We start from the raw sequence: 288,358 nt of genomic DNA, 5'->3' as shown, positions 1-288,358 counted from the left end.
CATAAGATAGAGATACACTCTCTGGGAAAAATTTCTGAAACATGTTCTTTATATATTTGTTAGTAACAGTTTGCAAAGATGAGACTTGTTAATAATATCTTAATGTTGTGATTTCCTATTTCCTTCTGCTTACCTAAGGAGATGCATAATGCTTACCACATGTAGTTCTATCTAAATTATAGCCGAGTCATATAATGGGGTTAGCACATAGATGTTTCCTTTCATAAAATAATAGAGAACCCTATTATTTAATTTTGCAAGAAGTTTTAAGAATTTATGAGGAAAGTAGGTAAGCTGCATTCAATGAATTAATAAGAGATATTAAAACCAGCACTCACAGAAATCTTTTAAGCTGTTTTGAAAATAATGATGCCTGGAAGCATTACTAAAGCCATTGTTGCAGTAAATTATGCCAATTTTATGTAAAAGATATATCTACAAAACATTAACTTGTTTATATATGTTTTTGTATATATATGTATTACAGATTTCAAAAAGGGGCTCATGAATAAATTGCCAGTTTTGCTGGTTTCACAATTACTGTAATTAATCAAGTCAAAGTACAATGAAAGCAGTTATTATTTATAAACATGTTTGTCTTGAATATATATTTGGTTTTCTGGATGTGGAAGAAACAAATATTTCTGTAACAAAAAGTTGCTTTAGGATTTGCAAATATTCTTTGAAATATAGTCTCCATTGTTTTAATGCCACATTTCTAAACGTCATCCAGAATTTCATATAATTGATTCGGATAAAGGTGTTTATTGTAATTTATAAAGGCATTTATTTTAAATCTAAAGATCAAATTGAATAAAGTTTTTTGAGACTATTTCTTCTGTAAGTCCTTGAAACCCTTGGAATCTGTAGTTAAATAAATGTGTAGTTAGAAAAAATCATAACCATTGTCATGATACTCTCACTTTATTTTAAACTACTCAGCTGGACTCTGCTAGGGTTCATGATAATTTTTATTATTATATAATTCTACATTATTTTGCTTATATGTAATCTTTAGTTTCTATGCAATTAAGATACAAATTATACTGAGTAATATAAAGTGATAATCATGCAAATTAAGATGACCTTAATCACATAGAAAAGTTCATTAACATCAAAATCATATGCCAAGCATATACATGAATATTTAGCAATTATAAGAAATTCAAAGAGTGAAAATGTATTGAAAAAGAAAATTATATATCATTTCACTATTTTATTTAAAGATGACTTACATCTATAACATTTTTGTCATAAATCTTAAACCTAAATCTTATATCTCGTAATTTGCAAATAAAACATGATTATAAAAAAAATAATTCTAAAAATGCCAAGTACATGAGTAGCAAACATTAAATCCTAAAATAATTTTATTAGGAGAAGAGCCAAGATTGCTGGGTAGACTCATCCAGAAAGAGCTTCTCTTATCAAGAGAGACTAGACTATTAAGTAGACTGGCACACTCTGAACATATCTTTGGAAAGAAGGCATTGGAGAGTGGATATGGGGAGGATGCATCCCCTGTGGCTAAATGAAGAGGAATCTTGGAACTCTTCAAAGGGTAGAAAAGCACCAGGAGTTATTTGTGGTGCTGAGCAGCTCCTAGAGAAAGAGTGAGTAAAATAGGCATGGGGCAGCCCACTCTTATCATGGACCTCTGGTAGGGGTCTCACACGGGAGTGCTTACCTGTCCCGGACGGTCCACGACACTCTGGGATCCAACTGCAGGATATCCCATAACCCGTACACACAACTGAGTTGGCAGAGGGAACTTTCCAGAGAGTTGGGAGAGACAGAACTCAAGTCTGCACAGAATCTAGAGAGTTTGGTGAGGAAACTGGTGCAGTGGAGCATGACCATGGGTGCCCATTCCTCAAGGCTTGTCATATTCCCTTGGTGGGTTTTAACCTGTTCTAGCAGCTGTCCCTGTAGAGAGCAGGGCTGTCCTGCCTGCATGAGTGAGCCAGTCTGATCTGAACACCTCCATATCAAATGGCCTCCTCTGGGGTTCCTGCCTGGCTGTACTCACTTGCAGTGCAGCCTCAGCTGTCCCACAAAAATATTTTACAGTGGCCACCATGATAGCTCATTTGACAGCAGCCCCCACATTCTCACAAGAGCACTTCTGCTGATGAACCTCCATCAGCAAATGTTCACCTGCAGGATCCTCATGCAACTTTACTGGTACACACATGTATGAAGACTCATTGCTGCCCACCAATAAAGCATGGGCATGAGGATGCCACTGCCCCTCCAGTTTGCACATGCATGAAGACCCGCACTGCCCCACTGGCATGCACACACCCATGACCCCTCCACTACCCTATTGGTGTGCAGTTGCCAATAGCCACCAGACTCATTGGCATACACTTGCCCCTGGCTGCCCTACTGCAGTGCATTGTATCATGGTCCCCCCACTGCCCTACCAAAGTGCTTTTGTTAGAATCCCCATCAGTTTTTACCAGTGGACTAGGAACACCTCACCCCTCCAGGGAAGCAAGTACTTGACCTCGAGGGGGCAGGGAGCAAAGCCACAGACCACAAAACAGTCCCCCAATGTTAGATGACAAGGCCCAGTAGCGTTGAGCTGAGCACAGGCCCCTGAAATCATCCAGAAATAAAACCAATCAACTGAAACCAAATTAAACCACAATCAAACACTAAAGGGCATCAAATATTATAAAAGCAAAAAGCACCAACCAAAAGTCAGCAACTGCATAGATTAAAGGAACGACAGCCCAGTTAGATGAGAAAGTATCAGCAAAAGAATTCCGGCAACTCCAAAAGCCAGAGTGGCTTCTTACCTCTAAACGACTGCACTAGCTTCCCAACAATGGTTTGTAACCAGGCAAATGACTAAAATGACAGACAAAGAAATCAGAATCCAGATGGCAAGGAAGTTCAACAAGATGCATGAGAATTTTGAAACCCAATTCAAGGAAAACAGATGATATGGTTTGAATTGTGTTTCCACCCAAATCTCATGTGAAATTGGAAGAAGACAAGTCCAGTCACAGGTGATTGGATCATGGGGTGGACGAACCCCTTGCTATTCTTATGCTAGGGAGTGAGTTCTCATGACATCTGATGATTTAAAAGTGTGTGGTACTTCACTCTGTGCTCTTTCTCTCTCTCCTGCCACTATGTGAAGTAGGTGCTTCCTTTCCCTTCACCTTCTGCTATGATTGTAAGTTTCCTAAGGCCTTCCAGTCAGACTTCCTCTTATGCCTGAGGTTATATAAATTAAACCTCATTTCTTCATAAATTACCCAGGCTCAGGCAGTTTTTACAGTAGTGTGAAAACTGACTAACACAGAAACTTGAAACCAGGGCAAGGCATGGTGGTTCCTGGCTGTAATCTCAGCACTTTAGGAGGTCAAGGCTAGCAGATCACTTGCAGTCAGGAGTTCAAGACTAGCAGTCCCAACATGGTGAAACCCCATATCTGCAAAAAATATAGAACTTATAAACAGAACTAAAAACTAAAACCACATGATAATCTCAATAAATGCAGAAAAGGGTTTCAATAAAATTCAGTATCTCTCCATATTAACAGTCCTCAACAAATTAGGTATTGAAGAAACACACCTCAATTAATATGAGCAACCCATGACAAGATCTCACCCATGTGAGATCTGCACATATGTGAGATTTGTGTGCCAAGATATGCTTGCCAGTTACTGAGGACAATGTGTCAGCTGGCAACGTCCTCCCAACACCTCCCCTTTTCTTTGCTCTTAGCTACTTTCAGGCATTCCCATCTTGCAGGTTTTCCCAACACTCTGAATGATATGAGACAGAGTGTTCAAGCGTTTTGGGTACTTTCCAAGATTTAATCTCTGGGAAGTGCCCAGAAAAGCTGAGGAAGTTATAATCATACTTAGCTCTCTCTTTTCCCAGGAGGAGACACCGTGGGCTGAGGGAACCTCTCTAGGGATGGAGCTGTGATGGCCTGCAGGAGGGGTAATTTCAGTAAAGTAAAACTGCTTTTATTTCCCATTTTAATATAGTTCTCTCAGTTTTGTACTTTTCTGGGGCATTGCAACTTCTTTACTGAATTCTAAAAATCTCATTAAGGCATGTTGATACATGTATATTTGCCGTGTCAGTGTTTTTATACAGGAATACATTCTATGACTTCCTATTCTGCTATCTCATCTTGCCAATGAATTCTGGTACATTTTAATGCATGAATACAAGGTTACAAAATTATATTTCCATATTGTAGTTTCAAAGCTTATGTAGAAAATCTGAAAAAATATTTTCCATGAGCCAATGTGTAATAATGAATGAATGCCCTATTTGCTTGCATAATATATTTGGTAATGCCATAACTTAAAATTACGACTGAGTTAGGATCATAATTTAAGGACATATTCTTAAGTCTCAGTAATCTAAAAGATGAGATAATGACATCCAATTTTAATATGTGGCCCTCTGAAAGCTTAGTAAATTTTATTTTAAACTGATTTTGAGAATGTAATATGAGACAGAAAAAGCAGAATATAAAACCATATATACATGTATACAGTATTACCCTAATATACACATACAAGGGAAAAAATCATACATGAATATAATAGTGGTTATCTCTGGTATAACTAAAGTGATTTTTATTTTCTTACTTGTGTCGCTTGGTATTTTATATTATATAATAAAATATTAGTGAAGATATTTCTTAATAACCCAATTATTATTATGTTTTTGGTAACTTAAGAAACTAGAATATTTTCCAAGTAATCTTAAATAATGATGTATTAATGTAAACTGAATAAAACCTTTTCTTCTGTGTGTGTGTGTGTGTGTGTGTGTGTGTACACATGAACACATATTTTCTTGGTAATATTAAAATAGAATTCTGAGTTATGAATAAGCTAAAAATAATACTTCTAGGTCTCAGAGCGTCTCATAATGGGAAGACTATTTATTCCCGGTGATAATAGTGGTTTATTCAGGGTGGTAATAATTCAGTTTTAACACAATAAATATGCCAGGTCAAACACAATTGTTGGTTGAGTTTCACTGCATGAAATATAAATACAATTACAAAGAACGGAAATCAAGTTTTGTCTTTTGCTACATTTTGAAGTTTTGTAAGTCTTAAGGTGGATGATAGATAGAAGAATAAATTGTGTATATTGCTGTCACTGAAATGGTGTTAATGCATTTAAACTTGAAATACAGTAGAGTTCCTGAAGAATACATGACAGGCTAGGATACTTTCGGATTATCAGTGTTTTCATTTAAGTCTTATTATCTTTGTCCCTTTCTCTCTCAAGAAGAAAATCTTAAGACATTCTACTTTCTCATCAGCTCTTCGCATACCCAATTCCAGTATATGCATAAGCCTGCCCTCCACTCTGAATTTACTTGTTTTCAGAATTGCTATTTATTTCTGGAGTAGGGTTGGTTAGAACTGTATAGTAATTGTAAATTTCTTCTTCTGTTCTGTAAACTCTTGAGGACAAGAGCAATGTCTTATTTAACTCTTGTTATTATTATCTGTTATCTACAAGCATATACACATTGATTTTCACATGATAGTCAATAAATGAATGAGATAATAATTTCTCGGTTTAGTAACCTAGTAACTTCTAGGTTTTCTTCATGGTTTCTGGCAACCCCAGGAAGAAATAGAAAAGCCTTCAATAAGAGTTGAAGTTGTTTCATCAGTAGTAACTTCCAATTTTGCTCATTATGATAATACTAAATGTCCTAATTAGTTTTCAGTATATATTTAGACAGCTGATAATAAAATATGAATTTAAAAGCATGACCATTTCTATAACTTCAAAAAAACTCAGCATGTCTTGTAAGAAAGAATGCATTAGTTGAGCTAGTCTGATTTTTGACCACATTGTAAATTATGCCACTAGAAAAGAAGCATTAACACACTGAGCTGCTGCTAAGTGCTGAGGTCAGTTGTGCATTTTATAGTTTAGCTGCATAGAAAGAATTTTATTGCTTTTCATAGCCATGCAGCAGTAAAAAGGGGTTTTTATGATGTCACAGAAAATTAATAGAGGTACATTGCCCAGAAACTGAAAAAGGTCATATGTGGAATATAACTGACACCCCATAACCCCTATTACTGATTACTAAAATGCAAATTAGTGCTCTTCATTTTCCTTTGAGTAGCACAAGTGCTCTTTAAGTTTAAATTACATTTTTATTTGCCTACACCATTCAAACTTAAAAGCTTAATCTATTCTTTTCAAGTAATGACAAACTTTACAAACTGTACATCTGTATTCATACAAAATATTTGAAGGTTAGAATTTTATTTGTATAATACACATAGGAAAAAGTTAATATTTATAGCAATAGCTTAGTTGATGAATTTATCATCCTCCTTCGCTTACATTTAATCATGTGTTTTGATATATTACCCTACAATAAAGAAATGCAGAACATATGAACAGCCAATTTTAAACATAGATACAATGAGATAAAACCCAAGAAGCATATATTACAAGAAATGCTATTTAATATTGCCAACAAATATTTTCACTGTTAACAGATCATGTATAGAATTTGGCAGTATCAGACCAATTATTTTAACTTTAACATACATAATTTTACACATGAAATGACTTCTGTCTGCTTTGCAAACAAAGGAAATGATAGCAAAGAGTGAATTTTCTCACATCACATCATTCGAGACTGGCAGGATTGGCTGATTCTGTTCCAGTTCTCCAAGGCCCATTGCTATGGCCTATGATGTCTTAGAAGATAGAAAAATTTCTCTGTATTAAGTTAAAAAACAACAACAACTAACTTTTGAATATACTTCTTCCTGCACATAGCACAGGGTTTTTCAGCTGTGAACCCAAAGCTAATGCAGTAAAATTATATTACATGCATGTTAAAGAGCTCTGCTAGAAAACTAAGGAAACAATTCAAGTTAATTCAAGTGACAAAGGCTGAAATGGTGGCTCACATCTGTAATCACAGCATTTTGGGAGGCCGAGGTGAGCAGATCACTTGAAGTCAGGAGTACGAGACCACCCTGGCCAAAATGGTGAAACCCCATCTCCACTAAAAAACAAAATTATTGGGATGTGGTGGTGGGCGCCTGTAATCCTAGCTACTCAGGAAGCTGAGACAGGAGAATTTCTTGAACCCGAGAGGCAGAGATTGCAGATAACTGAGATCGCGCCACTACACTACAACTGGGGAACAAAGAGCAAAACTCTGTCTCAAAAAAAAAAAAAAAAAAAAAAAAAAGAAAGAAAGAAAAAAGAAAAAAAGAGAGACAAAGAGTCTATTCAGCAACTAATTAGAGATCTATAGTTTTATTGAGGGAAGATAAGTTATGCTTATACAATGTGATATTTGTTTTATAATGGTTACCCACAAATGATAGAGTCACATCATTTCTTATCTTCAAATACCTAAATCTTTTAACCTGCCCAGTGTGTCTCAACTTTTAATGTGCTTATGAATCACCTGGAGTCTTGTTAAAGTGCATTTTTATTCAGCAGATCTGGGGTGTGGCATGGAGTCTGCATTCCTAACAATCTTCCAGGTGACGCTGATACTACCAGTTTAACTATCTCAATTTGAGTAGCAAGACTCTAGAAAACAAACAATGTACTTTTTGCCTTATGGATGTAATTTACTGCTCAAGACCATGGTTCGCAATATTATTGGATAAAAATGTTCATTTTTGTGAAGAATTCAATATGGCTCTAAAGAAACTGGAGTCAGTGAAATAAAATTGGATAACAAATGTATAAAGTAAGTTTTAAGTGCCTATATGGAAATAAATCTGGTTATAGCCTTGTATATCTTCCATAGTCTTGAAAGAGATAAACTGGAGTACTGCCTTGAAAAGCTTCTCAAGAACAGGTGTACATAACTACAGAATTAGTTGATAAGAGTGGAAATGTTAATTATTCTTTTGTGAATTCTTTTCAGGATTCTTGAAGATGTAATTATAAGGAAATAGATGTGGCCTAGTGTATAGGTCACATAAGCTTCTTCTCTGCTTTAGTATTTCTCCTAAATTACTATAGACTCTTGATTGCAGATCACCCATGTAATTACTAGTATCAGCATAAATTCTTTCATACAGTGTATTTTAGAAATTACATCTCACCTCTAAACGTTTTCATTAGCTGATGTGGAAACCAATGTTAAGATATGTTCATACATTTATCAATACAATTATGTTTAAAATGCAAGCCCAGCATGCTCATCAAGTGATAATAGAGGAACGATGAAGGACTTTGGCATTAGATATTTTAAATAGCATATATTGAACTAATAAAATTTTGCTTTCATTCTTTTAATCTGACATGATTTTTTCATGATATAGACAAGTATTTTTACCGTGATTCTCCCTGCCTTTATGATTGTTAAATTACATAGATATATAGTACTTTGATAGTTTTTATTCACCTTTGACCTAAATATACAGTGCTCTGATATTTTTGACTCACCCTTTGCCTTTAAATTCAAAAGAGTTTTTTGTTGTTGTTGTTTTATTTATCTTTAAGAAAATAAAGATAAAAACCTCTCATTCATACATGCAAAGCAAAATCTAAATGTCCATTAATTAAGAAGATATAACTTGTACCTTCTTGGTGTTTTTCTGTGTTAGTATATAACCTTGAAAAAGACTAACACTGAATAAAGAGAAGCCTAACAAATAAGTTGCTTGCTTGACAGATTTCCTTTATTCTTTGACTTTTAACAATCATTCTTGCCTATCTCTGGGGCTCTAAACCTAGGCTAATTTATTCTCACCAGTAGAAAATAAATATTTTTTTAAATCATGGAATTATTTGGGGATTTATGTAGCCATCAAAATGGATCTACAGGTCTCAGCTATTTGGAGTCCCAATCACCACAGGTTGACCCAAACCAATCAGATACTTCATTATTTATCTTCTGACCAGGTGTTAACCTGCTTTGAGCCAGTCCAGAATAACCATTACAATTTAGCATTTCCAGTATCAAGTATAAGGCATACAGTACAGCTCCCTTTTTTATATCCATTCTTTTGTTTACCTCATAATTCCATTGATCACATAAAGCATTTTGTATGAATTATAAAATTGACATTGCCTGTGCTAAATGTAATTGATATTGAAGTGTCAAATAGGTGCCTAATGAAAAGACTAATTAAATAATAACAATGTAATATTTTCTAATTTCCTTCCTATCAGTAGATGATAGAAAGAATTAGAATTATACCTAAGCATTCATCCAATAAGATTTGAACATGTATTACCTAAATTAATTGCCTTGCCACTTATCTAATCATATATTATTGCTTTAAAAAAATCAACTAGGGCCGGGTGCGGTGGCTCAAGCTTGTAATCCCAGCACTTTGGGAGGCCGAGGCGGGTGGATCACGAGGTCGAGAGATCGAGACCATCCTGGTCAACATAGTGAAACCCCGTCTCTACTAAAAATACAAAAAACTAGCTGGGCGTGGTGGCGCATCCCTGTAATCCCAGCTACTTAGGAGGCTGAAGCAGGAGAATTGCCTAAGCCCAGGAGGCGGAGGTTGCGGTGAGCCGGGATCGCGCCATTGCACTCCAGCCTGGGTAACAAGAGCGAAACTCCGTCTCAAAAAAAAAAAAAAAAAAAAAAAAAAAAAAAAAAAAATCAACTAGGTTTACTGTCTTCTAAATAAAAAATAAAGCCAAGAGTGACATTCCTGGAGTGTGGAAATAATTTTAATCAGGTTTAATTTCTAACTATGGAATACTAAAAAGAAAATAAATGTAAAGTGTTTGGTCTTAAAAATAATGGAATTTTTTATAATTTACTTGTCTTACTGATTTGAAATAAAAAGACCTAAATTAAAAAAAATATTTTCCTTAAGGAAATAAAAACAGAAAACTGTAATGAACTAAATATCTGTAAATAAATGAATACATGGCCAGATGTTTATTAAGTAAAGCAAATATAATACTGTGTTTTTGCAGTGCAAAATTTTCAAGAAGAATTTACAGTCACTACTTGGAGAAATGTATTGTATGTTTGTGCCCTGCACAAATCCATATGTCAAAACTTTAATCCCCACGTGATGGGATGCTGAGGTGGGGCCTTGGAGAGGTAATTGGGTCATGAGGCATGAATGACATTAGGTCTTGGAAAGGTAATTAACTCATGAGGCAGGAATGGCAGTGGTGCCTTTACAAGAAGAAGCTAGAGAGCTAGCTGGCTCTCTTTCTGCTGCTTGAGGATACAAGAAGAATTTTGAGAAATAAATGTTTGTTGCTTAAGCCATTTGATTTATGATATTTTGTTATAGTAGTCTGAACTAAGACATTTGATATGCTGACTTGATGAGTAAAAACTGTAGTTCTGTTGTGAAATAAAACGTTGTGAAGAATCATCTCATTTCCCATGAGAAGATGGGTTAGAAATCAATTTTTAAGATCCTATTAGAAAAGTATAATGAAGGATGACTGGAAATACTAGATCCTCTGTATAAGTGTAACATAAAAAAATGGTAAAATCAGATTATGATCTTAGGTTAAATTAAGCCTTAGAAACTTTGGAAAATCAATTTTCCAAATTAATTCTCTATTTTATTACAAGTTCAGTAACCAAATCTTAAGACTGGAAGATATCATTTGGTTATCATTTTTACTATTTTTAAATCAATCTCCACACATTTTAATTGGCAAGATATGTGGTAATTTAATGTTTTGTACTTGGGTCACAGCCATATCAATTGTGAATTATTTTTACCATCCTAACAATGTTTTTGAGATCTATGAAACACACACATTTAAATAGTACAATTACATATTATGAGTAAATTTATCCCTGAGGGAATAGTTATTGAAAGAAACATATATGTGCATATAAAGTATTTATATTCAGAATTATATCAAATATTTACCAAAAAAGTTTGTACAATTTTATAAAATATTTCTTCAGGGTTCATGAAATTAGATCGATATCAGACATTTGTTTGAATTATCTTTTTCCAGATAACTAGAAGTTAATGCCTGTGTATTTCCAGTATTTGCATAGACATATAATGATTTGTTTATTTCTTCTTTGAAATCTACCCTGATAGCTGTAATAAATGCACACTACATTGATGAATTTCTTAAATCACTTAGATATTACGTCAAATTAAAGTATCTGAAGAAGGAAAATGGACTATTTGATCTTTGCTAGAGAAAAACAATGATTTGCTTTATCACAAATCACCCTCTTCACTTTGATTTAAAAATGATATTCTGGCAGGGCACAGTGGCTCATGCCTGTAAATCTAGCCTTTTAGAAGGCCAAGGAGGGAGGACCACTTGAGGCCAGGAGTTTCAGACCAGATTTGCCAACATGACGAAACACCATCTCTAGTAAAAATACAAACATTAGCCAAGTGTGGTGGCACGTGCCTGTAATGCCAGCTACTCAGGAGGCTAAGACAGGAAAATAGCTTGAACCTGGGAGACAGAAGTTGCAGTGAGCTGGGATCATGCCACTGCACTCCAGCCTGGGTGACAGTGTCAGACTCTGTCTCAAAAATAAAATACACATAAATAAAAGAAAAATAACAAAATAAAGATAAGAATGATATTCTGGCATTTTATCCCATCTCCTATGTTATCATTCATTCACAAGGTGTTTTGTAGGTTACTATAGGTCAATTACACAACAGGTTTATGAATTTGGGAATGAATTCTATCATATGATGAATTTACACACATTTTCACAGCTTCAAAAAGAGTCATGGAGAGTCTTCAGGGTTATAATTGAGCTAAAATGTATTTAGCCCAACGTGAAGAATAAGAAGATAAATATTTTTCTTGCCACAAATCTATGTTATAGAACTTAATTACAGTATTTTAAATTTCCAAAGTAAGGGCTCAAAATTGAATACTCTGGGATAATATGTTTGTTGAAGAAGGCATTATTATGGTTCAATGGAGGAAAACAAATGAATAAAATTATGAAAGAGAATGTGATAGTTGGTATAAAAAATGCTCGAACAAGAGCTGGAAAATTGAATCCTTACAAGCATTCACTATAAAGAGTAAAATTTGGCATGCATGAAATCAGATGCTACTTTACATGCAATTTATCACTCAGTGAGTCTGTCTTGGTTCATTTAATTTCACTTTCCTGTTGCTTTCCCTTTCTTCTTTTTTATTTCCCCTAATCTTAAAGCCATGGTCATGCTCCCTTCTCTTTGCTTTATCCTTTCTCTCTCCCTTCAGTCAGCTGCATGCTTAATCAGCTCATCATTATTTAAGGCTGAGATACGTTTACTTTGTTAAAAAAGATAAAAAGAAGAACATTATTGCCTGTGTTGCACTCCAAAGTGAGATAGCCATTGTTAATATTGTATTATGTTTCCTTCTAATCATTTTGGTACACATATATTTGCAAAGTTAAGATCATATTGTACATATTCTTTCAAGTCTTGGCGGTTTCACTGAACATAATACCAAAAACATTTTCTATCTCACAGTTTTTCAAAAGTTCATTTTAATTACTGCATATTATTTTGTTGCACAAATGCATTCTAATTTATATGATGACCAGTCAACTATTTACATAATTTTATTTCTTATGCTATTAAAAATAACATTTTATGAACAGTAATGAGTATAAATATTTTTATTCATATGATCACCTACTTAAAAATAGGTTCCTAGAAAGAAGAGTGGTGGGAGAACTCTCTTTTTTAAGGCACTTGATATTTTACTACATTTCTTTCCAGAAAGGATGTGCTAATTTACACCCTCATCAGCAAAATGTGAGACTTCCACATTTTTTTGATGAAAGACATATAATTCATCCTTTTTATGGCTCAAACCATACAAATTAGTAGAGTTATATTAATGCTAGAGTTGAGGAATTATATGAAGTTCCCTTTTTTATCTTGCATCTGAGCAGACTGATGTATTTGCTTTAGCTTTCAGAAAGAAACATAATAAACTTGTGGAAACATGAAAGAGTATTCTCTCTCGGGTAAATTTATTTTGGGAAGTAGCTAAATTCAGCGAGTCTGTGAATGTGTGGGAAAATTTCCAAGTCAATTTTTTTTTTAACTTTTACTATCAAAGACTTTGATCTGATGACACCAACCTGAATTATCCCAATTTCTTTATTGTGCAGTTCACACTTTTAAAAAATCTATTGTTTTACTATACTTGATATTTTAGAGCCCAGTCACAGCATTTAGTTACATATAGTTTAGTATGTTTGATGCATTTATGTTTATATCTCCTGCAATGATTAAAAGGCATGGAGGGCCGGGCACAGTGGCTCATACCTATAATCCCAGCACTTTGGGAGGCCAAGGTGGGTGGATCACCTGAGGTCAGGAGTTCAAGATCAGCCTGGCCAACATGGTAAAACACTGTGTCTACTAAATAGGCAAAAAATAGCTGAGTGTGGTGACAGGCGTTTGTAATCTCAGCTACTCAGGAGGCTGAGGCAAGAGAATAGCTTGAACCCAGGAGTCAGAGGTTGCAGTGAGCCAAGATCACACCACTGCACTGTAGCCTGGGCCACAAAGGGAGACTCCATCTCAAAAAAAAAAAAAAAAAAAAAAAAAAAAAGCAATGAGAAGCAAGGACCATATCTATATTTTCTTAAGTTTTGTAGAACACAAAAAGGCAACTTTAAAATAGTTAAGGTAAATCCCAGGTGGGATGAAGAATTTTGCTCAAAGAAAGAAAAGGAGAAATGTATGCAAAATACCACTGTATATGCTCATTTAAAAAATGTTATTCCAGGAATGTAGAAAGTGTTGATAAATATTTTCTCTGAAAAGAGGACTATGTAGCTGTCTCAGTCTTATTCTTGTTGCTATAACAGAATACCTGAGACTGGGTAATTTATAAAGAAAATAAATTTATTTCTTACAATTCTGAAGGCTGGGAAGTCCAAGGTTGAGGGACCACATCTTGTTGCCTTCTAGTGAGGGTCTTGTGCTGTGTCATAACACAGTGAAAGACATCACAGGAAAAGAAAGGCACTAAACTGACTTTAATAACAGACCCACTCTCATGATAACTAACCTATTCCCATAACAACCCAATAACCGATGAATAGATTAGTCTGTTTGTGAGGGTGGAGACCTCATGACTCAATCACCTTTTAAAGGCCCCACTTTTTAATACTGTTTTCTTGATGATTAAGTTTCAACATGAGCTTCATGGGGTACAATGATGCAAAACATAGCAGTAGCCATATATTAGATAAGTATTCTTATTGAATGACTCCTGAGATATGCTCTCAAGATGGAGTCATTATTCATTGTTTGGACAACTCCCTGGAACAGAAAGCCTACTCACTTCAAAACTGAAGTATAAAACCACAATTCAAAGCTGTATATCATAGATGACATGATTAAAAGCATATATTTTATATATATTTATTTTATTTTATTATTATTATTATTTTGAGATGGAGTCTTACCCACTCTGTTGCCCAAACTGGAGTATAGTGGTATGATCTCTGCTCACTGCAACCTCAGCCTCCCGAGTTCAAGCAATTTGCCTTTCTCAGCCTCTCGAGTAGCTGGGATTACAGGCAGGCACCACCACACCTGGCTAATTTTTGTATTTTTAGTAGAGAAAGGGTTTAACCATGTTGGCCAGGCTAGTCTCAAACTCCTGACCTCAAGTAATCCACCTACCTCGGCCTCCCAAAATGCTGGGATTACAGATGCAAGCCACCACACCCAGCCAATAACAGGTATATTAAAGACACATTGTTTTAGATTAAATTTTTATTTTACTACTTACTAGCTGTGTAGACTTGGGCAAAACAATTTCTATCTCTGTACCTCAGTTTCTTCATCTGTAACATATAGAATAATCATAGTATCTATATAATTGGGCTATTGATATGATTAAATTAGTTAACATAAAAAATGTTTAGTCCAGTGCCTGGTTAATATTACGATTTTATAAATATTTACTCTTATAATCATATGGCATGACCACGATTCACTAACAGTTTTGTCTTTACATCCTAAAGTAGAAACAGGGACACAATAGTATTTTTGACCTGCTTTGTTTGCTTTCTTTGTGGTTCCTAGACCTAACTGGGTAAGCAAACAGCTCTCCTTCATTCCTTTCAAATCACACTTTTTTTCCTTTCAGAAAATTCACTGATTGAGACATTAGACAGAGAGCTTCAAAGTAGAAAGTTAAGTTCTGGCCATACAAAAGAACTCCAATATATATTGCCACTCTAAAGTGACTTTCCTGTCAACCCTTACCTTTAAGTACACTCTTTTTCATTATGTTATTATTTTGCAGACAATGAAAGTATAAAATATTGTAATAAGATGCATACAAAATTTAGTCACTTACAATGGAAGTTCTGTTATTGTGAGTTTAATAAATGACCACCAATGTTAGGAGCCTGAGTAGCAATCTGTAAGTTAGCGCAGGGTCTTTACCACACTCTCCAAATCTGCTATGGTTGTACCTATGATGTGGTGCTTCTCAGTGGTAGATGTTTACTGTGTCTAAAGTATCAGGATGATAATTCTGGATCTTGTCAGTGGTGAGGTTTTTAGAACAGAGCCAGTGATTCTAGAAGTTCACAGTCTGAGTTCCATTGCCTCCATCAGACACACACACACACACACACACACACACACACACACACACATAAGTATGTAAAATTACAAAAACCCCTGTGTTAGCAAAACAGATTATTATGGCCAGAACAACAGTAGCAAAAGAAATGTCTTATTGCTGGTTTCCTGAGTCCAGTTGTCACAGACTACATGTTACCAGTACATGCAGTGAGTTTGTGTCAGAGAAGAGGATTTCTAACATGATGAGACTCAGAGCTTATATGGGGCAACTGGAGATATGCCTTTTCTCATCTCTAAAAGGAGTGAGATACCTCACCTTTACTCTAGAATGCCAAAAATTCCTCTCCAGTGAGATGAGGTTAAGATCTCCATATTTATAACCCTGACATGTAAGAAAATGTTTCCCAGGAGCTGAATCTCTAAATCACTCCAGAGCAATAAGCATACTGAAATATTTTGTAGTCTTCATTTGAAATTTCCTATGAAATAAATGCAGATTACTTTATAATGAGACACAGTGGCATTTTGAGCTCAATTATGAACATTTTTCAAAAACCATGGCATTGTAGCTCTTTACTTTTTTCAATTACCATGTAAATCCTCAAATGAAAAAAGTATGTCATTACCAATGATACTCTAAAAATGTTCTGTGAATTAATAAGCAGTCTAATGGAGAGATTATAAAACCATTTTTAAATTGTCACTTCATCTTGGAACTAGAGTCCAAATGCTAAAGGATATGTGAAAAAAAAATTGTACTTCAGTGGAAAATGATATATTGTTAAGAATACATCTTTCTGACTTATCTGATTTAGATTCAATAACAGCTACATTACAATGGTGGCAATTGTAAATAACTGATAAAATAAGAATAATTATTATCTACAAATATGAAAATTATGACTTATAGTGATTCCATTTTAATTTCTTTTTCCATTGTAGAAAAAGTTAGATTTGTCCTTATTAATCTATTCATTTTTAAATTGTAATCTATTCATTTTTAAATTGATCTATAAATTTGTCTGTATGATTTGTTCTTTGAATTAGTTGTAACGTCTTACCAGTTTTTCATTAACAGGTTCAATTAATCCTTAATATGTGTTTATTACATGCCTATATGAGACTAATGGTTTTATCTGTTTTGTTAAAAAATTTTTTAATATGTAAAATATTTTTAAGAAACAAGAGTTTGTTGTGTTATGATTTTTAAACTACAATGCCAAATGAAATAATAGAAATTTAAAGGAGGGAATCATCACTGATTCAAGAGTGATTAAAGTGCTTAATCAGAGAGGTGGTACTTATAACACAATCCTTGAAGAAAAATTGATTGGAAAGGTAGCATTACATTCCAGATGATGGCAAAGATGGAACAATGGCATTAAGGTAGGCATTTAGATGGGATTCATGGGGCAATATAACAGGTATAGAAAACAGGCTGATGGGCATGCTTGCATAAACAGAACATGGGAGGCATGATGTTAGCTGTTAGAATGAGAGTGAAGTTATAAAAAGTCAGGATAAAGTCATCTTGTGGGTGATGCTTGGGGGAGCAGTGACGGCCCTATGATGAAACTGTGTTTTTGCTTGAGTAGAGTAGGACTAATTGTGAACCACTACTCATGTGACTATGAGTTGGCCAGGAAGCCATTTGTTTCAATGCTTGCCTACTTTGCATTTTACCCACTCTCTACAATATACTTGATAGAGCAAAATTTACAGTGAAATGAAAATGTCTTGATTATTAATCTTGACTTTATGCAACTATGCTTGGTTATTTTATTTAAAATAATAGATATTTTTATATATGACCAAGTAATCCTTTCAGATCTTTTTTAGAGCATCACATTAGGGTTTTTCCTTTGCAATAAAAAGTATACTTAAGTTTTCTATCAGATGTCATATTAGACGGAGAAAGAGGAAAGTCCTCTTTTTTTACAATGTTGTAATTAAATTTATTTAAAGAAAATATTACCTAAAATCAGCCATATTAATCACATTTCTAAATATGAGCAACAATCCACACTTAGGAATCCTGATATCAAATTATTCACAATGTTTTTTAATTAGTAGTATGAGACAGATTGAAACAGGATAATGCTGAGAATTGTCAAATAAACTGTATGAGTGATTGTATATTTAGAAAACCCCATCATCTCAGCCACAAATCAGCTTAAGATGATAAGTAATGATATCAAAGTCTCAGGATACAAAATCAATGTGCAAAAATCACAAACATTCCTAAACACCAATAACAGACAGCCAAATTATGAGCGAACTCCCATTCACAATTGCTACAAAGAGAATAAAATACCTAGGAATACAACTAACAAAGAATGTGTAGGACCTCTTCAAGGAGAACTACAAACCACTGCTCAAGGAAATAAGAGAGAACACAAACGATGGAAAAACAGTCAAATGTTCATGGTTAGGAAGAATCAATATTGTGAAAATGGCCATACTGCCCAAAGTAATTTATAGATTCAATGGTAACCCCATCAAACTACCATTGACCTTCTTCACAGAACTGGAAAAAAAAACAGTTTAAACTTCACATGGAACAAAGAAAGAGCCTGCATAGCCAAGACAATCCTAAGCAAAAAGAACAAAGCTGGAGGCATCATGCTACCTGACTTCACACTATACTACAAGGCTACAGTAATCAAAACAATATGGTACTGTTACCAAAACAGAGATATAGACTAATGGAACAGAACAGAGACCTCAGAAGTAATGCCACACATCTACAACTATATGATCTTTGACAAACCTCACAAAAACAAGCAATGGGGAAAGGATTCCCTGTTTAATAAATGGTGTTGGGAAAACAGGCTAGCTATGTGCAGAAAGCTGAAACTGGACCCCTTCCTTACACCTTATACCAAAATTAACTCCAGATGGATTAAAGATTTAAACATAAAACCTAACACCATAAAAACCCTAGAAGCAAACCTAGGCAATAACATTCAGGACATAGGCATAGGCAAGGACTTCATGACTAAAACACCAAAAACAATGGCAACAAAAGCCAAAATAGACAAATGGGATCGAATTAAACTTAAGAATTTCTGCACAACAAAAGAAACAATCATTAGAGTGAACCAGCAACCAACAGAATGCGAAAAAATTTTTGCAAGCTACCCAGCAGACAAAGGGCTAATATCCTGACTCTACAAAAATCTAAAACAAATATACAAGAAAACAACTACCCCATCAAAAAGTGGGCAAAAGATATGAACAGACACCTTTCAAAAGAAGACATTGATGTGGCCAACAAACATGAAAATACGCTCATCATCACTGGTCATTAGAGAAATGAAAATCAAAACCACATTGAGATACTGTCTCACACCAGGTAGAATGGTGATTATTAAAATATCTGGAGACAACAGATGCTGGAGAGGATGTGGAGAAATAGGAATGCTTTTACACTGTTGGTAAGAGTGTAAATTAGTTCACCTTTGTGGAAGACTGTGGAGATTCCTCAAGGATATAGAAATAGAAATACCATTTGACTCAGCAATCTCATTGCTGGGTATACACCCAAAGGATTATGAATCGATCTATTATAAAGACACATGCATATGTATGTTCATTGTGGCACTGTTTACAATGGTAAAGACTTGGAACCAACCAAAATACCCATCAAAGATAGACTGGATAAAGAAAATGTGGCATATATACACCATGGAATACTATGCAACCATTATAAAGGATGAGTTTATGTTCTTTGCAGGGACATGGATGAATCTGGAAACCATCATTATCAGCAAACTGACACAAGAACAAAAAACCAAACACCACATGTTCTCACTCATAAGTGTGTGTTGAAGAATGAGAACACATGGACACAGTGAGGGGAACATCACACACTGAGGTCTGTTGGGGGGTGGTAGGCTAGGGGAGGGGTAGCAGGGGGTAGGGAGATTGGGGAGGAATAACATTAGGAGAAATAATGTAGGTGATGGGGGGATGGAGGCAGCAAACCACCATGGCATGTGTATACCTATGTAACAATCCTGCAAGATCTGCACATGTACCCCAGAACTTAAAGTAAACTTTAAAATAAGAAAGGAAAAAAAGAAAGGAAACTGCATGAGTTTGTGGCATTAGAAAGCAAATAACTTGAGATTGAGCCATGATTTGCTCCCTGACTCACTGCGGCACTCTGAAGAAGCTATGCAACTTCTCAGTTTCTCTGTTATCTCACTAGCACATTTCGAAGACAAGGACCAGAATTCCAGCTGCTTCAAAATGATAGATGAATGTCTAATTCTAAAACTGAATGGCAACATTTTGATATGATTTGATATGCTGGAAAAAGTTTTTGCCTAATATAAAATTAAACAAAGAAAGGAAGAACCACACACTGATGCTCACTGTACTGACCTATGAGGAAACAGTTTATCAGGTTTGATTTGAACACACATGTATGTGTGTTAACAACTCCTTAAAAAAATTTTATGTATCTCTTCCATGCACTTTCTCCTCTTGGCTTATGTATTATCCTTTGCTTACATCTTCTCTTTCTACCATTTAATTATGAGTATGCCCTAAATTTCATACTCAACCCACTGGTTTTTTTTTTTTAAACTTGTATCTTAGGTTCAAGGGTATATGACAGGTTTGTTACATGTTGTGTCATGGCAGGTTTTTATACAGATTATTTTATCTCCCAGGTGCTAAGCCTAGTACCTATTAGTTGTTTTCAAGTTATTTCTATCTTGCCATCTTAATGTATAAAACCATCTTCATTAGAGATATTTAAATAAAGTGAAGAGTTTTTTTGTTTGTTTTGTTTGCCTTGGTTTTACTTATTATATAGCATTGTACATATTTTTAACTTCTCCAAAAGAACTTTTAAGAAAGCAAGTCACTAACTTTTTGTCTTCTACTGGAAATTGGTGGTCTAATAAGAAAATATACTAAGTTAAAAAAAAAAAAAACTTTAATTGTTGATGACCATAGTGATCTAAACAATTCTGGCCTTTTCTAGTTTATCCAAACTTTTCATTCATTTTGTTGCCAAATACTTCCCATATTCTCTATTTCCTATACACTTCCTACTAAGTTACAACTCTCTAACCTCCACCCACAATTCATTAAACAATTAACAGTTTTCTTACCGAACTCCATGAATGCTTCCATATTTCTGAATGCTGGTTAATTGGTTAATAACCAGTCTAATATTCCTAGAAATAATCACAATGCTTGGCTTTGATGTAATTTTAATTTTCTCACACTCTCTTTTGCCACTCCATCTTTATATCCTTTGCTTACATCTATTCTTTCTACCACTTAATTATGAGTATGCCTTAAATTTCATACTTAGTCCACTCTTTTTTTTTTTTTAACTTATATCTTAGGTTCAAGGGTACATAAGTAGGTTTGTTACATAGGTAAACTTGTGTCATGGGAGTTTGTTGTACAGATTATTTCATCTCCCAGCTGCTAACTCATTAGTTATTCTTCCTGATCCTCTCCCTCCTCCTACCCTCCAGTTTTTGATAGGCTCCAGTGTGTGTTGTTTCCCTCTATGTGTTAGTGTGTTCTTATTTAGCTCCCAATGATGAGTCAGAACACATGGTATTTGGTTTTCACTTTCTGCATTAGTTTGCTTAGGATAATGGCCTCTAGCTCCATTGATCTTGCTGCAAAGAACATGATTTCATTATGTTTTATGAATGCATAGTATTCCATGATGTATATGTACCATATTTTCTTTATCCAGTCTACCATTGCTGAACATTTAGATTGATTCCATGTCTTTGCTACTGTGAATAGTGCTGTGATATACATATACATTCATGTGTCTTTAGGGTAGAATGATTTATAATCCTTCAGGTATATACCCAATAATGAGATTGCTGGGTTGAATGGTACTTCTGCTTTAAATTCTTTAAGAAATCACCATACTGCTTTCCAAAATGGCTTCTCTCTTATTTCTTCAACTACTTCTCCATGCAAATGATTCCCAAATTAGCCTACCTATGAACATGCATTGGAGTACTTCTCAGGACATAGCCAAATAAATATTACACTGATACTGCAAACTCAAAATATATGAAACTGAAATTAATGTTCTAGTTAAAGTAGATCCCCTTTCTATCCAAATTATTTGTGTAACTTTCAGTTTTCTAGGTAAAAATTTTAAAGCTATTTTAACTCATTTATTTCTTTTTCTTCTAGGTCCAATGTCTAACTCTGATTTTTATTTTTTTGTTTAAACATCTCTCAGGTTTACCAGTTTTGTTCTTGTACTGCTATCCACTCTAGCCCAAACTTGTGTAAAGTCAGACTTGGATTACTGTAATGTCCTCTTTATTATCTTTCTTTCATATACCTCAGGATTCGCATTCTCTTCTGACAAACTGCTCTTTCCAAAGCATTATTTTCATTTTGTCATGACTTTTATTCAAGAACTCCTAATGCAAGATTTTAATTTTCTTTATTCTTCTTTTAAAAATGTATGTCATTTTTCTCAAAGTAGAATAGGAGATAAAATTTTCATTGGATTATATGTAACTCAAAAGATATATGCTTGAATGGATGGATATCCCATTCTCCATGATATGCTTATTTCACATTGCATACCTGTATAAAAACATCATATGTACCCCATATATATATATATATATATATATATATATATATATATATATAACTACTATATACCTGGAAAAATTAAAAATTAAAATTCAAAAAGTTAAAAAGGAGACAAAATTATCTGAATCATTGAAGATTTTAATCACTTGGGTTCTAAGTAATTATTCTGCGGCTCTAGATTTTTGCATTCTCTATTATTCTAATTCCAATTCTTTTTTATCTCGTATATCAAAATATTACTAGCTATCAAAAATAGCCTTGAAAAACCTTTAACTTCATTGCAATTCTATTCTGAGATGTGCTTTAGGGGCTTCGAAGGTGGTAACTAGCAGAGCAGCATCAGCTCCCCAGTAGAGGGAGAATAACAACCACTTACTCATTCTGTCATTAATGAACCAGGCACTTCAGTGCTTACCAAATGGTAAATAAATTTTGACAATTTTCTACTTACATACATTTATAGAAGCAGCCTGTTCTTCCCCCAGAACTGTTCTTTCTCTATCTAGTACTAAGATATGCCACTCCCCTTGTGACAGTATAACCCTGAATATAAGAATCTGAATTACATGAAGGGTTCATTAGTGTTACATTCTGCAGAACTTAATTTGAATAAATCCAATTATATCTTGGTAATGAGACTACTAAATTTTAATGTTCTCATTAATGAGGAGTAAAATACACTCCAAAACAAACTGAACAAGTCTTTCTGACCCAGAAGTTTTTGGAGACTAATGCAGTTAATTGACTGATGTAAAAAAATATGGACAGTTGTGCATGATTCAAGTAATTTTTAAGGAACCTCTGGAGCACGCCAGATGTTGAGAATAGAATGGAAAGTATTTCTAATAACCTGGAAGAGCCAGAGGAAACAAAGAAGTCTCAACTATGACTGAAACACAGTTTAGGATATGACTAGCTTGTTTGTGAAGTCACAAAATCATATAGTAAAAATCTACCGTGTTTTGGGGGTGTGCTTGGTTGGAGCTGGGTGCTGATATACAGTGGATTGTCTGATTTCCTACCATTTGTTAATTTGCCATCAAGACTCAGTATGCACTTCTGTTGCAACTAATCTTTCCCTTGCAAAGTAAAATGAAAATTGATTAGTTATAAGCCAAGGTATCTTCTTTTAGAGATAATTGAATTTAATTCTTTCAGTGAACTCATTGCTTTTACTACATACAAAAAAGGTCGGCAAACAAATAAGAATATCTTGAACATATGATTAAATATGTGTGGTATAAGGGGTATTACCTAGTGCTTGAATTACTTTCTGAAGTAATTTAAATATGTGTTTTTGCTTTACTATTGTGTCATTGGACATTTTCTATGTACTAGAATTATTGCTCATTTCATACTTAACAGTTAATCTGGTTTGTAACAGTTTTCCTCAAGTTAACAAAAACATTTAAACTTTGCATTATATTTTAAAAATTTGGTGTATTTTTAAGAAGATAACTCATGTGTTCACCAAACAATTATTTCTGCATTTTCGTTACTCTGTAGGTGTCAGTTAAGAATTGTCTGTGCTTGTATTCTACAAGACAAAAGTATATTCAAATAGCAATATGAAGATGATCAAAGTAGCTCTCAGAATATGAGCATTGTCACATACTGACTCTACTCATCTGTGGTATTTTTTTGACAGAATAGAACAAAATGTCCTGCTAAACTACATTAAATCTAGTTGAAATGAAATTTCTGGAAAAAATATGAATACATTAAGAATTCATGTAACATTTATATTTACTCATAATATTCCATTTAAAATGTCAAAATGTATCGAGATTTTTAGAATTCCATGTAGTCATGGTACTATAAAATAATTTGTGAAAAGTATGACAGAGTAATTAGAATAAGATACTGAGGTTATTACTCTTCTATATTGAATACTGTCAGTCTTAGTTGCTATGTTAGCTAACTCCATTATCACTAATTTTGAACTAGTATATAGAAATGTAGCTCTAGGTAAGGCAGAAATAACCGGGGAAAAGTGTATACAATTTGTGCTAATTGAATACCAACCAAAGGTGGACGTGCCAATCTGGTCCTGAAGAAAATGCCACTTACATAATGGTTTGCAGTACTTTTGGGGATAGAGTAAAAATAATATGTGAACTCAGGTTTCCATTGCTAGGTCTGCTGATGTAAACTTGAAAGAGGGTGTAAAGGATGGCATGCTACCATCTTGACTTGAGGTGTTCCCATTCACTTTGTCCATTCAAATTCACTTTTTATAGTAATTTATTACAGATTACTTTCACTTCAAAAATCTGGAATGTTGCTTTTCCCAAATTATGAGAAACTGGTAATAAAACAAGTAATAATGAGTGTCATTGCTCTTTTGATGTGAAGGTTTTCTGTCAAGCCTGATCCATATCTTTGGTTTGAACTTTTCTTCATTCAATTTAATCATTATTTGCCACCATTCATTGTGGAAACTCAAAATAATGAGCAACCAGTACAGTCTAAGCATCAACTAATTGCAGCAGATACTATAAACAATCTGTGCTGGTATCAGGATGTTCTAATGGAATATTATACCTGTCACTTTTATTAAATTGCACTGTAGTGACAGCTCAATAGCAACACATTAAACGTTCCACATTCTGCTTTCTACCCCTGACACATTCTCTGTTCACTCCCATTCCTAACTGTTTACAGTTTTGTTTCCTACAACATTTGAGTCCTCTTCTAACATTTATCATAAATGTTTTGCCTCATTTCAACTATATAAGAGCCATATTCGGGCAGTTTTTGTTTCCTTACCTTGGTAACATTAAATACCACATATTATATATGTATGTGTGTGTGTATGTGTGTGTGCATACACATATATGTGTGTGTATAGATATGTGTGTATACATTTATGTGTATATATATACGCACATGTTATAGTTTAAATGTTTGTCATCCACTAAATTTCATGTTGAAATTTGATACTCAGTGTTGGAGGTGGGGCCCAACAGGAGGCATTTAGAAGATGGAGACAGATCCCTCATGAATGTCTTGGTTCTGTCCTCATGGTAATGAGTGCGTTCTAGCTCTCAATTCCAGCAAGAGCTGGTTGTAAAAATAGAGCCTGGCATCTCCCTGCCACCCCTTTGCTTCTTGTGCACACATTGACTCCCCTTCACCTTCCAAGATGTATTGATGAAGCTTGAGGCCCTCATCAGAAGCAGATCTTGTCTTGCTCCTTAAGCCTGCAAAATTATGAGCCAAATAAACCTCTTTTCTTCATAAATTACCAAGCCTTCTGAATTTCTTCCTAGTAATACAAAAGAAAAAAAAAAAGAACTAAGAAAAAAATATTTACACAGAGTAAAAAATAAGATGAAAGTTTTAAAAAGATGTAATTAAAAACAGTATTGGCTATAAGAAGCAGAATGTGCACTCACTGAGGCTTAAATAAGTTTTTTTTTTTCCCCAAAAAATAACTAGTTATTAGAGAGTAAGATGCAGGCACTGGTTTTGTTTCTTAACAAGCTCAGGACTTTGGATAGTTATCTCTGCAATTCTCTTGTCTTTTTCTCATAACCATAATATAGTCTCAATGGCTTTATCAACTACATTTCATTAAACTGCACCCAAAGGCATAAAAAGAGGCAATGTCATGGAATAGAATTGTTCTTCCATGCCCCTCTTGTATCTGAAAAGGAAACACTCTACTCCAGAAAAGTTATCCTTGTATTTTATAGGGTAGAACTGGATCTCATGTCTGTCTCTAAGCATGTACCCATTTTCATAGAGAGCAAGGAATTTTTACCTGATACTGAGAAAGCCAGATGGGGAGGTGTGGGTTCCCAGGAAAATCCCTGTAGAAACTCCAACCTGTCTGTGCACTGGGAATGTGCAATGGGATAGAGTCACAGAGCTTCATGCCATTTGGAGCAGGGAGGAGCCTGGCCCTTCCTCTTCCTGTGTGGAATCTGGAATTCAATCTTCTGAGTGGGAAGCACTCTAGCAGGGACTCTGGCCTTGCAAAAGTACCTGTTTCCCCCTTTTCTTCCTTTTCACCCAATAAAACCCTGTCTTACTCATCATTCAAATTGTCAGCAAGCCTAAATTTTCATGGCCTTTGGTCAAAGAACCCCATCTTTAGCTGAACTAATGAAAAGTCCTGCAACATTTTTGGTGCCCAATGTGGAGCTTGAGAAGCAGTGAGTGAAATGGGGACTCAAAACCTCTTAGTGTCACCTTTAAGCCTTTTCATCCTTGGACTTCTGAGCTTATGAAAACTGCACCCCCAAGCTCTGCTTCTCCTGGGGTTCTGGAATCAACCCAGACTTTCCATGGCCTTTTCTTTCCTTTTTTTGGGACTGATCGGCAAGCAGTATTTCCCCTTCACCCTCCCCTCATTACCAGAGCTGGAACACATGGCCCAAAGTGCTGTGGGGAGCTGGCTGGCATTTTCTGCCATGGCCAATGAAGTCTCCTCTCAGCATCAGAGAGGTCAGCTCCAACTCTCATCAAATAAACTTGTCTCCCCAGTGGAGGAACCACTTGAATAAGAATAAGAAATTCTTCCCCAGGAATTTCAAAATTGTTTCTTTTTCTTTGCTCTTTTCCACCCTGTAAGCAGTTAATATTTAAAGCGTTTTTTTTTTTTTTTTCCTTTCTTTCTAGAAAATGTTTTACTAGGCCACTCCCCACCAGCTATCACTGTGTATATTATCTGTAAAGCTTTAATTGTGAAAAAGTATTCTTGGGGCTAGTCTTGGGCTGAGGCCAGTCTGATTTGCTCTGCATATCTGTGTGGTCTATGCTTCATGCTTCCATCTTGTTTTACATCCTGGAGGGATGGCCAGTAACCACTGGGCAAGGCTTTGTTTAGCAATCCTGCCTTAGGGGATGAGCCCTCTCTGGTTCAATATCTACCTATTTTCCTAGCCCGACTGGGTATTCTTCAGCCTGTCAGTGTGTGTATTCTGTGTAATGTCTGTAAAAACAGCTCTAATTTATTTGGCCTAATGAAAGACAAGAACTTGGATATAATATTTTTAAAATGGAACATAAAACCTGTGTTACATTTCAGTTCATGTGACTTTAATCTTTAAGAAATAAGAACAGCTCTAAAGATTATTGATAAAATGCCAGGCAGATGCAAGGTTTACTAAGTGTTTTGAGGTTACAAATTGCCTTTTGAGTTTTGAGAACTATTTGACTTGTGGGCTTCACAATTGGGAAGGCCTGGGGATATATGCAACTAACCTCATCCTTACCTAAGAAGGAAAACCTTGACTTCAGTTAGCACACAATTAAAGCAACTTACTAAGTTTTACCTTAAATATTACTAGGAGTTAATTGAAACTATTAAAAATAGATTTACATACAAGGTGTGTAAGAATAGTAAAATGTGTTTTCTAGTAAAAGGTTATAAGAAGGAATGGAAATGTAAACTTTTGCCTAGGTAAAGGATTGTTTTGAGTTAAATTAGGGAAAACCTGAAGGTTCAAAGAAGTGGTGGAAGAATTGTAAAAATTAATCTTGCAGAAGAGATTATCTGTGTGAACATGTTGACTAAATTCAAATAAGGGTATTATATGGTTTTTCTGTAAATTGAGCATTGAAATAAAAGCCTAGCAAAGTTTTCCTAAGGTACTAATCTGCTCTTTGGCAAAATTTGTAAAGGGTTATAAAAGGTTTTTTTTTTTTCTTTTCTTTAAAATGTCTGGGTCACCATTTTGGCAAGATAAATAACTTATTGTAATCTGGATTCTATTTCTAGTATTAACTCTTTTAAAACTTAAACATTTAACAGCCTTCCCAAAATGAAACTTCAGTTTAATAATTGTCTTCCCTGGCACCTGGCTTTTTTAATTCCTCAGAGGGTTCCTAAAGTGTCCAGATAAAAGAGGTGAACAGGATTATTTGATGTGTATAGGTACATGGGATTGCCAAAATGATACTCAATCTTCCTTAGATTATATCTTGGTGAATAATGCTAATATATGTTCCAAAATTGTATGAGATTTCTAGAATTCTAATGTCTGAGTGTATGCTATCAATCATAATTAAGGTTGTTAAGTTATTGTAAACCATAGAGATAATCAAACTTCTTTGTGAATTGTGCTTCTAACTGTAACTACATTGGACTTCTTCACATTCACAGAGATTTGTTGTTTTGTTTTAATTCGTTTCAAAGATGGCTTATAATTATCTATAGAACTTTAACAGGTGCTCTCAAAATCAAGCTTCTGATAACTAGAGATTGTAACATTGGAATAAAGAAAAATATACGGGACTGTAAAAGAACTAAAATGTTCATAAATATGAAGCAAAACAAGGGTTTACTAAATGGACTGAACTCAGGAAGCTGAAGCAAATCTTTTTGCTTGCAATATTGCTGATCCTTGTTTATTATTTTCAGAGTCAAGGAAACTTATTTTGAACTATTTATAGCCTTTAATAATTAAAAAAGGTATTCACTCTTGTGACCAAAATTTGGAGAATGTTTCTTTCTCTCTGACTGGTTCTTCTAGAATTTGGAAACTACCTCTGTGTATTCTTATGGCAATATAGTTGTTTGCATCAGTGCAAAACGAATCCATTTTTATTTTGCAATGGAACTCAATTGGAGAGAGTGGTTATTTTACCAAGGCTTTGACTGGAAGTGTATGCTTCTCTTCAAGGAGCAAACCTCGACTTGCAGAGCCAATATAAACCCAGTAGGGAAACTGGCCTGATACCTTGTCTAACAGTTCCCGTACAGTATTCCTGACCTGTTGTCAGTAAAGAATGTTACTTTCTAACAGGTCCAGGAGTGCCAAATTTATTATGGGACTTAAGAGGAAACGATCAACCACCTCACAGTTATTCGAGGATAAAAACCCATGATTGGGCTTGGCTTTAAAAGTTCTTATTTAAGATTCTTTGTGGAACAAACTTCCATCAAAACCACTCCAAAAGGCCCATGTAGAAAAAATTCTTGCTGCCTTTAATGCAAATAATCAGGCCAAGTTTAAGACTAAAGTCTTTTTTACAAATCGTTCAGTCCTATGATTACTATTATTATTATTATTTGAGACGGAGTTTCATCCTCGTTTCCCAGTCTGGACTGCAATGACGCAATTTTTGCTCACCGCAACCTCCACCTTCTGGGTTCAAGCAATTCTCCTGCCTCAGCCTCCCGAGTACCTGGGATTACAGTCATGCACTACCACACTCAGCTATTTTTTTTGCATTTTCAGTAGAGACAGGGTTTCTCCATGTTGGTCAGGCTAGTTTAGAACTCCTGACCTCAGGTGATCCACCCACCTCAGCCTCCCAAAGTGCTGGGATTACAGGTGTAAGCCACCATGCCTGACCCCTATGATGAATTTTTGATCAAAACTGAGGACTAGAAAGAGAGAAATGGTGTTTCAAAACTTATCATACATTTGTCATTAAATTCTAAACCGATTAGTTGTTTTAAAGTTTTCCCTATATTTTTAGACTAACCCTGAGTGTTCCTGTGAAATCAATGAACAATTTTCAGCTGCAGCTCAGAAAGAACAAAAGACATGGGTAATGTAGATATCTGGATCAATATTCTAGTTCTAAACAATTGTCTGCCAAATCCTGCTAGGTGATGGTAATAATAGGATGCCGATCACTTGGAGGTTTCCTTTTTGGGAAAGTAAGACCAAGGGAGCTAACCAAAGCCAAGCACCATGCACCAAAATCCTAGCAAGCATAACTATAGCCACCAACTATCTGAGTGTGTCAAAAGACATCTTCTTCTCTCCCTTGTTGGAAGAGGACTCAACTCCACAGTTTCACCTTAGCATTCAGCTTATGATAAGTTCATGCAACCCCCTGAGAAATATTTTTGTCCCAAACTTAATTCAAAACTTCAAGTCAAAGCCCTAGGAAGGAAAACTGGATCTGAGTGATCCAGAGACAAATGATGATAGAAGTTAAAAGGCATCAGCACAGGTGAGCATGGCTGATTCCTGCCAGTTATGCCAAGCCCAAGCTTCTCGTTTCATGGATAATGGCAATGCTAATATCCATGACATAAATGAGGTCTAGGGAAATCCAAGGTTACTGACAGTAGGGGAGATAGTGGGTACATGGGTAAGAGTGGATGATTCCCATTCCTCAGCTCCCCTGCTTCATGGGTGCAAGTTTCTTGGACGCACATGGTGGCACCTACCAAGGTCATTGGAACTCGGGGATGCAAGGATAGAAAAGGGAAATAGGACGCTTTTCCCTCTTCTCCTTCATTTACGCCCGGATATCTACTAGAAAAAGAAGGGAACCAGGGATGCCTGCTCCCCTCTTCTAGATGGGTAACCATTCATCTTCAGTCTGTACCCCTTTCAAATGCATCCTGAACCCCTGTGATTCCTTTAAAAGGCACTTTCTTTTTTTCTTTCTCTTCCTAGATTCTCTCTTCACAGATAGGTAATTGTGTCTCCATGCTATGGGGCACTCCCTTCAGATGCATCCTCACAACTGGCAAGAGTTTATTTCTTAAACCTGAAACTGATTGGCTTAGGATTGGGCTCAGTGAAAAGGAACCCAGAAGCCTGACATACCAGCAATAGGGTAAAGTCTTTTTATAACAGCCAGGCTTTTGGCCTCCCTCTCCCTGTGAAAACTGGTAAAAGGCCTTGGAATTTTTAAGCCATCCTTACCCCTCTCCTTGTTTCTCTTTGATACATGTTTTCTAGCAAGTCAGTTTGTCTGTTCTTGCCTGATAATGAAACCTTAAATAGGCCTCAAAGGGAGCTCTGACTGCCATTTCCCCAAAACAGCACCACCAGCAGCAGGAATCAGTTAAGATCCATCTTCATCCTTATCCTTACTCTAATGGCAGTTACATATACCTCTTTAGAGGTTGAAATTAGATGGCTAGCTGGGAGGGGTGCCCTGGAGAAACTCCAACCAGCCTGTGCACTTGGAATGGGCACTGAGGTGGTGCCACAGAGCATCACATCATTTGCAGTGCGGAGGAGCCCTGGCCCTTTCTTCCTGTTTGGAACCTGGAGTTCAATCTGCTGGGTGGAAGCACTCTAGCAGGGATGCTAGCCTTGTGAGAGTCCCTGTTTCCCCCTTTTCTTCCTTTTCACCCAGAAAACTCTCTTACTCACCATTCAAAATGTTTGTGAGCCTGTAATTTTGTGGTCATGGGACAAAGAACCCATCTTTAGTTAAATTAAGGAAAATTCCTGTAACGATACCTTTGAGGAAGAAAAATGAGGGAGTGCTTTAGACAATCAACTGTATCTGCCACAGATAATACAGGGAGAATGTGTATATATATAGGTTGTTTAGAGGATATTTACTAAATGAAAGGCAAGTTCATAAATTTCTTAATCTACTTCAGGTTTTTTTTTTCCAGAGGCTGCCTTCCAAGCTCTTAGCTTTCTTTCACAATTTGATTTGTCAGTCATCAAAATTTACACGCTGTACATGTTTATTATTGATTTTATATTATCTGCATGATTGAAGTATTTTTTAAAATTAATGCAAATATAGATAGGTAAACTTGCTTCCAAGATAATGAGTTTCCCTTTGGTTAGAAAATGGTAGCATTAAAATGGGGTTTGTCCTTTGCCTCCCTGTGCTGCACAAGGAGCTTTGCTCTTGTCTTTACTGTTACATCTTCTACTCTTCCGAAGGCCCTAGGTTACTCTACCACAGCTTCTGTGGCCCTCTGACCTGAAGGTACTGGGAGATCTGTAGGAACAGTGCAGGGACATGCCAGAAGCTGGAAAATAAGACTGTCATCATTCAGGGATGTGGTCATAAGATTCTCTCTGGATCAATAGAAATTTCTGGACCTTGTTTAGAAACATCTGTATAAGGATATGATGTTACCAAACTACAGAAATCGGGTTTCAAGAACAGCCAAGATGGCTGACTAGATGTAGCCAAGAACAGCTTCTTTCCACTCAGGGATTAAGCCACCAAGAAGACCAGCACATTCAAGCAAATCTTTGGAAGAAAAGCATTGAGAGTGGACAGAAGGAAGACACAAATGCCGGAATGAAGGGGAAGGAAGCCAGAAACCTTGCATCGGATTTCCAGGCACCAGGACTAGTTCCTGCCCCCAGGTTGCTCCTGGGGAAAGGGTAAGTTGAATAGGCATGAAGTGGCCCATTCTCAAGGACCACCAGAGTCATAGCTACAGAATGTGCCATGACCCCCAGAGACATTTGAGCTGCTTAGAGAGTTTGCAAAGATGGGACTTCAGCCTGTGCAGAGCCCAGAGTGTTTGGTATTGAAAGAGCAGCAGTGGAGCACAGCTGTTGTTCCCCATGCCCTACCAAATGACCATGATCCTGTAGATGGTTTTGGCCTTTGTTGAATATTGAACCTGGACAAAACAGGGTTATCTTGCTGTGGAACAGGACCAGTCTGATATGAATGCACCACTGTCTGCTGTTTTCTCCCAGAGTCTCTGACTAGCATACTGTTTGCAACACAATTTCAGCTGCCCAACTGAGGGGCTTTCGAAGGGTCACTGCCATAGCTCCTTTGCAGGTAGATCCCACATTACCATTGGAGAGCTTCTGCTGCATCAATGCACACCTGTCCTCGGTGTCCTTCCACTGCTTTGCTGGCGACACATTCACACAAAACTTCAACTCATTGCATCTGAAAATTGTTTATCAATTTTTTTTTTGGAGACATATATTCTGTCTTTCATGGTATAACTTTCTTTTTGGTTCTTCAGGGTTAGCTTACATCTCTTGATCACTGATGATTTTAAATGCCCATCCACTGACAAAAAGAGCATCTTTGTTAATTTTTTTGTTTGTTTAAAATGCCCATCCATTCACAAAAAAGAGCATCTTTGTCAATTTTTTAAACTCTTTTTTGGTACTATAAATGGTAATTCTATTTGTTTCCATGTGGAAATTATATTTAATAACATCTATATAATAAAATAGACTTACTAAAGGGACATCTATTTCAAAAAGTTGTCATAGTAGGTGCCATAATATTATCTACTTCAAGTTAAAATTTATTTTCCTGTTAGTCAATAATGTTTCTTTTAAAAGTAGCTTTGTTCATTCATTTTTAAAAATACTTAATTTTTTCAGCTTTTCTTTTGTAATTGATATATAATATTTGTAAATATTTGTACACATTGATACATATTTGTGGGGTACATGTGATATTTTGATATATGCATACAATGTGTAATCATCAAACCAGAGTATTTAGCATGTGTCACTGTGAAAATTTATCATTTATTTTTATTCAGAATATTTCAAATAGTTTTATAACTATTTGGAAATATGTGATATATTTTTGTTCACTATAGTAACGCTATTGTGCTATCAAACACTGGAACTTATTTCTTCTATTTAACTGTATATTTTTGCTCATTGACCACACCCTCTTCATTCTCCCCATACCCTTTCAAGACTGCTAACTCTCATTCTTTTCTTTACCTCTCTGAGAACAAAATTTTTACCTCCCATATATTAGTGAAAAGTTTTAATATTATCTTTCCCTGTCTGCTTATTTCACTTTACATAACTACCTTCAGCTTTACACAATTTTGCAAATGACAGGATTTTATTTTTTATGCCTTAATAATATTTTGTTGTGTATACATATACCACATTTTCTTTATCCATTCATCCATGGATGTTCACTTAGGCTGATTCCATAACTTGGCTACTAATAGTACTACAATAAACATGGGAGTGCTGTTATTACATTGATATCCTGATTTCTTTTCCTTTGGATATATACCCAGTAGTGGGATTGTTAGATCATGTGGTAGTTCTGTTTCTTTTAATTTTTCAGAAACTCCCATACTTTTTTTTCACAATTTACATTCCCACTGTACTGGTTTACATTCCTACCAGCAGTATATAGTAGTACTCTTTTCTCCACAGTCTTCATCAACATCTATTAATTTTTGTCTTTTTAATAATGGCCACTTAACTACTGTAAGCTGACATCTTATTGTGGTTTTGAGTGGTGTCTCCCTGAAGATTAGTGATGTGGAGCAATTTTTTATATATCTTTTGGCGATTTGTATGTCTTCTTTTGAGAATGTCTATTCAGATTCTTGGCTCACTTTTTATTCAGATTATTATTATTATTGTTGAATTGTTTGAGTTCCTTGTATATCTTGAACATACTTTAAAAATGTTCAAAAGACTTGACAGGGAGGCAATTGATTCCTCAAGGATCTAGAAATAGAAATATCATTTGACTCAGCAGTCCCATTTCTGGGTATATACCCAAAGTATCATATATACCCAAAATAATTCTATTATAAAGACACATGCACACATATGTTTATTGCAGCAATGTTCACAATAGCAAAGACTTAGAACTAACCCAAATGTCCATCAATAATAGACTGGATAAGGAAAATGTGGCACATATACACCATGGAATACTATGCAGCCATAAAAAAGGATAAGTTCATGTCCTTTGCAGGGACATAGATGAAGCTGGAAACCATCATTCTCAGCAAACTAACAGGAAAAGAAAAACAAACACTGCATGTTCTCACTCATAAGTGGGAGTTGAAGAATGAGAACACATGGATACAGAGAGGGGAAAAACACACGTGGGAGGCTGTGGGGGGTGGGGAGCTAGGGGAGGGATAGCATTAGGAGAAATATCTAATGTAGGTGATGGGTTGATGGGTGAAGCAAACCACCATGGTGTGTGTATAACTGTGTAACAAGCTGCATATTCTGCACATGTATCCCAGAACTTTAAGTATAATTTTTAAAAAAGGTAAACAAAATTGAGAAGCCTTTAGCCAGCCTTAGAAAAAAGAGGGAAGACCCAATAAACAAAATCACAGAAGGAAAAGACAACATTACAACTGATACTGCAGAAATTTAAAGGATAATTACAGATTATTTTGAGCAAGTATGTGTCAATAAATTGCAAAATCTAGAAGAAATTGATAAATATCTGAACACATACAACCTACCAAGATTAAACCATAAAGGAATCCAAAACCTGAGTAGACTAGTAAAAAGTAATGTCATCAAAGACATAATACATGGTCTTCCATCAAAGAGAACTCACTACATGATGACTTCACTGTTAAATTTTACCAAACACTAAAGAACTAATACCAGTCTTCCTCAAATAATTCAAAAAAGTAGATTAGAAAGGCATGCTTTCAAACTCATTTTATGAGGCCAGCCTTATCCTGCTATTAAAACCAGACAGCTACATATTTTTTAAAATTAAACTACAGGCTAAAATAGCTGGTGAATGCAAACATTATTAAATAAATACTAGCAAATCAAATTCAACAACATGTTAAAAAGATCATTCATCATGACCGAGTGGGATTTATCCCAAGGATGCAAGGATGGTTCAACAAATGCAAATCAATCAATGTAATATACCATATCAACGGAATAAAAGGATATGTGTTGGCTTTGTCCCCACCCAAATCGCCTCTTGAATTATAGTTCTTATAATCTCGACATGTCATGAGAGGGACCTGATGGGAATCATGTGGATGGTTGCTCCCATGTTGCTGTTCTGATGATAGTGAGTGAGTTCTCACAGATCTGATGGTTTTATAAGGGGCTCTTCTCTCTTTTGCTTGACACTTCCCTTGCTGCCATCATATGAAGAAGAATGTGTTTGCTTCCCCTTCTATGATGATTGCAAGTTTCCTGAGGTCTCCTCCACCATGCTGAACTGTGAGTCAACTAAACCTCTTTTCTTTATAATATACACAGTTGCGGGGAAGTCCTTATAGCCAGAGGAAAACAGACTAATACAATAAATTGGTACTGGATAGTAGGGCAGTGCTGTAAAGATAACTGAAAAGTTGAGCATAACTTTGAAACTGGGTAACAGGCAGAGGATGGAACAGTTTGCAGGGCTCAGAAGACTGGAAAATGTGGGAAAATTTGGAAACTCCTAGAGACTTGGATAGCTCAGAAGACAGGAAGATGTGAGAAAGTTTGAAACTTACTAGAGACTTCTTAAATGGCTTTGACCAAAAGGCTGATAGTAATATGGACAATAAAGTCTAGGCAGTGGTGATCTCAGATGGAGGTAAGAAACTTACTGGAAACTGGAGTAAAGGTTACTCTTGCTATGCAAAGTGACTGATGTCATTTTGCCCCTGCTCTAGAGATCTGAGAAACTTTGAACTTGAGAGAGATGATTTAGGTTATCTGTCAAAAGGAATTTCTAAGCAGGTAAATCATGCAAGAGGAAACAGAGCATGAAAGTCTGGGAAAATAAAGAGAAAAACCCTTTTTCAAGGGAGAAAATCAGGCCAGCTGCAGAAATTTGCATAAGTAACAAGGAGCCAAAGGTTAAATGCCGGGACAATGGGAAAAATGTATACAGGGCATCTCAGAGACCTCCATGGCAGCCACTTCCATTACAGGGCTGGAGGCCTAGGATGGAAAAATGGTTTCCTGGGCTGAACACATCCCCCATCCCCAACTCGATTTAGCCTAAGGACATGGTGCCCTGCATCCCAGCTGCTTCAGCTTCAGCTGTGATTAAAGGAGCCAACATAAAACTCAGGCTGTTGTGTCAGAGGGTGCAAACTGCCAGCCTTGGTGGATGGATGACATGTGGTGTTAGTACTGTAAGTGAACAAAAGATAAGAATTCAGTTTTGTAAACCTCTGCCTAGATTTCAGAGGATGCATGAAAACACCTGGATGTCCAGGAAGAAGTCTGCTCATGAAGAACTTCCTCTAGGGCAGTGCAGAAGGGAAATGTGGGGTTGGAACCCACCCACAGAGTCCCACTGGGATGCTGCCTAGTGGAGCTGTGAAAAAGGGACCACTGTCACCAAGACCCCAAAATTGTAGCTCCACCAACAGGTTGCACTGTGCCCCAAGAAAATCTGCAGACACTCAAGGCCAGCGATAAAAGCAGTAAGGAGGTTGCTGTACTCCGCAAAGCCACAGGCCTAGAGCTGCTCAGGTCTTTAGGAGCTCACCTCTTGCATCAGTGTACCCTGGAGGTGAGACATGGTATCAAAGGAGATGATTTTGGAACTTTAAGGTTTAATGATTGCCCTATTGGATTTCAGACTTGCATGGGTCTTGTAGTCCCTTTGTTTTGGTCAATTTCTCTCATTTGGATCAGGCATATTTACCCAATACCTATACACTCACTGTATCTAGGGAGTAGCTAATTAGATTCTGATTTTACAGGCTCATAGGTAGAAGGGACTTGCCTTGTCTCAGATGAGACTTTGGATTTCGACTTTTGGGTTAATACTGGAATGAGTTAAGACTTTGGGGAAAGTTGGGGGGCATGATTGTGTTTTGAAATTTGAGAACATGAGATTTGGGATGTTCCAGGGGTGAAATGACATGGCTTGGCTGTGTTCCCACCTAAATCTCATGTTAAATTATATTTCCTATAATCCCCACATGTCATGGGAGGGACCCAGTGAGAGGTAATTGAATCTTGGGGGCAATTACTCCCACACTACTATTCTTAAGATAGTGAGTTCTCATTGTTTTATAAGGGGCTTTTCCCTTTTATCCTCTGCATTTCTTCTTGCTGACACCATGTGCAGAAAAACATGTTTGCTTTTCCTCCTGCCATGATTGTATTTTTCTTGAGGCCTAGCCCACCATGCTGAACTGTGAGTCAATTCAACCACTTTCCTTTATAAATTACCCAGTCTTAGGTATGTCCTAGCAGTGGGAGAATGGACTAATACAGCCCCTACTGATAAAAACTTTCAAAAAACTGCATATAGAAGGAATATAACACGTAAAAGCTTTATATGACAGACACACAGCAGGTATCATATTGAAGAGGGAAACATTGAAAATCTTTTCTCTAATAACTGGAAAAAGACAAGAATGCCTAGTTATACCATTATTATTCAGCATAGTACTGGAAGTCCTAGCTAGAGAGCAATCAGTCAACAGAAAGAAATGAAGTGCATCTGAAGTGGAAGGGAAGAAGTGAAATTCTCCTTGTTTGCCTATATATATATAAAATATATATGATGTATTAATATATATCATATATATTTATATATATTATATATTATATTTATATATACTATATTATATATTGTATATATATTTATATATTATATAAATTATATTATATATTATATATTATAATATATTACATATAATATATAATATATATGATATATAATGTATATAAATATATAATATGTATATTATATATATATAAGACATAAGTGTATAATTTGCAAACAAGAAGAATGTGTGTGTGTGTGTGTGTATATATATATATATATATATATATATATATATATATATGTATATATATAGTTTTTTTTTTTTTTGAGAGAGAGTCTCACTCTGCCACCCAGGCTGGAGTGCAATGGTGAGATCTCAGATCACTACAACCTCTACCTTCCAGGTTTGCGTGATTCTCTTGCCTCAGCCTCCTTAGTAGCTGGGATTACAAGCATGTGCCACCATGCCCAGCTAATGTTTGTATTTTTAGTAGAGGTGGGGTTTTGACATGTTGGACAGGCTGGTCTTGAACTCCTGACCTCAGGTGATCTGCCTGTCTCAGCTTCACAAAGTGCTGGGATTACAGGCATGAGCCACCACTTCTGGTCAGATAATATAATCTTATATTTTGATAAACTAAGGACTCCACCAAAAAAAAAAAAAAAATTGAAAACCGAAAACCAAATTCAGTAAAGTTACAAAACACAAAATCAATGTACAAAAATCAGTAGCATTTCTATATGCCAACAGCCACCAATCTGAAAAAGAAATCAAGAAAGCAATTCAATTTACAGTGCTACAAATGAAATAAAATACCTGGTAATATACTTAACCAAAAAGTGAAAGATATCTACAAGGAAATCTATAAAACATCAATAGAAGAAACTAAGATTTTCTATGTTCATGGATTCCAAGAATCAATATTGCTAAAATTTCCATGCTATCCAAAGCAATCTATGGATTCAATGGAATTTCTATCAAAATATCAATGATATTCTTCGTAGAAATAAAAAAGATATTCCTAAAACTTATATGGAACTACAAAAATACTGAGTCAAAGCCACTCTGAGCAAAAAGAACAAAACTGTAGGAATCACATTTCCTGATTTCAAATTATATTACAGAGCTATAGTAACCAACACAGCATAGTACTGGCATAAGAACAGACACATATATCAATGGAAGAGAACCTAGGAATAAATCCATACCTCTTCAGTGAACTCATTTTTTTACAAAGGTACCAAGAATATACACTGGGAAAAGGACAGTATTTTCAATAAATGGTAGTGGGAAAATGGAATATCCACGTGCAGAAGAATGAAAGTAGACTCCTATCTCTTACCATTTACAAAATCAAATCAAAATAGATTAAAGACTTATATCTAAAACCTCAAGCTATAAAACTACCAAAAGAAAACATTGGGAAACTCCCTAAGACATTAGTTGGTTTAAAGATTTGTTGAGTAATACTCCACAAGTACAGAGAAGTGAAACAAAAATAAACAAATGATATTATATCAACTTTAAAAAGCTTCTGCACAACAAAAGAAGCAATCGTCAACATAAAGGGATAATCCACAAAATAGGATAAGATATTTTCAAACTCTCTATTTGTTAAGGGATTAATAACCAGGATATAAAAGGAGCTAAAGCAACTCTAGAGGGAAAAACAATGAATGATCTGATTTAAATTGGGTGAAAAATCTGAATAGACATTTCTCAAAGAAGAAATAAAAATGGCAAACAGGAACATGAAAAGATGCTGGACATCACTGATTGTCAGAGAAATGCAAACCAAAACTACAATGAGATATTAGGTCAACCCAGTTAAAATGGTTTGTATTCAAGAGACAGTCAATAATAAATGCTGACAAGGTTATGGAGAAAGGGGAACCCTCCTACGCTGTTTGTGGGAATGTAAATTAGTACAGCCACTATGGAGAAGAGTATGGAATTTATTTTGAAAGCTTAAGATAGAAACAAGAAACAAACAAACAAACAAAAAAGATAGTATATGATCTGGCAATCTCCCTGTTAGTTGTCTTTCCACCAAAAAGAATATTAGATATCAAATAAGTATCCACATTCCTATGTTTATTGCAGCACTATTCACAAAACCTAAGATTTGAAATCAACATAAATGTTCATCAACCGATAAATACACATTTTTTCAATGGTACATACATACAATGGAGCATTATTCAACCATAAAAAATAATTAAATCCTGTAATTTGCAATTGCATGGATGAAACTAGAGTACATCATGTTAATTAAAATAACATCAGGAAGAATAAATATAAATAAAGCCACTTCTATGCTCATGATATCTAAAAAGCTAATAACAAATAATAATGTGATTATTATAAAAGCAGCCAGAGGAAAAATATACATTATATAGAGAAATAAGCTAATTTGAATGATAGCTAACTTAGAAACAATGGAACCAGAAAAGAACAGAATTATATTTTTTAACTGTTGTAAAACTAATTTAATTCATATATTAATATCTGGAAAAATTATTTTTTATAAATCAAGATAAATTTTCTGATAACAGAAAAAAGAAATTGTAATTTGCACTGCACATTTGGCAAGCACAGTAACTAATAAATACGTGATTAAAAGGCTTTTTTTTTTTTTTTGCTTATTTCCTTAAGGAACAATTTGTTCTTTATGAAACTCTATTGTATGCTTTATATAGAGGCAAAATATATGGCAACAACAGAACAAAAACTCAGAAAATTAAGTAAAATTATTTTTTTGGAAAGTTCTTACATTTTCATGTAAATTGTTAATTTTCATTCTAAATAAACTTTGGTAATTAAGGATGCATATTATAAACTCTAGAATGAAAAATTGAAAGTAGAACAAAATGGAGTACCAGAAGTATTCCACTAACTCCAACAGAAGGCAAAAAAATTAAGGTATAAAAAACAAATGAGTAAACAGAAAGCAAATAGGAAAATAATAGACCTAAACCATATCATATCAATAATTAAATAAAATGGAGGTGATCTAACATAATTAAAAGGCAGAGGTTATCAGACTGGATATAAAAATGAGATCCCATTATACACTATCTATAAGAGACATACTTCAAAATAATGGAAAGAAATATGTAAATATATATTTAAAAATATATACAATGTAACCAGTAAACCTAGGAAATCTGATGTGGTAATATGAACATAATGCAAACTAGACTTGAGGTAAGGAATGTAACCAGATATAAAGGGGAACATTATAATCTGTAAAAAAAGAAAGTTAATCAGAAGTGTAAGAACAATCATAATAGTCTATATATTTTTAAAAATATCTACACAACACATGAAGAAAATGCTGACAGACTGAATTGAAAAATAGACAAACCATACCTAGCAAATTTACCACCTCTTGCTTAGTACTTGATAGATAAAGAATATATACAAAGATCACCATGGTTATAGAATATTTTTACAATACTATTAATTAGTATTTTATTCCCATGGGATGTTGTAACAAATAATCATAAAATTGGTTCCTTAAAACAACAGAAATTGTGAGAATTTACATTCTCACAATTCGAAGACTAGAAGTCATAAATCAAGGCGTTTGCCTTTGAACTCTGGTACTTCACCAGCAGCCTCCTGGGGGATCTCAAGCCTTCAGCTTCAGATTGAGAGCTGCGCTGTTGGCTTCACTGGTTTTGAGGCTTTCAAACTGAGCCACACTGCTGGCTTCTCCCTTTCCCCAGGTTGCAGATAGCCTATTATTGGACTTTGCCTTATAATTGTGTAAGTCAACTCTTATTAATAAACTCCCTTTTGTACATACATATAATCTATTTGTTCCGCCCCTCTGGAGAACCCTAATAGAATTGGCCATTATTTTTTTTTTCTTCAAATAGCTCTCATGCTCTTTTCTTCCTCTTCTCTTTTTCTGTGACTTCCATGATGCATATGTTCATGTACTAGAGATTGTCCCAAAAGTTTCTAAGGCACTATGTTTTTGTGTGTTCATTCTTTTATTGATTGATTGATTGATTGTTACTCAGAAAGCATCATCTTAACTGACTGAACTTTAATTATCTTTTCTTCTGGCTGATTAAATCTGCTCTTGGGCCTTATAGTGGAGTTTTCATTTAATTTACTTTTCAAATCTATAATTTCTACTTGGCTTTTTTCATAATTGCTATAGTTTTATTGATCTTCTGTATTCATTGGTACATCATTCTCCTGGTTTCCTTTAGTCCTTTTTCAATGGTTTACTTTAGGTTTTTGAACATGTTTAATATAGTTGACTTAAAAGACTTTTTCTAGTAAACCAGTGAAAAAGGAAGAAAGTAAGTACTATGTTCTTAGTACTTACTAAAGTAAGTACTATAAAAAAGGACTAAAGTAAGTACTAGTAAGTACTATGTTTTGGCTTTCTCACAGACAGTGAATGTTATTTATTTTTTTCCTATTATCAGCCTTACTTTCTTTTCTTTTCTTTCTTCCTTTCTTTCTTTTTCTTCCTTTCTCTTTTTTCCTTTTTTCTTTTTCCTCTTTTTCTTTCTTTCTTTCTTTCTTCTTTCTTTCTTTCTTTCCTTCCTTCCTTCCTTCTTTCTTTTCTTTTTCTTTTTCTTTCTTTTTTTTTTTTTGACAGATTCTTGCTCTGTCATCCAGGCTGGGGTGCAGTGGCATGATCTCAGCTCACTGCAGCCTCTGCCTCCTGGGTTTCAGCCATTCTCCTAACAGCCATGCTTTCTTATTTTACTACATGTCGTCATGTCTTGTTGACTACTGGACATTTAAAAATATAATATAATGACTCTGGAAATCAGATTCCCTCACCCAGGGTTTCATTGCTATTGTTTGTTTGTTCATGGATTTTATTGAACTAATTCTTTATAGTTAGGATTTTTTAAATCCTGTGTGGCCACTGATGTCTGCTCATTTTATAACTTCATGAAGATTTCCTTAAACATCTGGAACCAATAATTTTCCCAGTTTTTGTCTGCATAATATAGCATGCCTTCAACCCTCAGGCAGTTTACCACTCTGCCTGAGCCTTTATTTCATGCTTGTGAAGACCCTTTATGTTCAGGCAGAATTGAAAGCTTAGTGCCTTCTTTGGTCTTTTCTGATATTGTACACAGCCCTGGAAATATGATTTTCCAAGTTTTCAGGAGTGTGTCAGAGTATCTCAAAGCACTTATTTGGCAACACATCTCATTCAACCATCTTTCCTTTCATGTTTTTGTTCATCTGTTGTTTAATTTAACTTACATAGAATGCCCCAGATAGCACCAACTATTGCCTTTACTTATGGATGTTTTTGTTTAACACCTCCCCATCTTCCCCAGCTAGCCACCTAAACTCTGAAAGAGTTCTCAGCTGGGGAAAATAAGTCTTTTCAGAAAGTCCTCCAGGAAACCACTGGACAGGTCAAATAAGAAGAACTGTTTGCAAATGAGGTTTGCTCTCTTCCTGGATACAAAGAGTGGAAATGTGGGTTTTAATTTTCAAGGCTCCTGTTGAAATGGGGTAGGAAAAAAAAAGGAAATGGGGTAGGGATAGTACTAAGGTAAGTTAAAATGCTAAAACTTTTGCTACTTTTACTGAGATTCGGATCATTACCTCAAATAAGCACTAACCAGGTTTGTATACATTTTTGGTTTGTGTCCAGGATTCCAAAAACATTGATTCTGACAGCTTTTTCCAGAGTTTTCATTTTTATAATGCAAGAGCAAACTATTGAAATTTCATGTATGACCGGTTTCTCTGATGTCACTTCACACAGGGATCTTTGACAAAAGTGCCAAGTCTATTAAACATGAAAAAAAAAATTACTTCAACAAATGGTATTGGAAAAACTGGATATTCATGTGAAAAAATACTTTACCTAATACCTTTCACCATGCACACAAAACTAATTAGATATGCCTTATATACTTACAGGTAAAAGCTAACTATTAAGCCTGTACATTTAAACATGATAATATATTCAAAATCTGTTGTACACAGGCTTTGTAAACAGAGCAAAGAAAGCAATAAACATAAAATAAAAAATAAATTTGATTATATTTAATTTTTTTTAAAAATTGGCCAATTATAAAAGCACTGTTAAGAAAATAAACAATATTCTCTCTCATATGTGAAAGCTAAAGAAAAGTTGACCTCATAGAAGTAGAAAATAGAATTGTGGTTATTAGAGGTTGTGAATGGTAGAAAGAAGGGGAGGATATGAAGAGATTAGTTAACAGATACCATATTACAGCTAGATAGGGGGAATAAGTTTTAGTGCTCTATAGTACTTCGGGGTGACTATAATTAACAGTATTTACTGTACACTTTCAAATAGCTAGAGGAGATGATTTTGAATGTTTTTAACACACAAAAAATGATAAATGTTTGGGGTAATGGGCATTTTAATTACCCTAACTTGATTATTGCATATTGCATACATCTATCAAAAATCACTCTGTACCCCAAATATGTACAATCATTATGTATCAACTGAATATAAAAAAATAGTCAAGAACACAGCCTAAAAACATATCATAAAAACACATGTATCTAATAAGTAATTTATGCTTAAAATGTATAAAGGACACTTACAACTCAATAATAACCAAAGGAATAATCCAAAAGTAGACTAAGTAAACACATCAAAAAGAATATGTAAAAATGGTCATTAAAGACATGAAATGTATATAATATTATTAGTCAACAACTAAATGCAAGTTAATACCAGTATGAAATATCATTTTACACCTACTTGTGAAAGGAAAATATCTTGGGCCCCTTCAAGCTGGGAATCTCTCATGGCAAATCTGCCTCTCATTCTATTCAAACTCATCCCTCTGCTCACAGATAGATGCATATCTGATTGCATCCTTTGGAAAGGCTTTATCAGAAACTCAATAAATGCAACCATATGTCTCTCACCTATCTGTGACCTGGAAGCCCCCACTGGGTGGGCCTTACTTTGGGTTGTCTCCGTCTTTCCAGATGGAACTAACGTACTTCTAACATATATTGACTGATGTCTCATGTCTCCCTAAAATGTATAAAACCAAACTGTGCCCCAACCACCTTGGGCACATGTATTCAGGACTTCCTGGAGCTGTGTCACAGGCATATTCTCAACCTTGGTAAAGTAAACTTTCTACATTAACTGAGATCTGTCTCAAATTTTCTGGGTTTACATACTGAAACACATAAAATTAAATGCACCAACAAGTACCAAATATTTATGAAAACATGAATAAATGAAACTACCATACCTTGCTGGTGGATGGGAAAAATTTTGGAGTCACTTTGGAAAATGTTTTTACAGGTCCTTATAGAGTTAAACATATATGTACCCTATGACCCAACAATTTAATCATATTTACTTAGAAAAACAATTCACACAAAGGATTACTACTATGCAAAAAGAAACTATTAATATTTGCTTTAAAAATTGATGAATGTGGAAAAACACTAAATGAAAGAAGCCAGATCAAAATTGTATAAACTATATAAATACACTTTTATTGGGTTTTGGAGTAGGCAAAATTTATTTGTTTTATTAGAAATAAGAATAATGTTTGCCTATGGGTACTATAATTGACTAGAAATTGGCTTGAGGAAGCTTCCTGGAGTGATGAAAATGTTTTATATCTTGATTAGAATCATGTCTACATGGGTATATATAGATATATTTTTAATGAACATTTAACTTATAAACTTAAATGTATGTATTTCACTTTGTTTAAATTTTAACTAAGATAAAAAATGTAAAACAGCTATCACGGATTAGAAACACATTTAGTCCTCATCTTGATAAGGCTTCTTTCTGGTTGTCTTAAATTCATATCCCTTATTTTGCAAATTTTTTTCTATAATTCTATAGGAAAGTCATTAGACTAGTGTCAGATAATCTGTATTTTAATCCTGTTATACTAGTTTGATGATCTTCAGATAATTTCAAAGTTTTCAACATCCACAGGATTATTAAAACTGAGGAGAATTGGAAGGTAGATAAAAAAGGATAGGCTGAATTAGAATATTCCTATAGAATGCCCTGCAGACGTTATGCATAAAGTATTTGCTTTGATGTACAATTGAAATTCTTAATCCCTTAATATTGCAAATTAAATCTTTCAACTTATTTTGACTTTCGTCCAGACTTACAGCATTTGTTGGATTCTTATGAAGTTTCTTTCTCTTCGTTCACACCCAGAGGTGTGACTAGGACATTTTGACTGAAGCATCCTTTAGACATTCAATAGACCTTAATAACCCCAGTAACTCTATGAGTACACCCTGTCTTATTGATAAAATCACTCAATTTATAAGAAAACATTGGATTATGATCTCAGAGGAAGAAAAATATTGACATTATGAGATTTTATATTTTCATGAGGTAAAATGATATTGCTCTGTAGAAACTGTGCCTTCTTTAAAGTAGTACAGTTAACAATAGTCCTGAATAGGTATCAACAGTAGACAAAATCCCTCTTGGAAAATTGCAGCTGGGAAACAAACAAACAAGTTTATTGTGGCTATAGTCACCCAGTTTTGAAGAAGTAGGAAATTTTTTCTCCTTCATTGTTGCTTTCACATATTCTTCGGAAAATATATTTTATTGAATCACAGTAAAGAACACCTCTGGCTGGTGATAAATTTTTTGAACACCTTCTTAGTATAAGAAGCCCCACGTGACCTGATGCAGTGTATTATTCAGGCAGACTAGAAGTTTTTCATATGAAAAATGTCTTTATTGTCAGTTCCCTTGTTAAATCAAATACAAAAGCTCTTTTGGAGCCATTCTATTCTGTTGTAACTAGGTCCACCTGTTCAGCACTTAAATAATCTATAGAAATCTTAATACTTTGTATATGTATTGTTATGATAGCCATCCTGCTTTCATTAGATTTATGAAGTTATAAAGAATTTAAAGATTAGTATACTAGAAAACACTATATGATGTGAAATTTGCAAAAATACTTTATACATCAAAATACTCAGTAAAAATTTATAAGTAAAATGAAAAACACAATTTAAATCAATCTCAGGGTTAGATCATTTACTGTTTGAGACAATGAAAATATTCACAAATTACTTTCCTTAGGATATTTTATTTTTCATATTTTTTGTTGCAGACATTTAAAAAATTGTAAGATCATCATTTGCTAATTCATAGCACAATTCTCTTAATCTCATTTCTGAATTCCTTTTCATGCCACTTAAACTGTCACCTGCATCTCACTTGAAGGTTTGTTAGCTCATTAGGAGCTCTTGTATTTTCCAGTCTAATAGTCCCATGAGTACTCTCAAAGCCAATACCAAAAAATATACATATTTAGAAGGGCTGGCTATTAAAGGAGCATTGAAATCCTAATTTTACTTTGATATAAATGGAAGGACACGGTTGTTTTTTTAAATACTTTTCTAAGAAGAGTCTTTATAATAATTTCGCTTTCATCAACTTTCAGTTTTGTCACTTTTTCTTCCTAAAAATCCCTTTCAGTTTAAATACAACCTAGAAGTGAGAAATAGACTCACTTCTAGCTTGAATGGCTTTCTTCTTAACCTGTTCCTTAGTGCTAAGCTGCATGAGTAATTTTCATATATTTATTTAGTACACTTTCATATTTAGAGACTCAAAGCTACACAGTCCAAAAAAAAAAAAAAAAACTACTTCTCCTCCTACTATGTATTATTATGATAGTAGCTAAAATTGAGAGCTCACCCTGTGTCTGACACCTTGTATTTTTAAAAAATTATGAGGTAGATGTCATTATTACCCCCATAATGTCACATGGGTAGTAGGAAATAGAATCAATTCCAGGCTTATGTGACTCGAGCACATGTGTTCTTAGGCACACATGTGAAAAAGGGCTGCTTTATTCACTTTTGTATCTCCCAGTGCCTATAATGAATAGTAGGTTTTCAATAAATACTTGATTAATGAATGACTGATAACTGCCCTCCAACAACTGACAACTTGTTTGGAAAGAGATGTCATATATAGTATCTATTGTATAAAAATTATATAAGGAATCACAAGTTTAATATCACACATTGTTTGAAAATCATACTTTAAAATATTCTTAAAATTTGAGATTTTGTTAAGAGTTGTTCTGGTATTTTTTGGTAGGGAGGAGGAATAGTTGGGAAGGGAAGTTTTCCTTGGGTCTAAATGGATGGCAGTCTTCATAAAAAGTTATTTAGACAAGTTAGGGAGGAAAGCAATGTAAAAATAAAAATAGGTCCACATATGTGACCTATGAGGATGAATAAACAAAATTTAAAAAGTCAGTACAAATAGCTATAGATGTGATATCATTCTCTAAAATGAGATAATCAATCTCTATTTAAAAACTTTCAAGATATCTTGCCTAGTTCAGTAAGTACAATTACATTTTTGTTGTACAGAATATTTTTAAATTTTATTTTACTATACTTATACATTCTTCTTAAATTCATAGAAGTCTTTCTAAAACTATGTTTTTCTGGATTACATATCAAATATTGAAAAGTAATGTTTCTGAAATATATTTTCCCTGTCTATATAATGCCTTCCAGACAATTTATATTCAGCTTTAACCTAAGATTTGATCCAAGTTATTTTGAATTATGTTAAAATATGTCATGTTAAAATGTTGCGGAAAATTTTACCTGACAAGAAACCCAAGCGGCACTCAGGGAAACGGAGGAACACACTATTACGCCGGCGGGCCCAGAAGGGTTCACATCCAAAATTCTGGACCCCTGCTAAGAAAAGTGCACAGTTTTTATAGGTAAGGGGACAGGGGAAGTAACATAATTTTTAGACAATGTAGCAGTTTTTTTAAGGCTTTTCAGCTAGTAGGCAATAAGCTGAGGTACAGAAGTAGAAAGAGGCAGTTATTAGCAGAAAAGCAGGGGCAGTTTTAAAATAGGGAAGTTGATGATTATGTGCTAACACAATCCCGGGCAAAATTTCCACTTCATCTCCCTCTTTGATGCTTTCTTATGGATATTAGGGAGCATCACTTTTACACCCTGGTGCCTGTATTTAGTGGCTTGTACCCACTGAGGGCCAGCAACTGAGTATTTGTTTTTCTAATTACCATGGCTTCAATGAAGCACCGAAGTATGTTAATTAGTCAAGGGCCAAGGCAAGGGCCAAGAAGATTATTAAAAGCAAAACAGGAAGTGACATTTTACACCAGACATGGACAAGAAATGTCCCTCAAGGGATGACAATGATGACAGCACAACAGTAGAACAACAAATGCTGTCAGAATAGTTCTAAATATTAAGATTTCAGTCCACATTTGCTGATTCAGTGGAGGCCCCTCAAGCTTCGGCCATGCATTGAATAGTCGGTTTTAGTTGTGTGACTAGAGCAGGGCTTGACAAGTTCTCAGGATTCAGTTCGCAGGAGCATGATTTTCATGGGGTGCTGAGGGTCTGGATGTGCAGACTCTGCGTACCCACAGAATGACTCCTGCAACTTTGAGAGCAGTTGGGGTGACAAGGATTCAAGTATGGGGCCCTGTCCAGACAGGCCGGAGGGGTTCCTTCTTCCAATCTTTCACCCAGACCTGGTCCCTAGGTTGCTAAATGGGGCAACCAGAGTGGTGACCACTGAGTACTCCACTCCACTGTCTGCCATAAAAGTCATTGGGTGGCCCTCGACCTTCATCTTGACAATGGGCTCTCGGGGCCAAGTTTCGTAGAGCCTGGCCTGTCCTAGTCTGAGTCCATTCTGTCTGAGTCCATCCCGGCCAAGCCGATCAGGTGAGCCTGGCTAGGTTCTGGCTGGTATTCTGCCCTCCCTTGTTGGGGGGGGGGGTGCCCCACCTGGGACTGTTGCTTGGGGCACTCTTTCTTCCAGTGTCCCACCTCTCTGCAGCATGCACACTGATCTAGCCACAAGGGAGGGTGCTCAGATCTCCGCGCTTTGTGTAGGGGGTGTGTCAGGCAAGGCTGGTGGCCTGGGGGCTGATTGTGTCAGAAAGACATAAGGCAGTGGCAGCTCCTCTTTGGGGTCATCCTGGTGAATGGGTTGCTTGGGTCCCTTAGTTGCTTGGGCCACGAAGACGTTGTACTGTCCCTTCCTACCAGTGCAGAATCAAACTCAAGGGGGAGAGTCTGAGCTATTTCTAACCAGGAATAAATATATGGGAACTGGTCCAGGTGGCCAGGGTTATCGGTCACAGCCTTCCAAACAGCCTGTACCTTGGAGACTTCCAGGGTGCCCTCTGGTGGCCAGCCGATGCTAAGCGCCGACCACTCCGATCTGCAGAGGGTTTTTCACTTTCCTGGGGTAATTTTAATCCCATAATCTCCAGAAAAGCCCTTCCTGAAATTTTTAGCCATACAATCTAGGACTGTGGGCTTAGACTGTCTTTTCCCCATGACATATGTCCCCTTTTCAATGGTAACCCAAGACAGACAAAGGAGGGGTGTCCCATGAAGGACCACTCAGATGCCCACCTGGCCGCGCTGCTTCTGGGAACCTAGGTGTCTCTTAGCAGTCAGCAGGTCAGTATAATCTGTCCACTTGGACTGAGCTCAGTGTGTGCTCAGCATGATACCGTCGTTAAGCCATATGAAGTTCACCACAGAAAGTCTGGCTCGGGCCCTGTCGATCTCTGTAGTTTGCATTGTGGAGCTACAGACTGGAGGTTCAAGAACAGGCTCTTGAGCTCCCCACACCCTCACACAGTTACTCAGAGGTGATTACATTCCCACCCTAACCCGAGAAAGCCACCTGCTGTCTCCAAATGGAGACCCTGGGAGGTGATAAGGCTCCCCTTCTGTCCGCAGAGCAGACGGGCCTGACTGAATCTACCTGTTGTCTCCAGATGAAGACTCCCCTGGGCGGTGAGCAGGTCCCCTTCTGTCCGTAGACGGGCCTGCCTAGAGTTGTGTCCCGGGACCTTCCCTCATCCGGAGTTTCCGTTGGTTCAGTCCGTCTCCCCCTCGAGTCCGGCGAGCAGCAGCGCCTGAGCAGCGGCAGTTCCTCCCCCTCCAGGGAAGGAGGCCCTGTAGAAGCTCACGGGGTGGGGGGGCTGCCTCCTTCCCCGGTGGGGAACAGGCGAGCCGTCCGTCCTTTCTGACCCCAAACCAGTGGCTCAAGGGGCCAGTGCCGTTGAGTTTCCCGGTCGGGGAACCAAACGTTGCGGAAAATTTTACCTGACAAGAAACCCAAGCGGCGCTCAGGAAAACGGAGGAACACGCTTTACGACGCCGGCGGGCCCAGAACAGTTCACACCCGAAAGTCTGGATCCCCGCTCGGAAAAGCACACAGTGTTTAAAGGTAAGGGGACAAGGGAAGTCACTCATAACTTTTCGGCAACACAGCAGTGTTTTTTAAGGCTTTTCAGCTAGTAAGCAATAAGCTGAGGTACAGAAGTAGAAAGAGACAGTTATTAGCAGAAAAGCAGGGGCAGTTTTAAAATAGGGAAGTTGCTATGTGCTAACAAAATCCTGGGCAAAATTTCCACTTCAAAAACAAATTTTTGTGCAGAGGGCTTAATTTGACTCAATCTTTGGTGCAGAAGGATTATTTATAATAATGTTTTGACTTAAATTCATATGTGAAAAATAAGCTGCAAAGACAAAGGAAAAGTGTAAGCAAAACCCTATTCAAATATTTTATAATTTTTTTTTTCTAAAGTCAGGTCACTATCACTATTATTTATTTTTTAACAACTGTTTGCATTATTATCAGGTTTTAATAATTAAAATTAAAGAAATGAAAAAGGCAAAAATCACTTAAAGATCTAGATGATGAAGGAACATCAGCATAAAATAAGTTACAACAAAAAATTATAGTAAGATGGAAAAAAGAACCGCTATATCTTTACAGAACCCCAGAAATGTTCAGGACCTGCAGGAAGCATTTATAGTAAAAGTGATGAGTAGCAAATAAAAAGATTCTTAGAAAATCTATTATGAGAACATATTTTCCATCAATACAATGGTGTATGGTAAAAAAGAACAAAACATTGAGATCATTAAGATATGATGTTCAAAGTATTTACCAACAAGGATTGCAAGGCTAACGAGAATGGATTCTCAACCAATGAAGTTGTACATCATTGTACCAGCTAAATATCAGTTTTGGGTATAGAAACTATTGACTCTCACTCAAGGAGTGTCAAACTTAGTTCCATGGTAGCAGCTCTATGGCAAGCTTAGAAAAAAAAAATCTGTCCAGATAAAAGCAGTTGGGCGGAAGCCTCTGGAAAAGAGATGTCCAGGAAAATTAAACTCAATAGAGAAGATGCTATGATAAATAATATGTTGGGGCATCTGGAATAAAATAAGAATACCTTGAAAATTATGCAAGGGAAGAAACAGCCAAACATAGCCTAAAGAAATAAAAAATGTAAATAAATATATCTGATAAAAATCTATATCCAGCTAATAACACTGGCATAATAATTATATACATGCTGTTTAATAATTTAAGTAATATTGTGCTATATACATATGTTATATAGGTATACACATATGAGTGTATAAACACACATATACAAACAAGGAGATGAAGGAGAGTGAGAAAGAGAGAGAAGATACAAGACAGCTAAATCTTGATCTATTATAATAGAAAGTCAATAATGCTACCTGGAAATAACTAATAGAGCATAATTGAATTGTTTGTAACACAAAGAATAAGTGCTTTAGGGAATGAATACTCCATTTTACATGATGTCATTGTTATTCATTGCATGCCTGTATCAAAACATTTCATGTACTCCATAAATATATACACTTATACCCACAAAAATTAACATAAAAAAATTAAGAAGACTATCTGAAAATGTTTAAAATTAATGGACCAAGAAAAGACTTTTTCCATATGTATATTGCTTAGAAATATGAACGATATTATTAAATGAAACAATGACAAAAATTAAAAGTATTTGCCCTTGGAGATCAGGACTAGGATGGATGGGAGCAAGGGACTGCTATAAAAATTATGTTTATAATTTACCTAAACACATTCAACATGATACACAAAAAAGAAAGAAAAGCAAAATGAACAAAACAAAACAAAAAATTAGGAAAAGATTAAAACAGAGACTTTTACAGTAGTGAAAAGTGACAAGTCATTGAAAAGCATTACTCTGTGGAAACTGAAATGGCCAGGCACAATTCTCTTTCATTTTCTTCCAATCCCACTAACTATATATACATACATGCAGACAGATAGATAGATAGATAGATAGATAGATAGATAGGTAGATTATATATATATATATATATATATATATATATATAGAGAGAGAGAGAGAGAGAGAGAGAGAGAGAAATTTATAAATCTGAGTGCCTCTCAAGAGCAGAGATACAGGTAGTAGAAGTGACTGTGCTCTCTGGGCATTAGGTAGGTCCCAAGGAAAATGTCCTCAATATACAAATGGACAATATTAAAATTAATTGTTCCTGAAAAGCAATGACAGTTTTAAAACCTTTCTCCCTTTTGTGTTTCCAGAAATGGCTTACTGCAAAGAATCACATTTACTCCTGTAACTTAGATAAGGCTCTAGATGCCCCACTTATTTATTTATGACAAAGCTAGACAATGACCTTTGAAATTTTCATTCTGTGCCTCATAATACCTACTATGCATCTCCCAAAATTAAAAATATAAATAAATAAACACTAAATAATAAGTCCTCTGATAAAGATATATAGAAGTTAATCTTCAAAGAAGATTGGATCTTGTTCCTTACGGAGCTAAGCTATATGATGTTTATGCAACCATAGAGCTCAAAATAATAATAGCTAACCTTTAGCTATTATTCAAAAATAATAATTCAAAAATTGGTGAGGTGCTACTTACTTGTTAGTTAATGTTTGCAACAACAATATGAGATAGATACTATTCTTAATGTCTTCTCAAAGTTAAGCAAACTGAGATACAAGGGGTTAAGTAACTTTCTAGTCACAAAACAAAGAAGTAATAGAGTCAGAATTTGAATTCATGCATGTTTAACTCTGTACGTCTAGTTCTTAACCATTGTAATATACAACCAGCATGGTAATAGCCCTCATACTTCATGCAACGCTTTATTCTTTGTATAGCTCTACTGAACTTGTACTCAAAAGAAAAAAAAAACATCATCTTCAAAATTAGAATTGAATATGTGATGTAATTTAACAGCATTCTCAAAGTAAAAGGTTTTAAAATAAAATCAATCAAGGTTGCAACAATAGTTTTCTTCATATGAACATTGTATGGGTTTTTATTTTCTTCTTGATTTTTTATGTTTTCTAATTTTTCTATAGTAAAAACGAATTGCTTTTATAATAAGGAAAAAAAGTTGAAGCTATTGCTTATTTTAAAATATTCTGCCTATGCTACAAAAAATAAGATTGCTTTCTTTTATATGCTACCTCTTAAAGGGCTATGCCATTTCCTTGGTGTTATGCCCACAGGGCTTCTGTTTCTGCTTTATGGGTTCTTCATTTATAGAAGTCGAATCTCATTTTCAGTACACTTTTCAAAATTTATTATGTTTAGTAATCACAAGAGGTATTAAAAATCTGGATTCCTGGTTACCCCAGAAAAGTCTCATTCTGTTTTCAAAATCTGAATTTTTTTTATTGTACTTTCGATTATGGGGTATATGTGCCAATCATGCAATATTGTTGCATAGGTACAATCATGGCAAGGTGGTTTGTTGCCACTATCCCCCCATCACCTATACCTGACATTACTCTTCACATTATCCTGGGCATTTGGGTTGGTTCCAGATATTTTCTATGTAAACAGTGCCACGATCAACATGTGTGTGCACGTGTCTTTATAATAGAATGATTTATAATCATTTGGGTATATACCCAGTAATGGGATTGCTGGGTCAAATGGAATTTCTATTTCTAGATCCTTGAGGAATTGCCACACTGTCTTCCACAATGGTTGAACTAATTTACACTTCCACCAACAGTGTAAAAGTGTTTCTATTTCTCCACATCCTCTCCAGCATCTGTTGTCTGCAGTCAAAATCTGAAATTTTTAAGCAGATACTTACAGTGTTTCTGATGCCCTTGGTCAAAGGATAGAGTACCATCAGATTTGCAATATGTAATCCCAACTAAAGTACTTTGGAGAGTGAAAAAGAGTCCAAAACTAATTAAAATTATATAATTTAAAAATGTGTATGCATGAACTGACAAATTAGTTTCACTATACTGGTAGGTGTATAATAACTAGTTTTATTTAAAAATTATTTTATAGTGAAAATATTCAATGTTTGTCCTGTGCTTGGTTTATTTCATTTAACATAATGTCCTCTGGGTTTATCCATAATCTCACTGAAATGTGGAATCTAAAAAAGCTGACTTCATAGAAGTAAAGAGTCACATAGTGGTTAGCAGAGGCTGGAGAGGGCAGGAAAAAAAGAGGATGATGGAAAGAGTTAGACGTGTATGATAAGTGTTGGTGTTCTGCTGCACAGTGGAGTGACTATAGTTAGTGGTAATACATTGTATATTTAAAAATAGCTAGAAAAGGTGATTTTAAACATTCTCATCATAAAGAAATGATAAAGGTTTGAGATGACAGATACACTATTTACCCAGATTTGATTATTACGCAATGTATGAACATATCCAAACACCAAATTTTACCATATAAATATGTACAATTATTATTTTTCAATTAAAAAAAACCTAAAAATAGCATTAAAGACATGTTTTGCTGTGAAATGTTTCATTTAGAACTTAGAAAGGCATAAATATTTTAATTATAAAGTAAATGATAAAGTTACTCCCATTTCTACCATGAAAATCAATGTGAATGGTAGAATGGCAGTATACCATGAAATTAGAATTAAGAATAAATTATATGCATGCCACAAAATAGAAAAATTATTTCAAAAGTAAGACAACATATTTGTGTATTAAAAATAAACTATATAATTCCTATAAACATTAAAAATAAGTTGAAACACTTATTCTTGGTACATTTTCATGTACATTAATCAGTTTCTTAGCTATATCTGTCTTTAATATCATGCTATTGTTTGTTTCAAAATTAAATAAATTTTAAATGTGGTCTTATTCTTTTCATTTTTTTCCTAAAATATTCCTCAAAGTTGCATTTACGGTTGATAAATTTGAAATGTTTTATATTATCAATTGATCCTTCTCTTCACTCTATGATAGTTATATTGAGATAATACTGTCAGTAACTCCTGAGTACCTGAGAAACCCACAGAAAATTCTACTAAATAGAACATATTGCTAATTCTATTGTTTGAATTAAAATGTGTATTTGTTTTACCTTAAATATAGTGTTTTGCTTCTATTAAGAATACTATTTTTTTTTTGAGGCGGAGTTTCGCTCTTGTTACACAGGCTGGAGTGCAATGGCGCGATCTTGGCTCACCGCAACCTCCGCCTCCTGGATTCAGGCAATTCTCCTGTCTCAGCCTCCTGAGTAGCTGGGATTACAGGCACGCACCACCATGCCCAGCTAACTTTTTGTATTTTTAGTAGAGACGAGGTTTCACCTTGCTGACCAGGATGGTCTTGATCTCTTGACCTCGTGATCCACCCGCCTCGGCCTCCCAAAGTGCTGGGATTACAGGCTTGAGCCACTGCGCCCGGCCAAGAATACTATTTTTGACAAATATTTTTACAAGACAAAACTCATTGAAAACTTGTTCATCTTTATTAAACTTTTTAATGTTTTACCAAATTTTGATGTTGCAAAACTCTAGACTTCTTTATTTTATTCTATTCTGGTAAAGAACACAAATTTAACCAATTAAAATAATTGCTCCTTTAAAAAAAAGTCACAAAGTAATATGTTGCAAAGCACTATTATAGATTTACAGAACTTCAAAATTAACTTTTTGACAAAATTTAAACTCGAATTATCTAATTCAGCCCCTCTTCTGCAATAATAAATTTCAACATTTCTGTTTACAAGTGTGTTAGTCCATTTTGCTTTGCCATAAAATGATAACTGAGACTGGGAAATCTATTAAAAAAAAAAAAAAAGAGGTTTATTTGGCTCACAGTTCTGCAGAATGTACAAGCATGGCCCAACATCTGCTTGGCTTCTCCTAAGGACTCAGGAAGCCTTTACTTATGGCAGAAGGCAAAGGGGGAGCAGGCATGTCACATGAAAATACAGGGAGCAAAAGAGAGAGAAGGAGGCTCCAGGCTCTTTTAAGCAGCCAGCTCCCACGTGAACTAATGGAGCAAAAACTCACTCATTACCACAACGACAACACCAAGCCATTCATGAGGGATTAACTTGCATGACACAAACACCTCCCATTAGGCCTCACCTCCAACATTGGAGGTCACATCCCATCATAAAATTTGGAAGGGACAAGCATCCAAACTATATCATTAATTTGCTTTAAATCATTGTAATTCATTAAAAGTTTGAAAAGACAAATTTGGGTGTTTTATTTGTTGTGTATTAAATATTTCCAACTAATATTGATAAAAATTTAAGCAAAATTCAAATAACTGATTTACAAAAGCTAATTCATTACAATTCTAAGATAAGTGAATTTAAAAAATATTCAAAAGAATAGTTATTTGAAAATAGTTCTTCAAATATTACTAAACTCTAATTGATGATGAACAGCAAAATGAGAAAGCAGGGACATGCACACCAGTTTTCTTTTACTGATGCATAATATTTGCCCATATTTATGTGTATGTGATACTGGGAAGTCTTGTGTTTTTCTATTTCTTAGAGTAGTTTGAGAATTAGTGTTCTTGTTTGGAAGTTAGATAGAATTTAGCTGTGAAACTATCTAGTCCTAGCCTTTACCTTACTGGGAGACTTCTTATTACAGTTCAATCTCATATAATTGATCTTTTAAGATATTTGTTTCTTCCTGATTCAGTCTCAGTGGGTTGTATGTGTCCAGAAATTTATCTATTTCATCTAGATTTCCCAGTTTTTTAGTATATAGTTGATAGTAATATAGACAATGAAGTCCAGGCTAAGGTAGTTTCAGGTAGAGATGTAAAAACTTCTTGGGAACTGGAATAAAGTTGCCCCTGCCCTACAGATCTGTGGTACCTTGAACTTATGATAGATGATTTAGGGTGTCTGATGGAATAAATTTCCAATCAATACAGCATTCAAGAGGAGATTTGGGTGCTGTTAAATTCATTCAGGTTTATGTACTCACAAAGATATGATTTGGGATTGGAACTTTTGTTTAAAAGGGAAGCAGGACATAAAACTGAAAAAATTGTACCCTGATGATATAATAGAAAAGACAAACCTATTTTATGTGAAGAAATTCAGGCTGGCTTCAGAAATTTGCATGAGAAATGAGGAGTCAAATGTTATTTGTCAAGACAATGGTGGAAACGTTGCCAGGACATGTCAGAGGTATTCACAGCAGCCCCTTCCATCACAGGCCTGGAGGCCTCGGAGAAAAAAAAATAGTTTTGTTGGCTGGACCCAGGGCCTTGCTGCTTTGTGTAGTTTTGAGACTTGGTGCCCTGCATCCAGCTGTGGCTAAACAGGGCCAATATACAGCTCAAACCATTGTTGCAGAGGGTACAAGTCCCAAGCCTTGGCAGCTTACATGTGGTGTTGGGCCTACAGCTGCAGGAAAGTCAAGAATTAAAGTTTGGGAACCTCTGCCAGGATTTCAAATCATGTATGGAAATGCCTGAATGTCCTGACAGAAGTTTACTACAGGGGTGGAATCCTCAGGGAGATCCTCTGCTAGTGGGGTGCAGAAGGGAAATGTGGCATCAAAGCCCCAACAAAGCCTCCCTGGGAGACATCCTGGTGGAGCTCTCAGAAGAAGGCCACCATCTTCCAGACTCCAGAATGGTAGATCCACCAAGGGTTTGTACTATGTTCCTGGAAAAGCCACAGTCACTCAACACTGACTCATAAGAGCAGCCAGGATGGGGGATGTACCCTGCAAAGCCACAGAGGTAGAGCTTCCCAAGGCTGTGGGAGCTCCTGTCTTGCATCAGTGTGACCTCAATGTGAGAAATGGAGTCAATGGAGATCATGTTGGGGCATTAAGATTTTACTTCCCTGCTGGACTTTGGAATTGCCTGGGGCCTGTAGTCCCTTTGTTTTGGCCATTTTCTCCCATTTGGAATGGGTGTATTTACCTAGTGCCTATACCTCCATCATATCTAGAAATTAACTGATTTGCTTTCAATTTTATAAGCTCATAGGCAGAAGGAACTTGCCTTGTCTCAGATGACATTTTGGCTTTGAACTTCTGGGTTAATGCTGGAATAAGCTAAAATCTTGTGGGACAGTTGGAAAGGCATGATTGTGTTTTGAAATATCAGGACATGACATTTGGGAGGGGCCAAGGGCATAATGACATGCTTTGGCTGTGTCTTTACTCAAATTTCATCTTGAATTATACTTTCCATAATCCCCATGTGTCATAGGAGCAATACAGTTGGAGGTAATTGAATTCTGGGAGCAGTTAACTCCACGCTGTTCTCATGAAAGTGAGTGAGTTTTCATGAGAGCTGATGGTTTTTTAAGGGACTTTTCCTCTTTTGCCTGGCAATTCTCCTTCCTGGCAAGATGTGATGAAGGACATGTTTGTTTTCCCTTCCACCATGGTTGTAAGTTTCCTGAGGCCTCCCTAGTCCTGTGGATCTGTAAGTCGGTTACACCTCTTTCCTTTATAAACTACCCAGTCTCAGGCTTTCTTTATAGCAGTGTGAGAATGACTTCTAGAGGACTGATTCCCGTCGTAATTGATTCCTGGTTGTTTTGTAAATCCTTTCTGGTTTTTTTTGTTTGTTTGTTTGTATTTTTCTCTCTTCTTGTTTATTATGGTGATTTGCTGGATTTCTCCAGTGGTAACCTTTAATTCCTTTCTCCTTTTTGTGTGTTTTTGCTACCCATGAGTTTCATACTTTTGTGTGTTTCTATGATGGTAGATATTGTCCTTTGCTTGCAGGTGTAGGACTCCTTTAAGCATTTCTCTTAGGGCTGGTCTATTGGTGATAAGTTCCCTCAGCTTTTGCTTGTCTGGGAAAGAGTTTATCTTTTCTTCACTTATGAAAAATAACTGTTCAGAATAATATTCTCAACTGGCTCTTTTTTCTTTTCAGTACATTGAATATATGATCACATTTCCTTTTGCCCTGTAAGGTTTATGATAGGAAATCCATTGTTACTCTATGAGAGTTCCTCCAAAAGTGATTATAAGTTTTTCTTTGTTTTTATAATTTTCTTACTGTCTTTGGCTTTTGACAGTTTGACAATAATGTGCCATGGAAAAGATCCTTTTTGTAGATTGTATCTATTCGCTGATCTCTTAGCTTCCTTTAACTGGATTTCTAAATCTTTTTCTAGACTTAGGGTATTTTCAACTATTATTTTGTTAAATATGTTTTCTATCCTTTGGTTTACTCTGGCAGTTTGAAATTTTTGTCACCCTGTGGTAATAGTATCCTGAAATGTTTTACTGATTCTTTGTATGGTTTTTTTCTGGTCTCTTGTATCTAACTGATTTTCCTTAATATCCCTACTTTAACTTATTTTGAAGTATTTAATACACTTTTTTTTTCTTTGAAATCTGTTGTTGGATAATTGTTGTATTCCTTCGGAGGTGTTATATTTCCTTGATTTTTCATGTTTCTTGTGTCCTTAAATTTATATGTGTGCATTTGGTGTAACAATTGTTTTTCCATTTTTAAAATTTGTTTTCATAATGGAAGAATTTGTCCTGAAAATGTATCTCTAGTGTTTGGATAGGGTTTTTTGGCTTTGACTCTGGGTAGATACTCATAGCATAGTCTCTAGGATTTCTTTGGCTGTAAACAGCATCAGAAGTGTCTCTGACTTCCTTGATGGATAGGATGTACTTACTAGTGCTAGATGTGGTGAAGTTTTTTTGGGGATGGGGACACCAGTTGAGCCAGTCCTCACAAACTAGTGGTGACAGTGGTGGGCTGACCATGCCTGTTCTTGAGCCCCTGGCTGGGGTACCTTGTCACCAGTATTATTTCATCCATGTGGGCCAATTCTTGGGCATACAGGCATCTTTTCTATGTTCTGGCAGTGGTGGAAGTGGGTGTGTGAATGGGCAGGTCCTTGAGCTCCTGGAGAGAGGGAATGGGATCAGAGATGAAGTTAGCAGTGGTGGTACAACCTTCTATCTTTGAAGCAGTATGCACTGGCAGTGGCTGCAATGAGCTAGGTGGGCCAGTCTCCAGCTCTGAGGTTATATGTTAGAGCGAGTACCAGCTGTGGTGGTAACAGCATGTTGGATGGGCGCATTCTCAGGCCTACAAGATTGCTTAGGTGTCAATGGTGGTAGATGGGGAAGGGCAATATCCAGGCCCCCATAGAGCATGCTCAGTTACTGGATGAAGTGGAGCTGTGCCAGACAGTCTTATCCTTGTCCCTTTGGTGGTGCATATAGGTGCTGGATATGTAGGCAGAGGCAGGCTAATTCCTAAGGCTTTAGTGAAATGTTCAGGTAGTGGTAGAAGCCACTGATCTGTGATCTTGATATTGGATGGGGTGGGGTTACTTTTTGTGGGAGAAGCTGTAGGCATACAGCTGAGGAGTGCATGCTTTGGCTCCAGGTGGTATCTGTGGATGAATTCATCTGTCCTTGAGGCATTTGTAAATGTGTGGCATCCCCAGTGTTGAGGGTGGCAGAATTACTGTCAGTGGCTCATGCTTTAGTTCTAGTGACAGCATCCAGCCATGGCAGCATTTGTAGGTAGGAAAGTCTGTCCTTGGAATACATTAATATGTATGGGAATAGTCAGCAGCAGCATTGGCTGTTACCTGGTGATGTCAGTGGGGCTCTAGATACGTAAAGATGCAGGGACTGTTGGGCCCCAGGGCAGGAGGCAGTCTACTGGGGACAGACATCTCAAAATAAAACCAAGTTGCAGCTGCTTAGGACTAAGATGGTATGTGGGACCCAACATGAAATTTCTCTCTAGGGCATGATGTCCAGGTAGCTCTCTATATTAGCCTAAGGCCCCATTAGCATCAAGGCATTCTCTCATAGCTAGGTTGTAAGAGTTTTATTGGGAATGTTTCATTGGATCCCCCACTGGGGATCTATCATTAACCCTTTACTTGCATTAGGGGGCCTCTCTAGGCTCCTAGCCAATCCCTGCCTAGCAGGCTGCCTCACTTCCCTTTTCTTCCTTGCTTCAAGTGTTTTCTGTTACTTTGCTGTTGAATTCCAACATGCTCTGTTAGATAATCTATTATAAGTATGATTATTTGTTCACTATTTTGGCTCTTACTTTTTGAAGAGATATGTAACAGATGCCTTTGGTCAACCATCTTAAAGCCACTCTTCAGAAGATTACAAAAATATTATTCAACACCATCTTTATCACATGAAAGATTATAGTTCAAACAATTACTTTTTGTTCATATAAATATTTGTAAATGTTGACAACTATGTTCTCTACATGGATAGAATATCACAGCACTTTATGAGGCAATGATAATTTATGTGTGTGCCACAAAAAATACCAAATAAATTACTTTTTAGCATCTTTAATTTAGTAAGAATATATTTTATCATGATCTTTTGGCCCCACAAATATTTATATTTATGTTATGACTATAAAATAATTTTAATTTCAGATTGAACATTTAAGCTGATTCTAAAATAGTACTTTCGATAATCCAAAATGTTTCACTTTTGAGAGAACAAACTTCCAAAGACTTTATATTGACTTCATGAATTGGATGAAAAACATGAAACCATTATTAACTAACATTTTCTATTTGAAGTGTTTGACGTCATTAATCTAAAATTGCTATTATATAACTGTGAAGTTCTTTTGGTAAATGAACCAACTAATAAATGTATCACTTTATTTTTTGTGTATGCATATGAAAAGTTAGAATAATGTAAGTGAAATTAATTTAGAATGAGTCATTTATCATCTACTTCTTGAAAAATTGACATCAATTTTCAACAAACACATACCTTTTTAGTTTATTGGTTCATAAAACTGTTCATTACAAAATGTTAAAAAAGCTGCCAAAGGATAAAATTAATAAATAGTTGTAGATTGTATAATAAATGGTAAAACTTCTGCAACAAGAGTGCCATGCTATAACCAAATATAGAGGACAGCCCTATGGCATGACTGCCCAGCCATGTCCAGAACATCTTTCATAAAAACCTAACCTATATTTCTCACATATCTCACTAACCCCAACAACTGCCAGTCTGGTCAGTTTCTACATCTGGCAGACCTACTCTGAGTAATACCACTTGAGGACAAGTAATAAGCGATCTCTACCTGCTCATGCTCCAACTCACCCTGTTTTAACAGTAAGAATTCTTCATGCTGCCCTTGATAGGAGATATTATTAACCCTATTTGGAGAGGTTTTTTCAGATTTACCTAATTGGTACAATAAGACTTTGTTCACTACATGTGTGGACACTACTAGACAAAATTATGCGGGAAGCCAAGAGTATAATATGGAGGTTAATCAAACATCTTGGTTTACTTTAATGTATTTAATTATCTTAATAGTGAGTTAAAATGAAATGTCTGAGGAATAACTTAAAACAGACTGAATCTATCGGTGAATGATTTTTTTTGAGAAACACTCCTCTAGAACTTTCCATGTTGCCTCATCCTCAATTAGTGTTAAATATTTCCTTAGGTGAAGTACGAGTTCCTTTTACTGCTTTTCCCACTGTAACCCGTTGAAAAGTTCCAGGTTCTGGGAGTTAATTCAGCATCTCATAAATTTATTCAACTGCAATGGCAAAGATAAAAGCAAAAATAGTATCCTCCCCAAGACACTTTCTTAAATAAGGGACTGCTCACTAAGGGATGAGTAATGGACTTATTGTAGCCCCTTAGTCACCCATTAGTGAGCAATCCCTAGCTGCTCAAAACCAGATTTTATTGTTAGTCACCAAATTGTTGTTTATGGTCTTAACTGGACATGTGTTGAACCTGAACTATAAAATATGGGATGTGGTATACTGCATATATATATATATATATATATTTTATATATATTTTATATATATTTTATATAAAATTTATATATATATATATTTTAAATATTTCAACTTGGTCTTCCAGAAGAAGCTTTTAAAGTCCTTATGCATATGTTGTTATGATAATCTATTTTGCTTTTCTTCACAGTACTGGTAGAAAATGTTTTATATCCATATGATGAATCTCAATTTTTAAAAAAATGTCTGCAGTGTCAAGTATGTCAGCCTTTGACAATCAATTGGCATCAGTAAAGTAATAAAACTTCCTGTTTATAGTTTTCAGAACATAATGCTTTATCTGCTTTGACTTTAATCTGTACTTTAGAGCATTCAAAATTTTGTTATTTATGGGAGAACTGCTTAAGTCTACTTTAGAAAGGTATCATTTAGCTTTCCAAACTTCTTTCTAACTTCTCTCAGAATTTGAGAATTATCTAATAACAGGTCAGTATTTATCTTAATCAAATATTAGCAATGAGAGTGTATTGGTGGTGGTGATAATTACATGCACTTTGCTCATTTGAAAACATACTAACATCAAAATTAAACAAAACATTGAAATTAAAATTAAAACAAACTTAAACTTTAACATTAAAAATTTAGAGTAGGAAGTATTTCAAAGACTATCATAACCATCACTTTTTAGGAAGATCACTTTTTAAGTACCAATCCGGGGATTATCTATCTCTTGATTTCTTCTTATGAAATACATTTTAAATGCTGGCTTAAGCCGCTCAGTCAATTGTTCTGTTACCTGAAGCTGACATTTTACTGGTATATACACACATTAGTGTTATAAAATTACTTCTTAGTTTATACATATGAATCGCCATCATTTAGCATTATTTTCCTTTTCTGTTTACTTCACGAAAAACTTTTCCAGAACTCTAAGTTGTTATAATAGTCTGATTGGTCAAAATTTTTATGAGGCCAATATAATAGATTCTAATAGAGTTATGTTTCCTTGGCATTTGTTTTGAATATGGTGGGCTTTTTCATACCACAAGCAAGGCTTAGTCGTCCCTGACACAGTTTCCAGTTCTCCGCCTCACTCAGTTCCTCAAGCAGATCTATCCAGATATCTGTCTTATACAATCACCTCCTACTGACCACATATTTATGAGACAGCTAGATATTATCTGACTGACCCCCACATCCTACATAAGCTTTGAAGATAAGCCATAGTGGTCACTTCTCAGTCACAGTGGGAATCCATGGAACTCATGCCTGCTTATTCAAAACCCACCAATTAGAAGTCCACATGGAAAACTTGCTTGAGTAACACCTTGGATCTCAACAAAAGCTTTGGATTTCTTTCTTCTTCCCCACCTTTTGGTTGAACCTGTGTGTCCCTACTTCCTGTTTTCCCTGTGAGACATGCTGCCTTCTTCTCTCTGGGATTTGTAAGTAATACAGGGCTTCTGTTATCTTGTGTATTTTGTTGAGTTGCCTTCTGTCTCACATCTGATTCTCCTCCTGGTCAGGACTCTGCTGGGGAGTGACTATCTTAGTAGGAATAAACTGGATATAGGTCAGAAAAGAACCTAAAGGGCATCTGATAGCAGAAATGAGTTCTTTTTGTGAGGAAGATACCTGGTTATAATCAGGCACAAATATTTGGCCATCCACCACGATAAGGAAGTATCGTGAAAAACACACAAATATTTACCACCAATTCTCTGGGAGCCCTATCTGGGCAAAGCTAGAGTTCAAAGTCACTCTCCAGGGAGATATTTCAAAAAAATATCTGGGAGAAAATACAATGGTCAGTCTATTGAGAAAATTTTCTAGAAGCTGGTGACACGCTACCTTTCCCAAAATGACTATTCATCTACTTTCTTTTTTTTTTTTTTTTTTTTTGAGATGGAGTTTTGCTCTTGTTACCCAGGCTGGAGTGCAGTGGCACGATCTCGGCTCACCGCAACCTCTGCCTCCTGGGTTCAGGCAATTCTCCTGCCTCAGCCTCCTGAGTAGCTGGGATTACAGGCACGCGCCACCATGCCCAGCTAATTTTTTGTATTTTTAGTAGAGACGGGGTTTCACCGTGTTGACCAGGATGGTCTCGATCTCTTGACCTCGTGATCCACCCGCCTCGGCCTCCCAAAGTGCTGGGATTACCGGCTTGAGACACCGCGCCCGGCCTTCATCTACTTTCTCTGGGAGACTGTAGCACTACATTGCTGTTCAGCTTACATTGGCCCCACCTCACCAGCTCTAAATGTACCCTTCTTTTCTAAGTCATGCTATAACAGCACCACAGAGGGAGAAATCAATGACCAACAGAAACCCGAAGTGAGGCCTTTAAGGTTTAATGATTGAATTGTTAACCAAAGTGTACCCTTACCCTTAAACTACTTGTTTCTTCTTAAACTTTCTTATTTTGAACATCCAAGTGAAAAGAGAAAAAATAAATTTAGTTCCTTAAGAGGACATCTGTTTCTTGCCTCATTACTTGTTAAAAAGTGGAAAAAAGTTTACAACTTATTTTGTCTATAATTCCAATCTTTCTCTCATTCTATCTTACTACTTTTCCTATGCATCTCAACTCATCATCATTGTCTGGGGAAACTTCTCTTTAATCAAATCAGGTTTCACACTTTATTTATATACTCTCATAACATTAGATAATCTCCTTAATAGCATTTACCATAAAGTACTTTGCAACTGTATACTTATTTCTGTGAATTTTGATTAGTGTATCTTTTTAACTATGTTTGAGTGAGGTCCATAATATAATTGGCTTACAAGGATATCCTAGTACATAGTACCATGTTTAGAACTTAGTAGAAACTACATGATCTAAAGACTGCCAGACTAACTTCACCTTGTACCACACACTCCCTTGCTCGCTGTGTTCCAGTCACATTGACTGTTTTTCTATCTCTTGATTCCACTCTTTCGCCCTGCTTCAAATTTGTTTCCTCTAGGTATTTCACATCATTCAGATGTCTGGTTAAATACAATCCCTCAGAGAAGTTTTCCCTGACTACACCCATTACAAAGAATCATCTCTCTCTATTATGTCACATTATATTGTTTTGGTTTATTTCAGGTGAATACTTTTATTTGCTTATTTTTTTCCTCTCTTTTCCAGCTAGAATGTGCACTCTATTGGGGCAAAGTTCTTGTCTTACCTTGCCACTGCTATATCATCATTTCTCAAACAATTAACTAGCTAAGTGTTCAATAAAATTTTTGAATGATGAGTTGTACTCAATAAATATGTGTATAGGAGTTGAATGAAGTAATCAATTCTGTATATAACAGAAAATCTTTATCTGAAGAAAAAGTGATTCACAGTAAGGTTTGGATGTAGCTTATCATATTTATAGAGTTGATAATATGTGTCCATTATTGATTAAAACCAGGGACTTAAAATACTCTTGGGAGATAATTCATTCTAAGGAAAAAGTAGTTGAGGATCCTAAGCTGGTTGTAGAAAAATAGACCAGTTCAAAGTAAAGAGTAACTTTGAGCACAACATGGTAATTGTTATCTAAATTGTTTCCTGCATCTCAGGAAGAGAAGGCTGTGAAAAAACAGCAGGTACTGGGGCACTACAGTCAACAATAGTTTGTTGTACATTTTAAAATAACTAAAAGAATATAACTGGATTGTTTGTAAGACAAAAGATAAATACTTGAAGAAATGGGTACCTAATTTTCCACGGAGTGATTATTATGCATTTGCATACCTGTAGCACAATATCTCACATACTCTATAAATATATACACTTACTATGTACCAAAAAAAAACTAAAAATAAAATAAATTTTACGAAAAGAATTAAAAAATAAAACTTGAGTAGAGTAGGAATGATGAGAGGGCAGAAGACTCTGGTCTTGGAAACAATAGTTCCAGCAGTGTCAACAATGATAATCTATGAATGGTTTTTACCTTTTTAAGTAGTTGAAAGACAAGCAAAAGAAGAAAACTATTTTGTGATATCTAAGAATTAATTGAAATAGGGCCACACATGGTGGTTTATGCCTGTAATCCCAACACTTTGGGAGGCTGAGGAGGACAGATCACTTGAGGCCAGGGATTTCATACCAGCCTAGCCAACATGACAAAATCTTGTCTCTACTAAAAATACAAAAATTAGTTGGGTGTGGTGGTGCTGCTAGTAATCCCAGCTACTTCGGAGGTGGAGACACAAGAATCACTCGCACCTGAGACGTGAAGTTTTTGGTGGGCTGAGATAGCACCACTGTACTCCAGCCTGAGTAACAGAGCAAGATTTTGTGTTAAAAAATTACTTGAAATTTAATTTTAGTGCCCATAACTAACCTTTTTTTGGAACAGCTGTACACTCATTTATTTACATATTCTGTAGGGTTGCTTGTATGGCATTATGGCTGAGTTATATTGTTGTGATAGAGATTGTTTGGTAAAATGCAAAATATATTCAATCTGGCCCTTTATAGAAAATGGTAGGCAATTCTGGTCTAGTAACATATTCTCCTTACTTTGGACTACTGTATTTTATACACTGGATGTGTGTGTGTGTGTGTGTGTGTGTGTGTGTCTTCAGAAAACAGACTCTATGAAGCTAAGAAAATGCAAACTTACCAAACAGTGAGAATAGCATGGAGAGACAAAACTTGCCACCTTGTTTGATACTGATGGAAAACTATTAATATGATGATAGAAATAGAGAAAAATTGTTTGACAACACCATCTACTGAGAAAATCTGATATTACAGAGAATGTGACAAAACCAGCTTCTCTCAACTGTTGTATGCATCAGCATCACCTGGATTCTTGGTATGAAATAAATATTTCTGAATTTACATCCATCACAGATCTTAATAGAAAACAATGCTCATGCCTGAGGGAAACACGGCAAATGGTCATTTGTATTTCTTCCCATTTTATGTATTTCATTCATGCAGTTTAGTACTGTTGTGTCTTCAGCAGTGGATTTGGTCGGTAAACAGTCCAGTGATGTGCTGGTTGGAATCAGGGAGGCCTCAGGCCTTTATCCAAGTCTTATTGAGTCCCATTTACAGAGATCATTATACAGTGGTTGTTTGCAGGGAAAGGGATGTTTACTGTAGCTGTGCTAAGCCTGGAATCAGAGGGCAGGGTCAGATAATTTAGATGAGAATAGCAGTATTGCTGATGTGGATGGGAGAATGAAATCTGGTGAATTCCACTAACAGGGAATTAGTGATGATTTTACCAGATGTTCTCAGCTCAGGAGTGTAGGCTTGTGGTCTGAAGGCATCATAAATGTACCATGAAGTTTCTGATAAGAATCATAAATGGGACAGCTTGCTCTCTAACTTCCAGTGTGCCTTAAGGTGCTGCAAAGCTCAGTGTGTGTGTGTGTGTGTGTGTGTGTGTGTGTGTGTGTGTGTTTCATCTATGTTCCTTCCATGGCAATCCTGAGACAATCCAAGTTGCAGAGGGCAGATGCTAGTTAGGAAAGGTGAGAAAGGGTAGTATCAGTGAAATCATTTGGCAACAGTAGTAGGGCACTGCTAACTTTTCTTTCTAATATAGTAGATGTTAGGCCATATGACCCTTTGAGGTACATATTATTATCATTATTATTATTAAGTCGTACATTACTATTGAAAAATTGAAGCTTTCAGAGGATAAAAAAAAACTGTTAAGTTCACTCAGCTAATAAGCAATGATGCCAGCCAAGACACAAGTCCAGTTTTTATTTTCTTTTATTTAAAGCTCGTGTATCTTTCATAATGTTAAGCTGTTAGGTTGGCATATACATATATACATGTACATAACACTATCATAATAATTACCATTTATTGAGCACTTTGTAGGGCTAGGTTATATATCATATAATATGTATATATATTGTGTATGTACTCTTTGCTTAATATGATTATCACCATAGGTCTGAAACTGAACTAACAACCATTATTTCCTCCATTCTATTGATGAGGAAATAAGTTCTAAGAAGTTAAGTGACTTTCTCAAGATCACTCAGCTAGTATGTGCAGAGTCTGGATTTTAAACTCAGGTCTCTTTGACTCTAAATATTTCTGTTATATTAAGCTATATTCAGTAGTTTGTATAGTATCCCAATACCTTAATTCCCTTTCTTAAGACTCATGTAAAGTATGGAGCTGTTTCTCTTATTCAGTCAAATCAGGAACTATAATTATCAAAAAATGCGAGGAATGATATATGCCTAACATAATACATATGGACAACAAATAAACACAGATTATTCTCTAGGAAATTTCAATATTTAGAAGCCTATTTACTTCAGAGCAAATTAATCATTGATGATTATTGACACACTGCCTGGGTATTCTGTGAAATATCAGAATGGGTTTGCACTTCAAAACTTAGGATGATTTCATTTACAGCCTACAGCTTGATTGCAACCTCATGAGAGACTATGAACTAGACCCACCCAAGGAACCGGTTTCTGTGTTTCCTGCCACTCCAAAACTGCATAGTGTAATAAATGTTAATTTTTAAGATGCCAAATTTGTAATAATTTCTTACACAGAGAAAGTAACATATAGGGACATTATTTTAATGCAATTACATCATTCTGTTTCTAAAGGTAATATTAAAATGCAGCTGGCTTTTGGTACTGTCTAAAGCCAAAAGATTAGATGATGTATTATGTCTCAAAATTCTGCAGGAACATTGCCATCCTTCTCCCTACATCCTCCCTGTGGTCTTCTAGCTTCCTTGAAGTGCCAATACAGGGCACATCTTAAGTAAAAACCTGTTACTCCTCCATGCTCAATACTAACATCCTGAGCATGCAATGAGTTTTATAGACACACAGAATAATCACTTACTGACCTAGGATAAAAAAGTTTTTATTTTTGCTGGCCAGAATCTACTCTTACGGTGCTTCAGTTCATCTTCTCAACTTTCTGGATCCACAGGTCAACAAAAGTTTCTCTCTTCAACCTATTCTCAACCTGGATCTCACTTTTAGTCTCCTCTCATGTTGGGGATATTGAAAACATTTATTTTAATTGATAGTCATCATCTTTTCTTTCTAGACTTTCTTAGATATTCTCAACTGCTTCTCTTTAGGGTCAGGTTAAAGCATCTCTCATTAGCCTCTGTAGACATTTTTTCTTCTGCTGTGCTGATGAATAGCTGCATGGGTTTTCATCTTTAATTGTTCTTTGCTAGGGCTTGGATATAGTTTATCTTCATCAAAACTCATATTAAAATTTGATCACACACTTGGCAGTGTTGGAAGGTGTTTTTGTCATGGAGGCAGATTCTTCACAAATAGGTTAATGGCCTCTTTTGGGGGTGAATAAGTTTTTTCTTTCCCTGGAATGGATTAAATACCAGGAAAGTGGGTTTTAAAAAGAGTCTGACTTCCATGGTTTCTTCTCTTGCTTCCTCTTTCACCATGTGATCTCTTTACACATGCTGGCTACTCTTCCATTTTCTGTTATGAGTGGAAGCAGCCCAAGGCCCTCACCAGATGCATCTCTGTAATCCTGGATTTTCCATCCACCACAGTTATGAACCAAATAAACCTCTTGGTTTTTATAAATTACCCACTCTCAGATATTCTGTCATAGCAACACAAAATTGAAGAAGAAATTATAATAATTCAAATGTATTGCTAAGAAGAGTTGGAATGGTATAAAATTTAGTCAAAATAATCAGAAAGTATGTTCAAATCAATATAACTAAATGATGAAATATATAAACTAAATAATGAAATACATTTATAGATATGAAATTACATATATGACTATATATACATGAATGTTATATATAACCTATACAGATATACATTATTTTATCTTCTGATGACAGAATGCTTAGGAAAAGCTAAATGACGTATATGAAACCTAGTAAAATGAGACCTAAGTAATAAGAGTTAGTCATTGTATAACTGTAGGGTCCATTGAGGAGACATTGTGACTGGTAGGCAAAAGTAGATCGGTTATGAAAAGATGAACTACAGCTAGAGTAACATATCTCTCACAAGCAGTAACTGCTTTTTGTTTTTTTGAGACAGAGTCTTGCTCTCTTGCCCAGGCTGGAGTGCAATGGTGCAATCTCAGCTCACTGCAACCTCTACCTCCTTGGTTCAAGCGATTCTCCTGCCTCAGCCTCCTGAGTAGCTGGGATTACAGCAACAACTGCTTTTGCTCTGATGACTAATTTAGTTTCCCAAGAATATTAGTATAAAAAGTGATATCTTGGGTAATTTTGGCTACTGAAAATGTGTATTTATTAACCTATGATAATGTTATACAGATGCTCTTTTATTTATAATGGATCTGTCCAGAAGTAACCACACCATAAATAAAGCAGAGTACTGAATTTGTATCACTTTCAAAAGTCAAAAAATCCTAAGTCAAGCCATCACACATCAGGGATTTCCCTGAAATGCCAGAAGGCTTCTCATTTGTGTATTTTTTTTTTCAAAATTTGACAGTGGACAACAAACAAAAGTCAAATCTGGCTGGTAACTTGTTTTTGTCAGCTTTAAAAATATTTTAACTTGAATTTGAATGCCTTCAATGAAGTTTGGAATCACAACCCCAAAGTGCTATAATTCTTCTTTGTTTACATACAGTGCCATTCACATATTTATGTTACCTATATGGCCTATGAAAACATTTGAATTTGCAGGCCATTAACCTAAACAATACCTTGATATTAATTGCTAAAAGTGAATTAGTTTGGGCTCTCAAACAAATCATCACAATCATAGGTTCTCTACATCTCAATCCTGGTCTATTGTCCTTCTGCTACTACTGAAAAACCAAAGATGAAATCACAGGTTACAAATACTGAATGCAACCCCTCAGTTTCTTTCTTTATTTAATAAATGTGAAAAATAACAGAAATCACAAGCCTATGACTGTGGGTCAATGATGCCTCATGTGTCATAAAAAATATGGATTCCAAAATGTAAACCAATTTGATTTTGCTTCTCAGTCTATTTTTTTTACAACTTAAAAAAAATAACTTCAAGGTATGTGTATTCATTATTGAATAAGTTACTTTCCACCTGCTCCCCTTAGACTTTAGTTCTGTAAAAATATGTTTTACAAACAGCAGCAGAGAATGTTTACAGCTTAACTTCATGGAAAGGTCACAACATACTGTATATTTTCTTTAAACTCCCACCCCTGTTTCACAGAGAAGAAATGAAGACCCACACTCTCAGGCTTTTACTAACTTTGTTTTTAGCAGTGTTGCTGGTGACTAGAAGAAGGATGGGAATTTTTTTTTCTTATTTTCTCTAAGTCATATCCATCTTCTATTATTAAATAGTAAACCATAAAATCACACCATCCTAGAAAACCATGACTTTCTTTTTAAATTTCAACTTTTATTTTAGATATAAAGGTACATATGTTGGTTCGTTACATGGGAAAATTGTGTGATGCTGAGTTGGGACTCTGTCACCCAGGTAGTAAGCACAGTACCCAATAGGTAGTTTTTCAACTTATGCTCCTTCCTTTTTCCCTCTAGTAGTCTGCAATATCTATTGTTCCCAGCTTTCTGTCCTTGTGTGCTCAATGTTTAGCTCACACTTATAATGAGAACATGTGGCATTTGGTTTTCTGTTTCTGCAGTAGTTAGCTTAGGATTATGGTCTCCAACTGCATCCATGTTGCTGTAAAGACATGAATCTATTCTTTTTTACGTCTGCAGAGTATTCTATGGTATATATGTGCCATTTTCTTTATCCAGTCTTCTATTGATGGGCACCTGGATTGGTTTCAGGTCTTTACTATTGTGAATACCACAGTGATGAACAAAATGAGTGCGTATGTCTTTTTGGTAGAAGGATTTATTTTCCTTTAGGTATATACCCAGTAACGGGATTGCTAGGTCAACTGGTAGCTCTGTTTCGTTATTTGAGACATGTTCAGATGGCTTTCCACAGTGGCTGAACTAATTTACATTCTCACCAACAGTGCCTAAGTATTCCGTTTTCTCTGCAGCCTCACCAGCATCTGTTTTTTTGTTTTTGTTTTTTTCTTTTTTTTTTTTTTTGACTTTTTATTAATAGCCATTCTGACTGGTGTGACATAGTATCTCATGCTGGTCTTGATTTGCATATGTTTTTTGGCCACTTATATGTCTTCTTTTGAGAAGTGTCTGTTTATGGATATGTCCTTTGCTCATTATTTAAAGGGGTTGTTTGTGTTTTGCTTGTTGCTTTGTTTAAGTTCCCTGTAGTTTCTGGATATTAGACCTTTGTCAGATGCATAGTTTGTGAATATTTTCTTCCATTCTGTAGGTTATCTGTTTGCTCTGTTGATAGTTTATATTCCTGTGCAGAGGCTTTTTAGTTTAATTAGATCACACTTGTCTAAGTCGGTTTGTGTTGCAATTATTTTTGGAAGTTTTGTCAAAAATTATTTGCCAAGGCTGATGTTGAGAAGAGTACTTTCCATGTTATGTCTTCTAAATTTTTTATAGTTTGAGGTCTTATGTTTAAATTTTTAATCCATTGTAAGTTAATTTTTGTATATGATGAAAAGTAGGGGTCCAGCTTCAATCTTCTGCGTATGGCTAGCTAGGTATTCCAGCATCATCATGATAAAAGTCCTCAACAGACTAGGCATAGAAGGAACATCCCGCAAAATAATAATAGCAATCTGTGACAAACCCACAGCCAACATCATAATGAATGGTCAAAAGCTGGAATTATTCCTTTTGAGAACTCGAATAAGACAAGAATGCCCACTCTCACCATTCCTATTCAACGTAGTACTGAAAGTCTTAGCCAGAATATTTGGGCGATAGAAAGAAATAAAAGGCAAATAGAAAAAGAAGAAGCCAAACTATCCCTCCTCACTAAAAATATAATTTTATACCTAGAAAACTAGAAAGACTCTGCTAAAAGGCTCCTAGAACTGATAAGCTACTTTCCTAAAATTTTTGGGTATAAAATCAATGTACAAAAATCAGTTGCATTTCTATATACCAACAATGTCCTGGCTGAGAGAGAAATTAAAAACACAATCCCACTTATAATAGTCACAAAAAAATATGAAATACCTAGTAATACAGCTAACCAAGGAGTTGAAAGATCTCTAGAAGAAGAATTGCAAAACACTGCTGAAAGAAATCAGACATAAAACATGTATATGGAAAAACATTCTATGCTCATGGATTGGAAGAATCAATATCGTAAAAATGGCCATACTGCCTGAGCAATTTACAGATTCAATGTTATTCCTATCCAACTACCAACATGATTCTTCACAGAATTAGAAAAAAAATTATTCTGAAATTCATTTGAGACCAAAAAGAGCCTGAATAGCCAAAGCAATCCTAAGCCAAAAGAATAAGGCTGGAGACATCACACTACCCAACTTCAAACTATAAGACTACAGTAACCAAAACAGCATTGTACTTGTACAAAACAAACAAACAGACCAATAAAACAGAGTAGAAAACCTAGAAATAATGTTGCCAAACCTACAACAATCTGATCTTTGACAAGGCTGACAAAAATAAGCAGTGGGGTAATGACTCCATATTAAAAAAAAAAAAAATGGCTCTTTTTTTTTTTTTTTTTTTTCTAACAGTATAGGAGAACCACAACAGTAGATTCTTCTGGGATTATCCTGTCATACAGTAAAGAAGGAGCAAAGGTGTAAAATAATTTCTAAAAATTACTTCTAAAACCTAGCCCAGATATCAGCAAATTGTTTTTTCTGTAAAAAATTAAATGGTAAATATTTTATGCTTTATGGGCCACAGTCTCTGTTGCAACTACTCAATTCTGCCATTGTAATACACAAATAAATGAGCATGACTCTGTTTCCATGAAACACAGAAAAAAAAGCTAGTGATGAGAAGCTGTTATGACCAAAGGAAAGTGTTGCTTTTCTTTCTTTTTTTCTTTTTTTTTTTCTTCTTTCTTTATTTTGGAGATGCAGTCTCACTCTGTCGCCCAGGCTAGAGTGTAGTGGCACAATCTTGGCTAACTGCACCTTTTGCCTCCCAGGTCCGTGTTTCTCTTGCCTTAGACTCCAAAATAGCTGGGATTACAGGCACCTGCTACCATGCCCAGCTAATTTTTATACTTTTTAATAGAGACAGGATTTTACCATGTTGTCCAGGCTGGTCTCGAACTCTTGACCTCAAGTGATCCACCTGCCTCGGCCTCCTAAAGTGCTGGGATTACAGGCATGAGCCACCATGACTGGCCAAAAGAGTGCTGTTTTTCTAACACTGAATATCCTTACATTGTCTCATTTAATGCATGTGACTTTGAAAGGGGCTCATTTTGTGAATATTTTTTCCCAACATTCCAGAGATTCAAACATGCATAGATAATACACTTATACTATTAAATCTGATATTTAGATTTCTGACTTCTACTTATGTGCCAAAGTTGTTCTCTTTTAAAATTGTTTCATCACTGAAGCATCTCTCAAAATCTCTTGATTAAAATCTTTTTTATCCTGAGAGTACTTTTTGACCTTTATTATTACACAACTGTGTGGTGTGAAATGTTATGTTTCATTAATCATTAGGGATGATATGCAATAAAATTTAAATTGGCTCACATAGGCCTTCTGTTTGTATTTCATTTAGTGTTTTTTTAAAATCATAAAACTATGCTGAATTCTGTCAAATTCTTTCTCTGCATTAATTGAAATGATTATGTGTTTTATCCATTTATGTATTAATGTAGTATATTACATTGATTTATTTTTGTATGTGAACTTCAATGTTGATATGTAATAATAATTCTAAATATGTTGACATACAGACCACTGGAAAACTGTAGAAAGTCCTAGCACTTATTCATACCTAGTTCTCATTTGTTTCCCAAACAAAGAAGACCATTCTATCTTACTTCTTTCCGGCTATTGATAGTTGTCATGTGACTGGTTCTGCTTTATTGTGAATATGTTCCCTAGAATTCATGTGTTAGAAGCTGAATTACTATTGTAACAATATTAAGAAGTGATGATTTAGAGAGATGATTAGGTTATGAGGGCAATGGATAAATGCCTTTATTTTGGAAGTGAGTTAATTATTGTGCGGGTGAGTTCCTAATAAAAAAGATGAATTAAGCCAGATTTTCTCTCTTTCTCATGAGCTCACTTCCACTTTCCACCTTTCCACTATGTGGTGACCCTTGCCAGATGTTGGTGCCATGCTTTTGAACGTCTCTACCTCCTGTACTGTGATCCAAATAAACTCCTGTTCTTTATAAACTATCTAGTCTCTGGTATTCTGTTCTGGCAGGAGAAAATGGAGTAAGACAGAATATTGGTACTAAAAAGTGGGGCTGTTGCTATAACAAATACCTGTAAATGTGGAATTGACTTTCAAATTGGTAATGAATAGATTATGGAAGAATTTGAAGAAGTAGCCTAGAAAAAAATCTAGATTACCATGAAGGAAGCATTAAAGGCAATTTTGTTTAGGGCTCAGAAAAAGAAGGGAGGTATAGGGAAAGTCTAGAGCATCTTAGAGATTACTTAAGTGATTTTGATCAGAAATCTGGTAGAAATATAGACAAAGTTTATTCTAAAGAGATCTCATATGAAAATGAGGAACAAAGTATTGGAAAATAAAGGTAAGACTATCCTTATTATACAGTAGCAAAGACTTTGGTTGAATTGTGTTCATGTCCTGGAATTTTATGAAATACAGAATGTAACAATGATGAACTAGAATATCTGCCAGAAGAAATATATAAAGCAGTGAAGCATTAAGGCAGCTATGTGACTACCTTTAACCACATTCATTGAGATGTGAGGCAAAAGGAATAACTTAAAGATACCATTTAAAATTAAGTAGTAAGCAGAGCAGAAAGATTTGGAAAATTCACAGCCTGGTTATATAAAAAATGAAAAAAATATATTTGAAAGAGAATATTGAGGGTGTAGCCAAGGAACTCTTTGCTAAAGAGATTAACATGAATAGAATGAAGCCAGATGTTATTCATCAAAACAATGGGAGAAAGATCCTGAAGGCAGTTCAAAGATCTTTGATGCTTTCCCTCCTATCACAGGCCCAAAGTTCTCGAAAAGAATGGTTTGGGTTGATGGGCCTTGAGAATCCTCTATAGCAGGCGTCCCCAAACTTTTTACACAGGGGGCCAGTTCATTGTCCCTCAGACCGTTGGAGTGCCGCCACATACTGTGCCCCTCTCACTGACCACCAATGAACGAGGTGCCCCTTCCTGAAGTGCGGCAGGGGGCTGGATAACTGGCCTCAGGGGGCCGCATGCGGCCCACGGGCCATAGTTTGGGGACACCTGCTCTATAGGTTCACTGCCAAGAGCCACCTTGGGATCTGCTCCTTACATTACAGTACAGTGTCCCTTGGCTACCCAAGCTGTGGCTTAAATGGGCTCAGGTGTGGCTAAACCCACTTCTCTGGAAGACACAAGCAGTAATCCTTAGCAGTCTGTCACTCATTCGACTCTACATGAGTGAGAAGTAAATATCTAATATTCTAAGCTAACTAGGTTTTACCTTTTTTTGTTAACATAGCCTTGGGCAAGGAGCAGTGGCCCATGCCTGTAGTCCCCGCACTTTGAGAGGCCAAGGCGGGCAGATCACCTGAGGTCAGGAGTTCAAGACTAGCCTGGCCAACATGGCAAAACTCCATCTCTACTAAACATATAAAAATTAGCTAGGCTTGGTGGCATTCACTTGTAATCCCAGCTACGTAGGAGGCTGAGGCAAGAGAATCATTTGAACCCCAGAGGAAGAGGTTACAGTGGGCTGAGATTGTGTCACTGTACTCCAGTCTGGGTGATGGAATGAGGCTCCATCTCAAAACAGATAACAAAAAAAACAAAACAGTCTTGTTTGGCCTATCCTAATTGTTAGGGACAAGAAAACCCCCTCCATGCAGGCTGACCCCTTCCCCCACAACCCACAACCCCATTGCTCTGCAGCTGCATTTCTGAACCCCTACCTAGGTGCCACACCAAGGCTGACAAACGTGCTACAATTAAGCAAAGCCTGATTACAGCCATCTGGGCAGCATGGGCACCCCAAGGGAGGACAGGGAAAACATATGTTGATTATCCATACTTGTAAATTCCTGTTTGACACATATCTATAAAAAAATCCTGGTTTCTCTCTTTTTTAAAATACACTGCTGCCACAAAAGTCACAGGATAATGTATTGTGGGTCTGTTACAAGTTAACTATCTCTGTGCCTGTTACCAGTGGATAGATTACCTCAGTCCTGAAATCCCCTTATGCCACTCTCACCCCATATAAACCTCTCATTTTGTAAGCTCGGGCTGCCCCCTCTGACTGTTACGAAGCAGCCTGGCAGGTTAATAAAACTTTCTTGCCTGACTTTGGATCTATTTTCCTTTTTCTCAGCTACCCTTACGCTAATGACTGTAAATGTTGTTACAATATCATCTTCTAGTGGCTGATGAACCATATTCTTTAAGTTACTTGCACATACTATCTTATTTTTTCTCCCAAGAGCATCTCTATAATTCTAGATAGTAATTCTGCAGGCCTGCAGAATTCAAGAGCTGTTGGGGCATGGCTAGCTCCACCTAGACTTCAAAGGATGTTGCAGATAGCCTGGGAGGCCTGGCAAAGACTTGCCATAGGAGTATAGCTGCTGCAAAGATCCCTTACTCTCTGTAGCATACGTGTTACAGGGGCAAAGACCACTGTGAACAGCCCCTACTATCATGACCTAGGGAAGTCATAGAAATGGACCATCCCAAAGACCCCAGAATGGTAGGGCCATCAGTGTGCAACTCCAGCCCTCCAGCCTGGGAAAGCTACAGGCATGAGGCTCCAAGTTTCGAAAGTTTCTGTGCGGCCTGAGCTCAGAAAAGCAATGAAGCAGGGCTGCCCAAGGCTTCAAGGGCCCAACACTTTTAGTGTGACCAGGATACTTGGCATGGATTTGAAGGAGTATATTCTGAAACTTTGGACTTTTGAGTTTGTGCTTTTAAAAAGTATTTTGGACTTGTTGGGGTGGAATTAATATACTTTGCATGTGAGAAGGACATATATTTTGGGAGTCAGGGTTGGAATGTTGTGGTTTGAATGTATCCCACAAAGTTCATGTGTTAGAAACTTGATTGAAATTTTTAAAAATTTAACTTTTATTTCAAGTTCGTGGTACATGTGCAGGACTGTTATATGGATAAACTTGTGTCATAGAGATTTATTGTACAGATTATTTCATCGCTCAGCTACTAAGCCTAGTACACAATAATTTTTTCTGTTTCTCTCCTTCCTCCCACCCTCCACCCTCAAGTAGACCCCAGTGTCTGTTGTTCCATTCTTTGTGTTCATGAGTGCTCATAATTTACCTCCCACTTATCAGTGAGAACATATAATGTTTGGTTTTCTGTTCCTGCATTACTTTGCTAAGAATAATAGCCTCCACCTTCATTAATGTATTGAAAAGAACATGATCTTGCTTGTTTCATGGCTGCATAGGTATATGTGTCATATTTTCTTTATCCAGTTTGTCATTGATGGGCACTTAAGTCGATTCCATGTCTTTGCTATTGTTAGTAGTTCTGGAATGAACATACTTGTGTATGTGTCTTTGTAATAGAATGATTTTTATTGTTTAGTATATATACCAAGTAATGGGATTGCTGTGTCAAATGGTAGTACTTAACCTTTTGAGGAATTGTCACATTGATTTCTGGAATGGTTGAACTTAATTACATGCCCCAAAAAAGTGTATAAGCATTTCTTTTTCTTTGTAAACTTGCCAGCATCTGTTGTTTTTTTGACTTTTTACTAATAGCCATTCTGACCGACGTGAGATAGTGCCTCATTGTGGTTTTGATTTGTATTTCTCTAATGATGTTGAGCTTTTCTTCATGTGATTGTTGGCTACATGTGTGTCTTCTTTTGAAAAATGTATGTTTATGTCCTTTGACTACTTTTTTTTTTTTTTTTTTTGAGATGGAGTCTTGCTCCGTCGCCCAGGCTGGAGTGCAGTGGTGCGATCTTGGCTTACTGCAATCTCCGCCTCCCAGGTTCAAGTGATTCGCCTGCCCCCACCTCGGAAATAGTAGGGATTACAGGCACATGCCACCTTGCCCAGCTAAGTTTTTGTGTTTTTAATGAGACAGGGTTTTACCGTGTTAGCCAAGATGGTCTCAATCTCCTGATCTCGTGATCCTTCTGCCTTAGCCTCCCAAAGTTCTGGGATTACAGGTGTGCACCACCGTGCCTAGCCCCTTTGACTACTTTTTAATGGGGTTGTTTCTTTCTTGTAAATTTGTTTAAGTTCCTGATAGATGCTGGATATAAGACCTCTGTGGTATGCATAGTTAGTGAATACTTTCTCCCACTCCGTAGCTTGCTTTTTCTGTTGATGGTTGCTTTTTCTGTGCATGAGCTCTTTAGTTTAATTAGGTCTCATTTGTCATTTTTTTGTTTTTGTTGTAACTGCTTTTGGAGTCCTTGTCATAAATATTTGTCTCTTCCTATGTCAAGAATGGTATTGCCTAGGTTGTTTTCCATGGTTTTTAGTTTGGGATTTTACATTTGTGATTTGTGATGGTTAATATTGAGTGTCAACTTGATTGGATTGAAGGATACAAAGTATTATTCCTGGGTGTGTCTGTGAGGGTGTTTCCAAAGGAGATTAACGTTTAAGTTAGTGGACTGGGAAAGGGAGACCCACACTCAATCTGGGTGGGCACCATCTAATCAGCTGCCAGAGTGGCTAGAATAAAGCAGGCAGAAGAACGTGGAATGAAGAGACTTGCTGAGTATTCCAGTCTGCATCTTTCTCCTGTGCTAGATGCTTCCTGCCCTCAAATATCAGACTCCAGGTACTTCAGCCTTTGGACTCTTGGACTTAACACCAGTGGTTTGCCAGAGGCTCTTGGGGCTTTGGCCACAGACTGAAGGCTAGACTGTTGGCTTCCTTACTTTTGAGGTTTTTGGACTTGGACTGGTTTCCTTGCTCCTTAGCTTGCAGGTGACCTATTGTGGGACTTCACCTTATGATCATGTGAGTCAATTCTCCTAATAAACTCCTTTTCGTATATGTATGTATGTCTATATATATATTATATATATATATATATATATATACATATATATATATATTTCTTGGGAGTTATATATATATATTATATTTCTTTATATATATATAAATATATAATATATGTATATAATATTCGTTCTGTCTCTTTAGAGAAACATGACTAATAAAACATTTAAGTCTTTAAACTATCTAGAGTTAATTTTTGTTTCTGGTATAAGAAAAGGGTCTAGCTGCCATCTTCTGCATATGGCTAACCAGTTATCCAAGCACTATTTATTGAATACACAATTCTTTCTCCATTATTGTGTTTGTCAGGTTTGTTGAATATCAGATAGTAGTAGGTGTGTGGCCTTATTTCTGGGTTCTCTATTTGGTTCCATTGGTCTATGTGTCTGTTTTTGTACCACTACCATACTATTTTGGTTACTGTAGCTCAGTAGAATAGTTTGAAGTCTGGTAGCGCAATGCCTCCAGCTTTGTTCTTTTTGCTTAGAATTACCTTGGATATTTAGGCTCTTATTTTGTTCCATATTAATTTTAAGAGTTTTTCTATGATATTGATTTTTCATGTGTATGAGCATGGAATGTTTTTCCATTTGTTTGTTTCATCTCTGATTTCATTGAGCTGTGTTTTGTAATTCTCCTGGTAGAGATCTTTGACCTTCCTATTTAGCTGTATTCCTACATATTTTATATTATGTTTTGGCAATTGTGACTGAGAATTCATTGCTGATTTGGCTCTTGGCTTTAGTGTTGTTGTTGTATAGGAATGCTAGTGAATTTTACATATTGATTTTGTATCCTGAGACTTGCTTAAATTGTTTATCAGCTTAAGAAGTTTTTGAGCTAAGACTATGGGGTTTTCTGGATACAGGATTGTGTCATCTGCAAAAAGGGATAGACTGACTTCCTCTCTTTCTGTTTGCATACCCTTTATTTATTTCTTTTGCCTGATTGCCCTTGCCAGAACTTCCAATACTATGTTGTATAGAAGTGGTGAGATAGGGCATCCCTATCTCATGCTGGTTTTCAAGGGGAATGATTCCAGCTTTTGCCTATTCTGTATGATGTTGGCTGTGGGTTTTTCATAAATGGCTCTTGTTATTTTGAGGTATGTTTTTTAAATTCCTAGTTTATTGAGAGTTTTTAACATGAAGGGGTATTGATTTTCATCAAAAACCTTTTGTGAATCTATTTAGATAATTAAGTGGTTTTTGTCTTTAGTTCTGTTTATGTGATGAATCACATTTATTGATTTGCGTATGTTGAACCAATCTTGCTTTCTAAACTAGAAGAGGAACAGAGGTACTGCCACTTGAAGTTGCTCCATCAGAGAGGAATAACAGAGATGGCTTAACCTCAGAGGGGATGGTTAAGGGTTGAATATAGGGAAACTAGAAACTTGAGAGTATAATTTTATTTACTCAGAGTAGAAATTTATCTACCTTTTCAAAAATAAAGAAATATAATGTGACTTTATGGAATAAGAATTGTACCTACTACACACATAAAATTACTTATTTGTGATTTTTCAATTCATGACAAAAAACTTAGTTTTTTTTTCTGTTAAGATTCATAGGTTTTCTCTCGCTCATTCTCCAAAAAATAGACTACTAGAAATTAAAAACTTACACCAGTATATATGTCTTAACATTCTGTCATACTTATTTTAAGTTGTTCTTTTGCAAAAGAGTCAACCACTACCATGAAGGTAACATGTATCCTTCAAGTCAATTATTTTCTACTTTTACATATACATGGTGAGTTTTAAAAGTTCATAAAAGTGGAATCATATAGTCTTATCTGTTTTAATAAACACCTGTTCTATCTGGTCCTTCAGTGTACTCTTTTTCCATCATGACATCTACAGAAATGTAAAGACCTCCTCATCTGCTTGCCAACTTTATGTTTCCTTCCATATCCTCTGTATCAGCCACATAATTTTTACAGCCACAGGACCATCTTGGAGGTCCATTGGTAGTTTCCATGCCTCTTTTAGTAATCCATGAATTCCTGAACACTTCTGTACCCCATTTATGGTAGTGGGAGACAGAGGTTATCTTCAGCCCTTTTGCACCTACGCATATGACATAGTTTGCTGTCTTTGCAGGCATCATCTTAGAAAAGAAGGTGGTATACATATTTCCTATTCTGGGATCCTTAACCTATCTGGGGGTTTTATTGCTCCTAGGATTGAGTTGAAGAAAGTGGGTACTTGGCAAAGGTTTCCACACACCCAACATTCACTCATGTCTTTCTTGCTTTATTATCAACTTTCTCCCCAAGTCTCTTTCCCTCCCAGCTCATGGTATCTTCAGTCTTAGCGGGGAATCAGGAAACGTCTCCTAACTTAACACAGTCCCCTGTTAAATCTTTTTCTTATACCTGAATTAATGGTATTTGAGATTATGATGTAAGATTTTAGTCTTACAACTCCTGAGTAGGACTATAATGGGCCAGATTAGAGATGGTACAGGATGAGAGTAAATTCAGAGAAATAAAAAACACCCCAGATAATATGTCAATTCATTATACTACTATACAAGCAAGAACAAAATGTTTATCTTCCTTCTAATAAAATTGGAACATGTTTCTCACAGATGTCTGAGTTAACAAGTCAGGCTAATGAAAAAAATAAAAAAAAAACAACTTAGCATTTAACGGTATAGCCTAAGAAGCTAAGAATAATTAGAAAAAGAACATCTGGGACAGTCACAGTGGCTCATGCCTATAATCTCAGTACTTTGGGACACTAATGTGGGAGGATTGCCAGAGACCAAGAGTTCTAGACCAGCCTAGGAGCCCAGGACTGGTCTGGATACGGGACCCCATCTCGACAAAAGATAAAAATAAAACAATTATCTGGGCATGATGGTGCCATGCCTATAGTTCCAGCTGGTTGGGAGGCAGAGGCCCAAGGATTTTTTGAGCCTGGGAGTTAGAGCCTGCAGTGAGCCATGATGCCATGATTGCACCACTACACTTCAGCCTGGGTGACAGAGTGAGATCCTGTTTCAAAAGAAAGAAAGAGACAAAGAAAGAAAGAAAGAGAGAGAGAGAGAGAGAAAGAAAAGAAAGAAAGAAAGAAAGGAAAGAAAGAAAGAAAGAGAAAAAGAAAAAAAAGAAGAAGAAAAAATAATCGGGGTTTGCAATGTGAAACATGATGAAGTTTTTACAGATTTTTATTTAAATATAAATTCATATAGCATAATATTCATCCACTGAAATGTTAGGTTCCACGTTTTAAAAATTATATTTGGAGTTGTGTAACCATAAACACAATCTTAGTTTAGAACATTTTCATTACCATGAACTGAAACCCCATAAACGTAAACATTCACTAATTTCCTATGTCCTTTCAGCCCTCATCTCCAGCCCCTAGCCAACCATTAATCTACCCTAAGTCTCTATACATTTTCCTATTCTGAACATTAATATAAATAGTATCATAAAATATTGGGCCTTAGAAAACAAACCCTTGCCAAGCAAAGCTTTGGAGACAAGACCATCACTTAAGTGGGTCCGAAAGTTGGGACCCTCTGCTACAGTGGATCCAGAAGATTAGACCTTTGCCCCAGTATGTATCGATGTTGGTAACTTCATCCCTACTGGGCCTGGAGGGCATAGCATCTAGCCAAAGAGCTTTATTCCTGAGCCTTAAAATCTTATGGAGTTTCCCTTAGAGTTTGGACTTACTTATGACCTGTCACTCCTTTTTTTTTTTTTTCTTTCCTACTTCTCCATTGCAGAATGGGACTTTCTCCTATGCCTGTCCCACTGTCATATGTTAATAAGCAAATTAACATGTTTGGTTTCATAAGTTCACAACTGAAGGCAAATTAGCTGCAGAATATGTCACACCTAGGGTCTCACCCACATCTGATTTAGATATTTAGATGAAACATGGGAATTTAGGCTTTTGAGTTGATTCTGGAAAGAGTTAAGAGTTTTCAAACTGTTGGAATAGATGAATGTATTTTGCATATGAGAAGGACATGATTTTGGGAGGGGGTTAAGGAGCTGAATGTTATGGACTGAATGTTTGTGCCCCTCCAAAGTCATATGTTAAAATTGTTCCCACCTCCAAGATGATGATATTGGAAGGTGAAGCCTTTGGAAGGTAAGTAGAATTTAATGAGAGCAGAACCTTCATGAGCAGGATTAATACAGTTCTAAGAATCCTGAAAGAGCATCCTTCTTTCTGCTCTTCACTAAGTAAAGATACAAATAGAAATTGGCAATCTTAAACACAAAATAAATTTCTGTTACTTATAAACCAACCTGGCCATGATATTTTTATTATGGAAGCCCAAATTAAGACAGTGTCTATTCAGGCTGTTTGTTTTATTATTGTTGATTTCTTTGTATATTTTGGATAACTGTCCTTTATCAAACACGCAGTTTGCAAATATTTGTTCCCAGTCTGTGGCTTCTCCTTTCATTCTCTTGACGGTGTATTTAACAGAGCAAAGTTTCTGAGTTTAATGAAGTTCAGCTTATCGAGTCTTTCTTTCATAGATTGTGTCTTTAATGTTGTGTCTAAAAAGTGATTACCAAACCCGAGGTGGTCTAGAGTTTCTCCTATTTATCTTTTAGGCGATTTTAGGTTTATGTTTTACATTTAGATGTGTGATCAAATTTAAGTTGCTTTTTACGAAGGGTGTAATATCTGTCTAGATTCATTTTTTAAATATAGACGTTGAGTTTTCCAGCACCACTTGTTGAAAAGCCCATCTTTTCTCCATTGTGTCGCCTTTGGTGTTTGGTTAAAGGTCCATTGACTATATTTATGTGGGTCTGTTTCTAAGATCTCTATTCTATCCCATTGATCTATTTGTCTCTTATTTTGCAAGCTTAATACTCTCTTGATTCCTGTAGCTGTATAGTAAGTTGTAGTTGGGTTGTACCAGTCCTCTGATTTTGTTCTTTAATTTTGTGTTGACTATTTTGGGTATTTTGCTTTGCCATATAAACTTTAGAGTTAGTTTCTAAAGATCAATGTACTTTTAGATGTGAAGAATCTCAAATGTGACCATCTCATTCTATCTTCTACTCCTCTTAACCTTTTAAAAAAATTATTTCCCATTATGAAACTTTTTTGCTCTACTCTGTGTAGTGTACTCAGGTCTTCCCTCTGGTTTATTATCTTCTCATTTGTGTCTTATCTGCTATATTACCTCCTCAATGAATTTTTGTTATAAGTATTTAAAGTGTCCACTTCTGGATGTTCCTGGCTTTATTCACCTGGGAGAAGTCTCAAGACCATGTCTTAATGATTCTTGTCTAAATATTGGTGTTAAAATTTGTGCCTTTAGTGGTTATAACTAAGTTCATTAACTCCAGCATGATCTCTATTACCATCTGAGTTTATTATTATTTTCTAAGTTCCTTCTGAGTTCCTAGCATCTGAAGATTTGCCTTTATTTCTATGGAGTGTAGCTATGTACCTAAATTTTGTATTATTTTATCTCATCTCTCTGTGTTTTTAATGTGTGTATAGATTTGTGGACAGAATCAGAGAGACAGACCTCTGCCTTTACTTATTTGCTATGTTTCCAGTGCTGTTATTTGAATCCCATTCTTGTAAAATGCTTGGTCCTTAACACCATCAAAAATCTATTCATTTATTTTTTTCCACAATTATTTACTGAACACCAACTTTGTATTAGAATCTGTGACAGACACTGGAAGATACTATAATGAATAAAACTAAAAGTCATCCAAAGAGATTATATTTTGAGGAAAATAATTGTCTGTGTCTACTGGCTCAGACCTTGTCTCAATTGGGCAAGTCACTATGCATTGGATTAGCCAGGATGGTTCTATGAATTCATATGAACTTTCTAAGCCTGACTGGCTCTTCAGCCTCATCCTATTATGCAGAGTTGACGAAACTGAAACAAGTCTAAGCGGATTTGTGAAGATATGGCTTTCAAAGATCTCTATCTGATATTATCTTTCTTGGTTTGTTTTAAAATAAGATTAGCTGTGATTTGATGGCCAGAATTCATGTGTTTCCATTCTGGTTAAATATAATTAGTTCTGGTCCAGTTAGGCTTTTAAAACCACTCAGCTATAAACTGAATTTAACATATGAAACAGAGCTATTTAAATGAAGGTCTCCATGGCCTTAGATGAAATGTAAATTTGGCAAATTGAAGTGGCTTTTGTATAGGTAAGGTCATTTAATTCTGATTCTCCATTACTTAAAATATAATCCCAGTTTTATAGGATTGGATTTGGTACAAATTTCATAAACTTAGTTTTAATTAGTATGCATAACTAGAGTACTAAACACAGTAGATTTTAATATACGTTTATGTCAAGGGGCTAATATCTGAAAGATATTAATGTGCTTTTATTTTTTAATATTTACCCATTTATAATCTTCCCCATATTTAGCCATATGTGCCCATTTCCCTCATTGTTTATATTTGCTGTTTGTGTGTGTGTGTGTGTGTGTGTGTGTGTGTGTGTGTGTGTGTGTTAAGGGAGGGAATTAGGATTATGACAGAAAAAAAGAGAGTGTCAACATTAAACTTTTAGCACCACGAACAGGATGTTTTCCTAGTCTGTAGCAGGCCATAATCTTGAAAAACAGGCATTGTCAAGAGAGAAAAAAGCTTTAACATTTTTATTAATATTACTGTAATTCATAAATCATAATTATATATATTTATGCAGTACAATATAGCATTTTGGCATATGTATACATTGTGGGATGATTAAATCAAGCTAATTAAACATATTATCACCTTACCCATAATTTATTGTGGTGAGATATTTGAAATTTTACAAACATTTTAAAAATGTTTCTTTGAAATGGAGATCCATGCTTGCAAATTGTGGTAGATCATATGGTATGTTCCACAGACAACATGGGAGATACTCCTTCCATCATTTAGGTTGGGACTTAAGTGTCTTCAGCAATGTCGACAGGATGCAAAGAAAGTTCAATGCAAAGAGAAATAGCAACTGAAAAATCTGTCCCTTCTACCTCAGGTGATGTGATTGGGAGAAAGTGGACATAGAATGGGGACAGTTGAGGATATCCAATGGCCTTTTTTATTTTCTTTACCTAGTCTAAGATCTCAAGGTAAGAGTCTTGTTAGAGAACTTGAAACAAAATCCAGAATCAGAGGGGTTAGTATCTATATTGCATTTGGAACTCCAGAAGGAAACTCCCTTTCAGAGCTCCCTCCATATCAAAAAGGGGCAACAGCCACACCTGTGTCAGACTAATAGACTGCATTGTTGTGCAGAGGAAGGATCTGAAGTCAGTGCTCCAGAGTCTCCTTCAGCTTCTGTATGGTAAAGTTTTGTAGAAGTTCTTGCATGCCCTGTGGAAATACAGGGAAGGTAGCTGATAGTATTGAAGAATCATCATGATGCAGGCCAAGAGTTGCAGAGTAGGGAATCCTGAACATGATCATAGTGATTATACAAAAAAACCAAGAAGCAACATTGTCTTTCCAATCTCAGTATAGTAAACGTGTGAGCCCTATACTCTTGAAAGAATATATAAATACCTCCCTCTTGTCCTGGGCCTCTGCCGGTCTCTATTCTGATGGCTCACATTTGCTCAGATTTTGGCAGCTCATCTAGAGCATTGTCTTAGTTCATTGTCTAAGGCTTAAAACTGAACACTGGAAACTGGGTAATTTATAGAGAAAAAATAATTTATTTCTTAGAGTTAGGCAGGCTGAGAAGTCTGAGGTTGAGAGGCCATATCTGGAAAAGCCTTGTTGGTAAGGGATGTCAGGTAAGTTCCAAGGTAACACACAGCAGCATTACATGGCCAGGGGGCATATGACACTCCCTAAGCATGCTAGCTTAGGTCACTCTTCCTTCCTTTTCATATAAAGTCACTAGTAATACATTAATCCATGAATGGATTAATCCATTTAGGTGGGCCCTTATGGCCCAATCACCTCTTAAAGGCCCTACCTCTCAATACTGCTACATTAGGAATTAAGTTTCAACATGAATTTTGGAGGGAAAAATATTCAAACCATAGCAGCCATATTGGCTTGAACACAATTTTTAAATGCAGCTATGAAGTGGTAGCCCTGTGAAACATGCATGTCTCTTCTACAAGTCAATATTTAATCACACTGAAGCAAGTCCAGCTATGCCATTGAGAAGAGAGTATTCAACTTTCACTTTCTTGTCCAGGCATGACTCTAGACACAATCTGCCTATTGATAGCACCTAGTTTTTACTGGAGGATTGGCAAGCTAGGCTGCAATAGGTCCTTTGATCTTTTCCACTGGTTGATACCCCCATTTAACTTAACAGGCCAAGCTGTGCATCAGCAATAAAGGTTTAGGTAACTCTACTTCTACATTGATTTCAATAAGGTGTGAATTCAAAAGACCTAACAGGCCTGTATGTATGTTTCACAGCCTCTCTATGTCTTTATCTTCACCTCTAGAATTGAAGAAATCTATAGCTCTCTATTTAGGATTAGAGACAATGGCAGGTGTAAGAAGAAATAGAGGAGTGGAATTTTACTTTTGTATTTAAGTGTATTAGTGATATAGAAAATGTAAAATCAAAAAGCCTATTTAGGTTGTACTTGATATATTCTAAAGCCACACTGTAATGAGAGGAAATAAAGTCTATTTATATTCAATTTGTCAAACTACAAGTATCTGTGTACAACCTACATTGTTCTTTCTTAAAACTTAAAAGCTAGTAGTATATTTTATAAGCATTTCTCCAGATTTTATTTGATTTCACAATCTGCAATACAAAGTTATTTAAAAGTACTTATTGTAGAAATTCTAAAATTGTGCATTTACTTGAAAAGTTACTTTCATTAAGTTTTTTTTCAATATTTCATATTAGTTGTATAATTAAATACAATAAATGGAAGAATTACATATAAAATACTGTTCAACTAGGCATTTTTGTTATTTTTAAATTTAAAAAGACTTTTTTTTTTTGGCATAGCACACATATCCTAACATTTTCTACTGGATAATATAACAATAACAGAAAAGCATGTTTGGTAGCTAAAATATATCTATAGAATTGACCAGGCTTATTGAATATTTTGGTGTTTCCATGGGTTAACACTGAATAATATCCTCAATTTTATGTACTTTAAAAATCGTTTTGTTTTTGAAAACTTGTTTAACTTAATGATATGTGTTTACGGAGTTTGCATAAATGTTTGAGGAGAACATTACATTCTATACAAGTGAGGCCCTGACACTCTGAAGCTGAGGTCACAGTTTGTATCAATATGATAAATATTCATTATTTTATTGTATAGGCTGTGTATATGAAATTATATCATTTTACTGGTCACAAATTTAACAAGGCAATATGTTAAGAAATATCAAATTTATATGTGTGCTCTGGCAGATGAGTAAACCTGTAAAAATTTTGACATATCGTAATCAGCATAACAAATTATGTTAATGAGCCATATATTTTTTTAGCCTCAACCACAGTAAGAGCTTTCCTCTTGGTAAAGGTGAGAAATTGTTTAGCTCTTTGGGATATTATATGAATAGGAGAATAATGGCTTACTGAAAATCAGACTTTCTATTTTAAGCTTTAGATGTTACCTTTTATATTTCTATGTTCCAGATAATAATAGTATATATTTTTTAAAAAAATGGAAAATGTTTTTAACTTCTAAGGCTCTTACCTTGAAATGTATTAATGTTTTTATAACTTGCACACTGTGGCCATCATCAATTTTCATTAAGTATTTTAGCATTTTGCAGTAATGGGGCTAAATCTAGACTATTGGATTTCCTTTTATATTATCAGGTGCGATAACACATACACTTAATAATCATATGTAATTCATGTTTAAAAACATTTTGGCTTCACAAATGAAAGCAATTATAACTACATATTAAAATGATACAACAATTTTCCAGTCTGATTATTAATCGCAGAAGAAAGAACATATATTTCTTTCTCCCCTTGTCCTACTCAATTTCTCGAAATTACCCCGTTTCATTCCATTTGATTAAGATAGCTTTAGGGTAGCTTCACCACTACAACACATGCACCAGCTCTTCCAATGTTAACAGGAACTTCCTAAAAAAACAAGAAACAAAACATTGTTGGAATTCTGATTTTAGTGTAATATAGAATATTATATTCAATATAGTTGAAGAAGTCCTAACATCACCTTGTCTAAAGATGAGATAAACTGCAGCCTGGATAACAGTGTAGTGTGGTGGAGAGAACACAGCCTTTAGAATAGTAAAAACTTGAGTTTGAGAATTAGGTGATCTTAAGTAAGTTTCATCTCTCTGATAATATTCTCGCTTAAAAAATTACAGCTGGCTGGGCGCAGTGGCTCACGCCTGCAATTCCAGCACTTTGGGAGGCCGAGGCGGGTGGATCACAAGGTCAAGAGATCGAGACCATCCTGGTCAACATGGTGAAACACATCTCTACTAAAAATACAAAAAATTAGCTGGGCATGGTGGCATGTGCCTGTAATCCCAGCTACTCAGAAGGCTGAGGCAGGAGAATTGCCTGAACCCAGGAGGCGGAGGCTGCGGTGAGCCGAGATAGCGCCATTGCACTCCAGCCTGGGTAACAAGAGCAAAACTCCATCTCAAAAAAAAAAAAAAATTACAGCTAATTATACTAACCCTTCAATGCTTTTGTGATGGTTGAGTGAGATAATGAATGACAATTTGCACTTAGTAGTAACAATCACACTATCTGTTAGTTCTCTTTCACTCTTTCCAGGATCACACAATGAAACAGTGACACAGCCAGAAATATAATATAGGACTCTTAACTACTTGTCTACCATCTTCAGAAAAGTAAATCCCACAAGCTGGTCAAATATCTTGAATATTGATTGTATTTGACCTAACCCCTTGCATGATATTTTTTTTTCTTCCATTTCTGGTCGGTCCTAAGTGTTGATAAAATAGGAGCTACCTACATTGTAACATTTGAGGGTTTCCGAGTCTTGATGAGTCAGATTATTGGAGGAGAGAGATTAAAAACTCATTATCAGCTGTCCTTGTATTAGCACCAATTTATTTAGAGCAATAGCCAGCTGTACCCTGTAGAATACTAGCATGAAGTCAGTAGAAAGGAAGATAAAGTTAGGTACCAAATACAAGGTTTGCCTGTTTGTAGAGATGGTAAAGAGTTAACCATATTTTATGTCTTTTGTTAACTCATCATTTAATTTACAAAGTATTATTAAATATTTTAGAATAAATCTAGGGCTATCACTGGCAAAACAGTTGAAAGAGTCAAATTTACCTTTAACATCTTGAAGACGCCATTTCAATACTATTTTCTGTATCTCCTCGAAATTCGTTCTATTAGATACCCAGCACTTTTGAGAGGTTTTAATTCTGGTCCTTTAGCATTTACTTAATTATTGATTGACTGATTAATTTACGAGTATTGTAGTCTACACAGTCTCTATATGGTAAAGACTGAAGGCTTTTCTTCTGGGTGCCAGCCAATAAAAAGGGCAGATGTTTGTGGAAGAGTATGTTACCCTTTTGTTCTCAGGTCACAACATACACATAAAAAGTTGTGTGGGAGTTCAGTCATGGAGGTGGCAAAAATATTAAGGGAAAATTATTAGAGAAAATTATAAAGTATAGTCACAAACCTTCTTGGAAGTCTGAGAAGTTTGCATAGTTTTGGCAGAAATTTTGGCTGAAGGCAGCTCTATCCCCTTTACCTTTAATTAATGAGAAAAGTAAATAGGAAATGTGGGGGACATCTGAATAACTTGTTTACTCACATGGTCCTATAAACTAACCTTTAATCATTCCAGATGACTCTCTTGGGGGAAGGTCGACCAGGGATATTACCCACTAATGGTGTTTGCTTCAGGCCTTGGAACCTGTCATTTAATCTCTTCACTCTAGTGATGTTAACTCAAAGCTTTGTCATTTAATGTGTGCTGAATAAAGGCCAGAGGCCAGTGCTTTGGGGCCAGCAGCTGCTGTCTCTTTACAGCACTCTCCTCAAGTGTCTGTTAGTGGCCCGGACACCCCAACCTGCTCATTCATGGTATTCTGGTGTGAGTAAATTTATTTATCCATCATTAAGTCAGAGTCTGCAGGACAAACCCTTGCAAGTGGTAGACCCAACAAAGTTGGCCATGGTAAAGTGCTTTATTTATTTATTACTGAAGTGTTTTATTGGACCTGCTTATTTTCTTTAAAGGGAATGCTTTCATGAAGTCAAGAGAATGATCTTTCCCCTTTTATGTAAGTATTGATGGGTCCTGCTAATAATTAACTATATCAACTAATAACTCTCTAAGGTATAGATAGAGTGCACACTATACATTTCACTAAAAGATCTTGTTGGGACCTAAAGAAGAGAATACAATTAATTTCAAAAATATGTTTTAAAATCTTTTTAAAACCTGAAATAGAGTTATTTGAATATTTTTATTTGAATACCTCTTTCCATTCATCTCTCTGTGCATCATATGACTCAACTGTGTTCAAATAAGTATGTCCATCATATCCTCCAACCACATATAGTTTTTCTCCAAGGGGACACACAGCAACAGCATCTCGGGGAACACGCAGAGGTGCCACAGTTGACCATGAATCACTTTTTGGATCATACCTTAAGAAATTTAGAAAGAAAATTTGGAGAAAAAGTCTAATAGAGTTACAATTGAAAATAACAGACATTCTCAAAATGTATACCTCTCTGAAACAGAGAATTAAAAACACTTTATACAAATGTATTATGGATATGTACATGACAAAATTTTCTTCAGCCACTAGGTGTCTCTCAAAGCATATTGAAAACGTTTTGTTTCCATGATACCATGTGCTTCATTAGTCCATACTCAGATAAACTTGGAGGAAATTCCACATATTGTGATCCTGGCATTATACAAAAAATGCCTCCTCTCATTGAGTATTCTGATTGAAGAGCTTTTGTTTTTCTTTTTTTACTTACTTGTCGAAGTTATACATAAGATGCCTGATCCTTTTTATATGAGAACTCATATTTTAAAGTAAACCTGAATATAATTGCCTTTTTATTTTTGCTTTATGAAATGTAGTACTTTGGTTTTAATACTTTTTGAAGAGAGAATGGTTATAGACTTATCCTGTGTTTTTCCTTGCTGGGAGTTCTTATTTATCTCCATGGAGTCAAGGTTTATTGTTTTCCATTTTAATCTGAAATTAACTCCTTATGCCAAAACCACTTTAGTAAGCAAAATGAAAAATAATTCAGTAAGTAATGTTAAAATGTTTTCTAGAAATTCTTTCCTAATCTTTGAAGCTTATTTTAAAAAATACATAACACTAAAATCTAAAAGGTGACCAATGAAGAAAATTCATAATTATACAAAAATGCTCCCTGACTTTATATTGCCTATTTACAAAAGCCTAATGAAAAAATATTTGTTTTACAAGATATTTTCATTTATCACTTTCTACTGATCTACTTATATTTGTATTACCCCCCCAACCATTGTTTGTATCTCTTTGATGATATTCTAAATCATCTGATTTCAGCTTCCATCTGACTTTGGTCTCACACCTAGGTTTTTAAAAATACTATCTGAAATCAGCATTAATTCAGACAACCTAAATTCTATATCATTGTGTGTCATATGGCATATCACTTTAAATTCAGATGTTATAGTAAAACTCAGAACGAGAAAATCCATAGCTACATGCTCTGGCTAAGCCAAATCTTCCAAACAATAGCTATTGTTAATTGATGCTTCACTCAGCTGACAGTCAGGGTACACACATATATGAATCATTAACCAGAACTCATAGACCAAAGATTTTTCTGCATGGGCTTGGTAACTAGTGCTCAAAATCTGGGTAACATTATTATCTGGATACTGCTTGATTAAGAAGAGGAGTTTGGGGAATGTTGGGTCTTTTGAAGAAAAAACTAATTGGTAATATGGTTATCATCTGTGAAGATACATAGAAGCAGTTATTAAAGACAAAGGTAGCCACCACATATTAAAATTAAAATATCATTGCTTCTCTTCCTTGTTTCTCTTTTGCTTTTCTGTCTCCCCTTACTTTGAATGGAAGGATATATATTCTACTGGAGATAAAATTGAGCCTGAAGTCAAGAGAATGAGTCATGTTCTTATTTTCCCACTTAGAGTAATTAGGAATCATTTCCTTGATTTATTTGCCTCAATTTTCTCATTAACATTATAGTAATAGTGATCCCTGGCCCAACTGATGTGATGGTTTTAAAAACCTTTAATTTAAACTATTATCGTAAGTAATTGGGTAGGCCAAAAGTGTTTTAGCACATACCAAAAAAAAAAAAAAATAGCATCAGAAAAATTGTTCAAAACATGGACATGAGGATAATCTGATTCTATAGAGGGTGCATCTTTAATTGACTTTCTATTGACAACGCTATTTTACAACTCTGCGTGTGTGGAAGTTAAGCTGTAAGAAACAGAGTTTCCTTGTGATTTTTTATATAACATTACAAATTCATTTTGCCTGATAGAAATAGAATTGATTGTCACAATGTAGAAATAATGACTCCCAAAGATTACCTTTTTTTGTTCTATATGATTTCAACTAGTTTTGTATCTATTGATAAATTATTTCAGCATTCATAGTTGTCTAAGTACCTTTTATTTAAATACTCTTTTGAACCTTTTTTAACATCTTATAATAGTTTTCTTCATCTATGAATCACATAAAATGTTTAACGTATTCATTTTATATTTTTCAAAATTTTTATTGACATATAATATTTGTACACATTTATGGGGTACATGTGATATTTTGTTAAATATATAAAATGTGTCATTTTATATTTGTATGAAAGCCAAGATTTTGACTTTTTGAAAATTATGTTTTAGCACTAGTCCTTTTCTCAATGCATTTTCAAGGAAAACGACAACAAAAGTGTAATAATAGGTGATAATCTTAGTAATAACATTAATACTGGCTTATAGCAATAATACTAAAAAAAAATAACACACAATACTTGCAACTGACTCCTATTGAGTACCTAACATATGGCAAGCAATGTGCTAAGTACATTACCACTTTTTATCTTGTACCCTATACAGTTGATACTGTTATTATTCCCATTTTACACATGAGGAAACTGATTTTAGATATGTAAAGTAACTGGGCCAATATCACATAATTAATAAACAGTAGATTTAGAATTTGAATTCAGATCTGTCTGACATCTAATCAGATGTGTTTAACTACTATGCTATGCATTTGTTTAGTATGTGTAAAGTTCCCATTTTTCTCTTTTTAAAAAAATTTTAGGAGTATGAGATTTTAAAAAATCAGTAAATTTGGGAGTGTAATTATGTCAGAAAATCAGGTTAAACATTTACTTATAGGATATGCATGTAAATATTTAATTTTGTAGTCTGTGCCACAGATTATATTTAAAAATTTATATTTTTAGTGGTTTATCTAAATACCCATTAAAATTGATATAGATATTTTAAACCATAATAAGGCTAGTTCTACTATGAGCACTCTGTGGTGCTAAAATATGCAGCCCAATTTATTTGTTTCAAGTTTTAACACAGAATTCCACAATTTCGAGGGTTCTTAGAGTGAAGCTAAGAAAATGTTGGCATTATAATAATAGAAAGAATATGATTATTGTATTAAAATAGTTGTATGTATTTCACATTTTTTTTGTTAGGAGATGTACACTCTTTTGTGATAAAATCAACTTATATAGTTTCATACATTTAGATCCCGGAAGCCAAGCTAATGTAACACAAGTTTTACCACGAAGCCTCAACAAAATGCTTCCAAACTGCAATTGAAACAAGAGAGCACAGGTTATAATATATATAATGAAAAAAAAATCTTGCTAGGATTTATTACAAGAAAATTGCCATTATAAGACAGAGAATTGTTTGTATCTCTGATTGTATATTTACTTCTTGACAGATAAATTTTTTGTGAAATCAGATGTGATTTTCAGAGCAACAAACCTTCACAGCTTCTTATTTACTAGATATCTCTGTACAGTTCTGTGTTATTTTGGATAGAATCCTTTAGACAGCTTTTAATATTTCTGTAAAAAACAACGTGGATTCTCCATATCAATCTTTTTTCCTTGACCTCTCCCTCCCATGCGTTTACCACTCCAATGCAGTTTTTTTTTTTTTTTTTTTTTTTTTGACAGAGCCTTATACTGTTGCCCAGTTTGGAGTGCAGTTGTGCAATCTCAGCTCACCATAACCTCCACCTCCCAAGCTCAAGCGATTGTCGTGCCTCAGCCTCACCAGTATCCGGGATCACACGTAAGCACGATCATGCCCAACTCATTTCTATATTTCCTTAGAGATGGGATTTCATCATGTTGGCCAGGCTGGTCTCAATATCCTGGCCTCAAGTGATCTGCCTGCTTCAGCTTCCCAGATTGCTGAGATTATGGGCATGACCCATCATGCCCAGCTCCAATGTAGTTTGAAATGTCAATGAAATCTTAACATACTTAATTATTTTTATACAAATTTGTTAGCACTTTTGATCAAGTTATGTTTTATCAAAAATAATAATTCCAGATATTATATGTTTATTTTATATATGATTTAGTCTTGCCAACTATCAAGAGTTTTATAAAGAGGTTATAGGTATATGGCTTTTAGCTGTATAACCATAAATACTTTTACAGGCATATGAAGAGTATTGAATACTTAGGTACCATTACTTAAAATAAAAACTGTACTTACCTTTGTCGAATACAATTATGGATTTAAAAAAATCTGGGTACATTCTCTGGTAGTTAGGCTGGTACCAAACTTGTTTTTGAGATAGAGTCTCACTGTTTCACCCAGGTTGGAGTGCAATGGCATGGTCTCGGCTCACTGCAACCTCTGCCTCCTGGGTTGAAGCGATTCTCCTGTGTCAGCCACCAGAGTAGCTGCATGCCACCACACCTAGCTAGTTTTTTTTTTTTTTTTTTTTTTTTTTTTTTGTAATTTTAGTAGAGATGGTATTTCACTATGTTGGCTATGTTGGCCAGGCTGGTCTTGAACTCCTGACCTCATGATCTGCCTACCTTGGCCTTCCAAAGTGCTGGGATTACAGGTGTGAGCCACCACACCTGGCCTAAACTTTTTGAGTTGTGTGCTGTCTATAACTTTTTGTAGTCTACAGAAAGCATCAATAAATTATCTAGACAATTTAAAGTGGAATCTGTTCTTTTAAAAAATTTTTTCATGCAATGTTGTTTAAGCACATTTTAAGCCTACTGTATTCTTTGGGTTTTTCTAAAAAGAAACATGGTTTGGGTCATGAATTTGGGCCATGCATTTGGGGAATCAAATATACTCACACACACACACACACACACACACACACACACACACACACACAGAGAGAGAGAGAGAGAGAGACAGAGAGACAGAGAGACAAAGAGATAGAAAGCAAGTATGCCTAGAAATACCCAAGAATAACTCAAACCTTCATGCTGAGCTGATCCCAGGCACAGAATATGACCGGATAATACATGATGGTCTAATGCATGAAGCCAATCTTCAAAGGCTGGGAAAGTGTTTTTTCTTCAGCTGCCCAGTTTTCAGCAAAAGATCAAAAGGCATACAAAGAAACCGAAAAAAAAAAAAAAAAAAAACCTAAGAAAACCTAAGTTGATTTTAAAATAACAAAATAAATCTCCAGATACTCTTCCTGTAGAAAAGTAAGATCTGACTTACTAGACAATAAAATAGCTGTCTTATGCTAAAGCCAAAGGAAAAACAAATATTGGGAAAAAGTAAAAAAATGATACATGTATAAGAAAGAAACATAAAAATTCTGGAGCTGAAAAATAAAATGACAATTTAAAAATTCAGTAGAGGAATTCAATGGGATGGGAGACTCAAGAAACAGAAGTAAAAATAAGTGAACTTAAAGATGGATCATCTAAAATTAACACATGTGATAAGCAAAAAGAATAAAGAAAAATGAATATAGTCTAAACTACTATGAGATAACATCCAGTGGACCAATATATACATTTCAAAAATCTCAGAAGAAAAAGAAAGAGAAATGAGTAGAAAGAATACTTGAAAAAAAAATAGCTGAAAAACCAAATCAAGACATATTATAAAATGTCAAAAGTCTGAGAATATTGTAAGCAGGAAGAGAAAAGCAACTTGTCACATAAAAGGATTCTAATGAGATGACTAGTGCATTTCTAAGAAAAGCCTTAGAGACATTTTTTAAAAAGAGGGCAAAATAGAAGCTTTGTTGCCATGCCTTACCTATGAGGAAGTAGCAAAATAATGTGTAGAGATTCACACTGTAAACTTTTATCCAAGAAGGCACACAGGTGATTAACGTAAAAGCAAAAGAAACTCCAGATGCTTTGATGAATTTGGTGGCAGCAGCCTGTGCTGTGTGTTCAGTGGAAAATTGAGAGTGAGTCCCCAGTGTATGAGAAGTGGAGAAAGTTTCTCCACAATACACATTCCCACTGGGGAGCTAGGCAATCTAGGTCATGGAGGAGCTCCTTGACCCTACCAATTGCTGGATCTGATTTTGGGAGCAGTGAGGAGACCTTGAGAAGGGGTAGCAGCAGGAAGTGTTGCATGTGTTCCAGACCCTGACTCCAATAAAAAGTGGCTAATTCATATCCTAACACATAGGAGTCTCTACTGAAATCTGTAAGCCACATGGGCAGCAGTCACTAGCTGGGCAACTCTCCAGACTGAGATTTGCGATCTAGACGCAAACAGGAGAGGAGCCCCCATGGCCAGAACTGAGAGGTGAGAGTGGTATGGGATTGAAGTGTGTATGCCAGAAGTCAGTGACCTCCCCTTTGCAAGACCAGACTAGGAAGGGTATTGTCTGGGAGCCCCAGTTTTTGTCCCAGTCAGGAAAGTCTGCAGCCTGGGACAGTTTTGCAATCTGAGATGTTCTGCTTGTTACTTGGCTATTTGTTTCAGTTTGCTGTCAGTAGTAGGCTTCCGTATGGAGCTTTGCAGGGTGGTGACCCAGGAAGCAAGGCAGGTCCCACTGCCACCTGCTAAATTTTAGAGCCCAAGCCACTCCTCATTTCCCATGCTGGCTCTTTGGAATGCCAGAGGTTTTTCAACTCCTTCTAGTATTGCCCCAATAGCCTCATAACTGCTTTTCATCACCCATCAGAACTAGCACTTGCAACTGCTGTTGAGGAGCCTGAGTATGGACATGCCTGATGCAGCCCCATCAATATTTTACCCCATTACCCATCTCATAGGAAAAGCATGGGATCAGAACCCCTGGGAGTTCCACAGCCCGGAACATTTCCTGGAACACTCAAATACTTCTCCTTGTTAGTAAAGATCAAGCATAGACCTTACTACCACCACCTCAGCTGCCTGTTACCTGCAGGTGCCTTGAACTGGCCAGGAGGTCAACCTGTACAGCTCATTACAACAACTGCTGACATAACTGCACAGTGCTCAGGAAGGAATTATGCTTTGTGTAACCTCTGTTACCATTATCACTCACACCACCCCAGCTGCTTAGGAGGCCCTGAGCCTGCTCATCTGTCTGGTACATTAATACTACAACTGGCATTTGAACAAGCCAACACACTAAGGCTATTTATAATGAAGGAAATTATACAGAGCCTATATCACTCCTCCACCATCTCTGTCAATATTATTGCATGCGCCCCCCATTGGGATATCTGAGGGTGGGCCCACCTGGTCCAGCTCTGCCCAGCTTCACCCTCCTCATGGTGCTGAAGATAAAGCCCAGGCCACTGGGTGTTCCACAGACCTGCCCACTGCTTGAGGCATCAGAGGCCTTCTCCTGATAAGCAAACATAAAGTATAAACCCATTTGCTAATGTCACCAGTAGCTCTTACCTCCTTCACGTGCCATGTACTGGCTTGTACGTTAAACTGCACAACCCAAAACAAAATCCATTGACACGAATGCAGATAAGCTTCTGGAGATCTCTGCCACCCCATTTCCAAAGGGGGCAGTGAGCCTTCTCACATACTTAGGACATTGCTATGACAACTGGCACTTGAGAATATAACTGCACTAAGGAGATCTGTAATAAAAAAATTCATATTGAGTCTCTGCCACTGAAAACACTCAGAACCAAAGCCAAATGATCCTATTCAAAATAAGTTATATTCACATCTTTAAGGGGAAAAAAGTCCAGTCTAAATAACATTAAATTAAAAACAAGAAGGTGTGGTGATTCCTCAAGGATCTAGAAATAGAAATACCATTTGACCCAGCAATCCCATTACTGGGTATATACCCAAAGGATTATAAATCATTCTATTATAAAGACACATGCACACACACATTTATTGCAGCACTGTTCACAATAGCAAAGACTTGGGACCAACCCAAATGCCCATCAATGATAGACTAGATAAAGGAAATGTGGTACATATATACCATGGAATACTATGCAGTCATAAAAAAGGATGAGTTCATGTCCTTTTCAGGGACATGGATGAAGCTGGAAACCATCGTTCTCAGCAAACTAACACAAGAACAGAAAAACAAACATCATATTTTCTCACTCATAAGTGGGAATTGAACAATGAGGACACATGGACACAGGGAGGGGAATATTACCCTCCAGGGACTGTCAGGGGCTGGGGACCTAGGGAAGGGATAGCATTAGTAGAAATACCTAATATTGATGATGGGGTGAGGAACGTGTATACCTATGTAACAAACCGGCATGCTCTACACATGTATCCCAGAACTTAAAAGTACGATAAAAACAAATAAGAAGATGTGACATTTTTCTTTTCAAATGAGAAGGAACCAATGCAACAATTCTGGAAGTATAAAAGAACAGGGTGCTATGATAACCCCAAAGCATTGCACTAACTCTTTAGCAATAGTTCCTATCCAAAATAAAATTCATGAAATTTCAGATAAAAAATTCAAAATATCGCTTTTAAAGAAGCTGAACAGGATTCAAGAGAAAGGTGAAAAACAATACAAAGAAATCAGAAAATAAATCCAGGATATAAATGATAAATTTGCCAAAGAGATAGATTTTAAAAAAGAAAAAAAAAGAAACTTCTGAAAAGGAGAATTCATTGAAATAATTACCAAACACAGACGAAATCTTCAATGATAGACTAGCCCAAGAAAAAGAATCTCAGAGCTAGAAGACAGTACTTTTTAATTTATCCTGTCAGACAAAAAAAATTGAATTAAAAAATGAGCCAAGCTTTTGATAAGAATGGGATTATGTAAAATGTCCCAACCTACAAATTGTAAGCATTCCTGAAGGAGAAGAAAAAACCAAAACTCTGGGAAACTATTTGAGAAAATAATTAAGGAAAGCTTCTCTAGTCCTGGAAGAGATCTATGTATCTAGATACAATAAACTGAAAAAACTCCAGAGAAACACTGTGAGAAGAATCTCACCAAAACATATATTCATCAGACTGTCTAAGTTCAACATGAAGGGAAAAAATCCTAAAATCAGCAAAAGATAAGCATATAATAACTTATAAAGGAAACTCCATCAGACAAACAGTGGACTTCTCAGCAGAATCATTATAAGTCAGAAGAGATTGGGATTTTATTTTCAAGCCACTTAAGGAAAAAAGCTGTAAACCCTGACTTGTGTATACTGCCAGAATAAGTTTAATAAATGAAGAAGAAATAAAGTCTTTTGCAGACAAGCAAACACTGAGAAAATCTGTCACTGCTAGACCAAACTTACAAGAAATGCTCAAGGAAGTTATAAACATGGATACAAAATTTGGTCAATACTTGTCATAATAAAAACATCTGAAGTATAAAACTCAAAAATCTTGTAAAACAAACAAATAAGGCTAAAAAGTAGCTACATGACAATTACTTTATGACAGGAATAAGACCTCAGGTATCAGTTTTAACCACGACTCTACATGGAAAAAAATACTCCAGTGAAAAGAAATAGATTGACAAAATGGATTAAAACAAGCAAGCAAGCAAGCAAACAAACAAACAAACAAACAAACATGATCCAACCATACACTTCTTACAGGAAACTCACCTTATTGGTAAAGACACTTAAGAGACTTAAGTTAATGGGGTGGAAAAAGCATTTAATTTAAATGGAAAACAAAAGCAAAGAGGAGTAGTTATAAATGTTAATCTGATCAAGCAGACTTTAAATAAATAACAGTTTAAAAAGACAAGGAATGTCATTATATAATGATGAAGAAATCAATTCAACAAAGAGATATAACAATCCTAAATATATATGCACCAAACACTGGGGCACCCAGATTTATAAAGGGTATATTACTAGGCATAAGAAAAGAGCTAGGCAGCAATGCAATAATAGTGGGGGAATTCAGCATCCTGCTGACAGCACTAGGCAAATTATTGAGGCAGAAAAGCAACAAAGAAACAGGACAATGGCCTTGGCAAAAAATTCCTGACCAAGACCTCAAAAGCACAGGCAATAAAAGCACAAATATACAAATGGGACTTAGGTAAAAAAAAACTTCTGCACAGCCATGGAAAGAATAAATAGACTGAACAGAGAACCTTCAGAATGGGACAAAATATTTGCAAAGTATTTATATGGCAAAGGGCTAATATCTAGAATTTATAAGAAATGCAAACATCTTAGTCATAACCAGAAAAATTCAAATAACCCCATTAAAAGTGGTCAAGTAATATGAAGAGATAATTTTTTAAAAAGACATATAAAAGCCCAAAAAGTGTATGCAAAAATGCTCAACATTACTAATTGTGAGAAAAATGTGAATTAAAAACACGAGATACCACTTTATACTGGTAGAAATGATTATTAATAAAAAGTCAAATAATAACAGATATTGGCAAAGATGCAGAGAAAAGAGAAAATTTACACATTGTTGGTGGGAATGCAAATAAGTACAATCTTTATGGCAATCAGTATGTAGATTTCTCAAAGAGCTAAAAATAGATCTACCATTTGATGCAGCAATCCAACTACTATGTATCTACCTGAAGGAACATATGTCATTATACCAAAAAGATACCTGCACTCATAGGTCTAGTGCAGCACTATTCACAACAGCATATATAAGAAATCAACCAAAATGTCCTTCAATGGATGATTGGATTAAAAATATTATACACACATGTGCACACATACATACATACACATATACATACACCATGGAATACTACTCATACATAAAAAATCATGTTTTAAACAGTCATGTTAAACAAAATAACTCAGAAACAGGAAGTCTAATACCACATGTTCTCAGTTAAAAGTAGGAGCTAAATAATGCATACACGCAAATACAGGAAGTGGAGTAATAGGCATTGGAGACTTAGAATAGTGGGGCAGGTGGTGAGAAATGAAAAATTACTTAATGGGTTCAATATATACTATTCAGATGATGGCTACACTAAAAGCCCAGACTTCTCTACTGTGCTATTGGTCCATGTAGCAAAACTGTACTTACATTGTCTAAATCTTTTTAAAAAAATTAATCGTAATTGATTGTATTTTACCAAGTTCCAGGGTACACATGTAGGGTGTGCAAGCGTGTTACATAGGTAAACTTATGCCATGGTGACTTGTTGCACCTATCAATCCATCACCTAGGTATTATGCCCAGCATGTATTAGCTATTCTTCCTGATGCTCTCCCTAACCCCCATCTTCCCCTGACAAGCCCCAGTATGTGTTGTTCCTCACCCTGTGTCCATGTGTTCTCATTGTTCAGCTCCCACTTATAAGTGAGAACATGCAGTGTTTGGTTTTCTATTCCTGCAGTAGTTTGAGAAGATGATGGCTTCCGACTCATATATAGCCCAGCAAAGGATATGATTTCATTCATTTTTATGGCTGCATAATATCCCATGGTGTATGTACCACATTTTCTTTATTCAGTCTATCATTGATGGGTATTTGGGTTAATTCTATGCCTTTGTTATTATGAATATTGCTGCAATGAACATACACATGCATGTATATTTGTAATAGAATGACATAGTTCATTGGGTATACACATGGTAATGAGGTTGCTGGGTCAAATGGTATTTCTGGTTCTGAATGTTTGAGGAACTGCCACACTGTCTTCCACAATGGCTGAACTAATTTACATTCCAACCAAGAGTGTAAAAGCATACCTAGTTCTTTACAACCTCACCAGTATCTGTTGTTTCTTGGCTTTCTAACAATTGCCATTCTGATAGGCATGAGATGGTATCTCAATGTGGTTTTGATTTGCATTTATCTAACAATAAATGATGTTGAGCTTTTATTCACGTTTGTTGGCCTCATGTATGTCTTCTTTTGAGAAGTGCTGACAAAGTTGATAAAAACAAGCAATGGAGAAAGGATTCCTTATTTAATAAATGGTGCTGGAAGAAGTGGCTAGCCATATGCAGAAAGTTGAAACTGGATCCTTCCTTGTACCTGATACAAAAATTAACTGAAAATGGATGACATGGTGTGGCTATGTCCCCACACAAATCTCATCTTGAATTGCAGCTCCCATGATTCCCATGTTTTGTGGGAAGGACTCCATGGGAGTTACCTGAACCATGGGAGCAGTTTTCCCCATACTGTTCTCATAGTAGTGAATAACTTTCACAAGATCTGACGATTTTATAAGTGGAAAAACCATTTTTCTTGGCTCTCTGTTTCTCTCTTGCCACTACCATGTAAGAAGTGTCTTTCACCTTCTGACGTGGTTGTGAGGGCTCCCCAGCCATGTGGAACTGTGATTCCATTAAACCTTTTTTCTTCCTATTCTTGGTTATGTCTTTATCAGCAGCATGAAAATGGACCAAAACAGTAAATTGTTACCAATACAGTGTGGCACTGCTGAAAAGATACCTGCAAATGTGAAAGTGGCATTGGAACTGGTAACAGGCAGAGTTTGGAATGGTTAGGAGGGCTCAGAAGAAAATAGGAAAATGTGGGAAACTTTGGAACTTCCTAGAGTCTTGAGACTTGTTGAATGGCTTTGAGCAAAATTCTGATAGTGATATAGACAATAAAGTCTAGTCCAAGGTGCTCTCAGATGGAAATGAGGAACTTGTTGGGAATTGAAGCCAAGGTGACTCTTGTTATGTTTTAGCAAAAAGACTGGCAACATTTGTTCCTGCCCTAGAGATTTGTGCAGCTTTAAACTTGAGAAAGATTATTTAGGGTATCTGGTGGAAGAAATTTCTAAGCAACAATGTATTCAAGAGGTGACTTCTGTGCTGTTAAATAATTTAGTTTTATAAGGGAAGCAGAGCATAACAGTTCAGAAAATTTTCAGCCTGACAATGTGATAGAAAAGAAAATCCCATTTTTGCAGGAGATATTCAAGCCGGCTGCAGAAATTTGCATGAGTAATGAGGGGCTGAATGTGAATTCCCAAGACAATGGGGAAAATGTCTTCAGGACATGTCACAGATCTTCATGGCAGCCCCTCCCATCACAGGCCTGGAAGCCTAGGGACTTGTGCACTGCATTTCCAGCTGCTCCAGCTATGGCTAAAAGGAGCCAATGTAGAGCTTGGGCCATGGCTTCAGAGGGTACAATCCCCAAACCTTGGCAGCTTCCATGTGGTGTTGAGCCTGTGAGTACACAGATGTCAATAATTGGGGTTTGGGAACCTGTGCCTAGATTTCAGAAAATGTATGGAAATGGCTGAATGCCCAGGCAGAAGTTTGTTGCAGGGGTCCTCAAGGGGAACCTCTGCTAGGGTAGTGCAGAACGGAAATGTAGGGTTAGAGCCCCCACAGTCTCTATTGGAGCATTACCTAGTAGAGCTGTCAGAAGAGGGCCACTGTCCTTCAGTCCCTAAAATGGTAAATCTAATGACAGCTTGCACTGTGCACCTGGAAAAGCCACAGACACTCAATGCCAGCCTGTGAAAGCACCTGGAAAGGAGGCTGTACCCTGCAAAGCCACAGGGACAGAGCTGCCCAAGACCATAGGAACCCACCTCTTGCATCAGTGTGACCTGGATGACAGACATGAAGTCAAAGGAGCTTTAAGATTTGACTGCCCTGCTAGATTTTGGACTTGCATAGGGCCTGTAGCCCCATTGCTTTGATCAATTTTTACCATTTGGAATGGATGTATTTACCTAATGCCTGTACCCCCATTGTATCTAGGAAGTAACAAACTTGCTTTGGATTTTACAGGCTTACAGGTGAAGGGACTTGCCTTGTCTTGGATGCAATTTTGAACTGTGGACTTTTGAGTTAATGCTGAAATGAGTTAAGAATGTGGGGGACTTCTGGGAAGGCATGATTGGTTTTGAAATGTGAGGACATGAGATTTGGAAGTGGCCAGGGCAGAATGATATGATTTGGCTGTATCCCCACCCAAATCTCATCTTGAATTGTAGCTTCCATGATTCCTACATGTTGTGGGAGGAACCCACTGGGAGATAATCAAATAACGAGGACAGTTTCCTCCATACTGTTCTCTTGCTAGTGAATACGTTTCATGAGATCTGATTGTTTTATAAGGGGAAACCCATTTTGCTTGGATCTCTGTTTCTCTCTTGCTGTCACTACATAAGAAGTGCCTTTCTGCTTCTGCCATGGTTATAAGGCCTCCCCAGCCACGTCGAACTGTGAGTCCATTAAACCTCTTTTTCTTCCCAGTCTTGGGTATGTTTTTATCAGCAGCATGAAAATAGATTAATACAATGGATTAAAGACTTAAACATATAACCCAAAACTATAAAAACCCTAGAAAATAACTAGGCAATACCATTCAGGACACAGGCATGGACAAAGATTTTATGATAAAACCACCAAAAGCAATTGCTACAAGAACAAAAACAAATGAGATCTAATTAAACTAAAGAGTTTTTTGACAGCAAAAGTAACCATCATCAGAGCAAACAGACAACCTACAGGATGGGAGAAAATTTTTACAATCTATCCATTGGACAAAGGCCTAATATCCAGCATCAACAACAAACATAAGCAAAGTTACAATAAATCTATTTTTTAATAGGCAAAAGGCTGTAGGAAGAAATATAAAGTGGTGAAATATCCTCAGCAAACTAATGCAGGAACAGAGAACCTAATACCGCATGTTCTCCCTTATAAGTGGGAGCTGAACAATGAGAACACGTGGACACAGGGAGGGAAACAACACACACTGTCAGGCCTTGTCAGGGAGTTAGAGTGGAGGGAGAGCATCAGAAAAATAGCAAATGCAGACTGGGGTTAATATTTAGGTGATGGGTTGACAGTTGGAGCAAACTACCATGGCACATATTTTCCTATGTAAAAAACATACACATTCTGCACATGTATCCTTGAACTTAAAATAAAATAAAAATAAAATTTAAAAGAAAAACAAAGCATTGATGTGTAGCAAAAGTAACAAAAATGAAAACATGAGCAATCAAAAAAGCACAGTCAGTTGAGAGTTGTATATCTGACTAAACTATCTTTCAAAAATGAGGGAGATATGAATATGTTCCCATATAAACAATGGGTAAAGGAGTTTATTACCGACAGAACTCCCCCACAAAAACTGGCAAAGGGAGTCTTTCCAGTTGTAATAAAAGGATCTGACACAACAAGTCAATGTCATATGAATATATAAAGTTCTATGGTAAACATAAATATATGGACAAATACAAAAACTAGCATAATTTTAGTTTTGGTTTATAACTCCATTTTTAATTATTCTACAAGATTTATAAATAATTGAATAAAAATATTTACAATCTATGTTAGTGAGTACACAAAATATAAATAAATAATTTGTCACATCAATTACATAAGTATTGGATAGGGTTAAGTAGTGTTTTGAGGTGATAAAAGTTAAGTTCATATTGGTTTAAAACACATCAGTAAACTTTTAGAATGTTATATGCAATCTCCATGGTACTTCAAAACTAGTATATATAGCATATATATAAAAGGAATAGAGAAAGAAATCAAATCTTTTCAGTAAAAAAATCAACTAAAGCAAAAGGGATGCTGGAAGAAAGAACATGTGTGACAAGAAGGCTATGAAAGACAACAGAAAAAAATACAGTGTTAATAAGTTATCCCCTATTTGTAGTTACTTTAAATGCAAATGAATTAAAACACCCAAATCAAAAGGCATACTTTGAAAAAATTACTGTTAAATGCAGGATCTAACTGTATGGTGTCTACAATAAAAGACCTTTAGATCTAAGAACACACAGGTCAAAAGGGAAAGGATGAAAAATATATTATATGGGAAAAATACTTTAAAAATAGCAGTGGTGGTTACACCAATATTAGACAAGATAGACTTAGAGAAAAAAATTCCCCACTCTCAATAATGGATAGACCATCAGACAGAAGGTCAATAAGCATATGAAGTATATATATTTAAAAATATGTATACAATCTCCAAATTGTCTACACTGTTATATACTATTTTCACAACACACACACACACACACACACACACACACACACACACACACAATCCACCCAAGAACAGAACACACGTATCTGAAGTAAACAATGGGACATTAGTCAGGATAGACCATATGTTAGGCCTCAAAACAAGTCCTAATAAATTTTTAAAAGGCTGAAAACATGCAAGGTATCTTTTCTGATCATAATGGAAATAAACTAGAAATCAACTGAAGGAAAACTGGAAAATCCACAGATATGTGGAATTAAACAATGCTCTTAAATAATTAATTGTCCAAAGAAGAATTCACAAGGCAAATTAGACAATATTTTAAGACCAGTGAAAATAATGACATGGCATATGAAATCTGATGGAATTCAGAGGAAAAACCATCCTATGAAAAAAAATTATAGCTGTAAATGCTTATAAGAAAGAAAGATTGCAAATCAACAACCAAACTTTACACCTAAGAAACTAGACAAACAAGAGTGGGCAAAATCCAAAGCTAACAGAAGTGAGGACATAATAGAGATTAGAACAGAGACAAATAATATAGATAATGGACAAACAATAGAGAAAAATCAATGAAATCTAGAGTTGGTTCTGTGAAATGATCAACAAAATTGATAAACTCTAAATAAGACTGAATAAGCAAAAAGTGACAAAACCCAAATAACTGAAATAAAAAACCTCTCAACAAAGAGAATCCTAGGACCAGATGGTGTTACTGGTGATTTCTACCTAATGTTTGAAGCATAATTAACAACACTTTTCCTCAAATGCTTCAGAAAATGAAGAGAAAGTAGTTCTTCTAAACCCTTTCTATCAATTCTACATTTTAGCATCTCTACATGTGTTCTATATTCTGTAATGTCAGAAAAAGACACTACAACAAAACTACTGACCTATGCCTCTAATAAATATTGATGCAAAAATCTTCAATATAATATTAGAAAGCCAAATTTGATAATATATTTAAAGTATTATAATGATAATTGAATGGAATTTAGTCATGGACTGCAGAATAATTTTACATACAAAAACCAAGCAATGTGAAATACCTCATTAACAGAACAAAGGACAAGAATCACATCATCCTCTCAACTAATGCAGAATAAAAGTATTGACAAGAGCAATCATACTTCTATAATAAAAACACTCACCAAACTAAGAATAAAAGAAAACTACCTCACCATGATGAAGATCATATATGGAAAATCAAGAGCTACAATCACACTTAATTTTTAAAGTATTTCCTGTAAGAACAGGAACAGGACAAGGTGCCCACTTCTACCGTTTCCATTAAACAATTAGAAATTTTAAACCAGAGCAATTAGGCTAGAAAGAGAAATAAGTCATACAAATTGGAAAGGAAGAAATTAAGAAATACATCAGTAAATGGAAAGATAGCTTTTGCTTATGGATCAGAAGCCTTAACATTGTTAAGATATCAATACGCTCGGTTGGATGTGGTGGCTCATGCCTATAATCCTAGCACATTAGGAGGCTGAATCAGAGAGATTGCTTGACCTCAGGCATTTGAAACTAGCCTGGGAAACATGGCAAAACTTTGTCTCTACAAAAATACAAAAAAATTTGCCAGGTGTGGTGACACATGCCTGTAGTCTCAGCTACTCAGGAGGCTGAGATAGGAGAATTATATGAACTTGGGTAGCATGCAATGAACCATTATAGCACCACTGCATTCCAGCCTCAGTGACAGAGGTGGACATTAAAAAAAAAAAATCAATACACAGTATGATCTACAGATTCAATGCAATTTCTCTCAAAACCCCAATGGCATTTTGGTAGAAATAGAGAAATTCATCCTAACTCCATACAGAATCTCAAGAGACCCAAAGTAGCAAAAATAATTTAGAAAATGAACACAGTTGGAGATTTACTGCTTCCCCTGATTAAGAACCTTAATATGCAGCTACACTAATCAAGACAATGAGGTACTGACATAAAGACAGACATAAAGACCAGTGGAACACAGTACAGAGCTCAGAAATAAACCTTTACATATATGGTCAAAAAAACTTCAACAGTGTTGCTTAAGTCATTGGAGGGGGAAAGGAAAGTCTTTTCAACACATATTGATGGGAAAACTGGACATCTACATGCAAAAGAATAAAGTTGACTCTTTCCTCAATAAAGAACAAATAAATTAATGGGTCAAAGGCCTGAAGGTAAGAGGTGCAATTATAAAATTATAAGAATAAAATATAAACAGAAAGCCTGATGAACTTGTATTTGACAGTCATTTCTTGGATAAAACACCAGAAGAACAGTCAACAAGAAAAATACATATAAATTGAACTTCATCAAAATTAAAAACATTTGTGCATCAAAATAGTTCATCAACACAGTGACCAAGAAATCCATGAAACAGGAGATAGTATTTGCAAATCATACACATGATAAGGAATTAATTTCCAGAATATTTAAATAACTACTATAGTAATAATATTCAGCTTTAAAAAGCAAATGAAAATTTGACACATAAACCTTGAAGAATTATGCCAAATGAGATATGCCAGTCGTAAAATGGGAACTATTTATGATTCCACTTTTATGAGGTAACTAGAATAGTTGAATTCATAGAAACACAAAGTAGAATGGTGGTTGTCAGTAGCTGTGGAGAGGTAAAAATGTAGAGGTATTGTTTAATAAATACAGAGTTTGAATCTAAGCAGATGAAAAATATTGTAGAGATGGTTGGTAGTGATATTTGCAAAACAGTATGTATATGTCACTAAACTGTATGCTTAAAAATGGTTAAAATAAAAAATTTCTATTATATATAATTTGCCACAAAAAATTAGAACTATTAAGAGGTGACTGGTTATTGCTTATGTTAACTATAGAGAGAACTAATGAGTTTTTTTCAGTGTTACATATATTTGACTATAGTACACATTATAGTAACATAGTATATTACAATCAAATATATATTATCTGAGGCAGTGATTGATCATACTTATGGTTTGTATCACCTTAAAAAAATAAGATGCATCTCTTAATAACTGATTTTAGAAGAAGCATTCCAGGTGTACACTGAGTAATAGAGAGCTAGTCATTGAGAATTAATTTTTTTAAAGTGCTACAGATATGATATTCCCTATAAGAAACTATTACCTTTAATTATTAATTATGTGTCAGTGGTATGTTTCTCAGAAAAAAAATCATCTTGTTTCCTTTAGACTCTTCTGCCTAAATTCTATCCTTTATGTCATTGTTTGACCAGTTTCTCCCAAGTTGCTTTATGATAATCCAATTTTCCCAGTTTTATTTTTCCTCTGCCTACAGGATAAAATCTCAAAACTTCTACCTTGGCATTAAGGGACATCAAACAATGTAGTCCTTAATTGTGTTTTGAGTTGCTCTTCCAGATTATACTTCCATACAAAATGTCTGTGCTAGCATACAAAGCTTTCTCCTTCTTTACTTTAATGGTTTTGGTTGTGATTTTTTTCTCCTACATTTTTATGCCTGCAAAATACAAATTCTACCTATTCTATAAATTTTCCTTGAGGATGCCATTCCATGATTATGTCTGTTTCCTAAATTCTGCTCACTTTACTGTAAATTTGTCATTTGGTCTTAGGTTAACATTACTTAACTATCTTGTGTATGTATACACTTTTTCTGACTTGAAAGGGAATGTAAATGGTATCACCACAAAGTCATGACACTTATTTTAACCAAGATACACACTATTCATAAAAGTGAATGTCTCCTATTCAATGAAATTACCTTCGGGAAACAAAATATTTATTGCGATACAGTCATCACAATAAATAGTTCTGTATATTAATAAAAGACATAATTATATTATAAATTATAACATCTTTTATTATAAATCAAATTATCTAATTATTATTTTTAATTTCTGTATAATTGTTTTTGTATATTTTGTGATGGTAAGTCGTCATCTCTTTACAGATTAATTTCATTTGATTTTACAAACAATAAACTTATTTTTTGTTGTTATGCTATTTTTGAAATTTCAATTGGTGTTTGATTAACAGGTGGTGGTTAGTTGTGTGAATAACTTCTTTAGTTGTTATTTCTGAGATTTTGGTATGCTCATCACCTGAGCAGTGTACACAGTACCAGGTGTGTAGACTTTATCCCTCACCCAACTCCCACACTTTCCCCCAGCCCCCAAAGCCCATCATATTATTCTTATGAGTTTGCATCCTCATAGCTTAGCTCCCACTACTGAGAGAGAACATACAATGTTTGGTTTTCCATTTCTGAGTTACATGACTTAGAATAATGGTCTCCAGTTCCATCCATGTTGTTGTGAATGCCATTATTTCAATTCTTTTTATACACTTAACGAAGGAGGTGAAAGACCTCTACAAGAAAAACTACAAAACACTGCATAAGAAAGAAAGCATAGATGAGTAGTATTCCAAATATCACATTTTCTTTATCAATTATTGATTGATAATTGATGGGCATTTGGCTGGTTCCATATTTTTGCAATTGCAAATTGTTCTGCTATAAACATGTGTGTGTGTAAAAGTGTTACCATTTCACCATATCCATGCCAACATTTACTATTTTTTTATTATGGCCATTCTTGTAGGATTGAGGTAGTGTTGCATTGTGATTTGGATTTGCATTTCCCTGATCATTAGTGATGTTGAGCATTTTAAAAACATTTGTTGGCCATATGTGTATCTTCTTATGAGAGTTATCTATTCATGCCCTTAGCCCATGTTTTAATGAAATTGTTTGTTTTGTTCTAGCTAATTTGTTTGAGCTCCTTGTAGATTCTGGATATCATTCCTTTGTCAGATGTATAGATTGTGAAAATTTTTTCCCACTCTGTAGGTTGTCGTTTTACTCTGCTGATTATTTCTTTTGCTGTGCAGAAGCATTTTAGTTAAGTCCCATCTATTGTCTTTGTTTTTGTTGCATTTGCTTTTGGATTCTGGGTCATGAAGTCATTGCCTAAGCTAATGTCTAGAAGAGTTTTTTCAATGTTATCATCCAGAAATTTTATGGTTTCAGGTTTTAGATTTAAGCATTTGATCCATCTTGAGTTGATTTCTGTATAGGATTAGAGATGAGGATACAGTTTCACTCTTCTATATGTAGCTTGCCAATTATCCCAGCACCATTTGTTGAATACGGTGCCCTTTCTTCACTTTATGTTTTTCTTTGCTTTGTCAAAGATCAGTCGTCTGTAAGTATTTGCCTTTATTTCTGGTTTCTCTAAGAAGGTCCATTCATCTATATGCCTAGTTTTATACCAGTGCCATTCTGTTTTAGGGAGCATGGCCTTATGGTATAGTTTGAAGTCGGGTAATGTAATGCCTCCAGATTTGTTCTTTCTGCTTAGTCTTGCTTTGGCTAAGTAGGCTTTTTTTTTGTTTCATATTAATTTTAGAATTGTTTTTTCTAGTTCTGTGAATAATAGTGGTGGTATTTTAAAGGGAAATGCATTGAATTTGTAGATTGCTTTTGGCAGTATGGTCATTATCACAATAATGGTTCTACAGATCATGAGCATGGAATGTGTTTCCATTTGTTTGTGTTATCTATGTTTTCTTTCTTTTGTAGTGTCTTGCAGTTTTCCATGTAGAGGTCTTTCAACTCCTTGGTTAAGTGTAGTCCTGAGTTTCATTGTTGTTGTTGTTGCAGCTATTGCAATAAGGGTTGAGTTCTTGATCTGATCCTCAGCTTCGTCACTGTTGTATAGCAGAGCTAAAGATTTGTGTACATTAATTTTTTACATAAATTATTGGGATACAGGTAGAATTTCACTACATGAGTAAGTTCTTTAGTAGTAATTTGTGAGATTCTGGTGCACCCATCATCTGAGTATCACACACTGCACCATATTTGTAGTCTGTTGCTCCTCACACTCTTCCCCTGCCAGTCCTCAAAGTCCATTATATCATTCTTATGCCTTTGCATATCCCTGTATCCCTGGTATAAAATCCACTTGATCATGGTGGAAACTTTACCTGCAAACAGACCTTTCAGTATTACGTTGGCTGTGGTTTTCTCATAGATGGTTTTCCTTACCTGAATGTATGCCCCTTCTATGCTGATTTTGCTGAGGGTTTTGATCATAAGGGGATGCTGGACTTTTCTGCATTTCTTGAGAAGATTATGTGATTTTTTAAAAAATACTTCTATGAAGTGTATAACATTTATTGACTGTGGATGTTAAACCATCCCTGCATCCCTGGTATAAAACTAACTTGATCATAGTGTATTATCTTTTTGATATGCTGATGGATTCTGTTAACTAGTAATGTGTTGAGAATTTTTACATTTATGTTCATCATGGATATTGGGCTGTGGTTTTCTTTTTTGTTATGCCTTTTCCTGGTTTTGGTATAAGGTTGATACTGACTTCACGTTACACAGAATTCCCTTTTCCTCTATCTTTAAGAATAGTTTTAGTAGCATTGGTACCAGTTCTTCTTTGAACGTCATGTAAAATTCAGCTGTGATTTCATCTGGTCATAGAGGGTTTTTTTTTGTTGGTAACTTTTTAATTACTGTTTCCATCTCGCTTCTTGTTATTGGTTTGTTCAGAGTTTCTATCTCTTCCTGGTTTAATCTAGGATAGTTGTGTATTTCTAGGAATTTATCCATCACCTCTAGGTTTTCTAGTTTGTGTGCATAACAGTGTTCATAGTAACCTTGAATGATCTTTTGTATTTCTCCAATATTGGTTGTAATATCTCCCATTTCATTTCTAACTGAGCTTGTTTGAATCTTCTCCCTTCTTTTCTTGGATAATCTTGCTAATGGTCTGCCATTTTATTTTTTCAAAAAAACAGCTTTTTGTTTTATTTATTTTCTGTATTTTTTGTTCCCGTTTCATTTAGTTCTGGTCTTTCTTTTCTTCTGCTGTGTTTGGGTTTGTCTGTTGTTTCTCTAGTTCCTTGAGGTATAACCCTAGATTGTCTATCTGTGCTCTCTCTATTTAATGTAGGCATTCAATGCTATGAACTTTCCTCTTAGAACCATTTTTGCTGTTTCCTAGAGGTTTGGATAGGTTATGTTATTATTATTGATCAATTCAAATAACTTTGTTTATTTCAATCTTGATTTGATTGTGACACAATGATCATTCACAAGCATGATATTTTACTTCCATGTATTTGCATGATTTTGACGTTTTCTTCTAGAGTTGATTGCCAGCTTTATTGCACTGTGGTCTGACAGAGTATTTGATGTAATTTCAATTTTCTTAAATTTACTGAGACTTGTTTTGTGGCTTTTACTGAGACTTGTTTTGTCACATGGTCTATCTTGGAGAATGTTCCATGTGCTCATAAATAGAGTGCATATTCTGCAGTTGTTGGGTAGAATGTTCTGTAAATATCTAAGTCCATTTGTTCTAGGGTATAGTTTAAGTTCATTGTTTCTTGTTGACTTTCTGTCTTGATGACCTGTCTAGTGCTGTCAGTGGAGTATTGAAGTCTCCCAGTATTATTGTGTTGTGGTCTATCTCATTTCTTAGGTCTAGTAGTAATTGTTTTCTGAATTTGGGAGCTCCAGTGCTAAGTGTATATATATTTAGGATTGTGATATTTTCCTGTTGGACTAGTTCTTTTATCATTATTTAAGGTTCTTCTTTGTCTGTAACTGCTGTTGCTTTAAAGTTTGTTTTGCCTGATATGAGAATACCTACTCCTGCTCATTATTTTTGCCATTTGCATGGAATATCTTTTTATCACCCCTTTACCTTAAGTTTGAGTCTTTATTTGTCAGGTGAGTCTCTTGAAGACAACAGATATTAATTAATGAGTTATTATTGACTTTGCCATTCTGCGTCTTTTAAGTGAAGCATTTAGGCCATTTTACATTCACCGTTACTACTGAGATGTGAGGTACTATTCTATACATTATACTATTAATTGCTGGAATATCTTGGTATTTTTTTCACTGTTATTGTTTTATATGTCCTGTGAGATTTATACTTTAAGGAGATTCTATTTTTGAGTATTTTGAGGTTTGTTTCATGATTTAGAGCTCCTTTTAGCAGTTCTTGTAGTGCTGGCTTCATAGTGGCAAATTCCCTCAGCATTTGTTTGTCTACAAAAGACTGTATATTTCCTTCATTTATGAAGCTTAGTTTCACTGGATAATTATTGGCTGTTTTGTTTAAGGAGGGTAAAGATAAGACCCCAATTCCCTCTGGCTTATAGGGTTTCTAGTACAAAATCTGCTTTTACTCTCGTAAGTTTCCCTTTATAGGTTACCTGATACTTTTGCTTCACAACTCTTAAGATTATTTCCTTTGTATCGAGTATAGATAACCTAATGAGTAACTTCTGCCTTCCAGATTCAAGTGATTCTCCTGACTCAGATTCCTGAGTAGCTTAAATTGAAGGCGCCTGCCACTATGCCAAGTTAATTTTTGTGTTTTTACTACAGACAGGGTTTTGCCATGTTGGCCAAGCTGGTCTTAAATTCTTGATCTCAGGTGATCCTCCTCTTTGGCCTCCCAAAGTGCTGGGATTATAGGCATGCGCCACCATGCCAAGCCTGTGATTGCTTTTTATTTATGCTATCCATTTCACTGGAGAATTTTCCATTCACATTCTGCATAATTTATTTATTTATTTGATTTCTTTAAGTTGGACTTAAACTTTCTCTGGAACCTCTTTGATTGGCTTAATAGTCTGAATTGGCTTAATAAGTCTGATTTTTTTTTCTGGCAATGCAGACATATCAACTTGGTTTGGATCCATTGCTGGTGAGCTAGTGTGATCTTTTGGGGGTGTTAAAAAAAACCTCATTTTGTCATACTACTAGCATTGCTTTTCTGGTTCCTTTTCATTTGCGTAGACTATGGCAGAGGAAAGATCCAGAACTCAGGGGCTACTGTTCAGATTCATTTGTCCTATGGGGGTGCTCCCTTAATGGGGTGCTCCCTTAATGTGGTGCTCTCCCCTTTCACCTAGTGTTAGGGCTTCCTGAGAGCCAAACTGCAGTAATTGCTATTTCTTTTCTGGATCTAGCCACCCAGCAGAGCTACTAGGGTGGGTAGTGTTGGCAGTTGAGATGTGATCCTGTGATGTGATCCATCTTCAGGTCTCTCAGCCATGGATACTACCACTTACCCTCCTGGAGGTGGCAGGGGAGTGAAGTATGCTCTGTGAGAGTTGTTGGTTGTATTTTTGTTTAGTGCACCGTTTTTTGTTAGTTGGCTTCCAGCTAAAAGGTGGCACATTCAAGAGCCCATCAACTTTGTTTCTATAGGGAGGATACAACTTTGCCTTTGGGTCAGGCAGTGGGAAGGACCACAGACTTACCAAGAAATTAAGACCTTTGTGTTTGGCTACCAGACTATGAAGAGAAAGACCATCAGGTGGGGGCAGGGTTAGGCATGTCTAAGCTCAGACTCTCTTTGGGTGGGGCTTGCCGCAGCTGCTGTGGGAGATGGGGTGTGGTTTTCAGGCCAATGGAGTTATGCTTCCAGGGGGATTACAGCTGTCTCTGCTTTGTCACATAGGCCACCAGGAAAGCTGGTAGCCACAGGTCTCCCCCAGTTCCCATGCAGCCTGCAGCCAGAAAGGCTGGACACACTCCCACTGTGCTCGCCTCAAAGGAACCTAGTTTATTTCAAGACAGCCAGTGAACAGGGCTGAGAACCTGCCCTAGGCCATGAGCCTCCCAGCTGAGAAAGCAAGCAGGCTCACAATTCCTTGCCTGTCAGTGGATTCTCTTGGCTTTCCTATGGTAGTTCATAGAGCAGAAGTTCACGATATGGGTATCCACACACTTCTCTGTCTATACGAGTGGGAGCTGCAGGTTACTTCTGGCTCCTATGTGTCATTTTTCCCCAATCTCAGTAAATTTATTTTGATTTGAGTCTCCTTAATTGGTTGAGTGATATAGCTTGGCATAAAATGTATTTGTTTACCACTTTGTCTTATTACTTTATAGTGTGACTAACAATAAGATGTGTATTTTTTTACATTTTTTATGCTGAATCTGAAATGCATATGAAATATTTTTAAAAATCAGCCTAAGAGAAAGTGTACAATTTTACAGAAGACAAATCCACTAAAAGGATTAGCATTTATTGGAAGAAAACTTTCTGGTTGCTTAAAAATCTTTCTTATTTCTAAAAAAATAAATAACCAAATAATTGCACACATAAAGAAACAGAAAAAAACTTACCGTTCCACACAGTCAGAAAGCCTGGAGCAATGGTTAGAAGCTGGGGCATCATGACCCCCTACAACATATAAGAATCCATTGTATGTGGCAACTCCCACACCTCCACGTCTTTTGGACATTGGAGCACACAAACTCCACTTGTTAGTGTGTGGGTCAAAGTATTCCATTGATTTGAGGCAGGAACTTCCATCACGTCCACCAATAGCATATAATCTAGATAAAAAGACAGATCTGTGTGTATGTACATGTATGTGTGTGTATATATACACACACACAAACACACAAAATACATACATAGAATGAGAGTGATAGAACTTTGCACAAAGCTTTTCAAGTTTCTGGAGGGTCAGACTCTATATTCTACTCCTATACTATTTTGCAGTCAATAGCAGAAGTTTGTGAATAGATCATTACCTGAGTGTACCTGTTAAAATCTATCCCAACCTAAACCTTTCTTTTTCACTATCTTTGTCACAGTCACTTTAAAATAATTGAATAAAAGATTCCATGGGATATGAGGCACAGATAAAAGAGGGAAACATCAAAGGGATTGGTAGGATAGTTCCAAAGACCAACTCCAACAACTTTACAATTTTAGCAGGGTTCAACTGCCTAGGAGTGGAATCTGTTGTTTTTATGTATGATTTTATATTTGCAGTAACAATTATCACTTAGAAGATACTAACTTAATAAACAATTAAGGAAAAAAGATAGAACCTAGAAACTATATTTTTTCCCTAGGAAGTGATATTGGCTATGACATTTCTCCCATACACTTTAAAATGCCATTCTTTTGATAAGTAGTATTTTAATATAATTTTAAAATTATAATACATTAATAAAGAAGGCAGACATTTATTTTTATTAATCCATATTCCTATAACTTCCCTTCATGCTGAGTTGTAAACAGCAGCAACTCAGAAAAACAAAATTAAATGGGTCAAATTTCATGTTTTCATCCTGTTCTGTATTAGGCAGGAGATTATATAACTGAATTACCTGACATTATTCAGGTCAGGCCACAGATAGATTTAGGAGTACCTTAAACTGAATCTCCTCTTATTTATGGACATTTCCTATTTATTTCTGTGCAAGGTTCTAAAAACAATATGTTGACATTTTGACTGAGACCATATCTATAATAATGTATTGGCTTCATGCGTAGTCAATATAAACACAAGGCTGTCTCTGGTAATTGACCCAGCCTATTGTCTGAAACTCAGCATGATTCATGACCCTCTTATACTCTGGTCATTGTCTTCAAAGTTCCCTTGTCAGAAAGCACAAAATACCTGGTAACAATTCAAGCTCTTAGAAACTTCTAACAATATCATGTTTTAATATAATATTTTGGATGTGTTAGGCAAGTGACAGGAAGAGGTAAATATTCAGGAAGGGTGAGACTAGGTAGGATTCTATATTTAGGAACCCTGAACACTCAGGAGAGGGCTTTTTGAAAAAAATAAAAGAATCACCTTATTATAACCATAGACAGACTAAAGTTTTGATAAAAATAAATCGTAATGTAAAAAAGTAGTAACTTTTTGAGGGTAAAATTAGAACTGGCTTGCCTACAAAGGTTTTCTCAAATTTAATGTGCACAGAAGTCACCTGATGATTCTGTTAAAATTAAGATTCTGATTCAGGACATCTGGGGGAGGGCTAGGATTCAGCATTTTTAAATACATCTCAGGAAAGGTGGATGCTGCTGGTCCCAGGACCACACCTTGATTAGCAAGGGCATAGAAAATATTTAATCAAGTGTTTATTTTAGACAAGTATTTTCAGTCCTAATGGAGAGTTCTAATGAAGACCTTTTATTATTGATAACAAGTATATCCAGTTTATTTGGAATGCTAATTGATTGATGGATCATGTCACTAAAGTTCTGTACTATATGACCTGGAAGCAATGAGCATCTGCGTTTCAACTTACTCACTTGTGGTTTAATGCAACAACACCAACTGTGCTTCTAGGAGTTGACATACTGGCCACGTAATTCCACTGTCGTCCCTCAGGGTCCCATCTTTCTACAGTATTTAAATAGCTCCATCCATCATGACCACCTACAGCATACATTGGTCCTTCAAGCGTGGCTACACCTAAAGAATTAAAAGAATTTGTGGGTTCACCTAGGTATGCCACACACAATGGATACTGTTTCATTTTGCAAGCAATTAACTATTTATTTTTTTTTGTTTTGCCTATTAAACGATTTTGCATTCATATGAATAGTTGTATGCAAAGTATGACTCTGTTGTAAAGCTAAATATGGTTTTCTAACTTTTTTAACGTATAGTTTCAGTTACCATATCATAGAAGGGAACTATTGTTGTAACACTGAAGTCAAAAGCGGTAGTAGAATGCACCATTTCTAGATATGTAATTTAAAAGCTGGATTTTTCTTGCAAAACTTCAATATTGTTTGTTGAATGTAACATGTAGATACAATATGATATTGATTCCTAGATAAACCTTAGAATTGCAGTCTGACTGTGGTAGGTCTTTATAACCTCTGATATTTAATACAGGGATAAAAAGATTCCTGTGGGCTAACTTACTAGAAAGGCGTTTTTAATGTTTAGTTAGAAATTTGTTCTGTCAGATATTATGAATAGCCCATTTCTGCTTCGCATCTGCTTTGATAATTCACATAATTGTTTTTTTCCCCACCTTCACTATCCCTATCAACCTCTCAGTGGTATATCATCATCACCTCCCCTACCTATTTACTAATATCAATTATACTGAAAAATAAGTTTGCTCTGATTTCTCTGTAAGACCATTCTAAGCTATGACTAGGAACTACCCTGACATAACTGAACTCAATAATTGTATAATGTATTATTTGGTAGAGTAAATTTGTCAGAGTAATTGGGTCAAACAATACTTGTTCTGGATCTGCCGATTTTTAGCTCTGTAAAAGTCAATTTTTTAAAAAAGTAAATTTTTCTATTGTTCAGCTAACTCTTATGATACTGCAAACATATGGAACCTAGTATAAAGAAAGAGGTATCCTGACAAATATTCAGGAGAATCAAAGTTCTCCACTGTGGACACATCATTCATCAAACTAGAAACACTATCCCCCTCAGTCATCAACTACTTTCCTCCCTAAATTGAGCTTAGGAGAAAACTCCTTGCTGTAGTTGTAGATTATTTAACAATAAATCCCTTTGAAAAGTTGTTATCCTTTTTAGAATGAAACCCCTTTGAAATACTGGTGGAAGGGAATCAGGAGTAACCTGCAACAACAGAAGTTCCACAGGCTTTTATCATTTCCTTAAGTTTTTTAGCATTTTGGAGACATTTTCACTAAGGGTTTGGCTAAATTCCAATAACGTGCAGCTAGATGTAATTTTTGACATTCTTAAAAAATACATAACCTTAAACTCTTACCTAAGCCGTGCCGATGTGTTGACATGGGAGGCATCACAGTCCAGATTTTGCCAACTGGATTAAAACATTCAACTGTATTCAAAGTTTTTAAACCATCTCTTCCTCCCACTACATAGAGCTTATTATCAATAACTGCAACTCCAAATTGAAGCCTACGGCCACTCATGGTGCCAATATGTAGCCAACTGTTGGTCCTGAGGTCATATTTTTCAATTGTAGTAGTACCTGTCACAGGGATATTGAACAATGGTAAAATCCACTTTTATTAAAATTTTGAATTGGTATCATTCACATTATAATTATGAACCCATAACTTACAGTACAGTATCAGTGATTACAATTCAAACTAAGTAAGTAGCCCAGGTGATTCTACAACCTGGGAGATAAGGCAAAGTATAATCTTTTACTACTTCTGGATCCAAATGGAAGAGTCATAATAAAATGTTTTATTTAATATGTTTGGATTATATCCTTATAATGCTGGCTTTCACTCTACCATTCTACTGGTAGTAGCAACACAAGTGTCAAGTGACATAATTTACAACAAAATACCTAGGATTCTATTATAGAATGTTTGCACATCTGTTAAAGATTTAATTACATATGACCAATATATTTATGCTTTTTAAATTTTTCTGTTTTGTGTGTGTGTGTGTGTGTGTGTGTGTGTGTGTGTGTGTGTGTGTGTGTTTTATTTAAAAGACATGTAATGAAAGTGAAAGGGCCAGGGATAAAAATTCTTTTTAAATGAACCTTTAGCTGGGTGTGGCAGTGTCCACCTGTAGTCCCAGGTGCTTGGGAGGCTGATGTGGGAGGATCACTTCAGCCCAGGAGCTGGAGGCTGCAGTGAGCCAAGATTGTGCCACTGTACTCCAGCCTGGGTGATAGAGTGAGACACTGTCTCATAAATAAATAAATGAATAAATAAATAAATACCATTTTATAAATGTTAAATGGGCATTTGGTGTTGATTCACACAATGTTCCATGATGATACAAGAGGTAGAAAGAAATTATTTAGGCAGATAGTGAGGGCAAACAAGTCCTTGGTGGAATCGCCTTTCTAACAAAAAGCAGAGCCCCAAATAATTGATTTTCTAACAAAGAGCAGCCTGAAAAATTGAGCTACAGACATAGATAAGCAAGCTGGAAGCCTGCCCAGAGGAATGCCGGCAGGTGTGACCATAGAAAAGGGCTACCTTTGGGTCAGGCATTTTCAACATGTAGGCTCCATCTTCCCTTTTTTTGTTACCATGTGTACAGTAAGAAAGAAATGGCCAACATGCCAAGCATAGGCAGAGAACCCACCTGCATAATCAACTATTGGTATGGAGGCAGCAAGAGATTCATGCCCTATGCAAATGGCACACATGTTCCTAACCAGTCTTTTGCACCCTGTGTAGATCAGACACCACCTCCTCACCAGCTTATCTATAACCCACCCTGCATTTCATCAGAGATCTAGAAACCCATTTTTCCAGGACACCTATCTGTAGCAGAGAACTATTCTCTTTCTTTTGCCTATCAAATGTTTGCTCTAAATCTCACTCTTTGTGTCTCCATGTCTTTGATTTCCATGGTCATGAGACAACAAACCTCAGGTGTTACCCCAGGCAATGAACCCACTTCAGTAGCACAAAATATTAGTGTTGAGAATATGAAATTATAAGGTATTACTTTCTTTAAGTGTTCATAACATTTTATTTTCTGTTTAATTACTAATATACAAAATTTACTGTCACAGTATACTGTCACTATTGACAAATTATCACTACTGTCATAATAAATTGTCACTTCAGTAGGCAATGTTTCTTACCATTCATTCATAATAGCTGTTGCTATTTTTTAGGAAAAATTAATTTTGTACAACTAGGAAACTTCTGAATAATAACCAGGGTGAAAATGATAGAATTATTATTTACGTGTATAGTGTATCTACTACAGTTTGTGGCAGGTTTAATAAACTTCATCCCAATTACACAAAGTCAACCACAGTAATAAGCAAAAACACTTTCCAGTTGTTTCCTTATTGGGATATTTGTGAAGAAAATGCAATATATTAGTTATAATGAAGACATAGTTAACATTTGAAACATACACACTGGCAGTTTTAGGGCAATGGTATGGGGTCATATCCTGTCAAAATGTAAGCAGAGTATATTAAATATATAGCTGCTCCTTGATTAGATTGAATTAGTGGAAACAGTGCTTCCTTCCTTTAAGTTTAAATATATTCCGGTGACTAGTACACTGTAAGTATGTGTTCCAGGATTTTGGATTTTCTCATACAAACTTGCAAATACACAGGTACTTATTTACTCTTTCTCTTTAATTACTGTCTCTTTTACTGATAACATGGATGTGACTGAATGATGATTTATAGGTTAGTAATTGCTTTACTGACTATATTTACTGCTAAGAGGCCAAATTATAACACCTATCAAAATATCTTTTCTACACTAAATATCTTTCAATGATAATATAAAACTGAAATAAGTACAAAATCATAACTACTTTATTTTATGTTTAACCAGTCAATTTTCTCTGAATGCTTTCCACTTCTTTCCATTTCTTCATCCCAGTATTCCTAAATCCGTATTCTTATCTTCTTCTTCTAATTTTAACTTTTATTTCTCTTTATATTAGTGGAATTTACCAAAGACCCAATTTAGATTAGGAAATAAAAGCTAGTCTGCATTCATTGTTATGATTATGAAAATATAAATGCTGAGATAATTAGAAAATTGTGCAAATCTACATTAATCAGCTGTATATGGAAGAATTACACTGAGAGATGTATATGTGTGATTCGTGCCTGGCTAAACTTTTCAAGGCATTAGATTCAATATAGAAGAGAAAATGATTCCATAACTTTTGACTGCAACATGAGCATTTATGACTACTAGTTCTACATATTGAATTCTGAAGACTTTGCCAGCCCCTTTGTCCATCCCCACAAATCCTTCAACTAATTGAAATTAAGTTTCCTAGCTGCTTTATTATGGCAGCTCTATAATAGGTGGAAAAATATAAATTCATTTTTTTACTATCTTTTCCTTTAAAATTTTTCCGTATAACTTTTTGCCCCAGAATATATGACATACTGTTTCTCAATTCATTTCTAAGCTCTTATCCAATCTTTGTTTATAATCTATTCAAGAGTGAAAAAACCCTTCAAACTTATCAGTGTTGCTGAGAACACTGTAGCTCCTGCAGTAGTGAGTATATCCAATGTAATGATTTCCTCCATTTACTTTACAAATGTTCTAAAAGTGACAATATTAGCCTTTACTTTGTTTCCTGCCATACTCTTTATTCAGAATTTATTTTTTAAATAAATAAAAAATTACAAAATACCATGTATGTACAAGACATCCAAAGTTTACTAATTGACCATTTAACAATTTGACTCTGTAATAATATTTAGAACTTTCTGATGATTCTTTCAAATACATTGTAGAAAGTATAGTTAGCCCTAGCCATTTGTGTGATATCTATATTTAACAGCAATTCGGAGTTTCTTATATAAATCAGAGAGAGGAAATTAGAGACTGAGGAAGCACTGTATTTCCTAAACATTAAAATATCGAAGTTAAATTTTTAAATTCTTAAAATGTCAATAGTGTTGAGGGTATAGGCAGTTTTAGATTACATGGATAAGTTCTTTAGTGGTAATTTCAGAGAATTTAGTGCACCCATCACCCAAACAGTGTATACTGTACTCAACATGTAGTCAAAAACATTTTTTAAAAAACTGGAACAACACACTGTAAGAAACGGTACACGTATAGAAATTATTGTTTATACTTCTTTGAAAGCATGTAAAGTAGTACATTTTCAATGTAATACTGCTTTATACAGATAAATGCTACTCATTTAATGTTTTTGTTATACTTCTTAGGTTTTCTTTCTTTCTTTTCCTCTTTTTCCTTTTTTTTGTTACTATGTGTTTACCATGGTTTTCCAATATATTCAAAAACCCCCAAAGAGTTGTGTTGTTGTTCCTTTGTCTATAATAGTGGCAGTGTAGAAAAAGGAATATCGTGGCTGGGCTAGGCGGATCATGAGGTCAGGAGTTTGCGACCAGCCTGTCCAATATGGTGAAACCCCACCTCTACTAAAAAATATAAAAATTAGCTGGGCATGGTGGCACGTGCCTGTAGTCCCAGCTACTTGCGTGGCTGAGGCAGGAGAATCGCTTGAACCTGGAAGGTGGAGGTGGCAGTGAGCTGAGATCACGCCACTGCAACTCCGTTTAAAAAAAAAAAAAGAAAGAAAAGAAAAAGAAAGAAAGAGAAAAGGAACATTGTATTTGAATAAAAAATTTCATCTCCTGCCTTTCTTGACTGTCCTTGTGATGGATAGGGGTAACATTATCGTAACAATATTGTGAGGATTTGAAACAATGTTTGCAAAATGCCAATCAAAGATTAAGTAATCAAAAATGGAAGGTTTTACTATTCTTCTAATGGTCTGCAACATCCCATGAGCCTTTTATAGTATCTACATATACAAGGAACTCAAAGTGTCTCTCATACCCTCATTTACTTCCATACCACACTCTGGTAATAGAGTCCGGAAATTATAGGTTCATTTTTCACCAAATTTTAGAAACTGATAAGGGGTTATAGATACTTATAACCATTTGTTGTAACACATTTCTTTATTGTAACAATAATTTAACCAAGATTATCCTGAAAAAATACCAAAAATAAAAAACACAAAAACCAAACACAAAATTTTCCATTTTCTTACAATGCAAATTAGTCTTTCTGCAAAGTCAGAAATGAAAGATAACTGCACTTGCTTTTTTATTTAGTACTCTTCTAATTTAAATATCAAACAAGAAACCTTCTAATATGCTATTAATATTCATTTTATTCAACAAAATGCAATAAAACCTCAAGTTGCCAGACTAGAAATTAATTCTAGGATTTCATTGTCTTATAAAACCTATCTTGTGACATTATTGTTACAAAATACAAAAAACGTTGTTATTTGTTATTTTCGGAAGAACATTAGTTCTTGAAGTAACCCTACAAATTTGCAAATAATCGCATTTGCAGTCTCTTGTTTTATGGGCTTATGATTAATAAGCATAGTTACTATATATAGTCGTCCAGTTTTCAGTTACATACATCAAAGAAAATAATATGATTTCAGTACCACTTCAAACCACATTTTAAAATGATTTATTTCTATCCCCTTTCCTTTCCTCATTTCCCACCACCTCACAGTTTTGGGAAGATGTATCAAGATGTAACTCCAAGGTAAACTTCATATCCTTGGAATGTTTCCTTTCCTCCACTCCTTTCTAATCCCATTCTATGCTCCCATGCCTTATGCACATTTATTTACCTAGATGCTTGATAAATACACACCATATTCGCTTACCTGATCATATATTTCCTTAGAAGCTTCAGGGGCTGGATGCTATTACAGACCAGGCACTTCTGGCTATGATGGCACCATCCCTTTCACCAGATGGAACAATAAATAATTCAGGACAAGCCATTGAAGTGGGTCACAACACCTGACACTTCCTAGACACCCTGCGTACTTTGCATTCCACACCCTCTCTTTAAAATCTCCCCATGCCTTCTACAAATGGAAGAATAGAAATTTTTGGAAAGAATTCCACCTACTCACCCCGTTACTAGCATGGAAAAGAAAATCTTGCTCTCTTTTTAACACACCTCACTCTTGTTATTATGGCTTCTTTCTACAAATGGCCAGCAGCCAGACTTTTTGACAGTTACAGTCTCTTTCCTTTGTGGTAAACATGTGAAAGGAAAATAAGTCTCAGGACCCCCAAATCACTAAGCCAAAATAAAAAGTCAAGCTGAGGACTGTGTCAGGCATACCTTTCCTCCCTTTTTATTCCCAAATAAGACAAGTAACAGAGTATTTTTTAGAAAAAGCTACACATCTCCTTCATAATTTGCCCACAAGGAAATTCCTTGTGGGCCTCCAGATCCTTACCCTGTAACAGTTACATTGAGTTTCACCCTGGAAATGTAAATTGATAGCTTATTTTTGAAGGTGCAAGACAAGGGAAAGACAGAACTCAATGTCATCCCTCTGTTCACCTGAGACAAATGCATATCTGATAGCTTCCTCAGCTTTACTGTTTATGAAAAAAAATACAGATTCTCTAAGCCAGACTAAAGCATAAGTGACTATTTCTGTACCTCCCTCAAGTGTAAATTGTGTATTCAGTGAAAAGCTAATCAGATACTCAAAAGAATGCAACTACTTGTCTCTTATCTACTTATGACCTAGAAGCCCCCCAACTTTGAGTTGTCTCATGTTTCTGAACAGAACCAACGTACATCTTATACACATTGATTGATCTCTGATCTCCCTAAAATGTACAAAACCAAGCTGTGCCCTGAACCCCTGGGGTTAAGAATGGGTGAATCCTTAACCTTAGCAAAATAAACTTTATAAATTAATTGAGACCTGTCTCACATTCTTTTGGGTTCACAAACGTTAAGCACATTTTCCTTGAAAAGATCTAATATGGCAATGTGTTGCTTCTGTAAAGTAAAAGTGCCTATTAAGAATTCAACACTAATTGAAAGGTTATGTCTCATAAGGTATGAAAATGAGGTCACAAAATCGTATAAAGCACCCTATTTATGAAAATTAGCTGTAGGTGCACTCATTTAATATGGCTTTAATATCACCCTTATAATTTGGAGGCTATTGAGAATGTACCTTTTTTTGAATGAAGATACTGTAAGTTATTTTTACCTTTCATAGCATCCATGCCTCCTACAGCATAAAGTGCCCCCACAGTTGATTTTCTAGGCTTTGTCCGAGGGCTTTGCATCATGGATCTTCTTTCAGGTAAAAGATGATACTTCATAGCTTCCATCAGGAGCTTCTGACACTCAAGATCACCAGTAAACATGGAACTGGTTTCAAGATCTGCCAGTAACTGAAAAGTAGTGATATATGACATATGAATGGAGAGTTCACCATTAGAAAGAAGGTATTTGTGCTTATATAACTTTGGAGGCTCGGCACAGTTGTGCACACCTGTAATTCCAGCACTTTGGGAGGCCGAGGTGTGTAGGATGCTGGAGCTCAGGAGTTTGAGACCAGCCTGGGAAACATGGTGAAACCTTGTCTCTTTAAAAAAATACAAAAATTAGTCAGATGTGGTTGCCTGTGCCTGTAATCCCAGCTACTTGTAGGCTGAAGTGGTTTGATTGCTTGAGCCTGAGAGGTCGAGGTAGAGAAACCTTGAGCTAACTAAAACGTAGAAGTTTGATTATTTAATGTTTTGGGTTGTTTAGTAAGATTTTTATTTTTACTTACCATGTAAAATAACTAAAAATCTGCTGGTAGTAGCTAATGATCTTTGCAAATCTATTTAATTGGCACATTATTCATCTTTTGAATATGTACACATATAATCTAAAGGAGCAAAAGTCAAAAAGCACTCATAGAAATTATTGCTGAAAGCAGCCAAAGAGAATGGCTGTGTCTGCACAAGTAGGAATCTCCTAGTCTACTGCATGCAGCTAACACAAGTAGCAATCTTTCTGGTGGATTTAGGGTAGTTGTGTTGGTAGTGGTGGCCATGCCAACATGCTCAGTTAAAATAATAACAGACATGGTGGATGGTACCTTTATCATCTGATCACTTCTCTAGAGTATGCTGAAAGCAGGTGTTTTTTAACTGGGTTGAGGTACACAACTTAGTAACTAGCCAGCATATTAACAAAAATAGATGATGAATTCTTTTTAACTATCATTACCTGGCCAACAATGACCTTATTTAACACTGATAAAAGTGAAGTAAAATATTTTTCATGAGATGAGTTGGAGAGAAGTCAAGAGTATATTTCAGAATGTTGTCAAGAGTCATCTTAGTTTGCTTCCCTTAGAGTTTTGGGTCTACAGTATCATGGGACATTGAGAGGAATAGTGAGCATGTTGCTGGAATAGAAGAGGTAATCTTATTACATTAATCTTCTCTGAATTTTCCTGCTCTCCATGAGTTAATTCCAGTTCTGTTCTCAATCCACCTGTAATAGCTGATGGATCTTTATTTTGACATGCCTCATGAGATCCCAGGCATTGCTCAATGTGTATGCTTTCAGAACTAGGTCTAAAAACTAGGCTATGCACTTTTTCCCAAAAATACTCTTTGGAGATTCATCACCATAATTTTTTATATATTTCATTTCTAAAATATTTGTAAGGTTGCTTTTTAAATTATTTTGGAAAGCCTATATTTGCATGACATTGCCTATCACTACCATCATCAGAAAAACTTCACACAGTCCATATTCTAGGTCTAAGACATACTCAGAGGTGGGCTACCATGGTACTAATTGTGCATTTGGGCAAGAAATTTCCTTCCATTCCAATAAAGTAAGAAAAGTTCAAACTAAGACGTTCTCTCTGCTGAAAGTGTCTTATGGACTTAAGGCTTTGTAAAGATAACAGCTTCTGATTTCTTACACCAGTGCATCTCAATTTTCTATGCCTAAAATCACCTGGAGAAATTGCTGATACACAGATTCCTCACCGTTTCCCTGAAACTGGTTCACTCGGTCTGTAGTGGGGCATGAGAAATTGTGTTTTTAACAAGCTCACAGGCGCAGGAACATTTTGAAAGGCAGTCTTTGATAATCTCATAAACAGTCTTTCTTGAGAATAATACACATAAATGTACACATTCACCCAAATGTAAAATTTCTATAGTTTCTAAAGATCATCTATCAATACAAAAATTTAGAACCTTGGATCTAAAACTATATACATATATTTAACATTTCTGTTTTTGGTGTTACTATTGCCTTGCTCTTTGGCTAAATTTGCTATAACCAGAAGGCTAATGGATGTTCTTTCCCTGCATATGTAGAGATTCTTAAGAGTATGCATATAGTTCTATGGAATTTAATTAACAGCCAGACGTTTTAAAAAATGTGGAAAAATCATTGGCAGATTAACAATCTATCTTTCAATATTAACATTTAATTAGTAACTTTGTTATAAAAGCAGATTCATGTTAATATTTTTGAAACTATTGATCCACTAAATCTATGCAAGGTCACTGTTTTTAATTTGGATGATGTCTGAACCTATAACCACAAATTCAATAGATATTACATGCATATTTGCAATATATCCATATATATTATAAATTTTATTGATCAATTTTATACAGAGAAAAAATTGTGGTTATTACCAACAGTGAAATTATGCAATGGGACTGCATTACAAAATTCACTATGAGGTGAGTTAACCCTGGGTCTTATCCAAAGGTGTTTGTTTTTAGAATCATCTTTGCTATAATCCTTCAGTTCAACATATATGGTGAAGATGCCTTTATAATTATGCTGTAGTGCATTGAATGTATGATAGCGTTCTTTTGATCATAGCAGATAATATTAATAGGCATTATTCAGGATCTGACTCCTAGACTCTCCTGTGGAAGGCTATTGTACTAATTATTAACATTTTTACTAGAAGCTGTGCAGGTAAAAAAAACGGAGTTAGCCTAGTCATTTTCTCAGCTTTAAGGCTATTGTACTAATTATTAACATTTTGGTTAGAAGCTGTGCAGGTTAAAAAAAAAAAAAAAGGAGTTAGTCATTTTCTCAGCTTTTTACAAATATTATATGGTGAAACCAAAACTAATGAGTATTCTGATGTTTATGATTTAACTGTAGCTTTTTTTAGCCATGTTTTTTTTCTCTTTTATTTATGCCTCTAACTGATGGCTGAATATGTCCTTTTGTGAAACAAATCTTGTACATTCAGATTTATCAGGAATAAAATTAGGCAAATAAGAAATAGATTAATGCCTAGTGATAGTTCAGAACTATATTTTCAATTACCTGGGTGTTTTTCCATACCTGTGGTGGGAGTAATGGCAGTCTGATGTAAGAAAGCAGCATCCCCAGTTCTCCTTGCCTATTCTGTACATCGTGCCCCACCCACTGCATTAGAGCATGAAAAATGGTCTCTTCATCAGGCACATTAATGTCATCACTGCACAGAAGTTTTGAAATTTCATTAGCTGGAAGCAGGAGGAATTCTTGGTTTTTTATTACCTCAATGAAGTGTTCCTAGAAAAGAAAGGTCATTGACTAAAACTTTGCACTTTAGAAATTTCTTAACGAAATAAGCATATCAAAGCATTTCATGTTGTTAAACTTCAGAAAATGCCAGACACAGATGTATCCATTTATAAAATATAGGTGCTGTCGCTGCCCGTGACATGGAAAACATGGAGCCTTCTGAAGCTGAGAGGCCAAATGCCTCCACTGGGAATTATTTATAGAACACACAAGGGAAGCTTTAACTGCTTCACAGCCCACATAGGCAGAGTGTTGGGGCCAAAAGCAGCACTTTTTGCTCCTAGCTGCTGTATGTGACAACAGCAGCTCATGATTTCAGAATTGACTGTCTAGTTCATCTTTAGCCAAGAGCCATAAGGAAAAGCTTGAACGTTTTTTGTTTGTTTTATTTTTTTGAGACAGAGTTTCGCTCTTGTTACCCAGGCTGGAGTGCAATGGCGCAATCTCGGCTCACTGCAACCTCCGCCTCCTGGGCTCAGGCAATTCTCCTGCCTCAGCCTCCTAAGTAGCTGGGATTACAGGTACGCGCCACCACGCCCAGCTAGTTTTTTTGTATTTTTAGTAGAGACGGGGTTTCACCATGTTGACCAAGATGGTCTCGATCTCTCGACCTCGTGATCCACCCGCCTCGGCCTCCCAAAGTGCTGGGATTACAGGCTTGAGCCACCGCGCCCGGCCATAGCTTGAACGTTTTTAAGGTGGCACCTATCTTGAAAGCCTATGAGAGTTAACGCTGGCTATGTATGTGAGGGAGCAACAGACTCAATTCCTTGGAGATAAGAAAAAAAATGATGAAAAACTCTTTCCTTTATGAAAAAGTATGATCTTCAATTGACCAAGAGAAAATTATTCTTTTGCAATTGGTAACAATGTATGGGTTCAGGACAATCTAAAACGGATTCCTATAAACTGATTTCTTTAAAAAGAGTGAGGATGTGTGTGAAATTTATATATTATATCTCAATTATTCCTTCTGTCATTGTGTTGTATTTTGTCAAATATAAAATTTCAAATATGTTTCATTTTTTAAATCAAAACACCATCTTTTTTTCTAATTTATAAATATTAAATGTTCTTTCTTTGACAACAGAATAACCATTTTTAAAATTTCTCATAGTGAAGATCTCAAGTTTTAAATGAAATAAAATACATTGCTAAAATGAAGATAAACATACCTACTTGAAATTTATGTTGCACAGTAAACAGATATTCTAGGAACAGTTTAAGATAGTTTCTGAATAATTGGGGTCTCTAAATAAATCAAATCACCCCCTCAGCTTTACTTTTAGTTTAGTAATTGTGGAAGTGAATCAACCAAATAGGAAAGTTATCCATACAGCAATCATCAGTGTTGATAGACCCATCAGAAAGCTCTGATGCTGTAAGTTTCAAACTGGCCTATTTAGACAAATAACCCTTTGTGATTAAGGCAAACAATTGAGAGAGAACTGCTGTTGTTGCTGTAGCAGATGTCTCTGGGTGAAATCCCTCCCACTTACTCAAATAACAGTGATAGTAGTACCACTATTAATACATTACACTTGTACAGCAATTGATACTTTACTGATTTCTTTCACAAGCATTAAGTCATCACCAGTGTGATATTGTGAGAAAGTAGAATTAGTCTGATAAAAAAGCACGTCATATGAGTTGTCTGATTCCCTATGGGGTAAGTGGCAAAGTTTGGATTCAAACATAAGCCTCTGAAATCATGCCTACTACATTTTGTTTGATATTGAAATTGCTTTTCATAAGTGATATTATTTTTGGGAAAGAGTTTAGACAAATATAGAACCATAAAACTTAATGTTATATACTACCGATATTGTATATAAACTCTGAAACTGCATTATTATTATGGACAACTGAATATCTCCTTCTCCTTTCTAAACACTATCCATTAAAATAAATATATATATATAAAATATATATATAAATATATATGTGATTTATATATAAATACATATATATATGATATAGAAAAAAGGAAAAGGAAGAGAGAGGGAAATATATAAATACACATAAATATATAATATATAAATATATTACATAATATAAAAATTTATATTTATATTTATATATTTAATATATTTATGATTTACATATATACATATATATGATATATAAAAATATATCATATATATGTATTATATATAAATCACACATATTTAAATATATATATTTATATAAATTTATATATTTATATATTTATATAAATATATATCACATAAAAATATATTTATATATAAATTAAATATATACATATATAGAGAGAGAGCGAGAGGAGGAGAAGGAGAAAGACAGATGCTATCTCAATGTGTAAGACCTATTTAATGGCCAACGCACATCGTAGTAAAGACTGTCATATTTGATTATGCATTTGGCAAAGTTAAGAAGTGATTAAAAATGGTTCATATGGTGGTCATATTTAGATATGGTCAGAAACTAGATTTTCTGATATAATTTGTTATGACTTCAGAATTACTGCATAATTACATTATTGAAAATTGCTGGGCAATATAGTAGATAAGTCTAAATAAAAAATAAGTGTATTTTGAAAGTACCTATATATTTCATTGCAGTATACAGTACTGTATAGAAATAATTTGTTTCACTTAAAGACTAATTTTAAATTGTTTTATTTGGGAATTATTTTGCTCCTAATTTCAAGGTAAACACTTTATTCTATGTACATTACAAGGGAGTCTTCTTTTGTGCCTTAGATTAACTATTCATTTTATAAAAATCTACACTTATATTGTTTCGAAATTTACCAAATGACTATCACATATTTTCTAATTGCTTAACTGATGCAGACAACTATCTATATGATTTAAATGGTTAATTTTATGTGTCAACTTGACTGGGGAATGGGGTGCCCAGACATTTTGCCAAATAGCATTCTGAGTGTGTCTGTGATGGTATTTCTGCATGAAGCCCATTCACATTCGGAAAGGCAATCTACTTTATTCAGTCTAACAATGCACATGATTACAATTGAATCTCTAAATTGTTTAATATTATTCTTAGACATTAAAATTATTTGCATTATTATACTATCAATACAGTACTGCCAAAACATTGTTATAGCAAGACCTTTATATATTTTATTGAATTCACAATAGATGCTAACATAACTAAAGAAGAGAGATTAAGAGAGATAACAATATTGCATTTTTATGCACATGCTGCTTTAGCACTCTGTTTCGGTCACATAATGGGAAAAGGAAGACAAGTTCATTCTGAGCAACAAAAATAATTCAAGCTAGTTTTCAGAATGTATTTTGCTTGCAAGCATGTAATACTAAACAGGAAACTGCTAATACTTAGTTAAACAATTTAAGTAATTTAATAGGAATTTTTCATGTTTATTTTTTGTGATAGAATAAACCTTGGACCTTCATAACTGCTGTTCCTTTAGGTTATATGGCATCTGTATTTAGGACACAGGAACATAAATTGTGTAACTAAATGATAGATTTTAAATTATCAGTCCATTTTAATATGATTCTCCACATAATAATATTGTTTTAAAAATATGTTTCAAACTTCGAATTTTGAGCAATGGACCTAGCATGGGAAGTAGGAGGGAGAAAGATTTGATAAGAAGTTTTTAAAAAATTCAAATTTTAGAAATTAAAAAATTACCTTATGTATAAAACTCCAGAAAAATACTTACTATATTCATCTCTATTCTAAAACATGCTACTTTTATTCACCATTTCGATGTGTGACTTTCTATTGTTCTTTTATGCAATTGCTTTTTGTTTTTTAATATTAAATAACTGAAGCAATTTCCTTTGTTTGAAATATTTATATTTTGACTGGGTTTCACAAAAAGATCCATCTCTTGTGTCCTTCCCTTCTTCAGAGATTAAAAAAAATTATTTTTTCCCTGCATCAGGGAAGTATGAGCATCTATTGTAAGGCTTATTTAATATCTTCTGTCCAGTTTTTCTTGCCTCCCTATCATCTATTTCATTTTATCGTCACCTGACTGAATAAAGACTATCTTCTTATATGCAACTTTTTAATAATTACCACATGTGAACATTTGTGTTTAATTTGTTAATGAAATTCAAAGGGATTTTGTTAGTTGTATTAAAGAATTGAACTGTAAGTTATTTTTAACCAAAATAATAACCAATTTGCTACTATGACATAAAAAAGTATATTCAATAAAATTATCTGGCATACTTATTTTGCTAGTTTTTAAGCTCATCCAATTATTTACCCATTAGTATAAGCATTTTTCCTTAGTTAATGACACTTTACTTTCTTCATAAATCATAATTTATTAGTTTTATAAAGTAAAATTCAATTTGTGCAAAAACATCAGGGAATTAACATTTTCTTAATACTATAGATTCTACTTGAAAGATACAGTTATACAATTTATTTTTTGGGAGTGTTTTTGTTTCATCAAGTTTGGGGATTTAATTAAAGATTCATAGTTCCAAAAAGGAAAAGCTTACTTGGGTGTAGCCCAACTAGGCAAATAGATAATAATTATAGAATATATAAAACGTGAAAGTCATCTACAAGTTATATAAATTTATATTGCTTATTAATTTTATTACATTAACATATTATTACTGCAAGTTAATTTGAAGCAATTGATTTTACCATAGTGTACTTATGTGCCACATTCAGAAGCTCTGTACAGCCTTGGGCATCTCCAAATGATCGAATCCCTAAGCAGTTTGAAGGATGGAGCTGCTTTATGAGAAAATTGGAGCAAACATCAATGACCTGAGTCAGCTGCAGAAGACAAGCTGCAGCCAGCAAACTTTCAATGGTATCTTCTTTCAATTGCAGGACACCTAGATAGTTTGAAAAAGCAAAGAATAAATATATGTTCCATAAAGTAACAAATATGCCAGCTAGTTGAATTTTTTTAATTTTCTTCTCTGTTAGGGCTGTGCTTTTCCAGCAGATCTGGAGCGCATTTTGAGGCTGATATATGCACGAGAGTCTCTGTGTAAACACAAACAAAGTGGCTGAAATAAACCAGATAAGGTTATCAAACATGACTGTAGCAAATAAACAGTGAATAACATTATTGCAAAGAACAGCAACTTGTTATTTCTTTATCATCTTAGGCCTGCATTTAAATCTTATATCAATCATTTCACATTATATAAGTACATGAGAATATTATGTTGTACACCTTAAACAAATGCAATTTTAATTTTTAAATCATACCTATATAAACTTGAAAAAACTATTTCATTATGACTCAAAGCACATTATGTCATCATACAATTGGCCATTCAAGTAACTGTCATTTGTGAGGAGGTAAACATCTTGGTAAATAAGAAAAGCATTAAGCTTAGTTGTCTATTTATTTTGTAAGAACACTGGGTTTTTATATCAATTTTTTGTGTGTCTACATTAGCTGATAAAGATGTACTTGCCAAAGTATTATGTCTGGAATTGACCCCTGGCACTGTCTCAAGAGGAAAAAAATGTTGCCAAGGGTACACAAATGAAGAATTGCTTATTTGCTTTGTTATTTAAGAAAAGGGTCTGAAAATATCTGTAATGAATTTTTAAAAACAGAATCAGAAGCAATTTAAGTTAGTCCTTTTATATATATATATGTCTATTTTTAGAACAAGTGTTATTGATTAGTTATTACAAAAAGTATATGTTATTTTTATGAGATAGTTCTACTTTTTATTGTTTTAGCCAAGTTATAAAGAATGTTTCAAATGGCTGGTATCAATTACAAACCGTTCCTTTAAAGATTTTCCTGGGGGAAGATCCAAGATGGCCGTTTAGGAACAGCTCAAATGTGCAGCTCCCAGTGAAAATGCAGAGGGTGAGTGGATGCTGCATTTTTATTGCCCATGGACCAGGAGATTCCCAGGTGGAGGAGCCCCACGGGTTGCCAGCATGGCTGTTTTGGCCAGCGTGGTTCTTTTGATCGGCGTGGCTGCTTTGCCCCATGCAGCTGCTTTGTCGGCACCCCAGCCAGCATTTCTCTGTATAAATTACACTGGTCTGGGTGCCCTTTTGGTTGGCGATTGGAGCCCCGGGAAGGCACCCATTCATCTGATTAAAGAGGGGACTGAACAGGGAGCCAGGCCAGAAGATTCTTGGGCAAAAAAGTGCTACAAATCCTAGCCCCACTGTTTAAGCCGGCACAGTGAGTCACCGCATGGGAAATCACACAGATCCCTGCACCTTTTCAACTGGCAACTGGAACACCTGGGATAGAGTCGACTGTTCAACTAAAAAAGAAAAAAAAATGGCTCTGAGGCAGGGAGCCAGGTGATCAGGCTCGGCTGGCCCCACCCCCACAAAAGAACAGTAATCAGAAACTCTCCGGATTGAGAGTTTCACAGCAAGCCCAGCTGAACCCGGGAGGGTCCAGCTCTGTGAGGGAGGGGCATCTGCCATTACTGAGGCACTCCACCACTACGGAGGTAGTCCGCCATTGCTGAGGCAGCCTACCATTGCCAAGGCAACCCACCATTGCTGAGGCTGCCTGCCATTGCCAAAGCAACCTGCCATTACAGAGAGAGTCCACCAATACAGAGGTGGGCCACCATTGCCGAGGCAGTTCTAACTACACCCATATAAACAGGACTGCAGGGAAGTTCACATGGCAGCTGTGCGGAGCCCACAGCAGCCCAGCAAAGCCTCTGCAGGCAGACAGTGAGTAGGCTGCCTCCTTGCTGGGCAGGGCAGTCCTGGAAAAAAAAAAAAAAAAAAAAGACAGCAGCACAATGGAAACTCATAAATAAAGCCCTAACTCCCTGAGACAGAGCACCTGGAAACAAAAAGCAGTTTATGAGTTCTGCTGTAACAGACCTAAATGTACCTGCCCAGCAGCTCTGAATGAACAACGGACCTCACAGCTCAGCACTTGAGCTCCTATAAAGGACAGACTGTCTCCTCAAGCAGCTCCCTGACCCCTGTATATCCAAAGAGTCACCTAATAAAGGAGAGATCAGACTGACATTTGGCAGGTATCCTTCTGGGACAAAGATAGCAGAAGAAGAAACTGGTAGCAACTCTTACTGTTCTGCAGCTGCTGCAGGTGATCCCCAGGCAAGCAGGGCCTGGAGTGGACCTCAGCAGACCTACAGCAGAGGGGCCAGACTGTTAGAAGGAAAACTAAGAAACAGAAATAACTTCATTATCAACAAACAGAATGTCCACTCAGAGACCCAATCTGAAAGTCAGCAACTACAAAGACAACAGGTAGATAAATCCATAAAGATGGGAAGAAACCAGCACAAAAAGGATGAAAACACCCGAAACCAGGACACCTCTCCTCCTACAAGGGATCACAACTCATCACCAGCAAGGGAACAGGTTGGATGGAGAATGAGAGTGATGAAATGACAGAATCAGACTTCAGAAGGTGGTTAGTAAGAAACTTCTGTGCTCTAAAAAAACGTGTTTTAACCCAATGCAAAGAAACTAAGAACCTTGAAAAAATATTTGATGAAATGCTAATAAGAATGGACAACTTAGAAAGGAATATAAGTGAATTGATGGAGCTGAAAAACACAACATGAGAACTTCACGAAGCATGCACAAGTGTCAACAACCAAATTGACCAAGCAGAAGAAAGAATGTCAGAGGTCGAAGATCAACTCAATGAAATAAAACGAGAAGGCATGATTAGAGAATAAAAGGGTAAAAACGAATGAACAAAGTCTCCAAGAAATGTGGGACTATGTGAAAAGTCCTAATCTACGTTTGATAAGTGTACCTGAATGTGACGGAGAGGATGAATCCAAGCTGGAAAATACTCTTCAAGACATCATCCAGGAAAAAACTTCTCCAACCTAGCAAGGCAGGCCAATATTCAAGTCCAGGAAATACAGAGAACCCCACAAAGATATTCCTCACGAAGAGCAACCCCAAGGTACAAAATCGCCAGATTCACCAGGGTTGAAATGAAGGAGAAAATGCTAAGGGCAGCCAGAGAGAAAGGTCGGATTACCCACAAAGGGAAGCCCATCAGACTCACAGCAGATCTCTCAGCAAGAACCCTACAAGACAGAAGAGAGTGGGGGCCAATATTCAACATCCTTAAAGAAAAGAACTTTCAACCCAGAATTTCATATCCAGCCAAACTAAGCTACATAAGTGAAGAAAAAATAAAATCCTTTGCGAACAAGCAAGTACTCAGAGATTTTGTCACTACCAGGCCTGCTTTACAAGAGCTCCTAAAAGAGGCACTAAACATAGAAAGGAACAACCAGTACCAGCCACTCCAAAAACATGCCAAATTGTAAAGAGCATCAACACAGTGAAGAAACTGCATCAACTAACAGGCAAAACAGCCAGCTAGCACTAAAATGGCAGTATCAAATTCACACATAACAATATTAACCCTAAATGTAAATAGACTAAATGCCCTAATCAAAAGACACAGACTGGCAAATTGGATAAAAAGCCAAAACCCATCAGTGTGCTGTATCCAGGAAACCCATCTCACATGCAAGGATGCACAGAGGCTCAAAATAAAGGGATGGAGGAAGATTTACCAAGCAAATGGAGAGCAAAAAAAAAGCAGGAGTTGCAATTCTCATCTCTGATAAAATAGACTTTAAAGCCACAAAGATCAAAGAGACAAAGAAGGACATTACATAATGGTAAAAGGATCAATGCAACAAGAAGAGTTAATGATCCTATATATATATACACACCCAATACAGGAGCACTCAGATACATAAGGAAAGTTCTTAGTGACTTACAAAGAGACTTAACACCCCATTGTCAATATTAGACAGATCAACCAGACAGAAAATTAACAAGCATATCCAGGACTTGAACTCAGACCTGGACCAAGCAAAGTTAATAGACATTTACAGAACTCTCCACCCCAAATCCACAGAATGTACATTTTTCTCAGTATCATATTAAACTTATGAAAATGACCACATAATTAGAAGTAAATCACTCCTCAGCAAATGCAAAAGAACGGAAATCATAACAAACAGTATCTCAGACCACAGTGCAATCAAGTTAGAATTCAGAATTCAAAAACTAAATCAGAACCACACAGCTTCATGGAAACTGAACAACTTGCTCTTCAATGTTGACTAGATAAACAATGAAATGATGGCAGAAATAAAGATATGCAAGTCTATAAACGTAATTCACCACATAAACAGAAGCAAAGACAAAAACCACATGATTATCTCAATTGATGCAGAGAAGGCCTTTGACAAAATTCAACAGCCCTTTATGCTAAAAACCCTCAATAAACTAGGTATTGACAGAACGTATCTCAAAATAATAAAAGCTATTTATGACAAACCAACAGCCAATATCATACTGAATGGGCAAAAACTGGAAGCATTCCCTTTGAAATCTGGCACTAGACAAAGATGCCCTCTCTCACCACTCCTATTCAATATAGTACTGGAAGTTCCAGCCAGAGCAATCAGACAAGAAAAAGAGATAAAGGGTATTCAAATAGGAAAGGAGGAAGTCAAATTGTCTCTATTTGCAGACAACATGATTGTGTATCTAGAAGACCCCATCATCTCAGCCCAAAATCTCCTGAAACTGATAAGCACCTTCAGCAAAGTCTCAGGATAAAAAAATCAATGTGCAAAAATCACAAGCATTCCTATACACCAGTAACAGACTTAAAGAAAGCCAAATCAAGAAAGAACTGCCATTTACAATTGCCACAAAGGGAATAAAATACGTAGGAATACAACTAACAAGGAACGTAAAGGACCTCTTCAAGGAGAACTACAAGCCACTGCTCAACGAAATAAGAGAGGGCACAAACAGATGGAGAAACATTCTATGTTCATGGTTAGGAAGAATCAATATCGTGAAAATGGCCATACTGCCCAAAGGAATTTACAGATTCAATGCTATTCCCATCAAGCTACCAATGACCTTCTTCACAGAAGGAAAAAAAAAAAACACCTTAAACTTCATATGGAACCAAAAGAGAGCCCACATAGCCAAGTCAATTCTAAGCAAAAAGAACAAAGCAGGAGGCATCACACTACCAGACTTCAAACTATACTATAAGGCTACAGTAATCAAAATAGCATGGTACTGGTACCAAAACAGAGATATAGACCAATGGAACAGAATAGAGGCCTCGGAGGCAACACAACATATCCACAACCATCTGATCTTTGACAAACCTGACAAAAACAAGCAATGGGAGAGGATTCCCTGTTTAATAAATGGTGTTGGGAAAACTGGCTAGCCATGTGCAGAAAGCAGAAACTGGACCCCTTCCTGACACCTTACACTAAAATTAACTCCAGATGGATTAAAGAATTAAACATAAGACCTAAAACCATAAAAACTGTAGAAGAAAATCTAGGCAAAACCATTCAGGACATAGGTGTAGGCAAGGACTTCATGACCAAAACACCAAAAGCATTGGCAACAAAAGCCAAAATAGACAAATGGGACCTAATCAAACTCCACAGCTTCTGCACAGCAAAAGAGACAGTCATTAGAGGGAATCGCCCACCAACAGAATGGGAAATCATTTTTGCAGTTTACTCATCTGACAAAGGGCTGATATCCAGAATTTACACAGAACTACAACAGATTTACAAGAAAAAAACAAACAAGCCCATTCAGAAGTGGGCAAAGGATATGAACAGATACTTTATGAAAGAAGACATACATGAAGCCAACAAACATATGAAAAAATGCTCATCATCACTGGTCATTAGAGAAATGCAAATCAAAACTACATTGAGATACCATCTCATGCCAGTTTGAATGGCAATCATTAAAAAAATCCAGAGACAACAGATGCTGGAGAGGATGTGAAGAAATAGGAACACTTTTACACTGTTGGTGGGAGTTTAAATTAGTTCAACCACTGTGGAAGAAAGTGTGGCGATTCCTCAAGGACCTAGAAATAGAAATTCCATTTGACCTAGCAATCCCATTACTGGGTATATATCCAAAGGATTATAAATCGTTCTACTATAAGGACACATGCACACGAATGTTCACTGCAGCAGTTTACAATAGCAAAGACCTGGAACCAACCCAAATGCCCATCGATGATTGACTGGACAGGGAAAATGTGGCATATATACACCATGGAATACTATGCAGCCATAAAAAATGATGAGTTCATGTCCTTTGTAGGGACATGGATGAACCTGGAAACCATCATTCTCAGCAAACTGGCACAAGAGCAGAAAATCAATCACCACATGTTCTCACTAATAGATGGGTGTTGAACAATGGGAAAAGATGGACAAAGGGAGAGGAGCACTACACACTGGGGTCTGTTCGGGGGAAATAGGGGAGGGACAGTGGGAGGTGGGAATTGGGGAGAGATAGCATGGGGAGTAATGCCAGATATAGGTGATGGGGAAGAATGCAGCAAATCACACTGCCACATGTATACCTATACAACTATCTTGCATGTTATTCTCATGTACCCCAAAACCTAAAATGCAATAAAATAAATAAATAAATAAATAAATAAATAAGATTTTCCTTCTAAAATAACTTAATATGGGGCCCATATAGTTGCATAACCATAAGGAAAAGAGTAATACATATTGAGAGGTCCTCTAGCAGTAGTTCAACCTGTAAAATATATTGTAAAGGGGTTCAGCCCATCAGCAGACTTTCTCGTGTTTTTGCTTGTTTTGATTTTGAAGGGAGAGCCCTGCCCATATCATATGAGATCCAGAGAAGTATGAACTATTCTTAGATTCAGGTATAAACATACATCCTCTACAGACATTTAAATTTTGTCCATAAACATACATCTTCTATAGACATTTAAATTTTGTCCAATTATTCAGAAAAATATTCATTCAGATGAATGTTTCAGTTATAAATGTCTTGGATACAGTAGGAAAACAATGTATATTACAGTATACAGTATTCAGTTACAAGCATGCTTCATAAAGTCTGTTTGGAGCTGGTTGCAGGTTTCACTTCATTAAAGAGTAAAAGGATAGTCAAGCCAGCTGGCTGAATTATCTTGTCCTACAAATGCTCATTGGAAAGGAAAAGATGTTTTCTAAGGATTAAAATGCATCAGGTGGAAGAAATAAAGTTCATAAATGTCAAAAAAGAAAATAGAAGTCTCTGTGAGGTCTAAATAACTTTCTATTTCACTCCTGATTTAACAAAGTTTGTTGAAATTTTAGAGTATAATGGAAATTTAGGGAAGATTTTTGCTCAAAGACTTGTCAGGAAAAAGGTAAAAGTTGAAGGGAGGAATGAAAAATTTGATACTTCAAAGTGGTTTTGTTAGAACAGTGGTCTTCAAATATTTATGCATACCACTAGAGGTATATAAACCTATCTGAGACACAGATCAATTTCATATAAAGAAATTTCAGTACCTCAAATTCTACACATATCCCTCCTAAACAGTTGTTACCACACAGGTTCTATTTCCCCAGTGTCCTTTCCATAATTTTCTTTTTCTCACCTTATTTAAAAAAATCATATTCCTCATCTATCCAAAAGTATACTATGCTACATTATGGGGCTGTGGCATAGGAAAAAAACTTTGAAATGAAAACTTTTTCATACATATTTTTATTAGGATCCACATCCCTTGCTGGCAAGGAGATATGATCCTTTGGAGGAGAAAAGATGTTCTGGTTTTTGGAATTATCAGCCTTTTTGTGCTGGTTTCTCCCCATCTTTGTGGATTTATCTACCTTTGGTCATTGCTGTTGGTGGCCTTTGGCTGGAGGTTTTGTGTGGTCATTCTTTTTGTTGATGTTGAGGCTATTCCTTTCTGTTAGTTTTCCTTCTGACAGACATGCCCCTCTGCTGCAGGTCTGCTGGAGTTTGCTGGAGGTCCACTCCAGACCCTGTTTGCCTGGTTATCACCAGTGGAGGCTGCAGAACATCAAAAATTGCTGCCTCTTCCTTCCTATGGAAGCTTCATCCCAGAGGGGCACTCACCAGGTGCCAGTTGGAGCACTCCTGTGTGAGGTGTCTGTCTGCCCCTTCTGGGAGGTGTCAGAGATCCACTTGAGGACGCAGTCTGACCCTTAGCAGAGCTCAAACCCTGTGAGATCCGCTGCACGGAGCTGGCAGACAGGCAGGAAAGTTTATGTCTGCTGAAGATGTGCCACAGCCGCCCCTTCCCCAAGGTGCTGTGTCCCAGGGATATGTCAGTTTTATTTGTAAGCCCCTAACTGGGGCTACTGCCATTTTATTCAGAGGTGCCCTGCCAAGAAAGGAGGAATACAGAGACAGTCTGGCTACAGTGGCTTTGCTGAGAATGAGTTTGACAAATTGACAGAAGTAGAAAGAAGGTGGGTAATAACAAACTTCTCCAAGCTAAAGGAGCAGGTCCTAACCCAATGCAAGTAAGCTAAGAACCATGAAAGAAGATTAGAGGAATTGCTAATTAGAATAACCAGCTTAGAGAAGAACATAAATGATCAGATGGAGCTGAAAAACATAGCAAGAGAAGTTTGTGAAGCATACACCACTATCAATAGCTGAATCAATCAAGCAGAAGAAAGGTTTTCAGAGTCCGAAGATCAATTTAATAAAAGCATGAAGACAGGATTAGAGAAAAAAGAATGAAAAGGAACAAACAAGGCCTCCAAGAAATATGGGACTATGTGGAAACACCAAAGCTACGTCTGATTGGTGTACCTGAAAGTAATGAGGAGAATTGAACCAAGTTGGACTAAACACTCCTCAGGATATTATTCAGGAGAATTTCCACAACCTAGCAAGACAGGCCAACATTCAAATTCAGGAAATACAGAGAACACCACAAAGACACTCCTCGAGAAGAGCAACCTGAAGACACTTAATTGTCAGATTCACCCAAGGGTGAAATGAAGAAAAAAAATGGTAAGGGCAGCCAGAGAGAAAGGTCGGGTTACCTACAAAGAAAAGCCCATCAAACTAACAATGGATCTCTCTGCAGTAACCCTATGAGCCAGAAGAGAGTGGGGGCCAATATTCAACATTCTTAAAGAAAATAATTTTCAAACCAGAATTTCATATTCAGCCAAACTAAGCTTCATAAGTGAAGGAGAAATAAAATCCTTTACAGACAAGCAAATGCTGAGGGATTTTTGTCACCACCAGGCCTGCCTTACAAGAGCTACTGAAAGAAGCACTAAACATGGAAACGAACAGCCGGTACCAGCCACTGCAAAAACATACCAAATTGTAAAACCCATCAACACTATGAAGAAACTGGATCAACTAAAGGACAAAATAACCAGCTAGCAATCATAATGACAGGATCAAATTAACACATAACAATATTAACCTTAAATGTAAATGTAAGGTTAACAATATTAACCTTAAATGTAAACGTAAGGTTAACAATATTAACCTTAAATGTAAACCTTAAATAAACCCTAAATGTCCCAATTAAAAGACACAGACTGGCAAATTGGATAAAGAATCAAGACCCATCAGTGTGCTGTATTCGGGAGATCCATCTCACGTGCAAAGACACACTTAGGCTCAAAACAAAGGGAAGGAGAAATATTCACCAAGTAAATGGAAAGCAAAACAAACAAACAAAAAGAACAGAAAAGTAGGAGTTGCAATCCTAGCCTTTGATAAAACAGACATTAAACCAATAAAGATCAAAAGTCACAAAGAAAGGCATTACATTATGGTAAAGAGATGAATGCAACAAGAAGAGTTAACTATGTTAAATATATATGCACCACAAACAGGATCACCCAGATTCAGAAAGCAAGTTTTTGGAGACCTACAAAGAGACTTAGACTCCCACACAATAATATTGGGAGACTTTAACACCCCACTGTCAATATTAGACAGATCAATGAAACAGAAAATTAACAAGGATATTCAGGACTTGAACTCAGCTCTGGACCAAGTGGACCTAATAGTCATCTACAGAACTCTCCACCCCAAATCAACAGAATATACATTCTTCTCAGCACCACATTGCACTTATTCTAAAACTGACCACATTATTGGAAGTAAAACACTCCTCAACAAATGTAAAAGAATGAAAATCACAGCAGTGTCTCAGACTGCAATGCAATCATATTGGAACTCAGGATTAAGAAACACACTAAAAAATGCACAGCTACATGAAACTGAACAACCTGCTCCTGAATAACTACTGAGTAAATAACAAAATGAAGGAAGAAAAAAAATAAGTTCTTTGAAATCAATGAGAACAAAGAAACAACATACCAGAATATCTGGGACACAAATAAAGTAGTGTTTAGAGGGAAATTTATAGCATTAAATGCCCATAAGAGGAAGCAGGAAAGATATAAAATTGAATCCCTTACATCAAAATTAAAAGAACTAGAGAAGTGAGCAAACAAATTCAAAAGCTAGAAGACAAGAAATAACAAAGATCAGAGCAGAACTGAAGGACATAGAGAAACAAAAAACTCTTCAAAAAAAAATCAATGAATCTAGGAGCTGGCTTTTTTAAAAGATAAAAAAAAAAATAGCTAGCTAGCTAGCTAGACTAATAAAAAGGAAAAGAGAGAAGAATCAAATTGACGTAATAAAAAATGATAGAGGGGATATCACCTCTGATCCCACAGAAATACAAACTACCATCAGAAAATACTATAAACACCTCTAGATACATAACTAGAAAATCTAGAAGAAATGGATAAACTCTTGGACACATACGGCCTCCCAAGTCTAAACAAGAAAGAAGTCGAATCCCTGAATAGACCAATAACAAGTTCTGAAAATGAGGCAGTCATTAATAGCCTACCAACCAAGAAATGTCCAGGACTTGACGGATGCATAGCCGAATTCTACCAGAGGTACAAAGATGAGCTGGTACCATTCCTTCTGAAACTATTCCAAACAATAGAAAAAGAGAGACACCTCCCTAACTCATTTTATGAGGCCAGCATCATCCCAATACCAAAACATGGCAGAGATGCAACAACAACAAAAAATTTTCAAGCCAATAACCCTGAAGAATATTGATTCAAAAATCTGCACAAAAATACTGGAAAACTGAATCCAATAGCACATTAAAAAATCAGGAGACAACAGATGCTGGAGAGGATTTGGAGAAACAGGAATGCTTTTACACTGTTTGTGGGAGTGTAAATTAGTTCAACCATTGTGGAAGACAATGTGGCGATTCCTCAAGGGTCCAGAACCAGAAATACCATTTCACCCAGAAATCCCATTACTGGGTATGTACCCAAAAGATTATAAATCATTCTACTATAAATACTCATGAACACATATGTTTATTGTGGCACTGTTCACAATAGCAAAGACTTGGAACCAACCCAAATGCCCATCAATGATAGACAGGATAAAGAAAATGTGGCACATATACACAATGGAATACTAGGCAGCTATAAAAAGGGATGAGTTCCTGTCCTTTGCAGGGACATGGATAAAGTTGGAAACCATCATTCTCAGCAAACTAGCACAAGAACGGAAAACCAAACATTGCTTGTTCTCACTCATAAGTGGGAGTGAATAATGAGACTACATGGACATGGAGGGGAATGTCATACACCAGGGTGTATTATGGAATGGGGGCTGGGGAGGGATAGCATTAGGAGAAATACCTAATGTTCTTGATGGGTTGATGGGTGCAGCAAACCACCATGGCACGTGTATACCTATGTAACAAACCTGCACATTCTGCACATGTACCCCAGAACTTAAAGTATAATTTTAAAAAAGGATCTAAATATTATTAGATTCATACTTTCAAACTCTAGAATCCAGTGTTTTTAGTATATTCAGAAAAGTTTGCAAACTTTATAACTATCTAATTGCAGCACATTTTCATCACTCCCAAATGGAGCCCCATATCTATTAACATTCATTCCCAATTCCCTCCATATTCTTACAACCAATAATCTATCTTCTGCCTCTACAAATTTTATTTTGTATATTTAATGTAAATGGCATAATAAAATAAGCAATCTTTTTGTGATAGGATTCTTTTATCTGGCATGACATTTTCAATGTTCATCCATGTTGTAGTATCTATTACTAATCATTCATTTTTTATTGCCTATTAATATTCCACTGTGTTCATATACCATATTTGATTTACCCATTCCTCAGTTTGTAAACATTTAGAATGTTTCTATTCTTTAGTTATGAATAATGCTGATATGAACATTCATGTACACATTGCCATGGGGACATGTTTTTAATTCTTGGGTATATACTACCAATGGAATTTTGCTAAGTTATAAGGTAACTATTTTATTTAACTTTTGAGGGACTGTCATATGGATATATTTTTAAATGAATGGTTGCTGGTATCAAATTGTTATAGGATTGAGATTTGTTGGATACATTTAAAATGCAAAAGTAACAGTGTTTTTTAAAAAGATATTATTTGGGGGATTATATACAAATATTTAAAATTACAACATATTTTAGACATTAATAGGAAAATGTAAGGAAAGCACATCTTTTTTCAAGATTAATTTACAAAGAGTGCAAGCAAAAATGTTTGAAAATGACTCTGTTGGAGAAAGTCAAGGGGTAAGCTTTTAGTCTTAAGAAGAACCTAATTACACATAATCAAATAAAAGTATTTTAATACTAAGGGACCTTGAAAATGAAATAATGATTGTGGAATAAAGTCAAAATAATTTTTAGTCCCCAAACTCATTGTTACCTTTATTTACAGTTTGAATAGTTATGAAAATTATTCTGAATGAATAAAATGACTAAATCTCTACTGTAGCATTGGAAGATTCCACTCCCACTCTTCTTTTTACAAACAAGAATGTGCTCATACCATTCCAGAGTTGTTCTTGTATGTTTGTGTTAGTCGTCTGTTTCCATGGTTAAGGCATCTTCTACATATTGTATACCTCTTATTATTTTATATTATTGAGTTTATATTCTGACTATGCCTTTTTACTACTTTAGGAAATTTATTTAGCTGGTCTGTTCTTCCGTTTCCTCACCTGTAGAGTAGTAGTAGTAGTATAGCTGCTACTGAGGAAACTGAAGAATAGTAGTAGCAGTAATAATAATAACTATTACTACTACTACTAAAATGTGTGTTATGTAATGTAGGGTCATTAAGCGTTAATGTGTATTAAGCACTTACCTGTGTAAGCATACTGCACCAAGGAATTAAGTGCATTTGGATCTACTCCTTCCATCCTAACCTCTTCTTGTTTGGCTTCAAGCACATCATTAGTAAACATTGCAGCAAAATAATCAGACACTGCACTGAGAACCAACCTGGAAACAGAGTTGCAGGAATTTAAATGAGTCAATAATTTCACTGAAAAGCACGACATGGATTCAGCAATTTTGCAACACTAGTGAGTCTGTTTTCTGCATAAAATCTTTACAGTTCAGTTAAGCATCGTGAAGTTAGGAAGTCCAAATAAACTGATCTTGTTTAGAGGGTGTGTTTGTGCTGTACTTTCCATCACCAATCTTTTCTAAGTTTGGCTCTTCTAAACAAAAGACAGAGAAGTGGAACATATGGGCTAATACTTTTCCAGTATAGGAAAATAAATATTTTAACAAATATTCCAATTTATGATCAATGTACTTACTTTTATTTCTAATTGCCCTACTCGAAAACCGTTCTGTATACCTAAAAATACTTGCCTATGGGCTGGGATTCGGAGGTGTCCTGCAATTAGTAGCACATCACACAGTTGTTTCTCTTTCAAGTAGTTCTCCATTTTACGAAGAGTCTGCTCTGCATGGTTTATAACATGGAACTGCTCCTCAGATCTCGTGGCATTCATTTCTTCAGAGTGTTGTGTATCTAATCTGAAAAGGGAGTAAAGATGAGAATATGGTTTATCATATAATTTTGTAAAAATTTTATTTTTTCTATAATGAGAGTACAAACATCTAGTGGAAATTTAGGCATATCAATTTCTAAAGGAAATATGTTGGATTAAAGTAAAATTAAAATTTGTTTTCCAACCTTTTTTTTCCAAGTTTTTATTGAGATGTAATTCATATACCATAAAGTTCACCCTTTTAAAATGTACATTTTAGTGGCTTTTAGTATAGTTACAAAATTGTGCCATCATCATCATTATCTAATTTTGAAATATTTTATCACCCTGACAAAAATCCCCAAGCCCATTAGCAGTTACTTTCAATTCTTCCTCCCCAGCTTCTGGCAATCACTAAAATATTGCTGCCTCTGTAGATTTGCCTATCCTAGATACTCTTGCCCTTCCAGACAAACTAAGCCATAGTGATGATTCTGTCCCTCCTCTTCTGTCAAGAGTCCTTTGCACTCTTCTAGTATGAACTATTTCTATATTGAAAGTACTATTTCTAGATTTTTTTTTTCTTGAGATGGAGTCTCACTCTGTTGCCAGACTGAAGTGGAATAGCAAGATCTCCATTCACTGCAGCCTTTGCCACCTGGGTTCCAGCGATTCTCCTGCTTTAGTCTACCAGGTAGCTGGGATTACAGGCATGTGCCACCACACCTGACTAATTTTTGTATTTTTAGTAGAGATGGGGTTTCACCATGTTGGCCAGGCTGGTCTTGAACTTCTGATCTCAGGTGATCCACCCGTGTCAGCCTCTCAAAGTGCTAGGATTATAGGCATGACCACCATACCCAGCCAGTTGTTTTTCTTTTGAGACAAAGTCTCTATCAGTCACCCAGGCTGGAGGGCAGTGGCATGATTTTGGCTCACTGCAACCTCCATCTCCTGGGTTCAAGTGATTCTCCTGCCTCAGCCTCCCGAGTAGCTGAAATTACAGGTGTGCGCCACCCCTCACACCTGGCTATTATTTTATTTTATTTTATTTTTTGGTAGATATGGGGTTTTACCATGTTGGCCAGGCTGGTCTCAAACTCATGACCTCAAGGCGTCCACCCACTGTGGCCTCCCAAAGTACTGGGATTACAGGTGTGAGCCACTGTGTCTGGCAATGCCTACTATATTGGGACTTGGTAATACATTTGTCGAGCACCTACTGCATGCCAGGCATTGTGCTATGTTCTAGGAATACAATCTCTACTTCAAGATAATTTAATACTCAATACAACCCTACAAGTTTTATATTATTACAGTATTTAACTATAATGACTACCTAACCTTACATTAAAGTGAAGTTTGCTGGTTAATATTTATATCTGAAATGAAACCAGAACTATGTACAATTCACAAACAGGTCTAGTGATAGTTATGTATAATCATAAAAAAAATGTCAAAACACTACCTACATTCTTTGATTTATATGGATATTATAATTATGTCAATTGGCAACAAACGGTTAGACGTGAATCAAAATACTTTAAAAAAAATGATTATGTCCTCAAGCTTCTCCCTGGGGTACTACTTACACATCAGAAACATTCCTCCAAGAATTTCAAGCCCAAGAATTTCATAGCATTCTTTACAATATCAATCCCATTTAGAAACTGTACATATTTCCACCTTTTATTTCTTAATATTTAGGCAAATGTGATGGCTTTTGCATTTACAATAATAAAAGCAAACAACCTGTATTTTCAACATTACACAATGGTGGAATTCAAATGTCAACACAAATATATATAGGCTTACAATTAGTAGGAGATGAAAAATTGAATGGTTGCATGAATGCACTTAAATATTTTGCTTGTTACATTTCTTGCATCCAGGCATCATTTTCTAACCCCCTCGTTAGGACTAGTTTTAGATCTCCTTAATTCCAATTCAGTCTGTGCTTATTTTAAGACAATTGGTCCAAGGTGATATTACTTCCTCTGTCTAATTCAATTACATTATCCCTCTTTAAATCTTCAGTCATAATATTGTACTGATAAGAAGGGATCATGGTATGAATAGCTCAAAAATTGCCTGCTACCTCCCTTCAGATGCACTCTTGTTTACTTGTTCTGGAAAGGAACAATTCCTTGCACCGCAGACTGAAAAGCATTTAGGTTGAACTTAACTCAAATTACTCTAATCATTTCTCTTTTCATGATGATTTAGTTCACATGAATTGAGTCAAACATTCAATGTTAAATTATTTTAGCTATCCTCATGTAACTGCACCATACATTAGTGTGGAACTTATTCTGAATATATGTATATGTTTGAGAAGTTTTGGCTAGGAAAAAATTTTACTCAGAATTTTCTTCATCTTAATTTGGTTAAGGACAAAAAATGTGTCTTCAATTACCTGCTAATTTAAGATGTTTTTATAGTAAATATATTAGATATTTATGTATGTCTTGGGCATTATCGAAGCAGAATGTAAAAAAAAAAAAAAAGCAAGAAAACCGCCACCACCATTACCAACAAACTGGTCTATCGATAACTTATCTGATCATAGTAAGTTCCCAGAGATCATAAATTACAGTTCTCTTGCCTACATTTTAGACACTATGATGCCAGATCACATGTTATAATGGAAATCACTTCATTAGAGAATGTTCATCACTTTTCTTTATTATGGGCTAAGTACGAGATTGTGACTTGGGAGGCAGCATGGTGGAATGAAAAGAGCCTATTATATGAAGTCATAATGCCTGTATTTAGTTTCAGCCCTTGCTACTTACTGGATGAGTGATCTTGGGAGAGTCATCTTATCTTTCTAAGCATTAATTTTCTAATTTTCTGCTACAAACTGGGGATGAACATAATATTAGTATTAAAAGCAATAATGCTTATACCACAGTGATTTCAGAGGAGTAAATGAAAAACTTGCCATGAAAATTCTATGTACAAGTGTTAGGTCTTATGTAAGTTAAACTACCAACATGTAGTTATTTTAACAGTATATTTTTAGAAATTGTCTTGAACTGTTATTTCTTTAATATACTTCAATTTTAGAGCAATTATAGAATTATTTATATCAGCATTCAACTCACAGATACTTCTTTTATAGTTTGGTTTATAATCTGTAATACTACCTTATTCATTTTGCTGTTTACATTGAGATATGTTTCTTCTATTTCCAGATGTTGAGGGTTTTTTTTTTTTTAATGAAAGGGTGTTGAATTTTATCAGATAATTTTTCAGCATCAATTGAAGTGATCATATGGTTTTTGTTTTTCATTGTTAATATGATGTATCACATTAATTAATATGCATATATTCAACCATACTTGCATCACTGAGATAAACTTTACTTGGTCATTATAAATAATCTTTTTAATATGTTGCTGAAATTGGTTTGCTAGGATTTTGTTGAGGATTTCTGCATCACTATTCATTAGTAATATAGGCCTGTAATATTCTTGTTTGATTTGGCTTTGTCTCGTTTTGGTATCAGGATAATTCTGGCCTCATAGAATGAGGTTGGAAGTATTCTCCCCTCTATTTTTCAGAATAATTAGAGTAGAATCAGTGTTAACACTTTTTAAGATTTGTGGTAGAATTCAGGAGTGAAGCCATCAGGTCTCAGGATTTTACTTGCTGGGTGAATTTTCATTACAGCTTCAATCTAATTATTATTATTGGACTACACACATTTTGGATTTCTTCATCATTCAATCTTGATAGGTTGTATATGTCTAGGAATTTATCCATTTCTTTTAAGTTTTCTAATTTATTGGCATACAGTTGCTTTCATCTTTATTAATTCTCTTCTACTAATTTTTGGTTTGCTTTGCTTTGCTTTTTTACATTTTTTAAGATGCAATATTAGGTTGTTTATTTGAATTTTTTTTTTTCTTTTTGATGTAGGCACTTATAACTATAAACTTCCCTCTTAGCACTGCTTTTGCTGTATGTCATCAGTTTGGTTGTATTGTTTCCATTATCATTTGTTTCAAGAAAATTTTCAATTTCCTTCTTAATTACTTCATTTACCCACTTATCATTCTGGAGAATACTGAAGAAAGTCCATGTGATTTTATAGTTTCCAAAATTATTCTTGTTATTGATTTCTAGTTTTACTCCATTGTGGTCAGAGAAGATGCTTGATTTTGTATCAATTTTTTAAAATGCTTTTTCTCTTTTTTTTTTTTTTAATTTTACTTTAAATTCCAGGATACACATGCAGAATCTGCAGGTTTGTTACATAGGCATATGTGTGCACTGGTGGTTTGCTGCACCTATCAACCTGTCACAGGTTTTAAGTCCCACATGCATTATCTATTTGTCTTGATGCCCTCCCTCCCCTCGCCCTGCCCCCAAACAGGCTCCAGTGTGTGTTGTTTAAAGGCTTGTTTTGTGATATAACTACTGTCTATGCTTAAGAATGATTTATGTTCTAAAGACATAAATATTCTCTACCTGTTTGATGAGTTGTTTTATAAATATCTATTAAATTTTATTTTATCTATAATTCAGATAAATTCTGATGGTTCTTTGTTGATTTTCTATCAGAAAGATATTTTCAATGCTGAAAGTAGAGTGCTGAAGCCTAAAGCTATTATTGTATTGGTGTCTATCTCTCTATATAGCTCTTGTAATATTTGCTTTATGAATCTGGGTGGTCCACTGTTGGGTGCATATACATTTAAAGTTGTTATGTCCTCTTGCTGAATTGACATCTTTTTCTTTATAGAGAGACATTCTTTGTCTCTTCATATAGTTTTTGTTTTGAAAACTATTTTGTCTGATATAAGTATAAAAATTCCTCTTCTTTTTTAGTTTATATTGACATAGAACATATTTTTTAATCCCTTTATTTTCAGTCTATGTGTGTCTTTACAGGTGAAGTGTGTTTCTTGTAGGCAACAGATTATTGGGTCTTGTTATTTTTTTCTAGTCAGCTACTCTGTGTCTTTCCATCAGAGGGTTTAGGCTATTTACATTCAGTGTTACTAATGATAAGGACTTATTCTTGCCGTTTTGATATTTATTTTCTGGTAGACTTGTAGGCTTCTCTTCCTTCTTTCCTTTCTTACTGTCTTCCTGTTGCTCCTGAAGGTAATTTTTACTGGTGGTATGATTTCATTTCTTTCTTTGTAATTTTTGTGTTTCTGTTATATATGTATTTTTGATTTGAGGTTACCTCAAGGTTTTAAAATAATATATTATAATTCACTAAGTAGATAAGGACTTAACACTTTGTTCCATTATTAACAAACAAGCAAAAAATAAACTAATAAAAACTCTGTACTTTAATTTTATCTCTCACCACTTATTAAGTTTTTGTTTCTATTTGTATATTATTGTATTGTCTATGTCTTAAAAGTTGTAATTATTATTTTGACTCATTATTTGTTTGGTCTTTCTATGTAAGATAAGAGTAGTTTTCACACCACAATTACAGTGTTATAATATTCTGTGTTTTCCCCTATACTTACTATTCACAGTGAATTCTGTAACCTCAGATAATGTCTTATTGCCCATTAATATCTTTTCCAGTTGATTTAAAAAAAACCCTTTAGCATTTCTTGTAGGATACATCTACTGTCAATGAAATCCCTCAGCTTTTGTTTGTCTGAGAAACTATTTCTTCATGTTGGAAAGACATTTTCTCAGCAAGTCCAGAAATGCTGTTTAGGTGCCAAGGACTGGAGTCAAAAATCCCTATATGTCTACCTGATGATCTATTGTACTGTGGCTAAGCTGACACTGAAACCACAAGGTGCCGTATTTCTCCCTCTTCCCTCCCCTTTCCACAGTCATGTGAGCCTCACCCGTGGCCACTACCACCACAGGCCCAGAGTGAGTACTGCCAAGTTACTACCAATGTTCACTTCATGCTTTTCACTCAGCTTCAGGTAAATTCTGCTTATACTGGGATTCACCCTTCACAGCAGTGGGCTCCTTTCTGGCCCGTGGCAGGTCCGGAAATTCCATCCAAGAGCCAAGGCCTGGAATCTAGGACCCCAGTAGTCCACTTGGGGATCCACCCTCCTGTAGGTGAGCTGGTACATATGGTCCAATACAAAGGGCTCTTTACTTTCCCTCCATTTTTCTTAAGCTGAAAGGAGTCTCTCCCATAGCCACCTCAGGTGAGAATGTGTTGAGTCTTGCCTGAAGCCAGCTAAGTATAAGTGTCTCAGTCAAGGCCTATGGTATATTACCTGCATAATGCTTCTGGTTGTTCGGGGACCAAGGGCTGTTTAGTCAGAAGGTGATAGATTTTACCAGGACTAAGTTCTTTCCTTTAAGGCAGCAGGTTCCCTTCTGGCACAGGGTGTCTACAAATGTCATCCAGAAGCTAGTGCCTAATAAGGTTGCCTTTATGACTCTGACTGGTACCCTATACTACAGTGGCTGAGCTGGTATCACAGATGCCAAGTCCAAGCCTTCTTGCTCATCTTTAAGTGGAAGATAGGAAAACCTTTTAGAGTTGTGAACTGTGTGGCCTGGGTTTGTGGGAGAGGTGGCACAAGCACTCCCTTATCTGCCAAAGTTGGTGTCTTAGTAAGTCTCATGCCTCCCAAGTCAACTAGCTCTGAGCCCAGTTCAACACTACGACTCAGCTAGAAGTTGCACAAAAGGTGGCACTCTACCCTCTCTCTTGCTCCCTCTCTTGCCATGTGTCATGCATGTCCTTCCTTCAGCTTCTGCCATGAGTAAAAGCTGCCAAAGGCTTCACTGGAAGTCTTGCAGATGCTAGTGTCCTGCTTATACAGCCTGAAGCTCCATGAGCCAAATAAACCTCTTTTCTTTACCAAGGATCAGATATTCCTTTATAGAAATGCAAAATGGACTAATAAAATCCTAGTAAAGATAATTCCTAGGAAAATGTCCTTCAGAAGGAAAACCGCAGTGCATGGTTGAAAGAACTGCAGCAGTCCACTGTGGCTAAAGCAGAACTAGTGAAAGGAAGAGAATGGTGAGGTCAGAGAGCTGGTGAGACACCAGGTCATATGGTGACATTGGAAATTGGCATTTTTAGCAGAAGTAGCATGATGTGATTTAAGTCTTTAAAATACCCTGGCCCTTATGAGGCAAAGGTGGAAATGGAAAGAATAATCACAAATGTATTGTAGTAATGAAGGTGATAGAAGGGGTGGTATTGATAAAAGTAGTTAGGAGTTGTCAAATTCTGAATAAATTTTAAAAGTAGAACCAAATAGATTTTATGATGGATTAGGTAAAGAATGGTAAAGAAAGAAATCAAAGATGATTGCTAGGTTTGACATCAGCAACTGCCTTTGATTGTTGGCCTAAATGGTAAAGATGGTTATTGAGATAGGAAAGGACAGGCTTAGTAATCATATGTGTGTTAGGATATATCAATTGGTGATACCTTTTATAATTTAGAGAGATATATTGAGGAGAATGTCAGATATGTGAATCTGGTATTAAGGGGAACAACTGACATGTAAATTGGGCCATTGCCAACAATGGAATTTAAGGCTGTGGGACTAAAGGATATCACCCCAAACAATGCATGTTTTTGGAAAAATGTTTGAGGCCACCTCTGCTGACTTCTACATTTAAATATTATAAAAATAAGAACCAGGAGAAACTTTTGGAAGTTTAGAATAAGAGATGAAGGTGAAGAAGAGCTGTTTTATGAGAGTCAAAGGGTAAACTGACTAGGAAACTACATTAGGACTATGTAGCATTACAGGTCCAGTTGATTTTTGTGGTCATATTTAAAATTAGACTATCAATATAGTTCTTATTAGATACAGGTACAAAATATGTGGCAAGCTAAACTTAATCAAGTTTTTTTTTTTTTTTTTTTCCAGAAAAGCATAAAGGAAGAAGAGAAATTAAGGGCATATGCAGGTGATTCTGATTATGCTACATGAAGTGTAAACTGGGTAAGTAGGGAAATGAGGACATTAGGTATGTGTGAAGGTTAGTGGGTTGGCAGACCCAATAAGGCTAAGATAATTTTGAAGGAATGAACTGAAAGGGTAAGAGAAAGTGACAAGATAGTGACTGCTTGAAATCAATGCTATGGAATATATGTCATTATTGATAATAACAAAATGATGGAGTGTGACCACAAGATTTGAGAGCCGAGCTAGGGTGAAACATGATATTACTGGAGGTAAAGTAACTGAGAAGCCAGGCTATTCTGTTTTATCTGTACAGATGTTGAGATTGCCAAGAATAAAAGAGATGTTACAGATCAGGAAATATATATGGTAGGCCAGAAACTAAAATTCTCAAGAAATGAAGAGGAATATTACATAAATTGCATAAACAGTTTATTGATCTCTAGGATCTATAATATCCACGAGGATTTAAGAACTGTTTTATGTAAGTCCTCAGATATGGCTTCAAAATATTGCCATTATTTGCCAACTAAGCCAAGAGTGTTATTTCTTACTTTCAGAAGCATCTGTTATCTAAACTTTTAATTTTTTGCTTTACATGTATTAGCTTGTATTTATTTCTTTATATTTCTGTCCAAATGTAGCCTCTTCAAAGTAAGGAAAATAGTTTCTACATTTTTAGTATTAATAATGCTGATAAACAATCGACTTTCAAAAGATATTTGTTAAATTAATCAAGACCTGTGCCTTTTATTGATGAAAGACTTTTTTACTGCTTTAATTTTCTCACTCATTGTTTGTCTGTCTAGAGCTTCTATTTATTCATAATTTAATCTTGACAGGTTGCATGTGCCGAGGAATTTATCCATTTTTTATCTTCTCAAATTTGTTGGCTTATACTCGTTTATAGTACTCTTTTATACTTTTTTATGTATTTCTGTGGTACCAGATGTAATGTCTTCCTTTCATCTCTGATTTTATTTCCATATTTTCTCTTTTCTTTAGTCTAGCTAATGATTTTATTTTTTTCAAATGACCAACTCTTCATTTCATTGATATTTTGAATATTTTTAGTCTGTATTTTGTTTATTTCTACTATTAGCTTTATCATTTTTTTCTTCTACCAATTTTAGGCTTGACTTGTTCACTGCTGAATTCTACCAAACATTTAAGTAACAGCTAATACCAATCATCCTCAAATTACTCCGGAACATAGAAAAAGAGAGAGAGAGAGAAAAAAAAAAAACACACTTCACTTCAAAATTCATTTCACATACCAGCATTACCCTGATTACAAAACCAGACAAGAATACAAGAACAAAATCGACAAGTTTCTTAAACATAGATGGAAAAATTCTCAATAATATACAAGCAAACCAAATTCAACAGCACATTCAAAACATCACCTACTATGAAAAAATGGGATTAATCCCAGGGATGCAAGGAGAGTTTACCATATGCAAATTAATTAATTTGATACACCATATTAATAAAACAAAAATCATATGATCATCTTAATAGACACAGAAAAAGCATTTGATAAGGCTTAACAAGTCTTCATGATTAAAGAAACTCTAAAAAATTAGACATCGACTGTATGTGCCTCAACACAATAAAGGCCGTATTATTACAAACCCAAAGATAACAAACAAATTAGTGAATTGGCAAAAATTAAAAGCTTTTTATCTAAGATTAGGAATAAGGCATAGATGGCCACTTTTAGCACTTTGCTTCACATAGCACTGGAAGACCTAGCCAGAGCAATTAGGCAAAAGAGAAAAAAGGAAAGGCATTCAAATTGGAAAGGAGAAGCCAAATTGTATCTATTTGCAGATGGCATTATCTTCCATATAGAAAACTCTAAAGACTACACCAAAATATGTTAAATGTAATAAATAAATATAGTAAAGTCATGGTATACAAATTCAACATACAAAAATCAGTAGTGTATCTACATGCTAATAGCAAGTTATCTGAGAAAGAAATCAAGAAAGCAATTCCATTTAAAATACCTATAAAAATAGGATACCTAGAAATAGCCTTAACCAATACAAACTATGAAACAGTAATAAAAAAAAAAAAATCAGAGACACAAACAAATGGAAAAATATCCAATGTTAATAGATTGAAAGAACTAATTTTCTCAAATGGCCACACTACCTAATGCAATCTACAGAGTTAATGCAATACCAATGAAAATATCAATGACATTCCTCACAGAAATAGAAAAAATAAATCCTGAAACTCAAATGGAACCACAAAAGATCTTAAAGAGCCAAAGGAATCCTGAGGAAAAAAAAAAGTTGGAGCCATGATGGTACCTAACTTCAAAGTATACTACAAGACTATAGTATGGTATTGGTACTAAAACAGATACAAGGAAAAATGGAACAGAACACAGAGCCCATAAAGAAATTCCCACATCTATAGTCAAGTGATTTTCAATAAAGTTGCAACAACACACACTGGGAAAAAGTTTCTTCAATAAATGGTGTTGGGTAAACTGGATATCCAGCTGCAGGAAAATGAGATTAGAATCCTGCCTCTCACCATATACAAAAATCAACTCAAAATAGATTAAAACATGCATATAAAATCCAAAAGCATTAAAATACTAGAAGAGAATCTAGTGGAAATGCTTTGTGACATCGGGATGGGCAAGGAGTGTTTAAATTAGAAACCTCAAAAGCACAGGCAACAAAAACAAAAATAAACAAATTGAATTACATCAAACTGAAAAGCTTTTTTATAATAAAGGAAACAACAAAATGAAAAGATAATGTTCAAATGGTGAGAAAATATTTCCAAGCAATACAACTGACAAGGGGTTAATATCTAGAATATATAAAGAATTTAAACAACTCAACAACAACAACAACAAAAAACTAATTAAAAATGGTCAAAATAATTGGTATATCACAAAAATGGATATATAAATGGCCAACTGGTATATAAAAATGCTTAATATCACTAATTATCAGTGAAACACTAATCAAAACCAAACTGAGATACCATCTCACTCTAGTTGGAATAACTGTTACAAAAAATAAAAATGAAAAAAAAGTGTTGGTGAGTTTGTTGAGAAAAGTGAACACATTGTTGGCAAGACTGAAAATTAGTATAGCTACTATGGAAAATAGCATGTAGATTCCTCAAAAAAAACACAAATAGAAATATCATATGAATACCTATGTGATTGATAGATACTATAGAATCTACCAGTCCCACTACTGGGTATATATGCTAAGAAAATAAAATCAGTATGTCAAAAAAAAAAAAAATAGCTGCACTTCCCTAATCATTGTTACACTAGTTAGAGCAGACAAGATATGGAATAAATTCAAGTGTCCAACAATGAATGAATTAATAAAGAAAATGTAGTATATATTCACAATTAAATAACATTCAGCCACAGGAAGTATTAAAATCCTGCCACTTATGAAATAAGGATGGACCTAGAAAATATTATGTTAAACAAAATGTCAAACACTGAAAGACAAATACCACATGATCTCACTAATATGTGGAATTAAGAAACAAAAGAGTTGATATAATAGAAGCAGGGAGAAGAACGGTAGTTACTAAAGACTGGGAAAGGCCGTGGAAAAGGAGGGTGGAAAGAGGGTGGTCAAAAGGTACAATGTAACAATTTGATTGGAGAAATGAATTCTGATATTTTGTTGCACAGTAAAGGGACTGTGGTTAACTGTAAGGTATTTTATATTAGAAGATAGTTGGAAGAGAAGCTTTTGAATGCTCTCAGCACAAAGAAATAAGGTGATACATATGATAAATATCATGATTTGATCATTATGCAACATATATATTTACTTAAACATCAAATTGTACTTCGTAAACATACAATTATGATGTGTAAATTTTTTTAAACAAAAATAAATTTTGTTGTTTGATGGTAAAAAAAAAAAAAACTAGTATATAGATTAGGACAAATTCTGCTTAATTATTAAATCCCTCTTTTCTCCTAATTGTATTACATGGCACCAGTAAAAATACTTACAACTGTGGCAGAATTTTATTCGGTATTCATCAACATTTCTGTAGGTAAAAATATGCTAGCTAAAACTGTGGTGTAATTCTACAAAATCTTCCATTTTACAGTGAGTTTCAAACCCATAATTTAACTCTTCTGTATTCTTTAAGAATTTTGATGTTATGCTTGCCTCCCAAGTTCTTATATACTTATTTTTTTGAAATAACTAATATGTCATATCTTTAACGAAAATTCAGTTAAAATGCTAAGATTCATATATTGTCCTTCACTGTTTTGTATGCAGAGGTAGTCTCAATGAAATTATTATTGTTGCTACTGTTTGTTTGTCTCTTGGAGTTCCCCTTCTGCCCTGTAATTTCCTGCTCCTCCAGCCTCTTGAACCTCATCTTACAGAAACTATCTTGACTACTAACTCCCAATTCTAAAATATGCCCATTCCTTATGATTTAAAAGACAATTTTAATAATAAAGTGTGAGATTTTCTTCACATGTATGTAAGAATTTTAAGTTTCAGAACACCTTACATATTCTTATGATACTAAAAGGGTATTTGCCTAGAAATCTAGAAGCAAGGTACATACTGTGCCAAATGAGGTAACAATAGACAGGATTCAAGTTATTAGACCTCTAAAACTTGCTTTTGTTTTTATATACACACATGTATATATATACAAACAAACATACAAAGATACACTATATATACAGACACAAGTTGCTTAACAACAGGTAAACCTGAAAAATGCATCAATAGGCAATTTTCATGTGAAACATCATATAATGTATTTATAGAAACCTACATGATATAACCTACTACACACCTAGGCTATACAGTATAGCCTATTGTCCCTCAACTACAAACCTGTACAACATGTTAATGTAATAAATATGGTAGACAACTATAACACAAGAGGATTTGTCTGTCGAAACATATCTAAACATAAAAAAGTAAAGGAAAATACAGTATAAAATATAAAAAATGGTATACCTATATTGGACACTTACCATGAATGGAGTTTGCAGGATTAAAAGTTGCTCTGGGTAAGTGGTGTGTAAATGTGGAAGCTTACAACATTAGTGTACACTACTATGAACTTTATAACCAGTGAAATTTATCTTTCTTTAATAATTGAAGAGATAATTTTTATCTTTATTTTAATTTTTTCTGTAATTATCTTAATTTTGACTCAAAACACAAACATATTACACAGCTGTACAAAAACATTTTGTATTTATGTCCATATTTTATAAATATTTTTCTATTTTTAATAGTATTTAATTTTATTATTTATTTTATTTTTCGATTTTTTTGTTAAAAACTGAGACATGAAAACATACATTAGCATAGACCTAAACAGAGTCAAGATTATTAAGATGTCACTAAACAATAGAAATTTTTCGGGTTTCACAGAACTACCATGGTATACTCTCAGTTTAGAGTTGACCAAAATGTTGTCATGCAGCGCACGGCTCTGTAAGGATAACATAAAGCAAAAGCCTACAATTTTACCAGAAAATCCAAAGCATATGCACAGCTATGAAAAACACGTATGTTATTAATATTTATGGTATTGTTAGAGAAGTAGCCAGGCAGACATGAGAAGTCCAGGAGAGGATCCCTTCCCCAAGCAATGTCTGGTGACTATCAGGCGATGGTTGGTCGGTTGTTAAACTGTCTCTAAAATAATAAATGATCACAGCTGTGCCAGGGAAAGCCCGTTTCCCATTAGATAGGAAACACCAGAAGCTGGTTATTAGCAGATTCTTGATAAGGTCTCAGAAGTTGGCTTAGCAGGCTCAAGCACGCACACTGAGAAGCAAAATGATAAAGTTTAACTGGCATATGACCTTCCTCTAGGAGCAGTCAACTGGTAAGGGAAAAATATTTCAAGTGAGCATGTGCACAACTTCAGTAAACACCCTACACATGTGGCCCCTCATGCTGGCAGGCCACCATGCATGTGGGCAACCTGCTTTAAAGAAAGAATCTCGGGAAAAGAAATACAAATTCTGGAAACATGCTAATGTATAAAACCCCACGTCAGGAGTTGGACAGGACACTTGGATTTCTCAAGTAACTCACTCACTTGGCCCTCTTCCAAGGGTAATTTACTTCCTTTTTTTCTTGTTCTAAAATTTTTAATTAAGCTCACATCTGCCCTACAACTTTCCTCAGTCTCTCCCTCTGCCTTATATCTACTTTTGTCTCTTGGCCAAATTATTTCCTCCAAAATATAATGAATCAAGTTGCTGCAGACCTGTATGGATTCGCTGCTGGTAACATACTTTGGTGCTGTGACTCGGATATGTTCCCTTGTGGTCAGAAACCTCTATTCCTTGCCTTCTGATATGGTTGGCTCTGCATCCCCACCCAAATCTCATCTTGTAGCTTCCATAATTTCCATGTGTTGTAGGAGGGACCTGGAAGGAGATTATTGAATCATGGGGGCGGGGCTTTCCCATGCTGTTCTTGTGATAGTGAATGGGTCTCATGAGATCTAATGGTTTGAAAAACATGAGTTTCTCTGCACAAGCTCTCTTTTTGCCTCCTGCCATCCACATAAGATGTGACTTGCTCCTCCTTGCCTTCCACCATGATTGTGGGGCCTCTCCAACCATGTGGAAGTGTAAGTCCAATAAACCTCTTTCTTTTGTAAATTGCTCAGTCTCAGGTATGTCTTTATTAGCAGCATCAAAAGGGACTAATATACTTTCTTTGGCTAGAGGTGTGGTTTCCATCTCCCATTTCATTCTTCTTACTAACCAACCTGCAGACTGATTCCTCTTGGCCGCAATGTCTCTGCTCACTCTGTGGGTGGCTTGTGGAGGTGGGAAGGACCTTGTCCACACAGAGTAGACCTAAGACACTAATGGCCCTCCTGGACAGGAGGCTCACAATAGTGGTAGGGCTAAATCCTAAAACTGTGTAACGTCTAGGGTTTTCTTTATTTTTCTAACTAAAACAAAATATTTCCCCAAAACGCACACTATCTATCCTCCTGCTTTTTCTGCATGTATTCTAAAATGGTATTGTACACCCACCACACTGTGCATCTTGAGAGAAATTCTCCCTTTTCTCTGTTGTCACTGTGCATGCCGTGTGACTTCCTTCTCTCCCTTAAACACACATTTCTTATGTGTTATTCATGTGCCTGCAGTGCATACTATGTTTGCCTGGTAGCCTAGACATAGGCTCCCCTGCAGATGTCCCCTGAGATTTATTCTTGTCCTATATCCTATACATGTAGGATGTCCTATATATCCTAGCAGCTTGGATGACCTCCAACCCTTTGCCCACCTGTTGGATCATTGCCATTACAGATACTAATTGGAACCCTGGCTCTTCCAGCTCCTTGTGACTTACCATATGCTTTTCATATCTGTTACAATCCAGTGCCAAGTTTTTTGGTGGCTTTTCAAGTGGCTTGCCCACCTGCAAAAGACCTCACTCTGTGGCCCTTTAAGGAGTCCACCTACTTGCTTTTTATTTGAGTTAGTACCCTTTATGAAGATAAAAAATTCTTCATTTGCCATTCACAAGCCCTACTCCAGGCCTCAAGTCCTCCAAATGTTTCTCCTTTTTGTCAAGAGAGCAAATAAACACTGGCCTCTTAAAATCAAAAAGTGCCATTTTTACAGGCGTAGGAAGGCTTTCCATGAGTATCCATCTCACTTCCTACCACTTCCTTCTGTAGCAAATGTATTTTATATGTGTTTAAGCAGCTGCTCTGCATGTTACCCCAGTAGGATAAGGAACCCCAAACACAATTTTTCCTCCATTCATCTAATCACCTCCATATCCTTCTAAATATGCATCAGGACCTTCAAGGATATAGTTAAAGGGAGGGAAGTCAAGTCCACTTGCAGCAGTTGGCTGAAGAAAAGGCTTTTTGTATCCTTAAAAAAATGGAAAATGGAAATCTGATAAAATAGATAATCATTTCTGAGGCTAGAATGCTCCAAACTAGAGTCACTATAAGGTCATGGAGACAAGGATATAGACCAGCCCAAGGTCACAGGCACAGGAGACTAAAGTACCCACAGGAACAGAGATGGAGGTTGGTTCATCTCTTCTTCAACAAGAAGGTTGGTTCTAATGGATTACCACTGGAACAGAGATGAAGACAAAGGTTAAGAGTACCTCAGTAAGATTGGTTCCTTCTGGAACCCCAAGGATAAATGGAGGCATTTAATTCATTCAGATATCTCCTCTACTCTTAAATGGGTAACTTTTCCTTCATAAGATGAGATGATATCAAGATTAAGGGTACATGGTGAGACCAGTTCATTCCAGAGCCCCAAAGATGAATGAGGGATGCCCTGTTCAGTAAAGAATAGTAGGGAAATAGAAGAGGATGCCTTATTTCTCCTGTATCACCTCTGCTCTTCAGAGATGGGTAATTGGGTCTCCATACTACAGGACATGCCCCTCTAACGCAATCTCAAGAACCGGGAGAAAATTACAAAAGTCAGCCTTAGAGCCCAGTGACCTTAGGCAGAAAATCCTCAAATTAGCTTCCTCAGTCCTTTATAACTGAGATGAGCACAAGGAGGACAGGGCAAAAGAGAAGGAGAAATGCAGGGACAAGACAGAAGCTCAACTACTGGCAACTTTACAAGCCCTCCAGGCCCCTTCATGTTGCCCTCAGAATACCCTCCAAGGTAACTGGCATTATTAGTCCCGGCATCCAGGCAACCGGAAGCCCAATTGCCCCAATAGGATACATGAGAAAAAGTGCCCCATAGCTTGCTCCCTCTTCCACAAGCTCGGCTGCTGGAAATGGGACTGCCCTGACTGCTAAACGGCCCCTGGAGAAGAATCCCCACCCCTGATGGCCTTGAGCTGATGGGGCTCTTTCCTCTGTCTGGCTTCCACGTCAGACATCATCACCAACAAGACAAAGCCAAGGACAACTCTGGAGGCAAGGAATAAAATTATACATTTTCCTCTTGGGATCAAGAGTTGCCTACTCTGTGCTAATCTCATTTTCTGAGCAACTCTTCTGCAAATCTTGTCAGGTAATGGAGGTAAATGTCAGAGCTTCTCTCCAAAAGAAAAAAAAGTTCACCTCTTTACATTACTTAAGGGACCAATTACCATTCTCCCACCAGTCCCTGGTAATGGCTAAATAACCCACATACCTTTGAGGCAAATATATGTTTTCCAAAATGGGTGCCTGCTTAATATTTTCCCAACCTCTGAATTCACCTTTTCATCTAACAGCCTTATTTTTTCCCAGAAAAGCTACCTAAATCCTTAACCAATAACTGTAACTTGGACAGCCCCAACTCAGGAATTTATAAATAGCCCATACTTATTCAGAAAAGCCCTACCAAGAAATCTGAGCAATCTATTGAGGAGGGATAACTTCTAGAGTATATAGATAACCTCTTTATCTGGTCCCAATTCAAAGGACTCACACAGTAACATGTAGTACAAACCATAACTTCCTAACAGAAGGGAAAAGACCCTTGCCTAATTCAAAGGTTATAAAAGAAGAGAAATTTTTGGTAAGAAATGTTAAAAAGAAAAGAGATTTTATAAGAAAATGATCTTTTATGGTAAATTCTTGTCCTAAAATAAAATGACTGGTTGTTTAAAAAACAGAGTTGTTCAGGACAAGCCAAAAAGGCCAAGCATGTCATAGATGAACTATATGTTATAAAAATTTGTGAAAGGAATTATTGAAAGAAATGTACAATTCTAAAAATTATTAGGTATTCTAAATGCCTTAAGGTCATAAACTACTACCATGACTCTTAATAACTGTATAACTTGCCTAATTTAAAGGCATTACATTTTAGGTAAGGCCTGAGGACATAAAGAGCTATCTGTGAACCTTAGCTATGCTAAAAAAAAAAAAGTCAGACTTTTGCTTCATTTTGATATATTAACGTAAGACCCAACAAATCTTCTGTATTTGTGGACAATCAATTTAACAATACTCCCCCACTAACTGGACTAGAACTTGTATCATAAGCTATGTATTCCGAGACAACTTCATAGCCCCTGGCAATTTTTCTCTTCCAGTACGAATCTACAGACATCACATCTTGTCCAGGGTGAGGAGGGCTACCCTATTAATTCTCCTTCTCATGAGACTCAGCATCATATCTGGTATGGGAACTAGAATTACTGGAATCACAATAGCCTCATTGACCTATAGCCAACTCTCAAAGAAAATAGCCAACAACATTGGTGCCTTGGTTAAAACCTCAACAACTATGCAAGAACATATTGACTCTTTAGCAGCCATAGTCCTCCACAATCACTGAGGACTACACATAGTAGTGGCAACACAGGGAGAAATTTGTTTATACTATGATGAAAAATGTTGCTTTTGGATAAATCAGTTGGTAAAAGTACAAGACAGTATCAGACATCTTCTAAATCAAGCCTCCAGTTTATGGGAACAAGCCTTCCAAGGTTGATTAAAATAGGAAGAAAATGGTACTCCCTGGTTCGTTATAGACCCACTTTTTAATATCAAATTTGTTACTTTTTGTTTCATGTCTTCTAAATCCAATAACCTGTTGTGTCTATTTTTACCTTCAGTCCATCATGCTCCACATGATTCTCAGTGAGGAATATTGTCTTCTCAATATGCAAGAGTCACCCTTCTATGGAGAATCTTTAGACTGCCCACCAGTGGTAGATGACAGAGGCAAACCCCTGCTGCTGTCTTTCTTGAACCTGGATGGATATTGCTTTCACCAACCCATACAGGCATGCTGCCCTGACAGCTAGCAATAGCCCAAGACACACGGAACAACCATTACCACCCGTCCGTCAGTATGAAGCAATTACAGAAGTCTGACTTTTGTCCATATTTCCAAATAATTGGGTCTTAGACTCTTGAGGGGTGAAATGTCTTAGCAGGTAGCTGGGCAGACATGAGCAGGGCGGGACCACCCCCAAGGAATGTCAGGCAATGATCAGGTGATGGTCAGGCAGTTGTTAAACTGTCTTTCTAAAATAATAATTGATCACAGCAGCATCAGGGAAAGGCAGTCTCCCAAAAAATATAAAACACCTGATGCTGGTGACCAGCAGCTTCCTAATAAGATGTCAGCAGTTGGCTGAGCAAGCCCAGGCATGTGCATTAAGAGGCAAAATGGCAACGTTTAACTGGTATATGACCTTTCTCTAGGAACACTCAACTAGCAAGGAAAGAACACCTCAAGTGATCATGTGCACACATTCAATAAACGCCTTGTGCATGCAGTCCTGTCACATGCTGGCAGGGCACCATGTGTGTCAACAGCCTGCTCCATGGAAAGAATCAGGGGAGAGGAAATACATACCCCAGACCCATGCCAATGTATAAAACCCCAAAGTAAGACAGGGTACTTGGATCTCTCAAGTCACCCATTTGGCCTTCTACCAACTGTACTTTGCTTCACTTCATTTGTGCTCTAAAACATTTTAATAAACATTCATACCTGCTCCAAAACCTGCCTCAATCTCTCCCTCTGCCTTAAACTTACTTCTGCTCCTTGGTTAAATTGTTTTCTTTGAGAAGGCAAGAATTGAACTGTTGCAGACCTGTACAGATTTGTCACTGGTAACAATACTATTATTTTTCTTATATAATAATATCAAATAGTGAGATCATAAAAATGTAAGTCACTTTCATCTAAAACTCTAAAATTTATTTGACTTTAGACTTCTGACCCCAGAAATGTGAGAAAATCAATTTATGTTGTTTAAGTCACCAAGTCTGTGATATTTTGTTATGGCAGCCCTAGAAAATGAACACTAGTTATGTGAAAAATTCAGTGTGGTGAGACCAGGAATAATTTTTTCCCTTATATGTACTTGCCAACAGAAACTGTATGTTTTTAAGAAAACAAATGACAAATCAAGAAATGTCAAAAAAAACTACCATTCAATATTATTTGTTTTGTGAAAATAATGGAATTTGAGAGGAATTTGTGTTGTACAGTTGCTAAGAGTTAGGCTCTGGACTCTGATACTTAATTTCAGTGGAAACACTTTTAATTAAGGGTTTTTAGTTATCTTTCCTAATGTTCAACTCCTTCCATCTGCAAAATTGTGTCAAGCTCAAAGGGGATTAGTTTTTAGTTTTATTTTTAATTGACAAATAATAACTGAATATATTTATGGTACACAATATGTTTTTATTTTTGCATACATTGTGCAACAATCTCATCAGGCTTATCAACATATCTATCACCTCAAAGAGTGTTTGTCATGAGAATGTTTAAATGCCCCTTTTAAGTTGTTTTGAAGTATGCATTATTACTAACTATAGTCACTATGATGTGTAATAGATCACCAAAACCTATTCCTTATTTCTGACTGAATCATTATACCCTTTTACCAACATCTCTCCTTTTTCTGTCTGCCTCCTCATAACCCCTGCTCCAGCCTTAGATAACCACCATTCTACCCTCTACTTCTATGAGTTAAACATTTTAGATTCATCTACCTTTGCTAGCCAGGCCTCCTTTTCTCTCCCTCCAGTAACCTGTTTTCCTATAATCTAAACCTTCATTATTTCTGTAACCTCAAGATTGTATATAAACTTTTGAACTGCATTGAAAACATTTTAAATACAACAAACTTACTGATCAGGGTAATCACTCTGTGGTTCTCCCTAGTTTGCATGTTAATTTGTATGACTTTTCTCCAACTAATCTGTTCTTTGTTGATTTATCAGGGAACTTTCAGAGGGAAAAGGGAAAGCTTTCTTTTGTCATCATCATCATCATCAAGACTGCTTAGGGCTAACATGATCAGTGAAGGCAAGAGAAAAAAATACAGTGTAGCCTTTTAAGGATACAGAAAGAGTAAAAGTGAGCTTAGTCTTGATGAACAGGTGTGGCCTAGATGAGTAGAAAATAGTGAGAAAGGCATTTTAAAAATGGAGAGAAGGAATAAAACTCTTAAGTGTTGTAAATGGTGTTTTTTTTTTTTCTAGCTAGTTTATTGTAGTTGTTAGAAAAAACTTTAAAGTAGATGGAACAGGGTTTAAACACCAAGAAAATGATAGACCATTTACCAAACTTGATGTGGTCAAGTGAAAATAATTCTCTCTTTGCCTAAATTATATCACTGAGAAAATTCTGGGAGTGGGGGAGATCTGATCTAGCCAACCACCTCTTGCCTTTAGTATTCAAGCTTCCTTAGGTATTGATGGGCTTAAGGTAGCTAAAAAGATAATATCCCTTTCCCAAAATTCAACCACCTTTGTAAAGCTATGAGAGACCACTAGGCTAAAAGGAGGAGAGAAGCCTGAATTCTGCTTAGGTGTAGACATAAAACATTGCCTATCAGTATTCTGGAGATCATAAGATATGCAGCATCCCCAATTACTCCTGGATATAACCTCAGTATTGTAGAACCCAACACTGGCCTTTGAGATACCTTTTGAAGTTTTCTGCATGTCTGACACAAATAGCTTCACCGGGACCCACCAACCTCTCCTGTGGCCCCACCCATAAGTGTCTCAGCATAAATGGACAGCTTCAACACTCTATGATTTCATCTCCAACCCAACCAATCAGCAGCAAGCACCCATTACCTAGCCATCCCCACCCCTTCCCCAAACTGCTTTTGAAAAACCATTAACATATAAGCCTTCAATGAGATTGACTTGAGTAATAATTACATCTCCCATATGGGTGTGGCCAGTCTCACATTAATTAAAATCTTTCCTGCAATGCCATGAATTGATTATGTTTGTGCAGCCGTCAGGAAGAATCCATCAGTCAGTTACAAAAACAGAAAAATTGGGGTCAGGAACCATGTCAATAGGAAGGGCTTGCTCAGAATGAGTTAGTCTGAGGGTCTACTTGACACTACAGCTGACAGTGACTTTACAAAGAAGCAAAAAGAGTGAAAGTAATTAGTATTTGGCTGTAGTGAGGACTCTTTTGAAAGTCTTCACTGAGTAAAACAAAGCAATTAAGAGCCAGGTGCCTGGCAGCAGCACAGTGCAGAGCATGTTTAGTATTACCATTTTATCAGCTTCACTGGGGTGTACTGATTATTTGTGAAGCCAATGTGGAAGTGTAGCTGGGGGAGGGAGCGGGGCTCTCCTGAAGACCCTCCCAGTTTCCCGATCCAGGTCCTTGACCTCTATTAACCCTAAGAATGGGGAACCGAGGCCCGGAGGAATGGTGAGCTTACCGTTAGAAAATCGTGGCCGGGCATGGTGGCTCAAGCCTGTAGTCCCAGCACTTTGGGAGGCCGAGGCGGGTGGATCACGAGGTCAAGAGATCGAGACCATCCTGGTCAATATGGTGAAACCCCGTCTCTACTAAAAAATACAAAAAATCAGCTGGGCATGGTGGCGCGTGCCTGTAATCCCAGCTACTCAGGAGGCTGAGGCAGGAGAATTGCCTGAACCCAGGAGGCGGAGGTTGCGGTGAGCCGAGATCGCGCCACTGCACTCCAGCCTGGGTAACAAGAGCGAAACTCCGTCTCAAAAAAAAAAAAAAAAAAAAGAAAGAAAGAAAAAAAAGAAAATCGTGGACCCAAAGAGTTTTGCAGAGAGCAAAATGCAGAGAGAGAGAAAAGAGAGAGGAGAGACAGCTCCCATGCTGCCGTGGGAGGGGATACAAGGAAGGAATCCATGTAAGTAAGGAGCAGCAGAGTTTTAAGCCTGGAGTTATTCCCGCCTCATTCATGTTCTTGTCCAATGAGAGGAGTTATTTCAGACTTCCTCTGCAGTGACTGATTTTTGACTCTGATACTGGATTGGCTGTTTGGTCCACAACGGAGCCCCCTCCTCCCAGAGCTTCTCCAAGCTTTTTGGACAAAGAAGCCCACCTGGATTCCTTTACCTAGCCCACCTGGGAAACCTAAACAAAGAACTTTGCTTTCCTGGATGGGGGCGTGGATGGAGACAAGACGCTAGAAAACTCTTGCCTTTGAAACCACACACCTTGTGGTCCTGGGAAGAGAAGTTCTTTTTCCTTAACACAGTCACTCAGAAGCAAAAGTAACAGTAAGTACTAGATTTAATGAAATATGACAAAGGCTAGAAAATGAATCATATGAGATTTTGATATAAGCAATATCTGGGTCAAGAGAAGTCAGTGATCATTTTTGTTTGTTTAATTTGAATCAATTGTTTCACTGCGGGAAACCTCATGCTTTTTTAATTTATACTTTACTGGGCCAAATAGTCTGAAAACAGGTTAATCCATTCAAAATGTTGAGACATCCACATAATCTATACATAAATGACAGTCCCTTAAATGTGAAGACTTACAAAGTAAGATGCTTTGACACTGGTCAACGACTTCTGCAGCAGTTGCTAAAGCTTTGGAATTTTATTAAAATAGTGGGCAAGGTAAAGAGAGGCAGGCAGTCCTCCAACCAATGTTTAATATGACAAAAATATTTGCTTATTCATTGTTTTGTAAATAGAATTTTAAAAATCTGAAAACTTAGCATACTTCTTATGTAAAAGGAATGGTTATTGTAACACCCTCTTCAAGATGATAGATGTTACATTACGCATCAGCCAGAACAGTTGGAAGGTGAAAGCCCAGATGGAAGGTGAAATCCCTGATGGAAGGTGAAAGCCCTCAGGCATTTAGGAAGGACTGCAATCACAGATCATTCATAAGTAAATTATTTGTTGGCCTCCGGTAAACAATGACATGCCAGTTGTAACTTTTGGTCTACAATCTAAGTCTAGCTCTTACAACTAAAGTCTGTTGGATTTCACAGTGATAATGTCATTACAAGCTTACCTTCTAAGATGCAGAACAAAATCAAGATTCATTCCTTCACCTACCCAGAGACATCTCCGTAATTGACTCTTCTTCCTTTACTCCTTTATTCTCCTCAGACATCCACCTTATCGTATGTAAAATGTAGATTTACTGGGCACTAACTATTGTCTCACAAGAACGTATCTACTTGCCCAGCTGCTTACCTGCCCTTCTACTTGCCTTCCCCATCCCTTTAAGGAAATGCCTAAACGTGAAACCTATCAAAATCCTCTTCAGAAAAACAGTCACAGATGTGTCTGCAACATGTGTTTTTTCCAGAAACATCCTAAAGCCAGCTCAATAAACAGAATTGAGACATGCCTCAGTTACTCATTTCAGTTGTCAGTTTTAATGTGGCAACAGTTTAAATACAACACACCTCCTGGTTTTATGAAGACTGCTGAGAATATTTTGTTATAATGTTACTGCTTTTCATTTTTTTCATAAGATTCAGTACATTTGTGAGTAATCTGTATTAAACATTAAGGCCAACATTCTACAATAAAGTTACGATTTCGTCAACACGACCTATTTTTAAAGGTAAAACATCTTTTATGATGATTAAGCTTATCTTTAAAAATATCTTGATTTTGCTTATAAAAAATTACATACATAAATCTACCCAAGATTATCATCACATTATGTATTAATGTATTTCTATTCAAAATAACAATTCTAAGTTGCTAACCAAAAATGAACAATTAGGGACTGTGGAATACTGATTTACAAAAACTGGTGTAATCATTTTTAAGTAATGAAGATACATAACTAAGTGTTGCTACATAGTGGTACAAGATCCATTTTGGACACATTCTCATAATTAAAGTATATTTTCTGCATTTTCCCAAATATATTGAATTAGTGATGTCTATTAAGTGTTTCGGTTAACATAACCACAAAAGCTTTTAGAGTTGAAAAAAAACATATTAAAGTGTTTCAAATGTGAATAGCTATATTTGTTTTCATTATGTTTGTGAATCTACCAAGAGTGCATGATTTTTTTCCTTGTGTCATCACAGAAGGCTATTACATAAATATTTATATACATAGGCATATATGCATACGTTTATATAGATATAAATATATACTCATTCACACCCTCCTTTTTCATGGTTTCTTGATATAATCTTAAAGTTGTGTTATGAAGATTGTAGTATCGATGTGTGTACAGATAAACATATCACAGTTTTGCCCATATTAGATGAAAATCTATTACCAATCATTTTCATTTTATATCTAAATCAAGCCCTAGAACTATGTGTGGATCTAAATATATAAAGACAAACATATTCTCATTTTTGCACTAAACAAAGATTAGATGGAGAATGTAATAAAGACTTTTGTGGCATACAATACTGAGGTTTCAAAATCATTAAAGAAGACAAACAAATATTTTTTTTTAAAGTTTTTTCAAGAGAATGCTGGAAACATAAGTGCTGTCACTTAATCAAAGTAAATCTTCAATTAGGCTTATATTCTAAATACTATTTGCTTTTGCTGTTGTCTTTCTTGGGTCTTGTTTGTTGTTGTGTATACATTGTTTTTCTCTGTTGCCCAGTTTGGAGTGCAGTGGCATAATTACTGCTAACTGTTAACATTAAACTACTGAACTCAAGCAATCTTCCCATCTCAGCCTCCCAAGTAGCTAAGACTACAAGTGTGCACCACTGTGCCGAGCTCATTTTTAAATGAGTTTGTAACCATAAAGTCTTGCTATGTTGCACAGGCTGGTCTCAAACTCCTGGCCACAGGTGATCCACCTGTTTCTTCCTCCCAAAATGCTGGGATTATAGTTATGAACCACTTTGCTCAACCCCCTTTCTTAGTTTGACATAAAATTTGATGTAAGAGAGGAATAATCACAAGATAAATTGAGGAAAGCTATCAATAGTACATTTTAATAATACAATGCTATAGAAAAATGTTGGTTCTTCAAACCCGAATGGCCATCAGTGATAGACTGGACAGAGAAAATGTGGCACATATATACCATGGAATACTATGCAGCCATATAAAAGGACGAGTTCATGTCCTTTGTAGGATCATGGATGAATTTGGAAACCATCATTCTCATTAAACTGACACAAGAACAGAAAACCAAACAGCATATTCTCACTCATAGGTGGATGTTGAACAATGAGAACACATGGGCACAGGGAAGGGAACATCAACACACTGGGGTCTGTGGAAAGGTGGGGAGCTAGGGGAGGGACAGAGGAGGAGGGGAGGTTGGGGAGGGATAACATTGGGAGAAATGCCTGATGTTGGTGACTGGGGAATGGAGACAGCAAACCACCAGGCATGTGTGTATCTGTGCAACAATCCTGCAGTATCTGTACATGTACCCCTGAACTTAAAGTATTAAAAAAATAAAAATCAAAAACCAAAACCAAAACAAAACAAAGAAAAACAAAAAAAGAGAAAAGAAAAATGCTGGTTCTTCAGAAATTATTTGTCATGTTACATTTGTGACCTCTCTCTCTTCAATGCAGGATAAAGTTAAAGATTGTCTATACATTTTATATGCCTACATGAATTATCATTGTTAGTAATAGAGAAAAGTAATCTGTCATCCTAATATATTGATTGCAGATAATGTTCAAATTTCTTCCAAATATCTATTCTTTAAGCAAGAATACAAAATAAAATCTTTGCATGTTAACCATGTGAATAGTTACATTTATAAAAAGAAATTTGTTAAAATAACTAAACAAAATTGCCCACATAAGGTAGGAGTAGGGGTTGATTTGTCTGACATTGCATTATTGGGTACCTAAGTTATGACGTGTTCTCTGCAGAGTTGCTATGTATTAGATGATATAATTTGAAAAGCAGTGTGTCTCAACCTTCTTTATACTAAACTGTATACTTTATAATTTACTTCAACTATGGTACGAGTTTTCATACAAATGTAACACAATCTTTTATTTTTGTCTACACTTACCAGAAAAGGAAAACTTATACATCCTCCGATATTATCACTATAATAATAATAAACTTTTGAGTGCCAATTATGAGGCAATATGCTAAATAATTGATTATAGTTTTGTCCATTTAAACTTCACAGTGTGTGAGTTAAATTTTATCCCCATTTTTCATATATACAAATTCAGGCTTAGAGAAATTTTAAAACTGTCCAATATTACATACCTAGATAATTGGAGAATTGGGTTTCAAACCATGATCTGTTTGATTATAAGGCTGTATTCTTTTTAGTATTCCACAATATAATTTAAGTACTTACATTACATTGCACATGTAATGCATATGATATTAAAGACTCCTAGGCTCAAGTGATCCTCCTGCCTTGGCTTCCTAAAGTGTTAGTATTATATGTGTGAGCTACCAAACTCAGTCTATATATTTATTCTAAAGAAACTCTTAAAATAGAGAAATTTGAGACAGCATAATTCCAGTAAATTATATTAACTTCTGAAAGCTTCTTATATAGCTTATTATATTAAGATGTAAGAATTAAATGTTAGTTACCTGGAAATCACGTTTTTATCTCAAGATATTTTTCTGTAGAAAAACAAGTGCTTTGGAAATAACTTGGTTTATAAGCATTTGAGATGTGCACTTGTCTGTTTGACTGACCTACTATTTTTAGTACTATAGACCTTTTACTTTTGGAACCTGTTTCAGGAAGAGAGGGCTCTTAAAGCTATGACATTTACTGTTCTCTTAAACAGAAACAAAAACAAAATTTGTCAGTGAACATTCTGAGTTTTAAATTTGTTTTATTTTTAATTGACAACAAATATCTGCATATATTTGTTGGATACAGTGTGGTGATTTGATTTATATACACATTTTGAAGTGATCAAATAATGCATAATAGCATATCCATCACCATGGATATTTATCATTTCTTTGTGGTGAGAACATTTAAAATCTTCTCTTAGCTATTTTGAAATATAAAATCAATAATCATTAAATACAATCAACATGTTGTGTAACAGACCACTATAACTTCTTTCTCCTATGAATCTATAGACTCTTTTCTATGAATATTTTTAATGAAAAAACAAAAACTGTTCTTCACTATCAAATTTTGGTGAGGACACATGAAAGGAATAAACGGCATTTTTAATTAAAATAATATTTGCAGATTGATGGTGAAGTCTGTTGATTTAATTTATATTTTTTAGACTTCTTGTGTTAGGCTATTCTTGCATTGCTATAAAAATACCTGAGACTGAGTAATTTATAAAGAAAAAAATTAATTGGCTTATATTTGTACAGGCTGCACAGGAAGCATCACTCTGGAATCAGCTTCTGTGGAGGTCTCAGGAAACTTAAAATCATGGTGGAAGGTAAAGTGGAAGGAGGCACTTGACATAGCAAAAGCAGGAGCAAGAGAGAGAGAGAGAGAGAGAGAGAGAGAGAGAGAGAGTTGATGAGGAGGTGCTACACACTTTTACATGACCAGATCTTCTGTGAACTCAGAGCAAGAGCTCTCTTATCACCAAGAGGATGGCCCAAGCCGTTCATGATCTGCCCACATGATCCAATCACTTGCCATCGGTCTCCACCTCCAACAATGAGGATTGCATCCCAACATGAGAGCTGAGTGAGTACAAATTATTTCTATACTAAGTAACTGATAAGCATTTGGAAAATAGAAAGTAAAAAAGACACAAAATCAGAATAATGGGATTCCTCCTAATCTAATACCTAATCTAATGTAATTGAATGGCTTTACTGCAATTTACATTTATGGTTTAGTTGAACACTTAGGCCACATACAGTTTTCTTGGTTTGTTTTTCTTTCTTTCTTTCTTTCTTTTTTTTTTTTTAATACTTTAAGTGCTGGGAATACATGTGTGGAACATCCAGGTTTGTTGCATAGGTATACCCGTGCCAAGGTGGTATGCTCTACCTATCAACCCGACACCTACATTAGGTATTTCTATTAATGCTATTCCTCCCCTAGCACCTCACCCCGACAGGCCCCAGTGTGTGATGTTCCCCTCCCTGTGTCCATGTGTTCTCATCGTTCAGCTCCCACTTATGAGTGAAAACATGCGGTGTTTGGTTTTCTGTTACTGTGTCAGTTTGCTGAGAATGATGGTTTCCAGCTTCATCCATGTCCCTGCAAAGGACACAAACTCATCCTTTTTTATGACTGCATAGTATTCCACAGTGTATATGTGCCACATTTTCTTTATCCAGTCTATCATAGATGGGCATTTGGGTTAGTTATCAAACTTTGCTACTGTAAATAGTGCTGCAATAAACATACATGTGCATCTGTCTTTAAAGTAGAATAATTTGTAATCCTTTGAGTATATACCCAGTAATGGGATTGCTGCGTCAAATGGTATTTCTATTTCTAGATCCTTGAGGAATTGCCACACTGTCTTCCAAATTGGTGGAATTAATTTACACTCCCACCAACAGTGTAAAAGCCTTCCTATTTCTCATATCCTCTCCAGCATCTGTTGTTTCCTGACTTTTTAATGATCACCATTTTAATTAGCCTGTGATGGTATCTCATGTAGTTTTGATTTGCATTTCTCTAATGACCAGAGATGATGAGCTTTTTTTCATGTTTCTTGGCCATGTAAATGTCTTCTTTTAAGAATTGTCTGTTCGTATCCTTCACCCACTTTTTGACAGGGTTGTTTGTTTTTTTCTTCTAAATTTGTTTAAGTTCTTTGTAGATTATGGATATCAGCCCTTTGTCAGATGGATAGATTGCAAAATTTTTCTCCCATTGTGTGGGTTGCCTGTTCACTCAATGATAGTTTCTTTTGCTGTGGAGAAGCTCTTTAGTTTAATTAGATCCCATTTGTCAGTTTTGGCTTTTGTTGCCATTGCTTTCAGTGTTTTAGTCATAAAGTCTTCGCCTGTACCTATGTCCTGAATGGTATTGCATAGATATTCTAGAGTTTATACACTCACTTTTAGGTATTACTTATTTAAGTCTTTAATCCATCTTGAGTTAATTTTTGCATAAGGTGTAAGGAAGAGGTTCAGTTTCAGTTTTCTGCATATGGCTAGCCAGTTTTCCAAACACCATTTCTTATACAAGGAATCCTTTCCCCATTGCTTGTTTTGTCAGGTTTCTCAGCCCAAAATCTCCTTAAGCTGATAAGCAACTTCAACAAAGTCTCAGGATACAAAATCATTGTGCAAAAATCATAGGCAATCCTATACACCAATAATAGAGACCCAAATCATGAGTGAACACCCATTCACAATTGCTACACATCTACAACCATCTAATGTTTAACAAACCTGACAAAAACAAGTAATGGGGAAAGGATTCCCTACTTAATAAATGGTTTTGGAAAAACTGGCTAGCCATATGCAGAAAACTGAAACTGGACCCGTAACTTACACTTTATACAAAAATTAACTCAAAATGGATTCAAGACTTAAGCATAAGAACTAAAACCAGGCCAGGCACTGTGGTTCATGCCTGTAATTCCAGCACTTAGTGAGGCTGCAGCAGGCAGATCACCAGGTCAGGAGTTCTAGACCAATCTAGAATTTCTTTTTTTTTCTTAATTTTTATTTTTTTTGTTGTACTTTAAGCTCTGGGGTACATGTGCAGATCTAGCAGGATTGTCCCATAGGTACACACATGCTATGGTGGTTCACTGCCTCCTTCTCCCCATTACCTACATCAGGCATTTCTCCCAATGTTATCCCTCCCCAACCTCCCACCCCTCACTGTCCCTCCCCAGTCCCCCACCCACTAAACAGACCCCAGTGTGTGATGTTTCCCTCCCTGTGCCCGTGTATTCTCATTGTTCAACACCCACATATGAGTGAGAACATGCAGTGTTTGGTTTTCTGTTTTTGTGTCAGGTTGCTGAGAATGATGGTTTCCAGACTCATCCATATCCCTACAAAGGACATGAACTTATCTTTTTTATGGCTGCATAGTATTTCATGGTGTATATGTGCCACATTTTCTTTATCTAGTCTATCATTGATGGGCATTTGGGTTGGTTCCAGGTCTTTGCTATTGTAAACAGTGCAACAATGAGCACACGTGTGCATGTGTATTTATAATAAAACAATTTATAATCCTTCGGGTATATATCCAGTAATGAGATTGCTGGGTCAAATGGAATTTCTATTTCTAGATCCTTGAGGAATTGCCACACTGTCTTCCACAATGGTTGAACTAATTTACACTCCCATCAACAGTGTAAAAGTGTTCCTATTTCTCCACATCCTCTCCAGCATCTGTTGTCTCCAGATTTTTTAATGATCGCCATTCTAACTGGTGAGAGATAGTATCTCAATGTGATTTTGATTTGCATTTCTCTAATGGCCAGTGATGTTGAGAATTTTTTCATATGTTTGTTGGCCTCCTAACTGTCTTCTTTTGAAAAGTGTCTGTTTATATCCTTTGCCCACTTTTGATGGGGTTGTTTTTTTTTTTTTTCCTCGTAAATCTGCTTTATTTCTTTGTAGATTCTGCATATTAGCCCTTTGTCAGATGGGTAGATTGCAAACATTTTTTCCCATTCTGTTGGTTGCCAGTTCATTCTGATGATTGTTTCTTTTGCTGTGCAGAAACTCTTAAGTTTAATTATATCCCATTTGTCTATTTTGGCTTTTGTTGCTGATGCTTTTTGTGTTATAGTCATGAAGTCCTTTAGAAGAAAAACTAGGCAATACCACTGAGTGAATTTCTTAATATTGAATTCTAATTTGCTTGTGCTGTGGTCTGAGAGACTGTTTGTTATAATTTCAGTTCTTTTGCATTTGCTGAAAATGTTTTAGTTCTGATTACATGATCAATTTTAGAGTATGTGCCTTGTGATGATGAGAAAAAGGTATGCTCTGTTGTTCTGGGGTGGAGAGTTCTGTAGATATCTGTCAGGTCCACTTGATCTAGAGCTGAGTTCAGGTCCTGAATATTTTTATTAATTTTCTGTTTCAATGATCTAATATTTTCAGTGGGGTGTTAAAGTCTCCCACTATTATTGTATGGGAGTCTAAGTTTCTTTTAAGGCCTCTAACAACTTGCTTTATAAATCTGGCTGCTCCTGCATTGTGTGCATATATGTTTAGCTTTTCTTGTTAGCTCTTCTTGTTGCATTGAACCCTTTACAATTATGTAATGACCTTCTTTGTCTTTTTTGACCTTTGTTGGTTTAAAATCTGTTTTGTTAGAAACTAGGATTGCGAACCCTACTTTTTTTTTTTTTATGTTTGCCATTAGCTTGGTAAATTTTTCTCCATCCCTTTATTTTGAGCCTATATGTGTCTTTGCATGGGAGATGGGTCTCTTAAAAACAGCATTCTAATGTGTCTTGTTTCTTTACCCATTTGCCTCTGTGTCTTTTATTTGGGGCATTTAGCTCATTTATATTTAAGGTTACTGTTATATGTGGATTTGATCCTATCACCATGATGCTAGCTGGTTATTTTGCAGTCTTGTTTATATAGTTGCTTTATAGTGTCACTGCTCTGGGTTCTTCAGTGTGTTTTTGTAATGACTGGTAACCATAGTTAGTGCTTACATCAGGAGCTCTTATAAGGCAGGTCTGGGTCTGGTGGTAATGAATCTCCTCAGCATTTGCTTGTCAGAGAATGATCTTATTTCTCCTTCCCTAGGAAGCTTAGTTTGGCCAAATAACAAATTCTGGGTTGGAAATTCTTTTCTTTAAGAATATCAAATATTGGCTCCAATCTCTTCTGGTTTGTACGGTTTTCACTGAGCGGTCCACTGTTAGTCTGACGGGCTTCTTTTTGTAGTTGACCTGGCTTTTCTCTCTGGCTGCGCTTAACTTTTTTTCTTTCATTTCAACCTTGAAAAATCTGATGGTTATGTGTCTTGGGGGTAGTCTCATCTGTATAGCATATCACTTTCTATCTCTTCACTTCCAGCTCGTGTGTGTCCTTGAACCCAAAGTTTATCTCTTCTTGGCAGCATATAGTTTGATCTTATGTTTTTATCCATTCAGCTACTCTGTCTTTTCAGGGGGGACTTTAATCCATTTATGTTTAAATTATTTTTGGTAGGTAAAATTTTACTATTGTAATTTTGTTTCTCTTTTTTTTTTTCTGTCTTGCAATTATTCTTTTTCTCTTTCATCCCTTACTGCCTTCTTTTCCTTTTTACTATTTTTTGTAGTGATATGCATTAATTACTTTCTCCTTTCCTTTTGTGTATATTCTATATGTATTTTGTTTGTGGTCACATGAAGCAACATAAAATATCTTATAGTTATCACCATCTAATATAAACTAATAGCTAGTTAACTTCAATACATACACAACTCTACACATTTACTTCTCTTTCTATAAACTTTATGTTTTTGATGTCACAATTTGCATCATTTATATTGTGTATCCACTAAACCATTTCTGTATTTAATGTTATTCTTAATACTGCTGTCTTTTAAATTTTATGGTAAAATGAAAAGTGATTTACCCATTACCATCACATTATTACGGTATTTTGTATTCACATATTTACCTTTACCAATGAGTTTCCTACTTTCCTATGCTATCTATATAATTTTCAGCATAATTCATTTCAACTTGAATAACTCTTAGCATTTTTTTTTTTTCTGTAAGGCAGATCTAGTGGTGATGAACTCCTTCTGCTGTTGTTTGTTCAGAAATGTCTTTACCTCCCCTTCATTTTTGAAAGACAGTTTGGCCAGGTATAGTATACTTCATTGGCAGTTATTTTCTTTCAACAGCCTACTACCTTATGTCCTGCAAGGTTTATGCCGAGAAATCTGCTGATTGACTACTGATGGTTTCTTTGTATATGACAAGTTGTTTGTCTCTTACTGATTTCAAAATTTTCTCACCTAGACTTTTTATAATTTGATTGTAATGTGTCTTGGTGGAGAATGTTTTGTATACTTTGGACTTTGTTATTCTAGAGCTCCATTTTTTCTTCAGATTTGGCAAATTTTGGGCCACTATTTCTTTAAATAAACTTTTCACTCTTTCTCATTTTCTTCTCATTGTGGTATTTCCATAGTGTATTTATTTGTTTGATGGTGTTCTAGAATTTCTGTAGGCTTTATTTACTCTTTATTATTATTTTTGTTTCAATATTCTGGAAGCTTCTCAAACCTTTTCTATGGGTATGTTTTCTCTGTACTGCTGTATATAGATTTCTAATTAGAAGGGATTTATAAATCGATTTTTTTTTTTTTTTTTTTTTTTTTTTAGTAATCTGTAATCTCTTCCTCACTCTTGTGACTTCCTTTTGTACCATAGGCCAGGACATTGGAGACATGCTCCACTCCTCTCCCTTCTTCCCTCTGGAGAAAGTACAATTATTTCACGATCTTTCAATCTCACAGAGCCCTGCTGAATAGAGCAAGCCACTTGTCCCGTTTCCTTATTTCTTAGCTGCCCCCCTACCCCACCAACTCTGAAAGTTCTATTACTCCTCTAGTTGAAGAAAGACAGAACATGGCACATTGAGATTTGCACTGAAAGTCCAGGATGTTAGAGTCAAACTTCACTCCTCTCCCTCCCTCCTGAGAAAGAAGCCTCACGTTCTGTGACTTCTCTCAATCTCACAAAGCTGTGTTACATGGTAAGCCAACCACCCCATTTCCCCATTTTGTGTTATAATTGCCACTGGGCATAGTAACTATGCCAGCTCCTTTAACAATCTGTGCAGAGAAAGACAGAAACTATCTTGAGCAGCACACCAAAATACTAGGAAATTGGAGACACACTTAACTCTAATTTTCCCCAAAGAGGAAGTTGCTTACAGAGGTGCTCTCTCTCAGTGCTGAGCTGTGCTGGTTTAAAGAACGGGCTAATACAGATAAAACAATATTGCTTTTCTTATTCATTCCAATGCAGTTGTTCTCAGTTTTGTGCTCATCTGAAGTACTTCAACTTCTTAACTAACTTATGGTCTTCTCATAAAGGAGTTTTGGTCCACGTATCATTATTAAATCAATGTTTCTGTGGGGAACGAGGATTGTGACTACATATTCTACCATCTTGCTGACATTATTCCTTAGTTAAGTTTTGCCATAATCTAGATAAGGCAATGATATATCAAAGTAGAGTCTTAAATTTCTCATATCCCCTCTATGCTTTAGTCCATTAAAATATGTTACCTTGTAAAAATTACCATTCCATAAATTCACTTTAGTAAATGAGGAAAATGTATTTTAATTTAATTTAATGTGAATTGGGGATATGTTTGGAAATACAATCCAAATTCAATTAAAAAGAGAAAGAGAAAAGAAACTTTATCAAGAAGAATAAATTCCAGAAATTATCAGCACATTTTAATTAGCAAACTATACTAAGAAACATGTAACATTTTGCTAGTATTTAAATACAGGTATTGTACATAGGTATCTCATTAAGGTACAATTTATTTGCAATGCATGAATAACCAAATAACAGAGATACAAATTTTTTGTAAGCATAAGTTTTGTAGGGTTTTTCTAATATAATTTTATAATCATAAAATCAAAGTAGTATCAATTAATTTATTAATTTAGACCCTTGGCAGCCTTGTGTAATACCTGCATTATTTCAGTATTTACTTATTTAAAACAGACCATTACATTCTTTAAAGGCACAGAGAGGAAGAAAATATTAAGATACACATGCGAGAATGAGGAAGGCAGTTGCAAAATGAAGCATAGCATGATTCTATTATGTGAAAATCAATGGAGTTATTGATTATACTTTTTTTTTAAAGAGCTTTAATTCTTCCCCATTTAGGAAAAAAATGTACCACTCACTGCCGGCTCTTATTTAATTTTACATAAACATGCCCCGAGGCTGAAACAAATCTGATTTTCAATACGAAAATAAAACATTAAAACCATCCTTGGAGTTATTTCTAAACAGATCTATTATCAGAATTGTCTGAATCATCTATTTCAGACAAATTGGACTCATCAAATGAATCTTCAGTCAACAACTGTTTGAGAATGATGTTGACATCAAGCACAGGAATGTTACATTTCCTAGAATCTGACATTTTTGGCAATCAAAAATTACCATATAATGTAAATTGAAATACCACTATTAAAACAGAATGCTATAAATAGAATGATATCTTTTATTTCCAAAGCTGATATACTAGGGCTATGTGAAAATAAGAATAAAAGCAATATATTTTATGTCAAAATTACTTCAGGGCAAATGCTACAGCCACAAGTGCCACCGGTGAGTATTCTCGAGGAAAACAGGAAAAGGAAAAGGGTTAAATATATCCAATGTTTTAACATAACCTGTACGTTTTAGCATTTTAGCATACACTTACCTATGTTGTAACATAATGCAATATAGCTTATTTAGTGGTAAAATTTCCTACTGTTTAACTTTATAACAGTATTTCAATGTAAAGTGACTTAATTAAGAACATGACACTTAAAAATATTTTCATTATTCATGAAGTTGTAATCAATAGAATACTTAAAGGCCAGCTATTGTTCTTTCTCATGGACTAAATTTATTATTTTGTAATTTTAATAAAAATGCTTTAATTAAAATGTGATGCTTCATTTCAAACCAGCAGGTTAAAGTAATTGATTTCTACATATTTGGTTAAGTATTTTTAAAAATAAAAGTAAATCCACATATATGTGTATGTAGAGAGAGTCCTCATAAAAAATACTTTCTTGAAAGATTCTGAATAATTCTGCATACAATTGATCAATGTGACTTATTAACTAGTAAATAGTTATATAAAACAGTCACAAGTCTAAATATTTCATAACAGGATAGCCACATTACAAAACTATCATTCTATGTTATTTTAGAAACACATCAAATAAAATAATTTTGTACTGGTAAATACTCCGTATAAATAATTAATTGTAGTTTATTTTATTTTTAAATAAACTTCATTTATCATTGAAGCTTTTTTGTTTTTTTTTAAATTGCTTTTAGTTGAAACAATAATTGTACATATTTACTGTGTCCAGAGTGATATTTCAAGACATATACAAGGTGTCACTAGGATATGCATTACTTCAAATGTTTATCATTTCTTTTTGGGGGAATATTTAAAAATCCTTTTGAGTATATTGTGTTTTTAAAGCTATCTTCCTTGGAATATACAGGTTTTATTTTTTCTTTTCTTATGTTTTATTGATTAAAATACAGATGCATATATTTAATTTCAGTTAAATGATAGCTCCCATTTATCATTATTTCTATTAAAATAACTTCTGATTACTTTCCAGTATCATAGTATTATAGAAATCTCACTGGAGAGGAAGACTCCAATTTTTATCATTAAAACATAGATTTCCTTATAGCTTAATATTAATGAAGTTTCTATGTTATCACATTCTTTCCCAAATTTTCAAACCAACACTATACTGTTCTACAAATATTGAGCTTATGGACCTTATCTGAGATGTTATCTTTTCAGTATTGCCAGGAAAAAGTGTTTTCAGTAGTTTATATTAACTCAGCTATTTGCTTTTTAGCCCTTCAAATTTAATTAAATAGAAGTAAATTCAAGATTTGCTGGCTCTAAATATATATAGTTCTCCCAGTACATACTTCTTTTTACAAATTTCACCCTCAGTGCCCAGATTAGATTCTGTCTTTTCCCCAATACTGTTACAACTTCAGCCCACAATGTTTTCCCTCTGCTAAACTGTAAAACATGTATGTGTCTTTTTTCAAGTTTTCCTTCTATCTCCCATTTTTCCTTACTGCTGACCATCTTCAATAATCTATTCTAAAAATATTTCAATTTCAATTTCCCTCATTTAGAGGATAATAATTATAACTAGACCGAAAAGTGAAAATGTAATATGACTAGCAGAAATCACTATATCATTATCACCTATACTACCAGTCCCTGAACTTTTTGGCACCAGGGACTGGTTTCACGAAAAACAATTTTTCCACAGATGGGGGATATTGGAGGGGATGGTTTTGGGATGAAACTGTTCCACATCATATCATCAGGCATTAGTTGGATTCTCATAAGGAGCACACAACCTGGATCCCTTGCATGTGCGGTTCACAAAAAGGGTTCATGCTCCTATGAGAATCTAATGCTGCTGCTGATCTGACAGGAGGTGAAGTTCAGGAGGTAATGCTCACTTATCTGCCACTCACCTCCTGCTATGCAGTCTGGTTCCTATCGGACCATAAACCAATACTGGTCCAAGGTCCGGGGTTTAGGGACCCCTGACCTATAGCCCGCCCTCTCCCCTGGATCAGAAAACTTCTAGTAAAGAAGCAAAAGACTGTAGTAGTCAATTTTGTTAGCCATATTACACGCTATTTGTTCATACTGTGATTGTGATCAACTGATCTGGTAAGACTTTTAAAATTTGAATTGTTGATGACAAGTTCTTCTATTTCAAATATTTTAAACCTAAATGTCAGACCTTCCATTGAATTCTGTTAAATCACTTTTTTATCATAGCATTCTAGGTTAGAAATAATATTAATAATAACTGCCTCTCAATGCATGAGAATATTTTATACTTTACGGAACAGTAGCACACATGTCATGTTATTATATAACCAACACTGAAAAGTAAGTTATGATTATTACCTCCTTTTAAGTTAATAAGTTAATAAATAGAAGATTTTATATCCTCAGTTCTTCTCACTTCAAATCCTGTATATTACTTCCATACCATAAAACCTCTCCAGGTAATTCCAGTCATTATACACACAAACATATGCCCACATTGATTATCCTCCTAATTTTGTGGTTGCCACAAAATTGAATTTATTTACTTATGAATTTCTGTCTTATTTCAGAAAAGTGGGGCTATTTTAAATGTGCAAACTTAATTGCACACTTTAAATAGGTGAATTTTATGACATGCTAATTATAACTTGATACAGATATTTAGAAAAAGCACGTTGCCAGTATTCTTCTTGAAAAATTGATTGAGTTTCTCAATCTAATATGTATTTAGAAAAAAAACTACTAGTTTGGATGTTATTCTTTTATTTCATCTGAAAAAATAATTTCAAACAACGCTTCGTTTTGTAAAACCATAATTTGGATTTGGACTCATTAGCCTTGGATTCTGTAGATTTGAATTACTCATGGACAATGATACATTTTTGGTATAAATAGGCATTAGTACATCTTAAGAACTTATTCTATAAAATAATGCTTCCGGAACCACAATGGTTAAGGTTATTATTGGATATGATAACATTTCCATTTGAAGGATAGCTCAAGACTAGTTTTAATATATTTAAAAATTTTAAATTATATTCACCAAATTGCATAGGCACACCTACTATTACAAATGGAAGTTAAATGTTTCCCTCCATGCTGATAATGTTTTTTTGTTTGTTTGTTTGTTTTTGTTTTTTTAAGTTTTGAATAGACTTGGCTTTAAGAATCAGGTTAATTGTTGAGGTATCTGGTGTCACAAAGAATGGTTTACATATTTAAATGATATTGTTACATTTAGCCTCCATTCTTCACAACTTAAGTGGACAATATAAAATGATCCTGTCTAATTACTGAAATTATTCAATACCTTGTGCTTATTAGCTTCCTATGTTATGCCTATGAAGATGAAGATATGCTGAAATTATTTTAAGGCTTTTTTAAAAATAATTTTTAGACCAAAAATATTTGTATGGCATAGCACATACAGTCAAGAATGTAATACCTCTGGGTTTTTCTGTAGCAAATTTCTATACAGATGATAGTTGTTCTCATACCAAGCAAAATAAAATCAGTCTCTAAATCTGTATGCAGGAATTAAACACAACATTGGGTCTTTATTATTTAATCAACAACATATAATACTAATATTTCATATATGTATGTGCTGCCATCAACTAAATAAATTCCCATCCATCTATTCATTCTCTATCCCATGTTACCTTGTTCTATTTTCTTTGTAACCTAATCACTATTGAAATTACCTTGTTCACTTATTTGTTTATTTGTATGTCTATTTTCCCTCAGTTCAACATATAACCTCCATGGGAACTAAGATTCTACTTGTTTTTTTCACCTCTTCATCTCATTGTCTATATAGTGTTTCAATATCAACTGGAGACCATTTGAAAAAAAAAAAAAAGAAAGAAGAATTTATGGGCTATGCGCTAGGTATAGTGAATTAGAATCTCTGGGGATATGGCCCAGGGATCTGTGCTTTTTGAAAATCTCACCAAGTGATACTATTGTAACAACTCCTAGGAATAATTCTGATTATTGTTTAAAGGCCACTGGTCTAGAGCACATGCTAATTGTAAATTCTGATTCTACTAGTTCATCAAAAAGCAATAATACTACATTTCACAATGTGGTAACTCAAACAAATGCCTTTACTGAATTTATGATTCAAATATGGCCTATAATTTTAATAGAAAAAGGATTAAGAAAAACATTTGTATGAGAAATATTTGTACCTTTTATGAAATTAACCAAATAAATTGTCCTTTAAATAACATAATGGCCATTACTTTAATGAGTCAGCAAACCAATTCTTCTTTCCCTTAGTGTTAAGATAAATTTGTCTCTCCTAATTAACTTTATACTTTCATTTCTTAAACAATTATACGACCCAACATATTTTCCTTCTGCTTTAGCATATGACAACATCAAACTAAATTTTACCATTCAACTATAGAAAATAATTGATGCTAAGTGCCAGGTAATTCCCTCTTATTTTCTATTATTTATTTCCTTGTTTCCAAAGCTATCTTTTATACATGTAAATCTAATTGCAATGGTTCTTCAGCATATATTTCAATATTTTCAGCTACGACAAATCCCATCTGAAAAGGTGGACTATAAAATGATATAGAACTTTTTATATAAAAATATTGAACATATGTCTTCTCATATCTGTGGATGTGTACAAGTGCATATTAGCTCCGTAACACACACACACACACAGAGAGTTCTTTCCATAGAACTTTGCACATTAAGTGCTTATTTTGTTATATAAATGACTGCATGTATAGACTAGTGATCAAATCGCAATTTATACCTGAGGACTGCAACAAAGAGTAGACAATTTGTTAATTTGATCTCTTTATGTGCTTTACTTTCCAATGGCACTATAATATTTTATATTTTGTTTAGAACTGTGTATATGTGAAAGCTTTTGCAGAAACTAGTTCTTTGGTATGAAATACAAGAAGATGTAATTTAATTACACTTTGTTCACCAAGAACCACAAATATTCACATTAAAACTATTATTATTGGAAATAGAAATGCAAACAGAATTTTAAATTACTGCTTGTCTAACTGTTATTTTTTTATTTCTGGTAGTATTAAGAGTTTCTTCCTTACCCTGTGTGTTCACTTGCCTGCTCAAGCCAAATACTAGATTTTGCATTCTATTTTTCAGGATGTTATTTTGGTTATTTATTTTTGAAGGCCAGTAAACATACAATATTAAGTGTGAAAAGAATAGCTTCACTAAAATAATCAACACTTTTTACACAGACATAAACGTGACAAATCAACAAATCCATTAGGGATAAATACACTCCTAAGAAAAATGGCTCTGTATCAACTGACTTCTCAGAGAAAACAAATGACAAATCTGTTTCACAGAGGATGGATAAACTGAAGTAAAATCATAAAATAAAGGATGAGGATGAATAAATATGTGATATAAAAATATAGGGAAAACTATGTTTTTGAAGGTTTTCAGCACTGTTAAAATTACAAACATTTCTACTGCTGTCATGATCCTATTTCATGCAGTGATTTCTTGTCTAAATCAAATCAATGAGGCACAAAATATTTCACAATACTGAGGCCAAATGTTTCTTTATACTGTTAAATCATTTTCCCAGTAGCACACCTTGTGAAACAATGAAATAGCTTTGGTTTTCTATCTACTTGTCAAATAAAGTTGAGGGTTTTCTAAAATAAACTTTATATTCTTTGAGTTTTTACTGAGTAGCAGGAAGATGTTAATCATGGTGTTTAAATCACCAAAAGAGTGGTTTGCAAGAATATTTTTGTTGTAGTAAGGTAAAAAGTGTAATATAAAAAGGGATCATTTAATCTAGAAATTTAAGAAGATTGATGAAAATTATATTCAATGTTACAAAACTATAAAATGAATAAAAAATGATTAATATTACATTTATAAACTCCAGTTTAGCCCTTGAAGCTCACAGAAGTATAATATATGGCAAATGGCAGAATATATTCAAAGATAAATGAGTTCTTAGATTATAAAATATGTACCCTTAGAGTTGATACAGGTTTAAAATAAATATTGATCTGAGGCTACTTAAATTACTACACAACCATTTCTAAGAATTAGTTTATTGAAATCTGATCATGGTGCTGCCTTTTTGAAAGCTGTTAATGAATCCCAATTTCGGACTAACGTAAGCACAAAACTGAAATGACAGCATTCGTCATCTACCACAAGCCACAATATAGTTATCCTGGCATATTGCCAAATTCCATTTAATCCTACCTCCCGAATATTTTCAAATCTTTGAACTTCCATAATTATTTCATCACTTATTTCATACACTTCACCTTCACATTGCCAATGAAATAATGTTTAGAAGTATGAATCCAGTTACTCTATTGCCCTTTGTAAAAATGCTTCCCCTTTCCTTTTGGAAAATATTAAAAATAAATACTATCTCCTACAAACCCCTGATTAATTTCATCTTGAGTTTGTGATAACTCTCCTTTTTTTTTTTTGCTCTCTAGCTATACCTGAGTTTCTATAATTCTAAATTGATTTTTACTATGGAAAGTCACAATGTACTCCATTTATCTTGGCATAATTATTGAGAACGGTTCCCTTTCAGTCTAAAAATTGTTCATGTTTTGAAGATAAATGATATGGTCACTCTCAGCATACTTCTCTCAATTCCACGAACCTGCCACGCTCTATCAGGTTCTTATGGCTCCCTCTGTCTATACTCCTCACTGAGCTACCCTACTTATAGCAGGCAGTCTATACATATTTACCAACTGGCCACTGTATATACCTGAAATATGCCTATATACAGACTAAAACATTGTCCAAAGATTATTTAAACTACCACCTCTCTTTTGAAGCCTCTTTCTTAAATCTTCTAAAGTAGATAAAATAGCTCCTTCTTCTCAAATTGATACATTTCTCTACCATATTATATTCTGTATTTGCACTAATCTTCCCTTAAGATTATAAATTCATTTAAGAAAGAGACCATGACTCACTTAACTTGTTCTCTGAAATGTATCTAGTACATTGCTTATAAAGCACACTACTTTGAACGTAATAGACTTCTTCAATTAAAAAATTGTTATTGTGGTAAAATTAACATAACATGAAATTCACCACTTTATCTATTATAAAATGTAAAACAAAATGGCTTTTAGGAAAGTCACAATGTTTTGCAAACATCATCACCATTTAATTTCAAAATATTTTCATCACCTCAAAAGGAAACTCCACAACCAATAAGTAGTTACTCCTCCTCCTTCCCTCTCCCTATCTTTGGGCAACCATTAATCTGCTTTCTGTCTCTTTGTGTTTGCCTATTCCAGATATTTTATATAAATAGAATTACATAACATGTGGCCTTTTGTATCTGCTTTCATTCAATTAGCATAATGTTTTCAAAGTTTATATCCATGTTTTAACATGTATCAGTATGTCATTCCTTTATATGGATGAACAATATTGCATAGTATTTACATATTTTGTTTATTCATTCATTGTTTGATGGGTTTTGGTCAGTTCTACCTTTTTACTATTGTGAATAGTATTGCTGTAAATATTCCTGTACACATTATTGTTTGAAAACCTATTTCAGTTATTTTGAGTATATACCTAGGAGTGAAATTGTTGGGTAATATGGTAATTGTATATTTTTGACGAGCTTCTAAACAGGTTCCTACAGTGGATACACCATTTAAAATTCCCACCGACCATACATGAGGGTTCCAATTTCTCTACATTGATGCCAACACTTGGTATATTCCTCTTTAGTTTAATTGCAGGCAGCCTAGCAGGTATAAGATGTTATCTCATTGTGGTATTGATTTGCATTTCTCTAATGACTAATGATGTTGAGCATCTTTTAAATGTACTTGTTGCTCATTTGTATATCTTCATTGAAGAAATGAATCCTTTGCCTATATATGAACTGTATTATTTGTTTCTTGTTTACTTGTACATGTACTTTATATATTCCAAACACAAGTCCTCTATCAGATACATGATTTGTACATATTTTCCCCATTTTGTGGGTTATCTTTTTCATTATCTTGATTGTATCCTCTGAAGCATAAAGAATTTAGTTTTGATGATGTTCAGTTAATTGAGGTTGTCTTTGTTTCTTGTACTTTCGGTGTCATATTTTTTAAAACATGAAATCCAAAGTAATGAAAATGCTTGAGTTTTATAGTTTTAGCTCTTATATTCAGGTCTTTCATCCATCTTGAATTATTTTTTGTAATGTTTGAGCTAAGGTTCCAACTTCATTCTTTTGCATGTGGAAATCCAGTTTTCCCAACACCGTTTTTTGAAGAGACTATTCTTACCTCATTGTATAGTTTTAGCACATATGTCAAAAATCAACTGATCATAGATGTGTGAGTTTAGTTCTGAACCTTCCATTTTGTTGGTCTATATGTCTATCCTTATGAAAGTATTACACATATTTGATTACTGTAGCTTTATACGAATATTTGAAATCAGAACATATGAGTCCTTGAACTTTGTTCTTCATTTTCAAGATTGTTTGGACTATGCAGGGTCCCTTGCTATTATATCTAAAGTTTATAATAGGGTTTCTATTTCTCCAAAAGCGGAAAAAAGCTATAGGGATTTTGATAGTGATTGCATTGAATATTGCTTTGGGGAGTATTACCATCTAAAAATTAAGTCTTCCAATCCAGAAACATAGGATATCTTTCCATTTATTTACCTCTGCTTGCATTTCTTTTAGAAATGTATTTTCAAGCCGGGCGCGGTGGCTCAAGCCTGTAATCCCAGCACTTTGGGAGGCCGAGGCGGGTGGATCACGAGGTCAAGAGATCGAGACCATCCTGGTCAACATCATGAAACCCTGTCTCTACTAAAAGTGCAAAAAATTAGCTGGGCATGGTGGCACGTGCCTGTAATCCCAGCTACTCAGGGGGCTGAGGCAGGAGAATTGCCTGAGCCCAGGAGGCGGAGGTTGCGCTGAGCCGAGACCGCGCCATTGCACTCCAGCCTGGGTAACAAGGGCGAAACTCCGTCTCAAAAAAAAAAAAAAAAAAAAAAAAAAAAGAAATGTATTTTCATTCTAATAACAATAAAGCCCCATTTTTGCCACTTCTTAGCTCCAGATAACCACTATTATACTTTCTGCTGTATTAATTTGACTCCTCTAGGTACCTCATCTAAATGGAGTCATACAGTATTTCTCCTTCTTTTGTATGGTTTATTTAAATAAGCATAATTTTTAAAAAATTCATCCATGTTGTAGCATGAATTTCAGTTTTTAAAAAACAGAATGATTATGTAAAATTAATTTTAACTTTTATTTAGATTCAGGGAGTAAATGTGCAGGTCTGTCTCATGGGAACACTATGTGATGCTGAGGTTTGGGGTATGGATGATCCTATCCCCCAGACAGTGAGCACGGCACCCAATGGACAGTCTCTCAGCCTTTACTCCCCTCCCTCCTTCCCCCCTCCAGAAGTCCCCGGTGTCCATTTCTCCCATATATGTTCATGTATACTCAGTGTTTAGCTCCCACTTATAAGTGAGAACATACAGTATTTAATTGTCTGTTTCTGTACTAATTCACATAGGATAACGACCTACAGCTGCATCTATGTTGCTGCAAAGGACATGATTTACATTCCTTTTAAGGTTGAATAATGTTTCATTGTATGCATATATCAATTTTTATTTACTGATTAATCAGTTGATGGATATTTGAGTTATTTCTACCTTTTGAGTATTGTGAATAATGCTGTTGCACAAATAGCTACTTGTCCCTGCTTTCACTTCTTTGGGCATAACTCAGAATTGTAATTGCTAGATCATGCCATAATTCTATGTTAATTTTTCAGACGAACTGTCACACTGTTTTCCACAAAATGCGTTGCTGCATATACTTTATATACTCACCAGAAATGTACAAGAGTTCCAATTACTCCACATTCCAATTAATATTTGTTATTCTGTTTTTTTGTTTGTTTGTTTTGTTATAGTAGCCCTCATAATGAGCATGAGGTAATATGACATTGAAGTTTCTGGCCGGGCGCGGTGGCTCAAGCCTGTAATCCCAGCACTTTGGGAGCCGAGGCGGGTGGATCACGAGGTCAAGAGATTGAGACCATCCCGGTCAACATGGTGAAACCCTGCCTCTACTAAAAATACAAAAAAATTAGCTGGGCATGGTGGCGCGTGCCTGTAATCCCAGCTACTCAGGAGGCTGAGGCAGGAGAACTGCCTGAACCCAGGAGGCGGAGGTTGCGCTGAGCCGAGATCGCGCCATTGCACTCCAGCCTGGGTAACAAGAGCGAAACTCTGTCTCAAAAAAAAAAAAAAAAAAAGAAGTTTCTGTCACCTATAATGATATGATATATGATGTTAGCTGTCAATTTTTCATAAATATCCTTTGCCAGGTTGAGGAAGATACCCTCTAATCTTTAGCTCATTGTTTTAATGATGAAAAGGTGCTGGATTTTGCCCAATGCCTTTTTTTAACTTATCTTTTTAAGTTCAGGGGTATAAATGCAGGTTTGTTACATAGGTAAACATGTGTTATGGGAGTTTATTGTACAGACGATTTCATCACCCAAGTATTAAGCCTAGTATTTATTATTTTCCTGATCCTCTCCTTCCTACCCCACCCACGCTCCAAAACACCCCAGCATGTGTTGTTCTCCTCTATGTGTCCATGTGTCGTTATGCCAAATACTTTTTCTGCGTAGAGATTGTAATGTTCTTTCTTCATTGTATTAATGTGACTTATTACATTGATTAATTTTTGAACGTTGACCCAACTTTACCAGAATAAATCCCACTTGGTGGATGTGTAAAATTCTTTTACTCTGACACTAGATTTGGTTTGCTAGTACAGATGTTCCCTGACTTAAAATGGTTTGACTTACAACTTTTCAACTTTATGCTGGTACAATAGTGATACACATTCAGTACAAGCTGTACTTCAAGTTTCCATAAAACAATTTTATTTTTCACTTTTAGTACAGTATTCAATAAATTATATGAGATATCCATCACTGTATTATGAAATAGGCCTAACGTTAGATGATTTTTGCCCAACTTTAAGCTAATGATAATGTTCTGTGCACATTTAAGGTGGGATAGGCTAAGCTATCATTTTCGCGTGCGTATTATTTGAATTCTCAACTTATATTTTCAATGTATGATGGGTTTTTTATGGCATAACTCTATTGTGTTTTTAGAAACATTTGTATTTTTTTCAATGATTTTTGTATATATTTTCAGGAGAGATAATTGTCATTTTTTTTTTTTTTTTTTTTTTCTGTGAAGTCTTTGTTAACATAATAATGCCGGCTTCACAGAACCAGGTGGGAAGTCTTCCCCCAACCCTTCCATTTTTTGGAAGAGTCTGAGAAGGACTGATGTTTTATTATTTTTAAACGTTTGGTAGAATTTACTAGTGAAGCCAAATGGTCCTGGCTTTTATTGTTGTGGGGGTTTATTTTATTTTATCTTACTTTAAGTTCTGGGATACATGTGCAGAACGTGCAGGTTTGTTACACAGGTATACGTGTGCCATGGTGGTTTGCTGCACCTATTAACCTAAGTTCCCTCCCCTTGCCCTCCACCTTCCAACAGGCCCTGGTGTATGTTGTTCCCCTCATTCAGGAGGTTTTGGAATAATAATTAATCTTTAATTGTTATAAGCCTTTTCAGATTTTCTATTTTTTCTAGAGGCAGCGTGGTGTTTTGCGTGCCTTTATAAATTTGTCCATCTCATGGGGGATACCTAATTTCTTGGCAAGCAATTTTTTAACAACCCTTGTAGTTCTTTTTTTATCTGCAAGATCAGTAGTCATGTCCACATTCACTTCTATCTTTTTTGGGTGGTGGGGCACAATCTCGGCTCACTGCAACCTCTGCCTCCTGGGTTCAAACAATTATCATGCCTCAACCTCCCAAGTAGCAGGGATTATAGTCATATGCCACCAAGCCCAGATACTTTTTGTATTTTTAGTAGAGACATCATTTCACCATTTTGGCCAGACTGGTCTAACTCCTGGCCCCAAGGGATCTGCCCGCCTCAGCCTTCCAAAGTGCTGGGATTACAGGCGTGAACCACCGTATCTGGCCCCCTAATTCATTTCTGACTTTTGTGAGGCCTCTCATATTACCTTGGTCGAGCTAGCTAAAGGTTTGTCAATTTTACTGAGTCTTTTAAATAAGTAAATTTTAGTTAAATTGATTCTATTATTTTCCTATTCTCTATTTTTAATCTCCACTGTAATTATTACCGTCTTTGTCTGGACAATTTGTGCTATTTTTGCTCTTATTTTTCTATTACCTTAAGATACAAAAATAGGTTATAATATAAAATTTTCTCCTTTTTCAATGTAGGTGTTTATGGATATAAAATCCGATCTAATCACTGCTTTCACTGCATCCCATAAGTTTATTAGGTGTGGTTTATACATTCAGCTTGAAATATTTTCTAATTTTCCTTATGGTTTATTTGTTGACCCCTTAATTGTTTAAATGTGTATTGTTTAATTTCTACATATTTGTGAATTTTTCACTTTTCTTTCTTTCTTGATACCACTTTCATTCCGTTGTAGTCAGAGAATAACCTTTTTGTATTTATACTTTTAAAATTCACTTTGACCTTTTTTATTGGTCTAATACATGGTTTTCCCTGGAGAATATTCCATGTGCACTCCAAAAGAATGTGTAATCTCTTGCTGTTGGATGGTGACGTCTATGTATGTCCATTTGGTCTTGTCAGATTATGGTGCTGTTCATGTTCTCTATTTCTTTACATTTCTTTTGTATGATTGTTCTATTATAGAAAGCTGATATTGAAGTCTCCAAATATTATTCTTGAACTATCTATCTCTCATTGCAACTCTATCGATTTTTGCTTCATATGATTTGTTGCTGTGTTGTTGACTATGTATGCTTTTTGATGGTTTAGTCCTTTATCAGTATTTACTTTCTTTGTCTCTCAAATACATTTTTTGCTTTAAGGTCTATTTTTTTCTGATATTAATATAACTGTACCAGTGCTCTTTTGGTTACTATTTTCATTAAATATATTTTGACATTCTTTCACTTTCAGCCTGTTTGTGTCTTTGGTCTAAAATTGAATCTTTAGGCTTATTGGTTTTTTTTCCCTGAAGTTACCATTAGGCTTGCAAATAACATCTTATATTCTATTAATTTAAACCGATGATAATTTAACTCTCATTGAAAAGTAAATAAACTAAAAAACAAGCAAGGAAAAAGGTAATAAGAGCTCTACACTTCAACTTCATCCACCCCTGCTTTTTAACTTGTTTCATTTCTATTTACATATTATCGTACTACCTATGTCTTAAAATGTTGTTGTAATTATTATTGATAGGTTTGCCTTTCATTTCCATACTCGATATGAGTAGTTTATGCACCACAATTACAGTGCTATAATATTCTGTATTTGTCAGTGTGCTTACTATTACCAGTGAGTTTTGTACCCTGCTGTGAATACTTGTTGCTCATTAATGTACTTTTCTTTTGTATTGCAGAACTTCTTTTAGCAGGAGTTAATCAACATCAGATCTGTCAGGATAGATCTGTCAGAACTCCTCCAGCTTTTGTTTGTCTAAGAAAGTCTAAGTTTTTGTTTGTCTAGGAAAGTCAGCTGCCAGACATATTAAGAATCCTTCAGGTGTTATTTGTATCTTTTTTCTTGCTGCCTTGAGCATCCTTTCTTTATCCGTGACCTTTAGGAGTCTGATTCTTAAATGTCTTTGGGTAGTCTTATTTTGGATAGATATGCTTGGTTTTCTGTAACCTCCTTGTACTAGTATCTTTCTCTGGGTTTGAAACGTTATCTACTATTATATCTCTGAATAAACTTTCTACCCTTCTCTCTTTGCCTCCTTTCTAAGGCCAATAACTTATGTTTGTCCTTGTAGATGTGCTTCTTTCCTTTTTTTTTTTTTTTTTTTTTTTTTTTTTTTGGTCTCCTTTGACTGTGTATTTTCAAAAGCCTGTTTTCAAGCTCACTCATTCTTTCTCCTGCTTAATCAGTTCTACTGTTGAGAAACTGATGCATTCTTCAGTTTATCAGTTGAATTTTTCAGCTCTGGAATTTTTACTTGATTTTTAAAAATTATTTCACTTTGTTAAATTTATCTAGTAGCATTCTGAATTTCTTCACTGTGTTATCTTGAATATCATTGACCATTTCAAAACAGTTATTTTGAATTATCTCTCTGAAAGGTCACATATATCTTTCACCATTGGATTGTTCACTGCTGCCTTATTTAGTTTTTGAATTTGTTTTTATTTTTGATGAGGTCATGTGTTCCTGGATGGTCTTGATCTCTCTTTTAAATGTTTTTCAATGTCTGGGCATTGAAAAGTTAGGTATTTATTCCAATCTTAACAGTTTGGGCTTGTTTGCTCTTGTCCTTCTTGATAATTTTTTTTTCAGTTATTCAAAGGGAATTGAACATTGTAATCTAAGACTTTGATCACTGTAGCTATGTCTGCGTCAGGAACATCCCATGCTCAGTAACTGTGACTCGCAGACTCATAGAGGTACTAATTTGGTGGTCTTGGTTAAAATCAGAGAAAATTGCCTGGATTACCAGGCAAAGTCACTTTTTCTCTTCCTCACTTTTTTCCAAGCAAATTGAGCCTCTTTCTCTCTGCTGAGCTGCCTGGAATTGAGGGAGTTGTGGTACAAGCACTCCCATGGCATTCACCACTGGGACTATGTTGGTTCACAACTGAAGCCAGTACACTATTTGGTTTCACTCAGGATTGTGATAACTAGTGCCTGTGTACTGCTAACGTTTATTCAAGTCCCAAGGGTTCTCTAGTCAGCAGATGGTGACTATTGGCAGGCATGTGTCTTTCTCATCGGGGCAGTAGAGTCTCTTCTGTCCCAGGAGGTGTCTAGAGATGGTGCATGGGAGTTGGGGCCTGGAATCAGGAATTTTAGGAATGTACTGTATACTTTATTTTAATGTGGCTTAGCTGATACCCAATTTGAAAGACTTTTTTTTTTTTTTTTTTTTTTTAACTCCCTGTCTTTTTCTTAAGCAGAAAAACAAAAGTCCTTTTTTTAGTTCCTTCTCCTTTCCTCAAGCAGAAGTCTCGTCCAATGACCACCACAGCTGGGAATGTGCTGGGTCACAGCTCAATCCAATATAGTACTAGGTTTCATCCAGGTCCTATGGTGACTACGACGTAGCTACCACTGATGTTTTTTCACGGCTGAAGGGTTCTTTAGTCAGCACGTGATAAATCCTGCCAGGACTGGGCCCTTCCCCTTGGAGTAGCAGGTTTACCTGATGCCGAGGGTGGATCTAGAAATGCTGTCTTGGAGGGAGGGCCTGGAAGGGGGTCTTTAGGGATCTGCTTGGTGATTTATTTTACTGTAGCTCAGCTGGTCTCCAAGTTGCAAAACAAAGTTTCTCTACTTTTCTCTCTCCTTACCCCAAGCATGAGGAGTCTCTCCCACAGCTGCAAGCAGTGCTGCCTGACGTTGGGGGAGGGGTGACACAGCACTCCCTTGGCTGTTCCAGCTCTCACTGGGATACATCCACCCCAAGTCCACTGGCTTTCAGCCCAGAATAGTACCAGGACTTGCCCAGGAACTACAGTCCTTGTGTCCTAGAGTACTTTTCAAATTTATTTAGGATCACAGAACACATTAGTCTGCAATGGTGGAGTTAGCCATACTCAAGTTCCAGTCTAATCACTTGTCTAGGTGTCCCCTCTAGGGGCCCAGGGTAAATTCTGCCTTTTGTTGATTTTTGCTGTGACAGGTCAGCACTGTGTTCCAATGTGAACTCCTACAATCACTTTGCTTTCCCTCCCTCAAGGACACAGATTATCCCTGCCTCCTGTGGCACTGCTGGGCAATGAGGGTGAGTGATATAGGCAATTTCAGACTGTCTCTCCTACCCTCTTCAGTGACTCCTTTCTTGATATGAAGTTCAAACCAGGGGCTGTGGTAACTCACCTGGTTTTGGTTCTTATGAAGGTGGTTTCTTGTGGGAAGAGTTGTTTAACTTGGTGTTTCTGCGGGGGAGGTGAGACAATCATTGTAACTTCTGTTTCACCATCTTGCTCCAAGATCTTATTCATTTTTGCCAAGACCAATGTCCTGAATCAGTTTCCCTATGTTTTTGTTTTCTAGCAGTTTCATAATGTCAGGTTTTACATTTTGGTCTTTAATCCATGTTGAGTTTATTTTTATATATGGTGATAGATAGTAGGCTAGTTTCATTCTTCCATGTGTGGATATCTTGTGAAATTAGGATTTTAAAGGAATATCAGCACTTACATGTTTATTGTAGTATTATTTACAAATATGGAAACAATCTAAATAATCATGTACAATTGAATAAACTATAATTTATACATATAAAAATATTGTTAAGAATGAAAAATGAAATATATTCTGTTGTATATGACAAAAGCATGAATAAACTTAGAGTACATTACATTAAGTGAAATTAACCAGTCAAAGCAAGATAAATGCTACATATTTCACTTATATAAGGTACCTAAAATAGTCAAACTCATAGAAACAGGGAATAGATTGGTCGTTTCTGGGAAGTGAGAGTGGGGGCAATGGAGAATTGCTATTAATTTTGTATAAGAATCTCAGTTACACAAGTATAATAAGTTACATAGATCTGCTGTACAACATGGTGCCTAAAGTTGACAACAGGCTGTATTGTGTGCGCTTAAAAATTTCTTAAAAGGGCAGACCTCATATTAAGTGTTGTTGCCATTATACAAAACAAATCAACTAACAAAATATGAAAAATTGTATCAGCAGCCTGCAAATGAAAACATTCTTATTGAAAGCAGTAGCAGAGAGGCTATGGCTATTTGTGTCTTAACAAAGAACAATCATTGCTTTGCAAAAGAGGAAGTAATCTCCAAAAATAAATGTTGAAAATAGCTACACGGATAACGGTAGAATATTTGAACGATGAGGTATTTTTCTAATACTCCTTAAATTACACGCTGGCTACTTAAAATATACAACAAAGAGTCCTAAGGCAAAACATAAGCATTATTGTCACAGGCTTTAAAACCAAATACTGGTTGGCAATACTCCATTTACATATTTGTACCTTACCTTAACATCAACATTGTACCTATATATATACAGAGGAACAACTAGCTACTTACAAAAATTATTAATTATTGCCCAAAGGAAAATATCTCTCACACATATTGACACTATTCATCAGTAGTTTATATATTGAGACTATGGGTACAGTTTTTGTAAGAAATTGTTTTTTATAATTTGCAGAATCTATTATCTATGGCTTATTGGATATAGTATTATTATACCACTTTATAAAAAATCTGCAATCATCTATGCCTTATTGGATATATTACTGTTGTAGCACTTATTATGTTCTATCATAGGTTATAGTTATTGGTATACAAATTTTGTGTTATATACTAGAGTGTAAGCAACTTAAAAGCAGTTGTTTTATATATCTTTCTCTCTGTCAAGGTGTTTTGCATGCATTATGCTCTCTAAATGTTTATTGAATTCATCAATAGAGTAGTTGTTTCGGGGAATTTTTACTTTTAAGTGTTTTTGGTTCTCTAAGCATAAGAAGAATTTGCAGCAATACACTTTCTTGATTTATATTTACTGTGTTGCATACTTGTAAAAAACTTGCAGTCACCGGGCGCGGTGACTCATACCTGTAATCCCAGCACTCTGGGAGGCCGAGTCGGGTAGATCACGAGGTCAAGAGATCGAGACCATCCTGGTCAACATGGTGAAACCCTGTCTCTACTAAAAATACAAAAAATTAGCTGGGCATGGTGGCGCATGCCTGTAATCCCAGCTACTCAGGAGGCTGAGGCAGGAGAATTGCCTGAACCCAGGAGGCAGAGGTTGCGGTAAGCCGAGATCGAGCCATTGCACTCCAGCCTGGGTAACAAGAGCGAAAGTCCATCTCAAAAAAAAAAAAAAAAAAAAAAAAGCAGAACAAACAAAAAAAACCTTGCAGTCAGATTTATTTTACCTTTTTTAACAATAGTAGAAGCATCTTGATATATAAAACTGAATCCGGAGTGTCAAATCAAAACACTGCTGTAAATTAAGGAAGATTGAGCCCATAGAAAGATACAACACTTAATGAATTACAACTCAGGCTGGCAACATACAGGATTTTCATGATTTTCTGTTGTAGAAAACGATCCTTTCAAGTTTCACAAAATTCTTCCAGAACATGCATTGTCAAACTATGGCTAGTGTGCCAAATCCAGTCACTCATCCATTGTGTAGGGTTTCTGAGGTAATAATGGACTTTACATTTCTATATGGTTAAAATAAAAAGAGGTAAATAAAAAATTATAAAACTCAAAGTTCAATGTCTGTAAATGTGGTTTTATTGGGCCCCTGTCACACTCATTCATGCATGGTTTATCTATAGCTGGTTTCAAGCAAAAATCAAAGTTGAGTGCTTGTTACAGAGACCTTATGGCTTGCAAATCCTGAAATAGATACTCTTTGTCCTCTTACAGAAGTTTACCTACTACTGTTCCACAACATTCATTGCAATCATGTTTCACAATGTGCTTCTATAATATCCAACAATGACTTTAAAGTTTTTATTATCTTCTTTTTAAATATTTTCTTAGTTTGTTTTTAGCATAATCCAAATAAGGCAATGATGTAACAAACGGATTCTTAAATTTCTCTATCCACTCTTTGGATTACTAGAAATGTTAGTTTCTCAATATTACTGTTCCAGCAATCCACTTTAGGAAATCAGGAAAGGATATTTCTAATTGACTGGATTACGGAGATATGTGGACATCTCTGCAAATGAGAAATTAAATGAAACAATAAAAAAAATAACAATTTATAGCTCTTTTGAAATAGTTAACTGAGTCAATGAACAATGACTAAGTAGTTAGAAGGCAGTTTTTGGTTTGACTGTTTGTTTATTTTTTAAGATGGAGTCTTGCTTGTTGCCCAGGCTGGAGTGCAGTGGCCTGATCTTGGCTCACTGCAACCTAGGAGGCAGTTTTTAAATTTGTTTATTTATTTATTTTACTTTAAGATCTGGGGTATATGTGCAGATCTTGCTGGACTGTTACATAGGTATGCACATGCCATGGTGGTTTGCTGCTTCCACCCCCGTCACCTAAATTAGGTATTTCTCCCAATGTTGTCCCTCCCCAATATCCTCACGCCCTGCTCTCCCTCCCCTAGTTCCCCACCCCCCAACAGATCCCAGTGTGTGATGTTCCCCTCCTGTGTCCCTGTATTCTCATTGTTCAACACCCACTTATGAGTGAGAACATGTGATGTTTCATGTTTTGTTCTTGTGTCAGTTTGCTGGGAATGATGTTTTCCATATTCATCCATGTCCCAACAAAGGACACAAACTCATCCTTTTTTATGGCTGCATAGTGTTCCACAGTGTATATGTGCCACATTTTTTTTTTTTTATCCAGTCTATCTTTGATGGGCATTTGGGTTGGTTCCAAGTCTTTGCTATTGTAAACAATGCCGCAATCAACATACGTGTGCATGTGTCTTTATAATAGATAAATTTAAATTCTGTGGATATATACCCAGTAATGGCATTGCTGGGTCAAATGGTATTTCTATTTCTAAATCCTTTAGGAATCACCACACTGTCTTCCACAATGGTTGAACTAATTTATACTCCCACCAACAGTGAAAAAGTGTTCCTATTTCTCCACATCCTCTAGGAGTCAGTTTTAGTTACCTCTAAGCAACTATGCTTAATTAAGTATATATGTAATTATACATTACCACATAAGATGATTGAGGTGTGATAAAAACTATTCAAAAATATGCAATGCTAATGTTAATATTTATTGAACACATATATGTGAGCCACCTTTCCAGAAACTTTGCATTTATTCCTTCAGTTATTCTTCCACATGGTCGTATTAAATAGGTGCATGTACCATCCTCATTTTACAAATGAGGAAACAGGCTTAAAGAGATTAAGTGGATCACTCAGATCACAACAGCGAATAAGTGGCAGAACTATCATTTGAACTCAGATATTCTGATTCTAGAATGCAACTTATTGTGCCTTTTTAGAGAGGGTACGGTAGGAAAATGCCCTAGAACAAAAACACCTTTTACTTGGGGTAGACATGGGGCCATAAATAACTTTTATGTACGAAACTGAGAAACAATAATGCCCAATGTGGTCCATCATCTTTAAGAGATTTCTTAGACAAGATGGGGAATTTCCAAGGCATCTTTGAATTTCCTGGGCCTTTAGAGACCCTGTAGTTTTAAGTTTCACTTTGAGTCCTTGAGACAATTCTTAATGACCAATAGAAGGGATGGCTCCATATGCCCAGAGCCAGGGGAATGGAAGAGCTTGCTCCTTATGGCACAAAGTGTCTATGGGCATAAAGAAAGAGGACTGTGATTCTTTTCTAATTCAAATTTACATCCATGTACCCAACAGATATTTTCACAATAACTTTTAAAACTATATTTATCAAATTTTAAAAGACTGACTATTCCTGTTAATTTATTTTTAAAACTGATGGTTTTGGAAATGTGCATATAAATAAAGCAAATAGAAGATTGAAGCAGAAAAGAAAAACAATGAACAGTTTAGGTTGGTAAGCATGACTTAAAGATTAATTACATTGTTAATATCAAGTAATTGATTTGTTCTTTTAGCATATGAGACATCTCATCAGAGTACAGTTTCATTCACATTCATTTCATAAAAGAAATGATGTCTGATATTTTAAGCAGATTGATTACAAACTGACACAGAAAATAATGATTCTTCTAGGTGGGGCACGGTGGCTCACACCTGTGATTCCAGCACTTTGGGAGTCCAAGATGGGTGGATCATGAGATCAGGAGATAGAGACCAGCCTGCCTAACATGGTGAAATCCCGTCTCTACTAAAAATACAAAAAATTAGGCGGGCGTGGTGACATGCGCCTGTGGTCCCAGCTACTCAGGAGGCTGAGGCAGGAGAATCGCTTGAACCCGAGAGGCAGAGGTTGCAGTGAGCTCAGCTTGTGCCACTGCACTCCAGCCTGGGCGACAGTGCAAGACTCTGTCTCAAAAAACAAAACAAAACAAAACAAAACAAAACAAAACAAAAACAGGAAAATGATTCTTCTAAAGAGAACAAACCGGGGGAATGCTGGGAAGATGGCCGCCTAAGAACAGCTCAGGACTTCAGCTCCCAGTGAAAGTGCAGAGGGTGAGTGAACGCCGCATTTACAGACGAACTGTTATTGCCCACAGACCAGGAGATACCCAGGCAGAGGGGTCGCCAGTGTCGCAGTCCCAGCCGGTGTGGCTGTTTTGGCCCCTGTGGGGCTGATTCCGCCCGCGCGGCTGCTGTGACCACTCCCTGTTGCTGCGGTTCTCCATACAAAAGCCACTGGTCTGGGAGCCCTCCTAGCTGGCGAGCAGAGCCCTGAGACGGCAGAGTTGCCCATTCATCTGAAATAGCGAGTCAGGCCAGGAGATTGCTAGGCAGAAAATCCACCAGGAGCCGGCGCCGCAGTCCGAGCCGACTCCGTGAGTCGCAGCACGGGAGATCCTGGCGCCTTTTCAACAAGCGACCAGAACGCGGGGTCGTTCAACTTAAAAGACTCTGAGTCAGGGAGCCAGGTGATCAGGCTCGGTTGGTCCCACCCCTCCACCCCCAACAACAACGAAAACAAAAACAGTAATTGGAAACCCTCTGGGTTGAGCCCTTCAAACCAAGCACAGCTGAACCTGGACGGCCGGCTCGGTGGGGGAGGGGCTTCCGCCATTACTGAGACTCTCCACCGCTACGGAGGCAGGCTGCCATTGCCGAGGCAACCTGCCACAACAGAGAGAGTCCGCCATAACAGAGGCGGGGCCACGGTTGCAGAGACAGTTCTAACTACGCTCATATAAAATGGACTACAGGGAAGAGCTCAGGGCAGCTGGGTGGAGCCCACAGCAGCTCAGCAAAGCCCCTGCGGGCAGGCAGTGGCTAGGCGTGCTGCTAGCTGGGCGGGTCAGACCTGAAAGAAAAATCAAAAAAAGGCAGTAGTGCAACGGAAACTCATAAAGCTCCAACTCCCTGGGACAGAGACAGACAACAGGTGGATAAACCCACAAAAATGGGAAGAAACCAGCGTAAAAAGGATGAAAACTCCCGAAACCAGAACACCTCTCCTCCTAAAAGGGATCACAACTCCTCACCAGCAAGGGAACCAGACTGGATGGAGAAGGAGAGTGATGAAATGACAGAATCAGACTTCAGAAGGTGGGTAGTTAGAAACTACAGCGAGCTAAAAGAACATGTTCTAACCGCACGCAAAGAAAATAGGAACCTTGAAAAAAGATTGGACGAACTGCTGACGAGAATGGACAGCATAGAGAGGAGTATAAGTGAATTGATGGAGCTGAAAAACGCAACGCGAGAACTTCGTGAAGCATGCACAAGCTTCAACAGCCGAATTGACCAAGCAGAAGAAAGGATATCAGAGGTCGAAGATCAACTCAATGAAATAAAAAGAGAAGGCAAGAACAGAGAAAAAAGCGCAAAAAGGAATGATCAAAATCTTCAAGAAATGTGGGACTATGTGAAAAAACCTAATCTACGTCTGATAGGAGTACCTGAATGTGATGAAGAGAATGAATCCAAGCTGGAAAATACTCTTCAGGATATTATCCGGGAAAACTTCCCCAACCTAGCAAGGCAGACCAATATTCAAATCCAGGAAATACAGAGAACACCACAAAGATATTCCGCAAGAAGAGCAACCCCAAGGCACATAATCGTCAGATTCACCAAGGTTGAAATGAAAGAGAAAATGCTAAGGGCAGCCAGAGAGAAAGGTCGGGTTACCCACAAAGGGAAGCCCATTAGACTCACAGCAGATCTCTCAGCAGAAACCCTACAAGCCAGAAGAGATTGGGGGCCAATATTCAACATCCTTAAAGAAAAGAACTTTCAACCCAGAATCTCCTATCCAGCCAAACTAAGCTTCATAAGTGAAGGAAAAATAAAATCCTTTGTGAACAAGCAAGCGCTCAGAGATTTCATCACCACCAAACCTGCTCTACAAGAACTCCTGAAAGAGGCTCTACACTTATAAAGGAACAACCAGTACCAGGCACTCCAAAAACACACCAAATGGTAAAAGAGCATCGACACAATCAAGAATCTGCATCAACTAACCAACAAAACAGCCAGGTAGCATCAAAATGACAGTATCAAAATCACACATAACAATACTATCCCTAAATGTCAATGGACTAAATGCCCCAATCAAAAGACACAGACTGGCAAACTGGATAAAAAGCCAAAACCCATCAGTGTGCTGTATCCAGGAAACCCATCTTACATGCAAGGATACACAAAGGCTCAAAATAAAGGGATGGAGGAAGATCTACCAAGCAAATGGAGAGCAAAAAAAGGCAGGAGTTGCAACTCTCATCTCTGATAAAATAGACTTTAAAGCAACAAAGATCAAAAGAGACAAAGAAGGACATTACATAATGGTAAAAGGATCACTCCAACAAGAAGAACTAACGATCCTAAATATATACGCACCCAATACAGGAGCACCCAGATACATAAGGCAAGTTCTCAATGACCTACAAAGAGACTTAGACTCCCACACAATAATAGTGGGAGACTTTAACACCCCACTGTCAATATTAGACAGATCATCCAGACAGAAAATCAACAAGGATATCCAGGACCTGAACTCAGACCTGGAACAAGCAAACCTAATAGACATTTACAGAACTCTCCACCCCAAATCCACAGAATATACATTCTTCTCAGCACCACATCACACCTACTCTAAAATTGACCACATAATTGGCAGTAAATCACTCCTCAGCAAATGCAAAAGAACAGAAATCATAACAAACAGTCTCTCAGACCACAGTGCAATTGAGTTAGAACTCAGAATGCAGAAACTAACTCAGAATCACACAGCTTCATGGAAACTGAACAACTTGCTCTTGAATGTTGACTGGATAAACAATGAAATGAAGGCAGAAATAAAGATGTTCTTCGAAACCAATGAGAACGAAGACACAACATACCAGAATCTCTGGGACACATTTAAAGCAGTCTCTAGAGGAAAATATATAGCAATGAGTGCCCACATGAGAAGAAAGGAGAGGTCGAAAATTGACACCCTATCATCAAAATTGAAAGAGCTAGAGGAGCAAGATCAAAAAAACTCAAAACCTAGCAGAAGACAGGAAATATCTAAGATCAGAGCAGAACTGAAGGAAATAGAGACACAAAAAACTCTTCAAAAAATCAATAAATCCAGGAGCTGGTTTTTTGAAAAGATCAACAAAATAGACAGACCACTAGCCAGATTAATAAAAAAGAAAAGAGAGAATAACCAAATTGATGCAATAAAAAACGATAAAGGGGATATCACCACAGATTCCACAGAAATCCAAACCATCATCAGAGATTATTACAAACAACTCTATGCACATAAATTAGTAAACCAGGAAGAAATGGATAAATTCCTGGACACCTGCACCCTCCCAAGCCTAAACCTGGAAGAAGCCGAAACCCTGAATAGACCAATAACATGGTCTGAAGTCGAGGCAGCAATAAAGAGCCTACCACCCAAAAAAAGCCCAGGTCCAGATGGGTTCACAGCGGAATTCTACCAGACATACAAAGAGGAGCTGATACCATTCCTTCTGAAACTATTCCAGACAATCCAAAAAGAGGGAATCCTTCCCAAATCATTTTACGAGACAAACATCATCCTGATACCAAAACCCGGCAGAGACTCAACAAGAAAAGAAAATTTCAGGCCAATATCCATGATGAACATAGATGCAAAAATCTTCAATAAAATACTGGCAAACCGATTGCAACAGCATATCAAAAAGCTCATCCACCATGATCAAGTAGGATTCATCCCGGGGATGCAAGGCTGGTTCAACATACGCAAGTCCATAAACGTAATCCACCACATAAACAGAACCAAAGACAAAAACCACATGATTATCTCAATTGACGCAGAGAAGGCTTTTGACAAAATTCAACAACCCTTTATGCTAAAAACCCTCAATAAACTAGGTATTGATGGAACGTATCTCAAAACAATAAAAGCTATTTACGACAAACCAACAGCCAATATCATACTGAATGGGCAAAAACTGGAAGCATTCCCTTTGAAATCCGGCACTAGACAAGGATGCCCTCTCTCACCACTCCTATTCAATATAGTACTGGAAGTTCTAGCCAGAGCAATCAGGCAAGAAAAAGAAATAAAGGGTATTCAAATTGGAAAGGAGGAAATCAAATTGTCTCTATTTGCAGATGACATGATTGTATATCTGGAAGACCCCATCATCTCAGCCCAAAATCTCCTGAAACTGATAAACAACTTCAGCAAAGTCTCAGGATACAAAATCAACGTGCAAAAATCACAAGCATTCCTGTACACCAGTAATAGACTTCAAGAGAGCCAAATCAAGAATGAACTGCCATTCACAAATGCTACAAAGAGAATAAAGTACCTAGGAATACAACTAACAAGGAACGTAAAGGACCTCTTCAAGGAGAACTACAAGCCATTGCTCAATGAAATAAGAGAGGATACAAACAGATGGAGAAACATTCCATGTTCATGGTTAGGAAGAATCAACATTGTGAAAATGGCCATACTGCCCAAAGTAATTTACAGATTCAATGCTATTCCCATCAAGCTACCAATGACCTTCTTCACAGAACTGGAAAAAAACACCTTAAACTTCATATGGAACCAAAAGAGAGCCCGCATAGCCAAATCAACTCTAAGCAAAAAGAACAAAGCAGGAGGCATCACACTACCGGACTTCAAACTATACTACAAGGCTACAGTAATCAAAACAGCATGGTACTGGTACTGAAACAGAGATATAGACCAATGGAACAGAACAGAGGCCTCACAGGAAAAACAACATACCCACAACCATCTTATCTTCGACAAACCTGACAAAAACAAGCAATGGGGAAAGGACTCCCTGTTTAATAAATGGTGTTGGGAAAACTGGCTAGCCATGTGCAGAAAGCAGAAACAGGACCCCTTCCTGACACCTTACACCAAAATTAACTCCAGATGGATTAAAGACTTAAACATCAGACCTAACACCATAAAAACCTTAGAGGAAAATCTAGGCAAAACCATTCAGGACATAGGTGTAGGCAAGGACTTCATGACCAAAACGCCAAAAGCAATGGCAACAAAAGCCAAAATAGACAAATGGGACCTAATCAAACTCCACAGCTTCTGCACGGCAAAAGAAACAGTCAGTAGAGTGAATCGGCAACCAACAGAATGGGAAAAAATTTTTGCAGCCTACCCATCTGACAAGGGGCTGATATCCAGAATTTACAAAGAACTAAAGCGGATCTACAAGAAAAAAACAAACAAGCCCATTCAAAAATGGGCAAAGGACATGAACAGGTACTTTACAAAAGAAGACATACAGGAGGCCAACAAACATATGAAAAAATGCTCATCATCACTGGTCATCAGAGAAATGCAAATCAAAACCACATTGAGATACCATCTCACACCAGTTAGAATGGCGATCATTAAAAAATCGGGAAACAACAGATGCTGGAGAGGATGTGGAGAAATAGGAACACTTCTACACTGTTGGTGGGAATGTAAATTAGTTCAACCATTGTGGAAGACAGTGTGGCGATTCCTCAAGGACCTAAAAATAGAAATCCCATTTGACCCAGCAATCCCATTACTGGGTATATATCCAAAGGATTATAAATCATTCTACTACAAGGACACGTGCACACGAATGTTCATTGCAGCACTGTTTACAATAGCAAAGACCTGGAACCAACCCAACTGCCCAACGATGATAGACTGGATAGGGAAAATGTGGTACATATACACCATGGAATATTACGCAGCCATCAAAAAAGATGAGTTCACGTCCTTTGTAGGGACATGGATGAACCTGGAAACCATCATTCTCAGCAAACTGACACAAGAGCAGAAAATCAAACACCGTATATTCTCGCTCATAGGCGGGTGTTGAACAATGAGAACACATGGACACAGGGAGGGGAGCACTACACACTGGGGTCCGTTGGGGGGAAATGGGGGAGGGGTGGGGGGTGGGGAAGTGGGAAGAGATAGCATGGGGAGAAATGACAGATACAGGTGAGGGGACGGAAGGCAGCAAACCACACTGCCATGTGTGTACCTATGCAACAATCTTGCATGTTCATCACATGTACCCCGAAACCTAAAATGCAATAAAATAAAATAAATAAATAAATAAAAAACAAAAAACAAAACAAAACAAAACAAAACAAAACAAAAAAAAGAGAACAAACCATAAAACACAAAGTCACACATTGCTGCTATCTATAAAAGTTACCAATTATTCTCTATATTTGGAGCCAGCAGCATAAGGAAATCAAAAGACAAGAAGAAAATTGTCTCGTATTTGCCACAGCAGGAAAATAATTTCTATTCAACGGGTACAGAATCTCAGTTATTATAGAAGAATGAGGTCAGGCCTGACTTTTCGGTGATGTCTAAATCAATCACAGATCTTGATTGAAAAAAACTAATCTTGACAAATTTGAATTGCTGACTTTCTGTCACAGTTTACTCTAAAATCAACCATGTATATTTCCTCATGGTTATTTCTATTTTGTCAGTATCTAGGCTGTCCTTATGGAACCTTGTACTTGCCTGTTCAAAGTGTTAGATTGGCTGGATTGCCTGGAAGGTATTCAATGAAACCAATTGTCAGTCGCAATAAAGTCCATCAGGTTTTCCCCTTTCTTTTTGGATATGTTTTCTATTAGTGTCCCTCCATTATCAAAAAATTCCTGCATGATCAAATACAGTTGTATATATAAAGAAGACTGACTAGCAAAAGAGATAACTTCCTCTGCCATGTGATATAGTAGATAGCATTTTCTCAGAATCTCGGGATGGTTCTCAAAGAAGTCCACTGTTAAGCTATTTAGGTATTAAAAACACAAGTTGTCATTTGACGCCTTAGTATTATTTCAATGAATTTACAATTATTTTTAAATAAGTCCAATGAAAAAGCTATATAAAGCATTATGTTATCAGAAAAATAAGCCAAAACTGTGGCATGTGTGTATGTCTGTGTCTGTGAATCCATTTAAGAACAAGAAAGATAGATTTTTAGAACTGAAACTCTTTTTAACCACTGGAGAGGGCACTGTTTATGAGAAAGTGATCTTACAATTAAGATATTAATATTGAGGTTTACCTGTATATGAAGACATCCAGTACCTAGAATGCAAAAATTGGTATTTGTCTGAAGTTTGTATTTGGGAATAATCATATTGTGTTCAAACTGCAAAGTTCACAATTATTTTGATCTGGCAATGTTATAAATTAATTTATTTATAAATAAAAATACAATATTAAATATAAAATTTTAGTAAATGTTTCATTAACTATTGATAACATTTGAATTACGTTGAGTGAAAGTATGATAGTTGTATTCTTATTTCTTTATTCGCACTTGGTAAAATTTAAGAATGTGAATGTATTGATTTCTATTTTTTATTCCAGGTCTCTCTTCCAAAAACACCTGTCAAATTCAGCCTATACTACAAATGACCACAGAGCTAGCCACATTATCAAAGCCCAAACTGAATATTACCATTTTTTATTATGATTCATTTATTTTTAACTATTGTGGATACATAGTTGGTGGTGCACATATTTAGTGTGTACATGAGAAGTTTTGATATAGGCATGCAATGTGAAATAAGCACATCGTACAGAATGGGGTGTCTATCTCCTCAAGCATTTATCCTTTGAGTTGCAAATACTCCAAATGCATTCTTTATTTTAAAATATACAATTAAGTTATTATTAACTATAGTCACCCTATTATGCTACCAGATAATAAGTCTTATTCATTCTTTCTATTTTTTTGTACCCACTAACCATCTGTACCTCCCCAGATCCTTCACTATCCTTCCCAGCCTCTGGTAACCATCCTTCTACTCTCTATGTTCCATTGGTTTAATTTTTAGCTCTTACTAATAAGTGAGAACATGCCATGCTTTCTGTGTCTGATTTGTTTCACTTAAAACATGAACTCCAGTTTCATCCATGTAGTTTAAAGTAAAAGGATCTCATTCTTTTAACAGCTGAATAGTACTCCATTATGTATATATTTCACACTTTCTTTATCCATTCATCTATTGATGGACACGTAGGTTGCTTCCAAATCTTAACTATTGTAAACAGTACTGTAACAAACATAAGAATGCAGATACCTCTTTGACATATTGATTTTTTTTCTTTTGGGTATATACCCAGCAGTGGAATTGCTGGATCATATGGTAGTTCAATTTTTAGTTTTTTTCAGGAACCTCCAAACTGTTTTCCATTGTGGTTGTACTAATTTACATTCCCACCAACAGTGTACAAAGGTTCCCTGCTCTCTACATCCTCATCAGGATTTGCTATTTATTGCCTGTCTTTTAGATGTGAGCAGTTTTAACTGTGGTGAGATGATATTTCATAGTAGTTTTAATTTGCATCTATCTGATGATCAAGGATGTTGTATTAGTCCCTTCTCACACTGCTATAAAGAAATACCTGAGATTGGGTTATTTGTTTTATGAAATGGTTTAATTAGCTCAAAGTTCTGCAGGCTGTACAGGAAGCATGGCTTGGGAGGCCTCAGGGAACAATCATGGCAGAAGGCACAGCTAGAGCACGTATCTTCACATGGCCAGAGTAGGAGAAAAAAAGAGAGGGGAGGTGCTACATGTTTTTAAACAGCCACATCTCATGACAGCTCACTAAATATCACAAGAACAGCATCCAGGGGGTGATGTTAAACCATTAGAAACTGCCTCTATGATCCAGTCACCTTACACCAGGCCCTACCTCCAGCACTGGAGATTAAAGTTGAACATGAGATTTGGGAGGGAATACATCCAAAACATATAATTCTGCCCCTCCCAAATCTCATATTCTTCTCACATGGCAAAATAAAATCATGCCTTCCCAACAGTCCCTCAAAGTCTTACATAATTCTGGCATTAACTCAGAAGTCCACCATTCAAAGTCTCATCTGAGGCAAGGCAAGTCCCTTCTGCCTCTGAGCATGTAAAATGGAAGTTAGTTACTTCCAAGATACAATGGGGGTACAGGCATTGGGTAAATGTTCCCTTTATGAATTGAAGAAATTGGCCAAAACTAAAAGGCTACAGGCCACATGCAACTCCAAAACCTAGCAAGGCACTCATTATATTTTAAAGCTCCAAAATAATCTCCCTTGACTCCGTTTCTTACACACAGGGCACACAGATGCAAAGGTTTGGCTTCTGAGGCCTTGGGCAGCTCTGCCCCTGTGACACAGCACGGCTTAGCCCCCAAAGCTACTCTCACAAACTACTGCTGAGGGCCTGTGGCTTTTCCAGGTACACAGTACAAGCTGTCGTTGAATCTACCATTCTTGTATCTGGAGGATGGTGGCCTTCTTCTTCTCACTGCTCCACTAGGCAGTCCCCCAATGGGGACTCTGTGTGGGGACTCCAAACCTACACTTCTCCTCTGCTCTGCCCTAGTAGAGGGTCTCCATGGGGTCTACACCCCTGTAGCAGGCTTTTGACTGGATATCCAGGCTTTTCCATACATCCACTAAAACCTAGGTGGAAGCTCCTGAGCCTCAATTCTTGCATTCTATGCACCTACAGGCTTCACACAATGTGGAAGCCACCAATGATTACAATTTGCATTCTCTGAAGTAGCAGCCTGAGCTCTATCTGGGGCCCTTTTAGACATCATGGGAGCTGGATTAACTGCGATGCAGGGAATAGTGTTCCAAGGTTGCACAGGGTGGTGTGGGCCTGAGCCTGGCCCATGAAACCATTCTTCTGTCCTAATACTCCAGGCCTATGATGAAAGGGGCTGCCTGACAGGTCTCTGACATGCCTCCAAGGAATTTTCCCCATTGTATTGGCTATTAGCAATTGTTTCCTCTTATTTATGCAAAATTCTGCAGCCTGCTTGAATTCTTCCCCTGAAAATAGGCTTTTCTTTTCTACCACTTGGACAGCTTGCAAATTTCCAAGCTTTTATGCTGAGCTTTCCTTTTAATTATCAGTTCCAATTTCAGATTATTTCCTTGCTCACACAAGAAGCAGCCATGCCACATCTTAAACACTTTGCTACTTAGAAATTTCTTCCACCAAATACCCCTAAATCATTATTCTCAAGTTCAAAGTACCACAGATTTCTGGGGCAGAGGCACAAAGCAGCCAATTGTTTTGCTATGGAAAAGAAAAGGACCTTCGTTCCAATTCCCAATAAGTTCCTCATTTTTGAGGAGGTCTAAGACCTCCTCAGCCTGGACTTCACTGACCATATCACTGTCAGCATTTTTGTCACGACCATTCAATAAGTCTCTAAGAAGTTCCAAACTTTCCCTAGTCTTTTTGTCTTCTTCTGAGCAATCCAAACTGTTCCAACCTCTGCCTGTTACCCAATTCTAAAGTTGTCTCCACATTTTCAGGTATCTTTATAGCAATACCCCACTTTCAGTAGCAATTTTCTGTGTTAGTCCATTCTCACATGGCTGTAAATAAATACCTGAGACTGGGAAATTTATAAGGGAAATACATTTAGTTGGCTCATGGCTTACAGAGAGTATGACTGGGAAAGGCCTCAGAAAACTTATAATCATGGTGAAAAAACAAAGATGCTGAAGCAGGCATCTTCACATGGCCAGAGTAGGAGAAAAAAAGGGGGAGATGAGTTACACACTTTTAAACAACAAGATCTCATAAGAACTCACTCAATAACACGAGAACAGCATAAATAGGGACAGTGCTAAACCATTAGAAACTGCCCCCACGATCCAGTCACCTCCCACCGGGCCCCACCTCCAACCCTGTGGATCATAATTGAACATGAGATTTGGGTGGGGACACACATCTAAACCACATCAAATGTTGACCACATTTTCATATGCATGTTTGCTCCTGTGTGTCTTTTTTTGAGAAACGTCTATTTAAGTATTTCGACCATCTTTTGATCAGATTTTTAAAGTTGTTGCCTGTAGAGTTGTTTCAGCTCCTTGTATATTCTGATGGGAAGCTCACAAATATTTTCTCCCATTCTGTAGGCAGTCTGTTCACTTTGTTGATTGTATCCTCTGCTGTGAAGAACCTCTTTAACTGGATGTGATTCAATTTGTCCATTTTTGGCTTTGTTTGTCTCTGCTTGTAGGGTACAACTCAAAAAATTGTTGCCCAGATCAATGTCCTGGAGAATTTCCCCACTGTTTTCTTGTAGCATTTTCATAGTTTTAGGTCTAAGATTTAAGTTTTTAATCCACTATAATTAGATTTTTGTATATGGTGAAAGTTATGGGTCTACTTTCATTCTTCTTCAGATGTATATCAAGTTTTCCCAGCATCATTTATTGAAGACACTGTTCTTTGCCAAGGGTATGCTTTTGACACATTTGTTGAAAATGAGTCCACTGTACATGTGTGACTATCTTTCTGGATTCATTATTCTGTTCCATTTGTATATGTGTCTACTTTTATGCTAGTATCATGCTGTTTTGATTGCTATAGTTCTGTAGTATAATTTGAAGTCAGGTAATGTGATTTATCCAGTTTTGTCCTTTGCGCTTAAGATAGCCTTGGTATTCTGGGACTTTTCTGGTTCCATATAAATTTTGGGATTTTTTTTTTTCTATTTCTTTGAAGAATGACACTCTTATTTTGATAGGGACTACATTGAATCTGTAGCTTGTTGTGAGTAGTATGGACATTTTAATATTATTGATTGCTCCAATCCATAAACATGGAACATTTATCCATTTTTGGTGTCCTCTTCAATTTCTTTCAAGAGAGTGGTATAGTTTTCATTATAGATATCTTTAACTTTGTTGGTTAATTCCTAGATATTTAATTTCACGTATAGCTATTATAAGTAAGATTAAGTTTTTATTTCTTTTTCACATTGTCCACTGTTGGCATCTAGAAATGCTCCTGATTTTTGTATGTTGATTTTGTATCCTGAAACTTTACTAAATTTGTTTATCAGTTCTAATAGTTTTCTTGTAGTCTTTAGGTTTTTCCAAATATAAAATCATATCATCTGCAAACAAGGATAATTTGACTTCTTCCTTTTGAATTTTGATAACTTTTTTATCTTTTTCTTGTCTGATTTGTCTAGCCATGACTTCCAGCAGCATGCTTCTTAAGAATGATGACAGTGGGCATTCTCATTGTATTCCAGATATTAGAGAAAAGGCTTTCAGTTTTTACCCTTTCGGTATGATACACGCCTTGGGTCTGTCCTATAAGGCTTTTATTTTGTTAAGGTATATTCCTTCTGTACCCAGCTACTTGAGGATTTTTTTTTTCATGAAGAAATATTGAGTTTTATCAAATGCTTTTCAGCGACCATTGAAATTATCATATGGTTTTCATCTTTATTCTGTTGATACGATGTATTATATTGATTGATTTTTGTGTGTTGAACCATACTTTCATTCCAGGGATAAATCTTCCTTGGTCATGATAAATTACTCTTCTAAGGTATTGTTGAAATTGTTTTGCTAGCATTTTGTTAAGGATATTTTTGTCAATGTTTTTCAGAGATATAGCCTGTAGTGTTTTTTTTTTTTTTTTTTTTTTTTTTTTTTTTTGCTGTTGTTGTTGTTTGTTTTTGCTTTTGTTTTTGTTTTTGTTTTTTAATGTGTCCTTGTGTGCTACTGGTATCAGGGTAATACCACCTTACAGCATGAGTTTGAAAGTATTTTATCCTTCTCTAATTTTTGAAATATTTTAAGTAGAATTGGTATTGTTTCTTCTTTATGTGTTTGGTAGAATTCAGCAGTGAAACCATCAGGTCGTGGGCATTTCTTTACTGAAAGACTTTTTTTTTATCCATAGATTACTGGGGTACAGGTGGTATTGGGTTACATGGGTAGGTTGTGGTGATTGGTGATATTTTGGTGCACTCATGTCCTAAGAAGTATGCACTACACCCTATTTGTAGTCTTTTATCCCTCACCCCCACCCCTGTGAGTATTCCACTGTGTGTGTGTGTGTGTGTGCATATATATATGCACATATATATATATATATATATATATACACACACACACACATATATGTGTGTACACTACATTTTATTCACTTGTTTATTGATGGGCACTTGGATTTGGTATATGATTTTGCAATTGCAAACTGTCCTGCTATAATCATGTATGTGCAAGTATTTTTTCTGTGTAATAACTTATTTTCCTCTGAGTAGATATCAAGTAGTGGGCTTGCTAGATCAAATTATAGTTCTACTTTTAGTTCTTTAATGAATCTCCACACTGTTTTCCATAGTGGTTGTACTAGTTTACATTCCCACCAGCAGTGTAGAAGTGTTGCCTGATCACCGTATCAATGCCAACATCTACTGTTTTTTTTTTTTTTTTTTCTTTTTTGATTATGGCCTTTCTTGTAGGAGTAAGGTGATATTGCATTGTGATTTTGATTTGCATTTCCCTGATCATTAACGGTGTTGATAATTTTTTAGTTTTGCTGTCCATTTGCATATCTTCTTTTAAAAATTCTATATTCATGTCCTTATGCCATTTTTTGATGGGATTGTTTTTTTCTCACCGATTTGAGTTTGTTGTAGATTCTGGATATTAATCCTTTGTCAGATGTAAGGAGTAAGAAGATTTTCTCCCACTATGTGGGTTGTCTGATTACTCTCCTGGCTGACTGTTCCTTTTGCCATGCAAAAGCTCTTTAGATTAATTAAGTCCCAGCTATTTTTCTTTGTTTTTATTACATTTGCTTTTGAGTTCTTGCTCATGAAATCCTTGCCTAAGCCAATGTTTAGAAGGGTTCTTCCAATGTTATCTTCTAGAAATTTTATAGTTTCAGATCTTAAAGTTCATAATCCCTCGAGTTGATTTTTGTATAATGTGAGATATGAAGATCCAGTTTCATTCTCCTACATGTGGCTAGCCAATTATTCCAACAATATTTGTTGAAAAGGGTGTCTCTTCCCCATTCTATGTTTTTGTTTGTCTGTTGAAGATCAGTTGGCTTTAAATATTTGGATTTATTTCTGGGTTATCTATTCTGTTCCATTGGTCTATGTGCCTATTTCTATACCATGCTGTTTTGGTGACTGTGGCCTTATAGTTTAGTTTGAAATCAGGTAGTGTGATGCCACCAGAATTTTTTGTTTGTTTGTTTGTTGTTGGTGTTGTTTTTTGCTTAGTCTTGTTTTGGCTATGCAGGCTCTTCTTAGGTTCTCTATGAACTTAAAAATAGTTTTTACTAATTCTGCGAAGAATCATGGTAGCATTGAGTTGATGTGAATTGCACTGAATTTATAGATTACTTTTGGCAATATGGTCATTTTCACAATATTGATTTTTCCCATCTGTGAGCATGGGATGTGTTTTCATTTGTTTGTATCATCTATGATTTCTTTCAGCAGTGTTTTGTAGTTTTCCTTGTAGAGGTCTTTTAGTTAGGTATAGTCCTTTTTTTTTTTTTTTTTTTTTTTTTTTTTTTGCAGCTATTGTAAAAGTGGTTTAGTTCTTGATTTGATTCTCCACTTGGTTGCTGTTGGTGTATAGAAGAGGTACATTTTTGTGTACATTAATCTAGTATCTGGAAATTTTGCCAAATTATTTTATTCTTTTATCATTTCTAGGAGCTTTCTGAAGGAGTCTTTAGAGTTTTAAAGGTGAGGTAAATTATTTTATCATCAGTAAACTGTGACAGTTTGACTTCATCACTAATGATTTAGCTGCCAATTATTTATTTCTCTTGTCTGATTGCTCTGGCTAGGATTTCCAGTACTATGTTAAAGAGGAGTGGTGAGAGTAGGCATCTTTGTCTTTTTCTAATTCTCAGAGAGAATGCTTTCAACTTTTTCCATTCAGTATTATGTTGACTGTGACTTTATCATAGATGGTTTTTATTACATTGAGGTATCTCCCTTGTATCCCAATTTTGCTCAGAGTTTCAATCATAAAGGGATGCTAGCTTTTGTCAAATGCTTTCTCTGTATCTATTGAGATAATCATGTGATTTTTGTTTTTAATTATTTTTATGTGGCATATCACATTTATTCACTTGTGTATGTTAAACCATCCCTACATCCCTGGTATAAAAACCACTTAATCATGGTGGCTTACCTTTTTGATATTTTGTTACATTAGGTTAGCTAGGATTTTGAAAAAGATTTTAGCATCTATGTACATCAGGTATATCATCCTGTAGTTTTCTTTTTTGGTTATGTCCTTTCCTGCTTTCGGTATTAGGGTGATGCTGGTTTCATAGAATGAATTACGGAGGTTTCCTTCTTTATCTTGTGAAATGGTGTCAAAAGGATTGGTATTAGTTCATCTTTGAATGTCCGGTAGAATTCTACTGTGAATACATCTGGTCGTGGACTTTTTTGTTGCTAATTTTTAATTACCATTTCAATCTCACTGCTTGTTATCGGTTTGCTCAGAGTATCTAATTCTTCTTGATTTAAGCTAAGAGGATTGTATTTTTCCAGAAATTTATCCATCTCTTTGCTTCAATCATATTACTTGTTATTAGTCTACTCAGATTTTGAATTTCTTCCTGGTTAAATTTTGGTTGGTTGTATATGTTTAGGAATTGCCTATTTCTTCTGTATTTTCCCATTTATTGGTATTTAGTGTCCCATAGAAGTCACTAATGATCCTTTGACTTTCTACAGTATCAGTTGTAATGTCTAGTTTTTGTTTTTATTTATTTGGAACTTCTTTTCTTAGTTTGGCTAAAAAATTTTCAATCGTGTTTAACTTTCCAAAAACCCATCTTGTTGTTCCATTGATTTTTTTGTATTGTTTTCTTCATTTCAATTTAATTTATTTCTGCTGTCATCTTTATTATTTTTCTTTTTCTGATAGTTTTGGATTTGGTTTTCTTTTCCTCTCCTAGTTCTTCAATATGCATCTTTAGATTGTTTATGTGGTCTTTCCTCTTTTTCATGTAGGCAGTTAAAGCTAGAAACTTTCCTCTGAGTACTGCTTTTTCTGTATCCCAGAGGTTTCAGTATGTTGTGTTTTCATTATTAGTTTTGTCAAAAAAATTTTAGCTTCCCTATAAATTTCTCCATTAACTCACTGGTCATTCAGGGGCATATTGTTTAATTTACATGTGCCCATATAATTATCAAAATTCCTCTTGTTAAATTCCAGTTTTAATGCATTGTTTTCAGAGAAGATCCTTCATATTGTTTAAAATTTTGAATGTTTGAAGACTTATTTTGTGACCTATCATATAGTCTATCCTTGAGAATAATCTATGTGATAAAGAAAGAATGTGGGTTTTGCAGGTCATGGAAGAAATTGTCTCTAAGTATGCATTAGATCCATTTGGTTTATAGTGCAGATTAAGTCTAACGTTTCTTTCTTGACATTCTGTCTAGAAAATCTATCCAATGCTAAACATTGGGTGTTGAAGTTTCTAGCTATTATGTTGATGATTATCTCTCTCTTAAGCTCTAATAATATGTCCTTTATATATCTGGGTGCTCGCAATTTGGATGCATATATATTTAAAGTTGATCATTTTATCATTATGTAGTGACTTTCTTTTTTTCTTCGTATAGTTTCTATGTTTAATTCTGTTTTGTCTGATGTAAGTATAGCAACTCCTACTCTTTTGTGGTTTCCATTGGTATGGGATATTCTTGTCTATTCCGTTATTTTCAGTCCGTATGAGTCTTTATAGGTGAAATATGTTTTTTGTATGCAAAAGATCAATGGGCCATTTTTTCATCCATTCACTCAGTCTGTGTCTTTTGATTGGACAGTTTAGTTCATTTACATTCAATGTTATTATTGATAAGTAAATACTCCTGCCATTTTGTTATTCGTTTCCTGGTTGTTTTGTGATCTTCTTTTTTTTTATTTTTCCGTCCTTTCTTTCTTGCCTTCCTCTGGTGAAGATTATTTTCTCCGGTGATGTAATTTAGATTCTTTTTTAAAATTTGTTTATGTATCCATTGTATGTTTTTTGGTTTGAGGTTACCATGAAGCTTGTAAATATTATCTTATATCACATTATGTTAAACTGATAACAGCTTCATACGATTTTCATTTAAAAAAATAGAAAATGAATTTAAACTCACCTAACGTCATCCCCCAACTTTTTAACTTTTTATTGTTTCTATTTGTATCTTGTACTGATTGTGTCTTGAAAAGTTGTAGCTATTATTTTTGATTAATCATTTAGTCTTTGTACTTAGAATAAAAGTTGTTTACACACCACAATTATAGTGTTATAATATTCTGCGGTTTTTTTTATATACTTACTATTACCAGTAAGGTTTGTACCTTTAGGTAATTATTTATTACTCATTAATCTCGTGGGTTTCTTTTTTTTTTTTTAATTTTGTTTTTCTTTTTTTGATTTTTCCTGAAGCACTTCCTTTAGCATTTCTTGTAGACACGTCTGGTGTTGTGAGAAATTTTCAGCTTTTGTTTGTGTGACAATGTCTTTATATCTTCTTAATGTCTGAAGGGGATATTCACCGACACACTATTCTAAGGTAAATGTTTTTTCATTCAGCAGTATAAACATGCCATTCCACCCTCTTTTGCCCTGTAAAATTTTCACTGAAGAGTGTGCTGCTGATTATATTGGAGCTCCATTTTATATTATTTGTTTCTTTTGCTGTTTTTAGGATACTTTCTTCACACTTGACTCTTGAGAGTCTCATTTTCAAATGCCTTGAGGTAGTCTTATTTGTGTTATATATGCTTGGTGTTCTGTAACCTTCTTGTACTTGGATATTGGAAAGTTTTCTCCAGGTTTGAGAAGTTCTTTGTAATTATCTTTTTTTTAATTATTATTAAACATTCTACCTCTATGTCTACCTCTACCTTTCCTTTGAGGTGAATAACTTTAAATTTGCCCTTTTAAATTTATTTTCTAAATCTTTTACACATGCTTCTTTGGATTTTTAAATTTTGTCTCTGTTTTAGCCTGTTTTCACATGGCTGTAAAGAACTGCTCAAGACTGAGTAATTTATAAATAAAAGAGGTTTAATTGAATCACAGTTCTGCATGGCTGAGGAGGCCTCAGAAAACCTACATTTATGGAGGAAGAGGAAGCAGACACAGAGAGTGCCTTAAACTTAAATGGAAGCAGGCCAGAACGTGTGTGTAAGAAGCAAAGGGGGAAGAGCTGCTTATAAAACAATCAGATCTTGTGGGAACTCACTGTCACAAAAACAGCATGGAAAAACCAACCCAACCTCCTCCCGCAAGGTCCCTCCCGCAACACTTGGGGATTACAAATCAAAATGAGATTTTGGTGGAGATACAAAGCCAAGCCATATTATTCTGCCCAGGCCCCACCCAAATCTCATGTCTTTTCACATTGAAAAACCAACTGGGCCTTCCCAACAGTACCCAAAATCTTAACTTATTCCAGCGTTAACCCAAAAGTCAAAATCTAAGTCTAAGTCTAAAGTCTCATCTGAGTCAAGACAAGTCCCTTCCATCTAGGAGCCTGTAAAATCAAAAGCAAGTTATGTACTTCCAAGATACAATGGGGATAGAGCATTGAATAAATGCTTCCCTTGCAAATGAAAGAAACTGGCAAGAACAAAGGAGTTACAGGCCCCAAGCAAGTCTGAAATCCAACAGAGCAGTCATTAAACCTTAAAGCTCAAAAATATTTTTTCTTTTACTCCATATCTCACATCCAGGGCACGTTGATGCAAAGGGTGAGCTCCCACATCCTTGGGCAGCCCCACTCCTGTGGCTTTTCAGGGCATAATCCTTAGTCCTGACTGTTTTCACAGCTGATGTTGACTGTCTGTGGCTTTTCCAGGTATATGGTGCAACCTGTTGCATCTACTAGTCTGTTGTCTGGAGGACTGTATCTTTCTTCTCACAGATCCACTAGGCAGTGCCCCAATGGGGACTCTGTGTGGAGGCTCCAACTCTAGATTTTCCCTTTGCACTGCCCTGACAGAGGTTCTCCATGAGGGCTTTGCCCCTGCAGCAGACCTCTGCCTGAACATCCAGGTGTTTTCCATATACCCTCTGAAATCTAGGCAGAGGTTGCTAAACCTCAGTTCTTGACTTCTGTGTACTGCAGGCCCAACACCATGGTAAAACCACCAAGGCTTGGGGTTTACACCCTCTAAAGCAATGGCCTGAGCTGTACATTAGCCCCTTTTAGCTATGGATAAAATACAAGACATCAAGTTATAGAAAGCAGCAAGGCCCTCTGCCCAGCCCATAATACCATTTTTTCCCCATATGCCTCTGGTTCTGTCATGGAAGGGGCTGCTGTAAAGCCATATGACATGCTATAGAGACATTTTCCCTATTTCCTTGGTGATTAACATTTGACTCCTCATTACTTCTGCAATTTTTTATGTCTATCTTGAATTTCTCCACAGCAGTTTTTTTTTTTTTTTTCTATTGTATAGTCAGGCTGCAAATTTTCCAAACTTTTATGCTCTGCTTCCCCTTTAAACATAAGTTTCAACTACAGTTCATCTTTCTCAAGTTCAAAGTTCCACAGATCTCTAGGACAGGGACAAAATGCTGCCAGTCTCTTTGCTAAAGCATAGCAAGAGTCACCTTTGTTCCAATTCCCAATAAGTTATTCATCTCCATCTGAGACCATCTCAGCCTGAACTTCATTGCTCACATTACTATCATCAACAAGTCTCTAGGAAGGTCCAAACTTTCTCACGTCTTCCTGTGTTCTTCTGAGCCCTAAAAACTGTTCCAACCTCTGCCTTTTATCTAGTTCTACAGTCGCATCCACATTTTTGGGTATCTTTATAGTAGTACCTCACTCTGCAGCACACATTTATTGTATTAGTCCATTTTTACACTGCTATAAGGAACTACTCAAGACTGGGTAATTTATGAAGAAAAGCAGTTTAATTGGCTCACGGTTCTGTATGGCTGGGAAGACCTCCAGAAACTTACAATCATGTCAGAGAGGGAGGCAGGCATGTCCTACATGGCACAGGCAAAAGAACAAGTGTAGGAAGCAAAGTGGGGAAAGCCCCTTATAAAACCATCAGATCTCATGAGAACTCACTCACTATCATAAAAACAGCACAGGAAACTCACCCCCAATATCCAATCACCTCCTACCAGGTCCCTTCTTCAACACTTGGGGATTCCAATTTGAGATGGGATTTTGGAGGACACACAAAGCCAAACAATATCAGTCTCCTCTGACTGTGTATTTTCTTTTCTTTTTTTTTTAAGATAGGGTTTCACCATGTTGGTCAGGCTGGTCTTGAACTCCTGAGCTCAGGTGATCCATCTGCCTTGGCCTCTAAAGTGCTTGGATTACAGGCGTGAGCCACCACGCCTGGCCTTGACTGTGTATTTTCAAATAATCTGTCTTCAAGCAAACTATTCATTTTCTGCTTCTTTCTGCTACTAAAGAACTCAAGACATTCTTCAGTATGCCAATTGCATTTGCAGCTGCATAATTTATGCTTCTTTTTAATTATTTTAATCTCTGCTAAATTTATGTGATAGAATTCTGAATTCATTCTCTTTGTTACCTTGAATTTCTGAGTTTCATCAACACAGCTATTTTGAATTATCTGTCTGGAATATCACATATATTTATCTAGGATTTAGTCACTAGTGCCATATTTAGTTCATTTGGTGTTAATGTGTTTTCCTGAATGGTATTGATCCTAGTAGATTTTTTTGGTGTCTGAGAATTGAAAGGTTAGGTATTTACTGTATTCTTACTGAATGGGCTTATTGGTAGCCTTCTTTCTTGGGAATGGTTTCCAGATATTTAAATGCACTTGAGTGTTATGATCTAAGCTGTATCTGCTTTTGTTGGGGGCACCTTAAGCCCTGCATTGCTGTGGTTTTGAAGACTCATAGAGGTACTGCCTTGATGGTCTTGCACTAGATCCAGGAGAATTCTCTCTATTACCAAGGAGACTGATGCAAATACCTCTGTGGTCACCATCACTGTAACTTTACTGGGTCAGACCTGAAGTCAGCACAGCACTAGGTCTTACCCAAGGCCTGTTGTAACTATTCCCTGGCCACTGCCTATGTTTTTTCAAAGACTTGACTTGAAAGACAGCCAAGCCTATGTCTTTCCCTTCAAGGCAGTGAGGTCCCTCAAACCCCAGGTGGGTCCAGGAGCGCTGTCTGACTCACAGGGACTACAGTCAAAACTCTTAAAAACCTACCTGATATTTTACTGTATTGTGGCTGAACTGGTACTCAAAACACAATACACAGCTCTTCCTACCCTCCCCTCCCCTTTCCAAAGGCAGGGGAACCTCACCATGTAGTCACCACTACCTCTGGCCACAAGGTATACTGCCAGACTAACACCAACATTCTCTTAAGGCTCAAGGTCTCTTATGTTAGCTTGTGGTGAGTGTTTCCTGGCCTGTGACTCACCCTTCAAGACAGTGGGCTCCCCTCTCGACTAGGGCAGGTCCAGAAATGCGATCTAGGAGACAAGTCCTGAAATCAGGGTCCACAAGAATCCACATTGTGTTTCACCCTCCCTCCTCTGGTGATACTGATACCTGAAGCCAGGAAGTCTCAGAGGCATACCTAGGCCATAGAGGTAGTACCTGAGTATCACTGCTGCCTCTTCAGAGCTGAAGGGCTCTTCACTTAGCAGATGATGAATGCTGGCATGGCTGGGTCCTTTCCTTCAAGGCAGCAGGTTTCCTTCTGGTCCAGGGTGTATCTAGATATGCCATCTGGGAGCTAGGGACTGGAACAGGTTCTCAAAATTCTGACCAGTGCCCTATCCTGCTGTGGCTGAACTGGTATCCAAGATGCAAAACAAAATCCTCCCTAGTCTTCCCTGTCCTCTCCTCAACTAGAAGATCAGGTCTCTTTTGGAGCCAGGAGCCTTGGGTTCAAAGAGGGCTAATGCCAGCATTCCTTTGGTTGCCTCAGCTGTTATTTCAGTATGGCATATATCTTTCAGTCCACTCTTTGAGCCTAGTTCTGCCCTAAGATTCACCTATGAGTAGCAGTCCTTATGGCCTAGACTGCCTTTCAAGTTTAGAGACTGAGAGTACTTTGGCCCTTTGTGGAAATGTTTGTGGGCACCCTAGCTCAGACCCCTGGGATTGATGATTCCCCTCTGGCTAGGGCTGGTTTAAATGCTCCCTCTGTGGGTGCGCATCAGCTGAGTATGGTCTGGGTCTTCCTTTGTGCTCTAACAAAACAGCAGTGAGTTCCGTGCCTTGCAATTGCTGTGTTTTCCCTCCCCCAGCACTCAGAGAAGATCTCTGCTCCATGTCACTGCTGCTTGGTGTTGGAGAGGGGTAGCATCTGAGATTCATAGTTCTTTTTTTCCATCCCTTCAGTGACTCTTTGATGTGTAAGAAGTTAAAAGCAGGTACTGTGAGTGCTTACCTGAGTTTGGTTCTTAAGGAGGTATTTTTTGTGTGTATACAGTTGTTAACTTGGTGTCCCATTTTGGGGGGACAATTGATAGAACTTTCCATTCTACCATCTTGCTCTGCCTCACCTTTTATTTTCCAAAACTGAATATTAAATACAGTCATGTGCTGCTGGACTTGTGCATTATTACATTGCTATGAATATTTTATCTGAGCCTAGGTAATTTATAAACAACAAAAAAAGTTTAGTTGACTCACAGATCCAAATGTCTGGGGAGGCCTCAGGAATCTTAAAATCACAGTGGAAGGCAAAGGGGTAGCAGGCACCTTCTTCACAAGGCAGCATGAGAGAGAAAGAATGAAGTGGAAGATGCCACTTTTATATCATCAGCTTTCCCATGAACTCCCTCCTTATCATAAGAATAGTGTGGGGGAAACTGCCCCCATGATCCAGTCACCTCCCATTAGGTCCCTCCCTTTGCACAAGGGGATTACAATTCCAGATGAGATTTGGGTAGGGACATTTAGCCAGATCATATCATTCTGCCTCTGGCTCCTTCCAAATCTCATGTCCTTTTCACATTTCAAAACCAGTCATGCCTTCCCAATAATCCCCGAAAGTCTTAACTCATTCCAGCATTAATCCAAAAGTCCAAGTTCAAAGTCTCATCTGAGACAAGGCAAGTCCCTTCTGCCTAGGTGCCTATAAACTCAAAAGCAAGTTAGTTACTTCCAAGGTACAATGGGCTGCAGTCATTGGGTAAATATTCCCATCCCAAATGGGAGAAATTGGCGAAAACAAAGGGGCCATATGCCCCCTTCATGCCCAAAACCCAGCTGGGCTGTCTTTAGATATTAAGACTTCAAAGTTATATATATATATATATATATATATATATATATATATATATTTTTTACTTTATATCTCACATCGAGGGCATGCTGATGCAAGGGCTGGGCTCCCATGGGTTTGGGCAGCTCTGCCACAGTGGCTCTGCTGGGTATAGTCCCTGCTTGGTGCTTGCACCTTCTGATGTAACACCTAAATGGCACCTTGACCCCTTTTACCGCAGTTGAAGCTGGAGCAGCTAAGACACAGGGCACTAAGTCCCAAGGCTTCACAGAGCAGCAGGGCCTGGTCCACAGAACAAATTTTCCCTCCTAAGCCTCAGGCCTGTGATGAGAAGGGCTGACACAACAATCTCTGACATTCCGAGGAGTCACTTTCTTCATTGTCTTAGCTATTAATATTCAGCTTCTTGTTTCTTTTGCAAATTTCTGCAGCAGGCTTGAATTTCTCCTCCCAAAATGGGTTTCTTTTCTATCGCATGGTCAGCCTGCAAATTTTCTAACTTTTATGCTCTGCTTCCCTTTTAAACGTAAGTTCCAATTTCAAATCATCTCTTTGTGAACCCATACAGCTATAAGCCTTCAGGAAAAGCCAGGTCACCTCTTGAATACTTTACTACTTAGAAATTTCTTCTGCCAGATACTCTAAATTATCTCTCTCAAGTTCAAAGTTTCACAGACCTCTAGGGCAAGAGCAAAATGCTGCTAGTTTCCTTGGTAAAGCATAGCAAGCTTGACCTTTGCTCTAGTTCCCAATAAGTTCCTCATCTCCATTTGAGACCACCTCAGCCTGGACATCATTGTTCATATCACTATCAGCATTTTGGTCAAAACCATTCAACAGGTCTCTAGGGAGTAACAAAAATTTCCTCATTTGCCTATCTTTTTCTGAGCCCTCCAAACTGTTGCAAGCTCTGCCTGTTAACAAGTTACAAAGTCATTCCCACATTTTCAGGTTATGTTTATAGGAATGTCCAACTCCTGGTACAAATGATCTTTATTAGTCCATTCTAACACTGCTATAAAGATACTATCTGAGACAGAGTAATTCACAAACAAAAGACATCTAATTGACTCACAGTCCTGCATGGCTGGGCAGGCCTCAGGAAACTTGCAATAATGTTGGAAGATGAAAGGGATGCCAGCACCTTCTTCACAAAGTGGCAGGAGAGAGAGAACACAGAAGAAACTGCCCCTTTTAAACTAACAGATATCATGAGGATGCCCTCACTATCACAAGAACAGTACTGGAGAAACTTATTATCATGATCCAATCACCTTCCACTAGGTCCCTCCCTCAACACATGGGGATTACAGTTCCAGATGAGATTTGGGTGGGGACTCAGAGCCACCTCATAGCAGCTGCATAATGTTTCAGTCAACAATGGTCTATATATATGACAGTAGTTCCATAGGATTATAATGAAGCTGAAAAATTCCTATCATTTAGTAATATCATAGCTGTCATAACATCATAATAAAACACATTACTTAAATGTTTGTGATGGCATTGGTGTAAACAAACTTACTGCCAGTTGTATAACTATATAGCACATACCAATTAATTACATATAATATTAGATAATGACAATAAATGATGTTACTGGCTTATGTATTTACTATATTATAATTTTATCATTATTGTAGAGTTTATTCCTTTATTCCTTCTACTTATTAAAACTAAAAATAGTTAACTTTAAAACAGATTCAGGCAGGGCTTTCAGCAGGTATTCCAGAAGATTGTTATCATAGGAGCCACAGCTCCATGTATATGATTGCCCCAAAGACTTTCCAGTGATACAAGATGTGTATGTGGAAGACAGTGATATTGATTGTACTGATTCTGTGTATATCTAGGATGTGTGCATTTCCTTTTTTAACAAAAATGTTGACAAAATGAACATAAAATTTAAAAGACAGAAAAATACTTATAGAATAAGGATATAACAATATTTCTTACAGCTGTAGAATGTATTTGTGTTTTATGCTGTGCTATTACAAGCATCAAAAAGTTTAAAAATATATAAAGTAAAATAATATGAAAGTAAAAATATTAATTAAAATTACAGCAAGCTATAATTATTAAAAACATACTTTAATTAATTTAGCATAGTCTAGGTGTGCATTGTTTATAAAGTCTACAGCAGTGTACAGTAATGTCCTCGGCCTTCACATTCACTCATCACTCAATCACTAACTCACCTAGAACAACTTCCAGTCCTGCAAGCTTCATTTATGTTAAGTACCCTAAACAGATGCACCCTTCTTTTATCTTTGATACCATATTTTACTGTACTTTTTATGTTTAGACATACAAATATGTACCATCGTGCTATATGTGCCTACAGTGTTCAGTACAGTAACATCCTATACAGGTTTGTAGCTATATAATATACCATATAGCCTACATGTGTAGGCTAGCCCATCTTGATTTGTAAATACACTGTGATGTTCAGACAGTGACAAAATTGCCTAACAACACATTTCTCAAAACATATTCCATTGGTAAGTGATGCATGACTGTAATAAGAAAATGCCTCTTCATTGATGGAGATAAGGGTGAAATGATTGACTAATCAATTTATTAAGGAATAAGTTTACTAGAGTTATACTGGATGTTAGGAAAATTGTAGCCATTACCAATCTCCAATGAGAACACTGTCATAATGTGAGTTTTTGATATTAAAAAACTATATATATATATATATATATAATAATCCTAAAGAAATGGCAAGTTATCAAAAAAGTAATAAAAACAAGTTGTTTAGTATTTCTGAAGCCTAGAATAAATGAGTCCAAAAATTAGATGGATCGAGTAAAAAATAATGAAAAACTTATCAAGAATATGTTTTAGTAAAAAAAATAAAGTTATCTTCCAGATAAGAAGAAGACATTAAAGGAACTCTAGGCTCTGGGGAGAAAAACAGTATATTTTATATTTTAAGAAAATAATTACAAAAGGGTGGAATAGAGGGAAAAAAAACAGTTTTATGTCCTTTTTACCACCTCTCATAAAGTGCAGCAGATACAGCAAAATGATGAAAATCCTCAAGAGTGAAAGATTTTAGAGATACTAGCACAGGAACAGTCTAAAGCAAAAATGACACCAATGTCTTAAACATTTTTATATACTGTATATATAATATACAGAGCCTAATTTGTATATTTCTGATTTCTTTGGGATTTGCTAATCTTGTGAACATTATAAATTATTTTATGTATTATGCAGTACTGTTTTCAAATGTTAATGTGTATTTTAGCCATAAATATGCATAAAATTTAAGAAGATGAAAAGTTTCATATTTTCCTTAAGTTAATATTTGTCAAGTCTAATTTCCTGAATGAAATGAGAGAAAATGAAATGGTTTCGGCAACAATGTCCAGCAAGAGAAGCAATTCACATATAAGATTTAAGTGCAGCTTTGAGGTCTGTGATATTGTTTCTCAAAATTTCCAAGTTTTCTGGCAATAAATTCCTAAAGTTTAAGAGAAGGAAGGTGAAGGATTGAAAATGAAAGATGTGGAGATAAGTGAAGCTCATATTAAAAATTATATGAACAATATATAGTGGCAGGATTTGAGACTTTTATTTACATTTTGCCAAAGGGTTCCAGGAAGCTATCACAAAATAAAGCTCTTAATAAAAACAATGTGAGCTCCAATTGGGATTTCCCACGGTGATCAGTAGGAATATAATTTACTGAACTTCTAAAGAAAGTTTTCTCATTTAATTAGATGTGCTGAATATAGTAATACATCTCTAAAAATTAATTGCCACTTTGCCAAGGATATTTCTGTTACCCTAAATTATGTTTTACCTCTGTTAATAAAATTAACACTAAAAAACAAAAATTAATGGAACTATAATAGCTTTCAAAAATAAATACCAGTAATACTCATAGTTCATACCCAGATATTTAGGCACAATCTATATAACATAGTCAGTTTCAATGCAACCCTGACGTTATGATAGTCATACCTAATGTACGTGGGCTAAGATTAACATCCCCCTTTGATTCATGTGGACTTTCCTTCCTTCCTTCCCTCCCTCCCTCCCTCCGTCCCTCCTTTCTTTCTTTCTTTCTTTTCGTTTTTTTTTTTTTTTTTTTTTTTTTTTTTTTTTTGAGACGGAGTTTCACTTTTGATACCCAGGCTGGAGTACAATGGCGCTGGAGTGCAATGGTTGCTCACCGCAACCTCCGCTTCCTGGGTTCAGGCAATTCTCCTGCTTCAGCCTCCTGAGTAGCTGGGATTACAAGCACGTGCCACCGTGCCCAGCTAATTTTTTGTGTTTTTAGTAGAGACGGGGTTTCACCATGTTGACCAGTATGGTCTCGATCTCTTGACCTCGTGATCCACCCGCCTCGGCCTCCCAAAGTGCTGGGATTACAGGCTTGAGCCACCGCGCCCGGCGACAGACCTTTTCAACTCTGGACACACTTAAGAAGCCTGGGTGTGCTGAAGCAGGTGTCAGCCACAGTAAAAAAATACACACATGGACCATGAAGAGGGTGAGGCCATGTTAAAGTATTTACACACATTCCTGAGCATTTTCTAATACACCTTCCAGTGATTTGCATTTGGGTTTTGATTATCTTCTATACTATACATATTTCTAAAACACCAAGCTTTTTTCCCCCTACCTAGATGAGTCTATTCATGTTTTCCATCTTGAAGATGTCAGTACCGTGCAGTTATAATACACAAGATGCATTTATTGGAAACTTTGTATAATATGTACAGGTTTTTAACCTCTGAACCATACATAAGGGGTTACTAGAAAGATTTTCTATAAGTCTGCTTCTAAGGAACTGTATAACCTGTAAGGAATGTGAAGGTAGTTCTTTTTTAGTATTTGGAAATAAGATACATCTTTGAACCTTTGATGTTCTATTTTTTATCCCACTGTGATGGATGATCAACCTGGAAAAATGTCTTGAGTAACTACCAGGTACAAGGTACTATATTATGTTTTGAGGAGTATACAGAATTTAATGATATGATGGCTGGCTCCCACATAGTTTAAATTGTAGTAAATAGCTTTTGAAGTGAATTCTATGTATGACATAGTAGAAAGTAAATAGACTTTGAAGGCTGATTCTGGTTCGTATCATACCGTCTTACTATCTATGTGACCATAATTTGTTGCGTCAACCCAAAAATCTACTTGGTTATTTCCAAACAGAAAAAGCCTACAGATGATATCTGAGATTGTTCCAAACTTTGCCTTTGAATATGTATACTTTCTTTTTTTTTTTTTTTTTTTTTTTTTTGAGACGGAGTTTCGCTCTTGTTACCCAGGCTGGAGTGCAATGGCGCGATCTCGGCTCACCGCAACCTCCGCCTCCTGGGTTCAGGCAATTCTCCTGCCTCAGCCTCCTGAGTAGCTGGGATTATAGGCACGCACCACCATGCCCAGCTAATTGTTTTTGGATTTTTCAGTAGAGACGGGGTTTCACCATGTTGACCAGGATGGTCTCGATCTCTTGACCTTGTGATCCACCCGCCTCGGCCTCCCAAAGTGCTGGGATTACAGGCTTGAGCCACCGCGCCCGGCCTCTCTTTTTTTTTTTTTTTTTTTTTTACAGAATTAACGTAATACTGGATATTACTTTGTTATCTGCTTTTTCTATTAACAATATATCATAAGCATCTTTCTATGTCAGTAAACACAAGTCTGCATATTTCAATGGCTTTAATTCAACATGTTCTCTATTGTTGGATATTTAGATTTGCTTTTTGCTATCTTAAATGTCACAATCAATCTTATATTAAATAAAAAATAATGAAGAAGGAAATGAGTTAAGAAAGAGAAAAATTCAGGCTTTTGGAAAATAACAGGAGCTTTGATGTTGTCCATACCTACCATAAAATGAAAATCTGAAGTGAGACTCTCAACCTTTATATTTGTTCATTATTATTTGGCGTTAAGTACAGGATTGTTATTTTCCAGCACACCAGATTCAGGTACAGTTACATGCATGCTCTAAAACACATTTCTTAAGAAAATACCAAATAAGTTATTTGAGGTTGCCTTCTTTTTCAATTCTTAACATGCTTCACATTAATTACAAGTACCATATCAATATAAAAATTTCAAATGTCCCCCTTTTTCAGGCTGTGTGATCTTAGTTTTTATCAAATGAGAAGAATTAGATGAAAGCTACTGACATAGATAACTAAATAAATATAGGGAAAATTTTAAAAACAAATTTATTTACTTTAAGTTCTGGGGTACATGTGCAGAACATGCAGGTTTGTTATATAGGTATATATGTGCCATGGTGGTTTGCTGCACCTATCACATCGTTATCAACATTAGGTATTTCTTCTAATTCTATCCCTCCCCAACTCCCCTACCCCTTGCTATCCCTCTCCTAGCCCCGCACCTCCCGACAGGCCCTGGTGTGTGATGTTCCACTCCCTATGTCCACATGTTCTCATTTACCACTTGACCCAGCAATCTCATTACTGGGAATATACCCAAAGGATTATAAATCATTCTATTATAAAGACACATGCACACATATGTTTATTACAGCACTGTTCACAATAGCAAAGACTTGGAACCAACCCAAATGCACATCAGTTATAGACTGGATAAAGAAAATGTGGCACATATACCTCATGAAAAACTTAAATAAAATTTAAAGGAAATCTCTTGATATTTATGTTAGTTAAGTTTCATTTAAGCATCCATCAGTAAAACAAAATATATTTAGTTAGTTTTACCTTGGTAACAAAGCATGGTTTTTGAAAGTGTCATCTTTCCTAAGAATTGTGTATGTATACGTGTGTGTAACTATATCTATATATCTACTTATCTATATATTTATATAAATGTGTTAAAATAGTATTGAAACATTGAGGTGAATGTCATAGAATCATTTTTGTAATTTCCATTTAAAGTTGAAAACATAAAATCATATAAAATCAAAACTAATTTAAAAATAAAATAATCATTCTTTAGAAACGAAATTAATATTATAAATAAACATATTGTGTTTTATTATATCCTCTGGATTTAGTTAACTACATGGTATGTTTTCAAAAAACACATTGCTCCAAGCCAATTATCTCTTGGTTTCCACATATTAACTAAAGCAAAAAGGTAGGGGAAATACTGAGCTCTCTTTAGTGTATTCTTTTACTCATAAATGCACCTCATTATTTTCCAGTATTGAGGATGCACCCTTGGCTATAGCAGTTCTCTTAGTGAGCACTGTTCTTTGTTCTTAGATACACTTTTAATATATAAACAATTATAGATGAATATAAACAATTATTATTCAACAAATCAGTAGCAATTCTGTTTATATTTATTTAGCATACACTAATGATTGCAATTCAGTATGAAAAGTAAATACAGATATTTAAACTCTGCTTTTCAAAAACTTACAAATTAAATATTAAAACTACATAACAATCAAGCTATTTAAGAATGATTTAATCAACCACATATACAGTTCTTTCTTAAATTAATCTTAGGAGCACTATTATATTTGTTATTAAAAATGTAAAGATAATTACATGCTATATATTAATTGTGCACAGAATATCCCGCACTTGCACCTTCTTCACACTATTTTCGGATTTATATTTTCACTAAATGACTAGTATTTTCATAGTCCTGTAAACATTTATGCTATGTTAGAATGGCAAACGAAAATTATTTTATGTAAGGAAAAATATTTATTACTTGAGCCTCAGTGGCAGCAGTAATCAGATATTTAATAAATTTTTATGTTTTGGCAAGTGTTCTGTTTACTTTTAATGACCTAAAACTTAGTAGAACAAGTACATTGTATTCATTTATTTTTGCAAGCTACTTTTAATATACAAAAGTAAGAAATATATGATAGACGCACGCTTACTAGTGTATAGCTTTCAAGGGAACACTGACTAAATTAAAGGATCACAAAGGGGCTTTTAGGCATCTTGCATCAATTCTGACAATTTGGCTTAAAGAAGAGAAAAATTGCAGGGTAACTTTAAAAGCCATTATAGACATTTTTACATATTTATATTTATCATCAGCTTTATTCTGCTGAAGGAAGAGTAAGCGAGTAGGGCCTAATTTGTTTTAGAGTACTTGTTGATTAGTTTTCAGGGAACTTGTCAGTAGTATTCAGATTAACTCCTTATTTCTTGAACAAAGTTGCAAAATTGATCTACTTCAAAATAGTCACAGTTAAAGTGGGAATTCATTTGGTTCTTGATTCCCCAAATGTATTAGTTCATTCTTGCACTGCTATACACAAGTATCTGAGAATGGGTAATTTATAAAGAAAAGAAGTTTAAGTGGTTCATGGTTCTGCTGGATGTACAAGAAGCATAATTCTGGCATCTGCTTGACTTCTGGGGAGACCTCAAAAAACTTAACAATCATGGCAGCTGAAGGAGTAGACACCTCACATGGTTGGAGAAGGAGCGAAAGAAAGGAGAAGGTGCTACACACTTTTATCAACCAGAGCTTGCAAGGTCTCTCACTGTCATGAGAGCAACACCAAAAGGATGGTGCTGAACTGTTTATAAGAAACCACCCCCATGATCCAACCACCTCCCACCAGGCCCTACCCCCAGCATTGGAGATTACAATTTGACATGAGATTTGGGCAGAGACACGGATTCAAACCATATCACAAAATAACTAATGAACAGAAGCTGAAAGATCAGATGAATCCCCAACCAGAGACCCTGCTGCCTTGCTGTTGAATTGAGAGCATAGAGAACCCCCCAGGTGCTAATAGATAAATTACAGAGTATAATAGTTGCTCCTGAGTTGACTGAATGTTTTAGATATTTTCTGCAAACAGTGGAATAAGATGATTTAACTATTTCTATGATAGTAAGGTTTGTAAAATATCCTAATTTACATCTTTGATATGGTGGTTACTGGATTTAAAGTGTTAAAATTATTTCACATATTTAACTCCAAATAATTTTGTGATCAGCCTAATCTAAGCACTTTCTGATATCTTCAGCTATCATGATGATTGAATATTCATAATTTTATCAGAAGGAGGAGTCAAATATGCTGCTGTGAGAAGCCAGGTATTAGTAAATTTGGCTTATAGTCCCAGTTTTGCCATTAGCTGTAGTCATTAGCTGTAGTCATTCTTTCTAAGTCCCTTCTACTTCTAAAATGGCAACGTATCTGCAAATATGCAATTGTCATAAGGTAAATGCAATGGAAGTAGAAAGGATGAAAAAAATTCACAGCAAGCATTTTCTTTATCTCCAGATATGTACTAGTTATGAAATTATAGCATATGTACCTGTTATAATGATTTGTGGTAAGTTCAAGTGTATCTACAATAGTTAATGTAGAAATAAAAGAAAATCTTGGTCAGGTGCAAGAAGTATGCAAATTGCTATCAAACTTCCTTCTCCACATTATTAAGATCAGAGAAGCGCCTCTGAAAGGTGATTACTTAACATATTAAATCACTTAATCAAATTCATAATTTGTAAAGAACGACTTAATGTTTCATCTCATTTTCCACTCTCTATTCTTGGATTAAACTTTCTATGTTTGCATTTCAAGAGGTCTTGAATCATTAACCCTACTTCCATCTTAGTTATCCTGAACAGCTTCTATACTGTTAACCATCAGGTGATTCATCGTAAGCTGCTGTTTTGTAATTGCTCTTAAAGCTTTTATGAGTGGCTGTATTTCTTTATTCCAACTTTATTATGAACTCCTTCAGGGAAGGACCTCCATTTTTATTTCTTTGCTATCCTTCCACATAACCTGATAAAGTATGTTACACGTAGGAGGGGTGCAAGGTTAAATTAATGCTGTTGACTCTATTGTTTTTAAGCATCAGCCTGGTCAACATGTGGGAACTTGTAAGTCACAGATTTAAGCCTTAGTTTTATTTCTTTCATGTTTACCTTTATCAATATATCAAGTGTTAGGTCTGTAAGAATCCCGATAAATTGGGCTGTGAAGAGTTAATAAAGTGGTTTTTATTTTTTTAAAGTTTGGTTCCTGAGTCAATATTACCTAAGAAGTTTGTTAATTCAAATTCCTATGTTCTACCCCCAAACCAATAAATCAAATTCCATGGTAGTGGATACTGAATAACTACATTTTTAATGAGCTCCCTCGATAATTATTGGGCAGAGTGAAGTCCAAGGTCTTATTTAGAAATATCAGGAGAGAGAATTGTCCCAAGAGTAGCTACATTTACTAGGGTCTCCATGAACTGCCCTGATCATTGTACTCTGTTACAACCTTTATAACTTTATGCATTTAACAGATTTTTTTTTATTCCTGTTGAGTTTCTAACCTTTGTTTTCTGTTCTTCTTTTTGTGCCACCTTTATCACAGATTCATAATTCCGGTTTTGTGGTCTTGACTAGATAAACTGACCATCACTCCTAATTGAAACTCCCTTTATTTAATAACCTGGTTTCAATGTTCTTTATCCTGGGACTATACCCTGATTTTTGTTTAATTCATTATTGTGGCTCAACAGGAAGTTCTTGAATTCCTTTCCTTCATGAAGGTTTTTACTGACAAATTTTTGGGGTGAAAGTAATCAAGCTCATTACTAACAATGAGAAAATTGAGTAGGTTTTACCTGTTTAAGGAGATTAATTTTTATCACACTGTGCTGGCTTCTATAATTCTTTGTTTATAGTACTTGCTGAAATTTCTAATGTAGTATTCTAGTTGCCTAATTAACATGGAACCTGAACTGCGTCTGGATTAAGTCATTTAAATTATACTGACCTAAATGTTTTATAATTGAACATAACATCTTCAAAGAAAATGAATCTCTTTATTATCTTATCAAGGTACATTTTATTTTTTTTACATTTGTCATGCTCTTTATTCAAAGAAAGAATATTAAAAATCATAGTTTTATGTCTCCAAAACTTCTCTGAGATTATCTGCCATGTGAGGCCATTTTTTGAAAAACACAGTATTGCAGTAAACAAACATTTTCTTTCTGAAGCATATGCAGTCTATACTGTAGTGCTCACATATAGAAAATTTAATAATAAAAGATCAAGTTTAACAACTCTATGCTTGCCTAAGGGACTACAGAAAAGTTTTCCTGATTGTTCTTGTGACTAGATTTTTTGGTCAAAAGGAATACTTTTCTCTTACAGTTAAGGTATACTATTAGTCATTATATTAATTGTACTCAATTCGAGTATACTAAAACTTTTCTCTATTACTTGGCCTCTAATTGCAACTGTTCTTTTTCACCATTTTGACTTTAAACGTTTATACTAGACGACTGAATGACGCACACAGGACCATTATAGCACTGGAGTATTTTGAGTTGGATTATGAATTTACATTTACTAGTGAGTTTCATAATTTCCTGGGTTTTTTTTTTGTTATAGTAATTATCATCTTTTCATTTCTACTTGCAGTACTCTCATACGAATTTTTTGTAAGGCCAGTCTAATGGTGACAAATTCCCTCAGCTTTTGTTTGTTTAGGAAGGTCTTAACTGTTTCTTCAATTGTAAAGGATAGCTTTGCTGAACATGGCATTAGTGGAAGACAGTGCTTTTTTCCCCTTTTATCACTTTGAATATATAATTGCATTTTTTTCCTGACCTGAAAAGTTTCTACTGAGAAATCTGCTGAAAGTTCAATGAGTATTCCCTTATTGTGATTTGGCGCTTCCCTTTTATAGCTTTTAGAGTTCTGTCTTTGATTTTTTGACAGATTGTTTACAATCTGTCTCAGAGGGGATATATTTGGTTTGAACATAATTGGAAACTTTTGAGCTTCCAGAATCTGGATGACCTTATCACTTGCCATACTTGGAAAGTGTTTAGCTCCTTTGTTAAGCAGGTTTTCTGTCACTTTATCCATCTCTTCTCCTTCGAACCTCTTTAACTGTGAGTTTCTTCACTTAATGGTGTCTCCTAAGTCCTATAGGCTTTATTCATTCTCTTTTATTATTATTTTTCTCTGAGTTATTTCAAAAAAACCTTGCCTTTGAGTTCAGAAATAATTTCTTCAGCTTAATCTAGTCTATTATTAAGCTTAAAATTGTATTTTTATTTCATTATGAACTTTTTCAGCTCTAAAATTTCCGCTTCATTCTTTTTTCATTATATCTCTTTGTTGAATTTCTCATTTAGATCACAAATTGTTTCCCTATTTTTTCTGGTTTGTTTGAATGTTTTTTTATCATGTTGATTTTCCTTGTAATCATTATTTTAAATTCTTTTTTGGGCATTTTGTAAATATTCTTTCTACATGTCCTGTTCTTTCTAGGCTTTGGGCGCCTAGGTCTTAGTTTTACCATCAGGCATAGGCTATTGGCAGCCAAGGTTTTGGTGCTACAGAATTTCATTCTCCAGTGATCTGTTCCTGGAAACCTATGATCTTCCTTTGTATGTATTATGTGTCCTTGCTTTTTCATGTTTCTTGTGTGCCTAGGTTGGTATCTCTGCATCTAGTAGAACAATTGCTTTTTTTCCAATTTTGTGAGTAGCTTTCCCAGAGAGAGACTTTCTTTACTACAGATGAATCCTAGAGTGTCACTTTTATACGGTATATTGGCTTTGGTTCTATGTGGTCTAAGTAATGTAGAATCGATGTAGTTTTTTCAACTGTAATCCTTGTCAGCTGAGCCTGTAATTATGTCAGTGGCCTAGGCTGTAGAGCTTTGGGATGTCACTGTCACCATTTTGCTGAGTAGGGAACATCAGGCTGATTATATGTGCAGATGTGGGAAGCTGGCCATTTGTTCAGAAGATTCTCTGTTGTGTAGGTCCAACTGTTTCCTAGAAAGGAGAGAGTCGCGTGGCTTTGGAAGCCTAGGTCTTGGTTTTACCATCAGGCCCAGGTTATTGGCAGCCAAGGTTATGGTGCTGCAGGCATGCATGTGAATGTGGTAGAATGATGTTGAGGCCTCAGGGACAAACAGCCTAAGTGGCTATTGGCCTCCAATGCAGGACATACTGTAATGATGAGTCCAGTTTCAAGATGGTGCTATGCTGCCACAGCTTAGGACACAGGGTTACAGAGGTATATTTTTAAGAATATTCTCCAAAGCTTGGAATTTTTATAGTAGATTAGGTAATACTTGTCAAGATGACAATTAGTCTAAATATAAAAGTGAGGTGTTTCCAACTGCCTGGGAAAACTTCCTTGCAAAAATCTCGTCAAGTAAAAATTGCAGTTGATTTTCATCTGTTGCTCAGGAATTTTAATGATAAATTTTTCCATTGTTTTTACTATTACATTCCGTAATTTGATAGTTTTCACTGATTCTTCATTGTCTACAACAGTACTTCTTTTATCTTCTTATAAAATGGAACTTTTTGAGATCCTAAGGAAAGTGAATGGAACCTATCCTTCCAACTATTCACACATACAATATATTTTAGAGATTTCTTGAGGATTAATAAGCCCTAGCTTCTAAGAAAATGTCCAGAGTCCCTATCTTGTCTTTTCCGAGCCTCCATAATATTGCTCTGACCTTCTTTTTCAGTCTCCTCATTTTCTACTCTTCTCTAATATATGTCTCTCACTTTGATAAAACCAAAATCTGCCATTTGAGTATACATTAAACTTCCCTGCTTCAATACCCTTTTCCCTAGAAAGGCAATGGAAAGGTTTTTCCTTCTTCCTATAATTAGTTATTTTCCATAGCTGCATTAAAATGTATCCATTTCTCAAGCGTAATCTCGAATTATGTCACCTCTATTAAGCATTCCAAGACTGTTCTGGCCAGAAATATTTTCTTTTCTTTGAATGCCTATAGAGCTCAATGACTAAGCAATTTAAAGTAGTCTTATATTGTACTTTTTTTAATGGCCGTGAAACCTTGCAAGTGGATACACTTTATCTCTCCAGCTATGTCATAAGCCTCTGGTGAAAATTGGCATGCATTATTTACCTTTTTATTCCTTTGTGTGCCTAGGAAAGCATAATGCACATAAATGAGGGCTCAATAAATAATTCTTGAATGGCGGAAACATTAAAAGAAAACCAACATCTTAAACAACTGATATTTTGTCATGCTGCAACATACTTCAGACTAAATTAAGTAGCTGTGTTGCTTACAATGTTAAGTTACAGTCTGTTACTCATGCATTGTTTTCAGTTTTATTAGAAGTACTGTAATCAACATTAACTAGAAAAGGACACCTCCGTCTCACAGAGCTGATAGCAGTGTAGGTTTACAGGAAAAGGGTAGACGAGTAATTTAATACATAGCTTCCATTTAGTAAACTATCCACGGCATGATGAAGAACCGATTGCTTATGTTATAGACGTGCTGAAAAAACTGCAAGGTATTTAGTATGGCTACTGATGAAGAGCAATAGTGGGGAGGAGGGCAAAGACATGCATTCTGTACAGTAATACTTGAAAGCATGCAAGGGATGAGTCACAGTGACTAATAGTGATAGGCTAAGAAAAGTTAACCAGAAGTTACAAAGAACTATGAATTCACTGCTGATAGTTTCGATAAATATGATCATTGATAGTTGGTCTCTTTCAGTGTAAATAACAGTATAAGTATTGATTTAGAAAATACACACTTTATAGTGTTTCCTTTATGTAATGTAAACCTTTATGTAATGATTTTTGTTCAAAATTTCAATGATGCTCATTTAATCCTAAAACATCCGATAACTGAAAACTATTTGATCTAGGTTCTTCTCACTTCTAGTCATCTTTTCTCAGATAGTTATTTTTAGTCTACTTGTAAAATCTTATTTCTCAAACAAACACTGTGGTTGAAAATTTTCCATTCTTCATGGTGAAATGATTGCCTAAATGGAAGAGAAACACCATAAATAAGGTATACTCAATGACTATATTTTTCTTTTAGCATAGGAAGATGATAAAAATTATAAAATTTTATATATAAAAATTTATATATAAAATATTTTTATATATATAAAAATTTATATACATATAAATATTTTTATATATATAAAAATTATAAAATTTTTATATAATAAAGCTTGTCTTATATCTGTCATTGCTTTCCTTTTGAGAGATAAACTACTGCAATGTAAACATTATTTTAAAGTACCAAGTAATCTTTTTATTTGAAAATACAAATAAATATATACCACTTCATTAGTGTTCATGGAATCCTCAGTGATTGAAAAGTTTTTTCTGTTATACCCAACTGTTTAGTTGCTACATCCTTAAAACTGATATACACTAAATGATAGCCAAAATTAATATCATGTTAATAAGATTTGATACTGATGTAGTTACTAGATATTATCAGAACTTTAGCCAACTTCCTTAGTATTGCCTTTAGGATATTATCTTGTTCCTAACGTGTACGAGTTATGCATTGGAGACGGTAACAGCCCATTGATTTTGACTCAGTATTATGTTAACTAGTTGCCAAAGAACACAAGCAAAGCAAACAAGAACCGGTACCCAGTTTTCCCATTTGAATGGTCCTTTATTGCTGACTTAGGAAATCAATTTACTCAGACAGTCCTTGCTAAAATATTGCATTTTTAAAAAAGAAAACCTGTGATAGTTTAATCATAGAATACAGTCCCTACATACCCCACACTCAATTTACCTTATTATTAACATTTTGGTAGTATGGTAAATATGTTACAATTAAGTAATGACTATTCATCCATAATTATTAACTAACAACCATTTTGGTTCAATTTCCTCAGTTTGCACCAAAGGCCCCTTTTCTACTACACATCACATTTATATTTTATGTCTTTTTTGGCTCCTCTTGGTTGTGACAGTTTCTCAGATTTTCTTTTTTGATAATACAGACAGTTTCAGGAGTATATTACAGGTATTTTGTAGAATATTTCCCTATGTAAATTTTTCTGATGTTTTTCTAATGATTAGACTGGAATGATGGGGATGGGGGAGGAAGATAACAAAGGTAACAAAGGTAAAATATTATTCTCATTATATCATATTAAGTGTACATACTGTCAACATGATTGAACAATATTTTAATGTTTAAAATGTTTAATTGACAAATAATTGTGCATATTTATGGGGTACAATGCAATGTTTTCATCTAGTTATACATTATAAAATGATTCAATAATCATATCTGTCACCTCACCAGTTTTTATTTATTTATTTATTTATTTTTGATGAAAATGTCAAAAATTTTAAATATCTGGCTAAGCTCATATTTGTCGGGCTTCTTCACCAACGGTGTAAATTTATGCTTTCTGCCCTTTTTCATAACGTACTCACCTATTGGAAAGAAGTCACTATGTGCGGCTTACACTTCAGGTCCAGTATTCTGCTCGACCTCTTTGAGGGCAGAGTGCTGACATAAACTATAAGAAATTGTTCTGCACAATTTTTTTTCTTTTTCCTCTCATTTATTTACTCAATCATTTATTTATATGAGTATGGACTCATGAACATTTAGTTTATATTATGATTTGCAATCTAATACTACTTCATTTTGCTCTTTAAATTGTTCCAGTTTCGGCCATTGGGAGCTTTCTTAGTTGTACCCTGTGTCCGTTTGACACACCAACATCATTTTTTTGAACACTTAACTTTCTGACTCTACAACATGTTTCAGGTTCATCTTTCAGAATACTTATTTGAATTACGTTTTATAATTGAGGATCCAGTGTTTCCCAGTACTCTCCTTTAATTTCAGTTTTTACTTCTCCTTTAAATACAAGAATTTCAAAGACGCACATACATAAATATACATATACGTGTACATATATGTATAAAACACTGCAACTATTTTCACTAATAAAGTCAAGACTTATAATGTCATAAGACATCAACAAGGTTAGCATTAGTAGCAGATATCTTGCAAGAGTCAGCAAGAAGACACGGAAGTTTTCAAAAAAATCTTTAAAGTGCAAAGTAACTGAACATTTGTGCAATTTGCAACATGTCAATATAATTAATATGCAGCTCTTTTACATAACATGTCATACAGTACAATGCATTTTGAGGCCTTTATTTCTATTTCCAAATGCAAAAACTTAAATGATGTCTTTCACATATCAGAAATAATAGCTACATATGTTTAATTGTAAGATTTAAAAGAATGTCTCCAAAGTATCACCAGATCCTTAAATGAAAGTCCTCAAATTTTAAAATATAAAATATATTTTAATGATTGTTAACTTAATTATATATGTGATATAGGTGGGCGGATCACCAGAGGTTGGGAGTTTGAGACCAGCCTGATCAACATGGAGAAACCACGTCTCTACTAAAAATACAAAATTAGCCTAGTATGGTGGCACATGCCTGTAATTCCAGCTACTCGGGAGGCTGAGGCAGGAGAATCACTTGAACCCAGAAGGCAGAGGTTGCAGTGAGCCAAGATGGTGCCATTGCACTCCAGCCTGGGTGACAAGAATGAAACTCCTTCTCAAAAAAAAAAAAAAAAAAAAAAAAACACAAATTATATAGGTGATATCATATCACTGTCAGGAATGAGGCATGAGGACCATGGTACCTCCCTCTCGGTATGAAGCTATGAGTAGCAAGGATTTGGAATCAACCAGCAGAAGTTTCATCTCATAAAAAGTTAGGAATCATTGCAAAAAATTTAAATTTTTTTGTCGTAATGTTCTAAATTTAGTAAAGCAATTGAATAACGTATGTAATTGTGTGTGGTGTGTCTTAAACTATAGGCAAAAAGATTTAACCTTAGCCTTTCTAGAAATAACAATATAATTGTAGTTCATTTCTCATTTCTTCATTTGACATAAAAGTCTCTACTGAATAATGCAGTGTAAAGTTAAGTGAAGCAGGCCTAGTTGTGAACTTCGGAAAATCACACTATTTTTACTTTGTGAGAAGATAGGCAACAATAACAAGATTAACTGATAAAATATCTGGAGAAATACCAACTGTAGATGTGAGCACCATCTTCACACTCAAAGATTTTTCTTGCGATCAGGAGAAAATACATGAAAAGTGCTTCATGCTTAGTACACAGTAACCATCAACAAAAGCTACTTCTTATTTTTAATGTTGTATTGGCATTGCTTTGTTACTGTTACCTTTCCAAAGTCATTTCCTACCACTCCCTCTGTTGAGCATGCTTCTCCACATATACTTGCCTTTTTGTATTTGAATATATCAACCACACTCCCTCCCACCTCAGGCCCCATGAAATTGATTTTTTCCTCAAAAGCACTCCCCGCAGATACCCACATAACTCATTTTCTCCTTTATGGGAAATAATTTTACAATAAGTTTCACTGTTTCAGACTCAGAATTTCTCTTATGCATGAATATTTCCCTAGCAGATTTCATATAACAGATGCGTTTGTGTTGAGGATGAAGATCTACAATACATTTGACCCTATCTGAATAGTTTTGTTAAGAAGGCAAATCCACAAATACACTATCATGTGTCTCTTATCATGAAGGGCAGAGGTCTCTGTTTAAGGCACACGCCATGCTGGCTGAATAGCCATTTTCCCAGAGGGTAAAATAGCAACATGGTTACAGGATGGCTGGAAAGTCACCTCTATGGCCATGGACCATGCATGTGATCCTAAAATCAGTGTAATTAATAACAGGGCAAGACGTAATTTTTAGTTCACCGGTTAAGGAATATTTTGAACGTTAATCAATGGACACTATGGGAACATGTAGCATTGATTTGTACAGAAAAAAAAAACATATATGGTGGTTAAGTACTCCCTTGGCACAAGAGCAGTCACCTCTCATTTGCTTCAAATTCTTGAGTCAGACATTCTGTCTTCTTTTCTCACTTGATTTAAATATCTACTCAAATATTACCTCATCCAAAAAGCCTTCTTTATCTGAAGGAGCACCCTCTACTTCACTCTATTGTTTCTAATTAATCTTTTTCTCATATTACTTATAACCACCTATATATTGTAATTGGGTTTATTTTTATTACCTTTCTCTTCCCATTAGAATGTATATTCAATGAAAACAGGTTCCCTATTTCGATCCTGTTTTATCCTTAACATCTGGAAGAGTGCCCGGCACACAGTGAATGTTCAATCTTCGTGGAATAAATTATTAATAAATTCTAAGTCTTATTCATCCAATCTTACCTTCTTTGGGATAGCAACATATACAATAACATCTGCTCATATTTTCTTCTAGGCAAGCCTCACCTGAAACTTGCAAAGGGCTTGAGTAAAGAGAGAATTTTGAGTATTTTCTAACAGTGCACAGATGACAAAAATGTTTAAAGTCACATATCACTACAGTTGGTAGGTTTTGCAAAACCCTGAAGCCCCAACAGGTAAAATGAAGGCATGATCCCCATTCCTGACAATACCTTTGAATTACACAGCACTATGAATGTCCAATTTTGTACTGGGGCATGCATGTTCTGGACCCATAAATGGTTCATTTGCATTTTATTCAATGTCTTTGAACACAAAGAGGAAATCACTACATCTCTTTTAGCAAATGGAGTAAGCATGATTTTTCACAATGTTAACATTGTGACATCCATCTGTATACTTACACAATCATATGTTCATGAACAATCACAAATACCTATATATGATTTCATAATTAAATATTCTGTCATATAGGAAGCATCATCATAATACAATGTTAAAATATGTGTTCTTTTTGTTGGAATGCTATGGCCGAAATAAGGAAAAGACACCTGAGCAAGGTAGTTATGGGGAAGGAAAGATGCAGATAATTAGGACAAAAGTAAAATGGTAATTGAGCACAGGTCTCTGATGACCAGCATGCTGGTATATGAATACTCACAGTGTGGGATCATGATACAGAGCTGTTCCTAAATGCTCTATGTACTTACAATTCAGTTGTATATGAATATATACGGATTTTTAAATTTCCAAACCAGCATGTTAATATAACTTTAAGAACGTTGGCTTTATAATCCTTTTCAGGACAATTGTGATTTACTCCGTTACATTGCACGTTTGCAATTTAGTCCATTTGCTATTTATTCCCCATAATATTTGTAGAAAGCAGGATGGCTTAAAGACCCTTACTGTGCTCTGAGCGACAAAGCTTATCTTGTACTAGTATGATAATTCTCCACACTCACTACTGTTTTCTTTTTAAAAACACCACTGGAGTTATACCAAGGGGATGGCAGCCTGCTGCCAACTTGTCAGGATTTTTTCTTCCTGCTCCCCAATATTGCTGAAGAAGAGAGGCATTGAAGAAGCAAGGAATCAGAAAGTTCCTTCTCAAATGATGCTGGGCCAAGACAGGAAGATTTAAAATGGGTAATGAGAAGGCAATAAACCATCATATTCCAATTAATAATATCCTCAATTTAACCCCCTCCTGCCTAAGATATCCTTGACAGACCTATAAAACCATTTCCTGTATTTATATTAAGAAAATATTGACTTTCCACTGAAACCATAGAATAATTAACAAGGCATTTCTTTAGAAAATAAAAAATGTCAGGAATAAAATCAAAAGATAAATGCACTTTTTAAACTCACTTGATGATGCTTTAAATTTGACATTTTATCTAACATTTTTTCTAACATCTATTTTATTGTAAATATTCCCATACTAGAAAATTAATTCATGCATTCTCAAATAATTTTGTTCCAAGGTCACCGTGGGTAATTTAAATTTCTCTACAGCAGAATTAAATTCATTTATTAAACTCCAAATTCAGCAGTTTTCAAAAATTGTTCTTGGTGAGGAGAGCAAATTTGAAAGCCTGCTGAATTTAAAATTAAGGACTCTGTATTACCTTGAGGGTCTTATTTGTTGTGCCAAATGCAACTTGCAATCCCAACAGTTATATAGTTTTTCCACAGGCAAGCACAAAGTATTTAGGAAAATTGCACAGATACATGCTTTATTTCCTGAGAAATTTATATGGCAGGCAATCTAACTTTATTATTAATGTCATTTCACAAAGTCTTCTGCATGTTTATATTTCAACAACACTGAGTTCCTATAAAGGCACCATTTTAACGTAATGTTGGTAGACTGCCTCTTCTTTTGATATTCTGCTTTGAATTTATGAAAGCAAGACACTGTGAGGTTGTTATAATGGGAAAACTTATATTAAGAAGCAAATCTGCCAGTCCTTTTTCTCTATTTTTATGGAGGGACAAAGTATGCCCAGTATCCAGGTTTCTAAATAAATTAGCATGTTGAACTACTGTATGCTCTAAAATGCATAAAAACCCTTCTTTTTCTATAGCACTACTACAAATTAATTACATTGCCAATATTATCAACTGTGTCTAAAACAGGCTGGGACTATAAAATATCTGATAGTGAAAAAGCAAAAATCAAAGAGATAAGGCTCCACTAGGTTAAGTTATAGTAGACAGTATTAGAGGGCAGAACATAATTTTCTTGCACGAAAACAATGACTGGTGGACAGAAAAGTAAAGATAACAAATGTTTTATGAACTATACCCAAACTACAGTATATTATTTAATTTTCATTTTATGCAAAAGCTGAAATGTTCCATTTCCTGCTTTAAGATCACATTGCCATAAGCAGCATCTGATTACCTGCTTTATGAAGAATATTTTCATGCTTGCAGAAACTAGCTAAGAAAGTAAAACAACTTGAAATGAATCTCCGAATGTCGAATGTTCCATATTGTCACATAAAGATAACAGAGTTTTAAGAGTCAATACAGCATCTATGTACTAAGGAAACAGATAACAAGGATGTGCTGATCATTCACAGCTTCGCTTTTGTCAAAGTTGGCCTAACTCACAGTGTCAGAAAGAGTTCTCTGTGATTCATAACACTTGCACAAAGAATTGCATTTAAACATCAGAGCCACGGTGGGTATTTATAGAACATTAGTAATTAAAACAAACATCTCTTAGAACTGAAACAGAATACTTAATGAAAATAGGAGAAGTAAACTAATAATCCAGCCCTCAAATTTCCATGAATTATAAGGACATATGCGTTATTGCTGTTTTCTTTTATAAACTTAGAGGAAACGGTTTCTGAGAGATGCTGATTGGCTGAATACAAACTCAAAGATTATTATGACATTTTCTATTTAAACACTAAACAAGAATTGTAGAGGATAAGTTAACTTAAGTTACGGCTTTCAGTTATGTCACCAAAAACTCTTACCTTGTTGTAGAATCTTCTATATTGTCATCGGCTATCATCTCCAAATCTTGTGAACGTTTCCCACAAGCTTCTTCGAATAAATTATTTTCTGGAACTGCCTTAGGAGTATCTTCATTTGCTTGAAAATGTACTATCAGGTTATGTTGGTGCAAATTCTGAACGGCTCTCTGATGGACAGGGGCCGGTCCTGGCACTGGTGCCAGTATATTGTGGTGGACAGGACTGTTGCTTTTCTTCAGTCCGTTTCTGTCCCGAGAGTGGCTCTTCAACCTGCCCTGAACTGGGGTCCCTCTATGCTCATATCCTTCCGGCTGAAGACAGCTTCCAGCGTTGGTGGAACCTTGAAAAGGATGACTAAACCACCTCCAGCGTAGCCTTAGGATCTGTTTCACATCAAACTCTTTCTTGCCAGACGCTGACATTGTAGCAGGAGGAAAGACAAAAGCCTTCTCTCACAGAAAGGAAACGGAGCCTTTGTTATCTCTTGTTTTTCTGCCTCTTCTGTGGAACTAACAAAAGCACAAGTGCCGAGAGCAGTCTTTCTTGCTTTCTCTCCCCTCCCCCACTGCCTATGATACACTGTGAATACTTGTAGCCTTCTAGCAGAAGGAGAAGGCTGCAGCTAGTAGGTGGGAACCCATGCTGACAGGATGATGAGGTCAGACCTTAAACAAGTAAATCAGCTTACCACAGGAAAGCAGCTACCACAACACTCTCCAGCTGTTAGATTTGCAGGCTTGCAGCCCTCCTGCTTGGACTTGCAGATACCTAGCCCTGCTTCTTCAGCATCAAAGTAGAGTAGCTGCGGCTTAAACCCAGGCAAGTGAGCAAAAGCGAAGTGTCTAAACTTATTTCCTTCTAGATTCCTTCTACTCACGCCTCCCCTGCTAGATTCATTTCTCAGTAGCCCACTTCTAAAAATGTGCCACTTTGTTCCATGACAATATGCGACAGAGGAATTCATTATAATCTATTTTGAGATTCCTTTTATGGAAACTTTGAAAATGGTTCATTAAGGGAAAGCATCCTGTCATCAGTACCCTCATGCAGGTTTGTAATTATTTTTTTACAAAACTAATCTGAAAATACAAACGTCTCTGTATGAATATTTACCTGAAAACTTGACACATTTTAGAAACATAAGAAAGTATTGGTTACCCATGAACACACAGACAGACACACCATTTGGGAATGTAGAAATGATATTTTTAGGCTACATATGGAGGAAGAAAGCAGTGCTTTTCCAAGCTAGTTAGGTTTAAAGAGATGTCTTCTCTCAGTGACCACAGCTTGAAAATGAATAGTGCATTCTGGCTTCATGCCTGGATATACACCTTCTTCTTATCATGTCCTTTACTTTCACAGGCAGTGTGAAAGGTTTATTTCCTTTGTTCAAAAACTCTTATGAGAGGATGAACAGAGTATGTTTTGAATTAACTCCAAATCATCACACTGCTCTGTAACAACTGCGCCCAAAGTACTTTGAGATCTGAATAAGAATTACTACTTTGTACAGATGTACATGTTTACAACAGATGCAACAGTCATGTATCAAGAATGCAGTTACCATTGACATTTTCAAAAGCGGTTTGTACTTTATCCAGTTCTCAAGTCATGCATATAAGTGATAAGGGGGAAATTATGCTAGTGTATGCCTAGAAAGAATACTGAAGCTGGAAGATTTTCCTTTTAGTTTGGCTTTATGGTTAATGAGCTGTGTGACCTTGGACAAGTCACTTTACTTTTTAGCATATCAATTTCTTCATATATATTACACAGAGTCTAGACAGATTTCTATGTTTTCAAAAGCACTGAGATGCAATGGATTTAAAAACAACTGAAGAGAGAATGAAATGAATCTCTAAGTTTTGATAGGCATTTTATCTGTGGTTTTTTAAAAGTTCAGTTATACCTCTCTCTTTCCCCTCTTGTTTTTGTAGGTGTGATGGTTAATTTATACATCAACCTGCTGAGCTATGGGATACCCAGATATTTGGCTATTCTGGATGTTTCCATGAGGGCATTTTTTTTTTTCTGGATGAGTTTAACATTTAAACTAATAGACTGAGTAAAGCAGATTCTCCTCTCTAATTTGGTGGGGCTCATCTAATCAGTTGAAGGGCTAAATAGAACAGAAGGCTGACCTTTCCCTCCAATAAGACAGAATTACTCTTGCCTTGCTGCCTTCTATCTGGAACATGGGATTTCTTCCTGCCTTTAGACTTGAACTGAAACATTGCTTCTTCCTGGATTTCAAGTCTGCCAACATTTGGGCTGGAAATACACCATTGGCTCTCTTCGATCTCCAGCTTGCCAACTGTAGATCTTGGGACTTGTCAGGCTGCATAATCATATCAACCGATTCCTTATAATAAATCTCTGTCTCTCCCTTTCTCTCTCTCTCTCTCTCTCTCTCTCTCTCTCTCTCTCTGTGTGTGTGTGTGTGTGTGTGTGTGTGTGTACCCGTAGAGGAAACAAACTGTAAATACCAGGCAGAATAAACAAAATGTTGTAACAGAGGTGTAAATACATGTAGTACGAGCAAGAAGAAGTATGAAATTATCCATCTAAATAACTCTAAATAATACATTTTCATATATCAGGAGTCTATAACCTTATTTTTCTTACATGTTCTTTGAGCTTGTTATGATTTAGATATAATTGGAGATTTGCCTGTGTTCTTCTTACCATAAGATGAAGATTAACTAGTATCTATCAGAACCTAAACTTTGATAGCACATTTTTCTGTAAAAATTCACCAAGAATGTGCTTTTTAAGTGTATGCTGAATATGATCATTTTCAGATCTTAAACATAGAATCACAGAATGACTAAGAAAGTTTATAGATCTTTGAGAAAAAATAAACACAATAGTATTTTTATGAAACATGAAGATTCCTTTTACATTTCTGATTACAAAAGAAAGACTTAAGCATATTCAAACAGAAATGAGGAAAATATCTTTAAGGATAGGAACTATGTCTTATTAATTATTTCCTTCCCTTTGCCTTATTATGTACTTTGCACCTAGTAATATTTAATCTATGTAGAATTAACTCATGAAAAATTCTAAGTTAAATTCTTGTATTAGAGTCGCATAGAGGAACAGACTAATTGGAGATATATATATATATATATATATATATATATGTCCAATTATTGGAGATATATATATATATATATGTCCAATTATTGGAGATATATATATATATGTCCAATTATTGGAGATATATATATATATATGTCCAATTATTGGAGATATATATATATATATATGTCCAATTATTGGAGATATATATATATATGTCCAATTATTGGAGATATATATATATATGTCCAATTATTGGAGATATATATATATATCCAATTATAATTGTATTCTTCATATTGTATTCATATATATATATATGTAAAAGGAAGTTAATTATTAACTTGCATGATCACACAGTCCCACAATAGCCTGTCTGCAAGCTTGAGAAGCAAGGAGAGCCAGTCAGAGTCTCAAAACTGAAGAACTTTCAGTCCGATGTTTGAGGGCAGAAAGCATCCAGCATTGGAGAAAGATGTAGGCTGGGAGGCTAGGCCAGTCACACATTTTCAAGTTTTTCTGCTTGCTTTATATTTCCTGGCTGCTGATTAGATTGTGCCCACCAGATTAAGGATGGGTCTGCCTTCCCCAGCCCACTGTCTCAAATGTAAATATCTTTTGGCAATATCCTCACAGTCACACCCATGTTAAATACTTTGCATCCTTCAATCCAATCAAGTTGACACTCAGTATTAACCATCACAATTATTATCATATAAGTTTACGTTATCAATGAATGCCATGATTGTAAAATAAAAGAAAAATGCGAAATATTATGGGGCTAAAATACCTTCTAAATAATTACTGATTATTCAGGTGGAGGAACAAGCCTACAAATCAGTTGAATATTTAGGGCAATGTAAAAGCCATGAGCCCTCTCAATATTGTGTTTCAGCAAAAGCCTGCATAGCAAGTTAGTCAGCTACTAGGACAGTATGATAGTTAACGTTATTCAAAATTACTTGAGAATACTTTATTTCATTTCCATAATTATCTGATTATACAACCTAAAGAAAAATTACATTGCCATAGACATCTGTTTATCAAAAGCTACAGATCAACAACCTTTCATGTGCTGAAGTGGCATGAGACACATTATCCAGCACTAAAATGGTCAAAAGAAAAGTAACATCTAATTTTAAAAGGTTGTATGCTAAGCACACAGCTTTAAAACAAGGCTGTCCTAAATCACTGCATAAAAAAAAAATCACTACAAACTTTTGAAATAGGTAAAAAATATATCAATGTTGACCCATGGCTGAAGTCACCTCTGCAGAAAGAAATCAAAGTATGGAATAACATCACTGTAATAAAACTCCTTCCATTTATAGCAACTTATTCAGGTGAAAAATATTTTCAGCACTCACGTCTGTAAAAGCAAACAAAATAAATTAACTGATGCTGACTTCTCTCTTATTCTTCCTTGATAAAAATTATATTGAGTCGGCCGGGTGCAGTGACTAACGCCTGTAATCCCAGCACTTTGGGAGGCCGAGGCGGGTGGATCACGAGGTCAAGAGATTGAGACCATCCTGGTCAACATGGTGAAACCCCGTCTCTACTAAAAATACAAAAGATTAGCTGGGCATGGTGCACATACCTGTAATCCCAGCTACTCAGGAGGCTGAGGCAGGAGAATTGCCTGAACCCAGGAGGCAGAGGTTGCGGTGAGCCGAGATTGCACCATTGCACTCCAGCCTGGGTAACAAGAGTGAAACTCCATCTCAAAAAAAGAAAAAAATTATATTGAGTCACAAAATTTAAAAACTAAAATTTTATTTATGTATGTATTTTGTTGCAAAAAATATAAGGTAACAACAAAATATTTTCAATTAAAATATGTTAGGAAATAATTATCTTAGGAAACTGAAATGAAAATGTGGATTTGAGGAGAAAAGGAACTATTTGAAATTTCTGTTCCTAAAGAAAAGGATTTCACATATTATTGAATTATAAAGGTATCAAATCACTGGAGTATTTACAATCCATTGAATATATTGAAAAAGTAATTTAAAAATTTATTTGGAAATACTAATGTTTAGAAATATGACAGGAACAGCATCTTTTATCACTTTGAAATTATGAAGGAATATTAACAATGTGAGCTTCATATTGTATCAGACTCTACATAACGTTTCAAAATTTTTTTGTAGAGGGTATGTGGAGCAAAAATGTTTAAAGACAATTCCTGAAGGCTAACCCAAGTTTGGAAGATTACCACTTGATTTTAATCCCTTTTTTACTCTATTCCTTAGTTAATTAAGAGTATTCTGCAGTAGCATTGTATAAACCTTCCTCATTTATCCCCCTCTTCTTTCCTTTGGAACATGACTGCTATCCTCTTCTCTATATTGAAACCATTCACTCTCGTGCAACTGTTCTCAAAGGTCAGTGAGCTATCACTTTATATTTTTTACTTATTAAACAGGCAGACTCTGATTAGCAGTTTTAAGGTAGGGTCCAGAAACCTGTTTGTTCACTAACCACTTTAAGACAACCTTTTAAAGTGGCCCACAGACATTTTAAGAAATAGTGTTCTAACAATAATGTGGTCTTAGTTGAATAGAATTATTTATTCTCATTTCTTGTCTCCTTGATGGTTTTTTACTCATTCATTCATTCATTAATCCATCCAACAAAGACTTATTGAATGCCTACTATGTCCTGGGTTCTGAGAATGCAAATACGATTACATTATTCTTGCACACAAGAGCTCTACCTTTTGGATTTTTGACCATCCCATCTTTTCTGGAACAGTCGTCTCTTGGTCCTTAATAATATACTCTCTTTTTCTTCTGTCTGTGCCTTGATATCTGTCGTTCTCTCCTCTTCATCTAGAAATATATATACATTCAGACTTCGGGTTTCATCCTTGTTTCACTGCTTTTACTTCTTTATATTAACTATCATATAAAGTGTATTTACTCCTAAATTTCAGTGGTAATCTCTATGTAGGTAGTTTTTAAATCTTTCTTTTAAGCCACAGTTTCATTAATATTTTGGTTCCAAATCTCTAGCATCCTACAAGATCTTACTGTAGAAAGAAACCTTTATGTCTGTCTTCATGCTGTAGTAGCAATTTACAAGAAAAAATATCAGTCGTTTCACAAACTGATTACCTTCACTTATACTTTCTCCTTCAATTAAACATAACTGGTTTTAGTGTTTGAGGATCAAGATTTTACCCTAAAAAAGTTTTAAAAAGTGATCTTGGCCCTCAACGGTGTAAAGTTGGCTGTAAATATGGACATGGACACAGGTCTTTAATTACATGAAGTCAAAAATATCTTTTAATCTTAGGCACCCTAACTAAATACGTTTTCTACTAGAAAACCTAATCCATCAGCACATTAAAAAGGAAATCAACCACAATCAAGTATGCTTCATTGCTGGGATGCAAGTTTGGTTCAACATATGCGTCTGACCCCCCATCTCATTATGGCCAAGCATATAATTTTCAAGCTTAGTCTGGGGTCCCCTTGGCTAAGAGGTGGTCTTTTCAGTCACTTGGATGGGTTTGATATGATGAGCTGCATGAAACACTTATTGCTTACAGTTGAAATGTTGTAAATACAATTCTGTTTGAAAAGAATGGCCTATGTCTATGATGGCATCAAGCTTCATGAATATTTCTGGAATAAGTAACAACATAAATTGGAAGCCACATAGTTATCCAGACAGAAATCTTTGCACTGATATTATTGTCAGTTTTCTTACTGAGATTTTATTTAAGAAAAATTATAAAAAATCGTCTTGTGCCTCAGGTTTTCCTTTTATAAAAAAAGTAAAGAACAATATACCTTTTCCCTAGATTGTGAGATGTTGTGAAGAAAGGCAATATAAGCTATGTATAGCCATCTAGAAGTAGGTAGTGTAAAAATACAATTTATTATTGTTAAACTGTTATTTAAGAAGGTTTTTATTGCTGATAATAGTACTTTGGATATGCCCTTATGTCTCATGGATTGTTCTAAGAAATCAAGAAAATTCATGGGCTTCAATGCTAAGTAAAATTTTAACTATAATGGCATTTTAACTAGTAGGATCATTAGAAGGGTGGTTCACAGTTATAACAGTTAAAGAGAGTCATAGTTCTTTTATTTTAAAAAGTGAATAAAATGTTCTCCTAGAGTTAATAGTTCATATAAATGACATATTTATCTCTTTTAAGTAAGCTCATAAGCATGACTGCAGGTTCAGAATGATCAAAGCAAAGTAACAAGGAAATGTAGAAAAGTGCAGTTTGTACTATCCAAGGAGACTCTTACAGTCCAAAATATGAGAAAAGTACCTTTTTGTTCCTGCTTTTTCAAAGTGCAATCAGTGCTTAGATATTTTTACATTAGAAAACAAAGTTTTACAAAAAGTCTTATCAAAATTTGTTTTAATATGTTAACTTTATTCTCACAAAACTGCCATCTCTCTCTGTGTATACACACACATACACACTCACACACAGCTTTTGGTTTAGAAAACTTGCACTGTTTGCAACTACTTTGCAAAAAATACAAAGCATGTGTAAATGGGGTAATGTATATTAACAGACAGTCCACAGAAGAGAAAAACGGATTGTCCAATAAACATGTGCAAACATGCTCAGAATCATACATTATGAAACAGTGCAAATGAAAAAACTAACAAATATAATTGCGTATTCATCAAATTGGCACAAATTAAAATACCTTAAGATATTGATATTGACAAGTATGTAAAGTTATGTAGCAGAAATTTACTCCCACTGACAATGGGAGTTTACATCAATAAATAATTTTGGCAACATGTAATAAAGTTGAAGATGCACAGACCCAGTGGTCAAGTATTCCACTCCTAAATATAAGACCATGAGAGACTCTCACATACACGCATAGGAAAAAAATGGAGAATTGTTTGTAATAAAATGAAACCAGAACAAAAACCAAATTCTTTTCAATATGAGAATAGAAAAAACTGGTTTTGATATAGTTATACAATAAAATACTACTCAAAAACAAAAATAAACTAGAATTAAATAAATCAACATGAATCTAAATATAAAAATTGTTAACACTAAGTAGACTAATTTGTGAAGTCACAAGAGAGTGTACACAAAAAGAATACTATGGAAGGTGTTGTCCTTTACGATGGCCTTGTGTATGTGGTACAGAAAAACGTTAAGACTGAGAAAGAGAAGAAGGCTGCACAGTAGATATAAGGGTAAAATGTTAAGATTTACTGCATAGCAACATTAACCAAGACAAATTGATATATGTGAGTATGTATCTGTATACATATATATATATATATATATTTAGTATATATTTGTGTGCATATATATAATTAATATACGTATTTAGACATTCATATTTAGAATATACATATTTGGAGTATATATCTATTTAGGATTTGATGCACAAATTTGATTAAATTTCTAAGTTTATATACACACACGTATTTGATACACAAATTTGATGAAATTCTCATCAACTCCTGCAAAAATTTTTGTATACATAGACAAGATGCTTCTATAATTTATAGAAAGGCATAGGCCTGAGAATACCTAAAACAATCTTGAAAAATAAGAATACGGTGGGAGAAATCTACCTGATACCCAACAGTAAGGTCTTTTATATAACTAGAGTAATCAAGACTGTGTAATATTAACAGAGAGAAAGACAAATAGATCAATGGAACCAAGCAGAGAACCCAAAAGTAGGCCCACATGTACATGCTTGAAAGTAGCCCCACATGTACATGCTTGACTGATATTTGACAAAGTTTCAAAAGCAGTTCAATGGAAAAAAGATAGTCCTTTCAACAAATAGTGTCAGAGCAAATGCACATCCATAGTCAGAAAAATGAATGTTGACCTGTGTCACACTTTATACACACAGTAACTCAAAATGGATCACAGACTTAAATATAAAATGCGGAAATATCAGTATCGGAAATAACAGAAAATCTTTTTGATCTGGTACTAAACTAAGGGTTTGTAGACTTGACATCAAAAGGACGATCCATCAAATGAAAATCTGATGAACTGGACTTGGTCAAAATTTAAAACTTAGCTTGGGTAAGAGAATCTATAAAAGAAATAAAAGGAAAAGGTACAGTGAGCATACTTGCAAACCAATATCCAAGGAAAGACTAACATCTATACTATATAAACAACTCAACAATATTAAACAATCCGATTAAAAATGCACGAAAGACACCAAGAGACATTTCACCAAAATTAATTTTAAAATGTCAAATAAGGACATGAAAAGATGTTCATGTTCAGCATCAGTAGCCACAGAGCAAATACAAATTTCAATCACAATGAGATATGACTACACATTTATCAAAATAGCTACAATAATGAATAGTAACATGACCAAATGTTTATGAGAATGTGGTAAAAGTAGATCACCCATATATTGCTGGTGAGAATGTAAAATGGTACAGCCATTCTGGAAACCAGTTTGACAGTTTTGTTTGTTTGCTTCCCACCGCCTCCCCCCGAGATGAAGTCTTGCTCCTCACCCAGGCTGGACTGCAGTGGTGCGATCTTGACTCACTGCAACTTCCACCTCCTGGGTTCAAGCGATTCTCCTGCCTCAGCCTCCCCAGTAGCTGGGATTACTGGCACCTACCACCATGCCAGGCTAATTTTTGTATTTTTAGCAAAGACAGGGTTTCACGATGTTGGCCAGGTTGGTCTCGAACTCCTGACCTCAGGTAATCCACCCGCCTTGGCCTACCAAAGTGCTGGGATTACAGGCATAAGCCACTGTGCCCGGGTCAACAGTTTCTTATAAAAATAGTATGTGACCACCATATTACCTGGCATTGTACTTTGCATTTTTCCCACAGAAATTAACATTTCTGTTAATACAAAAACTATACACAAATATTCATAGCAGCTTTACTTGTAATTGTCAAAAAGTAGAAACAACACAGATGTACTTCAACAGGAGAGTCATTAAACTATCATACATCCATACTATGTATTATCAATCAGCAATAAAAATAATGAACCATTGACACACAAAACAACTTCGGTGAACCTCAAAGAAATTGTGCTGAGAGAAAAGCAGCATTCCCAATAGGTTATATATTATACAATTCTATCTATACAGCATTACTGAAAAGACAAAATTTGTGTCTTTTACAATTTTTAATGGGGTTATATGTCTTTTGCTTTTTGATTGAAGTTCCCTGTAGATTCTGAATGATAGGACTTTGTGAGATGCATTTTTATGAACATCTTCTTCCAAAAGTTGCAATTAAAAAATGCAAAATTTTATAAATGGTCAGGTGCAGTGGCTTACACCTGTAATCCCAGCACTTTGGGAGGCCAAGGCGGGTGGATCACTTGAGGTCAGGAGTTCAAGACCAGCCTGGCCAAAATGGTCAAAGCTTGTCTCTACTAAAAATACAAAAATTAGATTGGCTTGCATGAACCCAGGAGGCGGAGGTTGCAGTGAGCTGAGATTGTGCCACTGCACTTCAGCCTAGGTGACAAAGCAAGACTCTGTCTTAAAAAATATATATATATATATATATATATATATATATATATATAGAGAGAGAGAGAGAGAGAGAGAGAGAGAGAGAAAGAGAGAGAGAGAGAGAGAGAGGGAGAGCACAGATTAGTGGTTTCCAGAAGTTAGGAATAAGAGTGGGGTGTATTTGGATATAAAAGGCTATCATAGGATCATAGGGGTTCCATGGGTTAGAAACTGTTCTGTATTTTGTCTGCATCCGTGCCATCATCCTAGTTGCAATATGCATTATAATTTTGCAAGGTATTTCCGTCAGAAAAGTGGATAAATGATACAAAAGATTTGTCTATATTGTTACAACTGCATGTAAATAAACAAAATAAAATGATTATTTCACAAAATTCATGGTATATCACCATTATATAGAACAACCATTAAGTTATGTTTGCACAGGTAGATCACTTAGAAAATACAACTCAACTAAGCATTGCAATAGTCATTTCTTTTGTAAAATATCTATAAACTGAATTATATATATTGCTGAATTGTTCTACTAGCTTGGCTTAAATACAATAAAAGAAAATCTTGAGAGAATATTGCTAAATATTATTGAAAAATAATCCTTTTGAACCATATATATATATATGTACATATATTATTGAAAAATAGTCCTTTGGACCATACTTATATATATGTACTTTTTGTTAAAAAAAAGAATCCTTTTACTATATATATACATATATATATGCATATATATACGTATATATGTATATACACATATACATATATTGTTGAAAGATAATCCTTTTGGACCATACATATATATGTACTTTTTGTTGTTAGACTATCAACTGTCATGTTGGAAGCATGACCTGTACCCAAGAGCTAGGCAGACAGAATAATTTGTGGAGAAAGCAAGCAATACTCAGATTTAATTTATATTTAATACCAATAGGTTCATTTTTTGAAATCTGACTCTCTGATCAGCACTTTCTAAAACACTGTACAAGAATTACATTATTTAATATATGGGATGATCCTACTTGTAATAAAAGTGGACTAGCTCTCCTATTGGACCAATACTTCTGTAGATAATAACTGTAAATCCTGGACGAAATATTTTAAAAAGTACTTGAAGTCACTGGAGAGTGACAAAAAGCAGGAAAATACTGGAGAAAATTTTATACATGGAAGATGACAATGGCAACATCATTGAGTGATTTTATTTTTATTTTTATGCCTTTGATCTTGAGAACAGGACATATTACACAAACATGAGCCAGCTCCTACATGGATATAAAACTGTAATCTTATTACCTTCAAGAATTAGAGAATAGGGTTCAAGTTAACCATATAAGATGGACAAGAAATTAGAAAATTCCAACAGTAGAGTCACAAAGATGGCTTCATTAATATATAAATTCAACCCTACCCAAAGTTTTGGTTTAACTACCTATGTATGGTGTTGGTTTTAGCAGCTCAGCTATGGCTAAAGGAACTGAACAAAGATTTAAGCTGCATACCACTGAAAATGAGACAGTTGAAAGCCTGATTTCATAATATAACTGTCTACTAAAACACGTAGGGAAAAATCAATACTCTTTGAAAGATGATAACACAATCCAAAATCTATGCAGATGTATAATCAAAATGTCCAGGATAAATTTCAAATTCTAAACATGTAAAAATGTAACTTAAGAGAAAAGTAACCCATGAGTGTTAACCCTGACATATACCAGGTATTAGAATTTGCAGATAAGAATATTAAAGCTGGTATTGTAACTATGTTCAAAGGTGTAAAGAAATGTGGGAAATATCAGCAGAGAAATAAGTCATTAAAAGAACTTAATGGAAAATGTAGAGCTGAAAAAATATGATGTCTGAAATTTAAAATTCCCTGGATGGGCTTAGCAATAGAAAGGGACAAAAAAAGAAAGAATTAGAAAATGGGAAGATAGTAACTGATAAACTATCCGATCTCAATAACAGAGAGAAAAAAGAATTTAAGAAAAATTGATGTGTGTGACAATATGAAAATGTCTAATAGACATATAATTTTGACAATATGAAAATGTCTAATATATATGTAATTTTAAATCTCAGAATTATAAATGATAATCAGTGGGTCAACAAAACTATTTGAAGAAAAAATGGCCAAAAAATTCTTTAATATGATGAAAGACTTAAAATGACAAACTTAAGAAGCTTAACAAAATGTAAGCAGACTAAATACAATGGCAATCCCAGTTTGTCACACCATAATTAAATTGCTGAAAATAGGTGTGTGTGTTGGGGTCAGGGGAGAGAGACAGAGAGACAAGTGAGTTCATACTAGGAAATAATGGAGAACTGAAGACAGTAGAAAAACATGTTTAGAATGTGGAATGAGAAAAAAATAATCAACACAGAGGCCTATATCCAGAGAAAATATCCTATCAGAATAAAGAGTAAATACATACATTTCCAGGCAAACAAAAACAAAGATAATTTGTCACCAATAGAACTGTACTGTTAGTATAAATGCCAAAGGATGTTTTCAGGCTAAAGGAAAATGGTACCAGATAGGAAATGAAATCTTCAGGAAGGAATGAAGTGTACTAGAAATGCTACATGTGTGGATCAATGTAAATTTAAATACAAATTTAATATTTTAAAAATACATATGGCTGGTTAAAGCAAAAATACATAGGATATTCTATTGAGGGATTTGTAATATATGCAGTGGTAATACATGTGACAAATATAAATGATGAGATTGGTAGATAGTTGCAAGTTTCTTACAATTTAATTGAAGTGAAAATATTAACACTAACTAGGTGGTAAAAATATAAGGCTGTATTTTATAATACCTAAAGAAACCACTAAGAAAAGGATGAAAAGAACATAATTAATTAAAAAGCTAATAGTTGTATTTAATTTCAAAAAAGTTCAATTAATCTTAAAGAAATGAGGAACGGAACAACAGAAGAAAAAGACAAAAGCCAAAAAAAAAAAGAAATAAATGATTAAAAAATAAGTATAAATTCAACCATATCAAAAATTTCTTTAAAGTAAACATACTATATCATCCAACAAAAAAATAAATATTTGAGGTTGGTGTTGTTTTTTGTTTTCTTTTTACAGATGAAAATATTAATCCATAGAGGTTAATCACACCTAAGTTCATACAAGTGGAAAGTAGAAGGGCCATAATTTAAACCCAGCCAGAGTTCATGTTTTTAATCTAAAAATTATATCACTTAATATTTACCTGGGTCTGGCTCATCATAAATTAATTTACACACACACATACACATTATCTTTCGAGATAATAATTTGAAACACAAGCCCCATTAACTTAGTGTCATAATAATAGTGAAACAGAACAGACACAAAACAATGAGAGAAAGAAAAAGGCAGGACGCAAATATGTATTGAGTAGTACAGTGCAGTCTAGAAGTGGACAAGGAGACATACTTCCCTTTAAAAAAAACGTCAATTGGGATTGAAGTGTTCTGGGACACCTATGTGGACAAGGCAAAACTGGGCAAAGGAAGTCTAAACAGATGAAATTACCTTCAAGCTAAGAGAATAACATGTGTAAGCACATTGAAATGAAGGCACTATCCTGTGGAGGACAGTAATAAGATTAGTCTGTTTTGCCTTATATCATGCATGGGCAAGTCAACAAGACAGCTTTCAATGTTCCAGTAAAAGAACCTATTTTATGGTATGGCCAAGGGCTTTCTTTTGTCCTGTCTTGTTTTATAGTTTTGTGAATGACTTGATTGGGGGTCAGGATGACCACACACATATGTATTGAAGCTGAGAGGATGGACAAACACATTGTTTAACCTTTTTAATATGCAAAAGTCTCTTATTTCACTGGAAAAAAATGGCCAAATCTATCAAGAAGACATTTAATACATACTTCTAATTGAACAAGTACAAAAGACAGTGGGATGTTTTAGAAAAGTTACTATTAAAATTACTTCATAATTGTATTATACATTCATTTTTTAAGTTTCACTTTCCTCATCTGCAAACAGAGCTGACTGGATTAAATTATTTCAGTACTTCCTTGCAATTCTAAACTTCTATGGTTCTTTGTATCATAGTTGAATGCAACTGCAAAATTAGCCAGCCAATGTGATCTTGGGTGAATTAATAGGAATATGAAGAATAGAGAATCTAGTCTATGCTAGTCTGTGTACTGTATTTGGGCACCTTTCTAAGAAAATGACAGTGGAGTTTATCCAGAGACAAATGATTCATTGGTAAAGACATAGAAATAATGATAACTGAAATATCAGAGGTTATTTATCATCATCCTTCAAAGGTTTTTCATTGCACCTAGGATAAATTCTTTAAGAATTACTATGGTCTACAGAGTTCTATCTGATGTGGCTCAGACATTTCAGAACCAAAACAGAAATGTATTCATAGTGTAACTCAAAAAGCAAGCAACAATTAAAAATAATATTTTTATCTTTCATAGGAATATCATTAAAGACAGAAATTTTGATATTGATTTTAGAAGACTTCAGAAAAGGCAAGTAATATGCACCCCCAGATCCCCCCCTTGAAAGATATCCCATCTACTCTTTAGTATCAGCTTGGTTGAAACAAGTGATTCACTTGGTTGACTCAACCAAGTGAATTTAACTCACTGAATTTCAGCCAACCTGCTTTCAATCCACTAAATAAAACAAATTCTTTTTTGCCTTTGAGTTTTCTAATATTTGATTTCTTCTTTGAAAATTCTATTGCCAATTTTTCACTTGGCTAAATATTACATATTCTTCAGGTTTCAGCTTAAAATCACTTTCTCAAAGAAGGCTTCTAAAACATGCCATTAGAAAAGAAGCCACCTGTTTTCTAACGAATCACCTAATTCTCTATTCATATACTTTAATGTTTTTTCATAGAACTCATGATGAAGTATAATTGCATAATTGTTTGAATGCTCTTTGAGGTGAGGATTTTTTTTTTACAGGGTGTAATCTGAAATGCTTTACTTTTGGTTTACTGGAACAATTTAAATTGTTTTCAGTCCTGGAGCAGATGCCATAAAGAGAGAGAAAAGAGGTAGGAATTTAGAAAGCGAAATTGTTTTGTACAGTGAATTGAGGAAGGTTCTAGATTCTAACGGACAGCCCAAGGGAATGGAAATTAGGTGCAAATGGAGAGAAGAGACGATATGAAAAATGAGATCAGGTAGATAAAAACATAGGATGCAACTCAACAATGGGGAATGAAAAATCTTCAATGGTGGCAATGGCCAAGGGAATTTAGAATAAAGATGTCTAACATTCTAAGTTGTTTGCTGTGCTGTAAATGAATTCCCTGAGGGACATTAGGTATATGAGATTATTAGAGTTGCCATAACAAAATGCCACAGACTGGGTGACTTAAGTAATATAATTTATTTTCTCACAGTTCTGGATGCTGCTAGTCCCAGATAAAGTTGTCAGCTGGGTTTTTTCTCCCCAGAGTTCTCCTGGGTTTGTTGATACCTGCCCTTTTGCTGTGTTCTCCTCTGACCTCTTTTCTGTGCACTAGCCTCCTGGTGTCTTTCTTTGTGTGCAAATAAGGACCATTTGGATTGTATTAGGGCCCATCCTAATGGCTTCCTTTAACGTAATCACCTTTTTAAAGGCCTGTATTCGAATACAGTCACATTCTGAGGTAATGAGAATCAGGGCTTTAATATATTAAGTAGTTGTGGAGGGGCACAATTCAGCCCATAACACTGGCAGAGAAGGTCAATTATTTGGTGTCTCATATCAAACATAGAATGAGGACCAGAGTAACTTAATTTAAATAGCTAGAGAGGTGGATGTGCCAAGATGGCCGTGAGGAGGCAAAACCGGAATGCAGCTTCCAGCAAATGAGACACAGTGGGCTAGAGGACTTCATGATTCCAAGTGAGGTGCTGGGTTTGTTTTGATGGGACTGGTAGAACTCTGAAAATGGCCCAAGGAAGGAGCCAAAGCAGGGCGAGTATCACCCAGGGAAGGTGAACCAAGACAGGGTGGGGTATGTCCGCACCTGGAACGTGCAGCCAGCTCGGAGGGTCGAGGACTTCACCCCCTTGGTGCTCTGATTCAGATCCTGTGCTTACTTCATCCCTCCTGCATCCCATGGTCCACGAGAGCCCTGCCAGACTAAGGGGCACGGTGGGTTGTTGATGCAAATCTGAGCGATGGCTCCCGCCTGGTGCCTCAAGTTGTTGGCAAGGACCTGGGTGGAAGTTTGGACCAATGCCCGTGGGACAGAACTATTTGTCCCACAGAAAGAGGCAGAGTTGAAAGCAGAGAAACAGGCCATAAGGCCTGGCAGGCCCCACCCCCACAAAACACAAACAGAAGCCCATGCTAGAGAGCTTGGCAGCAAATACACCAGTTTGACCCCAGTGGGGAAGATAGAGCTCAGGGAAGGAGAGATGCCATCGGGAAGGTAGGGCTAATGTCACCTGCAAACAAACTCCAGAGGAAGGCCACCCACCCAGCAACCTGACTGAATACAAGGCAGCTCAACAGTGCCTCTACAGGCCAAAAAGGACATAGCTCCAACTGCAATGGAAAGATTGTCCACTCAGAGACTCCTCCTGAAATCTCAAAGATCAAACAAAGGAAGATAAATCCCCAAAGATGGGAAGAAACCAGCAAAAAAAGGATGAAACCATCAAAGACCAGAACAACTCTTTCCCTCCCAGGGATCACAACTCCTCACCATCAAGGGAACAAAACAAGACAGAAAGTTAAGTTTGACAAATTGACAGAAGCAGACTTCAGAAGGTGGGTAATAGCTAACTTGTCTGAGTCAAAATACCGTGTTCTAACCCAACACAAAGAAACTCATAACTTTGAAAAAAGGTTAGGCAGGCCAACATTCAAATCCAGGAAGTACAGAGAACACCACAAAGACATTCCTCAAGAAGAGCAACCCCAAGGCACATAATCATCAGATTCACCAGGGTTAAAATGAAGGAAAAAATCCTAAGGGCAGCCAGAGAGAAAGGTTGAGTCACCCACACACAAAAAAAAGACCATCAGACTCACAAGCTAGAAGGGAGTGGGGCCAATATTCAACATCCCTAAAGAAAAAACTTTCAACCCAGAATTTCATATCTGGCCAAACTAAACATCATAAGTGAAGGAGAAATAAAATCCTTTACAGGCAAGCAATTGCTGAGAGATTTCTTCACTGCAAGACCTGCCTTACAAGAGCTCCCGAAGGAAGGACTAAACAAGGAAAGGAACAACCAGTACCAGCCACTGCAAAAACAAGCCAAATTGTAAAGAACAATGACACAATGAAGAAACCATGTCAACGAATGGGCAAAACAACCAGCCAGTAACAAAATGGCAGGGTGAAATTCAAACATAACAATATTAACATTGACTGTAAATGCCCCAATCAAAAGACACAGGCTGGCAAACTGGATAAAAAGTCAAGAGCCAAGAGAGATCCAAGATGGCTGATTACTAGCAGCTGAGGATTGTAGCTTCCAGTGAAAGCACAGAGAACGAGAGGTCACCACACGTTCAGATGAATTTTTGTTGCTCATGGACCAGGAGATTCCCAGCGGAGGAGCCCCACGGGTTGCCAGCGGGACTCTTGTGGCCGGCGCAGTGGTTATGCCGGCGCCCCGGCACGGCGGTTCTTGGTGCAGAGTAAAAGGGACTGGGTCTTCTTTTGGTTGACGTTTGGAGCTCTGGGAAGGCATAGTCACCTATTCAGCTGATTGAAAAAGGGACTCAAGAAGGAAGCCAGACCAGAGATTCCTGTGCAGAAAAGCAATGAATTTTAATGCTGCTGTTTTGGCCAGCGCAGTGGGTTGCTCAGATTCCGGTACTGGGAATCAACAAGTTGGACGTCCACTCAGAGACCTAATTTGAAAGTCGGTAATTACAAAGATGACAGGTGGATAAATTTACAATAATGGGAAGAAACCAGCATAAAAAAGCTGAGAATAACCAAAATCAGAATGCCTCTCCCTCTACAGGGGATCACAGTACCTCATCAACGACGGAACAGGCCTGATTGAGAATAAGTGCGTTCCATTAACAGATTTAGGCTTCAGAAGGTGGATAATCAGAAACTTCTGTGAGTTAAAAGACATGTTCTAGCCCAATGTACAGATACTGAGAACCTTGAAAAAAGGTTTGACAAAATTCTAACAAGAATAGACAATCTAGAGAGGAATATAAGTGAATTAATGGAACTGAAGAATACAATACAAGAACTCTACAAAGTATGCACAGGTTTTAACAGTCGAATTGATCAAGCAGAAGAAAGGATATCAGAGGCTGAAGACCAACTTAACGAAATGAAACGAGAAGACAAGCTTAGAGAAGAAAGAGTAAAAAGGAATGAGCAAAGTCTCCAAGAAATATGGGACTATGTGAAAAGACCTAATTTATGTTTGATAGGTGTACCTGAATGTCATGAAGAGAATGAATCCAAGCTGGAAAATATTCTTCAGGATATTATTCAGGAAAACTTTCCTAACCTAGTAAGGCAGGAAAATACTCAACTTCAGGTAATACAGAAAACACCACAAAGATATTCCTCAAGTAGAGTAACCCCAAGACATATAATCGTTAGATTCACCAGGGTTGAACTAAAGGAGAAAATTCTAAGGGCAGCTAGAGAGAAAGGTCAGGTTACCCATAAAGGGAAGCCTATCAGACTCACAGCAGATCTCTCAGCTGAAACCCTACAAACTAGAAGAGAGTGGGGGTCAATATTCAATATCCTCAAAGAAAGAATTGTCAACCCAGAATCTCATATCCAGCCAAATTAAGCTTCATAAATGGAGGAAAAATAATTTTTTTCATGAACAAGCAAGCACTCAGAGATTTCATCACCACCAGGCCTGCTTTACAAGAGCTTCTGAAAGAAGCACTGTACACAGAAAGGAACAACCAGTATCAGTCATCCCAAAAACTTACCAAAAGGTAAAGAGTATCTCCATAATGAAGAATCTGTATCAACTAATGTGCAAAATAGCCAGCTAGCATTAAACGACAATATTAAACTCACAAATATCAATATTAATTCTAAATTTAAATGGATTAAATGCCCCAATCAAAGACACAGACAGGCAAATTGAATAAAAAGTCAAAACCCATCAGTTCACTGTATCCAGATCCATCTCATAAGCAAGGACACACAAAGACTCAAAACAAAGGGTTGATGGAAGACTTACCAATCGAATGGAGAGCAAAAACAAACAAACAAAAAAGAAAACAGGAGTTGTAACGTTCATCTCTGACAAAATAGACTTTAATAGTAACAAAGACTAAAAGAAACAAAGAAGGACATCACATAATGATAAAAAGATCAATGCAACAACAGGAATCAATGATCATAAATATATACGTGCCCAATATAGGAACACCCAGATACATAAGACAAGTTCTTAATAACTTATAAAGAGACTTGGACTCCTGCACAACAATAGCAGAAGCCTTTGACACCACATTGTTAATATTCGATGGATCAACGAGATAGAATATTAACAGGAACATCTAAGATTTGAACTCAGACCTGGAACAAGTAAACTCAGTGAATATTTATGGAATTCTTCACCCCAGGTCCACAGAACATACATTTTTCTCAGTATTATATTACACCTATTATGAAAATGACCACATAATTGGAAGTAAATCACTCTTCAGCATTTGCATAGCATTTCACAGACTTAAATGAAATATTGGTTGGCTGTTTGTTTGTTATTTTCTTCCCTTATTCCTTCCTGTCTCCACTGTTAAGCACAATTATTGGCATAAAAGAGGTTTTTAATACCTATTTTTAGATTGCATTCCAGCCTGGGCAATAGAGCAAGACTCCTATTCTCTCTCCCCCTTTCTCTTTCTTTCATTCATTTTTTTTTCTTTCTCTCCTTCATTCTTTTTTTCTTTCTCTTTCTTTTTTAAAAAAAGAAAAAAAAGTCAAGAGCCATCAGTATGCAATATTCAATAGACTCATCTCACATGCAAAGATGCACATAGACTCAAAAAAAAAAAAAAGGGATGAAAGAAGATTTACCAAGCAAAATGGAGAGAAAAAAAAAAGCAGGGGTAGCAATCCTAGTCTCTGTTAAAATGGACTTTAAATCAACAAAGATCAAAAGAGACAAAGAAAGGCATTACATAATGGTAAAAGGATCAATGCAACAAGAACTAACTATCCTAAATATATATGCACCCAATGCAGGAGCACCCAGTCACATAAAACAATTTCTTAATGACCTAAAAGAAGACTTAGACTCCCACACAATAATAATGGGGGACTTTAACACTCCACTGACAATATTAGACAGATCAACAAGACAGAAAGTCATCAAAGATATCCAGGACTTGAACACAGATCTGGACCAAGCGGACCTAATAGACATTTACAGAACACTCTACCCCAAATCCATAGAATACACATTCTACTCAATACCACATTGCACTTACTCTAAAATTGACCACATAATTGAAAGTAAATCACTCCTCAGCAAATGCAAAAGAATGGGAATCATAACAAACAGTCTGTCAGACCACAGCATAATCAAATTAGAACTCAGGATTAAGAAAAGCACTCAAGACTGCAAAATCACATGGAAACTGAAAAACTTGCTCCTGAATGAAGAATGCATAAACAATGAAATGAAGGTAGAAATAAAAATGTTCTTTGAAACCAATGAGAATGAAAACAAAATCTACCATAATCTATTGGACACATTTAAAGCAACGTCTAGAGGGAAATTTATAGCAATAAATGTCCACATCAGAAACAAGGAAAGATCAAAAATCAGTACTCTATCACCAACATTGAAAAGAGCTAGAGGAGCAAGATCAAAAAAACTGAAAAGCAAGCAGAGGACAAGAAATAAATAAGATCAGAGTAGAGCTGCAGGAGACACAAAAAACTCCAAAAAAATCAATAAATCCAGAAGCTGACTTTCTTAAAACATTAACAAAATAGACAGACCACTAGCTAGACTAATTAAAAAGAAAAGAGAGAAGAATCAAATAGATGCAATAAAAAATGATAAAGAGGAGATCACCACCAATTCCTTGGAGATACCATCAGAGATTACTGCAAACAGCTCAATGCACAAAAACCAGTAAATCTGGAAGAAATTGATAAATCCCTGGACACTAGCACACTCCCAAGTCTAAGCCAGGAAGAAGTTGAAACCCTGAATAAACTAATAACAAGATCAGAAGTAGAGGCAGCAATTAATAGCCAACTAACCAAAAACAGTTTAGGTCCAGACAGGTTCACAGCTGAATTCTACCAGCTGTACAAAGAGGAGCTGGTACCATAACTGTTGGAACTATTCCAAACAATACAAGAAGAGGGAATCCTCCCTAACTCATTTTATGAGACCAACATCATCCTGGCAGAGACACAACAAAAAAGAAAACTACAGGCCAATATCCATAATGAACATTGATGCAAAAAGCTTCAATAAAATACTGGCAAACTGAAGTCAACAGCACATCAAAAAGCTTATCCACTACGACCAAGAAGGCTTCATCCTGGGGATGCAAGGCTGGTTCAACATACACAAATCTATGAAGGTAATCCATCACATAAACAGAACCAAAGACATGATTATCTCAAAAGATGCAGAGAAGACCTTCAACAAAATTCAACAACTGTTTATGCTAAAAACTCTCAATACACTAGGTATCAATGATATGTATCACAAAATAATAAAAGCTATTTATGACAAACCCACAGCCAATATCACACTGAAAGGGCAAAAACTAGAAGCATTCCCTTTAAAAACTTGCACTAGACAAGGGTGCCCTCTCTCATCACTCCTATTCAATATAGCATTGGAAGTTCTAGCAAGAGCAGTTAGGCAAGAAAAAGAAATAAAGGGCATTCAGTTAAGAAAAGAAGAAGAGAACAACACTCACAGTGCTAGGTAAGGGGGTGGAGGGGAGGGGAGGGGAAGGACAGCAGGGATTCCGGGAGGATGGGAAGGGTTAACACTGGGAGAAATGCCAGAAGTAGGCTATGAGGACAGGGATGGAGACAGCACATCACCATGGCATGTATGTACCTATTCAACAATCATGCAGGATGCAGGATGTGCACATGTGTACCAGAGCCCAAAGTAGAACAAGCCAAAAAAAAAAAAAAAAAAAAAAAAAAAAAGCTAGAGAAAAAGCAGACTTTGGTGTAGTACACTTAAGTGGCACCTTTGTTTCATTAGCTATTCTCACTTGTGAACATTTACAAAAGCTTAGTCATGTAGTATAACTTTCTTAAATCTCAATCTTATTCTCATTTAACCAGTTTTAGCCTATTTCTGAACATAAATTTTATAAACTTGATTCCTATAAAATTACTCCAATTAAAATGGAAAACATAAGAAAATGTCAATGTGTACAAAAATTAACTCAAGATGGATTAAAAGCCTAAATGTAAGACCTAAAACTATAAAAACTGTAGAAGAAAGCCTAGGAAATATGATTCTGGACATCAGATTTGGCACATAATTTATGATTAAGTCCCCCAAAGCATTTGCAACTAAAACAAAAATTGACAAGTTAAACATAATTAAACTAAAGAGCTTCTGCACAGCAAATGAAACTATCAGCAAAGAAAACAGACAACCTATGGACTGTGCAAAAATATTTGCAAATCATGCAGCTAACAAATTAGTAATAGTTAGAATCTCTAAGGAACTTAAACAGTTCAACATGCAAAAAAAAAAAAAAAAAAAAAAAAAAAACCTCATTAAAAATAGAACGTGAACAGACACCACTCAAAAGAAAACATACATGCTGCCAACAAATGCATGAAAAAAAGTTCAATGTTACTAAGCATTAGAGAAATGCAAATCAAAACCAAAATGATAAAAAGTCTCACATCAGTCAGAATGGCTATTATTAAAAAGTCAAAAAATAACAGATGCTGGTGAGGTTGCAGAGATGTTTTAGAAATTCGAGCCAAGAAGAACAGAAAGACCAAGAGGCACAAGAGAATGTCTTTATTGGAGCTCTGGCTGATGGTAGCCTTACTGCCCGTAATGACCGCCAGCCATGAACAAAGAGAATGTATTGCTTTTGTACAATTTGAGGCAGGAAAACAAGGCAGGAAACAGATTTTGGACAAAGACAGTTAATCAAGTTTTACAATCTTAGGCTTCGTGGTCATTTGACTTTATAACCTTGCAGTTGAGGTAGGAGGTTGAAAGGTTGAGTAGGAGACCAGAAAAACAGGAATTGCAGAAGTATGTGTGGGCTGCAGACCTAAAGATGTGCTCTGGTGCTCTTATCTAAGGGAAGGGGTTGTACTAGGTCTGCTTTGCCTCTACTTTCTCTAAATACAGGTTTTATGACTAGCCTGGAATGTGGGCTGTGAGATAAGTTTGCAGCTGCAGTTAGTTGGGCTAAGTTGGGAGGAGTTACTTATTTTTGCTTACTCTGATTTTTCCCAATGACCTAGTCCTAATGTTAACTATTACTGATTTTATTTTAATTCTGTCTTTGATTTTATTTTCCTCTTCAGAGAAGAAAAGAATGCTTATACACTTTTAGCGGGAGTGTAAATTCATTCAACCGTTGTGAAAAGCAGTGTGGTCGTTCCTTAAAGAGCTAAAAACAGAACTGTGATTTGATCCAGCAATCTCTTTACTGGAAATATGCCTGTATTAGTCTCTTCTCTCACTGCTAGAGAGAACTACCTGAGACTGGGTATTTTATGCAGAAAAGAGATTTAATTGTCTCACACTTCTGCATGCTGTGGAGGAAGCATCTCTGGAGGCCACAGGATACTCACAATCATGGATGAAGGGTGGAGGGGAAGCAAGCAACTTCTTCACGTGGTGGCAGGAGAGAGAGAAAGTGAGGGTGAAGCTGTACACACATTCAAACAACCAGATATCATGAGAACTCTATCATGAGAACAGCAAGAAGGAAGTCTGCCCCTGTGATTCAATCACCTTTCACTAGGTCAATGCCCCAATGCATACGGATTATAATTTGACATGAAATTCATAGAGCCAAACCATTTTCAATATCCAAAAGAAAAGAAATTGTTCCACCAGAAAGGCACATGCACTTGTATGTTAATCACAGCTTTGTTTACAAGAGCAAAGACATGGAATCAGCCTGGATGTCCGTCAACGGTGAACTGGATAAAGACATGGTATATATGCATCATAGGATACTACACAGCCATAAAAAGGAACAAAATTATGCCCTGGTAGCAACAGATTGCAGCTGGAGGCAAGTATCCTAAGTGAATTAATGCAGGACTAGAGAACCAATGACCACATATTCTCAGTTATAAGTGGCAGTGAAATATTGGATACAAACATGGACATAAAGATGGGAACAATACACACTGGGAACTAGTAGAGAAGGGAGTTATTGCAGGGAGAGTTGAAAAACTTTTGGGTACTATACTCACTATCTGTGCGACAGAATCATTCACACGCCAAATCTCAGTTACGTGCAATTTACCCATGTAAAAAAAAACCTGCACATGTATCCCCTGAAACTAAAATAAAGTTGAAAAAAAAGAAGACGTCAAGTAATACAGTTGTGTTTACAACTCAAAAATTACTTATGATAAGTATTAAAACCTGCACATGTATCCCCTGAAACTAAAATAAAGTTGAAAAAAGAAAGACGTCAAGTAATACAGTTGTGTTTACAACTCAAAAATTACTTATAATAAGTATTAAAAATGTAAACGGATAAAATGTTTTATAGGCAAGTTGAGGAGAAACAAGAAAAAAAGAAAGTGAAACCAAAATTGTGGCACATTACCAGAGGAATACTGAATCTTATTTTTAGGATCACATTTTAAAAATCACTAAGAGCTGATAAAAATTAGACTTACGTAGTGAATAAGGCTGCTTCTTTTAGAAAAAGAGATCACTTTCTTCTTTGATAGTGACTATACAAAAATCACATAGTTTATAGAGATATATAAAGCTTTCAATATGTATTTTCTTCCTTAAGCTTTACTCTCTAAAACAATATTTCCCTTTCTAGTAATTTAAAACTTTTCATAATTCAAATACTCTTTACTGAGTTTATGTATATAAATGTCAAAGAATGCTGGGAAAATTGCATTATTCATATTTATTTTGGCAATACTCACTAGCTGATTATGGTGCTTTTTATTAATCTTTGCAAAATGCAATATTATTCTTGTATCTTTTCAAAACACTATTGCTCATATACATGTTAGAAATTATAAGATTCATGCTGTAGCCACCTTAGGCTGCTTTAACAAAATATCACAGACTTACTGGATTAAACAACAGACATTTATTTCTCATAGTTCTGGAGTTTGAGAAATCCATAATCGAAGTGCCACTACAGACGGGTCTTGGCGATCTCTCTTCCTGGTTGGCAGAGGGCTGCCTTCTTTCTATATTTCACATGGCAGAAGCAGAGAGAAAGACAGCCAGCTTTGGTTTCTTCATCTCCTTACAAGGACACGAATCACATATTATGGGCTCTGTCCTCATGACCTCATCTAATAACCACACAGAAAACCCACTTCATAATACTATTACATTTGGAGTTGGGGATTCAACATAAAAATTTTGGAGGAGGATGAACATTTATCCTCTAATAATTTGTGTAATTATAGTTTTTTTGGTCACCGAAAAAAAGTTTCATTACTTATCAGTGTGCATGCATACCTGAGAAATACCACATCTCCGGTTCTTGTAACTGCAATAAAATAAATATTTCAACAAAACAAGCCCCACAATGTTTTTGGTTTCCCATTGCACATAAAAATTATATTTAAACTACACTGTAGTCTATTTTGTTTATACAGTTAGTTTAAACTGTACACTATAGTGTTCAGTAGCATTAGATCTAAAGCAACGTAAATACCTCAACTAAAAGTATTTTATTGCTAAAAATGCTGATGATTATTGGAACCTTCAGTGAACTGTAATCATTTTGCTGGTGGAGAGTCTTGCCTCAATGTTGATAGTGGCAGATCGATCAGGGCAGTGGTTCTAAAGGTTGGGGAGGCTGTGGCAATTTTCTTAAAATAAGACAATAAGGAAGTTTGCCACATCAAATGACTCTTCTTTTCATGAACGATTTATCTGTAGCATGTGATATTTGACCTCCAATAGAGGTTCTTTCAAAATTGGAATAAATCCTCTCAAACCTTGTTGCTGTCTTATCAACTAAGTTTATGTGATATTCTAAATCCTTTGTTGTCATTTCAACAATGTTCACGGCATCTTGCCAGCTGTAGATTCCATCACAAAAAAAAAAAAATTATATGCTCATCACTAAGAAGCAACTCCTTATACGTTCAATTTCATCATGAGATTGCAGCAAGTCAGTCACATTTTCAGGTTCCTCTTCTCATTCTAGTTTCCTTGTTCTTTGTACCACATCTGCAGCGACGTTCTACACTGAGGTCTTGAAGTCATTCATGAGGGTCGAAATCAACTTCCACCAAACTCATGTTAATGTTGATATTTTGACCTCCTCTCATGAATCATGAATGTTCTTAATGGAATCTAGAATGGTGAATCCTTTCTATTTACTTTGCCCAGATCCATCAGAGGAATCACTATCTGTGGCAATTACAGTCTTACAAAATGTATTTTTCAACTTTTAAGTTCAGGTGTACATGTGCATGTTGGAATAACTAATGGGGACTAGGTTTAATACTATGTTTGTAATGAAATAGTCTGTACAACAAACCTCTATGACAGAAGTTTATAAAATGTATTTCTCAAATAATAAGGCTCAAAAGTTCAAATTCTCCTTTAACCAAGGGCTGTAGAATGGATGTGTTAGGAGACATGAAAATAACATCAATCTCCTTGTACTTCTCATCAGAGCCCTTGGGTGACCAGGTCCAATATCAATGAGCAGAAATATTTTGAAATGCATATTGTTTCCTAAGAGAAGGGTTCAAAAATGGGCTTTAAAAATTTTGGTAAACCATGATATAATAGATGTGTTGTTATTCAGACTTCATTGTTTCACATATAGAGCACAAGTAGAGTAGATGGGCGTATTTCTTAAGAGCCTTAAGATTTTCAGAAACAGAAATGAGCATTGGTTTCAACTTAAAATCACCAAATGCTTTAGCCCTTAACGAGAGAGTTGGTATGCCTTTTGAAGCTTTCCATCCAGGCACTGACTTCTTCTCTCCAGCTATGAAAGTCCTACATGGCATCTTCTTCCAAAAAAAGAGTGTTTCATTGACATTGAAAATCAGCTGTTTAGTGTAGTCAATTTTATCAATTATCTTAAGTAGATTTTCTGGATAACTTGCTGCAGTTTCTACAGCAGGACATGTTGTTTCATCTTGCACTTTTATACTGTGCAGATAACTTACTTTCTTAAACCTTATTCACCAAACTCTGCTAGGCTCAAACTTATCTTCTGCAGCTTTGTAACTTCTCCCAAACTTCACGGAATGGAAGAGAATTAGAACCTTGCTCTGGATTATGCTGTGGCTTAGAGAATCTTGTGGCTGGTTTGAATTTCCATGCAGACCAGGAAAACTTTCTCCAGATCAACAAAAAGGCTGTTTCACTTCATTGTCATTAATGTGTTCATTGGAGTAGCACTTTAAATTTTGTTTAAGAACTTTTTGTTTGCATTCACAATTTGGCTATTTGGCACAATGGGCCTAGCTTTTAGCCTATCTTGGTTTTTTGTTTGTTTGTTTGTTTTAGCATAATTCTTACTTATTATTTATTTATTTTACTTTAGGTGCATACTATATCTGGCATTTCTCCCCATGTCGTCCCTTACCACCCTCCCCTCCCTCCCCACCCCAAGCTGTCTCTCCCCAACCCCCAACCAACTGCCCCCAGTGTGTGATGCTCCTCTCCCTGAGTCCACGTATTCTCGTTGTTCAACACCCACCTATAAGTGAGAACATACAGTGTTTGACTTTCTGTTCTTGTGTCAGTTTGCTGAAAATGATGGTTTCTAGATTCATCCAAATCCCTACAATGGACAAGAACTCATTGTTTTTTATGGCTGCATAGTATTCCATGGTGTACATGTACCACGTTTTCTTTGTTCAGTCTACCATTGATGGGCATTTGGGTTGGTTCCAGGTCTTTGCTATTGTACACAGGGCTGCAATGAATATATATGTGCATGTGTCTTTATGGTAGAACGATTTATAGTTCTTTGGGTATATGCCCAGTAATGGGATTGCTGGGTCAAATTAAATTTCTATTTCTAGCTCCTTGAGAAATCACCACACTGTCTTCCACAATGGTTGAAATAATTTACACTCCCACCAACAGTGTAAGAGTGTTCCTGTTTCTCCACATCCTCTCCGGCATCTGTCCCCAGATTTTTTAGTGATCGCCATTCTAATTGGTGTGCGATAATATCTCAGTGTGGTTTTGATTTGCATTTCTCTAATGAGCAGTGATGATGAGCATTTTTTCTTATTTTTTTGGCCTCATAGCTTGGTTTTGGCATTCCCTCTTTCTAAGTTTACTTCCTTCTAGCTTCTGATTTAAAGTGAGAGACGTGTGACTCTTCCCTTAACTTGAATACTTAAGAGGCCACTGTAGGTCTCTTAATTTCCCCAATTTTAATCTTATTATGTCTCCAGGAATAGAGAAAGGAAATGACAGTGAAATGTCTGTTCTGTGGCATAGTCAGAAGACCCAACACATTTATTCCTTAAATTGTCCATCTTATATAGGTGAGGTTGTGCTGCCCATAAACAATTACAACAGTAGCATCAAAGATCGCTGATTACAGATAACCATAACAGCTAAAATAATAATGAAAAATTTGAAATATTGTGAAAATTATCAAAATGTGAGCTAGAGACATGAAATGAGAAGACACTGTTGGAAAGATGGTGCTGATGTACTTGCTTGATGCAGGGTTGCCACAAACCTTCTATTTGTAAAAAAAAAAAAAAAAAAAAAAAAAAAAAAAAAAAAAACCAACAACAAAAAAAGCACTGTCTATAAAGCACAATGAAGTGAAGCACAATCAATTTAGATGCACCCATAAAATAATATAGTTCTGCATATAAGTGGAAGAGAACTTTTACTTGTTACTTTATGCCCTTTTATGATGATTGAAATTTTGAAATGTGCAGGTACAACTTTAATAATAAAAAATATTATATATGTCATGACATACGTAGACTAGTCAACAGTTTTGATCTGTGGCTATTTATCTGGTAAAATACTTAGTGTTTTCTAAGTGGGAATGGTGTTGAAATGATAATAACAGATTAATAATGGATGCCGAGTAAGCACATATTTGCCAACCCTTATTGTACTTCTGTGGTAAAACCATACTTAATTGCCAACAACAGTGAAGAAATTAGACAACATAAATTCATCAAAAGTGCCATTTCTAAAGGAATATGGCCATATCCAAAATGGTTATATAGATTTCATCGAATTTCTATTTTTTTAATTGACCAAGTATGTGGCCAAGAAATAAAAAATACATTCTTGGCTGGATGCAGTGGCTCATTCCTGTAATCCCAGCACATCTAGAGGCCTAGGGGGGTGGATTTCTTGAGGCCGAGTGTTGAAGACCAGCCTGACCAACATGGCAAAAACTCATCTCTATTTTTTTTAAATACATTCTCAAAAAACTTGATTGCTGAATGAACATTAGAGATGTTTTGATCCTAGAAACAACCCCAAAGTCCCTGTTTGCTTAATGAGTACATAATTGATTATTGGCTTGTGTTTGCCTTGGTTTCAGATGTTAACCTCTCCCAAAGGTACAATATGAAATGTGCAAAGAAAACTGAGTTTCCCACTAAATTAAAAACTGCATGGTCATATATATTAAATGATCCAGGAAAAGTATACTGTCAATAGGAATACATTCTTTAAAGGCAAAAATAAGTTCTATCCATCTGCTGTCTAATGCTCGCCAATTTTTCAGTTCTCTACTTCAATGTCATTTCTTTAGGGACACTATTCATAGCACCATACACCAGAGGGGGCAAAGTATCACACTTGTTTTACACATGGTAATTTTTCTTCGTAGCACTCAGCAGGAACTATCATTATTATTTTTTTTGAGATAATGATATTATTATTATTATTATTATTATTATTTTGAGATGGAGTTTCACTCTTGTTGCCCAGGCTGGAGTGCAATGCGTGATCTTGACTTACCACAAGCTCCGCCTCCTGGATTCAAGCGATTCTCCTACCTCAGCCACCAGAGTAGCTGTGATTACAGGCATGCACCACCACACCAAGCTAATTTTTGTATTTTTAGTAGAGATGGGGTTTCTCCATGTTGGTAAGGTTGATCTCAAACTCCCGACATCAGGTGATCTGCCTACCTCGGCCTCCTAGAGTGCTGGGATTACATGTGTGAGCCACCACACCCAGCATGCAGGAACTATTATCATCTAATGCTATAATTATCTGTTATCCTCCATTCTATGCAAACAGGGACTTTGTTTATTTGTTCATCATTGTACCACTAAAATTTATCAAAATGTCAAATGGTTAGTAAACAACCCATAATTATTTGCTGAATGAGTAATTTGGGATGCTAACACCAGCTCTAATACACTGCCATCAGTCATATTGACCTAGTCTCTCAATTCTTAAAGGTAATGCCAGCTTGAGGTCATATATGCTTCTAAGTATCCTGTAATGCACAAGGCAACCCCTTCAACAACCCTAGGACCAAATATCAATAATGCTGAGCTTGAGAATTACTGGATCATATAAGGAGATTTTATTACTATTTATTTTAAGCAAATTTCGGTTCAAGTAAAGAATGTAAATATATAATAAGTATAACTGAAAATTATTAAACTCACTTATTTCTTGAAAAATATTTTATTTCTATATAAGGTGATATATAAATATATTTTACCAATTAGTTTTGAAATAAATACAGCAAACACTGTATACATGTTTTATTTCATAAATACCAACCATGATATATACTGTAAAATTAATAAGCCAGACTCATAAGTTACAAACAAAACAGCACCTTAAGTCTTGAAAAAAAATCATGTGGTAGAGAGGTATCAGTTGTACTGGAAGGAAAAATATGAAGGATCATTTACATAAAGAAATATCACTATGTAAGATTGACTTTTGTTGGCATTATTCAAGGCAACAAAGTCACAATTTTAAAAAAAAACTACCTTCAATGGGCAGGGCTTTTTAAAAATTTTTGCTTCAATGATCTATCTCAGCATAAATTAAAGAAACAATTATTATTATTTCACCTTGTTTGTTGCAAATATTGTGTATATGAGATGATCACCTTAAAGTAGTAGTTTATAAAAGTAATTATACTGGTGTAACAGAGTCTTTACATGTAGCTAAAATATTTCATTGGTGTAATTCTTACGGCTAGGTTTGCTAACTACAAGGTTGCAGTATGTGTTTTCTTTTTCTTTATAGGACAGAGTCCTATATATAAAGATGTGGGTCAGAAATTAACCCTATCGTTATAAGCCTTATTCAATTCACATATCCTTGGTTAGGCAAAGTCTGAATTTTGTGTAATGTCTATTTATTTATTTATTTATGAGACCAAGTCTCACTGTTGCTCAGGCTCCAGTGTAGTGGCATAATCTCAGCTCACTGCAACCTCTGCCCTCCAGATTCAAGAGCTTCCCCTGCCTCAGCTTCCAGAGTAGCTGGGACTACAGGTGTGCGCCACCACGTCCAGCTAATTTTTGTATTTCTAGTAGAGACAAGGTTTCGTCACATTGGCCAGGCTAGTCTTGAACTCCTCACCTCAGGTGATCTGCCAGACTCGGCCTCCCAAAGTGCTAGGATTACAAGTGTGAGCCACCAGGCCCAGCCAGATTTTGTGTACTGTCTCTTTATAACAGAATACTGGGTAAGAGGTTTGACAATACATTTAAAAATATTCAACTAGGAAAACTGCACTCGATTTTATAGAATGGGAACATTTGCTTGGCATGCAAATTCCACCCCAGGTTTTATTAAAAGGGCTATGGCTTTATTTATTACAATTTATACTTCCCTGCCACTCATTACCTTCTTACTGATGTAAAATTCCCAAAAATGTCTTAGCTTTCCATACCTTCTAATGGTGCATAGGAACAAGCATCATGGGTAGAATATTAAATACATTCATATATTTTTCTTCATAAAACATGGGCTAAATGTACAAGATCAAATCTGTACTTAGATTCATATTTCTAAGGAGAGATAACAGAACATGGCCTGGAGTAGTGCATTTTCTGAGATACCATTAGCTTTGATTCTAATATTTCAGACTGGTGGACATGAAGAAATATATACATACTTTTTATTACCAATAAGAAAAGATTTAGGGCTTTTTATCATTCAAAAACAATCTCTCTTCGTACTAAGAGACAGTGCTGACATAGGTGGAGTTACGATTAATTAGAGAAAATTGAATTGATCCAATTTTTTTTTTTCCTAATTGGCATAAATGGTGTGGAGGAGAGAGATAGGCACATGATATCCAGGATATTTTCACTAGCAGTATTTATTCTAGTGGTGGATTTCTTTGTAAAATATTCCATGTTCGTTTCATTCTCCTCCTACTGCCATCATCATCACCATATTTTCTAAAAAGTATCTTCCATGATTATCTGTACTCCAACTTATCTGGAGCTATATCCTTTCAACGTTTTCAAAAAATTGTTTCTGTGAAGTGCTCTTGATTATCTGAAATGTCTTCATTATTGACTTTTTTTTTAAATGGCTCTAAAAAGTCAGTATTAAATCATTAAATATTTAAGACCTGGAGCTTTATTATAGCAATATCTATTATAGCAATATGTATTGTTGTGAAAACGAAAGCAAAACTAACATTTGTGTGAAGACAAAGAAAACAATAAGTATAGATATTGACAAACATAACAATACTTTTTGGATGCCTGCATATAAAATAACTATTTTGTTTTAGTTATTTCACAATAACTGCCTAGAAGTAATACTATATTTAAGGATCTGTACAGATCATTCCCTTGTTGTTTATGTTTTTTATTTGGCCTAGAAATACTTGTAAGAAATAGTTGTAAGCATATGTTGCTTACTATCTTATAATAGGGTGTGTGCCATATGAAAATGAGATAGTATTCTCACCATTGTTTTCATTATATCATGCTTTTTTCCTTAGTTGCATTTTATTTCCCATCACAA

At 35.7% G+C, this 288,358-nt stretch overlaps 1 protein-coding gene across 2 annotated transcripts; it reads right to left on the bottom strand.

The window, feature by feature from the left end:
• Positions 1-88,656: 88,656 nt before the first annotated feature.
• Positions 88,657-255,399, bottom strand: KLHL4 (kelch like family member 4). Of its 2 annotated transcripts, none has more exons than XM_010349357.3 (11): positions 254,681-255,399; positions 152,490-152,657; positions 151,975-152,111; positions 138,570-138,766; positions 133,719-133,931; positions 130,597-130,783; positions 123,842-124,066; positions 122,382-122,544; positions 120,443-120,655; positions 94,397-94,568; positions 88,657-89,311 (listed from the first exon to the last, which is right to left on the bottom strand). In XM_010349357.3, the coding sequence occupies exons 1-11, from the start codon at positions 255,100-255,102 to the stop codon at positions 89,249-89,251; spliced, it is 2,160 nt and encodes a 719-aa protein (XP_010347659.1). In that variant the 5' UTR covers positions 255,103-255,399; the 3' UTR covers positions 88,657-89,248. The 2 variants fall into 2 exon arrangements, with proteins under 2 accessions (XP_010347659.1, XP_003938749.1); XM_003938700.3 differs by lacking the exon at positions 88,657-89,311 and adding an exon at positions 89,403-92,033 and having other exon boundaries at positions 254,681-255,398.
• Positions 255,400-288,358: the final 32,959 nt, after the last annotated feature.

Source organism: Saimiri boliviensis, chromosome X (genome assembly GCF_048565385.1).
Source record: "Saimiri boliviensis isolate mSaiBol1 chromosome X, mSaiBol1.pri, whole genome shotgun sequence".
Classification (NCBI taxonomy): domain Eukaryota; kingdom Metazoa; phylum Chordata; class Mammalia; order Primates; family Cebidae; genus Saimiri; species Saimiri boliviensis.
Note: the sequence above shows the minus strand (reverse complement) of the source record. Positions and strands in the feature narration are given on the sequence as shown.

Coding starts and splice junctions, on each gene's coding strand:
- KLHL4 (XM_010349357.3), bottom strand. CDS start 255,102: ATGTCAGCGTCTGGCAAGAAAGAGTTTGATGTGAAACAGATCCTAAGG. Junction 133,932..138,569: donor TGGCACATAAGTACACTATG/GTAAAATCAATT, acceptor TTTCTTTTCTAG/GAACACTTCATTGAGGTAAT. Junction 130,784..133,718: donor TGCCATTACTCCCACCACAG/GTATGGAAAAAC, acceptor ACTACTTTTCAG/TTACTGGCAGATCTTGAAAC.